Source organism: Lissotriton vulgaris, unplaced genomic scaffold, assembly GCF_964263255.1.
Source record: "Lissotriton vulgaris unplaced genomic scaffold, aLisVul1.2 SCAFFOLD_1858, whole genome shotgun sequence".
NCBI classification, from domain to species: Eukaryota; Metazoa; Chordata; class Amphibia; order Caudata; family Salamandridae; genus Lissotriton; species Lissotriton vulgaris.
The window spans coordinates 77712-366069 of NW_028255686.1; the positions used below are offsets into that span (position 1 = coordinate 77712).

General features: G+C 47.6%; 1 protein-coding gene across 1 annotated transcript; it reads right to left on the reverse strand.

The window, feature by feature from the left end:
* Positions 1 to 25519: 25519 nt before the first annotated feature.
* Positions 25520 to 142541, reverse strand: LOC147659036 (uncharacterized). Its single transcript, XM_086952024.1, has 2 exons — positions 142372 to 142541; positions 25520 to 29492 (listed from the first exon to the last, which is right to left on the reverse strand). Exon 2 carries the CDS (start codon positions 29472 to 29474, stop codon positions 28800 to 28802), a length of 675 nt encoding a protein of 224 aa, XP_086808150.1. The 5' UTR covers positions 29475 to 29492; positions 142372 to 142541; the 3' UTR covers positions 25520 to 28799.
* Between the last annotated feature and the right edge of the window lie 145817 nt (positions 142542 to 288358).

Sequence of the window (288358 nt, forward strand, 5' to 3'; positions counted from 1 at the left end):
ATTAACTACCTTTGGTGAAATATCAGGCCTCAGGGTGAACTGGTCCAAAACATGCCTATTCCCAGTCCGTAAGGGGGAACCCCAACCCACCACACCCAGGGCAATTAGATGGGAACCCAATTGTTTGAAGTATTGGGGGGTCCACATTTATCACAACCCGGATGATGTACTGGAAGGGAATATTTCCCGTAGTATCAGAGCACTGAAGGGCAGCATGTCTTTTTGGGCCACCCTCCCACTGTCGGTGGCGGGACGAATTGCGCTACTTAAGATGGTGGCGCTCCCCAGGCTCCTGTACTATTTTAGGACGCTTCCGATCTGGATCCTTCCCGCTGTATTCCGGTACTTGAAGTCACTGTTTGTGTCCTTTCTCTGGGGATCGGGCCGTCGCAGAGTGGCGCTTACGACTTTGATGAGACCTAAGGCGGAGGGGGGGTTGGCTGTACCTGATTTCGAAGTGTACTACCTAGCTGCCCAATTACAGGTCTATACTCAAGAAATAGCACGGGAATTCTGAGGACCTGAGGAAGAGCGGGACTGGGTATACCTAGACACGTACTCTCCTATATCGCAATGCAGCAGAGACTAACCCTGCGCGACCTCACACAAGAAGAACGAACAACTAGGTTGTGTTGGAACCGCACACAGCGTAGAGCAGGAGTGAACCACCCCTATGCTCCTGAAATACCGCTGGGAATGCTCACAGCATTACCGCATGGTGGGGATTGGTCACAATTGCAAAATTGGGAGGATGCAGGGATTCAAGTAATAGGCGATCTATACGAGGACGGGGCGTTACTGCCCTTCCAGGCAATTTCGGACCGGTTCGACGTACCCAGAGGCAATTTTTTACTACATGCGGCGATCACGAGGGCAATACAGGCGCACTGGAAGGGGGGACTTGAGGAACCGCAGACGACAATGGCATGTCAATATGTCATGATGGCAGCGGGAACGGTCAAAGCAGTGACATGTCTATATTCTAGGATGATTAACGAGAGACTACCTCCACTGGAGGCGCTCAGGGCCAAAATGGAAGCGGACATAGAGAGGGAAATCCCGGAGACCACATGGGCTCAGCTGATGCGCCGAGCTTGGAAGAGCACACGCAACACGCGGTTCCAATTGGTCCACTTTTACATCCTACACCGGGCGTATCTGACCCCAGGAAAGATACAAAAATATTTAGCTTTGGATACTGCGGCCTGCCCTAGATGTCAGGCAAGTGGTGCGGAACTGGGTCATATGCTATGGACCTGCCCTGGCCGACCTCTTACTGCAAAATAGTAGGAGATACACTTAATGAGGTGACAGAACGAACACTGCAGTACGACATGGTGGTGGGAATCCTTCATTGGTTTCCGCATACCCCGAAACGGGAAATTACGCGACACTGGGTGGCACGAATGGGTCCAACGGGTGCTAGATGGCGCAGTGAGTTCCTTGAATGGGCTGAGGGAGAGAGTACCTTGAGATACCAGCTAGCGCGGCGACAGTAGAATGAAAGGGCGCTGGAATCTGCACACGCATGGGAGGCTCTGGTGCAGGCTTTTCGTGACCACGACACGCAAAGTGATATAGACGTCGAAGGCAATGATCTGACTATATCCCCGTAACACGACAGGTACACTGTATGATTCCCCAACTGCTGACTGCTAGACTCCTGCTTCATAGTGTCTGTCCTACTACAATGCACCGATGGCGGGGGGGGTGGAGAGGGAGGGGGGAGAGGAGGGCTTTCAAGCTTCATAAAAACTCTTTTAAGTCCAGAGATTGATGGCTTGCTGATAGACCTCAGGGACAGTTTAATTGAGTTGGTTGGGGTACAGGTTGTAAAAGAAAAGCAGATACAAGCTGTTTTAATAGCCGGTCATGACTAGTAATACACAATGCGCATGTATAATATGGGAATGATACTTGCCGCCCGACCTCCGGGTTGTGGGCTAAATGGCTGTGTAACTAGAATAACATAGACTCGTCGTTACCAACGATGATCATACAGTTGTTGACCGATGTAACTGTAAATGAATATCTGCAATAAAAATATATAAAAAAAATTTAAAAAAAGAGTGGGGTACCCATTTTTAAAACTAAAATGCCACTAAAATGACATGGCAGTGATGGTGGTTTTGATGATCACGCCCCTTGCTGACCTCTTAATATTGCCTTTGACCTTTCAGAAGTTACGGCAGCCATTTTACTGATCCCCAGTAATAAGGCGCCGGATGGAGTTCCCCTATAGTTTTGTTTAAAGGTAATATTGAGGTGAGGGCACCTCTTTCAACCAACGTTATTAATGCTGTTTGTGCCTCAGGGATTCCCTGGTCTTGGAGGTCTGCATCCATCAGGCTGATTTTTAAAAGCGGCATTCGTAGCGATGCGAGCTGCTATCGTACAATTTCTCTTTAAACAACAGTCAAAATCATGGGCAGAACAGTCCTGGAGAGGTTACAATGTTTGGTCTCCCAACCACAATTTTATCTTTGAGGCACAATATGGTTTTAGGGAAGGTCTGGGAACTATCAAAAAGTGTTTGAATCTTTATCTATTGATTTCCAAATATACTGTGGCCAAGCGCAGCATCTTTCTATGGCGTTTATGGACCTTTTCTGCACCTCTGATACTGTAGTATGGTTCAAACTGTGGGGGATTTTGGATAACATGGGTATAGATCCTGAACTGGTGAACTTCCTGTGTGCCCTTCATTGTGATTTGACAGCCTCTCTCCATTACGACCAAAACGTACAAAGTTCTGACTCCTTTATCTTGGCCCGGGTGGTCTGGCAGGGTTGGGTTTTAGCCCCCATTTTATTTTTGTTATACATCAATGGGTTGGTGGGGTCACTGGTGGCAGAAGGGCAGGATATGCCAGTGATGAACTGAAGGCCGATGCCTTTGCTCTTATGAGCGGACGGCACAGTTATCATGGCGTTTTGAGACAATGGGTCTCAAAACGCTATTGATGTCATTTGTGAGATTCATGGAGGACCTTAAGTGGGAGGGTAACTTTTGCGATGGCCTGCAGTCCAAAACATTTGATGTATTTTGCGAATTCGCGATCCGCGAATTTGCGGATTTGCGAATTCGCGATCCGCAAAATTCGCGAATTTGTGCGAATTTGCGGATTTTTGGTTTTTTGCGTGTTCGCGGGGTTTTTTGCGTGTTCGCGGGGATTTTTGCGTCTTCGCGAGCCGCTTGCATAGCGAAATTACCCATGCAGTCGTTTATGGGAGAGGGAGAGAGAGATAGATAGATAGATAGATAGATAGATAGATAGATAGATAGATAGATAGAGAGAGAAAGAGAGGGAGAGAGACAACGAGAGAAAGAAAGAGAGGCCGGATCTATGAAGGGCCAGATTCCTGAGTTGCCCCTACAGAACATACAGCTTTTTATTTTTAGCAAAATGCATATGAAAATTGTGCTGTAAAGGTCTCTTTTAGTTTAACCCCTCCTGACAACTCAAAATGGGTGTATTTGCCATCCTCTCCCTTCTTCCTGTTTTTTTATATCTGTAAGTGCTTCCTGATGAGGTTTAATTCCTTGGACAGGTGCCTCCTTGCCTACTTGTAACTATTCTCTGACCCTGCTTCAAGGGTCAGAGCAGGGTCAGAGAATAGTTGCAAGTAGGCAACGAGGCGCCAGGAAGCAATTAGCAGCAGGTGTCCAAGTTGAAGTTAATTTGTTTGTAACCCTTTTGTAAAAGGTTACAAAGAAATTAGGTTAAACTTTTGCACCTGCTGCTGTAACCCTTGCTTGGCTGAAAGTTCGTCCCCTCTGATTCGCGGATTTTACCGCGATTTCGCGAGATTCGCGGATCGCGAAATTGCGGAAAATCCGCAAATTCGCCCGCGAAACGGATTTTACGCCCACCCTTAGTCCTCATCCTATTATATTGATGGGAAAAAAATTGTCGAGGTCTCCAGTTTTTCCTATTTGACTCCAAATCTACATGGGGTCCCTGCCTCCATGCCTGGAAACATCTTTTTGCAGGTTCTATGGGCTCATTTTTTCTCTGGCATCCAATCTTTGGGGGGGACCCAATTGTGCACTTTTTAGAAGTTTACAAGCGCAAGTGTCTTTCAATCATCACTTTTGGCGCCAGGATTTGAGGTTATTGCGAGCTCAGCTCCTTACAGATAGACGAGAATAGCGCCTTGCCGTACCCTGGGTCTTCCTCAGAGCTGCTCCAGTGTTGTGCTTCATGGGGAACTGGGCCTAGGTTGGAGGATTCAACCAAACATGCCCCATTATGGCTTTCTGTATGACAGAGCGAGTTTACTAGACTAAATAAGGGTATCATTATGGGCTGTCCTTCATGTGATCATGGCCATCTAATCCCTCGGATTCAGTATGTGAAGTCCCCCTTCATTAGTCGTGGCAGCCCCGCCCCTTTTTTTTAACCCTGAGATTCAAACAGCTAACGATAAGATCTGGGTTGTCTCAAACATTTTAACATCTAGGCGAGTTGTTCGGGAGGAGGTTGAACTGACTAAACTTCACTGAATGATTATTTGTTAATACAGATCACCTCAGGTTGCGAGCCATAGCTGGAATATGTTATCCATCTCTGGGGGCGTTCCTTCTTTTTTTTTTTGTTTGAATATCTTTATTTGGATTTTTCCAACTCTCACCATACTTTGCAAATTTTACAAACAAAGAAATGTGTTATATCATCTCATCTACAAGGCACAATCTGCAGAGGATGTCATGGATTTCCACATTATAATAAGCATACAACATCATGCCCCCCTCGCATTTATGTACCAGCATTTTGAAATTAGTAGCAGGTGATTCACACACACACATAATGCAGTAATAAACACAGCATAAGGAAATGTTGATCCATGTCTAATAACTATTTCAATGCTCAATGACGTAACTAAGCAGAGGAAAATTAAAGGAAAATTCAAATGGGAAATAAAGAAAACGGGTACAAAATTAAAAGGGAAGGATAGTACCATACGATGTCTTGCGTGAGTGTCTTCAGTGTTAGGGAAGTTGTATCGTGGGGAAGAGGCGCGGTGGGTCAATGGTCACCGCCGAGAGGAGCTCCCCAGTGGGGGGGCACATCCCACCCCATAGGACATGCGGAGAGCAAGTCTTCCGCTCAGGTGAGGTCATGTCACCACCGCCCGGCTGTGTGTCAGTAGTGTGTGAAATGCATGCAACTCATCGCCTGCGCACGCCCGGCGAGGTGGCAATCGTATGGACGCGCAGTGCCGTGCCTCCACTCCTTCTCAGGTGCGACTTCGGGTGGGAGATGGCTAAGTAACGCCCCGAGCAAGGCACCTGTTGTGGAAAGTCTTTAAATTGTCATCCCAGAGTTGTGCAATAGGGAATTTTCTCAGCCCTGCCGTCTCTTCTCTATGTAAAGTAATACTCTATGCCTGGCCCAATTGTCTAATGATGTACGCCAGTGTCGCACGATCGGGGGTTCACTACCCTTCCACCATTTAGTGAGCAGTCTCTTGGCTGTTATGAGTCCCAGATCCCAGAATCTGGAAGGAACCTTGTTATGTTTTGTACGCTTGTAAAGACCCAGTAGGCACACCTCCCATGTGTTCTAATGGCTCTCACAGGTGCTTTATGCCAGTAGAGCAGTCACTGCGCTCCAATACGATCGTATATTGGGGCAGGACCACACCATGTGGAGTAGGTCTGCATCAAGCAGCGAACATCTCAGGCACGCAGTGGTTGTAAGCGCAAAGTATTTGTTAATTTTACCAGGTGTCAAGTACGCTCGGTGCAATATGTAAAATTGAATAAGCTTAAAGCGTGAATTGCGTGGTACCTTGCGGGGGCTGGCCAGTGCCATCGCCCATTCTTTGTCCGTCCATGCCCTGCCTCTGTCTGCCTCCCATTTATCCCTGAGTGGCTGCAAGGAGCATTGTGTGTGTTCCAATAGCGCCTGCGCCAGCCAGTGAACCACATGCGAGCCATTCGCCATGACATTGGATTAAAAGGTGTGTGGGCAGCTCCTCGGAAATATCGTTCCAGGCCCTTGTGAATGTGTGTGTGATGGCTGCGTGTAGTAGGAACTGCCCAGCTGGGTGTCCCGTGTCTGCGGGTAGTGTTGCAAAGGGGACAAGGGCTCTGTCCGCATACAAATCACCCAGTGTGTCCACCCCAGCCCGAGTCCAGGGCGTTAGTGCAGCCTCCGTTACCGCGCCGCCATCTCTAGGTGTTCCCAGCAGCGGAAGTGCCGGGGCGTAGGGCGTCACCGCCCTGGTAAGTTTCAAGCCGCGAACATAACATCTGTGGGCCACTGCTAGGTGTAACTGTGTGGGGCGTGTGGGTTTGGTTAGGGGGTTGAACAGTGCATGGATCTGTGCGTTTGTCCAGACGGTAGTGTCCGTATCGTTTAGGTGTCGGCCACCCAACCATCCCGCCACCCACTGCAGCAGTGCCACCAGATAGTAGAGCTCCTGATTGGGCACTGCTAGTCCTCCCGCCGCCACCAGCGAGTATAATTTCGACAAGGCAACTCGGCGTCTCCCTGTGTTCCATACCAGGCGGGGGGCGTTCCTTCTTACCAAGGTTTAGACTTGGGGTCATCAGATCTCAACTGGGGTTTCCTTTGGGTCAATTTGATCAGTCATCAATTTGTCTGTGCTAGTGATGAAAATTCACTGCAGACCTTACTTCATTTTACGTTTTTTTTGTAAATTTTACAATTGCTTTTCCAGTGAATGATTATTTGTTGATACAGACCACCCCAGGTTTCGAGTCACTTTCCTCCCTGTGCAAATACATGCATTACTTTTTTGTGTACTTCCTCAGATCCTGTGTCAGGGGAGACGTGGGGAGGCTGTAAAAAATGGAATGAGAGGGAACCCTGTCAGCAGTCAGGACAGGAGGCACACATTGCAAAACAAGAAGCAGTCTGTGCTGCTCTTCCCTTATCAATCCAGGCACAAACGCGTGGGAAGGAAGTGGAGACATTGGAAGAGTGAGTAATGGAGGCTGGGAGGGGATAGACTAGACTGCTAACCAGCTTGGAGATACTCCCTTCCGCTTTAAGCTTTCACTTCAAGGTAAACATAGGCAGCTCAGGTATTTTAAACCCCTCAGCTCTGTAGGAAGGTGTATGCAGCAAGGAGATTATTAAGAACCAGAGTGATAAGGCGCACAACCTGTGTGTCCGCAGAGTGCAAAGTACTGTAAAGTAGTTGGTACAGGCAATAGGGCGAGCGGTAATCCCACAAACCCGCTCAAGGTTGGACCAAATGATCCACACAAGTAACAATCAAACAACAATGCCCCTGCACTATACAAAATTAGAACATTTTTGGTAATGTTAGTGTTCAAAGAGATAATTGGTTTGTATACATCCACACTTTCGGAGTGACTTTAAGAGAATCAATCATCCAAATCGAGGTTTAAAAGTTCAAAAAGAGACGTTCTGTTCTTGGTGTAAAGTGTCTGTTTATTGTTCCTTTGGTTATGCCAACACGTGTTTCATCGCAGGGAACACACTGCGAATCTTCAGGGCTGAATAGAAACATAAAAACTGCATTTGCAAAGAGTTTCTTGTCTTATAAACAGTATTCTAGTGACTTGTTGTGTATGCCAAAGTGAAAAAGTGGGCATGCCTTAGGTGACTCTGTGTCATTGTGACTCATGTTCAATGGCTGAGTGACTTAGTGAACTATAAAGTGTACATGTGGTTGGGTGAATCTATTGTGACATGTATTAATATTCGTTATTTCTCTTAGTGCACTTGTCCTTCTAGACAAGGAATTATGTCAAAACATAATAAGTCTATCCACTGGCCGCAAAGAAAGTAGTGTGATAATGTGAAAAGAGTGTATCTGTGTCTGAAAGGGCGGTATCCCCATGTGACTTGAGTGATAGCACGAGATAGCCAGATAGCATAATGGTAGTTGATATTTGTTCATATATATAAAAACATAGCTAGTATCTAGAATACTTGTTTCCACTGTTAATCATCCTTTTAGTCACATTATTACAATTATTTCACTACGCAATACATCAAGGTTTTAAAATTAATGGTAGTTTTCCAGAATACTGGGGTGTGTAGTGCTTAATTATGACTGCATTGGGTCTATAAAGAGACAGTCAGTGGCTAGACTTAATGGGGTAATTACAGAAAGAACGACAGGGTGGGTATTCTTGAAAAGACAAAAGAGGGAATGGTTGGTTGGTAAAGCTAAACGGTTATGCCGGGCTATATTATATATGTCATTAGTAATAATACTGAATTTGGAAAGTAGTGAGTGTGTGGCTCACTATGGATGGCTCCAAGAGTTAGATCCACTCGAAAAACATCCCTCAAAAACTATCAGAGCACTCACCCTCATGAAAAAACATGTGAAATTCGTGCTGGATAAACCCGTTTTAGGGCGGTGCTTCGGTTAGTTAGTTTCTGGGTAATCAGAGAATCCGTGAGAACGCTGTCTGCGTAATTGATGGATCTAGATAGGAACAGGTATTGTTAGTTCCTGTTTATCATATAGTAGTATCGGCAAGGGGATAAAAATCTGATCGCAACCTCCTACCTTGCTCAGTAGTAGTATGTGCTGTAACCGGGAGGAGTCGAGAATATTCTGAAAAAGTAAACTCTGCTTTATCAAAGGCGGGTACACCTAAGTGAAAGGAAGACATGGGGAAAGTGTTCGAAAATCGTACTGGCTTTTGCGTTAAGACAGTCAAGTCTAAGATCCTATTTTTAGGCGGGAGAGAGCTCGCTTACCTTGTTCGTGCTAAACTCCCTCTTGAGGTTCCCGGTGCCGTTTGCCAATAACGGTCATGTGACGGGAAGTCTCTCAAACTAAATACTGGTGTTCCGTTTTGCAACTCCCTAAAGAAACTAGAACGTACGTTGCTTTATTGTGGAAACAAGTATCAGCAAAATAAAGAAGAGTTACTTAAATTCTTCATTATTTCAGGTGATTTGTTAGTTAATCGGTCTCGTTAATTTAAAAGAAACCTCATGATTTTCAATATCCGAGCACATTATAATATATTAGTATGTAGTAGCGTAGTCTTCTACGTGGGCGAAATTGTTGCAAAACTATGAGAGTTTAGTGAGGAGGTCACGGAGTACCTCCACACAGAGATGGAATTAGCGATCAGTTAAGCCAAAGGTGCGTGTCTATCACCCATGTCTGGCAGAGATAGTGACAGTATATGAGAAATATATAGGGGGCGCGGTCATTTTGGGGATGATGCCATTCCCCCAAATATATTGTAATACCTCATGTCTGATGGTGGCAGTGTGTATACACTTTGATGGTCTTAATCAATCATTGTGGAGCCATATGCTTAAGATCATACATGATATTCATGTGTATTGATGTTATTCTATGGTTATGAACAAGGTGAAAACGTGATAATTTACACAAAACAACAATCTATCAATACAATCTAGAAACATAGGCTGTTGTCGTGTTTAGCCAATCTAGAATTTAGAGACATAGTGTTATAATAGTGTGTATTTGTGGATCGTTACAGCTAGATGAGATTGGTTATTCATGCATCTAGAACAGGTAGAGAGTATATAGACCAAGAATTTTCCAAAAGTTTGTTATCCTAAGAAAAATTGTAGCTCGGGATCGTAGTTGAGCCCGAATTCGATGCTGCGGAGACGCATAATCCAGGTGGCTTCTTTTCGTCTCAAAGTTAATTCCCGGTTGCCGCCTCTTACATGGGCGGGCACTGTTTCAATTCCGTAGAACGAAACACAGAAATCCTCTGTGTTGGGCTGACATTTGGCTACATGAAGGGCTACCGGATACCTTGGATCCTGTTTCTGGATGGCCCTCATGTGTTCAGATATTCTGTCCTTTAGCATCCTGATGGTGCTTCCGACGTATTTTTTACCACATTGGCATTCTATTATGTAAATCACGTACTTCGTAGTACAGTTAATATTGACTCTGATTTCATAGTTCTCTTGTTTGGGTCTGTGAAAATGCTTGGTTTTGTGTTTAGCCCATTTACACATGGTGCAGAAGCCACATTTGAAAAACCCATTGCTGCGTTGTGTCAGCCAGTTGGGGGTCATATCTATATGCGGAACAGTAGGGCTTAGTCTATTCCTCAATGTTCTCCCTTTGCGAAAAGTGATTTGAGGAGTTATTGGAATCAATTCTCTAAGTATTACGTCTTCTTTTAGCAGATCCCAATGTTTAGTAATGCTGTTTCTGATTAAATGGTGTAGACCATTGAACTCAGTGATCATTCTTACTGAAGAGTCTTTCGCCTTTTTGGAGTTGGTCATTTTCAAAATATCAGGTCTTTTGATTTTATCCAGTCTCTTTTTAGCTATAGATATGGTGGCCTTCGGGTAACCCCGTTTTACAAATCTTGTTTCCATATCTCTAACAGTGTTCTCAAGATCCGTGTCATCACTGCAATTACGTCTGGCTCGGAGAAATTCTCCGAACGGTATTGCCCTGATCTGGTGAGAGGGATGAAAGCTGTCAGCACGAAGTATGGCATTGCAGGATGTGGGTTTTCTATAGAGTCTGCTTTCTAGTTTGTTGTTTTTCACATAGAGTTCTAAGTCTAAAAATTCTATGTTGGTTTTACTGGATTTCATGGTGAAGCTTAATTCCCAGTTGTTGTGGTTAAGGTGGTTAGCAAATTGTTGTAGTGATTCGTCCGTCCCTGTCCATAGTAAGATACAGTCATCTATATATCGACCCCAAAATAAAATAGAGTCGGTATATGTGCTTCCTTGGGTGCCCCAAATGTGATCTGCTTCAAATGCACCCATGAAGAGGTTGTCGAAAGAAGGAGAGAATTTTGACCCCATGGCTACTCCACGTTTCTGCTGGTACCATTGCTTATGAAAAATGAAAAAGTTATTATTGAGGATCACGTTCATCATAGAAATTAGCATTTGGGTATGTGCCCAAAGGGATGCTGGTCTATTGGAAAGAACACGGGTGATTTCTTTTAAACCTAGTGTTGGATTGATACTAGTGTAGAGTGCTACAACATCCATAGTTACCAGGGTGGTGTTTGGTTGCCATTCTAGGTCACTCAACAGGCTCAGTATGTGCTTGGAGTCTTGTATGTAGGATGGGAGGTTTTTGACTAGTGGACCTAGAAACACGTCCACGTATTCAGCCAGTCTTTCGGTAGGGCCCCCTATTCCAGAGACAATAGGTCTGTCTGGTGGAAATGGGAGATCCTTATGGATTTTTGGGAGAGTGTATAGCCATGGGTATGTAGGTTTATTTACTTTGAGGTATAGAAATTCGTCATCATTCAGGAGACCATCCTCTTTCCATTTGCGTAAGTGGTCGTTGATGGTCAAGGTCAGTGGACCCATAGGGTTGTACGCAAGTGGTTCGTAACAAGTTAGATCTGCTAATTGGTTTGATATTTCGTTATTGTAATCGTCAATGTTCATAACCACGATATTGCCTCCTTTGTCTGCTTCTCGAATAATAATGGTGGGAATTTGTGTAAGTATTTTTAGTGCGTGACGCTCTCCTTTGGTTAAATTATCTTTGAATGTAAATGTCTCGTTTAATTTTTTAGTATTGATTTTCTTCAGGTCTTCCAGAACCCGTTTATGAAAATTGTCAATATTGTTACCACCAGGTAATGTAGGTGTCCAGGTGGATTTGCCTTTGAGACCACTAACAATCAAGAATACCTACCCTGTCGTTCTTTCTGTAATTACCCCATTAAGTCTAGCCACTGACTGTCTCTTTATAGACCCAATGCAGTCATAATTAAGCACTACACACCCCAGTATTCTGGAAAACTACCATCATTTTAAAACCTTGATGTATTGCGTAGTGAAATAATTGTAATAATGTGACTAAAAGGATGATTAACAGTGGAAACAAGTATTCTAGATACTAGCTATGTTTTTATATATATGAACAAATATCAACTACCATAATGCTATCTGGCTATCTCGTGCTATCACTCAAGTCACATGGGGATACCGCCCTTTCAGACACAGATACACTCTTTTCACATTATCACACTACTTTCTTTGCGGCCAGTGTCTAGAAGGACAAGTGCACTAAGAGAAATAAAGAATATTAATACATGTCACAATAGATTCACCCAACCACACGTACACTTTATAGTTCACTAAGTCACTCAGCCATTGAACATGAGTCACAATGACACAGAGTCACCTAAGGCATGCCCACTTTTTCACTTTGGCATACACAACAAGTCACTAGAATACTGTTTATAAGACAAGAAACTCTTTGCAAATGCAGTTTTTATGTTTCTATTCAGCCCTGAAGATTCGCAGTGTGTTCCCTGCGATGAAACACGTGTTGGCATAACCAAAGGAACAATAAACAGACACTTTACACCAAGAACAGAACGTCTCTTTTTGAACTTTTACACCTCGATTTGGATGATTGATTCTCTTAAAGTCACTCCGAAAGTGTGGATGTATACAAACCAATTATCTCTTTGAACACTAACATTACCAAAAATGTTCTAATTTTGTATAGTGCAGGGGCATTGTTGTTTGATCTGTAGGAAGGTGCTTTCCAAAAAGTCGGGGGCATATTAGCAAGGACATGCGGTATTTTCCGCAAAACGCGATTTGCGCGGTTTTTTTAATCACCGCCTATCGCCGGATATTATCGCAGAGATAACACGCTATTAGCAATGTTTATCTCGAACGCGATAAAATATCCACGATATCGGCTAAATGCGTGAATATCGCTAGAAATCTAGCGATATTCATGCATAAGCGCCAATGGGGACCTAACATGACAATCCACCCCCCATTGATAACACAGGTAAGTAATGTCTTGAGCAGGCGTTAGAATCAATAATCTCGCTTAGCGTGACTTTTTTTTATCGCACAGCCTGCGTTGTTAATAGGCGATAGCTGTGTTAGCGACTGCTTTCAGTCGCTTACAGTTTGGGTACGCCCACTTTGCATTTCATTAGCGATAAATATCGCTGACATGCAAAGTGGGCCCCAAACCGGTCGATATCGCCTGAAATCTGTCGCTAACTGCTGTTAGCGATAGCTTGCTAATAGGGCGATAAAAAAATCGCTGCTTTAGCGGCAAAAAGTACCACTAAAGCGGCGATGAAGCCCTTGCTAATATGCCCACAGGTGTGGAGAAGTGTGGCTCAGGGGTTAGAGGCGGCAGACCTGGAGCTTGAGTTTCGGCCCTGGACCAGGGTTCAATTCCCCGCCTCGGCGGGTCTTGGGCTCTGTAATCCCATGGACTCGATAATTCTCGCTCCGGTGCCTTCTCGACTCACGGGTTCACACTCTGGGACTCTGGGCAATAGCTTGCTTAATCTCCACATTGGCCCTTCGCGGCGGGATGCCTGGCTTTCACCTTGTGGATACCCTTCCAGGGTTATCTCACAGGGGAATACCAGGACGGGTTCCCTAAGCAAGCGCGGAGATGCCCCAGGGTAAGTCCTGCGCTATATAAGTTTCATACATTTACCTTTACACATTTACCTGTGTGAGATCTCTGATTGCCGGTTAGTTCATCTCTCGGCTCCCCATCCCTTCACAATATTGTTTACTTCTCTTTTAGATCCTCAGTCCATGAGTAGAGTTTCTGAGGTCTTTATCTAATTGTGTGTTAGTGATTCCAGCTGTTTGCACCTTGCTTCTATCTTCCCGCTCCTCTGCATTCTCCACCAGTTCCAGGTGGTGTAGGTGTTCCTCAAAGCTACATCCACCTTGCAGGTAAGTAAGTCATGAAATCCTTTGTGTGTGACCCCAGACTCCGAAGAGCAAGTGACTGAACCGGCAAATGCTGTCGACCGGCTCCTGTTTATCTTTCACCCTTTCTATTTGTGTCTCTGTAAGAAGTGTTAATTAATTGTAACCTCGTTTCTGAGCATTAGTGGAAGGGCTGAGACTCACATTGAATCCATCTCCTTCGACCAAGCTTGACAAACATTCTGGGGCATATGTACAAGGAATTAACGCCGCCTCAGCATCAATTTTTTGACGTTACGGCAGCTTTTTTTTATTGCCGAATCGTAGTTAGCTGCAGTTTTTCAGCGTTAATGTGAGTTTTTAGGATCACCACTTCTGTTAGCGGGACTTAACGAAAAAGAGATGCAAGGTAGGAGTTACAGCGCAAAAACTGCTGCTAACCCCACTTTCCGATATTTACAAGGAATTCCTTGTATGGTGCAAAACCAAAAAAACTGCCTCCAACTCCAGTTAGAGGCAGTTTTTTAAAACCAGAAAATAACTGGTCTTAAAATGGTGCAAACACTTGGGGCCTCATTTCAGAAGGTTTTGATGCTGGACAGCTCTGCAAGGAATGTTGCTGCGCTGCCCTGCGACGAAACTACAGGGCAGGAGTGCGCACCATCAATAGGATAGGGCGCATTCCTGGGCCTCACTCATGAAAAGTATTGCATCGCTGTGACAAAACAGCGCTGCAACACTTTTTACTACGCCCTTCTTGCGACACCATGGATGCTCTGTCTTCAGCGTACGGCGCTCCATGTAGCAATTAATTTCAGATACGTCTGGAATACTGATGTATCTGTCAGGGCTAAAGTCACACATTGCTGCAGTTGTGTCACAAGCATGACACAACTCCAGCAATGCATGGGGCCAGTCTATCCCTGTGGCACTGCGTCACCGTTACGCCTGCCTTGAGGCAGGCGCAAGGTACTGACGCAGTGGCGTCCTACAATTGTTGCAGTGAAATCTGATGGATTTCACTGCGCCACTCCTGTGAGGCTTTGTTGTATGGGAACGCCCACCTTGCATACATCATACCTGTTGCAGGTATAACGTGGCACAGGGCTTCACAAAGTCATGCATATGCCTAGATGTGTCATTTTGCAAATACGGCGCAACATGGTGCAAGAATCACGCTGCAAGTATGTCAAGAAAATGACGCACCGGCAGGGTGAAACTGACAGAAGGGGCTCATGAAAAGCTCCCCTGTCTTTTTCCCCTATGTTGGTGCACAATAGCTGCAATGCACCAACACAGGCACCCTTGCGATATGGTGCAAGGGGGACTGTGTTGTGGAGTTGATTGATGTTGTGGCTCCATCTCTTCTCGAGATGTCTGCAGGTGGGGCAGGACCAGTGGAGGGCGGGAGTTAACCAACTGGCCTTCTTGGAGTGTGTTTGCCTGGTCTTTTCTTGAGGGGTGCCAGGGTGTCGGCACAGTTTGAGATACATCAGTAGAGGTTGCTTACTGTGGTATTGGAGTCTGTAAGCGTTCGCGGGGTGGTGGTGCTGAGGGAGTTGATTGTAAGTTCTTTTGTGGCCTTGATCCAGCTGTGACACGGAGGGGCAATGTTGGAGATGGTGTACGGTGGGTCTGGTGAAGGCGTGATGTAAACAATGACGGTCGGTACAGGAAAGTCCTGTGGTGTGGCTGTAGTTGAAGTTACCCGCTGGTGGTGAAGACTGGCTTGAGCGTGTGTCCGGCTATGTGGGTTGGTACCATGACGAGCTGCTTGAGTCCGATGTTGGCGAGGATCCCCAAGAGGGGGGGTGGTGACCTGGTCCCTGGGGTTGTCCAGGTTGAACTTGAGGTCTCCGAGTAGGATGTAGTCGTGGATGGGAGAGCCTGGGGTGCGATGAGGTCTACAATTGCATCGGTAAATGGGGGTTCATGGCACAGGAGGTCTGTAGATGAGGGTGCCGCAGAGGGTGGTGTTGGGGTTGGTCCGGATCTGGAAGTGGAGGTGTTCCATGGTCGTCGTCGGGTCAATAGAGTGCGTGGTCAGTTGGAGTGTGCATTTTGAGACAATGGCAATGCCTCCTCCTGGCTGCTCAGGGTGGTCCCTGCCATTTGTAGCCGTCGTGGATGGTGATGGCGATGTCCGTTCCTGAGCAGAGGTTGGTCCAGATTTCAGGTCAAAGAATGCAATGTCTGAAGAGATGGCGTTGAGGAGGTCCCAGATTTCTGTTGCATATTTTTGGAGGTACCGCACGTTGAGAAGGATGCAGTTGAGCTGGTCGTCTGCACTGTTGTTTGGCTGGGTGGCAGGAGGCACTGGTGTGCTGATGTGGCAGAAGGTGCTTTTTGACCCCTGGGCCTCCTCCGCTATGTGTACTTCCTTCTCCTCACCTGGAAATTGACTCTGTGGTGCAATCCGTGGCACTCTCTCCAAATTTGTAACTCAGCCAGCAGGAGCCTCTGCCAGGTGGGATTTCACAAGCATTGGTACAGCAGTCGCTGCCAAGTCTGCTGCAAAAGAAGTTGCAGCGCTCTCGCCGCACAAGTTCGGCGCAGGTCAGGGGACTCACCCTCCACAGCGTCCAGCCAGCGCAACATCCTCCGTCCTGTGATGCAGAGAGATGCGGCCCACCATTAGAAATCTCCTCTGTGCACCACAGTGTAGTGGTGCCGCTTGGCATTCGATGCAGACCTCCCTACGTTGGTGCGCAGGAGCGCCTCTACCATTCACAGCTCCAAGGGGCACCAGGCGGTCTTCTCACACAGGTCAGCAAGTTGTCTCCATTCGATCTGGCAGACTTTACCACCATGTAAGGGCGATCGCCGATGCCTCAATGTCTACCGCCAGCAACTCCGCAGCACCAATCCATCCCACTCTGGGTCCCAGACGTAGGCCCAGTGATGACTTCAGGCCCCTGGGAGTGTCCATGCTTATAAGGTTTTGGATGCCATGGTGTTGCAAGGAGTGCACAATGTTAAGTGATGCATCACTGGTTTTGCCTAGCGATGCGCCTCTTTTCATGATTGCAGCCCTGAATTTCCTCTTTCTCTGGGACTCTGGCTGGTCATCCTGGCTGTTGGGAGGCTTGGGGGTGAGGTTGTTGATCTGTGCTGCACTTGGCCCTGGCTGCTCCATTTTGCATTCCATTGGTCAGGGGCGGCCTTAGGCATGTGCAAGCTGTGCACCTGCACAGGGCCGCCAAACCCCAGGGGCCACCACGCCAATATATATCCTTAATATAATAATCCTCTGAGGATGGATACATATTTGCGTGGCGGCCCCTGGCAGGGATTTGGCGGCCTCCGGCTCTGTTCCACTTCCAAACACCCTGACCCCCCCCCCCTCTTCACTGGCCTCCTCGCCTGCGTTCCTCCTGGGCCCCCTCTTCCGGGGCCCCCTACCTACGCTCCCTGCCCAGACCCGCCATGAGCCTAGAGCCGCCCCTGCATTGGTTTGGTTTCTTAGTTTTCATTGGAGGTGGACGAACAGGCTATGTTTGCCTCTCAAGGTGAAAAGGGTCACATTGGGCTGAATAACATGAGTTTTTTTGCCGCTAATGGGCCCTTCGTCAGTTTTTGCCCGCTACCGTCAGAATTTGTATTTCCTTCACGCTAGTGTTAGCGGCGGTTTTCACCACGGCTACCTGAAACTATCGCCATGTAGCAACGTATTGCAAATACATCGCTAATTGATAGTTTTTGGGGATAGGCCGTGTTAAGAAAACTGCTGCTAACTAGCGTTAGCATTAGTTAGCAGTAGTTCTTGTACATATACCCCTCTGTGTCTACTTGGATGAAGGGACAGGATATCTTTTACTGAAGGACAACATTTCTCCCTTTGAAGAGAGGTGTTAAAGCACATTTTATCTCATTTAAACATGAAGAATGTTCCACCATGTAGAAATTCTGCATGGGTAACTATTAAGTACTGGTGTACTCTTGGAAATGTGTAGATTTTCAAATGACATCATACTTTAGTACTCATTGGATCCTCTTTAAACTAAAGGTTTAATCCTACTGTAGAACCTGACTGTTCAAATTTCGCGCTTTTACCTCTGGTGTTTGTGATTCAGTTCTTAAGAGTTTGTCTCTCTCTAGCAGCTACTAATCTCTGGCTAGTTAGCTTTAAAGAGACAGGGGGTATATCTAGTGATATGCCAACCCAGGACATATCGCACCGCTTTCATCTACTCACATCAATGTCGACCAAGGTACTGCAGTCCCTTTTGAGGACATCTTGGGGGTTTCTCCCTTGGAGTTTTCTTGGGAGAAATGGGTTCTGATTTCAATGTGTTGAAGGTGAATATGAGTACTTTTTGGGTGCAGCACCGGTTAAAGCTTTTTTGGGATCTGAGATGACGAAGATCACACTTTTTGTCACACAGAGCTCACTTCAGAACTTGAGTACCTTCATTTAAAGAGTGCAGTTACTGTTTTTAGCAAATAGTTCAGTTGGGACAAAAAGGCAAAGCCATTATGCCTTACCATTGAGAAGTATTGGCTTTGCCAATGCCTTTCGGTGATGCTTTACACAATCGTCGATGGTGGCGTGGAAGCAGAATGGCTTTGTGCGAGGCTGTGCAGCGACAGCAAAACAATAAAGAAAAAAGGTGCAGTGGCACGGCCACAGCTGACGGTCACTTTATTCTGCTGTCACGTATGTGCGTGACAACACATGTGCGCGATTGGAATGGCGTTGATGCCGTTTGATTCGGTTTTATTTTCTTATCCAAGATGGCAGATGCGACTTGTATCAGTAGCTAATAAAAAAATAAAATTTTGGGGGGAGAAAAGTGCATTTTAAAGGATTGCATGGGTGGAACTGGAAAAGACTGAATAAAAAGCAAGCAAATGAGTGTGGCACAAAAGCCAACCAATGATAAGCAGCTTGAAACAGTCTTTTGGATTGCTTTAAGTGAGACCACAAAAGGACAAAGTGTTTCCCTATCATGTGCAGCTTTTCCAATCTTCTTTTTTTCTGATGTTGTCATGCCTCCCTGATGTTAGCTGCATAGCATCATGTCTCTCTGACTGCTGGAGGTATCAATTCTGCACTCTAAGATGGCTGGTGCTTGTCTTTGGCAGTGGTGGCCTCTCTCTCTCGTTTTCTCTCTCCCCCTCTAGTCTTTGGCGGTGGAGGCTTTTGGGCACTGAGTCTGGCTGCTCTCTCTCCGACTGCTGAATGTGTCAGCTCTGCAGTCCAACCTGGCATGTGCTTGTCTTTAGAAGTGGTGGCCTCCGGCCACTTTCCCGCATTTCTCTGCATGAAAGGGGTGTTCTATGGATGATGCTGTGGGTGTTCCCACGCAACATCCATGGAACCGGACGCGTGCCTAGATTTCTAAAGTGTCGTAAACCTGGCCATTCTGCAGCACACATAGAAGGAGCAAAACGCCATTAATGATCGTTTATGTGCACGAAGGTGCACCTTCCTGCACAACAACAATCATCCCTGCAACGCATGCACCCTTGCACCTTGGCACAAGGGTGCCTGCATTTGCGCACTGCTGATGTGAGTGCGCTGGGAGAAGAACAGGAATACACCGTATCTTGTGGATACGCCACATTTCTGCCCATTTATTTTAACGCACAGCAGGAAGGCTTCCCACGCTGAGGTGCATTAAACTAGAGTAAACGAGGTCAGTAGAGTCAAGCAAGGTTTTTAAGCAAGTCTCAGCATTGGCTATGTATTTAGTAAAGCGCCTTGTGTAGCCAGTGGGATGTTTCAAAGAGATTGACATGGTTATGCATGTGCTGAGTAAGATCGGCTCTAGGCAGTGATGTAGTTAGACCTTTTGACACCCTTGGCGCTCAATGGGTTTGCTACCCGCGGCGGCTGCAGGTGAGAGCGTGGGGGTGCTGAAGGTCCTTGCGTTTGCCATCTGCGATGGCGGCAGATAAGAGCGGGGGGGTCTGCCGCCCCCAAAACTCATGCTGCCTGGTGCGGACTGGCCTTACTGCCCCCACTTGCTACACCACTGGCCCAAGGCAGTCTGATTGGATGGGCTTCACCAGCATCCAACGCTCGTCCTTCACAGCCCCTGAGTGAGATTAGTACTAGCTTGCGGCAAGTTTAAATAGTCCAGTTTTCAAAAGTTTACATGTGGATTTGAATAACTTTGAGTCTTAGAGAGGAGGTGCAGGAACAGCACTGTGCATATTCTCTTCTGAAAATAATTTACAGCTTTTATATTCTATCAGGGGTCTTCTCATAATCTGGGGATGCCTCAGTCATCCCGTCACATCCATCTAAAACAGCTTGTGGCAGCCTTGCAGAGATGTTTGTATTCTGTTTGACATGTTTCATTCTGTGCAAGCTTCCTTTGCTGTGCCTGCTGCCAGCCACCACTTAATTTGTATAAAATAATAATAATAAGTGTAGGGGCTGGCTTGCTCTGGCGCATACATGCGGATACTCACTTACATAAACATTTATATGCAAAGCCAGCTTCCCACACTAAGGTATTATCTACTTAAGCCTCTGTAAGGCCTCTGGGGACTCCCTGGACTCTGTGCACACTATACCTTACTGTGGCATAGTATATACACAGCCAGCTTCCTACAGTGAGGTATTATCTACTTAAGCCTCTGTAAGGCCTCTGGGGACTCCCTGGACTCTGTGCACACTATACCTTACTGTGGTATAGTATATACACAGCCAGCTTCCTACAGTGAGGTATTATCTACTTAAGCCTCTGTAAGGCCTCTGGGGACTCCCTGGATTCTGTATTCCCTATACCTTACTGTGGCATAGTGATTTGCACACTGGTGCACACAACAGACAGACCCAGAAACATGCTAAGCACTCATACATACAGAGGAGGTGCAAGATGCTGAGGATGTCCTCAACACACACCCTGCCCTGCAGCTCAAGGACCTACATTGCCCAGCATGCATCTGCAGCAAACAGCGTGACCGCGCCAAGTTCACGTGTTTTATCCAATCAGAAGCTAGGATAGCGCTCAAGGCTGTCCCTTTTCCTTTATCCTTCCTTGTGACTGGCCCTAGGGGCGCATGACTGACAAGCCAACCCTACATTTCATCAGCTGACATGCTGCATTGCAGAGGCTAGTGCATAAAGTTGCCTCATGTATTGCGAAAGTGTGAGTCAGGGGGCACGGTGGAGCCCTCTTCTGCTGCCAACTTGATATTGCAGCTTTTCATGTAAGCAAATCATTGTTTAGATGGCTTTCGTGTAAAACCCGTAACTCCTTACAGGATTAGTGGCGGAGTGAGTCTATATAATTTGGTGAGTCGGAGCCATAGCGCCCCATAGATATGCCGCCACTGCCTCTCTTGCCTAAGCTATTGATCTTTTTTGTTACTCAGACATCCTACATATTCTCTTAACACCTTCGATGTTGATGACGGAACCGCTCCGTCATCAGCCGCAGTAGCGCTGTGCTGATTTCGGAGCGGTTCCGTCATGGCCCGCTCGCCGCGCCTGCGCGGCGCGGATTCCGCGCCTGCGCTGGGCGTTCCATTGAGCGGGCGGGGCCATGACGGAACCGCTCCGTCATGAGCACAGCTCAACCGAGGCTGGTGACGGAGCGGTTCCGTCACCAGCATGGGCGCGCCGCGCGGCCCCCCGCCCCCTTAGCGCTGCGGTGGAATAGCCGCCGCAGCGAAGGTGTTAATCTATTTTTAATTCATGTATTCGGATCCTTTTCCTCCTGCCTCCTACTGCTTATGCCTCATTCTCCCTGGCATATCTCCACTGCCCCCCTTCCATCTGTGTGCACTGTTTCACTGCCTTTCCACTCTGTTGTAATGCATCCATCCCTCTACTTACCTCTTGTTTTGCTGTGTGTCGCTGGTCACACTCCTTCTGTCTCTCTGCTTGTCTGTTGCTTGTCTCTCTGTGACTGACACATCTCACTCACAACACTTCTTTCTTCTGGCCCCCAATCATTGGAAGTCTCAGCCTCTGTCCACTCTTTCTGCTGCTAATCTGCCCTCCTTTCATCTGCTTCTGAAAGTCCTCTTCTCCCATCTTCCTGTTGTGCTTAGTATTGACCCCTCTTTGTTTTACATTATAATGTTTATATTGTGTTTGTATTTTGGTCAGCGCTTTGGAGAAGGCCTTATAAAAATGTAATGAAATGAAATTACATTTTCAAGTGAATGAAAAACTGGGTTTGTCCTACCCCTGGAGCTTATTTATTATCCTTTTGATTGGATGACTTGCATCCTTCCAACGCTCACTTTCAGGGAAATGCGTTTTTCTTTTAGCTCTCTATGAGAATCCATGAGCTTTCTTGGGGGCATATCATCAACGAGGCGATATAAAATCATCGCCACTTTTGCGTCAGTTTTCGGATGTAAAGCGGCGATAATTTTATCGCCTAATCAGCAAGGTCACGCTGTCGCGTGAAACCTTGCATCAGCGCCTGTTTACTGAACGCCCAGCTTTGCATCTCTAATGAGATGCAAAGTGGGCGTTCCTGCCCTGACATAACTGGAGAAATTTCGCTAAGCGACATTTCTCCAATTAACAAGGGGCTGGCTAACCTGCAGAGCGACAAGCAAAGTAACGATAACCTCTGCTATCACTACTTTCCTTACGCCTGTTTCGAGACTGACTTACCCATGATATCCTATGGAAGGTGGATATCATGGCTAAGTATGCCTTGCCCTATCATCAAGCTATTGCCAAACTTTGTGAGATTATCGCTGGATTTCCAGCGATAATCTCACACTTGGCAGTTAGCGCTTGAAATGTTATCGCTTTTGAGATAAACGTTGCTAATAGCACGCTATCTCAGCGATAACATTCCACGTTACCCGGCGATAATTATCCTAGCGCTAAGTGCGCTTATCGATAATTATCGCCGGTCCTTGATGATATGCCCCATGATCTTTACTCTGTTTGCGACTTCCTTCCTCGAATGAGTTTGGTCTTGCTCCCTCCTTCCCCAAACCCCATCAATGGACAACATTGATCCCCTACTCTGTTTATTTGCTTTTTTAATGATTATTTTTTAATACAAACTCCTCCATTGCTCCCACCCTTCCTGTCATGGTCCTTAAAACACTTTTTCAATTTTCATTTTTTTGAGGGGAGGGGGCATAGCATCTGTTTTTTTCTGCCCAGACCACTCATTTCTTGCAAGCTTAAATAAAAAATGTTTTATTTATTGCTCCCAGTGGCATCCAATATCTTGGAACGGTAAATAAAAATGAAGAAAATACTTGCTGTGTAATGCTGTATGTGTGCATGGGTGGTGATGGATGCACATGCGTACGTCTCACGCTTGACTGTCATTGCCTCATGATACATATGCATGCCCCAGCATCTACACATCATTGCGTTTTATTTTCTTTGTATTTTTTTTTATTTTTGAGAAAACCAATAGGTCAAAACGACTGTTTTGTCCTGTTGGCTCTGCAATGCTTGTTTATTATTTTAATTAATTTGTAACAGGAGTGCAAGACCCCAAAAGCTGCAGAGACTGGGGCACCGACCCCAGTTTCTCTCCCCTTGTGATGGTCCCATTCAAGGCATATTAACAAGGGGCTTGCACCACCGGAGCATCACTTATTGCGATGCTCTTGTGGCGCAATGCCCTTCTTCATATTTACGAGCACATATAGAATGAGCAAATCACCATTAAAGATTGTTTATGTGCAGGACGGTGCCCCTTCCAGCACATTAGAAATCATCCCTGCAACGCAGACAGCCTTGCACCATGGTGAAAGGGTGCCTGCGATGGAGCATTGCAGCTGATTTGCTTGCAGTGCTGCACTCTGTCATTTCTTTGTACATATGCCCCAGAGTCCCTTCAGATCTTCGCATTTGTAGAAATCCCACAAAATAAATGGCACACCTACAAGTTTGTTGAAAACAGCACAAACAAGGACAGAAATTCAAAAATGAAAATCAGTTTAATAACATACAAACAATATTTAAAGTAAAAGGAACATTTTTGTTCTTTTAGCCCGTCTTATCATTACGGAATTAAAGCAGAAATAGATTCAAATAATGTCAGGATCAAAAACATTATTCCAGAGAAGCTTTTGAAAATATTTTTAAAAAACATAAATGACTCAAGTTTGCACTGTGTTTCACAAACACCGTTAACTTATGACGTTTAGGGAGTGCAATCAGTATATCCTGAAACAGCTCATGAGCCTGGGCATCTGTTAATCCTGTGTGCCAATGCTACACACACTGGAAACTGAGAAAAAACTGGGTAACAAAAAGTGTCAGTCTGTTTTCTATGTCTTTTAGTAGACATAGTGTCCTTCTTACAACAATTCAAACCCAAAGGACATATATCTAAAAACATTGCACTATGCAGGGTTGCAGAGACAGAACTTTTTAAAGAAACAGTAAAACTTAAAAAGATCTTTGGTCGAAATAACATGAAGATTTCATTTAAAAACAAGTACCTAATATATACAACAAAACTGCTACGCATCTGGGCAAAGAACTGCGCGATCCGCAAAATGGAATCTGGACTTACAATTCGAAACCTATCAATACAAGTGAACTGAAAATTGTACTGGTTATACTTTAGGGGCCACTGTGCTTAGGTGGTAAAGAAGAACCAGTTTATGTGGCAAGTTAGACTAAATTGTGTGGAAAAGGAAAAATTATGCAGCACATTCGGTAGAATGGGCCCGATTCACAGAATTAACTTAAAACTCAATCCTAAACTTACCACTTGGCATTCACAGAAGTTAGGATTTTGTCTTAAGTCTGTCTTAAGTATGTCTTAAGTCTGTCTTAAGTTTGTCTTAAGACAAACTTAAGACAAAATCCTAACTTCTGTGAATACCAAAAGTAGTAAGTTTAGGATTGAGTCTTAAATTAATTCTGTGAATCGGGCCCAAGAATTTTATCGCTATTGTGTCACTTTAACACCCATTGATACAAAAGGGTCACAGCCTGCCTGCACATGGTAAGAGTCAGCTGTTTTCATACTGTTCTCAGTAAATATGAAATGCCTCCTGGCAGCTACGAGTTCTATAGACATTAAGCCATTGGGGGGAATATTTATCACTATGTGACGCAGTGCAGCGAGACACCTTGCTACGCTGCACTGCATGACATGGAAAGGGCAGGAATGTGCTATATTTAACATACCACCGTGCATCCCTGCCTTTTCCCAGCGCTGTCGCGCAATGTGCTGCGTAACATCAACGCAGGCACTCCGGCACCATGGTGCAAGGGCGCCTGCGTTGTTAGCAAGATTGTTTTTGTGGCAAAAGGGGCTCATTCCTGCATAAAAACAATCCAGTGAGGCATTCTCCTCTTCAGCACACATGAAAAGGAAAAAACGAGGAGAAATAAATATATTTCTCTTTGCTATGCCTCACCAGGGGGGGGGGCGTAGCAGTTCGGGCGCATTTCCAGATCTACCACATCTGGTAAAGCTGGGAATGCGTCAACATCCATGGCTTTTTCATGGGAACACCCACGCACCTCCCATGGAACGCCTCCCTGGGGCGGAGTAACGCAATCTGCGCTGCGTCACTCTGGATTTATCAAGCCTCTCAGGGTCTTGTGTGGCTTTACAAATCGTATCCTAAAGGTTGTGTCTCTTTTACACCGTTGCATGGTGCAAAAGCGATGCAACCCTATGATAAATACGGCCTGGCTGTTTTGCTCACTGTCAGCTCCTACAGCACAAAATTCCATACGTAAGGGTTTAAACTGAAAGGGCCCGATTCACAGAATGAACTTAAGACTCAATTCTAAACTTACTACTATTTTGGTATTCACAGAATGCACTTACTACTTTTGGCATTCACAGAAGTTAGTATTTTGTCTTAAGTTTGTCTTAAGACAAACTTAAGACAGACTTAAGACAGACTTAAGACAAAATCCTAACTTCTGTGAATACCAAAAGTAGTAAGTTCATTCTATGAATGCCAAAAGTAGTAAGTGCATTCTGTGAATACCAAAATAGTAGTAAGTTTAGGATTGAGTCTTAAATTCATTCTGTAAATCGGGCCCCCAGATCCTAACCCATAAGCAATGCTTGGATCTGTAATCAAATATAAAGAAATCTGATGCTGTGGGCTTCAATCACAAAGATGCAATTTTGCACCCTCAGATCTGTAGATTTATGACTTTCTGAAGAGCTAAAACCTTTCTAGAAGTAAGCCTGGAAAGCTGCACTAATCGCAGGTTTTCAGGCATATTTCTAGAAACCTTTTGTGAATACCTTTTTTTTGCTATGCAGAGACTTTGCCACATGTGTAATCATATGTGCTGTTCTTTGAGGCCAGAGGGATCTCTGTATTTAAGAAATAAATCTGCCAATTATCTTTGTAAAAGTTTTAATTCAAAATGACCCATGCGTTTTCAAGGTTGGAATTGCTCCCAGATTTGGAGAAGATTGTCATTGAACTCCATAATACATTTTGCCGCCATCATTCCTTTCAATAAGGATGCACCTTGCTTTTGCGGTCCTGTTATTAGTATTTAGAAAATAAAAGTAAATATAATCTGACCCTCCTTTCAGTAAGTCACAGTCGTGCCTAACTCTTCTAACATGGCCGTTGCGAGGACTAGACTCTTTTAGTTGCCTGACTCTAACATGGCCGTTGTGAGGACTAGACTCTTTTAATTGCCCGACTCTCAAATGGCCGTTGGGAGGACTACACTATTTTAATATAATTCCCCAGTGACATGACAAAATACAATATGCTAATAGTTCCATAATTACACTCGGCTCCTCGCCAAGCACTAAAGTGATGAAAGAGAAAATGACATTCCTTTGGAATTCCTTACAGCCCGTCTACTTTTATGTACCAATATATTAAGCATCAATAGCAATGAAAGCTACGCTTAAAGAAAACAAATGTCAATGAAACAGAAACTAATTACAATAAGGTCAGCCATTTTCTGCTTCCTAAAAGGAAGTAATAACGAAAATGGCAAAATCTAAACAAATCAAATATTCTCTTTTTCTTTTTATGTCACAAGCAAATGGGAGCTAACATTGGTAACACACCGGTTGAACACCAGAAGCTACGATGGAAGCCTACACATACCCGGTGGAAAGGAAGCGATGACCTATCACCTCTGCACAGGAGGTCATCGTGGCATAATAGCACCGAAGGCCCCAGAATCCATTGCTTCTCTGTGATGGCCCTCACACGAGTCAGCTATCTTCAAAAACTATTCTCACATGGTGAGCAGCATGCTGTCGTCCAGTTCCTAGTGTCCATCTCACCCCTCTGCCCTCACCCCACCTGAGCTGGCGTCTTGTTTGACGTCCCTACAAATTTCCAGTGCTCGGTACAAAGCGGCTTTTACCACCCTGTTTTCTAGTGAGTCACGTAACTGGTTGTCTGCTCAGGGTGGACCGGCTTGCATCTTGCATACTATGGGCCCGATTCACAGAACTAACTTAAGACAAAATCCTAAACTTACTACTTTTGGTATTCACAGAAGTTAGAATTTTGTCTTAAGTTTGTCTTAAGACAGACTTAAGTTAGGATTTTGTCTTAAGTCTGTCTTAAGTCTGTCTTAAGACAAACTTAAGACACAATCCTAACTTCTGTGAATACCAAAAGTAGTAAGTTTAGGATTTTGTCTTAAGTTAGTTATGCGAATCGGGCCCTATAGACCTAACCTTGCTGACAAAGCCCAAGTTGCTGCTATCACCACTTTTTACCTGGACTTTGGGGGGAGGTGGAAGAGGATGGGGTCTTTGTACAACTCACACTGTGGACCTTGCTGCTGCCAGGCTCTGACCACATAAGAACCGGATGTAGAGAGGCAAATGATACGTCAGCAGCTCTAGACTTCTTTATCAAGATCCAACAGTAAACAACTCCTAAAATTGGTGAGTGTAAACCTGGTACGGTGAATAGTGCCACACCGTGGTCAGCATCTTAATAAACATCCAGGTGTGTGCAAACAGTGGACATTCAATGGAAGGAAAAAGAGATCAAAGTAACCTTCAGTATTATGGTGTCTTTAACTGTCTCTCTTGCTTTAGAAACTTTGGGATGATTGGTACATCCCACAGGCTCAATGGTATGTCCACAGGCTCAATGGTATGTCTCACAAGACCATCTGAATGACCCACAGGATCATCTGTACGTCCCGCAGGATCATCTATATGTCCCACAAGACCATTGGTATGTCCTACAAGACATACTGTGTGTGCCACAGGATCATCTGTATATCCCACAGGATCATCTGTATGTCCCACAGGATCATCTGTATGTCCCACAGAGTCATCAGTTTGTCCCTCAGGATCATCGGAATGTCCCACAGGATCATTGATATGCCCCACAGGATCATCGTATGTCCCACAGGACCATTGGTATCTCCCGCAGTATGATTGCCATGTCCCATCGGATCATCGGTTTGTCCCACAGGATTATCAGTATGTACTACAGGACCATTGGCATGTCCTACAGGATTGTTGGTATGTCTCACTGGATCATCTACATGTCTGACACTATCATTGGTATGTTGTACAGGACCATTGTAATGTCCTACATGATCATCGGTACGTCTCACAGGATCAACGGTTTTGTGCTTAAGGGTCATCGGTATGTCCCACAGGATCATTGATATGTCCCATCGGATCAACAGTGTGTCCCACAGGATCATTGATATGTCCCATCGGATCAACAGTGTGTCCCACAGGATCATTGATCTGTCTCACTGGATCATCAGTATCACTAACTACAGGACCATCTGTATGTCCTACAGCATCATTGGTATGTCTCACAGCATCATTGGTATGTCTCACTGGATTATCGGTCCCTCCCACAGGATCATTATTATGTCCTGTAGGATCAACAGTATGTCCCTCAGGATCATTGGTCTGTCTCAGAGGATCCTAGGTTTGTGCTATAGGATCATCTGTATGCCTCACAGGATCATTGATATGTCCCATTGGATCAACAGTGTGTCTGACAGGGTCATTCATATGGCCTTTAATATCAACAGTATGTCCCACAGGATTATCGGTATGTCCCACCTTTAGTTCCCATAGTTCTGTGGTTCGAGATGTGTGGAGTTTTACACCTTGTGCAATGTTAGAGAGGATGAAAAGAGGTTGTGTTCAAGCGTTGGTCTTGAAGTATCAATGTTTTATCTATTCGCAGCAATTCAAGATGGCAGGAAGTTCATGTTGGGATTGGTTTCTCTGTTTATTTTGTGATCCAGTGCCTGTTACAGTGCGGTGACATGTACACTGACGCTGCCCTCTGGGCCTTCGTCCTGCCAGACGGCAGAGCCGGACAAGTTGGGCAACAGGGTCTCTAGGGTGTCCACTGCTTGGCTGTTGGTTGATCTTCTCTCAGAAGGCAGGTCAGAAGCATCCATCTCTTTCTTCGTCGTTGGCTGAGGTGCTCCCATGCTTGAGTAATCATCATCATCATCATCATCATCATCATCGTTGCCATCCGTCTCATCATCTAACTCGCTGGTGCGATCCTGATGGTAATCGTTCTCCTCGTTGCTTTCCATGTCTCCATCCTCTGGGGGTCCTGTCGGCTCCTGCTCCATGCCATCCTCAGGCTGGCTGAGCTGGACAGATGAGCCCCCCATCACTCGGTTACGAATGACCCGCCACCTGTCAGCTGCAGCTCCGGCAAGTGATGCCATGGGTCCTCTGTCATCTTCTTCATCGCTGCCTCCATGGCACAGTCGACGAGGGTGATACTTGTTGTCAGTGTCAAGGTTCAGCCTGTGCCAACTGAAGACAAGGACAATAAGCAGCAACAGCAAGACGAATAGCAGGATCAGTACAGTGGTCAGTTCAGATGCGGTCTCGGCATTTGACCCAGAGACGGAAGGAGCGATGAAGAGAGGCCACCAGAGCTGCCAGAGGTTGGTGCGCGCCATGGAGAGGCTTTAGCGTCTCTGTGAGAAAGAGAAGAGAGATATCAGTCAGACACAGCTGGCATTGTGAGTTACATATCTCACTGCTGTCGTACTCACTCAGTACGGCACTCATGATCTAGGTATTCACAGGATAACCAATAAGGTAAATCTTTGTTACATTATGTTAATATTTTGAGCACAGCTTACATCACTAGAGCAATGGCATATTCTTCAATGACCCTAGCAGACAAAGGGATCCAGTAGAGTGCTCTTCTTGGGCCCGATTCACAGAACTAACTTAAGACAAAATCGTAAACTTACTACTTTTGGTATTCACAGAAGTTAGGATTTTGTCTTAAGTTTCTCTTAAGACAGACTTAAGACAGACTTAAGACAGACTTAAGTTAGGATTTTGTCTTAAGTCTGTCTTAAGACAAAATCCTAACTTCTGTGAATACCAAAAGTAGTAAGTTTAGGATTTTGTCTTAAGTTAGTTCTGTGAATCGGGCCCCTTGTATTTGACGCAAGATCAAATTTTCAAATCCCATTCATTACACTGTCAACTGAATTTAGTGTGCACGGGATCCGGAGGCTCAAAGAGGGCATGATACTGATACCAAGGTGCAGCCAATTTGTAAGTTGGCAAGGGCAATCTCACAGTGGTCCTTTCACCAAGTGGATTTAAATTGATCATTCACTCCGGGCAGTGGGGGTTGGATAACTGTCCTGATGCCAGCTTCATCCCCATCTTATATGTAGCGGGAGGAATCCGGAATCCGGGACAGCTCCTAAGTTATTGTACTGGATCCTAAGACAGATGTGGTATTGCTATGGAAGGTCCTCATCAGGGCCAAGATTGGCAGTGGGAATTCTTTTTTGGAGTCTACCTCTTGTTAGTTGAGTGTCAGATAAGTCTTCCATTTTTTCCTGCCTCCTTCACAATAAATACCCTGTTCATGCTACTCTGGCATGAAAATCCTCCATACCACGATGTTGGTGACAGTGGGCCCAATTCACAGAACTAACTTAAGACAAACTCCTAAACTTACTACCATTTTGATATTCACAGAAGGCACTTACTCATTTTGGTATTCACAGAAGGCATTACTCATTTAGGTATTCACAGAAGTTAGGAGTCCTAACTTTACTACTCCTAAACTGAGAAAAATCCTAACTTTAAGACTGTCGGTATTCACAGAAGGCATTTAGGAGTCCTAAAGTTAGGACTCCTAACTTCTGTGAATACCGAAATGTGTAAGTGCTTTCTGTGAATACCAAAACGAGTAAGTGCCTTCTGTGAATACCAAAATGAGTAAGTGCCTTCTGTGAATACCAAAATGAGTAAGTGCCTTCTGTGAATACAAAAATGAGTAAGTGCCCTCTGTGAATACCAAAATGGTAGTAAGTTTAGGATTTTGTCTTAAGTTAGTTCTATGAATCGGGCCCAGTGATTTCCAAATTGACCGATTTTGTTAACTTTCAATACTCCTGCCCCACGGCAGGACATATTTTTGCACTAGACACATGAGGTGATCCATGCGTGCAGCACACACGTCTTCTAAATTGTTTATTAGGTGATGTGGTTTTACCTCACTGTAATCTGGTGTTTTGATGCTGTTGTGTTTGGGAATCTGGTGCACTGGCCACAGTCATGATAGACAAGAGAGCTTCCATTTGGTTAGCATTGTCTTATGATTTCTCTATGCTTCTGGCAATATCTTCTGCTTAGTCTAAAGCGGAGATTTTACAGGTAAGCACATTTTCTTGAACCTCTTTGGAGTTGCATGTGGCTAACAGTTGATCATGTATAAATTATGATGTAAGATCTTTGAATTCAAAATAGGATGCTGTGAGAAACTAGGGGGGATATGTACAAGAACTAACGCTAACACTAGTTATCAGCAGTTTTCTTAACATGGCCTATCACCAAAAACTATCGCTCTGTTAGCGATGTATTTACAAAATGTTGCTACATAGCGATAGTTTCAGGAAGCCGCTGTGAAAACTGCCTTTAACAATAGCGCGAAGGCAATACAAAATCTGGTGTTAGCGGGCAAAAACTGACGAAAGGCCAATTTGGGGGCAAAAAAACTCTTGTTAGTCAGCCCAACGTGACTTTTTTTTGCCTCTAGAGGCAAAAATAGCCTATAAGTCCACCACCAATGAAAAATAGGAAACAAAACCAATGGAGTGCAGATTGGAGCAGCCAGGGCCAAGTACAGAACAAATCAACAACCACCTCATGCCCTCCAACAGCCAGGATGACCAGCCAGAGTCCCTGGGGAAGAGGAAATCCCGGACCACAGTCATGAAAAGATGTGCATCGCTGGGTAAAACCAGTGATGCATCACTTAACATTGCGCACTCCTTCCAACACCATGGCATCCAAAACTTTGACAGTGCGGACAGTCCCCGGGGCCCGGAGGCCTCTGTGGGCCTGCGTCTGGGCCCTGGAGTGAGATGCAGAGGTGCTGTGAAGTTGCTGGGCCGTAGTGATAGACATTGAGGCATCGGCGATCGGCCTTACCTGGTTGTTAAGTCTGCCAGGTCGCATGGAGGCACGTTGCTGACCTGTGTGAGAAGACTGCCTGATGCCCCTTGGAGCTGTGAACGGTAGAGGCGCTCCTGCGCACCAATGTAGGGATGTCTACATCACATACCACGCACCACCACTACACTGAGGTGCACAGAGGAGATTACCAATAGCGGGCTGCTCCTCTCTGCATCACAGGCCAGAGGATGTTGTGCTATCCGGACACTGTGAAGGGTGAGGCCAATGAGCTGTGCCGACTTTCTGTGGCGGGAGCACTGCAACTTCACGTCTAAGGGGGCCCTGTTGCATCACCTGCATCGGGAGGTTCCCCAGCGGACTTGGCGGTGACTGCTGTACCCTGGCTTGTGAACTGTCGCCTGGCTGAGGCTTCTGCTGGCTGAGTCACAGATTTGGAGAGAGTGCAGCAGATAGCGCCACCGTGTCAATGTCCAGGTGAGGAGAAGGTGGAATGTATAGCAGAGGATGTAAAGCTTCACGAGCTCCATTGACGTTTGAACTTCCGGAGGAGGAGGATTGAGCCGACAAGCGAGCGAGCGAGCGAGCGGCTGTGTTAGCGGCTGTGTTACCTGTGTTGCCGTCGCTGTGCTGCTGCTGCCTCTGCTCTGCTGCTCTGTCGTGTCGGCGTGTTGTTCTGCGAGCTCTGCAAGCCCTGCAGGTTCCCCGTTGCCGCCGTGGACATCGACATCGACCACACCGTCACTGACATCGCGGCAACAAGGGGCGGCTCCGCTCAGCTCTGCTTTGGTCACGAGATTAAGAGCGTGAGTGCGCGAGCATGAAACCTGTTTGCTTTCCCCGCGAGGACGCGGGAGGATCTGCATTTGTCTTCCTGCACCCTGCGGTCCCGCATAACCCGGTGGCCAGCAGGGGGGGCAGGGCAGGCTGCGCCCGAGCAGTTTCTTTCATCTGCCGAGAGGTTTCCTAGAGGCTCTTGGGAGCCACGCCAGAGGACCCAGTGCTCCCAGCCAAGACACAAAAACGAGGTGAGACCTAGTCCGGGTACGCACGAGCGCAGCTGCCTTTAGGGGCAGCTGCAAATGAAGAGCCCGGGGGCGGTGGGCCGGGCAGGCCTGACTAGGTCCGACTCTGCCAGCGGCCCGCTCCTGTGTGCTCCGCTCGCCTCTGCTCTGCTTTTTACCACGCTTAGCGACCCCTCTGCGGCCCACTCGCCAGAAGGACCCAGGCTCCCTACAAGGCACCCCACAAAGCACCTGAAATCCCCAAAACTGTGGGCAATTTCACCTCAACTACACCTCAACTACATCTGTACCTATCCTAAAAAACCTCCCAAAAATAGAGGAAACACCGGCTCCCTCCACGCCCTACTGCAATGCGCACTAGGAGCAGCCTTCAATTGCAAAACAATCATCGCCCCCATAAGTCTGCCAAACGCCAGAAATCGAAGTTGTTATACCCCCAAGAAGCAGGGTGGGGCTCCCAATCTCCCCCCCGCCCTTTGCACCTTGAGCGAACGGAAGAGGCCGACGAGAGACCTCCAAAGCCCCCACTGGAACTCTTAATGAGCGCCAAAACGCTAATTAACTGCACGCAACCCATTCGTCTTTTATACTCATCAAAACTTAAAAACAACAGCACCAGCGACATCAGAGATCATTTTTTCCGGATCAGCAAACTAAACCAATCCGCCCCTCACCCCTCACAAGACGTGAATGCAAAGTCTCCTCAACAATCAATAACTTCACCAGCTTCCCCTAACCCTTCCACGCTTTGTCCTGAAATAACCATTCAACGCAAGACCATAACTGTCGACACTGGCACTGAGCTAAAAAAGCCACCATTAAGACACCCCTCCCCTCACTTAATAACACCCGAGTTCCCTACAGAGAATCAACCACCACAGCTAAGCACAAGCAAATCACTTGTAATCCTACGCTCTTCAGCAACGTTAGCTCTTCCCGCTCTGTCGCACGCCAAGAGTCCAGCCGCCGTCTCCGACCCTGAGAAAGAACCTCTTACCCCCAAGCCGGAGAACAAAAAATGTAAACATAAAATTAAAACCACGGCATGTAGTCCCGATGATTCTATAATCTGGATCTCATCGACCTGCCCTGTGACTCAAGTAATAAAGCTTTCGCCACTGAAAAACGTACTAGCGTGCGAAGACGTGAGGAACTTACTGAAGGGCCGACTGAACGACTCCCCTCAAGCACACAGTCATGATCTCCCGTCGCAAACATCTACTCCGATCCCTAACGGGGCACAAGACTCCATTTTCTCCAGGAATAATGACCCATTTGAGGCGCTGACTAAAGCAAGCCCACGAAAAGCGTCATTAGTAATCAGAAGCAGCTATAATCCCGGTATTAAGGACTACAGTTTTACTCCAAGCCCTAACAAATATCTTCAAAATGAACAAAATTATATATCATTCAACTCATCATCGACTCACAACCATTCCACCGGAATAAATCTACCCACAATGGACCCTAGGCAAGCGGCCTCTCAAACTAACCCAGGAATGCTCAAAGTCGCAGCACTTCTTGCAGACACCAACAGAGCCTTGAGCTCTATGGCCAATGCTGCTCACATGCATGCTGATAAACTTGACATTCAGATATCCATCTTACAATTAGTAGCAGACTCCATAATAGGAATAGATTCAAAATTAGACCAACTCAACTCGTTGATACGAAGAGCCCAAAGCCCAAAAAAACGTAGCCCAAAATCACATCTCCGTAGTGAATCCAAGCTTGGAATCAACTGTAAAGGCTGACTCACATCCAAACCACGGCCAAACCAGCTGCAACTGTAAGCCTCTGTTAAAAAAACTTGAAACTTGAATCCCTACCCAAAATAATGTCTACACTAATAGAAGACCTGAGGCTAAAGATACAACCTAGACTGCAGAGACCAAGCACCCTCCCCGTTCATCTCCGAACTCCTGAAACCTCCAGATCACCAAAACCTAGTTCTAATAACTCAAATTGTTACAAAAATAACAACAACAACTCAAAACTGGCCCAGTCTCTGCCTAACGTCACACTAAAAAACCATCCTGAACAGCCTCTCCTTGCAGCTCAGGACTCTGACACCCACTCCCCTTCACAAATACAGAATGCTGAAGAAACAACTACGCAACCTAACATTGAAGAATTGTCACCTACTTCATCGCGCCACCATATGCCTGTAGCAAAGAACAATCAGGACCTAAAGGTAGGAACTTCTCTGTCCAGAAAGAACAAGAAAAAACTGAAGAAATTAAATAAAGCAAAAAAAAAGGGCAACGCACTAACACAATGGCTTGGAACAAACATTGGTGATCCGCCTTCTGATCCGACTAATCAGTCTGAAAAACCGGCAGATTCCCAAAAAGATAAAACCGAAAACTCGGAAACCCGATCAAATTACGTGCAGAAATCATCAGACCAAAAGGAAAACTCCACAAATAAAAATAGCGGTAACCACAATAATCCTCTCAGTAAATACTTGAAGCAAAATGATAATTCTACAAAATCTTTCAATAAAAGTATTCTCTCCTCCCTCGCTGGAATGAATAAACCCGCTATTCAGGAACTAGGACAAAAAACAAGAACTCTTACTGAAGAATTTCCACTACTGCGAATAGAAGAGGAACAGACTCATATTGAAGCCACTACAGAGGCGGTTAGCACTGACAATAAGATGTCTTCTCCTCAAGAATTACTGATTAGACCCACCTAGAAGGACCTGCTCACCAACTTTAAAATCACACCCTCAAGACTACTCGGAGTACATGGGCAATGGAAAGCATCTGACTGACCTCTTAACGTCTAGCTCCAACCAGGCACCACCGCATCAAGAGCCTCGCCCCGGGCAGCAACATCATAAAAAAATATTACTATATCCGGAGTATGAATCCCAGGGCCCATGGGACATTCTAAACAGAGGAAATATCCTAAAGCTATGCTTGCACCTGCCAGGCTTAGAAAGTGTTAACTCAACGGACATTGAGTCAGTGGCCTTCATAGACCCTACACTGGGACAAAAAAACGAGTCAACAGTGGTAACTTTCTTCAACCCAGAACGGGGGGTAACATTAATGAAGAACAAAAACAACTGAACGAATGGGGCATACAGGTTAGCCCTTATGCCATCACCAACTATCCGTCCTTCCTAAAAAATTCCCCTGAATCCCTAGTGTCCAACAAAAACAGACCAGACCTAAAACAAGACAAGCACAACCAGCAGCTATCCCAGATGCTGCGTGGCCTCCGACAGGAGCCAAAAACAGCTCCTTGGATTGAGAATCCGTTTCAAGTAATAGCCACAACAGCAGGCGGACCACGCAAATGCGTACTAAAACCGCCTAAATTCCAAGACTGGTCATGGCTCTCCCAGTCCTTAGGGTAGTGTGCTGACACCTTCGCATGTAAGCGGCCCCAATCATGGCACAGCCCATAATCTAAATATATGCTCTTGGAACATCCGGGGCCTAACAAAGGAGAAAATCGAACGTTTAACCACAGGCCTGCAGAAGACCCACGACATCTTTGCTATTCAAGAGACTTGGGCCCTGGAGAACACTATCTGGGAAGACTTCACTGTAATTGAATCTATCGCTACTCCATCTATAGCAGGCGGTCATGCATCCGGGGGGGTGCTGATCGCCGTGAAGAATACACTGGTCTCAAAGTTAGAAACTCTCCACAACGGTGATGGTGATTATCTCATCATCAGCATCGAGATTGAGTGTCATGAAAAGGGGAAAACAATGAAAAAAATCATCTTTGGCTGTGTCTATTTGCACCCCATAAAAACAAGACGAGAGACTACTCTGAGCAACATACTACCCATTATGAATAATCTCGAAGTCCAATTCCCAAATGACCTATGGCTGATAATGGGCGATTTTAACGCCAACTTAATAGATATTGACCCCACCCAATCCTCCCAAGTAACATCACTTAATGTAATGTGGGCAATACCGGAGATAAAATCCCAGTATCAACGGAAGGATCTGAACGGAATAAAACTAGCCACAAAACTAAATCACCTTGGACTGCGCATCCTTAATGGAAGGATTGCCTCGGACCAACCGGCCGCATACTCTCATGTATCCTCCTCCCGAATGGCCACCCTAGACTACATCTGGATATCATTCACTGTCTTCCATCAGGTACGCCATTTCTTAGTAACACCGTCTACAGACAGCGATCATTCCATTTTAACATGCAGTATTGCTCTCCGGCCACTACATCGCTCGACTACCAGCCCGATTACGATGGTCAGAAGGAAATCAGGAAGTAATTGAAATGGAGGTGGACAATCTTATGACCAGATGGGCCTCTGCCGGCAGTTGCCACGTGACAGCCCCCATGTGGGAAACTATATTGACCAATTTCAGAGATCACTTCGACTCAAAACCAACAAACAGCTTTCCGAAAGACACACTGGCTACAACAATCTTGTCAGAGCAAAAACTATACACAACCACTGCAAAAAGTAAACTAAACAAATTGCAACAAACAAACACGAACAACGAAAGTGAATACATATCTCTGAAGGAGGACATCCTGGCCGCGAGAAAAGACTATAGGAAGGCTCGGTTTACCCTAAGGAAACTGGAAGAAGAGCACCACTGGGCAACAGCTTTCGAGATTATAAAATCTAAAGACCAAAGGAAATTTTGGAACTGGGTAAACAAGGCCACTAAAGCCATTAAACCCCCTACCGCAACTAACATCTCTCCGGCAGATTGGGAGATCTATGTTAAAACGCTCTACACAGCATCGCATGGCGCGAACATCAGTAGTGTGCCCACCCATGACCCGTTAATAAACCAGGACGGAGCAACCCTTCCTCTCAACATAGCAACAGATGAAATAACAGGAATAATAAAGAAAATGCGTTCAGGTGGTGCCCCTGTACCTAACGGAATTCCCACTCAAGTATTTAAAGGCTCTGCCGGAAAATGGGCCCAGATACTGACACCCGTCTTTGAGGCTGCAATACTGGGAGGCCCCATCCTGGCATCTTGGCAAAGATCACTCCTTGTCCCCTTCCACAAAAAGGGTTCGCGATCCAACCCAGATAACTATCGGATGATAGCCCTCCTTGACGTGGATGGTAAGGCATACAATAGCGTCCTTTTAACTGCACTTTCCAAGTGGGCGGAAAATAACAACATAATCCCTTTTACCCAAACCGGCTTTCAAAGAGGGTGCCACATCGAAGACAATTTGATCTGTATAGCCCACCTTAGCCGCAAAAGGTAAATCGTTACACCTGGGATTTATTGACTTTCTTAAGAGCCTCTACTGAATGCATTAATAGCTTTACACACCGATACCTGGGTCAAGGTAAGAGTTACATCGAGATGGTCTACCTCTAGCAAATTTTATACTACTAGAGGTCTAAAACAAGGGTGCACTCTTGCACCACTACTCTTTAATTTATACCTCGCGGACCTCCCCGAATGGCTATCTCGCACCCGCGCCTTCCCTCCGGGAATCGAACTAAGAAAAATTCAAACCCTGAAATACGCTGACGATACCATTCTGTTAGATCAAACCCAGGTGGGTCTCCAAAGACTGTTTGACTCCCTCGCTCAGTACTGCAACATCAATATGCTTGAAATAAAGGTCACCAAAACTAAAGCAATAGTAATATCTTCCGCAAAAACCAAAAAGATCTCGTGGTTTATTGAAGGGAAGCCATTGGAAACTGTCACTGCCTATAAGTAGCTGAGCGTGTGGATTGACCATAAAGGTAGACTGTCTGTGCACATAACCGAAATGCAGGCTGTTGCTCGTAGCCTGGAAGGGGCCTTTATAAAAACTAAAAGTGCTCTGCGCTCTCAGGACCTAGTACCGTTAATAAAACTGATCACTGCAAAATTACTCCCCACAATTTCTTTCGGTGCAATAATCTTCAAAGATAAAATGAACAATTGGGTGGACAGAGCGCAATCGTCTTATTACCGTAGGGTCTTCCGATTGCCAAATTCGACCGCCCACGCTCAAATTCGGAAAGAATTTTCTCGATCCTCCCAGCAATGGATTATGAGTGCAAGATACATCAGCTACTGCTTAAAAACCAAACAAGCTAGCCCTCACACCTTAAAAAGCTGCATATGGCTAGTCTTCCGTAACCCAAAAACATTGTGGAATAAATATTTGACATCTTGCCTCGAATCCCTTAAAGCAAAGGATATATGGTCAACCCCGCTACCCATCGAGGCGAAAACAAAACTCTTTACCAAGCAAGCAAAAATCTTATCAAATGACCTCGATGAGCAACGGGTACTCCAGCTCTCTCACGGCTCTTGGGCCTCCAAACTATATGCCCCGAAAACCTTACCATCCTCCTGGCATCCTCTATGAAAGTCCACACAAAACTTCAATTAATGAGGCTCCGCTTCAGCCTAATTCCGCTGAAGGAATACAAATTTGGCCAAGGATACAAGAAAGAAGCATCCACCCAATGCCGCTTCTGTAATCTGGACGAGGAAAATCTTATCCATATTCTGTGCATCTGCCAAAATCTTCGAGCTCAAAGAAATTTCTGGCTGCGACCAATTTGGCTCCTTCTTAACATCAGGACATGCCAGGAAGCACTAGATGCATGTATGAGGGGAGACTCACCTCAGCTGGCGACACGTTTTGTAAAGTTCATTACGGAAATTAACTCCCTGAACCTACCATTGGACCAAGTCTGAGTTTCATCCCCTCCTAGTGACTTTTCCTCGCCCTTTTTTCAAATCCATAAACTCTTCGTTTTTAATAGACTTAAACGTCACCTCTTCTACAACGGTCATTCTTGAGTGTATATATTGCAATGATTTTAATTAATTGTGCAAATAAAATTTTACTTACTTACTATAGCAGAGGAGGCCCGGGGGTCTAGTAGGGCCCTGGCCTAGCATCTGTGGGTGACGCACCCCCAGTGGCGGCTCAGCCGCTATGGCGGAAGAGCGTGGCCTCACTGCTTTCAAGCAGTACAAGAAGAGGAAACAAAACATGATGATAACTTTCTGTTGTACTCCTGCTATGTTTCCTTTTATGGGCGGTAGGGTGAGGGATGCTGCTCTACCCATGGAACAGGTCAGGGCCGGAGTGGTATGCCCACTCAAGTGTGAACGTCTGTTTGGTCGGCCCTCTCAGGCTGCTCAAAGCGGACATGCGCACATCTCTGTTTGCAATGAAGGCTGCATTACAGCTTGCATGGAAAACATGCCCACCCCTCCTTCCCCTGGCTGAATGCCTTGGCACGGCGCTCAAGAACAATCACAACGCTGCATTGCAGCATTTTGATTGGCTTGGGGGAGCGAGCCTGGCTGCCTGCTTTCTGCTCCTGGAAGCAGACTCAGGAGGGCAGGAGCAAAGAAGACGCAGGACCCGGCCTCAAGGTAAGGGTCCAGCCCACTCCAGTGTCCTCTCTCGCCTTTCGCACCTCCCAGCTGTTCAGTCCCCCCGCAGCACTACATAATGTCAGCCTCCTTGCGGCCATGCGCAGCGGGCGTACCACTGGTGTGCCAAAGTCAAGCCCATCTGCGTCCGTCTGCCCCTGGACCGCACCCAGCACCAAGGACCTTTCTTCTCAGACACTCCACCACTATGACGCCAGCACCCTCCTCGCCATCAACCCTGGATGCCACACCGCCTGCCATCTAGCAACACTCTAGAATTCTCTTGCACCCTGCTCCTGTCGAAACTGCAAATGCACCTTCTGCCACATCAGCACACCAGCACCTTCTGCCGCCCAGTCGACTGGCTCAACTGCATCCTCCTCAAAGTGCGGTCCCTCCACAAACACGCAAGAGGTATCTGGGACCTCCTCGATGTCACCTCTTCAGACATCGCCTTCTTCACAGAAACGTGGACCAACCCCTGCTCCGGACCTGACTTCGCCATCACCATTCACGACGGCTACAAATTCACCCGCACTTACCACCCCAAGCGGTCAGGAGGAAGCATTGCCATTGTCTATAAAAGGCACACTCTCACTGACTATGCACTCTAAAGAATCGACGGTGACCATGGAATCCCTCCCCTCCAGATCCGGACCAACACCACCCTCCGCAGCTCCCTCATGTACAGGCCCCCGGGCCTTGAACCCCCATTTACTGATGCAATTGTAGACCTCATGTCACCCCAGGCTCTCCCATCCACCAACTACATCCTACTCGGCGACCTCAAGTTCCACCTAGACAAACCCTGTGACCAGCACACCACACCCCTCCTGGGGAACATCGCCAACATCAGACTCAAACGGCTAGTCACCGCACCAACCAACATAGCCAGACACACGTCTGAGTCCGTCTTTTCCACTAGAGGGACTTCAACTACAGCCACACCACAGGACTCTCCTGTACCGACCATTATTGTTTCCATCATGGCTTCAGCACGCCCACCGTACACCATCGCCATCATTGCCTCCCCATCGCAGCCGGATCAAGGCCACCAAAGGACTTCCAGTCAACTCCCTCAGCACCACCACTCTACCAATGCTTACAGACACCAACACCGCAGTGCACAACCTCCACCGATCGATCTCCAACTGCTCCAACACCCTGGCACCCCTCAAGAAAAGACCATGCAAACAACACTCCAAGAAGGACAACTGGTTCACTCCCGCCCTCCACTAGTCCAGCCCCACCTGCAGACGTCTCGAGAAGAGATGGAGCCACTACATCGATCAACTCCGCAACACTGTCAGCGGTGCACCATGGCGCAAGGGTGACAGCGTTGGCGCATGGCAGCCATTGTGCGCTAACTTAGGGGAAAAAGACAAGGGGTCATATGCGTGACCTTGGGAAGCCCTGTGCCACATTATACCTGCATCAGGTATGATGCATGCAGGGTGGGCGTTCCTACGCTACAAAGCCTCTTAGGAGTAGCGCAGTGAAATCCATCAGATTTCACTGCAACAATTGTAGGACGTTACTGCACCTTATGCCTGCATCATGGCAAGCATAAGGGTGAAGCAGTGCAACAGGGATAGGCTGGCCCCATGCATTTCTGGAGTTGCGTCATGATTGTGCCACAACTGCAGCAATGCGTGACTTTTGCTCTTACAAATAACATCAGGAATCCAAACGTATCTGTCATTAATTGTGACACGGAGCGCTGTACAGTAAATACAGCGCATCCATTGTGTTGCAAGAAGGGTGTAGTGAAAAGTGTTGCAACCCTGTTTTGTTGCAGCGATGCAACACTTTTCATGAATGAGGCCCAGGAATGAGCCCTATCTTACTCATGGTGCGCATTCCTGCCCTGTAGTTTTGTCGCAGGGCAGCGCAGCAACATTCCTTGCAGAGCTGTCCAGCACCAAAACCTTCTGAAATGAGGCCCCAAGTGTTGCCTCATTTGTAAGACCAGCTATTTTCTGGTCTTAAAAAACTGCCTCTAACTGAAGTTAAAGGCATTTTTTTGGTTTTGCAACATACAAGCAATTCCTTGTAAATGTCGCAAAGTGAGGTTAGCATCTGTTTTTACACAGAACACCTACCTTGCATCTCATTTTCATTAAGTCTCGCTAACAGAACTAGCGATCCGGAAATTGCACGTTTACCCCGGAAAACTGCTGCTAACTGCGGTTCGCGGCAACTTGTAAATACAGCGATTAATCAAAGGCTGCATAATGACAAAGTTGACGCTACGGCGGCGTTAACTCCTTGTACATATGCCCCAAGGTTTTTGGTTTAGGGGTGAATACGCTTCTCAAGCAACAACCACAATCCCTGTCAGGATGAGCCACAAAAAGACACTAAATTAACCTGTGCATAACCCTCTGGTAGCTTGGCACAAAATTAGTTGATGCGTATAGTATGCAGCACACAAGCACCAATAACAAGAATACATAACACTAGAAAAATCCAACACCAATTTAGAAAAATAGAGTAAAATGTGCTAAATTATTTGACACCAAAACAACAAAGATCCAATCAGTAGAACAGAAGAAATGCATTGTCAAAGATTTAGGTAACTTTAGCACCTAAAAGAGCTAGTCTGAGTCATCTAGTCGTGCTACACCAGGTGGAAGTCACAAGTTCAGGCTGATTGCGATGGAGCACTGGCTGGATACAAGGACCAGGTTAGTCCGGCTGAAAGACTTACCTTCTCAAAGTCCGACACAAACTGTACAGTTCACGACAGAGGAGAACGTGAAGAACAGAGAAATTGCTGTAGACGGTAGTTGCTGGAGCACAAAGAGCAGGCTAGACATCATGGACGCTCATCACTGCATCGTGAAGATCCTGTCGGGAGACACGGACAGTCGTTGATGCAGCTTTGTGTTGGCTGTCGCCACAGGCTGTCGATGCTGTTGTGCAAAGTGCAGAACTTATGTTGCTGGTCGTTGCTGGTGCTTACTGTAGCACAAAGAGTTAGGTCCACCGGAGGAACTTTACATTGCTGGTTGGCGCATGCGGTGAGATCTTGGCATGAGCGTGCTCATTCGTGGTCGTAAAAGGCCCCAAAAATTCAGGATTACTCCTTCTATTGAGTACTGCACTCTGATGCCAACCAAGATCCCATGACCTGCAGAAACACCTCTTGGGGATCAGAGACTCACTTTAGCAGAGGCCAGCAGGCCCAGGCAGGTCCAGTTGCAGTAGGTCAGCTGGGTAGTTGAAGGGAGGCTTCTAGAGCTTGTGTCCCTGTAGTTCAGAACAGAAGGTCAGCCACCTGATGCTTGCAGTCACTCTGGGGAGAAGGGAGAAGGTCCATTCTTCCTTCTCAAAGAGCAGGCCAGTCCTCTGGGTGCAGGGCAGTCCTCAGGGTGCAATGCAGTCCTTCTTCTATAGTATCCACAGGTGTAGGAGTGAACTGAAGAGTGGATGTGAAGGTCCTATTTTTATACATTGTGCCAACTTTGAGTTGAAAGGAACCTCTAGAGTTTTCCACCCACGGTGGTCCTAGAATTTCCTGCCTCCCTGCCTAGGCTCTACTTGGCCTGTGGTTATAAAAGGCTAGTGTGAAGTTCTTTGTGTGTGTACTGAGGCAGCACCTTTGAAATGCAAGTGGGTCTGTGCACAGCTCTTCTCCTCCCATTCTGTCAGGATGGCCCATCCCACCAACACTAAGTCCACCTCTGTGTTACTGTCTGAGAGGAATACGTAAATGCCAACTACATATAGTCATGTGACCCTGGATACATGCTGCAGGCACCAACTGGTTTAGGACAATAAAATGCCAACTTTCCAAAGGTGCCATTTTAAGAATTGTGACTTAAAATCTGACTTTACCATTAAAGATGATTTTAAATTACAATTCTTTAGATACCAAACATTTGTTTTTTTACCTGTTCCCAGGCAAACTTTATCACTTATTAAATGTAATAAGGTAACCCAGTGTTATCTTATGGGACAGGTAGGCCTCATAGCAGTTAAAAATGAATTGTTTTTCAGTGCCAGGAAATGTAAAACAAAAAAATTAATTTCCAACATTTTAAATACAATAGAGGGTCTGGGTGTTAACTTGCAGGATTGGAGGCGGAGTTGCCACCTACAACACATGCACATCAAATGCACTGGCTCAGCTCATACACAAAGGACTTGACACTAGCCCAATTGCGGAAAGAGAGGACCAGGGCAGGGAGGCAGGAAATTCCAGGCACCTCTATAGGCGGGAACTCCAGAAGCTTCTACTACTTCAAAGAGGGCACCAGGTATAAAAAGGGGACCCTTTTGACCCACTCTTCAATACACTCCTGGACCTGTGGTTACTACATAAGAAGGACCGCTGCTTGAGGCGGGCCCTCCTTGCTGAGAAGGAAGACTTGACCTGCACCCTTCATCCCAGGCTGAAGTGAATACAGGGGTCAGCATACTGGCCTCCTGTTCTGAGCTACTGGGACATTACAAGCTCCAGCGCCCTAACTGCAACTGCCCATCTGACCTACTGCCTGGACCTGCTACAGGAACTGCCTGATCCCTGCTTGCCTCTGCTGGAGTGAGATCCTGGTTCCCCAAGAGGTGCCCTCAGGGCATGATGCCTTGGTGTAGCATCAGTTGAGCCCCTTCTTGAAGAAAGGAGGAAATTCTAAAGTTCTGAGTTCTTAGCAACTGCAAACGAACCAGTTCACTTCAAGATCTTGCCACCTGTGCTGACCGCCAACATGAAGCTCCGGTGAACCCTGATTCTTCACGTTACTACAACCATCAGGGATGACTGGCAACGTGAGATCTGGGGCCCAATTCACAAAAGTAATCTCAGACAAAATCCTAACTTTACAACTTTCGGTATTCACAAAGAGAATTTAGGAGGAGTGAAGTTAGGATTTTGTCTCATCAAACTGAAGTTTTGGTCTTAAGTTTAACTTAAGACCAAAACTTAGGTTTAACTGAGACAAAGTTTTAGTCTTAAGTTTAAGTTTTGGTCTTAAGTTTAACTTAAGACCAAAACTTAAGTTTGACTGAGACAAAATCTTAGGATTTTGTCTCAGATTACATTTGAGAATTGGGCCCCTGCACTTCATGCTACAGCATTGACAGCCCACGATGACTGCCAATAGGAATCTCCAGCAAAGACCGTCCGCAATGCCCGACAGGATCTTCAGCCTAGAGCAATGGCTGTCTATGATGCCCGGCCTGCTCTTCGTTCTAGAGTGACCACCACATGTAAAGCTCTCCATACTGCTCATGGCTTCATGGTTCTACTGATTGGAGTGTTGTTCTTTTCGTGTCAAATAATGTACTACATTTTACTCTATTTTTTCTAATTTTGTGTGGGATTTTTCTTGCTTTTGTGTTTTCACTTTATTACTGTTTGAGTGCTGCATAAATACTTTACACATTGCCTCTAAGTTATACATTTTGTGCCAAGCTACCAGAGTGTTAAGTACAGGTTAATTTAGTGACTGTTTGTTGTTCACCCTGACAAGGAGTATGGCTGTTGCTTCAGTAGGGTCCCCGCCGCCCCGGCCCCCAACCAACAACCCAATTTCCCACAAGCACTGAAGGATTTCACCGGATAATGGCACCTCATTGGTGCCTCCTCAGAATCTTGTAAGCACGGTGAGGAAGGAGAGACAGATTTTAAGATGGCAAAAGACTGAATTGCCCTAGACAAATAATAAATTAATAACAGTTTGGACAGACGACATGAAGGGTGCGGATGGAGAGTATCCATCATCCTGTAACACCCACTGATGATGTATTTTCCGCCCGCTGATCCAGTTTCACAGATTTGGAGTCCATCCATGCGCTACCTTGAAGGGCCTGGGAGTGTCTCTTTCCAGTCTGTCTGCAGGGCCTGTGGTGAGATTCGGGAAGAAGGTTGTTTCAACCCCTTATAGGAGGAGGAGAAGAGATCATGGCTCATCCCATAATACTCCAAGATAGGAGGGCCCCCCTGGAGGCAGACCTTTGGAGAGCTGCATCCATTTTGTTTCTGAGCCCTCTTTAGGAATCCTGAAATGGATGCTCGACAGTAAACACTAACATTTGCACACGTTTTTAATTAGAATCATATGCTTAGATAGGCAGTCAACCCTGCCCGAGCCAGGCTCTGATGATTGGTGTGGCTCCAGTGGGGTAACAAGTGTCATCAGTCCTTGTGCAAGAAAGAAAATGGCCCATCTGGCTGCTGTTTGAACTATGAAATACAACAATAATCAGTATTCAGTGAGCCACTCCAGTCTCTGGGACCCGGTGCCACTGCACCTGCTGCACAAATGAAAGCTACAACTCTGGCTCAAGGCTTTGCGCCATTGGACAGCTGGCTATTTCACAGCTGAAGTGGAGCATTCTGGGTACTGCCCTCTTAATGCAGCTTCGAGTTTTCTAAATAAAAATAAATGTTCTGCTAAATAAAGGGCAGTTGGTAAGGGTGCCATACATGGGCATGAGTTTAATCCAAAGGAGGCATTTTACATGACCATCTTTCACTGAAATTGTGGGTGTCATGCTTAACCCACAAGTGATGATTCATCTATAGAAATGCGGCGCACCTTGTAGATGTGACCCTTTGACAGCTTCTAACTATCGTGTATATGTCACATATTACATCATTCATGACATGGTCAGTGACATCACTGATGACATCTCAAATGATATCTAACTATATAGGAGCAATTTCAATGGTTTTTTAAATGCTAATTCCTAACTATATAAGGCCTGAAACCTATGGTTTTTTCAGTGAATTTCAAAGGTTTTTAAATGCTAATTCCTAACTATATAAGGCCTGAAACCTATGTTTTTTTCAGTGAATTTGCAAGGTTTTTTAAATGCTAATTCCTAACTATATAAGGCCTGAAACCTATGGTTTTTTCAGTGAATTTGCAAGGTTTTTTAAATGCTAATTCCTAACTATATAAGGCCTGAAACCTATGGTTTTTTCAGTGAATTTGCAAGGTTTTTTAAATGCTAATTCCTAACTATATCAGGCGTGAAAACTATGGGTTTTTTCAATGAATTTCAAAGGTTTTCTAAATGCTAATTCTATTAGCGGATAACGTTTAAATATGTTAATATCCTTGTGGGACCACCTGAGCAGCCCTAGGGGGTCAGGGTGTTTCTACCCTGCCCCCTTTTTGCATTCTACAGGTTTGTTTTTCTGCTTCTTTTGTGCCTCGGTCTACTGAGCACAAGATGGCTGCCCAAACTTCCTGGTTTGGAGTGTTCACAGCCAATCAATGCAGCCCATGCTCGGAAAGGTCTGCGCACGCTCCTGATTGGCTGGCAGTCGTCTGAAGTATTGAGACCACGCCCCTTTTTACACCATGCTTGTTTCTCAGGGGAACTGAGGCACAAGAGAGCCCAAAACAAGAGTGGAAAATGCAAAAAGGGGGCAGGGTAGAGACCCCCTGACCCCCTAGCCCTTCTCAGGGGGTCCCAGAAGCACCCCAGGGCAAAAAAAAAACCTGGGGCAGCGCGAATTTTTTTCTCCTCTTTCCATGTGTCCTGCATTCTACAGCACACATAGAAAGAGGTAAACGACTCTCTGGATTGTTTTTGTGAAGGAAGATGCCCCTTACTGCACAAAACACTCTTGCCTGCAACGGAGGTGCCCTTGCACCATGGTGCAAGGGTGCCTACATTGGCAAAAGGAGAGAAATGCACAGTATTTCATAAATATGGTGCATTCCTGCCCTTTCACATTGGTGTAGGTCAATGCAGCAAGAAGACTTGTGCCGCTGCCCCATGCTAATTCCTCAGAAATGAGGCCCATAGTCTGGTGCGTCTCACTTCCTCTGCACTTGCACATAAACAGGATGCCTACCACCACACACACCTTTGCACCAGGGTGTAGAGGCGTGTCCGCAAAGGTGTGCACGTGGCTCAGCATGGGTGCATAGCATTTATACCTTGATTATACTCTTCCAGTACAAAATCCCTGTGCCTAAACATTTGTAAAACATTTCACACGCTGAGTGTGTGCAGTACAGTGCTGCACACAGGCAATGGGTCAACTCTAGAGAAATGTAAACATTTCTCCAACTGTGCGCCTGCCTGAAGGCTACGTTATTGTTTGACTCAAAGCCGATCTGACAATGTTAGTAGATAGGACTCTGTATCAAAAACGTGGGTGCTTGCTCTGGAATGTCCAAGTACCACTCATGTAGAGCCCCTGGACGCAAAGAGCTACTTGGGCACAATCTGCCCTGGAAAGCCCTTTCAAGAGTTTGCACAGCATTATGCCACTTTGTGTGACTCTGCAGCCGCACAAAGGCTTGACTTTGCCGCAGTACAAAGTCTTGATAAATCTCACTCAATGTTCTGCTTTAGGTCTAGAAAGCCAGTTAGGCACAAGGGGGTGTATTTATGACCTTTGTGGTGCAGGGCAGCACTGCAAGTCCCCTTGTTGCACAGCCTTGCGTCACAGGGAAAGGGCAGCACTGATCCGCATTTATTCATTACGGCACATTCCTGTCTTTTCCCTTTTGCTGTCGCCATTTTGGCAGGCTATCGCCAATGCAGGCATCCTTGTACCATGGTGCAAGGGTGCCAGTGTTGTAGGCAGGATTGTTTTTGTGCAGGAAGGAGAACCTTCCTGCACAAAAACAATCCAAGAAGGCTTTTTCCTCTTTCTATGTGTGCTGCAGAATAAAAAAGGAGTAGAAATAAAGAGGTTTCTCCTCATTATGCCTCTCCATGGAAGCAGGGCAGGACTGGCTATAGAAGGCATTGGGCATTTGTCCAGGAGGCTGGAAGGGTGGGGGCCAGTTTTGTTACTGGGGGGCGGTTTTGCAGCAGGCCTGCAATATCGGCCCCCAGTAACAAAAGCAGTAAGCCAGTGTTTCCAGCCTCCCGGGGCCTGGCCGTGCTTCCCCAGAGGCCGGTCTGAGAAATTTGCCTGGGCTGCTTCGGGTTCCCAGTCCGGCCCTGCTTGATGCTGGTGCATTCCCATGTTTACATTCCCTGTAAATCTGGGAATGTCTGGAAATCCATGGGGGTTACTTGGGAACACCCACCTCAGCGCCCATGGAATGCCTATCCAGGGCAGAGTAGCGCCCCCAGATGTATGAGGCCAATCATAGCCACGCAAAGTGGCTGTATGTTGCTTCATAGATCTGACTTAGAGGTTTGCGTCGCGCATGTACCACATTCCGTGGTGCAAATGCGATGCAAGCCTCCCATAAATATGCCCCAAAGTTCTGTTCTTCTGTATAAAACTGTAGAAAGGAGGAGACAAAGCTTGTTGATGGAACAGAAGACCATGTGATCAGAGAATGCCCCCCCCCCCCTGCTCCCCCCCAGCTCAAATCCGGAGTTCTCCACTTGAATACATTCTGTGATCCTGGGCAAATCACGTTGCTTCACTTCATTTCCATTGTGTGCCAAATTTCAGCTATAATTTCAACCACAAAATAAAATTCCCACTGGGCTGCGGCTCGAAAGAGCACAATGTTGCCCCGGTATAACAATAAATATTGTTCATTTACATAGTGCACATCACAATCTGAAGGTATGAACGGGCCATCTCATTTTGCAGGAGAATTTTTTTAAAGTTATTCATTTCAATAAAATTCATTCCATGCAGTAGAACAATCTAATTCCCTAAACGGAACCATTTACACATCCGAAATCAGTAGACATGTATGACCTGTACAAAGAAATTCTGGTTGGTATGTTGGCTTGCCTCGCTCTCTCTGTATATTTACTCGGTTTCCCAAAACTCTTGTTACAGGTTTTTTATTGCCCAGTACGGGACAGTGATTTTTTTCTTCCCTCTAAAAACGAGAAAATTGAGAGAGACTTTACTTTTTTTCATGTAGTCCCCAGACCCAAAGGTTGTAAAAAAACTTGTGAACATTACAAGTGAGGAGCCGAGGAAAGGTTAAGGGATCGCAATTATTGGGGCCTCGGAAAAATCATTTAAATCGCAGTGTGCCCTGAAATATTACAAAGTGGTCAATATCTAACACTTTGTCCCAAGATTTGCCATGAAATCTGCCCCCTCTGTGCCTGCTCCTGTCAGGCTCGGTAATTTATATCTTCCACAGCCATTTCCAGTTCACAAAAGGATCATTTTTACTGTATTTTACTCCCGTCTTGTTCTCCATCTTTTAACTGCTCTGAATGTGGCTGCTTTCCGCTCCCTTCGTCTGGTGAAAGGCTCAGTTCCCTCAGCAGCTGCCAGCCTCTGAGGAGCTCTGCGGCTGGCACTGCCCTCCTCAGCTAAGACCAGTCCACGCTTGGCTTGGGATCAGACCGCAGGAGGCTCTAGAGTCCCTCAAAGAGCCTGTAGAGCCTCCTGCGGTTTGATCTCAAGACTGGCAGCCTGGCTCCTCTACTGCAGTCTCACTGATTGGCACGGCCTGGTGCAGACTGGCAGCCTGGCACCTCTATTGTCTTGTTAACCCTAAGTTGGCAAGGTATGCCCAGACCAGGGGCGGCTGGTGACATTTGAAAGTGGTGTGGCGTAAACTAAGTTGCATATTGCACCGCAGCGAGCCCGAACCACCTTGCATCCATCCATACATCATTCATGCATCCACCCATCCATCCACCCACCCATCCTGCATCCATACATCATTCATTCATGCATCCACCCATCCATCCACCCATCCATCCTGCATCCATCCTGTATCCATCATTTATTCATGCATCCACCCACCCATCCATCCTGCATCCATCCTGCATCCATCATTCTTTCATGCATCCACCCATCCATCCATCCACCCATCCATCCACCAATTCTGCATCCATTCTGCATCCATCATTCATTCATGCTTCCACCCATCCATCCTGCATTCATCATTCATTCATGCGCCCACCCATCTATCCATCCACCCATCCATCCTGCATCCATCATTCATTCATGCATCCACCCATCCATCCACCCATCCATCCACCCATCCATCCATCCACCCATCCATCCTGCATCCATCATTCATTCATGCACCCATCCATCCATCCATCCACCCATCCATCCTGCATCCATCCTGCACCCATCATGCATTCATGCATCCATCCATCCATCCACCCACCCATCCACCAATCCATCATCCATCCTGCATCCATTCATCCATCCATCCATCCTGCATCCATCATTCATTCATGCATCCACCCATCCATCCACCCACCCATCCATCCTGCATCCATCATTCATTCATGCACCCACCCATCCATTCAGCCATCCATCCTGCATCCATCCTGCATCCATCATTCATTCATGCATCCACCCATCCACCCATCATTCATCCTGCATCCATTCATGTATCCACCCATCATCCATCATTCATGTATTTTTATGACCATATAACTTGCACACAGCTTGTCAGTGTTCAATACCAGTCTCGAACCTTGTACTCCAGCACCAATGATACATGATTAATATTAATTGTTTTTAAGACATGTATTTATTCGACACCAATTTCACACCTTAGTCGGAACATCATTTTTAATTGTTTTTTAAAATATTTATTTATTTAACACAAAAGTAAGTCATGTATACATTTTTATGGCTCGATAAGAGGCTCGAACCTGGCTTCCCAGCACCAAAGTCGGCCGCGCTAACCATCAGACCACATCCTCTCCCCTTTGGTGTGGCCCTGCAGTTTTGATGGTACATATTCACACCAAAGTCATGTATACATTTTTACAACTTTACACCAAAATCGGAACATACATATTGAGCCCAAAGTCATGAATACATTTCTACAACTGAACTACACACCAAAATGGGAATCCCCGCTTTCTCCCATGCGAGCTCTTTTTGTAATGCGTTGATATTTTGATATTTGATATTTATGTGTATTTGTAAAGCGCAGACGTTCGCTCCCAAGGGAGCATCATGGCGCTGAGCAAGCTGCGGAGGATAACTGAAAAAGTGGAGTGTGATGAAAGAATGAAACTAAATTGCAGCCAAAACAGAGGAGTCTGATTGTTGGTAGACCCATGTCTTGAGAAGTCCTCTGAAACTGTTCTCGTTTTCTATAAGTCTAAGGTTGGCAGGCAGGTTGTTCCAAGCCCTGGCTGCCAGAACAGTGAAAGATTTCCCACCTTTAGTCTTGTATTTGTATCTGGGGATTGTGACAAGATTTGTCCCGGAGGATCTCAAGCAACGCGGGGGATTATAGCGCGTGAAGCGATTTGCAAAGTAGTGGGGCCCTGTATTTTGAATGGTTTTGAAAACTGTGAGGAGCAGTTTAAAGAGGATTCTTTTATGCAACGGCAGCCAGTGCAGCGAATTTAGTGCTGCAGACGCAGATGACCTTCTAGGGAGTTGTAAAACCAGCCTGGCTGCTGCATGTTGTATGCTCTCTGAGGGTAGATTTTTTCACTCCGGCCATAAGACCATTGCAGTAGTCAAGTCGGGAAAGAATGAGGGCTACCGCAACTGACTTTCTAGCTGCAATTGGAAGGAAATCGAAGAATTTCTTCAGAGATTTTATTTGTCCAAAACAGCGACCGGCAGTAATCCTAACGTGGTCATCGAAGGAGAGGGATGAATCGAATTGCACGCCTAGGTTCCGGGCTGATGGTACTGCGCTGGGAGGGGCTTCCGATCCTAAGGGCCACCAGTCTTTCGGACAAAAAGACAGATTTTTACCCAGTGGGATGATTTCTGTCTTGGCGCTGTTGCATCTTAGGTGGTTGGTATTTAGCCATTTGAAAACATCAGAGAGACAGTTTTTGAACCGAAGGTCTGCGTCAGTCCACTGTTTGTCAATGGTGACGACCAATTGAGTGTTGTCAGCATAAGACGTGACAAGAATCCCATGTGATTCTATCACAGCTAGGAGGGGTGCCATATAGATGTTAAAAAATAGAGGACTTAATATAGACCCCTGGGGGACTCCAGATGTAATGGGTTTTTCGCAGGATAGATAGGGACCGAGGGACACAGTCTGGGACCTATTAGATAGAAAAGATGAAATCCAGGCCAAGGCTGTGTCTGTCACGCCAATCTCTTGCATTCTATTTATTAAGATGGCATGCGAGATAGTGTCGATAGTGTCGAACGCTGCTGTGAGGTCGAGCAGGATGAGGACAGCTTGCTTACCCTCATCCTGCAGGAATTTGATGGAGTCAGCAAGTTCGATCAGAGCTGTTTCGGTGGAGTGACCGGAGCGAAAACCCGATTGTTGAGGGTGCAAGATGTTATGGGCCTCTGCAAATGTTTTAAGCTCCTCATGTACTAAATGCTCCGTGATTTTGCCAAGGACAGGAAGTAGGGAGATGGGGCGCATGTTGGTCAGGTCCGTTGGCGATTTGTTCTGCTTTTTCAACAAGGGTTTTACGGTGGCCTTCTTCCAGTCATCAGGAACAAGTCCGGAATCGAGGGATTCATTAATAATGGCATTAATGTATGGGTTAACTGCCTCAATCAGGTGATGTAGAATGATAGGGGGACAGGAGTCAGTGGGCGCTCCTGATTTACAGGCCCGATAGTCACTAAAGAGGGCAACGTCTGATGCTGCTTGGGAGGCAGAAGCAAACCCCCCCACTCCTCACCCCCCACCCCCCCCCCACACACACACACACACACACTCAATACATCCTGCTATGCACATGTTTCCCCATAAGCAGATGTGGTACCCAGGCACACGCGAAGCAACCAAGTACCTCGTTGTCAAAGACTTAACAGACACAGGCATGAACCACTTGCCCCCAACCAGTAGCAGAAAAAAGGCTTGCCCTCCAGCTTACAATTCAGCACTGCAGCAATTGTTAACTTATGGACATCCAGTGAGCAGTCAGCAGACAGTAGTCACGCTTGAAATGGAAAGTGCACATGGAATAGGCCCACACAAGAGGCAGGAGCACCATAGTGCACATTCATTATTTATGTGGCAGTGATGGGGTTCAGCGGGGCCGTATCCTAGCACTCTGAATTCTGATCATACCTGAGTTGAGTGTGAACGCCGGGTCTCCCTGGCCGAGCGGTTCCTTCGGGACTTGTCGTATTCCTGGGTCCGGTCAGGTCAGAGGTCAAGTCTTCAATCAAACGCCATACAAACAGAGGCCACAGTACGAGGGAGGGAGAGAGAGATCTGCCCCGCCCTCCCCACCCCCCAGACAGGGGGTTATGTACCCGGGCTATGTATTGACCAGCCAATCCTTGCGCTGTATGCAGCGCCAGGATTGGCTGGGTGGGGGGCACCATGACTCCTCGCCCAGTCTGAGGTTCCGTGACAATTGTAAGTGGTGCTTTCGACTCGCACGAATATAGTCGAGTCTGGTATCTATGAACCGCAAATGACGAGTTTAGTGGGTGTACGCAGTTTCGTTGTGCTAACCTAAACCGTTCGTCTGTTACGTGGGTATTTCTATCTGTACCCACGGGTTCCATCTTAGATACGGCATCCATTTTGTCTCTTGCCCTCAAGTAGCCAGCGAACGGACGTTGTCCGCTTCGCGACCCTGGGACTCCCGAGATATTTGCGGAAGACACATGTCCTTTGTAAGTGTCTTTATGATGAGGGGGATGCTACTGTAAAGCAGATGGCGCCGCTCGAGGCTCATCTTGCCGCACGGACTTATTGTCTCAGCCGTGCATCTCATTAGGCACGTCCCTTTGATGCCTGTATCTCGTGTTTCTCGATGCCTCCCTTTTTACACCCTTTCCGATTTCCCCACTGTCTCCGTCTTCCTCTACACCTGTTCTTGTTCCTACTTCGATCTGTTTATTACCGATTGGAATGCACTAATGTTGGGAAGATGGGTTTTTACAGTAGGGAACCGCCAAATGTTTCCGCACTTATGTTCCGGGCCTTGTGTGTTTCAAAGTGACCAAAGCGACCCCTCTGGGGGATGATTGTGGGAACCGGGTCATAAACTTTTGTGTTCAATGGGGAAATTGTGTATAAAAGGAGCGACTCACAGAACCAATTTGAAGCAGTCTCCCCAAGTCGCACGTGTGTTACTTGTCGTGACTTCTGTGTTCCCTGCAGTAAATAAACCTTGAATCTTTGACGCCGAAGGAAGTGTCCCGTGTCTCTGTGATTCGTACGCCGGAGCAGGTTACCCACGAAGGTTTCAGGTGTTGTGCCCTGGCACCGCTGGGTTCTAAATAACCCAGTCCTTCAGTTGGCGCCCAACGTTGGGCTGCATCAGTGGTACCGGTCCAAGCCCGACGATCGTGAGGAACTTCGTGTGAAATCTCCGAGGGAAGGTGCACCCCGCTTCATCGATCCTGTTGTCGAAATAAGTGGCCCGAAGACTTTTCCCGCGAAGATTCCCGCCTCCTGACGGCTGCGACGGACTGCTGCCCTGACTGTAGACCTGTTTTGGCGCCTGGCGTAGACCTTGGTATAGCGAGACGATTGACGGGCCTTCCTGGTGACGCCATCGATCTTTGAGTTAAGTATTTGTGGGTCGCTCCCAGAGTCGTTGGTTGTTGACACTTTAGCGAGTGTTTTTGTTGTTGACGCTGTGAGAGTGTTTTTGTCGATGACACTTTGCTAGCGTATTTTGTCGTGTTGTTTGACGACTGCAGCCGCCAAAAACCGAGGGTTTTGTTTTTTTGCTGGGACTTGGTAAATCCCGTAACCCTTGAAGTTTGTGAAACTCGGCTAGTGTGCAAGATGCCTAGTCGCAGTACTTTGTTTAGTTGTTTCAGACCTTGTGGTGTGGATTCCCGATTGGAGGACTCGTGTCCGATACCTCCGGTTGGAACTCCCACTTATGAACTGTACAGTAAACATGGGCTAGGCCCAATTACTTTTAATGAATACTGGATTAAATATACGAAGAAGGACGGTGACCTTCGTTGGCCACCTCATGGTAGTTTCGAGGCCCCGATTTTAGATAATCTAGAGATTAAATTGTTCGAAAGGAAGTCAAGGCCGGCCATGTTTGATGCCTTTCGGTTGTGGCGTAAAGAAGCCCGACAGAAAGAAATCAGACAGACTAAACGTAATCAGCGAGATAATGTTGCTACTATAGTGAAGAAAGCAGAGCAATTTCAGCGCGACAAGGAGGTTAAGGATAAGGAAGTGTTTGATAGACTACAGCGTATGACCGTGGATAAATGTTATCCCGCTTTGCCTACGGAGTCGGAAAAGAAGGAAGAGTCAGTTGAGGATCCTTTAATGTCTTATCTTATGAAGTCGCCACCTCCGTACGTACAGGGTACCGCAGCTCCTGTGGTTCCTGCCGTACCTATTCCTCCGCCTATTCTTCCTGTGCCTGTTCCTCAACCTGTACCCGCTCTTCCGACTATTCCTGCTCCTTTGCCTACTGCTATCCCTACTGCTCCTCCGCTTCCACATACTCCTGCTCCCGCTACTGCTCCTGTTTTGTTAACTCCTGCTGTTGCTACTGTTTCTACTCCTTCGCTTGTTAGCCCTGTGTCTTATACTTCTCCCTCTACTCGTTCTCGTAATTCTCCTCTTGCGGCTAGTTTCTTTCATTCGCTCGGACCTGTTCTTGGGTCCGCTGGTTCCGATGGTCCACAGAGACGTAGTCAGCTTCCTGGTAATAGAGAACGCGCTTCGCTATATAATATGGCGATGGGTTGGATGATGCATCCTCTTCGAAATCCGCCACGTGTTGTACTTGACACATTTTGTCAATTCAATATACCAACCCAAAGGTTTGTGTTCGAGGAAATGTGTAAGGTCCTACGTGATCAGATATCGCCCGACGCACCTGACGAGGTGCTGACCGCTTTGTCTGATCTTCAGCTTCAGTTCTCGAACGGACTGATAGTGGATACCAACGTTCGACGTGCTGTTGAGCGGTTGCTGTCTTTCCGTCCCACTCCTATACCTCAAGCCTTGTTTGTTGAGGATATTGAAAGACTGCCAGACGAGTCTGGTCAGTTTCCTATGCGAGAGGTTCCACCAGTGTGGATGCCTGGTAATCCTGGGGCAAACCCCCCGATTCCGCCATTCTTTCAGAGAGTGTGGATACATCTCCCATGGAAACGCTCCCAAGTGTTGCAGGTGAAACAGTCTTTGCCCGACCCTCGCAAAAATCCTACAGGGTATTACAAAGAATTATCGCAGCTCGTAGATGCTACGGTAATGAATCTTGCTGATATCGATATGTTGTTCGGCAATGTCGTACCGCAACCGGTATGGGCTAAGATTCGGCACGAAGATCACGCAAACGAATTGGGTGGTGATTGGGCTGCTCTTACTGCGGCCGACACGCGACAAGTTGGCGGGGCTAAGCCTGAACAGCTCATTACTGCTCTTCCTCAAAGAATAATAACGTTAATGAAAACTCTTATGCCAGCTATGAGAGTGAATTGGGATAAATTGTCAGCTTGTAAACAGAAGAAGGATGAGAGTGTCTCCGACTTCTTTACGAGGTTCGAGGAGGCGTTCATCGACCATAGTGGTCAGGATATGAGCACTGAGGGTGGTCAAAGATTGTTCGTGGACAAATTTGTTTCGAACTTATTGCCCGATTTGAGCAATAAATTAAAGAATTCGGAAAGTGCATGGGCCGTTTCTACCTCAGCTCAGATATTGGCTACAGCGCAATATTATGAGAATAGAGAGAAAGAGGAGAACGACCGCGCTGATAAAAAGACGAAAGAGCTTAAAACTAAAGTGTTGCTTCAACAAGCGTATCCTCCGCGTTCAAACCAGAATGCATCCCAACAGAATAGATCGCAGTCGCAATCGAATCGATCGCAGCCGCGTAATGATTCCTCCTCCCAAAGATCATCGTTAGGGTACAATCAATGTGCTTATTGTAGACAGGAGGGACACATTAAATTCAATTGCCCTGTTTTGAATGATCGTAATAGTGGTAATTCGTCTAAAGGAGGTCGTGGTGGTTCGCATCAGGTATCACGCGGTAGGGGTCGTGGTGCTCAGAATGATCGTTCAGATAACTCCTCTAATTCTAATAATTGTTTCGATCAACGTGGATCATCGCAAGGACGATCTGCGCAATACAATGTAGACGATTATTACGTCGATCAGGGAACTGACGACAGTAATTACTAGGACAGCCAAAGACAAGGAGAGGGAGTGGTATCAGTTCCGGTTGATCAGAGAGGGCCTTACGTCGCAGTTGCTACATCGGGCGTCGTTGAGCCTTTTCTGTTGGACACTGGTGCAGCGAAAAGTTCCATTATGCATTCGAAACTCCCTGGCGCACCTTTGTCTGGCTTAACAAATGTTTCCGTTGGATTCTCTGGCGCCCCCGTTAGCAATCCAGTTTCGCGCCCTTTGCCCCTTACAATTGGGCCACGTGAGCTTCAAGCTCCGTTGATTTTGACTACTGGGTGTGGTGAAAATCTTTTGGGCCTGGATTTGCTTAAACGTTTGTATGCGACTTTGTATTGTTCTCCTGCGGGTGTAAAGCTTACGTTAGGAGAGAGGGTTGTCTCTCCTATGTACTTGTCTCTTGATAAGCTTCCACCGGAATTGAATTCTCTTCCTGCGTCTTTGTGGGCAACAGGTCCCAATGATGTGGGCCTGCTTGACATCTCCCCTTATGTTGTTCAGTTGAAATCTAATGTGCGATTGCCACGTATTCCCCAGTATCGTATTTCTCTTGATGGTGAACGAGCATTGTTAGCGATCATTTATGATTTGATCGAGAAAGACGTTATTGAAGAGACTCGGGGAAACGTGTGCAACAGCCCTGTACTGCCCATTCTTAAACGTACTGATCCTTCGAAGCCACCCGTTTATCGTTTTGTTATTGATTTACGGGAGGTGAATAAAATTGTGGTTCCTCAATTCCCTGTTGTGCCTGACATCACGGCGCTACTGACTCTGATTCCGGCTTCTGCATTGTGGTTTTCGGTGATTGACTTGAAAAATGCGTTTTTCAGCATCCCGATTGCCGAGGAGAGCAGAGACCTTTTCGGTTTCTCTCTCGGTGGACGCAGCTTCCGGTTTAAGCGCGCTCCTCAGGGCTACTGTGAAAGTCCGTCGATTTACAGTCAAGCCTTGAAGGGTCAACTGGATGCGTTTAGGTTGCCGGTCGGTGCGGCCTTAATCCAATACGTCGATGACTTATTGGTGGCTGCTGATACTCAGGACATTTGCAAAATTGCTACGGTGTCGTTGCTGCAACATCTCTGTGAGTTGAATCATAAGGTGTCCCCTTCTAAACTCCAATATTGTTGTCAAGAAGTAACCTATCTAGGTCACTTATTGTCAAAGGAGGGAAGGGGGTTGACCCCGGAGAGAATTGCAGCAATTGCGCGAATGGCTGTGCCAACAACACAAAGAGATGTGCGTGCCTTTCTAGGTATCACGTCGTACTGCAGGCAATGGATTCCTAATTTTTCATTGCTAGCGAAACCATTGGTGGCTCTTACGTGCAAGGATGTTTCAACTCCTTTACCATGGACGGATGAATGTCAGAAAAGTTTTTCTGAACTGCGTGATTCATTGTGTTCGGCTCCTGTGTTGGGTACTCCCGACTATAGCAAGCCGTTTACATTATATGTTCACGAGAGGGAAGGTTGTGCTTTGAGTGTCTTAACGCAACCTTTTGGTGGTAAACAGCGTCCATGTGCATATTTTTCCTCGACCTTGGACCCAGTAGCTAGAGCATTGCCGAGTTGTTTGAGAGCAACTGCGGCAGCTGCGGTCTCCATCCGACAATCAGCAGGACTGGTCATGGATAATATGCTTACGGTGATGGTTCCGCATGCAGTCGATACTCTTTTGAATCGTACGAAAACTCAGCACTTGACGAGTGCAGGTTGTCTGGGTACGAGCTGACGTTGCTGGCAAGTCATATTCAGATAAAACGTTGCAATGTTCTGAACCCGGCAACTTTGTTACCAATTAGCGCAGAGTCAGATGAAGTAGTAGAACATGATTGTTACTTGAGGACAGAAGAAGAAACAAAAGGTCGAGTGGACCTTAAAAACACCCCATTGAAAGACCCAGATGGTACACTGTATGTGGATGGGTCATGTTTTAAGTTGCCGAATGGCGATGTGACTACTGCTTATGCTGTTGTAACGTTGAATATTGTTGTTGAGACTGCAAGGTTGAATCAGAATTCTGCCCAGGCTGCAGAGTTGATCGCTCTCACTAGAGCGTGTGTGTTAGCAAAAGTGAAACGTGTGAATGTTTTTACCGACAGCCAATATGCGTTTGGCGTCGCTCATAGTTTTGGACGATTGTGGAGAGAGAGAGGTTTCTTGACGTCGCATGGTACGAAGATTCAGCATGGCCAGCTTGTGAATGATCTTTTGGATGCACTTACGTTGCCTAAACAAGTAGCGATTGTTAAGTGTAGTGCGCATCGTAAGGTGACGGATGATGTTGGTCGTGGTAATGCGTTCGCGGACGAGATTGCTAAGGAGACTGCCCGGAACCTTAGCACTCGAATGTATGTGACGAGTTCGGTTAGGTGGCCTACAGAATCGAGCATGTGTGAAGACACTATTGAAAGTGTGAAAGAAATTCAGAATGAGGCCACCGAGACTGAAAAGACGAAGTGGAAAGAAAGCACGGGAAAGTTGGAAGCGAATGGTTGTTGGATTGATTTGTCGGATCAGAAAAGATGGTTGTTGCCCGATGCGTATGTGCTGGCCGTTGTGACAATGGCGCATGGGTTAGCACATATTAGCGCGAAAGGTATTTGTAAGTTGCTGTCCCCTGTGTGGAAGAATGATGGTATCACGAAATGTGCTGAACGTCTGGTGAAGAATTGTATGGTGTGCATGATGTACAATCCTGGCAAAGGAACCCCAACTCCTCCTGGCAGTTTTGCTCCCCCTTCATGTCCCTTTGAGGTGATTCAATTGGACTTCATCCATATGGAGCGATGCAATAACCTGAAATACGTTTTATTAGTGGTTTGCGCATTCTCCCGATGGATTGAGGCCTATCCTCTCAAAGACAATACTGCTTTGTCTACTGCGAAAATCCTACTGAAGGAATATTTTCCTCGTTATGGAATGCCTAGAGTCGTGTGGTCAGATAACGGAAGTGAGTTTGTGGGAAGTGTGATGAAGAGTGTGTGTAAGGGCCTTGGAATTAATCAGAAATTCCACAGCGCCAATCATCCCCAGTCAGCTGGATTGGTTGAAGGGTATAACGGCACCCTTAAACTGAAACTAGCAAAGGTTCAGGCTACGACTGGTCTTTCGTGGCCTGACGCTTTACCTTTAGCATTACTGTCAACTAGGGCGACTGTACACTCCCGAGTAGGGCTTAGTCCCTATGAAATAGTGTTCGGCCGTCCTGCGAATGTCTGGGGGGTTCCTAGGCCAGGAATGTTCTGTGATCTTGAGTATCCAATGTTGATCGATTATCTTCATGACTTGACTGCTAAACTGAGGTTAATTCACCAACAGGTTCACGACGCATTGCCGACACAGACGGAGGGTCCAGGCCACCAGCTCCAGCCCGGAGATTGGGTGGTGACGCGGAATTTTTTGCGCAAAAATAACTTGGACCCGAGGTTTACCGGACCCTACCAGGTTCTCCTTGCCACGAGGACTGCTGTTCGTCTCGAGGGACGTAAGAATTGGGTGCATGCCACCCATACCAAGAAGGTCCCTATCCCTTTGCCGGCAGACCCGTGGGTGAGGAGAGGCATTGCATCAACTGAAACAGAAGGATTGCCGGCGTTTGTACCTTTCAGCGACGCACGGCTTGTTGGAGAATCCTCAGCGCAGCAGAAAGACTCTGTTGAACAATTGTCATCAAAAGACTCAGGACCAGAACACTCAACTGATCAGCAGGACGCTGTCTCTTCAACAGATCCTTTGTTTGACGAGCAGACACGTCCTGGGAAAACCCGATACTTTTTGCGATCTAGCACTAAAGACTAATAAAAGATCCTGCTTTGTTGTATTGACAACTGCATTACCCCGTTTTCCGTGATCAGTTTTGAACGTTCATATTATTGTAATTATTCCTGTGTATATACATTGAGCTTCGTTCCTTATACCTTTTTGCTTCCACAGTTGAGAAACATTGTTTTTTCATATATATATATTGTGCATTAAAGGCCGTAGGGCCGCGCGCGTACTTCCTTCTGGTTAGTAGGTCTTGACGCTAGGTTAAAGACCGTCGGTTCCTGGGAACTCCTAGGGATTGACTACTGCTACACAGAACGAAGTGCGTCAAGAAACGTTGCGGACGGTCGTAGGGAATGGCATTTTCGAAGCTGATGGACTTGGAAGAAGCTCAAGCTCAAAGATTCAAGCTGCAACAACTTAGTCGTACGAAATGTTTTATATTTCAAGTATTTATGTTATTCTTGATTGTTTCTGCATTTTTGGCGGGTGGGGTGTATTATATGACCTCTGATTTTCTGTCTCCTGTGTTACCTACTCCTACACCTGATCCTAAACTTACTACTGTTGCTTCTCCCCATTCCTTTCATGTCTTACCCGAACACGAGCAGGCTAGACGTGCAGAATTCCGCAATAATTCCTTTATTCAGCTCCTTCATCAGCATCAGTTAGTGGTTAACACTACTAATTGTTGGGTGTGTGGGTTGATGCCACATACTACGGATAAGGGAATTCCATATCTGGTGTTACCGTATAGCTCCCAAGGGTCTGCTCAAGCATTTCAAACAATGTTTCGAAGCGCACTGGGTTTCCACCCCATTCGAGAACCACGTTCCCCCTACTCTGGTCCTACCTCGTATCAAAAACCTTTGTCGATAGCAATAGAGGACTTAGACAGCGATATCTATGATCCCTCGCTTATTCCCGAAGAAGAGGTACAAGCTTATAGGGTCCTGAATAGAGGCGAGTATAGTGTGTTCACGAGTGAAAAGCAGCTTAAAAGCTCACCTCCGATATGGGTCGTACCCCACATTGGTAATTTTTGTTTGATGGGTCGTGGCCGAAGATCAAAAGCCCGACTTGGAGAGAGTGCTTGCACTGAAAATTACATTCTGCCGATGGTCTCGTCCCCTGTGTTTCTGGCTGCCAAGGGTACATACTTTATCTGCCATGATCGTGCGTACGCATGGTTGCCCGTTGACTTCATGGGCTCATGCTTCATCGCAAATTTGTTGCCTCCGACGTTTACTGTAGATGCAGGTTATCACAAGACTAGAGTTGTGCGAGGCGTAATTAGCAAAGAGGATACCGCCGGTCAAGAGGCAGGAGACTTTTTCAAGGGTTTCCTCCCGTTTTGGGGACCTATGGTTAATAGTAGGAACCTGAGACAGTTGACTCGAGTGGTAGAATCGACAGCTAACATTACTGCCAGTGCCCTTGGTAATATCACCACAGAACTCCAGGCGGATAGACTTATGACGTTACAAAACCGAATGGTTTTAGATGTCATCTTAGCAGACCGAGGTGGGGTATGTAAGGTGATCCATTCGAGCTGCTGCATTTTCATTCCAGATAATGCTCCAACCGTTTATCAAGCCATCTCGAGGTTGCATAAGATCTCCGAATCCATACACGTGGATGTAGGGGATTGGACGCTACTTGGGTGGTTTTGGGGCCTGATGTCGACTTGGGGTTGGAAGATTCTGATGATTATCGGAGTTGTCGTGGCGTTTCTGTTCACGTGTTGCCTTTGTGTGCAGTGCGGTCCTGCCTTATGTGGCCTTTGTGCTACAACGTGTATGAGACAGCCGCCTGTCACCAATGGGACTCGGTTGGACAGAGCTATGCTACAACAACATCTAGATGGTCTGATGAATATCGAGTATGATTCCGACTAGTGCTTGCCTACATGAGGGGAAAAGGAGCGTCTGAGGTTCCGTGACAATTGTAAGTGGTGCTTTCGACTCGCACGAATATAGTCGAGTCTGGTATCTATGAACCGCAAATGACGAGTTTAGTGGGTGTACGCAGTTTCGTTGTGCTAACCTAAACCGTTCGTCTGTTACGTGGGTATTTCTATCTGTACCCACGGGTTCCATCTTAGATACGGCATCCATTTTGTCTCTTGCCCTCAAGTAGCCAGCGAACGGACGTTGTCCGCTTCGCGACCCTGGGACTCCCGAGATATTTGCGGAAGACACATGTCCTTTGTAAGTGTCTTTATGATGAGGGGGATGCTACTGTAAAGCAGATGGCGCCGCTCGAGGCTCATCTTGCCGCACGGACTTATTGTCTCAGCCGTGCATCTCATTAGGCACGTCCCTTTGATGCCTGTATCTCGTGTTTCTCGATGCCTCCCTTTTTACACCCTTTCCGATTTCCCCACTGTCTCCGTCTTCCTCTACACCTGTTCTTGTTCCTACTTCGATCTGTTTATTACCGATTGGAATGCACTAATGTTGGGAAGATGGGTTTTTACAGTAGGGAACCGCCAAATGTTTCCGCACTTATGTTCCGGGCCTTGTGTGTTTCAAAGTGACCAAAGCGACCCCTCTGGGGGATGATTGTGGGAACCAGGTCATAAACTTTTGTGTTCAATGGGGAAATTGTGTATAAAAGGAGCGACTCACAGAACCAATTTGAAGCAGTCTCCCCAAGTCGCACGTGTGTTACTTGTCGTGACTTCTGTGTTCCCTGCAGTAAATAAACCTTGAATCTTTGACGCCGAAGGAAGTGTCCCGTGTCTCTGTGATTCGTACGCCGGAGCAGGTTACCCACGAAGGTTTCAGGTGTTGTGCCCTGGCACCGCTGGGTTCTAAATAACCCAGTCCTTCAAGTCGCCCTGTGTAACCCCGGGGGCTGCGGCCCACCCCCTGGTCCTCTCTCTAAGGGGGAATTCACAGGAAAACGATCTGCGCATGCGCGGGCATGCTTGTGCCCAAAAATACACTTGCGCAGCTGCAGCAGGCCCCTCCTCCCCCTCTCCCCCTGCCCCCTTGCGCACTCTGGGAAAGTCGGGTGTCTCCCGGTTTCCCGGCCGGCAGATAGCGCTATTTTTTTAAATATTTGTATTGGGCTTTTAGTGACGACGCGGTAGGTCCATGGGGCTTAGTGGGGCTACGCCCCTACGCCCCAAAAGACGCACCGCGCCTGGCCCAGATGTGGGTTCCTTGCTCGCTTTGCCACTGGATTCAGGCTAGCCTGGCTGATCAGGGGTGTTACCGCTAAACCGTGGCAGGATGCTTGTTTCTGGTCCAGGGAAGACCTGGCCTGGCGGTTCGGGTGGACTGTTCCAATAAGGCACAAGGTCCAGACTCATTTTCATATGGCTGGGTCTGAACTGGGATGGTAAAGTGAGCTAAAGAACGATGATGGATTCAACCCAGATCTGTGACTGGGGGTGAGTGTCTGAAAAGTTACAGAGCTCCGTCCATCATCTCGCTCTGTTTGCCTCTACTGCAGTCCAACTCACTGTCATGAGATACCACAGATTGGCAGCCATGCAACTCTGCCGCAGCCTCACTGGCATGACCTGGTGCGGACTGGCAGCCTGGCACCTCTACTGCAGTATCACTCACTGGCATGAGCAGTGCAGACTGGTAGCCTGCACCTCTACTGCCGTCTCACTCACTGGCATGAGATGGTACAGACTGGCAGCCTGGCACCTCTACTGCAGTATCACTCACTGGCATGAGCAGTGCAGACTGGTAGCCTGGCACCTCTACTGCAGTTTTACTCACTGGCATGAGATTGTGCAGACTGGCAGCCTGGCACCTCTACTGCAGTTTCACTCACTGGCATGGCCTGGTACAGGCTGGCAGCCTGGCACCTCTACTGCAGTCCTACCGGCATGACCTAGTGCAGACTGGCAGCCTGGCACCTCTACTGCAGTATCACACACTGGCATGAGCAGTGCAGACTGGCAGCTTGCACCTCTTCTGCAGTCTCACTCATTGACATGAGCTGGCACAGACTGGCACCTCTACTGCAGTCTCACTCATTGGCATGAGCTGGCACAGACTGGCAGCCTAGCACCTCTACTGGAGTCTCACTCACTGGCATGAGATGGTGCAGACTGGCAGCCTGCACCTCTACTGCAGTCTCACTCCTTGGCATGAGCTGTCACAGACTGGCAGCCTGGCACCTCTACTGCAGTCTCACTCATTGGCATGAGATGGTACCGACTGGCAGGCTGGCACCTCTACTGCAGTCTCACTCATTGGCACAAGCTGGCACAGACTGGCAGCCTGGCACCTCTACTGCAGTCTCACTCACTGGCATGAGATGGTGCAGACTGGCAGCCATGCGCCCCTATTACACACTCACTTACTGGCATGAGATGGTACAGACTGGCAGCCTGCCACCTCTACTACAATGTTTTGTTAAAATTATTTGTAGAGTGCAAGTACACCAATTGGTTTCATGGCGCTAACTATAGGACTGACCGAGGTCCTAGACGGATAGTCAAATATCTGAATGAGTAGCCATGTTTGAGGTTAATCATATGCCTGGGTAAAAAGCCATGTTTTGAGGAATTTCCTGATTTCAGGAGATCTGTGCAGGATCTGATGTCAGAGGGCAGGGTATTTCAAAAGCGGGGGGCCAGTGCAGCGAATCTGCTGCCCTAGCCGTTTTGATTTGTAATGCGGAACAACCAGCAAATCGTGTTGGCTGAACGCAGATTGCGGGTAGGTGTATATCTCTGAAAGATATTGGAAATGAATTCTGGGCATGTGCCACGTAATAATTTGTAGATTAGACAGCCGATTTTGGAGGTACATCGTTGGAGTAGCGGGAGCCAATGTAGGGGCATATTATCAAGGGCCTTATCTCTGTTTTTTTGGCTTTTAAAGCCAAAAAGCCTGAGATAATCTTTTCGCGCTATTTGCAAGCTGGTGCTAACATGCGCTAGCACATGTTATCAGCCGTTTTGCAGACGCCTCGCTTTGCATCTGTAATGAGATGCAAAGTGGACGTCACTGGGCGTACCACTGATGGACAACCTTGTAAATTATTGCTAAATGCACATTGCGATATTTACAAGGTGGCCCTCAAGATTTTAGCAGACGTTATATGTTGGTGGATTGATGTGTTACGACCACAGGATCGTATCATCAAGCATATCGCCGTTTTACAGGGAACATCGCTGGAAAAGCAGCGATGTTCCCAGCAAAACCGACGATTTACCCGCTATCGCTGGATTATATATCGCCTTTGAGTTATGCGTTGATGATAACGCGCTAACTCGTCGATTTAATTCAGGGATAGCCGGCGTTAGGAAAATCAGTTGTAGGCGCGCTGGGTGATAATTATCGCCCCTCGTTGTTGATATGCCCTGTGGTTTCTTCATGAGAAGGGAAGCATGATGCCATCTAGGCTGCCGATAGATGAATCTTGCGGCCTGGTTCTGCACAAGTTGCAGTCTCTTTATTAGGTATGGGTGAAGAAAATAGAAACTTTCTCAGGGGTCTCACTGATACCTGGTCCCTTTAAACCAACAAAGAGATTGGCACAGAAGCTGAAATATAAAAATAATTCATTTATTAACCTCAGTTGAGGGAGAGTACGTTACAGAAAACAGGGGCCTTATCAGCACAAGACCAAGGGGAGGTCCTGGAACATGTAAACATGCAAAATGACTAATATGGGTATTCAAGATCTGCTTTCTCAACAAAGTGGGAGGAGAGTTACTTCTCCATATATCAGCAAGAATAGCCTGTCAGTTCTAGACTAGGAGCAGGTGCATTCTACTAGCTAAGCCTCTCTGAGCTTGTGCAAGGCTATGAAGTGGAAAACAGCACATGGCGAGCACATGGCTACCTAAAATGGCTGCCAAATACAAAATGGCTTTCAGCTCATGCTAATAAATCCCTGCAATCTTTAACATGCGGGCAGGCCAAAGTATAGGGAATTAGCATAATCGATGTGCAACTACCTCCACCAGGGCTTACCTCATTATAAATCTGCTTATTTTTCGAAGCTGAATAAAACAGGTGGAGACTACAGTTCCAATCTGAGACTTCATAGATAAGTCGCAGTTGATTGTGACTCCGAGGCTTTTAGCAGAGGAGAATGGAGGGGGAGGGGAGCCCAGCCCAGCTGGCCAGAAATGCGGACTCCAGGGGTTGCAGATGCCACCAATCAATACCAGCTCAGGTTTGTACAGTCTCACTTATTGGTATGAGATAGGCAAGGCTCGGAGCCATGCCATTTTACTGCCATCTCACTCACTGTAGAGATGGCACAGACTGGCAGACTGGTACCTCTACTGCAGTCTCACTCACAGGCATGAGATGGTGCAGCCTGGTACCTCTACTGCAGTCTCACCCACTGGCTTGAGATGGTACAGCCTGGCACTTCTACTGCAGTCTCACTCACTGGCATGAGATGGTGCAGCCTGGCACCTCTACTGCAGTCTCACTCACTGGCATGAAATGGTACAGACTGGCAGCTGAGCACCTCTACTGGAGGAATTCTCACTCACTGGCATGAAATGCCACAGACTGGCAGCAATGCACCTCTTCTGCAGTCTCTCACTGGCATGAGATGGTACAGACTGGCAGCCTGGCACCTCTACTGCTGGAATTCTCACTCGCTGGCATGAGATGCTACAGACTGGCAGCCTGGCACCTCTACTGCAGTCTCACTCACTGGCATGACCTGGTGCAGACTGGCAGTCTGGCACCTCTACTGCAGTCTCACTCACTGGCTTGAGATGGTACAGACTGGCAGCCTGGCACCTCTACTGAAGGAATTCTCACTCACTGGCATGAAATGGCACAGCATGGCATTAATGCACATCTACTGCAGTCTCACTCACTGGCATGAGATGGAACAGTCTGGCAGCCTGGCACCTCTACTGCAGTCTCACTCACTGGCATGAGATGGAACAGACTGGCAGCCTGACACCTCTACTGCATTCTCGTTCACTGGCATGAGACGGTGCAGCCTGGCACTTCTACTGCAGTCTCACTCACTGGCATGAGATAGTACAGACTGGCAGCCTGGCACCTCCACTGCAGTCTCACTCACTGGCATGAGATGGTGGAGCTTGGCCCCTCTTTTGCAGTCTCTCTCACTGGCATGAGACGGTGCAACCTGGCTCCTCTATGCAGTCTCACTAGCATGAGATGGAACAGACTGGCAGCCTTTATTTATATTATTTTTATTTATTATTTTATTTTATTACCCTTTACACCTTAAAAACGAATTCCACCATGCTCCCATTAAATACCCCAACACCCTTAAAGACTAACCCATCTTAACCCTATAAATATACCCTCTACCCCAAAACCCAAACCTATCCCTAAACCCTAAAAACACCACTGTACCCCAAAACCCAAACCTACCACTGAACCCCAAAATATCCCTGTACCCCAAAACCCAAACCTATCCCTGAACCCTTACAATACCCCTGAACCCTAAAAATACCCCTGAACCCAAAACCCAAACCTAGCCCTGAACCCTAAAAATAACCCTGAACCCCAAAACCCAAACCTACCCCTCAGCCCTAAAATACCCCTGTACCCCAAAACCCAAACCTAGCCCTGAACCCTAAAAATACCCCTGTACCCCAAAACCCAAACCTAGCCCTGAACCCTAAAAAGACCCCTATACCCCAAAACCCAAACCGAGCCCTGAACTCTAAAAATACCCCTGTACCCCAAAACCCATACCTATCCCTAAACCCTAAAACTACCCCTGTACCCCATAACCCAAAACTATATCTGAACCCTTAAAATACCCAAACACCCCAAAACATATACCTCAGTACCCCAAAACATATACCCCTATACCCATACTTACCTTATCCAAACATTTAAAAAAAATATGCTTTTACCATTCATGCATTTACAACGAATTTCGTTGTAAATGTATGCGTGGTAAAAGCATATAAAATGTAATGCCATGCGTTACAATGGCATTGCGGAGTCATGGTACTTTCGTAATGAAAGTATGCGGAGTGATGGTATGCGGAAAGAAAGTTGTGGAATAATGGGTGTTTACCCTCCCCCGGTAAGTACATTGGTGGCACGGCGGCCCACATCTCCAGCAACATACTCATATTTTTCACCATTCATTTAAAAAATGCACACAGGTCTCTCTCATTGATGGCCAGCACCGACATACACTTTTAGACACACCTCCCGCCACAAGTTCTAGAATTGTGAACTTTAGAGCTGGGGAGCTACGTTCGAATCTCGGCATCAGCTCAACATCCTGTGATTCCAGGCAAATCGCTTTGTCTCTCCGTGCCTAGCACAAATGAATGTGTTCTTCTGTAATGTAAATTGTGCTCATGCCTTGTTGTCGAGTTCGCGCAATATAATATTGCAAGGGAAAAAAAAGTAGGGAAACTCGAGTTCACACACCACTGAACGCGCACTCTTAAGTGCATCAGCAGTGCACTGTGAATTGGAGCGTTTCACGAAATGCTATCAAAACGAAATCCTACAAAACAATATACTACTGGCCGGCAGCAATTCATACCCGGACAACGTCGGGACGGGCTGTTAGTATATATATAAATACACATATATACAAACATATATTTGATGTTTTAATAATGTACTTTTACAATGTATATGACTTTACCACACATGCATTTGCGTTAAAATGGCATGCGTGATAAAGTCATATGCGTTGTAAGCGTTTTAGAAATGATGTCTTTGCGGAGTAATAGTCCTGCGTTATAAAAATTGCGGAGCCATGGTATGCAGGATGTTGGTTTGCGGAATATCATCACATATTCCCAGGGGAGGGATAGTCCCTTTCTTGCTATTTCCGTGGAGGCGGGCCTTGTATCCCGATGTGCGTGGCGCGAGGCCTGTGCGCAACAGAAGTGGAAAATCTCCAGTGTGCGCTTCAGGCATCTCCGGAAGTTAAAGCGAGATTAGATTTCCTGCACAATGGCCCCTGTTTGCGCTCCTTCCGGCCTTTGGGAATAGCCCCAAGCCTGACCTCCATACAGTAAAGCAGGTGCACGTCACTGGGAGCGCGAGGCAAGCACACCCGGAGCTGGAATGTACAGAACCTGGGAGAAAAAAAACAATGAAATATTGGGCACAACGCTTGCTTTTTTTTCTGTAATCCCGTGCCTCGCACACGCCCACGCCCCCAGCGTTTGTCACGCCCACAGCACACGCCCACAGCACAACGCAGACACGCCCACAAAGGACTACTTTGCTGGCACGGTTCTTTTACCTTTTAAATGCATATGGTGAGCGTCTGCATAGCCTATGTCCTTCTGCTGCAACTGCCCTTTCCAACGCTGTATTGGGTGTTGTGATTGGTGCTGTGGTTCCTGAGATTACCCGCCTCAAAGGTTTGGGCTCTCTCTTTATTATATTAGTATAGATTTTCTTTGTCTCAGGCTGCAGGGTTAAGGAAAAACCAGATGAAACTCGTTTTGGAGCACTCTGTTGTGCTCAGCCCCTCTCCCCATTCACAGGACAGGCTAGGGACAGCAGACGCACCACAGGGGGCGGAGCCAGCATTGTGGAGGGAAGGCCTAGCCCTATTCAGGTCCCAGGTGCACTCCTCCCTGCCATCAACATGCAGATCTCTCCATTCACCACCTGGACAGACCCATCCTGACTCCTGGAGCCGGGCACACCAGCCAGCTCCAGCCAATCACAAGCCAGACAGTCAAATCACATTTATGACACAGACATGCCAACTTGTAGAAGTGGCACTTCCACACTAGACACAGTAAATCTGCACACATCATCGCGCAGCATTTACTCCAACGAGTTTGCACATACCAAACTCGACCCTGCACTCCCCACGAATCAGGAACTACCATGGACACACACATTCCCCATGCATTCCTATGGGAGGGCATGCCAATCTCACAACATGCACTCCGAGTGCGCACGCACTTTGCACTGGGACACAGTGTTAAAGTGCGCAGAAGCCAAAAATAACTAACACCAAGTCACATACCAAAGCAAAAAGTTTAGGGGTGAACCTGCCAGAAGGGCCAAGTCCAACACTCACTTTCACAAGCTCACTCACTGCCCAGAGATGGCACAGCCTGGTAGCCATTCACCTCACTTCCTCACTTTCTGCAGCCTCACTCGCGGATGTTTCCCTCGCTTGAGGTTTTGCAGTCTATCAGCTGTGCGCCTCACTTACTGCACTAACTGATGTTTAACTCACTTGAGGTTTTGAAATCTGCCAACCCTGCGCCTCGCTTAATACACTCACTGATGTTTAACTCACTTGAGGTTTTGAAGTCTGCCAGCCTTGCGCCTCACTTAATATACTCACTGATGTTTCACTCACTTGAGGCTTTGCAGTCTGCCAGCTGTGTGCCTCACTTACTGCACTCACTGATGTTTCACTCACTTGAGGCTTTGCAGTCTGCCAGCGCTGTACCTCACTTACTGCACTCACTGATGTTTAACTCACTTGAGGTTTTGCAGTCTGCCAGCAGAGCGCCTCACTTACTGCGCTCACTGATGTTTCACTCACTTTTTTACAGGCTGCCAGCCATGTGCGTCACTTATTGCACTCACTGATGTTTCACTCGCTGGATGTTTTGAAGTCTGCCAGCCTTGCTTCTCACTTACTGCACTCACTGATGTTTCACTCACTTTTTTACAGTCTGCCAGTCGTGTGCCTCACTTACTACACTCACTGATGTTTCACTCAATATTTTGCAGTCTGCCAGCCGTGGGCCTCACTTATTGCACTCACTGATGTTTCACTCGCTGGAGGTTTCGCAGTCTGTCAGCCCGGCGCCTCACTTACTGCACTCACTGAGGTTTCACTCACTTCTTTGAGGTCTGCCAGCCTTGCAGCTTACTTACTGCACCCACTGATGTTTCACTCAATTTTTTGCAGTCTGCCAGCTGTGGGCCTCACTTATTGCACTCATTGATGTTTCACTCTCTGAAGGTTTTGCAGTCTGCCAGCCCTGCGCATCACTTATTGCACTCACTGCTGTTTCACTCACTTTTGTGCAGTCTACCAGCCCTGCGTCTCACTTACTGCACTCACTGATGTTTCACTCACTGAAAGTTGTGCAGTCTGCCAGCCGTGCGCCTCACTTACTGCACTCACTGATGTTTAACTCACTTGAGGTTTTGAAGTCTGTCAACCCTGAACCTTGCTTAATACACTCACTGATGTTTAACTCACTTGAGGTTTTGAAGTCTGCCAGCCCTGTGCCTCACTTAATACACTCACTGATGTTTCACCCACTTCAGGTTTTGCAGTTTGCCAGCCATGTGCCTCACTTACTGCACTCACTGATGTTTCACTCACTTGAGGCTTTGCAGTCTGCCAGCCCTGCGCCTCGCTTAATACACTCACTGATGTTTAACTCACTTGAGGTTTTGAAGTCTGCCAGCCCTGCGCCTCACTTAATATACTCACTGATGTTTCACTCACTTGAGGCTTTGCAGTCTGCCAGCCCTGCGCCTCGCTTAATACACTCACTGATGTTTAACTCACTTGAGGTTTTGAAGTCTGCCAGCCCTGCGCCTCACTTAATACACTCACTGATGTTTCACCCACTTCTGGTTTTGCAGTCTGCCCACCGTGTGCCTCACTTACTGCACTCACTGATGTTTCACTCACTTGAGGCTTTGCAGTCTGCCAGCTGTGCGCCTCACTTACTGCACTCACTGATGTTTCACTCTGCCAGCCCTGCACCTGACTTATTGCATTCACTAATCTTTCACTCATTTTCTGCAGTCTGCCAGCCCTGCACCTGACTTATTGCATTCACTAATCTTTCACTCATTTTTTGCAGTCTGCCAGCCCTGCACCTCCCTTACTGCACTCACTGATGTTTCACTCACTTCAGGTTTTACAGTATGTCATACGAAGGCCTCACTAACTGCACTCATTGTTGCCCACTCATTTAGAGGGCACAGACTGCAGTTGTGGCTCGTGATTCTCCCTTCTTGCACTCTCTTCACTCGATAAGGCACAATCTGACAGCCCTGGCCTGGGCCTCACTTATTCACTCACTCACTCACTCACTCACTCACTCACTCACTCACACGTTTGTCGTCCTGCCGTTCTTTTTGGGGTTTCTCGCTTCCGCTTTTGCAGTGCCTCACCCGAAAGACCTGCTTGTATAGCTAGTGTTTTGAATAGTTTCCATCTGGTGTATTTTGAGGTTCCTGTGCACCCTGAAGCCTGCGCGCGTGGGTGGGTGGAGGCGCGTGCCCCGGCAGGAAGGAAGGAAGTGCTTCGAGCTTTGTGAGCCCCGAGCATACTTTGGGGAGGAGGTGGGGGCTAGTGTGTGCGTGGAGAGGGGGGGGGGGGTCTGGTCTCCCCTCTTCTTTTAGCAAAGAATTGATATGGAATGTGAAAGTGTGGTTGTTCACATGCACGCTCGCACTCTCAGATGTCTGAGAGAGAGACGGGCACCTGTCACACACACAGGGCTGAGAGAGAGTCAGGCACCTCTAAGGCACACAGGGCTGCAAGTTAGGCACCTGTCAGGCACGCAGAGTTGAGAGAGATTCAGGCACCTGTAAGGCACACAGGGCTGAGAGAGAGTCAGGCACCTGTCAGGCACAAAGGGCTGAGAGAGAGTCAGGCACACAGGGCTGAGAGAGAGTCAGGAACCTGTCAGGCACAAAGGGCTGAGAGAGAGTCAGGCTCCTGTCAGGCACACAGGGCTGCAAGAGAGTCAGGCACCTGTCAAGCACACAGGGCAGAGAGAGAGTCAGGCTCCTGTCAGGCACACAGGGCTGCGAGAGAGTCAGGCACCTGTGCACACAGGGCTGAGAAAGAGTCAGGCACATGTCAGGCACACAGGGCTGAGAGAGAGTCAGGCTCCTGTCAGGCACACAGGGCTGCGAGAGAGTCAGGCACCTGTCAAGCACACAGGGCAGAGAGAGAGTCAGGCTCCTGTCAGGCACACAGGGCTGCGAGAGAGTCAGGCACCTGTCACGCACACAGGGCTGAGAAAGAGTCAGGCACATGTGGCCACAGGGCTGAGAGAGAGTCAGGCATCTTTCAGGCACACAGGGCTGAGAGAGAGTCAGGCACACAGGGATAAGAGAGAGTCAGGCACATGTCAAGCGCACAGGGCTGAGAGAGAGGCAGGCACCTGAGCAAACAGGGCTGAGAGAGAGTCAGGCACCTGTCAGGCACACAGGGCTGATAGGCAGGCACCTTTCAGGCACACAGGGCTGCGAGAGAGTCAGGCACCTGTGCACACAGGGCTGAGGAAGAGTCAGGCACCTGTGCACACAGGGCTGAGAGAGAGTCAGGCTCCTGTCAGGCACACAGGGTTGCAAGTTAGGCCCCTATCAGGCACGCAGAGTTGAGAGAGAGTCAGGCACCTGTAAGGCAGACAGGGCTGAGAGAGAGGCAGGCACATGTCAGGCACACAGGGCTGCGAGAGAGTCAGGCACCTGTCACGCACACAGGGCTGAGAGAGAGTTAGGCACATGTCAGAAACATAGGCCTAAGAAAGAGTCAGGCACCTGTGCACACAGGGCTGAGAGAGAGTCAGGCACCTGTCAGGCACACAGGGCCGAGAGTCAGGCTCTTGTCAGGCACACAGGGCTGAGATAGAGTCGACAGGGCTGCCAGAGAGTCAGGCACCTGTCAAGCATGCAGGGATGAGAGAGAGTCAGGCAACTGTCAGGCACACAGGGCTGCGAGAGAGTTAGGCACATATCAGTCACACAGGGCTGAGAGAGAGTCGGGCACCCGTCAGGCACACAGGGATGTGGGAGAGTTAGGCACATGTCAGGCACACAGGGCTGAGAGGGAGTCGGGCACCTGTGCACACAGGACTGAGAGAGAGTCAGGCACCTGTCAGGCACACAGGGCTGCGAGAGAGTCACGCACCTGTCAAGCACGCAGGGCTGAGAGAGAGTCAGGCTCCTGTCAGGCACACAGGGCTGTGAGAGAGTCAGGCACCTGTGCACACAGGGCTAAGAGAGAGTCAGGCACCTGTCAGGCACACAGGGCTGCGAGAGATTTAGGCACATGTCAGGCACACAGGGCTGAGAGAGAGTCGGGCACCTGTGCACACAGGGCTAAGAGAGAGTCAGGCACCTGTCAGGCACACAGGGCTGCGAGAGATTTAGGCACATGTCAGGCACACAGGGCTGAGAGAGAGTCGGGCACCTGTGCACACAGGACTGAGAGAGAGTCAGGCACCTGTCAGGCACACAGGGCCGAGAGAGAGTCAGGCACCTGTCCACACAGGGCTGAGAGAGAGTCAGGCACCTGTCAGACACACAGTGCGGAGAGAGAGTCAGGCACCTGTCAGACACACAGGGCGGAGAGAGAGCCAGGCACCTGTCAGGCATACAGTGCTGAGAGAGAATCAGGCAATTGTCAGGCACACAGGGCTGAGAGAGAGTCAGGCACCTGTCAGGCACACAGGGCAGCGAGAGAGTCAGGCACCTCTCAGACACACAGGGCTGCAACAGAGTTGGGCGCATAGGGCTGAGCGAGAGTCAGGTACTTGGCCACAGAGCTGAGCGAGAGTCAGGCACCTGTAAGGCACAAAGGGTTGAGAGAGAGTCAGACTCCTGTCAGGCACACAGGGCTGAGAGAGAGTCAGGCTCATGTCAGGCACACAGGGCTGCAAGTCAGGCACCTGTCAGGCACGCAGAGTTGAGAGAGAGTCAGGCACATGTCAGGCACAAAGGGCAGAGAGAGAGTCCGGCACCTCTCAGACACACAGGGCTGCAACTGAGTCGGGCGTACAGGGCTGAGCGAGAGTCAGGCACCTGTAAGGCACAAAGGGCTGAGAGAGAGTCAGGTACCTGTCCGGCACACAGGGCAGCAAGAGAGCCAGCACTTGTCAGGCACACAGGGCTGCGAAAGACTCAGGCACCTGTGCACACAGGGCTGAGAGAGAGTCAGGCACCTGTCAGGCACACAGGGCTGCGAGAGAGTTAAGCACATGTCAGGCACACAGGGCTGGGTGAGAGTCAGGCACCTGTCAGGCACACAGGGATGAGAGAGAGCCAGGCACCTGTCAGGCACACAGGGCAGAGAGCGAGTCAGGCACCTGTCAGGCACACAGGGATGAGAGAGAGTCAGGCACCTGTGCACACACGGATGAGAGAGAGTCAGGTACCTGTCAGTCACACAGGGCTGAGAGAGAGTCAGCCTTCTGTCAAGCACACAGGGATGAGAGAGAGTCAGGCACAAGTAAGGCACACAGGGTTGCAAGAGAGTCAGACACACAGGGATGAGAGAGAGTCAGGCACGGGTAAGGCACACAGGGCTGCAAAAGAGTCAGGCACACAGGGATGAGAGAGAGTCAGGCACAAGTAAGGCACACAGGGCTGCTGAGAGAGTCAGGAACCTGTCAAGAACACAGGGCTGAGAGCGAGTCAGGCACACATGGCTGAGAGAGAGTTCGGCACATGTCAGACTCGTGGGCTGAGGAAGAGTCAGTCACCTGTCAGGCACGCAGAGCTGATAGAGAGTCAGGCACATGTCAGACTTGTGGGGCTGAGCAAGAGTCAGGCACATGTGGCCACAGGGCTGAGAGAGAGTCAGGCATCTTTCAGGCACACAGGGCTGAGAGAGAGTCAGGCACACAGGGATAAGAGAGAGTCAGGCACATGTCAAGCGCACAGGGCTGAGAGAGAGGCAGGCACCTGTAAGGCACACAGGGCTGAGAGAGAGTCAGGCACATGAGCAAACAGGGCTGAGAGAGAGTCAGGCACCTGTCAGGCACACAGGGCTGATAGGCAGGCACCTGTCAGGCACACAGGGCTGATAGAGAGTCAGGCACCTGTGAACACAGGGCTGAGAGAGAGTCGGGCACATGAAGAAAGTGGCCTACTAAAAAACTGGTCAACAGAGGTTATCCAGACATAATGTTAGAATTTCAATTACAACGCTCTAGTTTTACCCGTGTGAGATATTAATACATGCCTGTGAATCCGCAGTATGAATCATTGTGTCAATGCATTCATACCTGTCAGTAACAGGTTGCAGAAAATAATATGACAAAACGAACATATTTTTAACGCAATGTTCCCAGACCCCCTTTGCTTTGATTTTAGACGTAATAGAGATGTCAAGGATTTTGTTCTGAGAATGAAAAATGTCCTATCTAACGAGAAGGAACTTTTTAATTCTATTAAGGGCAAGGTTGTGAGGATTATGCATTTCTTTCTTCACTTTATTAAACCAGCAGCCTTCAAAGAACATACGTAAGAAAATAACAGTAAAGACTACGGGGCAGATTTACAAGCCTCTTGCGCCACTTTTGCATCACTTTTTCCATGTTAAAAGTGATGCAAAAGTGGTGCAAGGGGCTTGTAAATCTGCCCCTAAATATCCCATGAACCACTGGGGAATGAGTCTCTATATAAACCATAGTCCAATCATAACACCGTCGGATGTGTATAAATGTGTTCCTCTTCTTCACTGGAGGAAGTTAACCTTTAACGCCTGTCCCAATCGAATTTCTGATCATTACCTACACATCAGAGAGGTAACCCACGTTATCCAATTCTTTACAACCATTTACATACATTCTTTGTCTTGCTGCAACTCCATTGCATTTATTCTCTCACAGCATGATTGAGAAAACATCAAACCAAGCTTAACAGATATCAACTTCCATAATTTAAATCAATTATTAACCTTACTTGCTGGTAACAAAGTGTCCTAGGGAGTGCCAGGAGATCACTCCATGATGTCTCTAGGTGGGGTAATCCTCGACTCCTTGCCATTAATAGAATTAAAACATTCCTTCTAGTTAGCTAGGACATTTTTCATTCTACGTCAGGACCGGAGGCGAGGATTATGCATGTTCACAACTTACTTTGCACCAAAGTGGCCTCTGAAATAGGTTTGAAATAAAACTTCTTAAAGTTCGACTCTGATGACCAGTCAGCAGCCTTCATTACAACCTCAAGTCTACCAGCTACCTGTATGGCCTTAGACGCCATGGCTCCCCATGTGGAATGAGCCCCAATCTTTTGTATATCAACACCGGTTTCCACCATGATCCATCGTACGTACCTGGCAATGGAAGGTGCAGATGCTACCTTAAACCGTTTATTCAGGGCAATCAGAAGTCGTCTCTCACCTACCGGTCTGATGTCAGCTGACATCTCTTCGTATGCCTTAAAGCACCTTACCATGCATAGCTTAGGGTTCTCAGTAAATGCAGGATAAGATACTGACCTGGTATTAGTCTTAGTTCTTCTAGAGAAGGGAAATGTGACCCCTTCTAGTGTGAAGACTGGAGCTGAAATAGCCAACGTCCTCACATCCAACTCTCACTTGCATCAGATTAGACATAATAAAGATGACCATTTTTGCCATCCCTCTTTTTGTAACAAATACTGATTATCATGCCAACTCATGATGAGTCTTAATACCACATTAACACCCCACAGGCCAAAATGCCTGGGTCTTGATTGGCTAGAGAGTCGAATGCTCTCCATTAGCTTACGAACCCATGTATGTTACCCCAACCGGCTTATTGTCAATGGTATCGTGTCCAGCTATGGTATGCCAGCCCGGACTGTGCTAATTCTGGCAAAAAGTTTAATATCTGAGTAACTTTTGCCCCCAAGGGTTCCAAATGTCTCTCCAAACACACTATGCCATATTCTCCAATCTGAGTGATATCTCTTGATGGTGCCTGTAGCCTACGCCTGTTGGATAAATTTTGCAGCGTCTGCTGAAAGATGGTTGTCTTTCCAGTGTCTCTTGAAATCCTCACTGCCATAAGGGAGATATGTCCCTGAGGAACGATGGGCTGCAGACACCCCTGATAGTCTTGGAGGATCAAATGGAATTAGGTCAGTTCTATCAGGAGATCCCATGACAATTCCATGAACGTCAGGAACCAGTCTGCTAACGTATTCTGGATCCCTGGAAGGTATTCTGCCATCACCAAGATTTGCTTCTGCAGGCAATACAGCCAGAAGTCCTTCGCCATATCCGACAAAGTTTTTCGAGTGAATACTTTTCAACCTGTTGATGTATTGGACTGCCGAGACGTTGTTCATTGCGACAGAATACAACAGAATACTCATGTCCCTAGTGAGGGATTTGACCACAAACGATCGGGCTAGGAGTTCGAGGCAATTGATGAAATAATAATAATAATAATCCACATTTGTAAAGCGCACAATCACCCGTAAGGGTCTCTAGGCGCCGGGGGCCGTTGGGAAGATTAAGCAAGCTATTGCCCAGAGTCACATGGTGTTGGGCTAATCTGCCGCCGGTGCCGAGGATCGAAACCCTAATCCCCAGATTCCGGAGTCAGTTGCCATAGCAGCTCCTTCTCACACCATCTGCCTCCCATAGACACATCGCTGCCTCTGGTCTCCCAGCCCTGACGGCTAGCATCCGATTCTATGACGATGTCCGGCGTTGTTCCGAAGATCGCTCTCCCGTTCTTGTTCACTGAAGTTCCATCCTGGCTTTGATGATAAGGAGAATAGTTCTGAGTAAGTTAGCCCCCTCCGTAGGGGTGACACATTCAGTCTATGTAAAACACAGTAGTTCAATGGCCTCGGGAAGATGGATTGTATAGATGATGAGAGGAATCCCACTGTCCTGGCCAACTGCGGAAGAGAGATTCTGCCCCACATCAGTACACTTCGGAGTTCCTTCCATATTTTGGAGACCTTCGAAGTTGGGAGGCTCAGGGGTGCTGCAAATGAATCGATGGGAAATCCCAGGAAGGTCATCTGTTGGGCTAGTATCAGTTCAGATTTTCGCTTGTTGATGACAAAACCCAGCTCCTGGAGGAGAACAATAGTCATGTTCAGGTTGTGTCTGAGTTGCGCTTGAGACTGGTCCATGAAAAAGATGTTGCCCAGATAGATGATCTTCCATACCCCCCTCATGTGGAGCAGGTACTTGGTAAAGCACCATGGGACCAATGAGAGGCCAAAGGGGAGTGCCCGAAATTCGTAAACCCGTCCCCTCCAAGTGAATTGGAGAGATCTCTGATGAGGTGGGTAATTGGGAACCAAGAGATATGTGTCCTTGAGATCCAGCCTGACCATGCAGTCCCATGCTAGGAGTATGTCTCTTAGAAGATGGATACATGAATACCCTCCATCTTGAAGTGGTAGTACACCAGCCACTTGTTGAATTCCTTCAAGTTTATGACCGACCTGAAGACCTTGTCCTTCTTCTCTATGAGGAATAGGTTGCTCAAAAACCCATTTGGATGAAGTTCTGACCTGTAAATGGTGCCTTTTTCCAGGAGCTCTGTCACTTTTGAATCTATGGGATTCATCTATTTGGATGAGTAGACCAGAGGCCTCAGGCATGCCCCCTGAACCGGAGATCTGCAGAACTCTATGTGGTAGCCTGAACAATTTGAAGGTCCCACGGGTCTGCTGTAATCTCCCCCCAATTGTGAGCATACTTTGGAAGTCTACCCCAAAGCTTTTGAGGCGAAGGAAGGATACTGCTTCCTGGAATTTCCTCCTGGCACAATTGTGCCACCTCCGCCGGCTTGGTTGCCCTTTCCTCTGCTTGTCCCCCTATTGGGGTAGAAGAGTTCCTGTTGACCGTTCCAGCCATTGTTCCTCTTGAACTTGCCTCTAGAGCTGCCTTGTTGGTATGACTGCCGGAGAAGCAGTCCCTGCCTCTTCTGGTCCTTTCACAAAGCTTCCCGGAAAAGACCTTCTTAATGGAGGATTGCACCTTGTCGAGGGCAAAGAAGGTTGATACAAATTTACCTACCTCCTTGACAAGAGGTTCCCCAAAAAGATTACCCTGAGCTATGGCCCAGGCTTCTGAGATTGCGAGCTCCCCAAGCTTGGAAGGAGGAATCTCCCTGTTTCGCATGCTAACGCACAATTTGCCTTGCCTAGAGAGCAGACAGCCCTCTGCATCTTACCAGCTACAATTTCTGTGGATATGAGAACACCGGATGTTTGGATTGCTCCGCCATCGGATTGATTTGTGTGAGGGGACCGTCTATATCTAGAGGTTTATCCTGGCATGCCCTCCAGTATCGATCTATGCTCTTCTTAGAGTCCCTCATGCATTTGCCACAGAAGGTGCACATTTTAACGTCTATGTCCGGTGTGGCCGGCAGCTTTCCCTTCAAGGAGGGTCTGGGAGACTCTGCCCTAAGTCTCAACCTGACTTCCTTATCCAGAGGCTGGTGGATCTTACTGGCCACGTAGTCCACTACTGTTTGGTCTGGGGTCCACTCGGAGGACCGGGGATGATACATACAGGTTGGATCAAACACATCTGAGTGTCTGGCGGTCTCACCTAGGGAATCAGAGGAATTGATCCCTGGCGCCATGGTCTGCCTGAGTTGCAAATCGTCGGAGAAGATGTACTCTTCCGACACAACCTGCCCTCTATAGGGAACCCGATTATTAAGGTCAGAATTTGGAGCGACCATGTCGCTATTTTCTCAATGTTGGTCTTCCTTCAGTAGGGTGAATGCTTTAGCGTGTGCGCACTCTTATGGAAGTTCCCACTCAGTCTATTGAAACCTTCCAGGTGCCCTGCATCATGCTTAGAAGCCTTTGTCCCCCTGCCGTACTTCCACTAGGGCCTGATTTTAACAATGAAGGGGCGCTGAAAACCCCCTGAATGCTCTTGCCCAGATGATCCCTCAGGGGTGCCGGAGCTCTAGAAATCGCCTGATTAAGGGCTTGGTCCATGCCTGCAGGGAGGCGCTGAGGAGGTAACTCCAGGGGCAGCTGCCACGGGTTGTGGGTGGGGGCTGAGAGCGGGGGGCGCAGGATGCTTTTAAAAAAACAACAACAAAAAACGTACCTTGCCGCTGCTACCTCTGTGTCCCGAGTCTTCTCCCCTGCTGTTCTCCTGTGTCTGATACCAGGTGGTAACAGGAAGCAGGCAGCAAGGCTCCCACCCGTAAGCTAATCACAATGCTACAATGCAGCGTTGTGATTGTTCTGAGCGCCATGACATAGCGCTCAGCCAGGGGCTGGGGGTGGGCATGTTCTCCATGCAGGCTGCAATGCAACCTGCATGGAGAACTGCATGCATAACTGTTACCAGACAGCTATTGAGCACAGGAGTGTCCTACCACTCGTCCCCTCACCCTCATGCACTGCTGCAGCAGGAGGAAAAAATAATATGATAAAAACAACCCGTTATTCTCATTTTATTTTTTCCTTTCCTTGCTGCTCCTAGCAGTGGGGTGGCGCTCCTCCGCCTTAGCGGAGGAGCTGCCACTGGCCAACTCCTCTTCTGCCTTTTGAAAAGAAGAATATTCGTGGTCTCTAAAACAATACATACTACGTGAGGGTGATAAAACAATAGAATACCACATCCAAACAGAGTACTGGGCAGCCCCCTCGCAAGTGCCCAGTCACCATACAAAACGGGTGCAGTAAGGGTTACTCGCCACCAGCTGGCATTGCAGCCATTTGGCTACACAAACATGGGGACAGGGCTTTAAGTGGGACGAAAATACTGTGGGGTCTTTCAAAGAGGCGTGGCCAGAGTAATTAGGGGTGTGGCTTTAAAACACGCAAAAAATCTGTGTTTAGCATAGTGTGCAGCTCGACTTGTGTTTTGCCGTTTCTGTCATTGCATCCAGATATGTGATACAACAAGTAACATCATACCTACAACAAGTAAGGACTATTGGCTTTGTCAATGGTTATTAGTTGCATAAGATAAATAAGTTGCAACTATGGCTTGCTACATATAATATTGAAAAAGCTTCCACTTAAAGCCCTGGTGACCCTCCCACAATGTTGCTGCTCTTGCGTTTCAGAAAGAGAAGAGAAACCCAGAAAGAAAATGACTCTTTAAAGGATTTCCCTTCCCCCACAACGCTCACCTGGCATGACGTCATGCCGTAACTTCTCCACTAGTGAGAAGTGAGCAGTGTGAGCAGTGCTCATCGATGTGCCTGCAGACTCGAAATGGGCCTCTATCTGGCTGTATTGCGCCCTGGCACTTTTTTCCTGCTGTTACTGCAACCCGGAGAAAAAAACGGACCGCCTGTGTCCGGGCTCAAAACAGAGCCCGATAGAGACCCGTTTCGAGGCCCCCTTTAAAAAACTGCCGGTGCTCAGACCCCTTGAGACCCGGCCCACTTAAAGCCCTGCATGGGGGGAAACCAGTGGTCGAAGTGGGGGAAAAAAAAGTAGGGGAACTGTGGGTGGAGAATCAGGGGGCGGGAATAACCGAAGATTGAATCAGTGGGCGGAGTCAGGGGTGTGGCTAGAAATAGCAAAACATACCAATTTTTAGTGCATTTAGCATTCCACTGACCAGTTACAGCTTATAACGGTATTTAATTAAAACAATGGATAAACATGTTTATTTGAGGTTTAATTCAGGAAAAAGCAAACACTCAGAGGGAATACAGGTTTATGTAAAGCGTGTGAAATATAAGCAGGAATAACATGTTACCTTAATGCGTTGTTCATAAATCCATGATTATTTTTTGTCTCAAACATTGAGGTCATGAATACAGGGCTCCTCCTGTACACATGTGTTAAGCAGGGCTCAGAAGAGAAAGGGACTCTTCAGGAGAATCTAGACTCACGGAAACCCACAAAGGCTCCTTCATGTCAGCCAGCTAGCTGCTCAATCATAATATAGCAAAAAGAACAACTGGTGGACAGAATGCAGAACAATATCATACATTCACCCCAGTACAGAGATCTGGGCCTAAATCCATTGTTTCTTTGCTCACCATGCCATTCTAGTTTGGACCCAGCCATATGCAAATCAGTCTTGACCCTGAGCCTCATGGGAACAGCCCAGCCTGAACTACCAAGCCAGGGCCTCCCTGGACTGGAAACAAGCATCCTAGGACCGGTTTCGGGCTTTCAGCCCTCATCAGCCAGGATAGCTTGATTCCAATGGCATGGAGAGCACAGGACTCACATCTGAGCATACCCGTCCCACTCGGGGTGACAAATGCAAAAAGAACAATTGTTGGACAGAATGCAGAACAATGTCATACATTCACCCCAGTTCAGAAATCTGGGCTTAAAAATCCATTGTTTTTTGCTCACCACCACTCCTGCCCCATCACCTCTCCTGCCCGTCACCTCTCCTGCCCCGTCACCTCTCCTGCCCCGTCACTTCTCCGGCCCGGTCACTTCTCCGGCCCGGTCACTTCTCCGGCCCGGTCACTACTCCTCTCCTGCCCTGTCACGTCACCTGCCCGTCATGTCACCTGCCCATCACTTCTTCTGCCCAGTCACTTCTCCTGCCCATTACTTCTCCTTCCCGGTCACTTCTCCTGCCCTGTTGTCTCTCCTTCCCCATCACTTCTCCTGTCCCGTCACTTCTCCTGTCCCGTCACGTCTCCAGTCCTGTCACTTCTCCAGTCCCGCCACTTCTCCAGTCCTGTCACTTCTCCAGTCCCGTCACTACTCCTGTCCCGTCACTTCTCCTGTCCCGTCACTTCTCCTGTCCTGTCACTTTTCCTGCACCGTCACTTCTGCCCCGTTCATTGCTCCTGCCCAATTCACTACTCCTGCCCCATTCACTGCTCCTGCCTCATTCACTGCTCCTGCCCCGTTCACTGCTTCTGCCCCGTTCACTGCTCCTGCCCCGTTCACTGCTCCTGCCCCGTTCACTGCTCCTGCCCCGTTCACTGCTCCTGCTCATGCCTAATCACCGCTCCTGCCCCATTACTTCTACTGCTTCATCACTTCTCCTGCCCCGTAACCTCTCCTGCCCAGTCACCTCTCCTGCCCAGTCACCTCTCCTGCCCCGTCACTTCTCCCGCCCATCACCTCTCCTGCCCATCACATCACCTGCCTGTCATGTCACCTGCCGGTCACTTCTTGTGCCTGGCCACCTCTCCTGCCCTGTTGGCTCTCCTTCCACGTCACCTCTCCTGCCCTGTCACCTCTCCTGCCCCATCACTTCTCCTGCCCCGTTCACTGCTCCTGACCAGTTCACTGCTCCTGCCCCGTTCACTGCTCCTTCCCCGTTCACTGCTCCTGCCCCGTTCACTGCTCCTGCCCGGTTCACTGCTCCTGCCCAGTTCACTGCTCCTGCCCCTGTTCACTGCTCCTGCCCCGTTTACCGCTCCTGTCCTTTCACCGCTCCTGTCCTATTACCGCTCCCGCCCGGTTACTGCTCTAGCTCATGCCCCGTCACCTCTCCTGCCCCGTCACCTCTCCTGCCCGTCACCTTCCCTGCCCCATCACCTCTCCTGCCCCGTCATCTCTCCTGCTCCGTCATCTCTCCTGCCCCGTCACCTCTCCTGCCCCGTCACTTCTCCTGCCCCGTCACTTCTCCTGCCCAGTTACCTCTCCCGCCCAGTCACCTGTTGCCTCTCCTGCCCCGTCACTGCTCCTGGCCTTTCACTTTTCCTGCCTCATCACATTTCCCACCCCGTCACTTTTCCTGCCCCATCACGGCTCCTGCCCGTTCACTGCTCCTGCCCGATCACCGCTCCAGCCCCATAACTTCTTCTGTCCCATCACTTCTCCTGTCCCATCACTTCTGCTGCCCCGTTCACAGCTCTTATCCGTTCACAGCTCTTTCCCGTTCACTGCCCCTATCCGCTCCTGCCCATGCCTAATCCCGCTCCTGCCCCTTCACTTCTCCTGCACAGTCACTTCTCCTGCACAGTCACTTCTCCTGCCCCGTCACTTCTTCTGCCCCGTCACTTCTCCTGCCCCAACACTTCTCGTGCCCGTCACTTCTCCTACCCCGACACCTCTCCTTTCCTGTCACCTCTCCTGTCCCGCTACTACTCCTGACACGTCAACTCTCCTGCCCTGTCGCTTCTCCTATCCGTAACTTCTCCTGCCCGTCACTCCTCCTGCCCGACACTCCTCCTACCCGGTCACCTCTCCTGCCCTAGCACCTCTCCTTTCCTGTCACCTCTTCTGTCCGGTCACTGCTCCCACTGCTCCTGCCCAGTTCAATCTATGTACAACATTGACAAATTACACAAGGTGTCAAGTTCCCCACAGTACTCTGTCTGGGGAAAGCTCCTCTGTAATCACCAGGCCTGGAATGGCCATAGCGGGCACCAGGCGTTTCCTCGGAAGGCTGCTAGGGTGGGGGCCGGTATTGGGCCCCTGGAGACTGATTTTGTTACTGGGGGTCGACAATATCGGCCCCCTGTAACAAAATCGACCAGAACTGAAGTGGAACTGGAAATATTATCTGTGACCTAATACTGGTACTTAGTGAATTTCGCCGAAAAGAAATGAAAAATGTATGTATGAAACTGTTTTAATGTAAAGTGCTCTTATACCTATTATATTAGGTTTGCACTATATAAAACTATAAAAATAAATGCATAGTAAATAAATAAACAAATATAACACAGGGATAGGGTTGACGGTGATAAGGACTAATATCAAAAGAGAGGTAATCCTATTGATTTGCAAATGACTGATGATGAGAAGATCAAGAAATGTCTCTAAACTCCCGACAATAAGGACCGCTGAACACAAGTGGCAATGGTTGGTAGCAAGAAGTCTGTAGTAAAGTACAGGAAGGTACAAAGCATTACGACATTAGTGCAATTAAGCTTTTTGTTATAGGTCTGGGTGAAACTGGAAATACGACCACTAATTCTTATTTGTGAGTTCACTTGGTAAAAGGCAGATTTATTGCCCAAAACAGAAAGCACATATGCTCAAGCTGCTGGGCTGCACCCCCCCTCACCCCAGGGGAGGCCCGCTGAGCAGTTTGCCAGGGCCAGTTTCTGTACCCAGTCAGGCATTGGTAATCACCAACTCCGATCTCTCTCACTTGATGTGCTAGCAGAGGGCTGGCGCATTGTCATTCCAAAGGGCATAATTATCCTCAATCGGAATGACAATGGGCCTGCCCTCGGTCTGTGAGAGCTCAGGGAGGGGCTGCTGCAGCCTCTGGAGTTCACAGAGAAGTGCGAGCAGCCCCTGGAAGATGAATGAAAAAAAGTTATCGTTTGTTTAGTAGGACTATTCTTGCCGTCCGAGGATGCTTTTTATGAAAGTAAGAAGTAGGGGAACGGACTGAAATATTTTTTAGAAGTAGGGGCGCGCCGTACCCTTCCGTTCCCGCCCACTTCTACCACTGGGGGAAACAACTGCTGGAGTGGTGTCAAAATGTGAGGGTTGGTGGGAAAGCCCTGAGGGAATCCCAAAGAGAAATCCTCAACAGGGCTTCCCCAAATGTAAGTGCGTGCGAGCCGGGGTGAGCGCTCACAGGCCGCTCCAACAGGCCACAACGCACCTTACATCATTGTAGTTGGTGCGCAACAGCGCCCCTAGGGGAACTGCGTGGAATCATGGTGGCGGGTCGGGCTAAAAGCCTACGGCGCGTCAAGGATATTAAGAGAATAGTGAAACGCCACAACAAGCCCATACTCAATTACACTAAGCAATCCCTAAGCGATAATCAATTACGTGAGAAATAGTTAAGAAGGCAATGACAACTGACGAGCAGTGAAGAAAGAAGAACAGGAAGGGACATCACTCATTTATATGCATCCGACTGTGATAATTGCACTATGGTTGTTATGGAGACTCATTCCCCAGTGGTTCATGGGATATGTAGTCTTTACTGTTTTTTCTTACTTATGTTCTTTGAAAGCTGCTGATGTAATAAAGTGAAGAAAGAAAAGCATAATTCTCGCCTTCGGTCTTGACATAATATTAACAGACAAATGACCAAACAACACTCAGACATCCCTGTGAACACTGCCACCCAATGTGGCAAGATACATGCGGTACATGTCAATCAGGCAAATTCACAATATGTTCAAAGTCTTTTAAATTTGGTTCACATCAACCCACACTAACATATTCCAACTGCAATTCAAACAATGTGACTTAAGCCATAAAATGCCCGGGCCCATGTTTGCACACAGGGCAAACCACACACATGGTGACATCTGTCAACATAGGAGACACATCAGATGCAGTGTTAGCACAGCTCCAATGGAGGAACACCGCAGAGCCTACGCCCACTCCGAGAAGGACCTGCGATGGCAAGTGACTGAAGTAATAAAATGGATACACGAGGAAGGAACTCACGCCAGCCACTATCTACTCTGGAATGAGGGTGGATAAACTTACTACACACCACACCGCAAGGTCTAAATGAAACATCTTAATTCAGAAAAGTAGCACTATATTTATTTATGAAGGACGAATAGGTGAATTCACAGTTTGATATTGGGGGTTGGTGCCACTTTGTATTGAGTAAATCTTGTAATTGTTTTAGGACATTTCAGCATCCTCTTAAAACGTTTGTGTCTGTGTTTTTTAATATTTTGATAAGACATTTTTTTCTTTTTTGCATACGTTCATCCCAAGTTGCTATTGTGACACTACTTATTGCCGTTAGGTGTGGTTTTCTGTGACACCTATTTAGACCCAATTGATTTATCTACCCATTCCTGGCTGTTAAGTCTATCAAGTGCAGTCTGGCACTTTCATTTCATTTTTAACATTGTAAGCAGGCCTGAACAACTCCAGCATGAAAGTGCTTTTGGTTAGAAATGTCAGGAGGACTGGTTGAAGGTGTCACATGTGGAAAGTTACTGCAAACACCACACACATACAGTAAATGAATGCACACGTATATACTACACACATAAAGGTCTCATACACACGTTGTCATTTGGGGTTTACAAATAGGGAAAAGTGAAAGAATAACATAGTCCCCAATTAACTGGCATTTGAGTCTAGGAGATTCGTAAGGGAGAAAGCTAACGTACTGGCAGGGCTCGAGTCGGGGTACCACGCGGGTGGATTGCGTCCCCCCACTTATTTTAGGGGTCTTACCGGGTGGACGCCGTCCCCCCTGCGCAAAAGCTGGTATGCTGTAGGAGAGCATTACGGCCTCGATCACGCTCGCAGCTTCCGTTCTGCCCATTTTCATTTGGAATCCTTGACTGCATATGAAGGCAACATCCCCAGAAGAATCATAGCCGGCGTGCGCTACTTCTTGGAAAACAAGGTGCTGGCTTTTCTCGCTACTGCACAGAATAATTACTGCACCTCTTTTTTCCATCCAGTATGTAGCATCCTGCTACAATAACCACAGACACCATGGATCGCTATCACTGGAGCTTTATTACTGCACATCCATCCTCGTCCCTACTCTAACTGTCCCCTGGTTCCTATCCCCGGCTCCTCCTGTTCCTGCTCCTCCCTCTGACTCCACCCCGCAACCACTAGACTGCATCCCACAATACTACATCTCCCCCTTTCTTAACAAAATGAACTTAATGTCCTTAGTGTTCGCAGCTCTTCAATCCGCCACACAGGTTGGCGGACAGCCTGCTCTTCGAGCCTCAGTAGTGTCGAATCCGCGGTGGGCTTGACTTTGGTCGATCTTTCTGTTTTCTTGATCAGGGCATTCTTGATCACGTTGCGTGTGAACTGTCGGCTCTCACATTCCGCAGTCAGCATGTCTCTTTCCCGTGGTGTAACTACTGTTGGTTTAAGTGCTCAATCTCTTTCATGGGTGGATAGTGTTCTGGTCCTCTTCCGAGCACCCTCATCCACTTTTGCTTCCATTTGTCTTGTCCGGTTGAAGGCAACACTGTCCTCCAGTTCGGGGTCATGTATGCCAGGCGGTATGGTGCTGTCTGATGAGACTGTCTTGGCTTGGTTCAGTAATTCATTCACCGCCTTAATCTTTACTGCCTTTTGCTTCGTCAGGTCAAGAACAACACTGTCTTCCTGTTTCGAGCCTGGGATGCCGGCCGGTGAGGTATGAGCGGTGGAGGTCGGCTTGGTATGATTTGATTGATTTGCTGTCTCGGGTTGTTTTCCCCACACCTGCTCGCGCCTGGAACAGGCAGAGGTATGAGCGGTGGAGGTCAGCTGAATGTTAGTGTGTCTTGTTCTCCTCCGATGATGACTTAGTTCTCCTGACATGTCTGGCTTCCTTTGCGGATTGACTGGTTGGTCCGTTTTTATTTGGGTGCTGTTGGCCACGATGCCGGATTCCGTTTTATAGGACCAGGACCAGGGCCTTCGAGTCAACCTTGCTGCCCCTACCCGGGGTGACGGTGTGGTATTAGTGTCGCGATGCACCTGTGCTCGATGCGACAGGTTGTCTGGTGGAGTGATCGAGTGTGCATCGACATTGGCATGGGACACGTCGCTCTCGACGTGAAGAGTGTCCCTTGGTTCGCTGATGGGTTCAGGTGCTTGGCGCCATGGCCGGTGTCGGGACCACGACTCTGTCGACTCAAAGGATCGGACCGAAATGCTGTCTGAATCAGAGGAGTTCTCCCTCACTTCCCTCTGAGAATGTTTCTTTAAGAATGTTGCACGTGGTCGTTGTCGGGACCATGACTCTGTTGAATCAAAAGATCGAACCGACGTGTTGTCTGAATCAGAGGAGTTCTCCGTCAGTTCCCTCTGTGAGTGTTCATTTGGGAATGTCCTACTAGGTGGTCTTCGGAGCCGGGTAGTCCGTGACGAGCTGCTTTCCCCCTCGGAGTTGTTTTTGAAAAGCTTCTCCATGTGTCTTTGTTGGAATATCTTCAACGCTGTCTCATTTGGGAGATTGTTTGAAGATTCCGTGCTTGTTCCTTGTGCTTGATCCCAAGCTTTTGCCTCTTCGTCCTTCTCGTCTGATGTTACCCATCTACACTCTGTTTCTTTGTTGTCGCGGGGCCCATGGATGCTTTGGGGCCCATGAAGGCATGGATCATGGCATGGACCAGTCCGTCTTGTGTGATCTGGTTCTCCTTCCCAATTGCTTGATGTTCCAACACCTCTGACTTGGGGTTTATGTGTTCTCCGGCCAGATGTTTCCTTGGACTCGTCTTCACTGCTTGTCGACTGGTGTCCCTGCGCCGACTTCCGGTGTTGACCAGTGCGACCCCTTCTTCTATGGTTAGTCTTTCTCTCCCACTTGCTGTGTGGGATGCCTTCTTGTCCAGGAGTGCGATCTGTCCCACTTGATGCTCTTTCTTCCTCCTTTGAATGACTCTTTGAGGAACTCCTGGGGGGTGAATAACTTTTTGAAATTGTCATTTGGATGGTTGACTCTGGGTCATCTGACTCCGAGCAGTCCTTGGTTGACCTTGAGTAGTCGGATGCTGAGAAATCTGACTCTGAGTAATCCGTGTTATTTTCTTTGTCACTGTGTCTTTCCCGTTGTCTTTTTGCTGGTCTGTCTTACCTCTCTCTCCTTTCAGTTCTGTTTGTGTTCTGAGGGTTATCTGTCCGGGCGTCTTGATAATTTGCTTTCAGATTCGGGGCCTTTGATTTGTCTCTTGCCTTGACGTGCAGTCCAATTTCAGCCTTCCTGATGATTTCTTCCAGTGACCACTTTCCTCGCAAGATCTTGAGTTTTGTGTCGGGGTTTGCGCAGCCTTCAATTATCCGGAGTCGGACTGCGTCCTCATTCGTAAAGGTGTTGAAGTGGCAGCCTTGTACCAGGTTTTTTAACCGAGTGATGAAGGTTGGCAGTGGTTCACCGGGTTCCTGCCGAGCTGTGTTGAAAGCGATGCGCTCTCGATCCACTTCCGTTTGTGCGGAGAGACGGGCACATAGCTTCTCTTGGAGTCTTTTATAGATGTCTGTGTCTTCGTCGGAAAATGTTTCGATTGGGCATCGGCCCTCTGGACCCACCAAATGGAGGAGCAGCATTAGGCATTTTCTCTCTCTTTGTTCTCCATTGGCATCCAGGAAATCACTCAATGTGGCCAGCCATTGGTTCCGTTTGAGACACAGACTCCAGGTGTCCGTCTGCATCCCTGGGGGTGGTGCTTCAAAGCAGGGATTGAACTGTTGTGCGATTTCTTCCCCCGCCATAAGAGGAGGATTTTGATGGATCATGTTCGCAGAGCACGGGCGGTTCCTTTGTCTTCTCGTCTTCGTAGTTGATCTGTATTCGGTCGAAACCTGCGGTCTGGTCATGTGCTGGGACGTTAGCAATGCTTGTTTGGCCTTCACCAGTGCTCGCTTGGTCTTTGCTAATGCTTGACTCTGTTATGTTCGCCAGTGCTTGTTTGGTTTTCGGCAATACATGTTTTCTTTTCTTTGCTGCGATTTATCCAATGCTTGTTGATCTGCGTGTATCAATGCTTGTGTCTCTTTGCATGGATCAGTGCTTGTTCCTTTGCGCGTACCAGTGCTTGTTGATTTGCACGTATCGATGTTTGTCTAGTTGCATGTGTCACTGTTTGTTTATTTGCATGTACCAGTGCTTGTTTACTCTTGGCCAATACTTGTCCTTGCATGTACCAATGCTTGTTGATTCACTTCCGCCAATGTTTGTTTGTGTGCAATTGCCAATGCTTGTTTGTTTGTTTATTTGCATGTACAAATGCTTGTTGATTCACTTTCGCCAATGTTTGTTTGTATGCAATTGCCAATGCTTGTTTGTACATCTCTTGCCCTTGCCAATGATTGTTTGGTCTTTGCCAATGTTTGTTTTTTCTTTTGTCTTTACCAATGTTTGTTTTGCACTTACCAGTGCTTGTTTTCGGGCCCTGTGGCACTCGCCAATGTTTTTTTGCAATTTCAGGTCTTCTGCCTGACCTCAAAATGGCCGCCGATGATCCCTCGCAGGGGATTGGACACTGCTGCCTGACTCCAAAATGGCCGCGCGGGAATCTCGTTTTCGGCGGGATTTCGGCCGTTTTTCTTCGTTTTTCACCGGAATCATAGTATTTTCTTAGCGCTTCCACTCACCACTTGCCGGTTGCAGCCAGGATCCACCGCTGGAGTCAATGCTTCAGGTAGGGTCACTTGTCTTGACTTCTACCGCCGGGGTGGGCTCCCGGTGGGCACTTCTGGGCACTTTAGGCGGGACGCTCCCACCTCTGCACACGGGGCTCCCGATGCTAGCGCTCGACCGCGCTTTTCACAGGTGCATTTGTTTAGCGCTCAGCAGCGCTCGTTTCCAGGCGATGTCCACGCCTTACTCAGCAGGGCTCCACACTCTCGGGCAGCACGGCAAGGTCGGGGTTGGGCTCCCGATCCCTCGCTTGGCCCGTTTCAGCCCTCACCTCATTCGGGCACTTGCAATTTCTTTTGGCGCGAATAGCGCTCTTACTTTGAGGCACATTCACGGGGCTTCCACAATGCCCCAGGCGCCCTCTTGGATCCCTCTCAACTGCTGGGGAACAGGGTCACCTGCTGCTGGCTTCTCGTCTCGGGCAGCAACTTCGTTTCCCTTGGGCAGCGTTTTCTTCTCCTCGAGGCTGCCAGGGACAGGGCTCTCTTGTGGGGTTCTGTGGGCTGGGTTCAGGCCCATCCCACCCTCGTCGCCAGTTGTAGCATCCTGCTACAATAACCACAGACACCATGGATCGCTATTACTGGAGCTTAATTACTGCACATCCATCCTCGTCCCTGTCCCTACTCTAACTGTCCCCTGGTTCCTATCCCCGGCTCCTCCTGTTCCTGCTCCTCCCTCTGACTCCACCCCGCAACCACTAGACTGCATCCCACAATACTACACAGTATCTTTGAAGTTCTTACTAAAGTGTTAAAAAAGTGTCTCTAATGGCTCTGTTTTAAATCCCCGCAGCACGCTGAAATGTCACGTGCTATTCTTACATACATACATGATCTGCTGTAAGAGGTTTATAGTGGTTCTTTCTCTGTGTGTAAAAGATACGCAAACATGCCTTTGCTTGGCGCTTATTCAAAGAGACGTTTTTTGTTAATTTAAAAGAAGGATCTGAGCGTCCCCCCACCTCTAGGTTTTTCCCTTTTGTGACGTCACTTCCTGTCTGAGAGCGTCCCCCCACTTCTTTATTTAGGACTTGTGCCCTGCGTACTGGCATTTTTAGCTTCATGAATGTTGAGTCTCTCGCCCACATACTAGGAGACTTAGTAAACTGAGCACCAAAGAAGTAAGAGGTGCCCCTGTGACGTGTTAAACTGCGCACACAAATATCTAAGTTCGAATACACAGCTAATGTATACATGCACCCCCTCTGATCACACAGAAATAGTCCTCTGCTACAACAGAAACTAACATAAAACCAAACAAACGTAGGGAGTTGTGTGCATGATGGAAAATCTCAAACATGCCCCAGAGGGGTCGCTATTCAGCTTCGGGGAGCATGGCTGCCGCTCAGTACGGGGGTGTAAAGTGAAACTGAAAGGGCGTGGGCGTACAGAGGTACATATTAGCAAGATTTGGTCTTTTAAGATACACCACCTGTAAGCACAAGCCCAGGCCTGTGAAAGGGAAGTTCACTTGCCAACCCTATCTAGTTAGGAGGTAGGCTACACTTTTCTGGCAGCCTAGCTGCATACTGATTTGAGTGAAATCCTCCAGTTTTCATTGATGAGAAGTGAGTTCTGCATCTCTGGCCCTGCAGACAGGCATGTCCATGAGCTGAACCTGGTGCATACATCTCTAAGATGCAAACATGTTGCAAAAACATAGGGCCAGAGGTGCTTATGTTTCACGCAACGCAGTACAGCAAGGCGACCTGCTGCGTTGCATGAAGGGGAGACAGAAGAAATGCGCCCTATCAGTTAAGATGAGGTGCATGCCTGCTGCCTCCGCGCGCTGGCGCACTGTGTGCCGCCGTGCACCAACACATCCACCCCTGCACCACTGTGACACCTTCCTGCCCAAAAACAATCCTTAATGGCGTATTCCTCTTTCTATGTTGGCTGCAGCATGCAGCGCATGTGGAAAGAGGAGATGATGAGGAGCAATAAAGATATTTCTCCTCGTTACGCCTCTCTGGGGAAGGTGTAGAATTCTGATGAATTCCCACTTTGCGAGTCTTTGCAAATATGGGAATGCGCCAAAATCCATGGGTGAATGCGTGAGAACGCCCCAGTTCCACCCATGCAATGCCTTCCCAACGCGAACTAAAGCAGGGCAACACTAGGCGCAGTCTTGCGTTCCTTTGGGGCAGATTTACAAGGAGTTAGCGCCACCAGAAAGTCACTTTTTCCGTTGTTAAGTCCTTCGCCTTATTTACAAGACAGCGTTAATCCACTTAACGCTGTTTAGCGCTGCCTTGTACATAATGCGCCTATTCATGCACCACTTAGCATGAAAGGGGAGTGCAATGGGGAGTGCAGTGGGCGTTCCGCCACAACACCCATTGCTTTTTGACTCTGTGTCAGATTTGCAAGGTATGGGGCAATGCACAAAATACCGCCAGGTAATACGTGGCCTTAAGCAGCTGATACAAGGAGAATTGCGTCATTTCTCCACGTACTTTGCTCTTTCCATGTGGCCTGCATTCTGCAGCACACATGCAAACAGCAAATTGCCTGTAAAGATTGTTTATGTGCAGGAAGATGTCCCTTCCTGCACATAAACAATCACCCCTGCAGCGCAGGCACCTTTGCAACATGGTGCAGGGGTGTCTACGCTGGCGCTTAGCACCAGCGCTAGGGGAAACGCAGGAGTGCGCCTCATTCTTGTAAATATGGCGCATCCCTGCATTTCAAAACTGACAGAGTGCGGCGGTACCAATTTTGGCATAGCACAGCGCTCCGCCAGTTTCTAGTAAATGTGCCTCTTAGTCTTCACGAAACCACGCGAAGTCCTGCAAAGTGGCTTCTTCGTCTGGCTTATTAGTAGATTACATCAATGATTTTGTGTTGCGGCTACTGCACAAAAGTGACGCAACGCCAACAGAAGATCTTAGTAAATGTGCGCTCTGGTTTTTAATACCACAAAATTCAGCCAACAGGTAGCCAAGATATGGAAGCGCGGTGGATGGTTTATTCATTTACAATATGCAAGGCACCTCCTGAGGCATCGGGGAGAGGAGTTACCTAGTGGGAAAGGGGGAGCTGCAGAGATAAGTCCTGTCTGGGGCACACTCCAAGCATCAGTCTTGGCTCTAAATGATCACAAGTCAAAGTTCACTTGTGCCAAGGGCCTGAATGTGAAAAGAAAGGTGTGCCCGCGCCACCACCTTTACAGGCCCAGACATGGCCTCCCTGCTTCCTGCTCAGATGGGGCTTCACTTGAAGCAAGGCTCTGATGCACAAAATACATGTGACAAGGGCTGTGTCGTGGCGAAGAAATTATCACACTACGGGGCATATTTACAAGCCTGTATCATCACTTTTAGTGGCTTTCCTGTGGCAATATGTGCTTCACCTTATTTACAAGGCAGCGTTAAGTCAGTCAGCGTGGCTTAACGCTGCCTTGTAAATAAGGCACTCTTTCACGCTACACTGAGCGTGAAAGGGGTGGGCAGTATGTGTTATGGTGGGCGTTCCACCACCACACCCAATGATTTCGACGCTGCCCCATATTTATAAGGGCAGCGTAAATATGGGGCAGCACCAAAATTAAAACCAGGGGAAGCCTGGTCTTAAACAGACGCAACAAAGAGAAATGTTTAATTTCCCCTCGTTTTTGCTGTTTTCATGTGTGTTGCTTTGTGCAGCACACATAGAAACTGCAAAAGGTTTTTGATTGTTTATGCGCAGGAAGGTGTCCCTTCTTGCACATAAAAAATAAATTATAAAAATGACGTTTTGCAACTTCTATATCTGCTGCATTAAGCAGCCCATATAAAAGTTTCAAAATGCCATTTAAAGATTGTTTATGTGCAGGAAGAGACACCTTCAATACATTAAAAAAAATCTTACTTCAGCCGGCCGCGTCGTGCTCTTGGGCTCCTCTTCTCACAGGTGCAGGTTCCCAGACGCCACTGCGGCCAATCCTGACACTGCTCTCATGTCATGAGAGCGATGTCAGGATTGGCCTGAGCGCCGAGGATTTGCGCTCCCAGGGAGACTGTGAGCCTGTGCCTGCTGTCCCCGGTTGGAGAGAGCCTCAGTGAGCATGACGGTTTGGCCGGCCTGAGACGGTCGGCCAAACAGTCATGTGCACTGATCCCCGTGTACTACCACTCCTCCTGCACCTGTCATCCCCCTTGCCTCACCCCCAAAGACTGGACAGGAAAGAAAAAATAAAACAATGATAAAACATGTTTATTATTGTTTTCTTTTTACATTCCTGCTGTTTTGAAGCCGCTGGCGGGGTGGGGAGGGGGTGGGGGAGGAGTCACGGCTGCTGCTCTGGCGTTCCCAGAAGGCATATGTGGATCTCACAGACATCCCCAGAGAGACCCTTTGTCTTCAGACATGAGCAATACCATTGGAATTTAAACCACTCAGGTGTGCTCTAAGAGACTGGCTGATGAGGGATGACACCCCAAAACCGGTCCCAAGATTTCCAGTCCAGGGTGGACCTGGCCTGGCAGTTCGGAACAGGGTCAAGACAGATTTGCATAAGGATGGGTCCAAACTGGGGAGGTATGGCAAATAAAAAACACTATGGATTTAACCCAGATCTGTGACTGGAGGTGAATGTTTGATTTGTTCATCATTCTGTCTATTATCTGTTCTTTTTTCATTTGTCCCCCTAATTGGTTAGGGTATGCCTACACGTGGGCCCCATCCTTGCTATGTCACCAGATTCAGGCTAGCCTAACTGATGAGGGGTAATACCCAAAAAATGGTCCCAGGGTGCTTGTTTTTCAGTACAGGGAGGACCTGGCCTGGCTGTTCGGGATGGACTGTTCCCATGAGGAGCAGGGTCAAGACTGCTTTGCATATAGCTGGGCCCAAACTGGGGTGGTGTGGTGAGCAAAAGAATGATGGATTAAACCCAGATCTGCGACCGAGGGTGAATGTTTGACAATGTCCAGCACTCCGTCCATCATCTTTTTGTGTTGCTATAAGTGCTCTCAGAGACCCCTGCTGTGACCTCAGACGTCTCCAGCATGTCCTAAGAATCCATGGGCATGCTCTCACAGGTCCTCAGACCGCCCCTTCCTCCAGCTGCTCCTTGAGCGGTCCCAACAGGCCCTCGGGGTCTGTTGAAGTGCCCTCAAATCACATCTCCAGGAGACCTAGAGGCTGTCTTCAGTCACTCCCTGGTTGGTCCTCAGACCCCACCTGCAGGTCCTCAGAAGATCCTTGTTTCACCCTCAGAGACCCTCAGCCAGACATAGGACCTCATCTGTAGACACAATCAGCTGCCTTCCTCCTGCACCCTCATATGAAGACACAAACAGCTGCCCTCCTCCTGCACCCTCATCTGTAGACACAATCAGCTGCCCTCCTCCTGCACCCTCATCTGTAGACACAATCAGCTGCCCTCATCCTGCACCCTCATCTGTAGACACAATCAGCTGCCTTCATCCTGCACCCTCATCCGTAGACACAATCAGCTGCCCTCCTCCTGCACCCTCATCCGTAGACACAATCAGCTGCCCTCATCCTGCACCCTCATCTGTAGACACAATCAGCTGCCCTCATCCTGCACCCTCATCTGTAGACACAATCAGCTGCCTTCATCCTGCACCCTCATCCGTAGACACAATCAGCTGCCCTCCTCCTGCACCCTCATCCGTAGACACAATCAGCTGCCCTCCTCCTGCACCCTCATATGAAGACACAAACAGCTGCCCTCCTCCTGCACCCTCATCTGTAGACACAATCAGCTGCCCTCCTCCTGCACCCTCATCTGTAGACACAATCAGCTGCCCTCATCCTGCACCCTCATCTGTAGACACAATCAGCTGCCTTCATCCTGCACCCTCATCCGTAGACACAATCAGCTGCCCTCCTCCTGCACCCTCATCCGTAGACACAATCAGCTGCCCTCATCCTGCACCCTCATCTGTAGACACAATCAGCTGCCCTCATCCTGCACCCTCATCTGTAGACACAATCAGCTGCCTTCATCCTGCACCCTCATCCGTAGACACAATCAGCTGCCCTCCTCCTGCACCCTCATCCGTAGACACAATCAGCTGCCCTCCTCCTGCACCCTCATATGAAGACACAAACAGCTGCCCTCATCTGTAGACACAATCAGCTGCCCTCCTCCTGCACCCTCATCTGTAGACACAATCAGCTGCCCTCATCCTGCACCCTCATCTGTAGACACAATCAGCTGCCTTCATCCTGCACCCTCATCCGTAGACACAATCAGCTGCCCTCCTCCTGCACCCTCATCCGTAGACACAATCAGCTGCCCTCATCCTGCACCCTCATCTGTAGACACAATCAGCTGCCCTCCTCCTGCACCCTCATCTGTAGACACAATCAGCTGCCCTCCTCCTGCACCCTCATCCGTAGACACAATCAGCTGCCCTCATCCTGCACCCTCATATGAAGACACAATCAGCTGCCTTCCTCCTGCACCCTCATCTGTGGACACAATCAGCTGCCCTCCTCCTGCACCCTCATCTGTAGACACAATCAGCTGCCCTCATCCTGCACCCTCATCTGTAGACACAATCAGCTGCCCTCCCCCTAAACCCTCATCTGTAGACACAATCAGCTGCCCTCATCCTGCACCCTCATATGAAGACACAATCAGCTGCCCTCCTCCTGCACCCTCATCTGTAGACACAATAAGCTGCCCTCCTCCTGCACCCTCATCTGTAGACACAATCAGCTACCCTCCTCCTGCACCCTCATCTGTAGACACAATCAGCTGCCCTCATCCTGCACCCTCATCTGTAGACACAATCAGCTGCCCTCCTCCTGCACCCTCATCTGTAGACACAATAAGCTGCCCTCCTCCTGCACCCTCATCTGTAGACACAATCAGCTACCCTCCTCCTGCACCCTCATCTGTAGACACAATCAACTGCCCTCATCCTGCACCCTCATCTGTAGACACAATCAGCTGCCCTCATCCTGCACCCTCATATGAAGACACAATCAGCTGCCCTCCTCCTGCACCCTCATCTGTAGACACAATAAGCTGCCCTCCTCCTGCACCCTCATCTGTAGACACAATCAGCTACCCTCCTCCTGCACCCTCATCTGTAGACACAATCAGCTGCCCTCATCCTGCACCCTCATCCGTAGACACAATCAGCTGCCCTCCTCCTGCACCCTCATCTGTAGACACAATCAGCTGCCCTCATCCTGCACCCTCATCCGTAGACACAATCAGCTGCCCTCATCCTGCACCCTCATATGAAGACACAAACAGCTGCCCTCCTCCTGCACCCTCATCTGTAGACACAGTCAGCTGCCCTCCTCCTGCACCCTCATCTGTAGACACAATCAGCTGCCCTCCTCCTGCACCCTCATCTGTAGACACAATCAGCTGCCCTCCTCCTGCACCCTCATCTGTAGACACAATCAGCTGCCCTCCTCCTGCACCCTCATCTGTAGACACAATCAGCTGCCCTCATCCTGCACCCTCATCTGTAGACACAATCAGCTGCCCTCCTCCTGCACCCTCATCCGTAGACACAATCAGCTGCCCTCATCCTGCACCCTCATATGAAGACACAAACAGCTGCCCTCCTCCTGCACCCTCATCTGTAGACACAAACAGCTGCCCTCCTCCTGCACCCTCATCCGTAGACACAGTCAGCTGCCCTCCTCCTGCACCCTCATCCGTAGACACAATCAGCTGCCCTCCTCCTGCACCCTCATCCGTAGACACAATCAGCTGCCCTCATCCTGCACCCTCATATGAAGACACAAACAGCTGCCCTCCTCCTGCACCCTCATCTGTAGACACAATCAGCTGCCCTCCTCCTGCACCCTCATCTGTAGACACAATCAGCTGCCCTCATCCTGCACCCTCATCTGTAGACACAAACAGCTGCCCTCCTCCTGCACCTCATCTGTAGACACAATCAGCTGCCCTCCTCCTGCACCCTCATCTGTAGACACAATCAGCTACCCTCCTCCTGCACCCTCATCTGTAGACACAATCAGCTGCCCTCATCCTGCACCCTCATCTGTAGACACAATCAGCTGCCTTCCTCCTGCACCCTCATCTGTAGACACAATCAGCTGCCCTCCTCCTGCACCCTCATCTGTAGACACAATCAGCTGCCCTCCTCCTGCACCCTCATCTGTAGACACAATCAGCTGCCCTCATCCTGCACCCTCATCCGTAGACACAATCAGCTGCCCTCATCCTGCACCCTCATCCGTAGACACAATCAGCTGCCCTCCTCCTGCACCCTCATCCGTAGACACAATCAGCTGCCCTCATCCTGCACCCTCATCTGTAGACACAATCAGCTGCCTTCCTCCTGCACCCTCATCTGTAGACACAATCAGCTGCCCTCCTCCTGCACCCTCATCTGTAGACACAATCAGCTGCCCTCCCCCTAAACCCTCATCTGTAGACACAATCAGCTGCCCTCATCCTGCACCCTCATATGAAGACACAATCAGCTGCCCTCCTCCTGCACCCTCATCTGTAGACACAATAAGCTGCCCTCCTCCTGCACCCTCATCTGTAGACACAATCAGCTACCCTCCTCCTGCACCCTCATCTGTAGACACAATCAACTGCCCTCCTCCTGCACCCTCATCTGTAGACACAGTCAGCTGCCCTCCTCCTGCACCCTCATCTGTAGACACAATCAGCTGCCCTCCTCCTGCACCCTCATCTGTAGACACAATAAGCTGCCCTCCTCCTGCACCCTCATCTGTAGACACAATCAGCTACCCTCCTCCTGCACCCTCATCTGTAGACACAATCAGCTGCCCTCCTCCTGCACCCTCATCTGTAGACACAGTCAGCTGCCCTCCTCCTGCACCCTCATCTGTAGACACAATCAGCTGCCCTCCTCCTGCACCCTCATCTGTAGACACAATCAGCTGCCCTCCTCCTGCACCCTCATCTGTAGACACAATCAGCTGCCCTCCTCCTGCACCCTCATCTGTAGACACAATCAGCTGCCCTCCTCCTGCACCCTCATCTGTAGACACAATCAGCTGCCCTCCTCCTGCACCCTCATCTGTAGACACAATCAGCTACCCTCCTCCTGCACCCTCATCTGTAGACACAAACAGCTGCCTTCCTCCTGCACCCTCATCTGTAGACACAAACAGCTGCCCTCCTCCTGCACCCTCATCCGTAGACACAGTCAGCTGCCCTCCTCCTGCACCCTCATCCGTAGACACAATCAGCTGCCCTCATCCTGCACCCTCATCTGTAAACACAATCAGCTGCCTTCCTCCTGCACCCTCATCTGTAGACACAAACAGCTGCCCTCATCCTGCACCCTCATATGAAGACACAAACAGCTGCCCTCCTCCTGCACCCTCATCCGTAGACACAGTCAGCTGCCCTCCTCCTGCACCCTCATCCGTAGACACAATCAGCTGCCCTCATCCTGCACCCTCATCTGTAGACACAATCAGCTGCCTTCCTCCTGCACCCTCATCTGTAGACACAAACAGCTGCCCTCATCCTGCACCCTCATATGAAGACACAAACAGCTGCCCTCCTCCTGCACCCTCATCTGTAGACACAAACAGCTGCCCTCCTCCTGCACCCTCATCCGTAGACACAGTCAGCTGCCCTCCTCCTGCACCCTCATCCGTAGACACAATCAGCTGCCCTCATCCTGCACCCTCATCTGTAGACACAATCAGCTGCCTTCCTCCTGCACCCTCATCTGTAGACACAAACAGCTGCCCTCATCCTGCACCCTCATATGAAGACACAAACAGCTGCCCTCCTCCTGCACCCTCATCTGTAGACACAATCAGCTGCCCTCCTCCTGCACCCTCATCTGTAGACACAATCAGCTGCCTTCCTCCTGCACCCTCATCTGTAGACACAAACAGCTGCCCTCATCCTGCACCCTCATATGAAGACACAAACAGCTGCCCTCATCCTGCACCCTCATATGAAGACACAAACAGCTGCCCTCCTCCTGCACCCTCATCCGTAGACACAGTCAGCTGCCCTCCTCCTGCACCCTCATCCGTAGACACAATCAGCTGCCCTCATCCTGCACCCTCATATGAAGACACAAACAGCTGCCCTCCTCCTGCACCCTCATCTGTAGACACAAACAGCTGCCCTCCTCCTGCACCCTCATCCGTAGACACAGTCAGCTGCCCTCCTCCTGCACCCTCATCCGTAGACACACTCAGCTGCCCTCCTCCTGCACCCTCATCCGTAGACACAATCAGCTGCCCTCATCCTGCACCCTCATATGAAGACACAAACAGCTGCCCTCCTCCTGCACCCTCATCTGTAGACACAATCAGCTGCCCTCCTCCTGCACCCTCATCTGTAGACACAATCAGCTGCCCTCCTCCTGCACCCTCATCTGTAGACACAATCAGCTGCCCTCCTCCTGCACCCTCATCTGTAGACACAATCAGCTGCCCTCCTCCTGCACCCTCATCCGTAGACACAGTCAGCTGCCCTCCTCCTGCACCCTCATCCGTAGACACAATCAGCTGCCCTCCTCCTGCACCCTCATCTGTAGACACAATCAGCTGCCCTCATCCTGCACCCTCATATGAAGACACAAACAGCTGCCCTCCTCCTGCACCCTCATCTGTAGACACAATCAGCTGCCCTCCTCCTGCACCCTCATCTGTAGACACAATCAGCTGCCCTCATCCTGCACCCTCATCCGTAGACACAATCAGCTGCCCTCCTCCTGCACCCTCATCTGTAGACACAATCAGCTGCCTTCCTCCTGCACCCTCATCTGTAGACACAATCAGCTGCCCTCCTCCTGCACCCTCATCCGTAGACACAATCAGCTGCCCTCCTCCTGCACCCTCATCTGTAGACACAATCAGCTGCCCTCCTCCTGCACCCTCATCTGTAGACACAATCAGCTGCCCTCCTCCTGCACCCTCATCTGTAGACACAATCAGCTGCCCTCCTCCTGCACCCTCATCCGTAGACACAATCAGCTGCCCTCCTCCTGCACCCTCATCTGTAGACACAATCAGCTACCCTCCTCCTAAACCCTCATCTGTAGACACAATCAGCTGCCCTCATCCTGCACCCTCATATGAAGACACAATCAGCTGCCCTCCTCCTGCACCCTCATCTGTAGACACAATAAGCTGCCCTCCTCCTGCACCCTCATCTGTAGACACAATCAGCTACCCTCCTCCTGCACCCTCATCTGTAGACACAATCAGCTGCCCTCCTCCTGCACCCTCATCTGTAGACACAATCAGCTGCCTTCCTCCTGCACCCTCATATGAAGACACAAACAGCTGCCCTCCTCCTGCACCCTCATCCGTAGACACAGTCAGCTGCCCTCCTCCTGCACCCTCATCCGTAGACACAATCAGCTGCCCTCATCCTGCACCCTCATCTGTAGACACAATCAGCTGCCTTCCTCCTGCACCCTCATCTGTAGACACAAACAGCTGCCCTCATCCTGCACCCTCATCCGTAGACACAATCAGCTGCCCTCATCCTGCACCCTCATCTGTAGACACAATCAGCTGCCCTCATCCTGCACCCTCATCCGTAGACACAATCAGCTGCCCTCATCCTGCACCCTCATCTGTAGACACAAACAGCTGCCTTCCTCCTGCACCCTCATCTGTAGACACAAACAGCTGCCCTCCTCCTGCACCCTCATCCGTAGACACAGTCAGCTGCCCTCCTCCTGCACCCTCATCTGTAGACACAAACAGCTGCCCTCCTCCTGCACCCTCATCCGTAGACACAGTCAGCTGCCCTCCTCCTGCACCCTCATCCGTAGACACAATCAGCTGCCCTCATCCTGCACCCTCATCCGTAGACACAATCAGCTGCCCTCATCCTGCACCCTCATCCGTAGACACAATCAGCTGCCCTCATCCTGCACCCTCATATGAAGACACAAACAGCTACCCTCCTCCTGCACCCTCATCTGTAGACACAATCAGCGCCCTCATCCTGCACCCTCATATGAAGACACAAACAGCTACCCTCCTCCTGCACCCTCATCTGTAGACACAATCAGCTGCCCTCATCCTGCACCCTCATCCGTAGACACAATCAGCTGCCCTCATCCTGCACCCTCATCCGTTGACACACTCAGCTGCCCTCATCCTGCACCCTCATCCGTAGACACAATCAGCTGCCCTCATCCTGCACCCTCATATGAAGACACAAACAGCTACCCTCCTCCTGCACCCTCATCTGTAGACACAGTCAGCTGCCCTCCTCCTGCACCCTCATCTGTAGACACAATCAGCTGCCCTCCTCCTGCACCCTCATCTGTAGACACAATCAGCTGCCCTCCTCCTGCACCCTCATCTGTAGACACAATCAGCTGCCCTCCTCCTGCACCCTCATCTGTAGACACAATCAGCTGCCCTCATCCTGCACCCTCATCTGTAGACACAATCAGCTGCCCTCCTCCTGCACCCTCATCTGTAGACACAATCAGCTGCCCTCCTCCTGCACCCTCATCCGTAGACACAATCAGCTGCCCTCCTCCTGCACCCTCATCTGTAGACACAATCAGCTGCCCTCCTCCTGCACCCTCATCCGTAGACACAATCAGCTGCCCTCCTCCTGCACCCTCATGTGTAGACACAATCAGCTGCCCTCCTCCTGCACCCTCATCTGTAGACACAATCAGCTGCCCTCCTCCTGCACCCTCATCTGTAGACACAATCAGCTGCCTTCCTCCTGCACCCTCATATGAAGACACAAACAGCTGCCCTCCTCCTGCACCCTCATCCGTAGACACAGTCAGCTGCCCTCCTCCTGCACCCTCATCCGTAGACACAATAAGCTGCCCTCATCCTGCACCCTCATCTGTAGACACAATCAGCTGCCTTCCTCCTGCACCCTCATCCGTAGACACAATCAGCTGCCCTCATCCTGCACCCTCATCCGTAGACACAATCAGCTGCCCTCATCCTGCACCCTCATCTGTAGACACAAACAGCTGCCCTCATCCTGCACCCTCATCTGTAGACACAATCAGCTGCCTTCCTCCTGCACCCTCATCTGTAGACACAAACAGCTGCCCTCATCCTGCACCCTCATATGAAGACACAAACAGCTGCCCTCCTCCTGCACCCTCATCCGTAGACACAGTCAGCTGCCCTCCTCCTGCACCCTCATCCGTAGACACAATCAGCTGCCCTCATCCTGCACCCTCATCTGTAGACACAATCAGCTGCCTTCCTCCTGCACCCTCATCTGTAGACACAAACAGCTGCCCTCATCCTGCACCCTCATATGAAGACACAAACAGCTGCCCTCCTCCTGCACCCTCATCTGTAGACACAAACAGCTGCCCTCCTCCTGCACCCTCATCCGTAGACACAGTCAGCTGCCCTCCTCCTGCACCCTCATCCGTAGACACACTCAGCTGCCCTCCTCCTGCACCCTCATATGAAGACACAAACAGCTGCCCTCCTCCTGCACCCTCATCTGTAGACACAATCAGCTGCCCTCCTCCTGCACCCTCATCTGTAGACACAATCAGCTGCCCTCCTCCTGCACCCTCATCTGTAGACACAATCAGCTGCCCTCCTCCTGCACCCTCATCTGTAGACACAATCAGCTGCCCTCCTCCTGCACCCTCATCTGTAGACACAATCAGCTGCCCTCCTCCTGCACCCTCATCCGTAGACACAGTCAGCTGCCCTCCTCCTGCACCCTCATCCGTAGACACAATCAGCTGCCCTCCTCCTGCACCCTCATCTGTAGACACAATCAGCTGCCCTCATCCTGCACCCTCATATGAAGACACAAACAGCTGCCCTCCTCCTGCACCCTCATCTGTAGACACAATCAGCTGCCCTCCTCCTGCACCCTCATCTGTAGACACAATCAGCTGCCCTCATCCTGCACCCTCATCCGTAGACACAATCAGCTGCCCTCCTCCTGCACCCTCATCTGTAGACACAATCAGCTGCCTTCCTCCTGCACCCTCATCTGTAGACACAATCAGCTGCCCTCCTCCTGCACCCTCATCCGTAGACACAATCAGCTGCCCTCCTCCTGCACCCTCATCTGTAGACACAATCAGCTGCCCTCCTCCTGCACCCTCATCTGTAGACACAATCAGCTGCCCTCCTCCTGCACCCTCATCTGTAGACACAATCAGCTGCCCTCCTCCTGCACCCTCATCCGTAGACACAATCAGCTGCCCTCCTCCTGCACCCTCATCTGTAGACACAATCAGCTACCCTCCTCCTAAACCCTCATCTGTAGACACAATCAGCTGCCCTCATCCTGCACCCTCATATGAAGACACAATCAGCTGCCCTCCTCCTGCACCCTCATCTGTAGACACAATAAGCTGCCCTCCTCCTGCACCCTCATCTGTAGACACAATCAGCTACCCTCCTCCTGCACCCTCATCTGTAGACACAATCAGCTGCCCTCCTCCTGCACCCTCATCCGTAGACACAGTCAGCTGCCCTCCTCCTGCACCCTCATCCGTAGACACAATCAGCTGCCCTCATCCTGCACCCTCATATGAAGACACAAACAGCTGCCCTCCTTCTGCACCCTCATCTGTAGACACAAACAGCTGCCCTCCTCCTGCACCCTCATCCGTAGACACAGTCAGCTGCCCTCCTCCTGCACCCTCATCCGTAGACACACTCAGCTGCCCTCCTCCTGCACCCTCATCCGTAGACACAATCAGCTGCCCTCATCCTGCACCCTCATATGAAGACACAAACAGCTGCCCTCCTCCTGCACCCTCATCTGTAGACACAATCAGCTGCCCTCCTCCTGCACCCTCATCTGTAGACACAATCAGCTGCCCTCCTCCTGCACCCTCATCTGTAGACACAATCAGCTGCCCTCCTCCTGCACCCTCATCTGTAGACACAATCAGCTGCCCTCCTCCTGCACCCTCATCTGTAGACACAATCAGCTGCCCTCCTCCTGCACCCTCATCCGTAGACACAGTCAGCTGCCCTCCTCCTGCACCCTCATCCGTAGACACAATCAGCTGCCCTCCTCCTGCACCCTCATCTGTAGACACAATCAGCTGCCCTCATCCTGCACCCTCATATGAAGACACAAACAGCTGCCCTCCTCCTGCACCCTCATCTGTAGACACAATCAGCTGCCCTCCTCCTGCACCCTCATCTGTAGACACAATCAGCTGCCCTCATCCTGCACCCTCATCCGTAGACACAATCAGCTGCCCTCCTCCTGCACCCTCATCTGTAGACACAATCAGCTGCCTTCCTCCTGCACCCTCATCTGTAGACACAATCAGCTGCCCTCCTCCTGCACCCTCATCCGTAGACACAATCAGCTGCCCTCCTCCTGCACCCTCATCTGTAGACACAATAAGCTGCCCTCCTCCTGCACCCTCATCTGTAGGCACAATCAGCTACCCTCCTCCTGCACCCTCATCTGTAGACACAATCAGCTGCCCTCCTCCTGCACCCTCATCTGTAGACACAATCAGCTGCCTTCCTCCTGCACCCTCATATGAAGACACAAACAGCTGCCCTCCTCCTGCACCCTCATCCGTAGACACAGTCAGCTGCCCTCCTCCTGCACCCTCATCCGTAGACACAATCAGCTGCCCTCATCCTGCACCCTCATCTGTAGACACAATCAGCTGCCTTCCTCCTGCACCCTCATCTGTAGACACAAACAGCTGCCCTCATCCTGCACCCTCATCCGTAGACACAATCAGCTGCCCTCATCCTGCACCCTCATCTGTAGACACAATCAGCTGCCTTCCTCCTGCACCCTCATCTGTAGACACAAACAGCTGCCCTCCTCCTGCACCCTCATCCGTAGACAGTCAGCTGCCCTCCTCCTGCACCCTCATCTGTAGACACAAACAGCTGCCCTCCTCCTGCACCCTCATCCGTAGACACAGTCAGCTGCCCTCCTCCTGCACCCTCATCCGTAGACACAATCAGCTGCCCTCATCCTGCACCCTCATCCGTAGACACAATCAGCTGCCCTCATCCTGCACCCTCATCCGTAGACACAATCAGCTGCCCTCATCCTGCACCCTCATATGAAGACACAAACAGCTACCCTCCTCCTGCACCCTCATCTGTAGACACAATCAGCGCCCTCATCCTGCACCCTCATATGAAGACACAAACAGCTACCCTCCTCCTGCACCCTCATCTGTAGACACAATCAGCTGCCCTCATCCTGCACCCTCATCCGTAGACACAATCAGCTGCCCTCATCCTGCACCCTCATCCGTAGACACACTCAGCTGCCCTCATCCTGCACCCTCATCCGTAGACACAATCAGCTGCCCTCATCCTGCACCCTCATATGAAGACACAAACAGCTACCCTCCTCCTGCACCCTCATCTGTAGACACAGTCAGCTGCCCTCCTCCTGCACCCTCATCTGTAGACACAATCAGCTGCCCTCCTCCTGCACCCTCATCTGTAGACACAATCAGCTGCCCTCCTCCTGCACCCTCATCTGTAGACACAATCAGCTGCCCTCCTCCTGCACCCTCATCTGTAGACACAATCAGCTGCCCTCATCCTGCACCCTCATCTGTAGACACAATCAGCTGCCCTCCTCCTGCACCCTCATCTGTAGACACAATCAGCTGCCCTCCTCCTGCACCCTCATCCGTAGACACAATCAGCTGCCCTCCTCCTGCACCCTCATCCGTAGACACAATCAGCTGCCCTCCTCCTGCACCCTCATGTGTAGACACAATCAGCTGCCCTCCTCCTGCACCCTCATCTGTAGACACAATCAGCTGCCCTCCTCCTGCACCCTCATCTGTAGACACAATCAGCTGCCTTCCTCCTGCACCCTCATATGAAGACACAAACAGCTGCCCTCCTCCTGCACCCTCATCCGTAGACACAGTCAGCTGCCCTCCTCCTGCACCCTCATCCGTAGACACAATCAGCTGCCCTCATCCTGCACCCTCATCTGTAGACACAATCAGCTGCCTTCCTCCTGCACCCTCATCCGTAGACACAATCAGCTGCCCTCATCCTGCACCCTCATCCGTAGACACAATCAGCTGCCCTCATCCTGCACCCTCATCTGTAGACACAAACAGCTGCCCTCATCCTGCACCCTCATCTGTAGACACAATCAGCTGCCTTCCTCCTGCACCCTCATCTGTAGACACAAACAGCTGCCCTCATCCTGCACCCTCATATGAAGACACAAACAGCTGCCCTCCTCCTGCACCCTCATCCGTAGACACAGTCAGCTGCCCTCCTCCTGCACCCTCATCCGTAGACACAATCAGCTGCCCTCATCCTGCACCCTCATCTGTAGACACAATCAGCTGCCTTCCTCCTGCACCCTCATCTGTAGACACAAACAGCTGCCCTCATCCTGCACCCTCATATGAAGACACAAACAGCTGCCCTCCTCCTGCACCCTCATCTGTAGACACAAACAGCTGCCCTCCTCCTGCACCCTCATCCGTAGACACAGTCAGCTGCCCTCCTCCTGCACCCTCATCCGTAGACACACTCAGCTGCCCTCCTCCTGCACCCTCATCCGTAGACACAATCAGCTGCCCTCATCCTGCACCCTCATATGAAGACACAAACAGCTGCCCTCCTCCTGCACCCTCATCTGTAGACACAATCAGCTGCCCTCCTCCTGCACCCTCATCTGTAGACACAATCAGCTGCCCTCCTCCTGCACCCTCATCTGTAGACACAATCAGCTGCCCTCCTCCTGCACCCTCATCTGTAGACACAATCAGCTGCCCTCCTCCTGCACCCTCATCTGTAGACACAATCAGCTGCCCTCCTCCTGCACCCTCATCCGTAGACACAGTCAGCTGCCCTCCTCCTGCACCCTCATCCGTAGACACAATCAGCTGCCCTCCTCCTGCACCCTCATCTGTAGACACAATCAGCTGCCCTCATCCTGCACCCTCATATGAAGACACAAACAGCTGCCCTCATCTGTAGACACAATCAGCTGCCCTCCTCCTGCACCCTCATCTGTAGACACAATCAGCTGCCCTCATCCTGCACCCTCATCCGTAGACACAATCAGCTGCCCTCCTCCTGCACCCTCATCTGTAGACACAATCAGCTGCCTTCCTCCTGCACCCTCATCTGTAGACACAATCAGCTGCCCTCCTCCTGCACCCTCATCCGTAGACACAATCAGCTGCCCTCCTCCTGCACCCTCATCTGTAGACACAATCAGCTGCCCTCCTCCTGCACCCTCATCTGTAGACACAATCAGCTGCCCTCCTCCTGCACCCTCATCTGTAGACACAATCAGCTGCCCTCCTCCTGCACCCTCATCCGTAGACACAATCAGCTGCCCTCCTCCTGCACCCTCATCTGTAGACACAATCAGCTACCCTCCTCCTAAACCCTCATCTGTAGACACAATCAGCTGCCCTCATCCTGCACCCTCATATGAAGACACAATCAGCTGCCCTCCTCCTGCACCCTCATCTGTAGACACAATAAGCTGCCCTCCTCCTGCACCCTCATCTGTAGATACAATCAGCTACCCTCCTCCTGCACCCTCATCTGTAGACACAATCAGCTGCCCTCCTCCTGCACCCTCATCTGTAGACACAATCAGCTGCCTTCCTCCTGCACCCTCATATGAAGACACAAACAGCTGCCCTCCTCCTGCACCCTCATCCGTAGACACAGTCAGCTGCCCTCCTCCTGCACCCTCATCCGTAGACACAATCAGCTGCCCTCATCCTGCACCCTCATCTGTAGACACAATCAGCTGCCTTCCTCCTGCACCCTCATCTGTAGACACAAACAGCTGCCCTCATCCTGCACCCTCATCTGTAGACACAAACAGCTGCCCTCCTCCTGCACCCTCATCCGTAGACACAGTCAGCTGCCCTCCTCCTGCACCCTCATCTGTAGACACAAACAGCTGCCCTCCTCCTGCACCCTCATCCGTAGACACAGTCAGCTGCCCTCCTCCTGCACCCTCATCCGTAGACACAATCAGCTGCCCTCATCCTGCACCCTCATCCGTAGACACAATCAGCTGCCCTCATCCTGCACCCTCATCCGTAGACACAATCAGCTGCCCTCATCCTGCACCCTCATATGAAGACACAAACAGCTACCCTCCTCCTGCACCCTCATCTGTAGACACAATCAGCTGCCCTCATCCTGCACCCTCATATGAAGACACAAACAGCTACCCTCCTCCTGCACCCTCATCTGTAGACACAATCAGCTGCCCTCATCCTGCACCCTCATCCGTAGACACAATCAGCTGCCCTCATCCTGCACCCTCATCCGTAGACACACTCAGCTGCCCTCATCCTGCACCCTCATCCGTAGACACAATCAGCTGCCCTCATCCTGCACCCTCATATGAAGACACAAACAGCTACCCTCCTCCTGCACCCTCATCTGTAGACACAGTCAGCTGCCCTCCTCCTGCACCCTCATCTGTAGACACAATCAGCTGCCCTCCTCCTGCACCCTCATCTGTAGACACAATCAGCTGCCCTCCTCCTGCACCCTCATCTGTAGACACAATCAGCTGCCCTCCTCCTGCACCCTCATCTGTAGACACAATCAGCTGCCCTCATCCTGCACCCTCATCTGTAGACACAATCAGCTGCCCTCCTCCTGCACCCTCATCTGTAGACACAATCAGCTGCCCTCCTCCTGCACCCTCATCCGTAGACACAATCAGCTGCCCTCCTCCTGCACCCTCATCTGTAGACACAATCAGCTGCCCTCCTCCTGCACCCTCATCTGTAGACACAATCAGCTGCCCTCCTCCTGCACCCTCATCTGTAGACACAATCAGCTGCCTTCCTCCTGCACCCTCATATGAAGACACAAACAGCTGCCCTCCTCCTGCACCCTCATCCGTAGACACAGTCAGCTGCCCTCCTCCTGCACCCTCATCCGTAGACACAATCAGCTGCCCTCATCCTGCACCCTCATCTGTAGACACAATCAGCTGCCTTCCTCCTGCACCCTCATCCGTAGACACAATCAGCTGCCCTCATCCTTAGACACAATCAGCTGCCCTCATCCTGCACCCTCATCTGTAGACACAATCAGCTGCCTTCCTCCTGCACCCTCATATGAAGACACAAACAGCTGCCCTCCTCCTGCACCCTCATCCGTAGACACCGTCAGCTGCCCTCCTCCTGCACCCTCATCCGTAGACACAATCAGCTGCCCTCATCCTGCACCCTCATCTGTAGACACAATCAGCTGCCTTCCTCCTGCACCCTCATCCGTAGACACAATCAGCTGCCCTCATCCTGCACCCTCATCCGTAGACACAATCAGCTGCCCTCATCCTGCACCCTCATCCGTAGACACAATCAGCTGCCCTCATCCTGCACCCTCATCTGTAGACACAAACAGCTGCCCTCATCCTGCACCCTCATATGAAGACACAAACAGCTGCCCTCCTCCTGCACCCTCATCTGTAGACACAATCAGCTGCCCTCCTCCTGCACCCTCATCTGTAGACACAATCAGCTGCCTTCCTCCTGCACCCTCATCTGTAGACACAATCAGCTGCCCTCCTCCTGCACCCTCATCCGTAGACACAATCAGCTGCCCTCATCCTGCACCCTCATCTGTAGACACAATCAGCTGCCCTCATCCTGCACCCTCATCTGTAGACACAAACAGCTGCCCTCCTCCTGCACCCTCATCCGTAGACACAGTCAGCTGCCCTCCTCCTGCACCCTCATCTGTAGACACAAACAGCTGCCCTCCTCCTGCACCCTCATCCGTAGACACAGTCAGCTGCCCTCCTCCTGCACCCTCATCCGTAGACACAATCAGCTGCCCTCATCCTGCACCCTCATCCGTAGACACAATCAGCTGCCCTCATCCTGCACCCTCATCCGTAGACACAATCAGCTGCCCTCATCCTGCACCCTCATATGAAGACACAAACAGCTACCCTCCTCCTGCACCCTCATCTGTAGACACAATCAGCTGCCCTCATCCTGCACCCTCATATGAAGACACAAACAGCTACCCTCCTCCTGCACCCTCATCTGTAGACACAATCAGCTGCCCTCATCCTGCACCCTCATCCGTAGACACAATCAGCTGCCCTCATCCTGCACCCTCATCCGTAGACACACTCAGCTGCCCTCATCCTGCACCCTCATCCGTAGACACAATCAGCTGCCCTCATCCTGCACCCTCATATGAAGACACAAACAGCTACCCTCCTCCTGCACCCTCATCTGTAGACACAGTCAGCTGCCCTCCTCCTGCACCCTCATCTGTAGACACAATCAGCTGCCCTCCTCCTGCACCCTCATCTGTAGACACAATCAGCTGCCCTCCTCCTGCACCCTCATCTGTAGACACAATCAGCTGCCCTCCTCCTGCACCCTCATCTGTAGACACAATCAGCTGCCCTCATCCTGCACCCTCATCTGTAGACACAATCAGCTGCCCTCCTCCTGCACCCTCATCCGTAGACACAATCAGCTGCCCTCATCCTGCACCCTCATCTGTAGACACAATCAGCTGCCCTCCTCCTGCACCCTCATCCATAGACACAAACAGCTGCCCTCCTCCTGCACCCTCATCCGTAGACACAGTCAGCTGCCCTCCTCCTGCACCCTCATCCGTAGACACAATCAGCTGCCCTCATCCTGCACCCTCATCCGTAGACACAATCAGCTGCCCTCATCCTGCACCCTCATCCGTAGACACAATCAGCTGCCCTCATCCTGCACCCTCATATGAAGACACAAACAGCTACCCTCCTCCTGCACCCTCATCTGTAGACACAATCAGCTGCCCTCATCCTGCACCCTCATATGAAGACACAAACAGCTACCCTCCTCCTGCACCCTCATCTGTAGACACAATCAGCTGCCCTCATCCTGCACCCTCATCCGTAGACACAATCAGCTGCCCTTATCCTGCACCCTCATCCGTAGACACACTCAGCTGCCCTCATCCTGCACCCTCATCCGTAGACACAATCAGCTGCCCTCATCCTGCACCCTCATATGAAGACACAAACAGCTACCCTCCTCCTGCACCCTCATCTGTAGACACAGTCAGCTGCCCTCCTCCTGCACCCTCATCTGTAGACACAATCAGCTGCCCTCCTCCTGCACCCTCATCTGTAGACACAATCAGCTGCCCTCCTCCTGCACCCTCATCTGTAGACACACTCAGCTGCCCTCATCCTGCACCCTCATCCGTAGACACAATCAGCTGCCCTCATCCTGCACCCTCATATGAAGACACAAACAGCTACCCTCCTCCTGCACCCTCATCTGTAGACACAGTCAGCTGCCCTCCTCCTGCACCCTCATCTGTAGACACAATCAGCTGCCCTCCTCCTGCACCCTCATCTGTAGACACAATCAGCTGCCCTCCTCCTGCACCCTCATCTGTAGACACAATCAGCTGCCCTCCTCCTGCACCCTCATCTGTAGACACAATCAGCTGCCCTCATCCTGCACCCTCATCTGTAGACACAATCAGCTGCCCTCCTCCTGCACCCTCATCCGTAGACACAATCAGCTGCCCTCCTCCTGCACCCTCATCTGTAGACACAATCAGCTGCCCTCCTCCTGCACCCTCATCTGTAGACACAGTCAGCTGCCCTCCTCCTGCACCCTCATCTGTAGACACAATCAGCTGCCCTCCTCCTGCACCCTCATCTGTAGACACAATCAGCTGCCCTCCTCCTGCACCCTCATCTGTAGACACAATCAGCTGCCCTCCTCCTGCACCCTCATCTGTAGACACAATCAGCTGCCCTCATCCTGCACCCTCATCTGTAGACACAATCAGCTGCCCTCCTCCTGCACCCTCATCCGTAGACACAATCAGCTGCCCTCCTCCTGCACCCTCATCTGTAGACACAATCAGCTGCCCTCCTCCTGCACCCTCATCCGTAGACACAATCAGCTGCCCTCCTCCTGCACCCTCATCTGTAGACACAATCAGCTGCCCTCCTCCTGCACCCTCATCTGTAGACACAATCAGCTGCCCTCCTCCTGCACCCTCATCTGTAGACACAATCAGCTGCCTTCCTCCTGCACCCTCATATGAAGACACAAACAGCTGCCCTCCTCCTGCACCCTCATCCGTAGACACAGTCAGCTGCCCTCCTCCTGCACCCTCATCCGTAGACACAATCAGCTGCCCTCATCCTGCACCCTCATCTGTAGACACAATCAGCTGCCTTCCTCCTGCACCCTCATCTGTAGACACAAACAGCTGCCCTCATCCTGCACCCTCATATGAAGACACAAACAGCTGCCCTCCTCCTGCACCCTCATCTGTAGACACAATCAGCTGCCCTCCTCCTGCACCCTCATCTGTAGACACAATCAGCTGCCTTCCTCCTGCACCCTCATCTGTAGACACAATCAGCTGCCCTCCTCCTGCACCCTCATCCGTAGACACAATCAGCTGCCCTCATCCTGCACCCTCATCTGTAGACACAATCAGCTGCCCTCATCCTGCACCCTCATCCGTAGACACAATCAGCTGCCCTCCTCCTGCACCCTCATCTGTAGACACAAACAGCTGCCCTCCTCCTGCACCCTCATCTGTAGACACAATCAGCTGCCCTCCTCCTGCACCCTCATCCGTAGACACACTCAGCTGCCCTCATCCTGCACCCTCATCTGTAGACACAATCAGCTGCCCTCCTCCTGCACCCTCATCTGTAGACACAATCAGCTGCCCTCCTCCTGCACCCTCATCTGTAGACACAATCAGCTGCCCTCCTGCTTTAAGACACCCTGTTGCACCCTAAGGCCCTCCTACTCTCTGAGGGATCCGGTCCTCAACTGGCCAGAAATGTCCTGGGCTTCAATGACTGGGGAAGGGGCTGGTTGCCACCTCAGCTTTGTACTACTGCCCTGTCAGCTGGAGTATGTTCACACTTTAACTCTGCTACTCACTGGTGCCTTATAATTACACCTGAAGGTATCTGAGTTTCAGACCCCCCCCCCCCCCGCCCCCCCCAGGGTTACAGAGAGTGCTAAAAGTAGCTTTCACAGCAGAGTCGGTGGGGGTGGTGGCACTTCCGGAGCCGTGCAAGCACCTTCCGCTGATGCGCCAAGCGTCATGTGTTGTGTGTGACAGATAACAATAACCACATCCCGGGGAGAGTGGGGCCCACCACAGAGCGACTGGAACCACTACATGAGCATGCACTGCTATGCTGGTACTCACTCGTGGCTATTCATGGCAACGCACACAGGGCCCGATTCACAGAACTAACTTAAGACAAAATCCTAAACTTACTACTTTTGGTATTCACAGAAGTTAGGATTTTGTCTTAAGTTTGTCTTAAGACAGACTTAAGACAGACTTAAGTTAGGATTTTGTCTTAAATCTGTCTTAAGACAAACGCAAGACAAAATCCTAACTTCTGTGAATACCAAAAGTAGTACGTTTAGGATTTTGTCTTAAGTTAGTTCTGTGAATCGGGTCCACAGTCACAATCACTCAGTCGCGAACACACTCAAAGTCTGGCACACACTTGCAGCTACTCACAGCAACTCGCACAGTAGCAGTCACTAACACAGTCAGTCACATGCATAGTCAATCACTCAAGGTTACTCACAGCAACTCACATAGCAGTTACTCAGTCACTAACACATTGATAGTGTGGCACACACTTACAGCCACGCATTCATTGTTACAGCAACTCACACATTAGCAATCACTAACACACTCAGTCTATCACAGGCACTCAGTCATAGTTACTCACAGTACCTTACACAGTTATCAGCAATCACTCACTCACTAACACACTCAGGGCCTCATTTATGAGGTTTTGCCGTAGGGCAGCACTGAAGACCTTCCTGCTGTGCTGCTATGGCATAAGAAAAGGGCAGGAATGTGCCACAGCTATCAGATACAGTGCATTCCTGTCCTTTTCCCCTGCGCCGGGGCTCAATGGGCTGCTGTGCGCCCAAAAAGGCACCTTTGCACCGTGGTGCAATGTTACCTGCGTTTCAGGGATGATTATTTTTGTACAGAAAGGGAAACCTTCCTGCACAGACACAATCACAAGAGGCGTTTTCCTCTTCCTATGTGTACTTCAGAATGCAGCTCACATGGAAAAAGGAGAAACAAGGAGAAATAAAGATATTTCTCCTCGTAGTGCATCCCTTACGCCTCCCCTGGGGAGGTGTAAGTTTTTGTCGCTGCCTCAGATTTACAATTTCTCGTAAATCTAGGGCAGGGTCAAAAACACATAGATGTTGCTGGGAACGCCCCCAGCAACACACATTGCACGCCCCTTCAATGTAGAAAACTGTGTTAAAGGGCCCAATATTTATCAGGCATCAATAACCCAAAAAAAGTGCTGCCTCGTAAATATGGAGCAGGCTCCTGCGCCACAAAACGTCACAGAAAGTGACATTCCAGCGGCGCAAGGGGCCTCATTAATGAGGCCCTCAGTCTGTCACACATGCACAGCCACATACACGTGGGTACTCACAATAACTCACATAGTAGCAATCACTAACACACTTGCAGTCTGTCACCCACCCACAGTAACTCATTGTTACTGCAGCTCACACCGTAGCAATCACTCAGCCACAAACTTACAGTCTTTCACACATGCACAGCCACATACACGTGGGTACTCAAAATAACTCACATAGTAGCAATCACTACAATACTCGGTGGAGAGAGGCACGAGGCAGGGTTGTTCACTGTCTCCGCTTCTCTTCGCGCTAGCGGTGGAACCTCTGGCGCTGCTGCTCCGATCCGGGGCCCACTTTCGCGGTTTATGGACACCATCGAGCCCGCATTATGTCTCGCTATACGCTGATGACCTGTTGCTCTTCCTTGAGGACCCGATTGATGCCTTGAATGGGGCTGCATCGGCGCTCACGGCGTTTGGAGAGATCTCGGGCCTTCGGGTGAATTGGGCCAAGACCTGCCTGTTCCCGGTTCGCAGGGGCACGCCCAGCCCCGATATCAGTAGGGAGATTAGGTGGGAACCTGACTGCTTTAAATACCTGGGGGTGTACGTCTACCACGACCCGACTGACCTCCTGGATGGGAACATAGCTCGCAGCACTCGCGCACTCCGGAGTCGCATGGATTTCTGGGCTACCCTGCCGCTGTCGGTGGCGGGGCGCATCGCTCTGCTAAAAATGGTGGCGCTCCCTCGGCTGCTGTACTATTTCTGTGCGCTGCCGGTTTGGATCCCGCCGGTCACCTTTCGCCTGCTACGATCAATGGTGGTGGGATTCCTCTGGGGCTCAGGCCGCGCCCTTAAGACCCTGACAAGGCCGAAAGCTGAGGGTGGTCTTGCGGTGCCAGACTTTGAGAAATACTACTTGGCAGCCCAGCTACAGACCTTCACTCAGGAAGTCGCCAGGGAATTCCGTGGCCCAGAGTCCGGGAGGGGCACTGGGATGGCCAGGCATGTTATTTCCTTCATTGTGTTGCGTCAGCGTTTGGCCTTGCAGGACCTGACGCTCGAGGAAAAGACCATTCGACTATGCTGGAACCGCGCCCACGCCCGGGGACGGTTGAGGCTGCCGTACGCACCTGAAATAACTTTGGGTATGTTGACGGCCCTGCCTCACGGCGGTGATTGGTCACGGCTGGCGGATTGGGAGGACGCGGGCCTACAGCTGGTGGGGGACCTTTACGAGGATGGGGCACTACTGCCCTTTCAGGAGCTCATTGACCGCTTTGATGTTCCTCGTGGCGACTTTCTTTTGCACACAGCCCTGGTCCGAGCGATTCAAGCGCACTGGAAGAACGGAATGGAGGAACCTCCTACATCCCCGGTATGCCAGTATGTCATGATGTCTGCGGGTACGGTCAAGGCGGTCACATGCCTGTATAACAGACTGGTCAACGAGGGGTTAACCCCCCTCACCACCTTAAGGAACCGCTGGGAGGTGGACGTAGGAAAGGAGATACCGGAGGCGACCTGGTCACAACTCATGAGGCGGGCCTGGAAGGGCACGCGCCACGCCCGCTTTCAACTGGTCCACTTTTATGTGCTCCATAGAGCATATTTGACCCCGGCGAAGATCCAACAATACTTCGCCACGGATTCTGCGGACTGCCCCAGATGCCGCGCGCCTGGGGCAGACCTCCTTCACATGCTGTGGTCCTACCCAGGATTGTCCTCCTATTGGCTTGAGGTGGGAGACACCCTGAAGGGGGTGACGGGGAGGTCCTTGGCGGTTGACGCGGCGGTGGGACTCTTACACTGGTTTCCACATACCCCCAAAAATAAAATTTCCAGTAAATTCATTGACCTAGGGCTTCTCCTTGCTAAGCGGGAGGTCACTAGGAACTGGAAGGCGAGGGTTGGCCCCACATGGACCCGATGGCACGGCGAACTTTTGAAGTGGGCGGCAGGGGAAAGCACGCTGCGATACCAGCTAGCTAGAAGACAGCACAATGAGAAGGCGCAGGAGGCGGCGCTAGAATGGGAGACATTAGTGCAGGCCCTCAGGGATTATTGCGCTTCCAGCGACTCAGAAAGTGAGGATGCGGCTCGTCCCGAGTCCCGATAGACAGTTGTCCTTCACATATCTGTAGAGTTCCCAGGAGGCTCACCCATGTTTCCTTTTACATCTCTTTCCATACACTGATGGCGGGGTTGGGGAGGGTTCTGTTTAGTTCATAGTGTTTTGGGGGGTTTTACTTTTTCTTTCCCTTTTGTAGGATGGTTTAGAAAAGCAGATGATGGACTGTGGATCATCCGGACCGGCCTTGCCCTCCTATCGGGCCCCTACTGATACTCGCCGCCCGACCCTCGGGTTGTGGGCTGAATGGCTGTGTGTTGGGATGTTTTATTGAATGGGGGTGGGACGTGTTCTACTATTTTCAATTGACCTTATAATGCTGGTCCAATTTGTAACTTTTTACTGATTCCTGCAATAAAAATATATTTAAAAAAATAAAATAAAATAGTAGCAATCACTAACACACATGCAGTCTGTCACCCACCCACAGTAACTCATTGTTATTGCAGCTCACACAGTCGCAATCACTCAGCCACAAACTTACAGTCTTTCACACATGCACAGCCACATTCACGTGGGTACTCACAATAACTCACATAGTAGCAATCACTAACACACTTGAAGTCTGTCACCTACCCTCAGTAACTCATTGTTACTGCAGCTCACACCGTAGCAATCACTCAGCCACAAACTTACAGTCTTTCACACATGCACAGCCACATACACGTGGGTACTCACTGTAACTCACATAGTAGCATTCACTAACACACTTGCAGTCTGTCACCCACCCACAGTAACTCGTTGTTACTGCAGCTCACACCGTAGCAATCACTCAGCCACAAACTTACAGTCTTTCACACATGCACAGCCACATACACGTGGGTACTCACAATAACTCACATAGTAGCAATCACTAACACACATGCAGTCTGTCACCCACCCACAGTAACTCATTGTTATTGCAGCTCACACAGTCGCAATCACTCAGCCACAAACTTACAGTCTTTCACACATGCACAGCCACATTCACATGGGTACTCACAATAACTCACATAGTAGCAATCACTAACACACTTGAAGTCTGTCACCCACCCTCAGTAACTCATTGTTACTGCAGCTCACACCATAGCAATCACTCAGCCACAAACTTAGTCTTTCACACATGCACAGCCACATACACGTGGGTACTCACTGTAACTCACATAGTAGCATTCACTAACACACTTGCAGTCTGTCACCCACCCACAGTAACTCGTTGTTACTGCAGCTCACACCGTAGCAATCACTCAGCCACAAACTTACAGTCTTTCACACATGCACAGCCACAAACACGTGGGTACTCACAATAACTCACATAATAGCAATCACTAACACACTTGCAGTCTGTCACCCACCCACAGTAACTCATTGTTATTGCAGCTCACACAGTCGCAATCACTCAGCCACAAACTTAAAGTCTTTCACACATGCACAGCCACATACACGTGGGTACTCACAATAACTCACATAGTAGCAATCACTAACACACTTGCAGTCTGTCACCCACCCACAGTAACTCATTGTTACTGCAGCTCACACCGTAGCAATCACTCAGCCACAAACTTACAGTCTTTCACACATGCACAGCCACATACACGTGGGTACTCACAATAACTCACATAGTAGCAATCACTAACACACATGCAGTCTGTCACCCACCCACAGTAACTCATTGTTACTGCAGCTCACACCGTCGCAATCACTCAGCCACAAACTTACAGTCTTTCACACATGCACAGCCACATACACGTGGGTACTCACAATAACTCACATAGTAGCAATCACTAACACACTTGCAGTCTGTCACCCACCCACAGTAACTCATTGTTACTGCTGCTCACACCGTAGCAATCACTCAGCCACAAACTTACAGTCTTTCACACATGCACAGCCACATACACGTGGGTACTCACAATAACTCACATAGTAGCAATCACTAACACACTTGCAGTCTGTCACCCACCCACAGTAACTCATTGTTACTGCAGCTCACACCGTAGCAATCACTCAGCCACAAACTTAAAGTCTTTTACACATGCACAGCCACATACATGTGGGTACTCACAATAACTCACATAGTAGCAATCACTAACACACTTGCAGTCTGTCACCCACCCACAGTAACTCATTGTTACTGCAGCTCACACAGTAGCAATCACTCAGCCACAAACTTACAGTCTTTTACACATGCACAGCCACATACATGTGGGTACTCACAATAACTCACATAGTAGCAATCACTAACACACTTGCAGTCTGTCACCCACCCACAGTAACTCATTGTTACTGCAGCTCACACCGTAGCAATCACTCAGCCACAAACTTACAGTCTTTCACACATGCACAGCCACATACACGTGGGTACTCACAATAACTCACATAGTAGCAATCACTAACACACTTGAAGTCTCTCACCCACCCTCAGTAACTCATTGTTACTGCAGCTCACACAGTAGCAATCACTCAGCCACAAACTTACAGTCTTTCACACATGCACAGCCACATACACGTGGGTACTCACAATAACTCACATAGTAGCAATCACTAACACACTTGCAGTCTGTCACCCACCCACAGTAACTCGTTGTTACTGCAGCTCACACCGTAGCAATCACTCAGCCACAAACCTACAGTCTTTCACACATGCACAGCCACATACACGTGGGTACTCACAATAACTCACATAGTAGCAATCACTAACACACTTGCAGTCTGTCACCCACCCACAGTAACTCATTGTTACTGCAGCTCACACCGAAGCAATCACTCAGCCACAAACTTACAGTCTTTCACACATGCACAGCCACATACACTTGGGTACTCACAATAACTCACATAGTAGCAATCACTAACACACTTGCAGTCTGTCACCCACCCACAGTAACTCATTGTTACTGCAGCTCACACCGTAGCAATCACTCAGCCACAAACTTACAGTCTTTCACACATGCACAGCCACATACACGTGGGTACTCACAATAACTCACATAGTAGCAATCACTAACACACTTGAAGTCTCTCACCCACCCTCAGTAACTCATTGTTACTGCAGCTCACACAGTAGCAATCACTCAGCCACAAACTTACAGTCTTTCACACATGCACAGCCACATACACGTGGGTACTCACAATAACTCACATAGTAGCAATCACTAACACACTTGCAGTCTGTCACCCACCCACAGTAACTCATTGTTACTGCAGCTCACACAGTCGCAATCACTCAGCCACAAACTTACAGTCTTTCACACATGCACAGCCACATACACGTGGGTACTCACAATAACTTACATAGTAGCAATCACTAACACACTTGCAGTCTGTCACCCACCCACAGTAACTCATTGTTACTGCAGCTCACACCGTAGCAATCACTCAGCCACAAACTTACAGTCTTTCACACATGCACAGCCACATACACGTGGGTACTCACAATAACTCACATAGTAGCAATCACTAACACACTTGCAGTCTGTCACCCACCCACAGTAACTCATTGTTACTGCAGCTCACACAGTAGCAATCACTCAGCCACAAACTTACAGTCGTTCACACATGCACAGCCACATACACGTGGGTACTCACAATAACTCACATAGTAGCAATCACTAACACACTTGCAGTCTGTCACCCACCCACAGTAACTCATTGTTCCTGCAGCTCACACCGTAGCAATCATTCAGCCACAAACTTACAGTCTTTCACACATGCACAGCCACATACACGTGGGTACTCACAATAACTCACATAGTAGCAATCACTAACACACTTGCAGTCTGTCACCCACCTACAGTAACTCATTGTTACTGCAGCTCACACAGTCGCAATCACTCAGCCACAAACTTAAAGTCTTTCACACATGCACAGCCACATACACGTGAGTACTAACAATAACTCACATAGTAGCAATCACTAACACACTTGCAGTCTGTCACCCACCCACAGTAACTCATTGTTACTGCAGCTCACACAGTCGCAATCACTCAGCCACAAACACTCTCACAGTCATTCACGTGCATAGTCTGCAGCACACATAGAAGGAGAAAAATGCCTCGGAGGATTCCTTTTGTGGAGGATGGTGCCCCTTCTTGCACAAACGCAGTCCAGCTTACAACGCAGGCATCCTTGCATCTTGGTGCAAGAGTGCCTACGTTGGTGCTAGGCAGTGCATTGTGCGCCAGCGCTGTGAAAAGGCAGGAATACGCTATATTGTTTTAAATACGACACATTTCTGCTCTTTCCCTAATACGCAGTGCAGAGCAGAAAGGTGACCTGCTGCGCTGAGTGACATCTTGATAAACATGTCCCTGTGAATTTTACAAACATGCTGATGTGTTTTACCAGAATTATCAAAACAATTTAGGCCATATTTATCAAGGGCTGTGTCGCTTTAGTGTCGTGTTGCGTGGTGTAAAAGCATCACAACCCTTGAAATGCGATTTATAAAGCCATGCAAGGCCATCTTGCATGGCCCTGAGGGACTTGATAAATCCAGAGTAAAGAACTCAGTGCAAATCGCTGCGTTGCGTTACTCCGCCCCAGGGAGGCGTTCCATGGGAGGTGCGTGGGTATTCCCATGAAAAACCCATGGATTTTAACAAATACCCAGATTTACCATTACTGGCAGACTTGGGAATGCACCACAATGCTACGCCTCCCCAGGGTGAGGCATAACGGGGAGAAATATCTTTATTTCTCCTCGTTTTCTCCTCTTTCTATGTGTGCTGTATTCTGCTGTACACATAGAAAGAAGAACATGGCTCAGGAGATTGTTTTTGCAAACAGTCCTCTTTACAGGGCAGGCCCCCCTTGCACTACGGTGCATGAGTGCCTCCGTTGGCGCTACGCAGCACATTGTGCAACAGCGCTGGGAAAAGGCAGGGAGGGCCGTACTGCGACAAATACAGCAAACTCCTGCCCTTTCCATGTAATGGAGCACAGCTCAGCGCAGCAATGTGACTTGCTGCATTACCTTTGGTAAATATGGGCCTTGGAATAAATTACATCCATGAACAGTGATAAAGGGGCTTTTTGAAACAAAGGTTGCTTTCAGGGTAATTTAAGCACTTATAGTGGTATATTTACTAACATTTAGCTCTGGTTTTGTGTCACAAAAATACCGCAAACCAGCTCAAAATGTTTTTGTGCAGTTTACTTTCAAGTGGAAAACTTTGTTTGCGCTGGAATGTTGCCTAAGAGTAATCGTTCCAGGTCTACCACTAAACATGGACAGTTTCTGATGACATATAAACGTGAATACTTCTAAGTTTGCTCTTTAAAGATAAACAGTTCCTGATGCCCTCCGAAGGTGAATCCTCCTAGATCTGCTCTTTAAAGCCTTCCATGCTGATGACGGAACCGCTCCGTCATCAGCTACAGTTGAGCTGTGCTGATGACGGAGCGGTTCCGTCATGGCCCGGCCGCCGCGCCTGCGCGGCGCTGATTTCGCGCCTGCGCGGGCGTTCTAATGAGCGGGGCGGGTCATGACGGAACCGCTCCGTCACCAGCACAGCTCAACTGTAGCTGGTGACGGAGCGGTTCTGTCACCAGCATGCGGCGGCCGCGCGGCCGCCCCGCCCCTTTAGCGCTGCGGCGGAATAGCCGCCGCAGCGAAGGGGTTAAACTTGAGCAGCTCCAGATCTGCCATCTGAAAGTCAATAGTCCCAGATCTTCCTTCTAATAACGGAATGTCTCTTGATCTGATCTTTAATCACTGCCAGAGCTTGATTTGCCTTCTGAAAAGAACCGCTCTGGAGAAGCCCCAACAATGGAATGCACCGTTGCCTCAGTGCCCGTTGCGTAGTAGGTGTAATTTCACACGCTGTACTTGTGTCACATGTGGAATCCTATTGTTATGATTGTACCGGATTTAATTCAGTTCTCGGATTCTTGTTGTTTGTGACTTTAGTTGATCTGGCTTTTCATGGAATCTTACCTAGTCATGCGCAGTTCTGGTACATCAGTAGGGGACGCAAACACTGAACCACTTTAGCACTTTGGTGCAAAAGCTGGTGATTGATGATGCAGTTTGGGCGTCTTTGCATCACATAGCGCCTCTCCTTTTCTCTCATCTGATAAAGTGCTGAGAGACATTTACTTTGCACCTCAGAAATACTTCTCTTGTTACGCAGAATTTAGTGGCTTTGCAAACAGTAGAGCTATCCCTCAATATATCCATTGTTTGAATGACGGGTGTACTTAACCACTTCCATGCTTGTGACAAGGTCAACTCGTCATGGGTTTTACCTGCCCTGTGCTTATGACGAGTTGACCTTGTCACAAACAATGGGATTTTGAGAAATGTAACTAGCAATGATGTGGTTAAGTAACCTGCACATATTCTTGGATTTCAGCTACATTCATTTAATTAAATATTACAGTGATTCTTAACATGTATACTTCTGGGGGCCCCCACTTATTCGTTACTGCAACACAAGGACCCCCACTGACTCATTATTGAAGGCCAGCGACCTCCGCTCTGCATTTTCAATGATTTGAACCGCAGAACATTACTCAAAATACAGACAGAATCATTCGTCAAACAAATCCGAAAACGATGAAATATTTTATTTAAATCACAAACAAATACAAAAAAATCAATAAGTTAATTAATTTAATGGGTAGGTTAGTGCTTTTTTAAATGCAATGGAGACCGTTCATAGTCCACACTATATTTCATTTAATGCATTTGAACTGTTAGCAAAAAACAATCTGAGGATACAAACTTAATTTTCAGCCTACAATTTCAAATTCCTTCACATTTACAGAATGTTTGAAATTTTTAATTTTACGTTTTGCTTCTTCATTTACCTACACTGGATTAAGCTGCTAATATTAGTTCTTTTTCTAAGAAGTTGAGGACACCCCGAGAAGGATTCACCGAGCCCCTAGTCGCCTCGTGCCACAGGTTAAGAGCCAATGATATAGTGCTTTGATTTGCGGCATTTATTCTTTAGATGTCATTTATATTATAATCACTAAATTCCTATTCAATTTCCGTGTCTTTGCGAACCTTGGAGGGCGAGCTCGCCAGTAAGCTACTCGCCCTGTGGCGCGGTCTCAGCCAAGAAAAGGGTGTGGACTTCCTTTTTGGTATGGATTGGCTGCCCATGGAAAGGGCAAGCATTCATTGAGGGGCTCTGGGCTGGCGAGAGCGGGGACTGACCTGCTGGTGGTCCTGGCTTTTCCTGCCCTACCCCAAGAGGCCGGTTGTGTAGATTTATAAACATTGGAGGGGGTATACCCCGGTATGGTTGTCACAAGTGGTGGCAGATTGATTTACCTGCGGCTCTGTTGACCGGAGAGCAGTCAACTTAAGGAGAGCAGGCTATCTTGGTTGTGGCCTGCTGGCACAGCCCGAAGGTCAAGAAAAAGGCCCCGTGGACAGCGGGTTGCAAATATAATGACAATTTATAACTTTGAGATTTATATTGAATCCTGTGGTGTTGATAAGCGAAGTATTTAAAGATCTACCTTAATCAAGATGAATGAAGCATTAAAGACATGACACTGCTTTAAGATTTAATAAAAAGACTACGCGGTGAATGACAACAACCTGCTTCATGTCTTTTATGTGGTGGGGGGCGACTTGCACCCGGTAGGCACACTATGGGATGCACCGTTGCCTAAGTGCCCGTTGCGTAGTAGGTGTAATTTCACACACTGTACTTGTGTCACATGTGGGATCCTATTGTTATATTTGCACCGGATTTAATTCAGTTCTAGGATTCTTGTTGTTGTTTGTGACTTTAGTTGATCTGGCTTTGCATGGAATCTTACCTAGTCATGCGCAGTTCTGGTACATCAGTAGGGGACGCAAACACTGAACCACTTAAGCACTTTGGTGCAAAAGCTGGTGATTGATGATGCAGTTTGGGCGTCTTTGCATCACATAGCGCCTCTCCTTTTCTCTCATCTGATAAAGTGCTGAGAGACATTTACTTTGCACCTCAGAAATACTTCTCTTGTTACGCAGAATTTAGTGGCTTTGCAAACAGTAGAGCTATCCCTCAATATATCCATTGTTTGAATGACGGGTGTACTTAACCACTTCCATGCTTGTGACAAGGTCAACTCGTCATGGGTTTTACCTGCCCTGTGCTTATGACGAGTTGACCTTGTCACAAACAATGGGATTTTGAGAAATGTCACTAGCAATGATGTGGTTAAGTAACCTGCACATATTCTTGGATTTCAGCTACATTCATTTAATTAAATATTACAGTGATTCTTAACATGTATACTTCTGGGGGCCCCCACTTATTCGTTACTGCAACACAAGGACCCCCACTGACTCATTATTGAAGGCCAGCGAACTCCGCTCTGCATTTTCAATGATTTGAACCGCAGAACATTACACAAAATACAGACAGAATCATTCGTCAAACAAATCCGAAAACGATGAAATATTTTATTTAATTCACAAACAAATACAAAAAAATCAATAAATTAATTAATTTAATGGGTAGGTTAGTGCTTTTTTAAATGCAATTGATGCCGTTCATCGTCCACACTATATTTCATTTAATGGATTTGAACTGTTCGCAAAAAACAATCTGAGGATACAAACTTAATTTTCAGCCTACAATTTCAAATTCCTTCACATTTACAGAATGTTTGACATTTTTAATTTTACGTTTTGCTTCTTCATTTACCTACACTGGATTAAGTTGCTAATATTAGTTATTTTTCTAAGAAGTTGAGGATACCCTGAGAAGGTTTCACCGAACCCCTAGTCCCCTCGTGCCACAGGTTAAGAGCCACTGATATATAGTGCATTGATTTGCGACATTTTTTCTTTAGATGTCATTTATATTATAATCACTTAATTCCTAGTCAATTTCCATGTCTTTGCGAACCTTTCAGAATATGTTAGTTCATGCATCCTCCAGCCTAAGATACAAAGACAGGTCCAGAAAAGGTCCACATCTAAAACACTCAACCATAACATGCCCATTCCTCAATCTCATTCAAACCATTGTTCAAAGCATCAAGTTTATGAATGAATAGAGAAATATTTCTATATTTGACACTCTTTGCTGTATATTCAATACATATCCGCACTACCTTATTCATGGAAAGACACATATTGCTTCGGTGAGGGATAGTTTTGTCTTTGCTTGTTTTTGGTGTTTTGTTTATTTTATTATAACAATTTCTATAACATACATATATATATATATATATATATATGTATGTTATACATATATTACCTACTGGCGGTCGCCAGTAGGTAGTTATAGTTAGGATTTTTTTCAATGTTAAATCTCAAAATTCTATTTGGAATAACTTTGGCGCCGGTTGACGAATCTGCCTGAAAATTTCCTCAAAATGGCCTCGCGGAGCTCCGGTCCTTCCCTGAAAGTTTGGGGGGGATGCGTCAAGCGGGGGCCGAGATAAAAGGGGGGTCCCAAAACGCGTTTTCCCCATGTTAATTTCCATAGGGCGGTCGATTACACTTTTAGCCCGAACGGCTGAATGGATTTCCACCTAATTTGGCAAAATTGTGGGGACTGGTAGCCCGATGTGCCTTTGCTATGTCTCAGGATATGTGCTCCAGTGGATTTTGAGTAATTTAGGTTTAAAAAAATATATATATCTAGACCCGCGCCCCGGTACTCGCACCGGGGAGCGCTCAAAGCGCGCCACGCGACTTGCGTACAGAAAGCTGATTGGCTCTCGGGTGTCTGTAAACATTCGAAACAGTCCGCAGCGGCCGCCATCTTGTACCTCGGTAGGATTGAGGTGGTAAAAATCAAAGGGGGAAATGAGCAAAAGGGGGCAGGGTACACCCCCCCTGACCCCCTAGGTTTGATGTGGGGGTCATAAAAGGGCCGTACGGGGCAAAAAAAAAATTTTTTTTTGATTTGCGCCGGGGGAGCACCCGGTCCGCGCACCGGGGAGCGTACGATTGAGAAAAAGAATGACACTTTTTTTTAAAAAAAAATAGCTTTTTTTTATAAATTGGAGGTAGTTCTGAAAATAACTTTTTTTTGTTTTTGTTGTTTTATATTTTTTTATACTTTTTGAAACGATTTTATATTTTTTTGGGATTTTTTACAGGGGAAAAACAAAAACAGGGATTCAAAAAATGCTCAACAGGAGCAAAAAAATGAGAAAATTTAGGGACGGGGAGAGCATCGGTGTTCCTGTTTCTTTATTGCAATGAGTTCAACGCTCTGCTCCCCATAACAGAGTAGTTCGTCACAGTCCTTGCATAAAAATGTTATGCCTGCAAAAACCGGCTGGATGTTAGGGACCATTCTTGCACGTGTTGAACCTGAAGGTGTTGCTCCACCAGTGGAGGTGCTGCTGCCATCTCTTCGTGCCTTCTCTGCCAGCTCCCTGACACTCTCCCTGGAATAATTTTTTGGGTGTCTTCTTTTGACATGCCGAATTAAATTGGCATTTCCAAAGCTGTATTTTTTTTAGAGGATTGCCTCTGGATAAAATACTTCCACATATTTTACAAGTTACTTTACTTGCATTAACTTTTTTTTGTCCTTCAGGGATGTCATAAAATTTCCAGATGAAGTGGTTCTTTGTTTTCTGGTGAGGAGGGTCCTCTTGCACAAATCCACCTGAATCACTGCTGGATGACTCCCTTGCAGCCATTGCTGTAGATCAGGAAAGTAATGAGTTAAAAAATCACAAAACACCTCTTGCTCTCTCCAAGTGCAAATCAATAGTGAGAGAAATGGGTGGGTTTCTCTAAATTTAGAAAAAAATAATTATTGAACCAATGAAAAGTGTTATTTACAGGTCACATGACCATGGGCTTCATCATTATGAAACCAAAACTGTTATGAACCAATGAAAAGTGTTATTTTCTGGTCACATGACCCGACGCGCTTACGCGACGTGCCGCGGGGCGCGGCCAGGGGCGCGCCGCGTAAGCGTGTCAGACGCCTTCGTTGCACGATCGTATTCGCTCAAGTGCTTCCGGGTGCGCTTACGCCGTGCGTATCACGCGGACGCGGCTACGCGATACGTCATGATCATGTTTTCGTTCGCGATATTGGCGCTCTCGGGACGCTCCCCTGAGCGCGCCTCGGGACGCTTTATAGAAGTACGCTTTTCGGGGCGCTCCCCGGGGCGCGCATCGGGAGCGCTCCAAAAAAAAAATGGGAAAATTGTAGGGACAGGTAGCCCTATTCTGAAGTGCTTTTTACGAAAATTAACTTTGGAAAAATATGTATTGTGCTACATTGGGCTTTATATATGTTAGAGCAAAAATGTAGCCCAAATGTAGCCAAATGTAGCCCAATGTAGCCCAAAGAAGGCCACCAGAGACAAAAAAAAATATAGCTCAAATATAGCCCAACTGTAGCCCAATGACAGAATGTATCAGAGTGTTCTAAACAACTAGAGCGCTAACAGTCTTACTTATAAAGTGAGACTTATAGTTAGGAATTAGCATTAAAAAAACCTGTGAAATTCACTGAAAAAACCATAGGTTTCAGACCAGTTATAGTTAGGAATTAGCATTTAAAAAACCAATGAAATTCACTGAAAAATCCATAGGTTTCACACCAGTTATAGTCAGGAATTAGCATTTAAAAAACCTATTAAATTCACTAAAAAAAGCATAGGTTTCACATCAGTTATAGTTAGCTGGAAATTTTACTGACATAAAACCATTGAAATTCAACGTTATAGTTAGTTGGACTCACTATAACTTGCGCGTGTAATGCACTGCTGATGACGTCACATATTACATCACTCATGACATGGTCAGTGACATCACTCATGACATCACTGATGACACCATCCTTGTGAAAGAGTGACAGACCTCCTTTCACTGTAACCCTTGAAACACATATTCAAAAATAGAAACTAAAAATTTTCAAAAAAACCCATACCAGTTACAACAACCAATTCAGAAATTCCACCATTTATATACACATCTACTAATTCAGCAACAGTTCTATGTAGTCACTCATACATATACTCACTCATAATATGTAGTGATACACCTATACATCCTGTAACACATCGACAGTCATCCAAAAGTTACTCACACACATACTCACACATGCAAATAAACTATTGAACATCCATTTATTTGCATATACAACTATACACACACTACCACCTTACTTCTAAGGAAACTTACACATACTTACTCTCTTAAACAAACACTTATAGAAACACATACTTATTTAAACAAGAACTCTTACAATCTCTCATTCTCACATATACTCACTTATAAACATCAATACTCACATATACTAGATTAAAACATATGTTGTTACTGATAAAGACACTAGTGAGATAGCCCATTCACACACTAACACACACATATAGGCACTCATCCAACCTTACAGTCCTGCACATATGCTGTCTTCAAAACACATACAAACAGTGAATCAGTCATTGATGCATCTATGTGCTAAGTAATACCCCCACCAAATCATACAGACATTCATACTGATACTAAAATAAACATCTAATAACCCATATACACACACATGTAGGTACTCACCAACCCATGCAGCCACTTATACACAAAGTGAAACACTGATACATATATTTAAATATTTAAACATTACTCGCTAATATATATATTCACTAAGATACACTTAATAAGCCAGTTAACCAATCCATTTTTTTTTAAAAAACATCCATTTAGATACTTATTTAAACATTTATTCATCCATCGACCGTTTTCATATACATATAGAAAACATATTTATTTTTCAGAAAGACACACATTCACTGGATGGTGTCATCAGTGGACTTAAAGGACATAACATATGCTTGAAACAACAAACTCAACACTGAACCTACTTAAGGACATAACAAAATTACTCACCTCCATGAACTCGATCTCCCAGAATGCCGTTTCATGAGTGAAGTGAACGCCCATTGGGGAGCGAGTAATAAAATGAACCATGAAAGCAAGGTGAGCCCTCAGTGTGATTTTGTCATAGCCCAGGAAGAAGAGGCGGAGAGCCTCGAAAAGCGTTGGCTTGCTGCAAACATGATGGCATTGAAAAGGCAAGCAGCTTGAGGTAAAGAAACTGGATGGTAGAAAGCTCCGAGTGTGCACTCCTGCTGCTTCAGGGCATTTGCGAGGAAAAAAAAAAAAATATATATATATATACAGAGAGAGAGAGAGCCCCACAGGAATATAACCCACTTGCCTCATGCTGTTGTCAAAGTTATCATTCCAGCTCCTGTGAAGTGCTTGCATTGCAATTTAGGAGGGTCTATTATACCGCTACTGTACTGAGTCACAATCACAGACAAGTTAGGAATCAAAATGCAAACCGGATTTGTTGACTTTGCCAATGTTTGTTCCTAACAAGAATTCTCTTAGTGTTTGTAAATATTTTTCTTACAATTGAGCTGCCTTCTGCTGCTGTCAACACTAGTTGGGCCACATAATTACTCTTATGCATTTAGTGCGTGGTGTGCGGGGCGGACAGGGACTGCCTTCGTCTATGGTTCCCCGTCTCCTTTTCTTTGGCCGAGTCTTGAATGACTTCATTTATAATACTGATGTAATCTTGTTTGAATTAAATAAATCCTTCTTGCTCCCACTCAGACATCTTGTTGTCCTGCTCCCTTTCAGAAAACGTTTTGAACTCTAAGGGCCAGATGTAGGAGCCCTAATTCCGGTCGGAAACGGTCGATTTCAGCCGTTTCCGACCGGTATTAGGCTTTTCAGATGTAGGGGGCCTACCGAATCGGTAATTTTACCGATTCGGTAAATATACCGATTCGGTAAAATACCGAATCGGTATATTTACTGAATCGGTAAATCCATATGTAGCTGACACTCCTAAGAGTGCCACAGGCCCTTAAGAGTCGGTATTTTACAACACAATCCTAATGTGTGGTTAAATACCGAATTCAGGTGTGCATGCACATCTGTGCATGCACACCTGTGCCATGTGACACATAGACATGCCCTTAGGGCATGTATGTGTGCCACATGTCACACAAGCCTGTACTTGGGGTGCTAGAGGGTGTCAAAGTGACACCCACTGCACCCTTGCAGGATTCGGTATTTACCGATTCAGTAAATACCGAATCGGTATTTCCCATTAATTCCTATGGGCTTCAAGGCCCATAGGAATCAATGGGCAATACCGATTCGGTATTTACCGAATCGGTAAATACCGAATCTTACAGATTCGGTATTCCTACATTCGGAATTACCTAAATTTGCCCCCTTCCCATTTACAGACTCTTAAATACCGATTCGGTATAATTCGGTATTTAAGAGTCTGTAAATGGGAATTACCTACATCTAGCCCTAAATCTTTTGAACCAAAGTAAGCATCACCATGTTTCTCAGCTTGCCTTTTTAGCTGCACTGGTCTAGATATTTCTTCTGGTGGTTTCCATTTATTATATTTACTATTTTACGGTGCTGGTACAATTGTCTTCAGCCACACCGTGTACTGATGAAGATCCTCCTGTTAAATACATAAGGGGTCGAAACATTGGTCTAGCCAGCAATTTGGTTGCCATCCCATGATATAGGACCAGATTGATTACCTCTGTCCTTTTGTCTACAAAATAAACTTCAGTTAGATTATGTCTACACATATATGTTTTTTTTATTTTTTACTGTGTATCCTTTTCTGTTTACATTCTTTCCTGGGTTCTGCACTGTCAGCTCACCTGAGCACTTTAGGACCACACAACTGTTACAAGGATTGTTAACTTTGCCGACCAGTATGTATCTGATCGATGATAAGACACCGGGTCCATTCCTCTTTTCTTTATTAGAAACTGTGTTGACATTTTCATTCAGTACTCTTAAGAAGTCTTGCATTTATTGAGGTTTCTTTTGGGCTTGTTCAAAGAAATCTTGGTTTTCAAAGAGCTGCTGACTCCACAATTACAGGACATCTTAAGCGCGATAATCCCTAAACAAGAGATACCAAACGAATCTGTTAGAACCATTGTTTCTCCTCCAGTACAGTGTAAATCCCTCTTTATAATGCTAAATATAGAAATACCGATAACACAACATAACATTTGGTGCCGGACTCAGTGGATCTTATGCAGCCAGACACCTTGTGGACAGACTTCTCGGCGGCCCTACACACAGGTAGTTTATAAGATTGTGAATGCTGCCACCCCGGGCTCCAGGCATCCCCTTTAACCAAGCAACCAAAATCAACAAAAAATCTCCAAACTTTTCCTACACCAAATTGCTCGAGCTGCATAACCATTAATGGTCCCGTCCACGTGAACTCGTTCAGACTCTGCACCAATCAAGCTAGTATCAATAACCATGGACTGCACCATCCATCCAAATATGTGGGGGGATGTGGCTGCCTTCTGTCCACTGACTTCATCTTCTGGGAAAACCAGTGTGAATGTTCATGGAACCAGGAAGACCCAGACCAGGTGCGAGTGCACCAAGGAGAGAATAACTTCTTGGTGGCCTCTCGAGCAGGCCGGTGCCCGTTATGAGTAACTGATTGTCACAGTGATGGTCACAGTACTGACTCAACCATGCCTTTCTCATGCAAACTGTACTTCACAAAAGCAGGGGTCCTTCAAGGCTCTATCATCTCACCCATGTTTTTCAACATCTACATGAAGTCATCACTGGCAATGATCAATCAATTTCAGTTCACGTGCTATAACTATGCAGATGACACGCAAATACTACTAAAACTGGAAAACCCCAAAGACATTGGAAACTTAAAAATCTTCAGTTGCCCGAGGGCACTTGATCAGAGGGTGACATGGAGTCATCTCAAAGTGAATGATTTCAAAGGTAAAATACTCACATGTGACAACTGGAAAAATTATGACCCACTCTGCGCCTGGCCTGACGATCTGAGAACACCTCCTAATGTGTATAAGGAAGTAAGAAACCTTGGAATGACCATGGACTCCAACTTATCAATAAATGCCCAAGTGGACAAGTAGCAAGATCAAGCTTCTTTACCATGATAACTGCGCAACGCATGTTCCCCCACCTGGGATTTCCACACAAGGTCCAGGCTACTATCTCACTTGTACTGTCTAAAACTGATTACGCCATTGACCTCTACCACGGTTCATTTTTATCAACTATGAAAAGACTGCGATGGGTTCAGAACTCTCCTGCCAGATTACTCCTACATGTAAAGCCCCAAGCCCACATCTCTCCTGCCTTAAGGGCCCTGTCTTGGTTACCGGTTGCCTGAAGATCCACATTCAAGCTGCTTTGTATCACCCAGAAAGCAATACATGCAACAGGGCCGGTTTTCATCAGGAATAAAATCACCAAATGCATTCAACAAAAGAAGGAACCGCCACTCAAGATTAGCACCTTGCCTCAAAACCCCACCATACAAGTCAAAAACCATAGGTGGCACATCCTTCTCTGCTCAAGCAGCTAAACTATCGAATCCATTAACCCCGAACATAAGATCCATGTATAACTATCTTATCTTCAGAAGAGTTGTCTCTTTCCTACTGATTATTTTACTTTTCAGAGTCCTTTTCTAATGTCATTCCCTAGAGCATATACTCTTGATAAGCCACGGGGTGGGCAGGAAGTGTGATAAAAGAACTATGTTTTTTTATGTTTGTTTTGTCCTTAAGAAGGCCCATCTCAATTCATTTATCTGGACCGAAACAATTGCGAAAATCAACATATTTTACTCAATTGCGTATGAGAAATAAAAAATATATAAATATCAAACATTACAGACAAGTTATTATTACATTTTAAAACTTACTTTTTGTTATCTGATGTTATTTCCCTGCTTTGACCAAAAATATTTACATCTTCCACTATTTAAATTTTTTTCTTTGTTTTATCATGAAATGCATTGATTTTTGTAACCATTTTCTTTTTTGCCATCCGTGCTTATGAATATAAAAGTAAATAAATCCTCTTTTTAAAATCTTTTTTTTTAACACACATGCCTGGTCTAAACGGACTCCTCTAAAATGATTGAAGGGGGTTCAGGCTGTTGTAGGTTGAGTCAGATGCTAAGCACACTACCTGCTAAAGTAGTAATAATAAAAGTGCGGCCGTCCTGACCTTCCATCCGGCCCCTGGTCCCCTGCAGCCCTGTGCTGCTGTCTACTCTACTCAGCACTAACCCTTGATTTTTTTAAAAATAAACTTACAAGTATTTATTTAAAGGTTAATTGATGTTAAAGAAACAAGTAATTAGGGAGTCCTGCACCTCTAAACCTTAGCAACATTGCCAAGACTTCTTGCAGCAAAAGGGTTAAAATATGACGTCTCTTTAAAATTGTATTTCATTAACATACAGAACCGTGTTACTTTAGTACATCAGATTTTATCAGTGCATTGAGAATTAAGTGATAATTTTCAAACATGAATTTAGAAACATTAATTTGCCATCCTGACAGAAAAGCCAATAGTGAAATAAGCGGTAAATCAGTTGTTATGTGCACTTGTTGGCCGGCCTAGTTTATTACTATACAAGAACAACATAACACTTTATTAAATCAAACACAGGAAAAGGTTTTGTACAGTACACAGCCTTAAACCGTGTATTTGGAGGTGCTCTTACATATAATAACAAAGAAAAAGGCGGGAATGTGAAATAATACAACTACCCAGGATCACACAATTTGGTACAGTGGGGAAGCCAGGATTCATCACAGGTCTCCTGGTTTCTCATTGTGAAATTCAGCCACTAGATACATATGCTTCGCTTCACCTCCACCCCCTCACCCGGGACCTCCACTGCTGGCATCAGAGCGACCCTCCCTCACTTCACAGACTAAAGTTTTTGGCCCTGAGAAAACTGTTGGTGGTACCCACGCGCTCAGGGGAGCTCAGCTCTTCCACCCTCGCATCAGCATCAAACAGACTGATCGCTTTCAGCTTCTCTGATGGAGTTCCTTCTTCTGCCATTGGGCCATCACCCACCCCCAGGCACGGTAACCATGTAGGGTGACCAACCGTCCGTAAATTTCACGGACAGTCCGTAATTTCGGCCGTCTGTCCGTTGTCCGTGAAGGAATCTCTAACGGACGCCATTTGTCCGTCATTTTAACGGGGCACCGGTTGCTCCACCCTAAAGCCGGCACAGCTTGCACCCACCTCCCTTCTTCACTCCGATGCTGCACCAAAGCGCCTCAGATGCCCCGCAGCATTGGAGAGGCACAGCGGGATGGCAACCCTCACACCTCCAGCCCTTGATGACCCGTTAAGAGGTGCTTCGAAGGTGACTGAGAGGGAGGGGCTGCAGCTTCAGGAGCAGCAACAACGACATCTATTCACATGCAAACAGCCCTGAATGTGTCGTGTCTCTGCTATTTAGAGGGGGGCTCACACATTCCATTTCTACCCAGGGCCCCAAACATCACTCTGCCAGATTACGCCCCTGATTACACCGAGGCAGCACGTGGTTCTCTTCGCAGAGCGTAATTGCTGTCACTAAATTGTAAGCAAACCTCGGTTCTTCAACATGCAGTCTATAATGTAAGAAAATAAAGTAATGGCACAATCGCACCCACACTGATTGACAAAGTATGGAGGACAATCAATTCAATCAGTTCTCTTTGAGTATCTCCTGTAAGTGCTGTACATCACAGTGGGGGATGGCATTTTGGACGGAGAGCCTGTCTTCTCATTGTCTTGTGCAGGAGAGGAGCCCAAGATGATACTAGAATACTGCATGCCCACCCCTGTGTTCCCTCTCCTGTGATGGCTCCTGCCCTCCCCTCAGTGATGGCACCTGTCCCCCCATGTGGTGGCTCCAGTCCACCCCACGCCTGGGATGGCTCCTGTCCCCCCAGGTTGTGGCTCCAGTCCACCCCCACCCGTGGTGGCTCTTGTCCCCCCCTGTGGTGGATCCTGTCTCCTCCCTGGGTGGCTTCCGTCCCAGTCCTGGAACGGCCCCTGCAGCGAGGGTGAAGTTCTTGATGGGCCTCTTCTCAAAAGGGCTCAGCTCAAAATTAATATGGAAAGGTCGGCGAGTAAGTAAGTGAAGGGATGGGTGAATGGCTGGATGAATTAGTGAAAGGGTGAATGGATGAATGAAAGATTGAATAAATGGCTAATGAGAGAGGATGGATGGATTGATGAGTGAGGGGAAGGATGGAGAGAAAATGTAAATAGCTGGATGTACGGGTGGAAGGGTAGCTGGATGATGGATGAGGGGAAAGATGGATGAGGGGAAGGATGATGGATGAGGAGAAGGATGGATGGATGGATGGACGGGAAGGATGGATTGATGGAGGGGAAGGATGGATGGATGAGGGGAAGGATGGATGGATGGATGGATGGAGTGGATGGATGGAGGGGAAGGATGGATGGATCAGGAGATGGATGGATGGACGGATGGATGAGGGGAAGGATACATGGATGGGTGAGGGGAAGGATGGATGATGGATGAAAAGAAGGATGGATGAGGGGAAGGATGGATGGATGAGGGGAAGGATGGATGGATGAGGGGAAGGATGGATGGATGAGGGGATGGATGGATGAGGGGATGGATGGATGAGGGGAAGGGTGGATGGGTGAGGGGATGGATGGATGGATGAGGGATGGGTGAGGGGATGGATGGATGGATGAGGGGATGGATGGATGGATGAGGGGATGGATGGATGGATAAGGGGATGGATAGAGGGGAAGGATGGATGGATGGGTGGGTGAAAGGATGGATGGATGGATGATGAGGGGAAGGATGGATGATGAGGGGAAGGATGGATGGATGCATGATGAGGGGATGGATGGATGGATGATGAGGGGAAGGGTGGATGGATGGATGATGAGGGGGTGCGTGAAGGTATGGATGGATGGATGATTAGGGAATGGATGGATGAAGAGGGGGTGGGTAAAAGGATGGATGGATGATGAGGGGAAGGATGGATGGATGATGAGGGGAAGGATGGATGGATGATGAGTGGGTGGGTAGAAGGATGGATGGATGGATGATAAGGGGAAAGGATGGATGGATGATGAGGGAAAAGGATTGATGGATTATGAGGGGAAGGATGGATGATGAGGGGAAGAACGGATGGATGGATGGATGGATGGATGAGGGGTGGGTGAAAGGATGGATGGAGAGTCAGTGGGTGAAAGGATGGATGGATGATGAGTGGGTGGGTGAAAGGATGGATGGATGATGAGTGGGTGGGTGAAAGGATGAATGGATGGATGAGTGGGTGGGTGAAAGGATGGATGGATGGATGAGTGGGTGGGTGGATAGTGGGTGGGTGAAAGGATGGATCAGTGGTTTGGATGGTGGGTGGGTGAAAGGATGGATGAGTGGGTGGGTGGATAGTGGGTGGGTGGATGGTTGGGTGGATGATAGGTGGGTAGGTGGATGAGTGAAATGATGGATGGATTGATGGATTGATAAGTGCAAGGGTGAATGAATGGACGTATGAGTGAAAGGGTGGATGTAAGGATGGATGAGTGAGTGAAAGGGAGGGTAGATGGACAAAAGGATGAATAGATGTGTGAAGGAGTGAAATGATAGATGGATGAGTGATAGGATCAATGGATGGATTCATGAGTGGATGAGTAGATGGATGGATGGATGGGTGGGTGGATGGATGGATGGAAGGAAGGATGGCTAAGTGAAAGGGTCGATGAAGAGAGAAAGGGAGGATGGATGGATGACTAAAATAGTGGATGGGTGGAAGGATTAGTAAGTGAAAGGATGGCTGGATTGGTGAAAGGGTAAATGGCTGAATGGATGAGTGAATGCATGGATGGGATAAAGAGTGGATGGATAAGTGTACAGATGGATAGGGTGAAATGGTGGATGGATGGATGGATGGATAATGGATATGAGTGAAAGGATGGATGAGAGGATGGATGAAGGGATGGATGAGTGAAATGATAGATGGAAGGATACATGATGGATAGGTTTGCAAACGGTTGAATATGTTTGGAAATGGCTGGGCTTACTTATATACTATTGCGCGACCTCTGATGTGTCTGTAAAACATACCTATTGTCCTGAAGTTTTGTCCTGAATTTTGACCTCCTGTCCTGAATTTGTGTCCTGAATTTTGACCCTTTGTCCTGAATTTTTACACTCACCGTCCTGAATTTGCACCAATGCCAGTTGGTCACCCTACACCACCCTCTACACCCCCCCTCCCATCCAGGAACACTACATAGGCGCCCCCTCTCTTCTGTGGAGCAGGGGTGCAGAGCCCCCTAATGTGAGCAGGGAAAGGGGATAACGTGTCTGCCCCAGGAAGTAGCAATGCGGCGTCATAGTGGTGCAGTGGGGGCCCTCACACCCCCTGGGTCCCGGTGTCACTGCACCTGCTGCACGGATGATAGCTAGCGCCTTCTCTCACCTCTCTCAGGGTGGGCGCTGGTGCTTGTCGCTCTCTCGGAGTGAGGTGCTGGTCTTGCGGGGTCTGCAGGGCGAAGAGATGAGTAGTGAAGAGTGAGGCGGGCGAGGGGGCCGCCAAAGTGCCACAAACCACAGGCAAGAGGGCTTCCTGTCACTGAGCGCAGCGCCTAACCAGCACCGGAGGGCGGAGAGGAAAGAGGAACAGAGAGAGCAGCAGAGCGTGATATGAGAGAGAGAGAGAGAGGGGGGGTGGGATGGAGAGAGAGAGAGACAGAGAGAGAGTCAGAGAGAGAGAGAGAGACTGAGAGAGAGAACGACGGAGACAGAGAAAGAAGGAGAGAGAGAGAGAGAGAGAGAGAGAGCGCGAGAGAGAGAGAGACAGAGAGAGAAAGAAAGAGAGAGAGAGAGACAGAGAGAGAGAAAGACAGACAGAGAGAGAACGAGGGAGAGAGAGAAAGAAAGAGAGCGAGAGAAACAGAGAGAGAGAGAGAGTCAGAGAGAGAGACAGAGACAGAGACAGAGAGAGAGTCAGAGAGAGAGAGAGAGAGAGAAAGACTAAGAGAGAGAACGACGGAGAGAGAGAAAGAAAGAGAGAGAGAGAGCGCGCGCGCGAGAGAGAGAGAGCGAGAGAGAGACAGAGAGAAAGAAAGAGAGAGAGAGAGACAGAGAAAGAGAAGGACAGAGAGAGACGAGGGAGAGAGAAAGAAAGAGCGAGAGAGTGAGAGAGAGAGCGAGAGAGAGAGACAGAGAGAGAGAGCGCGCGCGAGAGAGAGAGAGCGAGAGAGAGACAGAGAGAGAAAGAAAGAGAGAGAGACAGAGAGAGAGAAAGACAGAGAGAGAGCGAGGGAGAGAGAAAGAAAGAGAGAGAGAGAGCGAGAGAGAGAAAGAAAGAGAGAGAGAGAGAAAGAGAGAGACAAAGAGAGAGACAGAGACACAGAGAGAAACAGAGAGAGAGAAAGACAGAGAACGAGGGAGAGAGAGAAAGAAAGAAAGAAAGAGAGAGAAAGAGCGCGAGAGAGAGAGAGAGCGAGAGAAAGACAAACAGAGAGAGAAAGAAAGAAAGAGAGAGAAAACGAGGGAGAGAGAAAGAAAGAAAGAGAGAGAGAGCGAGAGAGAGATAGAGCGAGAGAGAGAAAGAGAGAGAAGAGAGAGAGAAAGAGAGAGAGAGAGAGAAGAGAGAGAAAGAGAGAGAGAGACACAGACAGAAAAAGAGAGAGACAAAGACAGAGAAAGAACGAGGGAGAAAGAGAAAGAAAGAAAGACAGAGAGAGAGAGAAAGGAAGAAAAAGAGAGAGAGAGAGAGACTGAGAGAGAGAGAGAGAGAGAGAGAGGAAAGAAGGGAGACAGACAAGGGAAGCTGGAGAGAGATAGAGGGGAGGAAGAGGAGGAAGGAAGGGAGACAGACTGAGGGAGCTGGAGAGAGAGAGGAGGAAAGAAGGGATGCAGACAAGGGGAGCTGGAGAGAGAGAGGGGAGGAAGAGAGTGAGAGAGAGGAAGAGGAGGAAGGAAGAGAGACAGGCAGAGAGAGCTGGAGAGAGAATGAGAGAAAGAGGGGGGTGGAGGGGGAGCTGGAGAGAAAGAAAGAAAAATAGACCGAGAAGGAATGCAGAAAACACAGCCTGGAGAGACAGACAGAGAGAGCTATAGTGGGGGAAAGAGGGGAGAGCAGAGAGAGAGCATGGCAAGAGAGACAGGGAGGCAAAGAGAGAGAAAACTAAGAGAGAGGAGAGAGAATTATATCGAGGTGGCGTGAGAGAGTGTGCAAGAGGAGAGGTGAGAAACAGCAAGAGTGTGCACAGAGGGGGAAGAGAGAGGGCGAAGCATGATAGACGGAAGGAGAAGAACAGAGAGAGACAAAGAGCAGAGAAGAGATGTGTGCATGTGTTACAATGGACCACGTGACACACACCACAGGCCTCGACATGTGTTAACGTGCTCATGGCTGATGCATGAATGAATTGTGGCGGGGAATGACATTAGGGACTATGGGTTTGGGTTCTTCTAATGTCAGCTTCTTAGCTCTCTTTCTTCCAGCTGACACACATTAGATGTGCTCACTTGTCACGTGTTTCCAAAGCCAGAGACAGATTGTTCAGCTCTTTGCAGTGTCTTTCACAGTAGCACAGAGATCTGCAGACATCACAGGGTGCACAAGACCTAGACAGACATAGGAGCAATGAAGAGTGGTGGGCAGAGTGTATAGTAAGATAACCACCTCACCCCCCCCCCCACCCCCCCCCCCCGCGGGAACTGAGTCTATTATAAGGTCATCAACCACCCCCCCCCCTCTCTGATCTAGAGAAAGTACCCAGGGCCAAGCCACTGGAGCCAGCACCCCAGGACAAGGTAGGAAGACGCAGGCCAGACTCAATCACAGGGTCAGTGGTCTTCTTGTGATGACCCAGGATGCCTGCCCACTTACTGCCATCCACCTGGTATCAGATTTACCAAGTCACCACCCAGGCTCAGTCCACTTAATCAATTGTACTTGTGTATCCCCATCAGTGGCTCAGGAGACACTAGGGCTCATGGACCCCCGTGTGTACACTCTCAGGCCAGACGGCTTGGTAGACTATATCTCATCGCGTTGTGCCCCCTACCACCCTGCCTCCATGGTCTGCGGCCACTCTGTCCTGGTAGCTTTCCTGCCCACTGGACTCACATCCCACCCAAAGTGTTCCATCACCCACAGTGGAAGACGGCAACGACCCATCACCAGGCTGTGGGGAAACTGCTAGTAAGAGCTTTTAATGGACTGGGTAGAGGCCTTCTTCCTGCACACCAGGGGGTGGAGCTATGGACCCCATGTGCTCGAATCCTATCAAGGACCCTCAACTCTGTGCCACACCGCCTGCTTTTCCACTCTTACCTTCTGTTTTCTGGGCTTGATGGAGAGAAATTGTGTTGTATGCACTTGGTGTTTACCTCGTTTCCTTTCTGTCTGTAAAAATGGGGTCCCCAAACCGGTCCTGGAGGGCTGGATCCATGCCAGATTTTTCAAAAAACTATATGTATCTCAATGGGGATATCCCAAAAATCTGGCATGGATCCGGCCCTCCAGGACCGGTTTGGGGACCCGTGTAAAGAGTTAAAGCACAACCTAAAGCAAGATATATATGGCAAAAACATGGGCAAATTATGAAAGAATGCGTATAATCGTATTAGATTGTTGTACAGATAAGCAATGCTGGTAACAAAAAAATAATGACACGTTTTGTTAGAGGAATGTGGGAGCATTTTCATTTCGGAGTAGGGGGTTGTTTCGAATCAGGATGAGGGGTTCCTGGGGAACCAGACATACGTAAACATTTAAGCGTTACTAAGCGTTACTAAGTAACATTTATTGAACAAGCTCTACAATGATTGCAACACCATACCTACTGCTTATTTCTGGTGGCTGTCACCAATTGTGGCCATGAAAGCAAACTGCAGGACTGAGATTAGGTGTTGATTTGGAACATATTAATACTTCTAGCTGGATTGTCACTTGTCACACTATGATGTTTTAAAGTATTTTTAAGTTTCAATAAAATTATGAAAATTGGTGGAAACGGAAACTCTCAGCCTTAATGTTCTTCAACTACCACCCCAATTATATATAATGGAGCATTTCTTAGATGGCAACTACCTCTGAGTAAAGCAATGAAGATATGGTGACTTGGGGGCCAGGCTTTATGAAGCATTTAAAGCACTCAACTTCTACCAAAATGATCATTAATTTTTGGACTGAGTATCCACTAAGGTACAAACCGATTTGTCTCTGAGACCGTTCTTAAACTGGAAAACCAAACTGAGCTGGCAGAGTCCGCAGATAAAAATGGGTATGCACCAAAAACCAACTGATGTGTGATACCTGTAAACACAAGGAGATGATGGACGAAGCACTGAAACTTTTCAGATGCTCACCCCCAGTCACAGATCTGGGTTGAATCCATCATCGTTCTTTAGCTCACTTCCCCACCTCAGTTCAGACCTAGCTATATGCAAATCAGTCTTGACCCTGTGCCTTAAGGGAACAGCCAAGCCCGAACTGCCAAGCCAGGTCTTCCCTGAACCGGAAACAAAGATCCTGGGACCGGTTTCGGGGTAACACCCTTCATCAGCTAGGCTAACTTGAATCCAGTGGCAAAGTGAGCAAGAGACCCACGTCTGGGCATACCCTGCCAACTTAAGGCATACAAAGCAAACACAAGGAGATGATGGAAGAAGCGCTGAAACTTTTCAGACATTCAACCCCAGTCACAGATCTGGGTTGAATCCATCATCATTCTTTAGCTCACTTTGCCACCTCAGTTCAGACCCAGCTATATGCTAGATACTCCTCTATGCACAAAAAATATACACCCAATCAGTCAGGGGCACTACCCCTACCAGGCAAATCTTTAGCAGTTCAAGTGTGGAGATACAGAGTGTTATGGGAAATGTAGTTTTTGTGTATGTATACTGTTCATTGGTTTCTGTTAATTTTGCAGTAAGAGAAGCAAAATCTGAGCTCCCGAGTCCTGGCATAGAATTAACGGACAGACCGCTGCTGGGGTTGAAAGTACACGCTTCAGTCTGAACGTCAGAATGTTTTACAAACATGCATGGTAAAGATATTTAGGTACTCGTGCAAATGTGTCCCCATTTTGGCTTTCTAGAGCATTCACCACATTTTCTATGACAAAACAAACCTGTCATTTTGTTTACTTCTAAAGGAAATGCTTCAAATTTACATCTTGAATTGCATCAAGATGGCTTCAGGTATGCCACTACTTTGTCAAACATTGGAATCTCAGTGCTCTAGTGGTTCATTAGAACAGCGTGGGAAAAGGAGGTAGATCATGGAATTAATAAAAAAAAACAGGGGATTTAAGCTGAAGCACAGGCAACTTTAGACAGGAGACTATAAAGCAATTTTAGGCTTAAAAAATCAGAAGTCTCTTGCCAGAATCAGTTCTGTTGGCTTGAATGGGAAAGGTTTGGTTAATCATTAAAACAATTTCTAGCTATTGAGTCTGGAATTTTCAGTTCTATTAGGGAGGTGAGGATTATGCTTCTCTTTTTTCATTTGCTTATTTTTCACAACAGCCAATCAAATTGAACATACCAAACAAACACCTAAACTACATTTCCCGCGTCCTATAAATAAGTCCTTGTTCGGACATCAATCACCACAATTCTTTTACCATTAAACAGTCCAGGCACCATTTTACTGCTTCTTTCTGTGCCAGTTAGGACTATAAAAAACATGTGAACACCTTGTGTCTGTGAGCATCCACCTGTAACCGAGTCCACCACAGAAGAAGAGCTAAAAACTTGATCAGAGCAACATCTCTGTAAACGCCGACATCGCCAATGAAGTCTATGTCCGAACCCCAATAGCCGCAATGACAGAGCGATCCGTGTGGACTCTCGTCATTAAGGAGGTTTTATTCCTTCTTGGCTTTGAACCTAGAAAAAAGGAGAAGGAACACCACTGTAATCTTAATCACTGTTATTGAATGCAGAAATACACATAAAAAATAAGTCTTTAAGGGATTATTTGGGGGGAATAATTGAGGTAAATGAGAAAAACATAATCAACATTACATGACCTCAGGGTGGGATAATCTTCGCCTCCAAGTCCTTAATCGAACTGAAAATTCTAGATGAGATTAATAAAAAAAAGTTATTTTATGCTATGACCTGAAGCATTGGGTTAGACTTGTTTAAAGCTTCTCAGTCACTACTAAAACAACACATTATTAGTTTACCATGGAAAGACTTAAAGGTGGAATCTGAAGACCAGTCTGTGGCTTTCATTTTGTCTTCTAATCTGGTGCCTAATAGAAAGGTTTTGGAAGCCACTGAACCTCTGACCAAATAGGCCCTGAATCTGCTGCCATCTGATTAATGTATCAGATGAAACAGGTTTAACAACTCTTCTGAAAGGCAGTAAACAACTGACCCCATTATCTTATCTGAGTTCCAATGTGCATGCCTTGGATGACAACTCTGCTCTGGTTTCTGGTGTTATTTGGACTTGTTCTGAATATGAAACTGCCTTCTGTAGGTGGTGGATTTTGAGTGTGCGGAGGGCTCTGTAGTGTGGAGGGCACATGAATGCGGCTTTGATGGATGGTGCCAATAATCCCATAATCCTGGCCAAAACTTCCACAGACACCCTGTCCCTGGTCAGTGTCGCTTTCAACTCTTTTTCAACTGTTTTCACTTTCTGAGGTGATGGTGACAATTGAGGCATCACCAAGTTGATCTGAAACCCCAGAAACTCTATGCATGTGACTTGGTCAAAAGTGACTTCTTCGAGTTAACCCACTAGTGGATGGCTCTAGCGCCGAGTAGTCGCGATCGAGAATGAGATTCTCGGATAGTTTGTCCAAGGCGGCCATGTGTGGCCAATTGGTTAGACTTCGCTGTGGCTTTATACTTCTTAGAAATCGCTGAAATGCATGCTGGATTCGAGCTGTAGCTGAATCGTACTTGCCCTGGTTTTGGAAAAGGGTGTCAGGGAAGCGTTTTGAAGTCTCTGCTGCGAAGGGGAGTAATCCTCTCCTATGTAGAGTTGGTAGTTCTGAGCGTGAAGCGGCTCTAATCACTTGCCAAGAGCATGCAGTGTGGTCTCTTTACCTGATACAAGTTGGGATTCGTGCTGGGTGCAAGAGAAACGAGCATTGGCAAAGCCGAAAGATCTCATATTTGGGATCTATGGCTTTCCCAATTTCTTTTGGCACTGCTGTACAGAATCAGGACACTGTGCAGCGTCACCAAAATAAAAAAAAGATGGGATGGTATTGTCACTCTACTGGCACGCGCATGCTTCAGAATGCATGGGCAAGCCAGCAGAATGACGCGGATGTAATTTCCTTACTTTTTTATTTGCTGATCCTAGATGTATGTTACATGTGTGTCTAAGTTTCTGCAGGGTATTAACTAGGTTTTTAAAATAAACTAATACCAAATAATGGCATCACTATTCTAAGGGAGGAACCAAGCGGAATCCTACAACACTATGCAATCACTATTTGCATTACAGACACAATGGGGTCAGTTAAGTAAGTGCACAAACTTCATGTTAAGTAAAAAGCAAACCTGTTCCACGTGCACTCACTTGAATTTGACCTAGCCTGTCACGGCCTGCTCCCATAATCACTTGTTATGTTATGTTATGTTATGTTATGTATTGTTTTGTATAGCGCACGGCTACTCAAAAAGAGTGTCCCGGCGCTTTTATTGAGCCCTATAGCAGAATAACACAACACAGTGATGTAAACACAGATTAGAAGAAAACAAAACAGAGGGAAAAGAGGCCTAAAGGGTAAAAAGCCAAGTTTTAAGGCCCTTCCTGAAGGCAAGCAAATTAGTAGCACCGCGTAATGTCAGCGGCAAAGTGTTCCACAACTGTGGTGCCACTCGCGGGACCACCGCAAGAAACAAAGATTCAGATCTTAAAGATCGAGCCGGGTGGTATTTCCATATTTCCTGTATTGAAACTATGATATCGATGACATTTACCTGTCACGTGAAAACGTGTTAAAGGGCCAGGTGGTCAATCAATCATTCAATCAGGTTTCTTGTAAAGCCTGACTTCTCACCCGTATGGGTTGGTGTGAGGATGAATCTGTGGTTTAAAGAGCCAGGTCTTGAGGTTCTTCCTGAATTGCGGCAGTGATGTTGATTGCCTGAGGTGCAGCAGCAGGGAGATCCAGGCCTTTGTAGCGAGGTAGGACAAGGATCTTCCTCCAGCCATGGTCCTGCAGATATGTGGGATGGTGGCCAGGGCCAGTTGGGCAGAGATGTCTGGTGGGTGTGTAGAAGGAGAGGCAGTGGTTGAGTTATGCATGTCCGACGTTGTGGAGGGCTTTGTAGGCGTGCTTAAGAAGCTTGAAGATGATTCTTTTGTTGATCCGGTGCCAGTCGAGGTCTCTTAGATGGCCGGTGATGTGGCTGCGGCGGGGGATGTTCAGGATAAGTCTGGCGGAGGCGTTGTGGATGTTCTGCAGTTTCTTTAGGAGTTTTTGGGTGGTGCCAATGGTGCAGTTAACAAGCCACTGTACAAATCTATCAAGAATGTGTTCCTTTTGCCAACATGAACCCTGAGACAGGTTCTTGCAGAAAAGGGATCTTTTTCTGGAGTTAGTTGGCAGCAGTGTGGCATTTTCCAGTAAACTGCAAAAAGGTGGTGCTGCATGGGAGCGAGTGGTGGTAAGAGTGGTTGTACACAGGTACAACAGAGGCATGCCACAGATATGGTGGAGTACATTTGTTAAGAGGTGTACCTTTCTGTAAAGTACGGTGACTTCTCCTAAATACCTCACTCTCTTGTTCATAGTTAAAAGCCAATCCTCTCTTCAAAGTCACCCTAAAAAAGAACATGCTAATATCTTTATAGAGTACTATTTGCGTTTTTGTGGAAAGTGCACACCCTACATTAACACAAAAAGCAAGTCTAAAGAACTCACAGACAAGTTTCGAGTAAATCATGAACACAATGAAAAAAGAGCTGCATTTCACTGTAAGAATCTGTCTCAAAGTCTGCGAGGAACAGACAAGACGCTGCTGGTAAAATCAAACACAAAACCTCTTCCTGTCTCTCTCGTGCAAGTTCACAACAAGCATTGGAAATGCAATAGGTCTCGCAGCATTAGAGTTAGTGCTTTTAGAATTGTTTATGGGTTTTTTTGTAAATCTTTAGCATTTTTGTTTCCTGTAGCCAATGCTAAAGAATTAAAAAAAAAGCCATAAACATTTCTAAAAGCTCTAACTCAAATGCTCCGAGACCTATTGCACTGTGTGAGGGTGAGGGGTTGAGGGTGAGTGAGGGTGAGGGTGGGTGAGGGTGGGTGAGGGTGAGTGAGGGTGAGTGAGGGGTTGAGGGTGAGTGAGGGTGAGGGGTTGAGGGTGAGTGAGGGTGAGGGGTTGAGGGTGAGTGAGGGTGAGGGGTTGAGGGTGAGTGAGGGTGAGTGAGGGTGAGGGGTTGAGGGTGAGTGAGGGTGGGTGAGGGGTTGAGGGTGAGTGAGGGTGAGGGGTTGAGGGTGAGTGAGAGTGAGGGTGAGTGAGGGTGAGTGAGGGTGAGGGTGAGGGGTTGAGGGTGAGTGAGGGTGGGTGAGGGTGAGTGAGGGTGAGGGTGGGTGAGGGTGAGTGAGGGGTTGAGGGTGAGTGAGGGTGAGTGAGGGTGAGGGATTGAGGGTGAGTGAGGGTGAGGGGTTGAGGGTGAGTGAGGGTGAGGGATTGAGGGTGAGTGAGGGTGAGGGGTTGAGGGTGAGTGAGGGTGAGGGGTTGAGGGTGAGTGAGTGAGGGTGAGTGAGGGTGAGGGGTTGAGGGTGAGTGAGTGAGGGTGAGTGAGGGTGAGGGGTTGAGGGTGAGTGAGTGAGGGTGAGTGAGGGTGAGTGAGGGTGAGTGAGGGTGAGTGAGGGTGAGGGGTTGAGGGTGAGTGAGGGTGAGTGAGGGTGAGGGTGAGTGAGGGTGAGGGTGAGTGAGGGTGAGGGTGAGTGAGGGTGAGTGAGGGTGAGGGTGAGTGAGGGTGAGGGTGAGGGTGAGGGTGGGTGAGTGAGGGTGAGTGAGGGTGAGGGTGAGGGAGGGTGAGGGTGAGTGAGGGTGAGGGTGAGGGAGGGTGAGGGTGAGTGAGGGTGAGGGGTTGAGGGTGAGTGAGGATGAGTGAGAGTGAGGGGTTGAGGGTCAGGGGTTGAGGGTGAGGGGTTGAGGGTGAGTGAGGGTGAGTGAGGGTGAGGGTAAGTGAGGGTGGCTACGGTATGGGATGTCTCATATTAAAATTACGTGTGACCTGTGAAAACGTGAGTGAGATACCGGCATGCCATGTTCTCTTGTACAAGCGCAATCGGGTGTTCAACAATGCCATAGTGGGCCAGTTCATGGCTACGTGTTCTATCATAAAAATAGTGCAAATGCTCATGTTTAAAAACGTCAAAGCCAAAGGAAAGTGCGATTTAATTTTAAAATCAAATAACTGATTACGGCGTGGTGACAGCGTGGCAGGAAAGTGAAAGTCCGATTGAAGTGGATATTTTTTTAAAACCAAACAACTGTCTAACTAAAGGCAGCGGGTCAAGCGTGTCAGTCCCTGGAGCTTACCTCCTCTCAATGTCCGTGCGGCTCTGAAAGTGAACGAGGTAATTGCCATTGTGGTGCTCCGTTGGGGGTCACAGCATTCCTTTTGGTGGTGCGTGCTGGGGGGCGGGTGTTTGCTCTGCCATTTCGAGTGAAGTGATGCATTGATTGTCAGCATTGGGGCGCTTGAGCTCGGCGAGGCTCACGTGTACTGTGCCGCAATTGTATATTAGCGTTATTTTCTCCTCAAGCGAAAGGATCGGAGACACGGCGACACGGCGGGTAAAATAAACAAAAAAGAAGCCGGAGGGAAGAGAGGGGAGGGGGGAGGAGAGCGAAAGGATCGGAGACACGGCGACACGGCGGGTAAAATAAACAAAAAAGAAGCCGGAGGGAAGAGAGGGGAGGGGGGAGGAGAAATGCGACACGGCGGGAAGGGGAGGGGGCGGAGCGGGTCAAATAAACAAAAAACAAGCCGGAGGGAAGAGAGGGGAGGGGGGAGGAGAAATGCGACACGGCGGGAAGGGGAGGGGGCGGAGCGGGTAAACAAAGACGGACGTGCACGCGCTTTTAAGCTCAATGCGCATGCGCATTGAGCTTAAAAGTCACGGGCACTGCAAGGAATCGCCACGATTCCTTGCAGTGTGGATAAAGAGCGGATAAGTCCCAATACTCTCGCCTTGCTCGATGCGCATGCGCATCGACAGGCGAGACCTAAACACCCACCTCACATGCAAAAATGTGAGCCCTGCCCAGAGATTTACCAACAAAAAGAAAAAAAAGAAGTACTGATGTGGGGCAATGATACACCCAACATCCCCACTACAAGATTCAAAACTTAATGCCACAGGTTTAGAAATATCCCAGCAACTAAATTGATTGCCATTTCAAAGAGGTGGTGAAATAAAAACCCTGCAGAACGTGGTAGGCACATTAAATTAGAAACAACAAACAGCATCCAAAGACCTCACAAAAGCATATTGTAGTTTGCTGGGAAACACAGACAGATGAAGCTGGCACATTTTAATATGAACATAACCAGGTTGTCGTTTAGAAAAGAAAACTACAAATCAGGAAAATTAGCCCAATAGTTCCAATTAGTGCTGAGAGCGCTGCTGCTTCGTTGCTTTTCAGGTGCATCCGTGCCTTCTACAATAGGTTGCAGGGTGTGTGGTGCGTTTGTGCTGCCCAAGTCGTGGCCTTGCAGCAGGAGAGCCTTTGTTCGCTGCATCTGATGCCTGTGTATTACTTACTTACTCACACACCCACACACACACCCACAACCCCTTTGTTCACAGCTATCCATTAACACAAAGAACAAAAGCACCTCGCAGAGGACACCCTCGCTAAGTGATGGCAAGAGCCCAGGGGATCCGGGCAGGGCCCTAGGACCTCGGGCAACCCTCGTTTGCCGGTCATAGCGTACACTTTTAGTCACCAATGACTCTATTCATACTGTGGCCCTCCAGAATATTCCCCCTTTAGCATGACAATGGAAAGTTCAGGTTGGAGCACCTAAATGCAACTTTTTTAGCTCCTGTAAGCCCGTCTTCTGTTGTTCCCCCTGGGACCTGGCCGACCCAGGGGTGGGGAGGGATTGAATTAAAAAACAAGCGCAGGAAACCCCTCTTGTTTTTTTATTTTATTTTTTTATTTGCTATAGATCTGCAGCAAAATAGTTGTAAATTTGAAAAAATGCAATTTGTTTTGCCCCCGGCAGTGTCCTTGTCGGACCCCACCACCAAGCCCATGGGTTCAGAGCATTTATATCCTGTCCATTCCTTTTTTTGTGCCTTTCTCTTGGGACTTGGACGAGTCTGAGTCCCAAGATGGCTGCCAACACTTCCTGGTTGAAATGCTGGCAGCCAATAAGATCTCAGCATGAGATGTCAGTTCTGCTGAGGATTCAGGTCCCTAGATATGCAAATTTACTATTTCTTTAATACCTCCGAAACTACTGAATGGATTTACACAAAATCTCAAAAATGGGCTCTTTTTGAACCAAGAGCTACCTTTCTGTCAAATTTGGTGTAATTCCGTTCAACTGTTTGGGCTGTATACATGTCTAAAACCACTATGGGAAACACACATTTTTTAATACCCCCCACCCTTTTTCTTTGCCCCCACTTGACGGATCACACTAAATTTATCCTTGGCTCTTAAGCTATAGAATTTCTTGGCAAAAATATCATTGCGGCCATATTGATATTCCATTCTGTCCCTTGTAAATTTGCCAGCTTTACGTTCCATTTTTTCTGACTGTGTGTATATCTATATATATATATTTATATATATATATATATATATATATATATATATATATATATATATATATATATATATATATATATATATATATAGATATACACACGCTTCTACATATATATATATGTATTACCTACAACCACAAGGCTGCTGAGAATTCATCCAGGACCCTATTTAACATCATTAAAGAATTCTCCAATCCTCCTGCCTTGGTTTGCCAGATTGTTCCTAGTCAGTCCCTTAGTGATGGTCTCTCGGATTTTTTTCATGAGAAAAACATCAAGATCACGGACACATTTCATCAGAATAGGGTTTCTCTACCACCTGTTTCCAAAATCATCTACAAGGACACTTTTGTTTCATTTAAACCCCTAACAGCGGAATATGCGCAGACTTTGTTACACCGATGCAAATCAGGGTCTCCCCTGCACAAGTACTGAGCAATCTGGCTCCCCTGCTGATTAATCCACTTCTTGAGATTTGGAATCTCTCTTTATCTTCTGGCCTATTCCCCTCTCTATGGAAACAGGCCATGTTGATTCCAATTCTGAAAAAGGCTGATGCTGACCCAACACTCTTCAGTAATTATCGGCCTATCTCACTCCTCCCTAAGCCTGCGAAAATCTTGGAGAAAGTGGTGCAGGAGCAACTTGTGGAACATCTGGAATCTAAACAACTTCTTCATGATTCCCAGTCGGGCTTTAGGCCTGGCTTCAGCACCGAGTCTGCACTTTTGGAGGTGTCGTAGGCTATGCGTGGATGTGGGCGAGGAGGCCATTCTAGTCCTCCTCGACCTATCCGCGACCTTCGACACCGTCTCACACGACATCTTGTTGGAGGGCCTTCACGATATTGGCATTGGGGGGATGCCTTTGGCGTGGGTGAGATCCTTCCTAAGAGACAGATCCCAACAGGTTTTCCTTCGGCCCTATGTTTCTGCTGAGAAACCTTTGCTATGTGGCGTTCCACAGGGCTCTGCACTTAGCCCCTGGTTTTTCAACGTTTACATTGCTCCCTTGGCGGAAGTGGTGGAATCCTGGAGGGTCAGAGTGATCTCTTACGCTGACGACACTCAGCTTGTGTTTTGATTTAGAGACCACTCTGACTGCAATTTGTCCAACTTTCGACAATCTAAAACTTAATGCGGATAAGACTGAGGTCTTGTTTTTTAATCAAAAATCTACCCCCCGGGTTAAATTATGGTGACCTGTTGAATTAGATCCTGCCCCAGTTCCAGTCTCATCCGCACTGAATTTGGGTTTTCAATTTGATAATGCCTTGTCCTGTAAGACCCAAATTAATAAAGATTCAGCAGCATGTTTTGGTAAACTACGCATGATCAAAAAAATCTTTCCTTTTCTTCCGCTTGACTCACAGAGGACTGTGGTTCATGCATCAATCAATCAATCAATCATAGCATTTGTATAGCGCACTACTCACCCGGAGGGTCTCAAGGCGCTTGGGGGAAGGGGTCTGCTATTGCTCGAATAGCCAGGTCTTGAGTTGTCTCCTGAAGGCGAGATGGTCCTGGGTCAGCCAAAGGTGGGTGGGGAGGGAGTTCCATGTCTTGGCCGCCAGGTAGGAGAAGGATCTTCCTCCGGCGGTGGCTCTTCGGATGCGTGGTACGGCGCAGAGGGCGAGGCTTGTCGAACGTAGCTGGCGGGTGGGCGTGTAGAAGGTCAGCCGGTCGTTGAGGTACTTGGGGCCCAGGTCGTGGAGGGACTTGTGTGCGTGGGTGAGGAGTCTGAACGTGATTCTCTTGCTGACGGGGAGCCAGTGCAGGTCCCTCAGGTGGCCGGAGATGTGGCTGCGTCGGGGGATGTCCAGGATGAGTCGGGCGGAGGCGTTCTGGATGCGTTGGAGTCTTTTCTGTAGCTTGGCCGTGGTTCCGGCGTAGAGGGTGTTTCCGTAGTCCAGTCGGCTGGTGACGAGTGCCTGGGTGACCGTCTTCCTGGTTTCGGTCGGGATCCATCGGAAGATCTTGCGGAGCATGCATAGGGTGTTGAAGCATGATGAGGAGACGGCGCTGACTTGTCTGGTCATCGAGAGGGAGGAGTCCAGGATGAAGCCCATGTTGCGTGCGTGGTCTGTTGGCTTGGGAGTGATGCCCAGGCCGGGGGGCCACCAGGAGTCGTCCCAGGCGGAGGGCGATGGTCCCAGGATGAGGACTTCCGTCTTATCCGAGTTCAGTTTCAGGCGGCTGTTCTTCATCCACTCGGCGACGTCTTTCATCCCTTCGTGTAGGCTGGTTCTGACGGTGGCGGGGTCTCTGGTGAGGGAGAGGATCAGTTGGGTGTCGGCGTAGGAGATGATGTTGAGGTTGTGTTGGCGTGCGATGGCTGCAAGGGGTCTCATCTAGATGTTGAAGAGGGTGGGGCTGAGTGATGATCCTTGCGGTACGCCGCACATGACTTCGGTGGCCTCGGATCGAAACAGGGGGAGGCGGACTCTCTGTGTTCGTCCGGCGAGGAACGAGATGCTCCATTCCAGTGCCTTCTCTTGGACACCTGTTTTGCTGAGGCGTTGGACTAGGATGCGGTGGCAGACAGTGTCGACCGCTGCGGAGAGGTCCAGGAGGATGAGGGCCGCTGTTTCCCCGTTGTCGAGCAGGGTTCTGATGTCGTCGGTGGCTGCGATGAGGGCGGTGAACCAGGTGGCTTTCTTGCTTCTGGGTCTGCTGGGAGGGTTCCTCAGTGGCACGAGGTCGTCTGCGCAGGGCGGCGGTGTTGCGGTCCTTGTTGTTCTCCAGGTGAAAGTTGAGGTCTCCTAGGAGGATGTAGTCCGCGGAGGGGAGGGCGTGCGGGCTGATGAAGTCCGTGATGTCTTCGCTGAATTGTGTGCGTGGTCCCGGGGTCTGGAGACGAGGGTGCCTCTGAGGGTTGTCTATGGGTCGGTGTGTATCTGGAAGTGAAGGTGCTCGGCGGCGGAGAAAGTGTCGTTGGAGTGGGTCGTGATGCGGATGGTGTTCTTGTGTACGATGGCGATGCCTCCTCCAGTCTGGTTGACGCGGTCCCTCCGGGTGATCTTGTATCCGTCCGGGATGGCGATGGTGATGTCGGGCGCTGAGGAGGCGTTCATCCAGGTTTCCGTGAGGAAGGCGATGTCTGATGATGTGGCGTCGAACGCTGCGGAGAGGTCCAGGAGGATGAGGGCCGTTGTTTCCCCGTTGTCGAGCAGGGTTCTGATGTCGTCGGTGGCTGCGATGAGGGCGGTCTCGGTGCTGTGGTTGGCTCGGAAACCGGACTGCGAGGGGTCAAGGTATCCATTCGTCTCGAGGAAGGCGGTAAGCTGTCTGTTGACGGTCTTCTCGATGACTTTGGCAGGAAAAGGGAGGAGCGAGATGGGGCGAAAGTTCTTGAGGTCGGTGGGGTCCGCTGTTGGTTTCTTCAGTAGGGCGCTGAGTTCGGCATGCTTCCAGCTCTCTGGGAAGGTGGCGGTGTTGAAGGAGAGGTTGATGATGTCCCGGAGTTGGGGTGTGATGATGGAGTCGGCCTTGTTGAAGACGTAATGGGGGCAGGGGTCGGTTGGAGATCCGGAGTGGATGGTGTTCATCGTGCGGGCTGTGTCTTCGGTGGTCACCGTGGTCCATGTGCGGAGGGTGGCGGTGGGGGCGCTGATTCGATGGTAGGGTGCGTGGATGGTGCGCCGAAGCTGTTGTAGATGTCGGCGATCTTGCGGTGGAAGAACGAGGCGAGAGAGTCGCGGAGGTCTTGTGAAGGAGTGATGTCGTTGTTGCCGGTGCTGGGGTTGGAGAACTACTTGACGATGCTGAAGAGTTCCTTGCTGTCGTGGGCGTTGTTGTCCAGTCGTTCCTTCAGTGATTTCTTCTTGGTGGTGCGGATGAGCTAGTGGTGCTTGCGGGTGGCTTGTTTGAGGGTGGTCATGTTGTCTGTGGTCTGGTCGAGGAGCCAAGCTTTCTCAAGGGTGCGGCAGTTCTTCTTGGAGTCCTTGAGTTCGTCGGTGAACCAGGTGGCTTTCTTGCTTCTGGGTCTGCTGGGAGGGTTCCTCAGTGGCGCGAGGTCGTCTGCGCAGGGCGGCGGTGTTGCGGTCCTTGTTGTTCTCCAGGTGAAAGTTGAGGTCTCCTAGGAGGATGTAGTCCGCGGAGGGGACGGCGTGCGGGCTGATGAAGTCCGTGATGTCTTCGCTGAATTGTGTGCGTGGTCCCGGGGTCTGGAGACGAGGGTGCCTCTGAGGGTTGTCTATGGGTCGGTGTGTATCTGGAAGTGAAGGTGCTCGGCGGCGGAGAAAGTGTCGTTGGAGTGGGTCGTGATGCGGATGGTGTTCTTGTGTACGATGGCGATGCCTCCTCCAGTCTGGTTGACGCGGTCCCTCCGGGTGATCTTGTATCCGTCCGGGATGGCGATGGTGATGTCGGGCGCTGAGGAGGCGTTCATCCAGGTTTCCGTGAGGAAGGCGATGTCTGGTGATGTGGTGTCGAGCAGGTTACAGAGTTTGACGGCGTGTCTGTGGACGGAGCGGGTGTTGAGCAGGATGCACTTCAGGTGGTTGCTGCGGGTTCTCGGCTTGGCGGGTGCGGTGCAGGACCGGAGGCAGGTGAATTTGCAGGCTTGGCAGGTGAAGGGTCCTTGGGTGCGTTTTTGGGTGGCTTGGTAGCAGGCGGGGGTTCGGCCGGCGTTGAGTGCGTTGAGGGTGGCGACGTCGTAGGTCCGTCGTGTGGGCAGGCATCTTCGGGGGCCTTTATCACGTCGCATTAATCACGTCCCATGTGGATTATGCGAACAGTCTGTATGTAGGAGCCCCAGCCTACCTGATTAAACGGCTGCAGATTGTACCGAATGCCGTGGCCAGGCTGATCTGTAACATCCCATATCGCTATTCCATTACACCGTATCTGGCTAAACTGCACTGGCTGCCGGTGTCCTATCACATACAATTCAAAGCTCTGGTCATTGCGTTTAGGGCCCTTAATGGTGTAGGCCCTGCCTATTTGAGACACAGGCTGAAACCTGTCCAGTCGGTTTGTGTCCTCAGATCAAATCATCTCCGCCTCCTACACGCCCCCTGTTTCCGTCATTCTAGAACGAGAGGTCGTGCTTTTGCTGTCGTCACTGCAAAGCTCTGGAATCATCTTCCTCTGGACCTTAGGTTCATTACATCAGAATCACTATTTCGGAACAGACTTAAAACCTGGTTATTCTCTAATATCTAGACCCCGCTGTACCCCTTTTGGTTGATTGTTGTCCGCAGCGCCGGGACACCCCCGTCGGGGGTAGCCGTGCGCTTTATAAACTCCAAAAAATAAAAAAAATAAAAAATATTACCTACTGGCAGTTGGCAATAGGTAGTTACAGTTAGGACCTAGTTTTCATTGGAAGAGTGTTTTTCGTTTAACTAATAACTTTAATGCCGTCTGTCAAATCTTCATAAAATTTTCAAAACTCGTTTGAAGTCACTTCAGTTGCTGTCTGGAAAGTTTCAGGGTGATTCTTCATATGGGGGCCGAGAAAAAGAGGAGGTCCAAAACGCATTTTCCCCAGGAAATTTCACATAGGGATTTTAGACACTACTACAGCTTGAATTGCTGAACGGAATTACACCAAATTTGGCAGAAAGCTAGATCTTGGTCCAGAAAGAGGGCTTTTTGTAATTTGATGCAAATCTGCTCAATAGTTTTTGAGTTAATAAAGTAAAAATATTTATGTATATCTAGAGACACGATTCCACCGCTCCACAGTGGCTGATCCACAAAGCCATGTGCCAATAGAAATGCCAAGATTGGCAGGCTGCAACCTGAAAGGAAAGTTTCAGCTGCCATTTTGTGCATCAGGACTCTGTTCCCAGGAGGGAAATTACTGCTCACCCACTCACACACCTACTCACACAACCCATACAGCCTCTCACACAACCACTCACAGACCCACAAAATAACTCACACACTGTAGGAAAGTAGGATCTACTTTCATGGTTACCCCCTACTTTTTGTCTGGTGTCAGTGTGTTTTGACTGTAGTCTGCTGGGATTCTGCTAACCAGGACCTCAGTATTTGTGCTCTCTCTCTCTCTCCTAACATGACTTTGATACGTACTTTACTTTTTGGCTACTGGTGTACCCTTACAAGTCCCTAGTATATGGTACTAAGGTAATCACAGTATAGTTACACCACATGTCTCCCATGGGCTGCAACATGTATTGTGCTACCCATGAAAGTCCACATAAACTCAGACTACAGGCCTGCTATTTCAGTCTGTGTGAGGTGGTGCTTCCACTTCTTATGACAGATATAGGTGTCCTTATATCTGAGGTCACTACACTTAAAACCTATAAGTCACTCCTATGGAAGGCCCTTCAGTCCTGAGGGCAGGTTGCTTGGTTGTATGTATGAGGGTGTCCCTGCATGAGCAGGGCACTCCTACAGACCTGAGTCGATTCTCCAGGCTTTGTAAGTGTGGTCAGCCATTTTAAGATATAGAGGGGGCATCAGTCATTACTAGATGTCTAATTATATAATGGCTGCACCAAATCTGTTCATGTTTGGTATCAAACATGTTGGAACCATGCCCAAACACCGATTCTGGTGTTGGAAGATTGATCCCATGTACTGGCGGGACCCCTAGATGAGCCCCCTGTACTCCCGGTTACAGCCTTTCAGGGTCTGCCAGCAAGCTAGTGCTGCTACCAACCACAGACACTATTCTGCCCTCCTGCTGCTAAGCTGAGCAATTGCAGGGGAAGGTAGAACAATAGGTTTCCTATCACAGGGAGGAGTGATCACCACCCAGAAAGGACTTAGTGTATTGATCTGGGGTGGGGGCGCTTTCCAGCACCACCACATTGCGTTGAAGGGCACATTTGGTGCCCTCCTTGCATACTCCGGTTTGAGCCAGTCCTGGAACCCTTGTTGTTTTTTTTTTTTGTAGTTTTATATAGTGCAAACTAGACCTGAAGGTATTAGAGCGCTTTACATGAGCACCATTTGCATTACATATGGTCACAATAATTTTTTCTAGGCACCGTGACATTAAGTGATTTGCCCAGAATCACAGGATGTTGAACGCCCCTGCCGAGAAGTGAACCTGGTTCCCCAGCTTCGAGGTCTACCACCCTAGCCATTAGACCATGATCTGGCACGAAAGTGGACAAAGGACAGGGGAGTATCCTCACTTCTGTCCAGCCCCTCCTATGGGAGGGATCACGGAGTCGTTCCAACCCTTTCCTTTGGTATTTAAGGACTCCCCCATGGGTGGGTCCTCATAGAACAAGTCTCACCTCTGAAACCAAGACACTTTTAGACCGTCTGGACACTTAGACTTCAGTGGACTTCGCCTGGAACCGAGATTGCATCAAGGGAGACGCCTGCTGCTCTATGGTCTCACTGTTCTGCAAGTCTTCTGCCTCGTCTGTGTCTGTGCTTCACTCAGGTTCTCCAGAAGACCTGTGGGCATCAAGGACATCCAAAGAAATCTCTATTGGATAGAAGGAGTCACTCCTCTGCCTCTGCAGGCCCCGCAACGAAGCTGACCGGTCTGCTGTCCCTGTCGTCCTATGGACTTCCCGAGGCTCAGTAACACAGGTGGTGGTTCTGTGGCTCTCCACGTGCCTGACTTGTCTTTCCTGAAATTTGGAAGACAGTATCCCTTGTCGGAGCTGCAGGGACCAAAAGCCTGTGCACCGAATCGGCTGTTGCAAGGCTTGTTGGCTATGCACTCTGGAGATCTTCAGGCTACATGAAGCTCTATCCTCTACCACCTCATCCATTTAAAATCACCATCCTCACTGCACCCCTTGCATCTTTGATGTGCTGCCTGAGGGCCTTTTGCGACTCCTGTACCTTTGGTTTGAGGGTCCTCTTGAGTGTCTCCTCCTGCTTTGATCGGCTCCCTTGCTTGCTCTGAGCTTGCTCTGACTCTCCTGCACTTTGTGGGTCCCTTGGACCTTGCTAGTCCCAACTATTTTATCTTGCCGTCCTCCACACCAGTTGTGATTACCAAGACTTGTTGGTGCTCCCGCCAGACACCAACCATCTAGACACTGACACCCGACATGGGAAAGCTCATGTATGGCCCCTGGTTTACCTCTGCATGGCCTGGTCCCTACAACTGCAGCAACAAGGTCCTTGTCAACTCTCTTGAGCTCCCTACTAAGAGTGGGCATTGTGCTACTGAGCCTCCTGGTCAACTCCGAGTGGCATAGACTCTGTCCCCTCTGCTTGCGGGTTACCCTCTTCAAGCATACACTCTTGGATTCCACAGGACATCCTCAGGGACTTCTCCAGAGGCCTATCTTCCCGATTCTTCTATTTTAGTCTAATGGAGGTTCAGATATCACTTAGCCCCTATGCACCTGGCTTACCTGGTGAAAGTAACCGGAGTCCTGAAGCATCCATGGGTGAAGGTGCTCTCCAACCTTATGTCCTCCAAAGGGTTTCTTCATGGTCCTCTGAGAAGGGTTCGTCTTCTTTAAAACTGCAACCGTGACTTTTCCACAGACTTCCATTAGGCACAAGGTTTCCATTCTGCACACAGCCTCCATGGGGTTACTGGGTATAGGTGGTACAGGTTCTTCCAGCTTCTCTGAGTCTTCTGGTCCAAGTCCTATTCTTCTTTGTAGTTCGCTTTCCACTTCTTCAGTATATGGGTTAGTCTACCCCTGGAGACAGTGTATATTTACTTACCTGATTTCTTTTGAGTATTTTCATGTGTATTGTTGATATACCAATGTGATGTGTGTAGTGTAATAAATCGACTTATTTTCATTAACACTGTGGGGCATATTATCAACAACTAGCGATATTTATCGCTAAATAGAGTTAGCAACAATTTTTCTATTGCTGTGCATAGCCGGATTTTATAGCAGAGATAACGCACTATTAGCAACGTTTTTCTCCAATGCGATAAAATATCCGGCCATAGCGGCTTAATGCGTGAATATCTCTGGAAATCCAGCGGTATTCAGGCATTAACGCCAATAGGGTCTTAACCTGAATATCCAACTCCCATTGGATATACAGGTTAAGAAGTGGTCTGAGCAGGCGTTCGTTTTCAGCGATATTCGCGCATAGCTGTGTTAGCGACTGCTTTCAGTTGCTAACAGGTGGGGTACGCCCACTTTGCATGTCATTAGTGATAAATATCGCTGACATGCAAAGCGGGCCCCAAACAGCTCGCTATCGCCTAAAAGCTGTCGCTAACTGATGTTAGCGACAGCTTGCTAATAGGGCGATGAGATTATCGCAAAAGCGGCGATAATTTCATATCGCCTGCCTTGGTAATATGCCCCTGTGTGCTTTCCTCTACTTCAAGATAACCCTGAAGCCTGCTGTCCACAGCTACCACTTTCAGAGCCTAAGGCTACTAAAGACCACCAAAATCACTATAAGGGTTGTCTGGATTAGTGCAAGGTGCATCACTCCTTTAAGTGTCCACCATATACTAAGCAAACAAAAGGAGATGATGGACGGAGCACTGAAACTTTTCAGACCTCACCCCCAGTCACAGATCTGGGTTGCACCCTTCATCTATATTTAGCTCACTTTACCACCCCAGTTCAGACCCAGCCATATGCTCATATGTGGGTCCCTTGCTCACTTTGCCACTGGATTCAAGCTAGCCTGGCTGAGGGGTGTTACCACGAAACCTGTCCCAGAATGCTTGTTTCAGTCCAGAGAAGACCTGGCTTGGCAGTTTGGGCTGGACTGTTCCCATGAGGCACAGGGTCAAGACTGATTTGCATATGGCTGGGTCTGAACTGGGGTGGTGAAGTGAGCTAAAGAATGATGATGGATTCAACCCAGATCTGTGGCTGGGGGTGAGTGTCCATCATCTCTTTGTGTTATATACTGAGCCAGACTCCCACACACACACACGCTCACACTACCACTTTTACACACATACCTACTCACACACCCATATAGTTACTCAACACCCCACTCACAGACCCACAAAACTGCTCATAATACCCCCTCCGAGACCCACACAGCCACTCACACCCACACTGTAGTGTAGTTCCTATTTTCCCTATAGGCCCTGCGCATTGGAATAACATAAACAGCAGTGTAGACGTACATGTGCAGTCTTCCAGGTCTCTACTGACTATGTTAGACTTAATTGGGTTTGTACCAACTAGCTCAGAGGTCACTGGAAACTTTCTTGACTGAATAGGAAGTGATCAGCTTCCCTGGCACAGACAAGAAGGGATTCAGTTTTCCAACAACCGCATAAACATGACAACTTTGCTCCTTAGAATACGAGTCAATCTCTAGAGTCGTGTGACACAATAGACAGCTATTTCACTCAGTCAGTTGTGCAAGAATTACTTTCACCAGGATGCAGACAATAGAGAGACGGGCATTTTCAATAAAAGGTATGTGGGCTTTCGGTGGGGCTGTCAAATAAATTCACTGACAAGGGGATGCTAGGCAATGAGGGTTTTATTGTTTTATATTGCCTCCTCTTTTGTACGGGTACTCGGTAGAAAGGTAAGGGGTTGTCAACGTACTCCTTTGTTTGTTTAGCTGTTCCCAATCTCCAACTCTCCCGGTGCCTTCTGGGCGTTGTAGGTCTTGCTTCCGCCGTTTTGTCTCTCGTTCGAGATGTCACCCAAAATAGAAAGAAACCACTATTAGAACTAGGTTTCGGATATTTTATCGGGGTAGGGAAGTGAGGGACCACACGTGCTCGTTGCTCTCAAGGTGCCGGTGAAGTGAAGGAAAGGTACTGGTGCAGAGAGGGTCGGTTGCTCGTGTTACGGTGGTTTACCCCACTTACGTCCCGCCCACCCCGTGAACCTTGACCGTACCTGCTCGAGCCACACTTCGTGTGAAGTGTGGCTGGGCGATGCGCCTCCCCGTTGGCTTCCCGGCTTGTCGTGGTCGTCTCGGGTCCGTCTTCCCTCGGGTTCCCAGGTCCGTGGTCCGCTGTCTCCGTTGCCGCCTGCCTCCGTCCTCCGCTGCTCGTCTACCGCCTCCTCTCTCCGCTGGTCCGCTCTCCACTCTTCTCCCGATCTCCTCCTCTGCTCACCCGCCTCCTCCTGCCGCTGTTCCTCGCTTGACTCGTCTCCCGTCCTCCTCCACTGCTCACACGCCTCCTCCAGCCGATGTTTCTTGCTTGCTTCGTCTCCCGTCCTCCTCCACTGCTCACACGCCTCCTCCTCGATCGCAATCTTCGGTTCTTCGTCTTCCGTTCTCCTCCACTCCGCTCCTCTCTCACGCCACCACTCTCCACTCCCTCCGGGTGTAATACACACCTGTGTCCTGTTCGGGCGTGCCTTTACCTCCAGCTGGTGGGCGGGTTCCGGGTCCAACTCCGCCCAGTTAAAGAAACACGGCTCCTCCGGTTCTTGGGATGGATGCAGCCAGTCTGTCGTAGGTTTCCAGGTGTCTGTATGCTGTGCGAAAAGAGGGGACACAGATAAAGGTAAGCCAGGAGGGCCCGGGTCCGGGTCCTCCTCGTCACATCCCTCCCCCCTACGATTCTCCCGATCGGGGAGAGGATAACGGGATAAGTAGTCCGCGTTGGCGTTGTCCTTCCCTTTACGGTGACGGACCTGGAACCGGAATGGTTGCAGGGCCAGGAACCACCGCAGGACTCGCGGGTTGTTCGAGATGTTCCGGCTCATCCACGTTAGCGGGGCGTGATCAGTATAGAGGATGAATGAATGCCCCTCCAGGTAATATCTCAACTTATCTATTGCCCACCTGATCGCTAAACATTCTTTCTCTATGGTTGGATATTTCACCTCCCTTGGGAATAGTTTGCGGCTGATGTACAGTATGGGGCGCTCAATGCCGGTTTCCGTTTCCTGTGACAACACCGCCCCGATACCGAAATCAGATGCGTCAGTGTGTAGGAGAAAAGGCTTGCTGAAATCCGGGGAGGTAAGGACGGGGCTAGTTGTGATGGCACGCTTCAGAGTTTGAAAGGCGTTCCACATAGCGGCGGTTGGATTGTGTAGAACCTGGCTTTTGGTGTGATTCTTCAAAGTGTCTGTTAAGGGGGCAGCTATATCCGAGAAGGAAGGGATAAACCTCCTACAGTAGCCTACGAGACCAAAGAAGGCCCTCATCTCCTTCTGACTGGAGGGAAAAGGGGTGTCTGCGATTGCCCTGACCTTCTCTATTTGTGGCTCGATGACCCCATGCCCCAGGACATACCCTAGATACTCGACCTTTCGAAAGCCTACTCTGGATTTTTTTGAATTGATGTGAAGCCCTGCTTCCATCAGTTGCTGCAGTACGTTATGTAGATGCCTCAGGTGTTCCTCCCAAGAAGGACTGAATATAATGATGTCGTCCAGGTAGGCCGAGCTATAATCTTGATGCTTTCTTAGGACCTCGTTCATAAGTCTCTGGAAGGTGGCCGGAGCACCGTGGAGGCCAAATGGAAGGACGTTGAACTCATAGAGTCCGTCCGGGGTGGCGAAGGCCGTCTTCTTCCGATCTTCCTCTCTCAGAGGGACCTGCCAGTACCCTTTTGTTAGATCAAGGGTACTGATGTATTTTGCATTTCCCAGTTTCTCGATCAGCTCATCGATGCGGGGTATTGGGTAGGCGTTAAACGATGACACCGCATTCAAGGCCCTAAAGTCCATGCAGAACCTGCTGCTACCATCTGGTTTGGGCACCATTACGATGGGTGATGACCATTCACTGCGCGAGGGGCGGATGACCCCCAACTTCAACATCTCCTTTACTTCGTTGCTTATTGCGTTCCTCTTAGCTGCTGGTATTCTATATGGTCTTTGTTTTACTGTAACGCCCTCGGGGGTTTCTATCCGGTGTTCTGTTAGTGTAGTCGCCCCTGGGAGGTTAGAGAAGATCGGCTTGAAGGGTCGCAGGGTTTTCTGAAGGCCGTCTTGTTCTGTCTCATATAATTCATCGCTTATCACTAGTTCATCCAGTGTGGTACCTTGATTGTTGTCTTCCGTGATGGTTGCCATTGATACCAGAGGGGTTTGTCCCAACCACTTTTTAAGTAGATTGATATGGAAAACCTGGGTTTTCTTCCTACTCATTTGCAGCCGATAAGTGGTTTTCCCAATAGTCTCAATGACCCGAAAGGGGCCTTGCCATTCATTTTGGAATCTTTTTGACATAGAAGGTAACAACACCAAAGCCCAGTCATCGACCACTAGGTGTCGCCACTTCTTTCCTTTGTTGTAATGGGCCTGTTGTCTCTGTTGACTGGTTTCTAGCTGTGAAAAGGCCAGCTCTCGTATTTTCCCAAGTTTATTTTTCAAATTCTGACTGTATTCCAGCAAGGATCTCGTGTCACCGTCACTCTCATTCTCCCATACTTCTTTGGTCATCTCCAGAAGGCTGCGGGGTTGGCGCCCGTATAACATCTCAAAAGAAGAACAGCCTAAACTACTCTGAGTTTGGCCTCGGATGACGTATAACGCCAATGGCAGCAAGAGGTCCCATTCACTCCCGTTAACAGTGAGCATTTTCTTCAACAGGGTTTTCAGGGTCCCATTGTACCTCTCCACCAGTCCGTCTGTCTGGGGGTGATACACAGACGTTCGGATCTGGTGGAGGTTCAGAAGTTGACAGACTTCCTTCATGACTCGGGACATGAATGGGGTGCCCTGGTCCGTTAGGACTTCTTTAGGAAACCCCACCCTGGAGAACAATTCTAGAAACTTCTCAGCGATGTTTTTCGAGGTGGGGGCTTTCAGGGGAAATGCTTCTGGAAATCGCGTGGCATAGTCCACTATCACCAGAGCGTATTGATGTCCTTTCCGGGTCTTGGGTAGTGGTCCGATAAGGTCCATCCCGACCCTCTCAAAAGGGGTTCCAATGATGGGGAGGGGTTGTAGGGGTACTGCGGCTGGTCTGTGGGTGTTTTTCCGCTGACATATGTCACAAGTCTGGCAGTGGGTCTTTATGTCTTGATATACACCCGGCCAGTAGAAGTTACGGAGCACATTTTGGGTTGTTTTCTCACTGCCGGTGTGTCCTGCCAGTAAGTGAGTATGAGCATAGAACATGATCTGCTCGCGAAAACAAGTTGGTACCAGAAGCTGTATCGGGTCTTCTGCTTTAGCCTGCCGATACAAGAGGTCGTCTTTTATAAGAAATCTGGGGTATCTCACAGGGAGGCTATCTTGTTCCGCATGGGCCTTTTCCCACGCATTGAACAGATTGGAATCGTTCGCTTGGGCGAACTTGAAGCTCCTGTCACTTTCCCATGGATCAGGGGACAGCAAGGCCGGGACAGGGGATTTACTCGAGGATTTGTTCTTCAGTAGTTGGCCTTCGAACAGTTCTAGGAAATGGGGATTATCGGTACCCAGTATGAGCGGTTCAGGCAGGGAACCCATCACCCCCACTTTCACTACTAATGAACCCCTGTCCTCTAGGTCTATGGGGACATATGCCACCGGATACCCCTTCACATCCCCATGGACACATTTTATAAACACTTGGTCGTTGGGCATTACCTGGGGAGGCATGACATACACATCCCGCATTACCGACTGTTTACACCCTGAATCCAACAGGGCCTGGATTACAGTCCCATTGACGGTCACACTCACGTGATAGGCGCCTCCCAGTTCGGCGGAGTACAGGACAGCTTTCGGCATGTATCCTACTTCCATCGGTTCTTCCTGATTGCGTTTCTGTGGGCAGAAGCGAGCGATGTGGCCCCAGGTCCCGCAATCAAAACATTGAGGTCCCCGGAACGGGGGAGCATCAGGATTCATGAAACGGGGATTTGGCAATCCGGGAGGGGCTCTTGGTCTGCGTTCCGGTCTAGGGGGAGCCTTGTGGGTATTTTCGGGTTCACTGGGGTGTAGGCGGGGCTGGGCCCGAACGAATGTGGTGGCCATCTCCATGGCTTGCTGGGTTGTCAAGTTGGAGTGCTGTCGCAACCAGCGCTGTGTCCCGTATGGCAGTGCCTCTAGGAACTGCTCTAGATATATTTTGTCCATAATGTCCTCTTTAGAGCTGGTTGTGGGGGTCAACCATTTATCAGCTGCTGCTTTCAAGCGGAAGAATAAGGTTTTAGGGTTGTCCCCCGCCTGCCCCCTTTCCTTACGAAACCGAACTCGATATGCTTCCGCATCTAAACCAAGGTGGTCCAATATTATAGCTTTGATTTGTCTATATGGTGTCTGTCCACTGCTATTGGCCACCTGATAGGCGGCCTGGGCTTCTCCTGTCAATAGGGGTGCCAAAAAGAAAGGCCACTTCTCTAACGGCCATCCACATGCCAGCGCCACCCTTTCAAAATTCAATAGAAAGGCGTCCGGATCCTCTCCAGTGATGTATTTTTGTAGGGAGATGCCGGCCGGTGTAGGAGGTGGTCTGGCTTCACGCACCGGGTTACTAGCGGGGTCAGTGGTTTGCTGCAACCCCTCTAGTTGTGTCACTACCGTGGTACGGAACGTATCCCGGTCCAGTTGGGCAGAGGCGAGCTGTTGCTCCACAGCCCACCCCAGCTGTTCCTGTCCCTTTACCAATGCTTGGAGTATGGCTTCCATCTTTGTGTCCTGGATGGTTTCTTCTATGCCCGCATTCTCCACCACTTGTGGGCTTTCGGTGGGACTGTCAAATAAATTCACTGACAAGGGGATGCTAGGCAATGAGGGTTTTATTGTTTTATATTGCCTCCTCTTTTGTACGGGTACTCGGTAGAAAGGTAAGGGGTTGTCAACGTCCTCCTTTGTTTGTTTAGCTGTTCCCAATCTCCAACTCTCCCGGTGCCTTCTGGGCGTTGTAGGTCTTGCTTCCGCCGTTTTGTCTCTCGTTCGAGATGTCACCCAAAATAGAAAGAAACCACTATTAGAACTAGGTTTCGGATATTTTATCGGGGTAGGGAAGTGAGGGACCACACGTGCTCGTTGCTCTCAAGGTGCCGGTGAAGTGAAGGAAAGGTACTGGTGCAGAGAGGGTCGGTTGCTCGTGTTACGGTGGTTTACCCCACTTACGTCCCGCCCACCCCGTGAACCTTGACCGTACCTGCTCGAGCCACACTTCGTGTGAAGTGTGGCTGCGCGATGCGCCTCCCCATTGGCCTCCCGGCTTGTCGTGGTCGTCTCGGGTCCGTCTTCCCTCGGGTTCCCAGGTCCGTGGTCTGCTGTCTCCGTTGCCGCCTGCCTCCGTCCTCCGCTGCTCGTCTACCGCCTCCTCTCTCCGCTGGTCAGCTCTCCACTCTTCTCCCGATCTCCTCCTCTGCTCACCCGCCTCCTCCTGCCGCTGTTCCTCGCTTGACTCGTCTCCCGTCCTCCTCCACTGCTCACACGCCTCCTCCAGCCGATGTTCCTTGCTTGCTTCGTCTCCCGTCCTCCTCCACTGCTCACACGCCTCCTCCTCGATCGCAATCTTCGGTTCTTGGTCTTCCGTTCTCCTCCACTCCGCTCCTCTCTCACGCCACCACTCTCCACTCCCTCCGGGTGTAATACACACCTTTGTCCTGTTCGGGCGTGCCTTTACCTCCAGCTAGTGGGCGGGTTCCGGGTCCAACTCCGCCCAGTTAAAGAAACACGGCTCCTCTCGTTCTTGGGATGGATGCAGCCAGTCTGTCGTAGGTTTCCAGGTGTCTGTATGCTGTGCGAAAAGAGGGGACACAGATAAAGGTAAGCCAGGAGGGCCCGGGTCCGGGTCCTCCTCGTCACAAGGTATTATTTATTGAACAGTCTTTCTTCTCATGCAAGAGAAATGAATTGCCACAATTGCAAGACTTGTTATTATAAAAAGTGTGTACAGTAAAAGGAGTATAGCGAAATAATACTGTAAAAGCATTGATATGGTTTCTATGCCATACAATAGTTAAAATGAGTAAAATATATACATTCATATATACATTTAGCTAACGTCCTCAACTGGTGCTTCTAACTACGCCTACCCCAGTGTACCTGACCTAAGCCTAATACTTGGGAGGGAGTAAGTAAGTAGCAGTTTAAGTTAAGTTGGCTTTGCCAAGGGTTTCCTTCAAGAATTCTCTCTAAGGGTTTAGTCAACACTGTACCTCTGGAATAGAATGTTGGAGGTCTGGTATCTCCCCTCAGGACTCAATATCCCAGTCACCCGCAAGGGTAGGCTGGAAACGCCGGAGCTGGATTTTCTCGGCAGGAGAAAAGGCAGCGTCTCTCTAAGCGCGTCAAGGAGAAGGAGGGGCAGCGTCCGTGGGCTTCTCGCATCTGCTTGGCTCTGCAAGGGACAGCTGTTCTGCTCCTATATTCACCACCACCACCACTGTGTTTGCTTAAGGCAACGTTGGTATTAATTATACTTGGAAGGTGGCTTGTTTGACGTAACTTTTTGGACATAAGACGTCAATAAAGATGTCACTAAGAACCGGTCGTTCTTACAGTGCTCATTAGAGTTCTATTACTAATCAAAACAAAGCAAGCGGGGCTTTCCCAGGTTGCTGGTGGTTTTATCTGTTGAAAGAACTCGGTGTGTTATCTAGGAATCTTTATGAACTGGCTTCTGCTGTGTCATGTACTGTATTGAGCTGCAGAGACGAGTTACTGAAAATATGCCTCTGATCGTTTATGCCATTATAGCGATATCTAGTGATGCCTATTGATACCTATTGATTATAGCCGTATAGGGGCATGAGGTCACAATATTGATCGGGGTCCTAGATAGAACACAACACCCACTCCACGATTTTATGTCCATCAAATTACTAAAAACTAAAGCAATAGGATGCGCGTGTATTCCTACCCACCCCAAAATACATTTTGCATTTGAAATGGCGTATTTGAAATACATGAAAACATAGGTACTGTATGTTTTTTTAAGCATAGTAATCATTCAAAAAATATCGCATATGTAATCAGTTGAACGATTTTGCGAAAAAATTACACATGAAATATCTCTTTATACAGAAAAGAAGGGCGAGATAATTTCATCACATATAAATGCATTTGCTGTAAAATGTGCTAGAGGCTGAGGTAAAGTTATTTTGTCTCTAGATTTACTACAAATAGAAGTTCTGTTCCTTATGAATAGTTCTACTTTAAGCAAAGGTATTCGTGCCAGGAAAAAAGGTAAATATTTTGAAAAAGTGTTCAATTAAAAAAAAACATTTTCATGGTGAACGGGGGAATAGAGTTCCAACGCTTTTTAGTAGTTTTTGTTGATCAAAACTGAAGGCCGAATTCAGAGTTCATGGGAACGCTGTGCGCCGGAATGCTTTTTCCAAAAAATCATTGTTGTTGTTCAGGAGAGAACATCATATCAGACAGGCTCTTAAAGAACAGGTCTACATATTCAGGTGACAGTTCGACCAAGTTCGATAATGCTGTAACTTGGCAGGTGTGAGAATGATTGCTATCATCGATGTTTGGATCAGCAATGCTCACAGAAGGCCGTACCTGGGTGATGTTGCTTTCATGTATCGCTTCACTGCCGCCACCTAGTCGTAGCACAGGAGTCTCAACGAATGCCGTCATCAGGATTGGTAGCCGCTGGGGACAACACGATGCGTGAGCCGTTTCAGGACTTAGCAAAGTATCGATATCCATTGGTACTGCTGATGGTAGTGCAAGACAGGTGTCTAACACGCATTCTTCTCCGCATAGCATACATCGAAGCACAGGTAAGATGCAGGTCTGCCATATAGGTCTGAATGAAAGAAACCAGGTCATGTTCAGATCTCTCAGCCTGGCCAATCCAAGGACTCTAGTTATGCGGTCCCGGTAGCGTACTGCTAGGATCGTTTCTTCCATCCTTGCCGGAGCCATGTCTGTGTTTTGGCTTGCCATATCGGAGCAGGAGGGTCAAAAATAAAATGCCTGCTACAAGTCCCAAAATCAGGGGTATGCCGCCAAAGACTGAATGGACAAAATTGGGAATAATGCCCAGAATTGCTTTGAATGGTGTTAACAGTCCCGAAAAAATCATCTTAAATACGTTTGTGATACCTACGGCATCCGACATATTTAGAATTTGGCTAAGCATTTCTGTGAAATGCACGGGGCAATTTGTTGATAAAAGGTCATGTATCTCTGATGTTGTCCTTGCAACTTGGAGATCATACGTCTCTTTTGATGACGTTATGGGCACTGTTGTCTGTAAAAGCACAGACTTCATTCTGCTTAAAGTATCAATTCGTATAGAAGAGATATTCAAAGGAGGCCAAATCGGCGTCTCGGAATCTTCAGGGCTGTTTGGAAACAATGCTTGCATACAGCAAGTGACCATGGAAGTTACGCTTACGAGATATCCTTTCCCTGGCATCAAGCCACAACAGCTGTGATCCGTTATTAGAATGTAACTCCCGTTAGAAAGCTGCCTAAAGAATGGCTCTATCTGCGATGCAGGTGTGACATGTTGGTGGCATGAAAGGTTGTTTGAAGTTCCTTCACAGGCCCGTGTAAATTAATACCCTGGCACAAAAGTATACCGCTTAGTGAATGTTTGCAGTTTTCACCACTAAGAAATACATTTTTGTTGCTGTCACTATAGCATGTGTGTGTATATGGTAATTTCCTTGCTGACAATGTACCCTTTACCCAAACATTCATACTGGCCAGTCGGTATATATTCAAGGCAATTTTTAAATTGGAAAGTTGTTATCGGAATTGTGATAATCCTGTGTATTATCCATTCAATGACAGGTCTTTCTGACATTGTCAATGGTAATCTCTCAAGTTTTTCGATGCTCAGGATTGTATAGTCTGCTCCTTTCTGTGCCAAGCTGATTTTTTTATCAGTAAGGTTAAAGGTGGAAAACAATGATGTTGTGTTGATTAAACGCCATGGCACATAGCCTGAACGAAGATTTTGCAGCGTCCAGCCTAACTGTACACTAGAACGCAATTGCGACAGGCCATGCTGTAACATTAGCAAGTCTTTATCTATTATATTGATGGCATATGATACAACACTGTCCAGAGAATATATTCTGGAGGACAGAGTCATTAACCCATTGTCCACAACAGAAAAGTGATTTTTCCAAATTAATACGATCAATTTCTCGTATTTTTTCAGCTGTTTCAATTTGTGTTACTTTCCAAGCCTCGTTGTATGCCGCATATATACTTGCCGCTATGAAACGCTTTTCATGCTGTTTGCGTGGTCCCATAATAAAATCGCGCAAATCAGCAGCATCTTTAAGTAAAGATAAGTGTTGCTTAATTTCTGCCAGTGTAGATGATTCTAGCCAGTCAAGGCACAGCTTCCCTACACTGTATGTTGTTACTATCCCTGGATGTTGTCTCTGGGAGTATCTAGGGTCTGGTCGGGTCATTGTTAACCCCTGTGTTTTATTCAGGAATCTATCTTGACAGTTATTTGTGTCAGTATGCCAGATTTACCACTTTTTCCAATCAGGATGTGTTCTGTTTAGATACGTCTATTTCAATATCTGTTGTTGCATTATCAGGTATTGGCTTTGGAATAGACGGTTTGTTAAGGTCTTTAATCTTAGCTAGGCCAAGACAGTTTGTTTGGTGAATTGTGTCATTTAAGAACATTATTTGTTCTAGGATCATGCAGGCTCGAAATAATGCTTCTAGGCCTCGTACCTGCCAGTCTTTTGTACCCCAGATGGTTTTTGTTTCAATGTTATTTTTCCAAAAATCAAAACCAAATGTCATCATTTTTTCATAAAATGCTTCTGAATATATCAATTTAGTATTTGTCAGCATGGTTTTCGTCCCTGTTTTATCCAACAGTTTATAATAAAACGTTTCTGCATCACTTGTGTTAAACCCTGAGAAGTACTGGAATTTCTCATAGAATGTTTTTGAACTACTTTTAGGTGGAGTAGCACAATGTTCCCATTGGTTATATTTAAAAACATTTCTAGGTTGTGCAGATTTATGTAAGTAATGGTCAGCGTAATGTGAGAAGCAGTACATCTGTTCATAATTAGATGAACCTTGTAAATAATCATGTTCTGTAAATCTTGCTGACAACACTAAATCAGACATCATATTATTTATACTTTCAAAATCCCAATCATCAGAGAATGTACTCGGTTTTACAAAGTCACTTAGTGAAACCTTGAACTGGTGAGGATATTTCAAGATCTCAACTGGGCCATATACTTCATAGTCAGTCTTGTCCCATACTACCCCGCCGGGTATTGGAATGGCTGTGACATTTACTGATGATAGTCCTCTTTTCTTTACGTGGGATGATTTGTGTGGTTTCAGGACTAAGTTGATGTTCTGACTTGCTGTGTCCATTGAACTGTATTTCCCTTCAATGAATTTTCCCAAACAAAGTATCATGATGAGCCAAAGCAGGAGGAAAAATATACCTAGCCCAAACCAAAACTCTAACCATGGAGAAATAAGGTAAATTTCCTTGAGTTGATGAAAGAGGTCTTTTGTCTTTTCTTTAAGAGTCTTTGTTTCTGGCATCACTTCAGGGTCGTTTTGATCTTCAGAAAAGGTATCAAAGTTGATGAAGTAGCCAGAAGCAGTTCTGTCAATTGTTGGAATTGTTTTCTCAATTTGTCTTTCGTTAGCGCATTCTGATGCCAGATCATTGTAGACTGGTGTTTCATGATGAACTGTTTCAATCTGTGTTTCAAGAGGCACAAGTTCCATGGCATTATTGCATAGTCCCTCTCTATGCACTGCAGGTTTATCAAATGTGATTAGTCTTTCAGTTTGAACCTCTTGGATTGTTGCAAATTTGGGTATTCTGTTGTTTCTTGGGAGTCTACTTGGCCTACTGTTGATTATAGGCCACACAATAGTGGTATTACCAGGTCGATTGATACAACTCGGTTCTCCTTTTTACCAGCAAGGGGCGGTAGTACTACTGATCTTGTTCCGTTGATACTTAAGACAGGTACTGCTTTTCTGTAAGAAGGCCCAAATTCCTTCTTCACCGCTATTTTCTCTCTGACTAGATCCCCAATCTTTGGAATCCAGACAGGTCTTGCTGGGACAGGTGGTGTGTCTTCAGTGGTAGTTGGCTGTTGCTTTAACTTTATGTTGCTTAAGGATTTTCTTGTTTCATTCAAGTCCTGTAAAACAGCCAAACGATCTTTGATGTCAAAGTCTTTATTCTTATCTTTTACCACTGAAGCCTGACTATCGAGGTCCTGAACATGCATTCTAGTTCCGAACAATAGTTCGTACGGGCTGAAACTATTTAGAGAATTTCTTGGCAAATTATTTAGACTAAGTTGGACACTTATTAAATGTTTGACCCACCCATCACCCGAACCTAATACCTTCGCTGTTATAGATTGCTTTATGTCTCGGTTTTTTCTTTCCACTACACTGTTCCCCTCAGGGTGTGATAGACAAGAGTATCGCAACCCAACGCCCATACTGGCCATGGCCTCCTTATAGGCTCGAGAGCTGAAAGCAGGACCCTGGTCAGAATGGAACATGGCAATTGCGTATGTGCCGATAAAGACTCGCAGATCTTTTATAACAGTTTTGGCGTCAGCCGAGCGCTTGGGCCACATTTTTTAAGTGAATCTAGTCTTAAACAATTAATATGACGCTGGTTTGCATATAGACAGCATTACCCTGTCTATAAACGGTAACTGGGTAACAGCCTGGACCGGTTCATTACTACGATCCCTGTCACAGTCAGGACAGTTCTTTACATATTTATAGTGGTGCAGGCTCATCTCCGGCCACCAGTATACCGATTGTAATTCGGTCAGAGATTCTTTGATCTTTTTGTGCCTCGGACCCAATCCCATGTGTGCGTCTGCTATTAAAAAGATTCTCCGGTTCGTGTTTGGAATTACCCTATCCCCCACTCCAGGGATTCGAGCAAAAGGAACGGAGTTTGCATCAATTACGTATGCATAATTGAGTGGATAGTTCACGGGTAGTGCTGCACAGTCGCTTTTTAAGGACGTTTTTACTGCCAGCATGGTTTCCCCGTCTATGTATTTTTCTGAACGCTTTTTTGTGGCTACGGAAGCCGGTTTAGTTGCTTCCGCTGTGGCTGTAATAGCCAATGAATTCCCTGCAACGTGAATGCCATCACGTTGATGACTCAGAGTGTGTATCACGTGAGTCATTTCTAGTTCTTTCTGTAAAAGACCTACCTGTTTCCAAAGCATTTTATGCTTGATTGTGGCACCTGTGTCATCTTTGTAATCATTTTGAACCCAGCTCTGCAAATCATTATTGTAGGAGTTGACGCAAAAATGCGAATCGCACACGATTAGTGTAGGGAATTCGCGTTCTGCGTTTTCAAGCACCATCTTTAAAGATCTGATTTCAGCTCGATGAGCCGAACATTTCCTCAGTGATTCAGTTTTTGTTATTTTCGGTCTGAATTTACCGCACAGCCAGCGACCTTTAACAATCGCGCAGGCTGCATCGTAGGATTTATTTTCTACATTGTAATGCTGTACAAATCTGTCTGTATAGAGTATACATGAGTACTGTTGGAGAGGCAGAATTTCGATTGGCAGAGGATATTCTTTTTCATAAGTTAAATCATTCAGTTTTTTCATGTGCGGGGCGAAATAGAATTTTTACGTCATCCGCAGCAAGAGAATTTTCCCACTGTATCAATTTCGGATCCAGTGACACTGTAGGCAGGTTTACTGGGCTGAATAGTGCCTCGAAGGCGGATTCTGCTGTGAGAACAGTGATCCTTTTGCCTTGTGCAAGTTCTCGTTCTTTAGCTATAGCAGTTTGCACTGCTTTCACAGTATTTTCTGTGAGACTGAATGTTTTTTCTGCTTGTGTGTACAAGTGAGATTTGTAAGCTATTGGTAACGTTTTCTCCCTCGTTAGAGGTCAGGTACGTGAATCCGCATCTTCCTGGGATGACTCGGATTACAAGGTCGATTGTATTGTCACGTGTATCTAATTTTGTTTTTGCTAACATGTCTGTTTGCAGTGATCTCAAAATTTCTGTGTGTTTTTGAGTCCAGTTGATTGATTTGAAATCAGGTTTAATTAATTCGTAGAGAGGTTTAACTCTCTCCGCATAATTTAGAATGTAAGTTCTTCCGGAATTCAGGAAGCCTAGAATCAATTGTAAGTTCTTCAGCGTTTTTGGTGCTTGGAGTACAGCGCACTTCTCTAAGAAGTTGTCCGCTAGGCTTTTTCCTTCACTTGATAATTTGTATCCAAAAATAAGACTGTCAGATGGGCAATTCGAGACTTTTTAAAGTTGAATTTGTAACCCTCTACTGCGAACCCAAGTATTATGGTGTTCACCCTTTTCAAGTGAGTATCCAAGTCGTCGTCTGTGAGATAGATGTCATCGACATAAGATAATGCCTCATCATCATATATTTGTAGTAACTCTGTTACTCTGTCTGAGAATAGTCTTGGGCTGTTCTTGAATCCCTGTGGGAGCCTACAGAAATTTTTCTGTGACCCCATTATTGAGAAAGCGGTCAAGTACCTACTTTCCGGTGCAATATTTTGACAAAAGAAACCATTAGATATGTCTAATGTTGTTTTGTATTTTTTGCGAACTATGTTATTCATTAGTGCAGCACTATGTGAATATTGTACTGCAAATGTTTTGCAACATGAGTTAAGGTGTCTGTAGTCCAAGACTAGACGATATGAATAGTCCGGTTTGGAGACAGGAAACAAAGGATTGTTCATTTGAGAGGTGCATGTTTCAATCACCCCCTGGTATTCAAGTTGATCTAAAATCTCCCTGACTTGTTTTTTAGCTTCTTGCTTAATTGGATACTGCCTTTGTGCAGTCGGTTGACTTTTCAACTGGATTTTGTGAGGAGGAGGGTCCTCATCCCATCCTACATGATTTTTATATAATGCTGGTGCCTGGGCTACTGTCCATTTCCTTGCATTTATATATTTAGTATGAATCGAAGTGTGATTCAAGAAGGCAGGCATAATCATTTCTTCGCCACGAGGGCACTCCCTGACAAACTCCGGGGGCCAGTCTTTTTCAGCTAACAGGATGTCATAGCCTTATGAGAGTTTCTCCCAGAATAGACCCCTTATTTTCCTAGTCTTATCTCCCTCTATACGCAGTGTTATTTTGTATATCTTATGAGGTTCGCTAACTCTGGTGTCGGCAGTTTCTACTTGAATGTATTCATTCGTGTCCACTGTCTCCAGATGACTCATCAGGATCTTGCGAGCTATGGTGATTTCTGCTGCACTGTCTAGCATTGTCTGTGCCCACTCCCCGTTTTTCAGCTGTGTCCTCAGTATTCTCGGCATGTTCGATTACTCTAATACTGGCTACCTTCTTTCTTGGAAATTGTAATTTTTTACTTTGAGCAGGTTCCTTGTCTTTGGACTTGGTGTGCTCTCCTGGGTCTGACCGTCCTCTTCTTTCTGATTTCTGCGAAAAAGATTGAGAGGGACGTGTATCAATACTTTGATATCTATCAGGCTTTTTCAAGTTATCCCTATTTCTAAGGTTATATCTTTTCTCAGAGGGCTCCCTCTGGGGAGACTGGTGTTCTCGAGTCGGAGTTCTCTCCCTCCGTCGAGGAGACATTCCTCTGGACTGGAAAACTTTTTCCTTGGGAGTGGATTGTTTATTTCCATCCCAGTTCTTTTTAGGAGTGTTTGAATTATTTTTAATAAATAATTTTTCAGGATTTTCGAGTAGTTGGGGTTTTACTGGTTTCCCACCCAAGCTGTCTGTACCTAATTCTTCATAGCATTTTTCTATAATTCTGGCAAGCTCAATTGGTTGATCTGCTATATCTGTTTCCTTCAACTTCTGGTGGATCGCCACAGATGCTGCTTCTCCTTTTATATTGGCTGGTAATATAGCCGAGACCTGCTTGAAGTCTTTCAGTAATTTCATACCAAGAGTTAAAGCAGGTTCTGGACCGTATTCATTCTGAATCTGTTTTAGTACATCTGGTATTACCGCCATCGACGGAACACCATGTGTTTTTGTGTAAATGGAAGCAAAGACTGTCCCCAAGTGTCACAGTCCTCCACGTGTGGTGCGACCCCCATTGGAAGGCAGATGGTCAGAATTCTGTGTTTCTCAATAGGGGTAGTATTCGGAAATACTGCCTCTATTTGAGTAATTTTCTGCGCTAACCAGAAAGGAATTTGTTCCCGTTTTATGGGTGTTTTACCAAGACATGATTGTATGTTCTGTGGTGTAATTTTATTTGTGTTCCCCTGATGAGGGGTCAGCTGTGGGACATTAACAGCTGTTTGGACTGTTGCAGTCCTCATTACATATTGGACTAATTGTCTATGTATTTTAATTAATGTTTTTAGCTGTGCTAAAAGTTCTTCTTTCGACATTTTTGCAATGTCCGGATGTGGTGTGTAGCTGGCTAGAACCGGCCACGTTGCTCCTGGTCTACCTAGTGGACCGAGCCTGGTAATATGATCATTATGTTTTAGGGTGCCTTTAAACCAGAGCAGGTGCTCTTGGTATTTTAATGGGATTTCAATCTCCTCGAAAGGAGCGTACTCTTCCGGAGGTTCCTCTATTTTGTAATAGTGGAATTCGTGTGTTGCAGCATTTGCCGCTGGAAATTTTAACCAAGAATAGAATAACTCTGTCTGCCGATATTCGTGTGCCTCTATCACGAAGACGACTGTGCCACCTTGTGTGGTCAGTCCGTTTTCTATAAGTTTTAACGTTATAGTTTTTCTTATGTTGACCGGGATGATTATTACACCCGGTTCATTAATTTCATCGGGACCCTGCTGAGTCGCATTTACTGCGGCATCAGTGGTTCCGTTGTTCCCGCCTTCTCCTGGCATTTTACTGTCAGGAAGGTCTTTTGTTGCAGATCAGGTTTCAAGGAAACAAAGATTAGGTGCACAATATTTTGGAACACTGTATCCTTCAACGTGGAATAAACCAGAGCTATACATAGGAATCTCTTCCTACTAAGTTCGGGCGGATTTTAACCTTTCACCCACTCCAGACGTCTATTGGAGTATTTACGGTAGAAAGGGTCTCTGTGAAAAAGCACGACTGAGTTACTCTAACGTCTTGCGTTAGTTTTATCGCTTTGTCCCACGTTGGGCGCCATGTAGTGTAGTTCCTATTTTCTCTATAGGCCCTGCGCATTGGAATAACATAAACAGCAGTGTAGACGTAGAAGTGCGGTCTTCCAGGTCTCTACTGACTATGTTAGACTTAATTGGGTTTGTACCAACTAGCTCGGAGGTCACTGGAAACTTTCTTGACTAAATAGGAAGTGATCAGCTTCCCAGGCACAGACAAGAAGGGATTCAGTTTTCCAACAACCGCATAAACATGACAACTTTGCTCCTTAGAATAAGAGTCAATCTCTAGAGTCGTGTGAAACAATAGACAGCTATTTCACTCAGTCAGTTGTGCAGATTACTTTCACCATTATGCAGAGAATAGAGAGACGGGCGTTTTCAATAAAAGGTATTATTTATTGAACAGTCTTTCTTCTCATGCAAGAGAAATGAATTGCCACAATTGCAAGACTTGTTATTATAAAAAGTGCGCACAGTAAAAGGAGTATTGCGAAATAATACTGTAAAAGCATTGATATGGTTTCTTAGCCATACAATAGTTAAAATGAGTAAAATATATACATTCATATATACATTTAGCTAACGTCCTCAAGTGGTGCTTCTAACTACGCCTACCCCAGTGTACCTGACCTAAGCCTAATACTTGGGAGGGAGTAAGTAAGTAGCAGTTTAAGTTAAGTTGGTTTTGCCAAGGGTTTGCTTCAAGAATTCTCTCTAAGGGTTTAGTCAACACTGTACCTCTGGAATAGAATGTTGGAGGTCTGGTATCTCCCCTCAGGACTCGATATCCCAGTCACCCGCAAGGGTAGGCTGGAAACGCCGGAGCTGGATTTTCTCGGCAGGAGAAAAGACAGCGTCTCTCTCAGCGCGTCAAGGAGGAGGGGCAGCGTCCGTGGGCTTCTCGCATCTGCTGGGCTCTGCAAGGGACAGCTGTTCTGCTCCTATATTCACCACCACCACCGCTGTGTTTGCTTAAGGCAAAGTTGGTATTATTTATACCTGGAAGGTGCCTTGTTTGACGTACGTTTTTGGGCATAAGACGTCAATAAAGATGTCACTAAGAACCGGTCGTTCTTACAGTGCTCATTAGAGTTCTATTACTAATCAAAACAAAGCAAGCAGGGCTTTCCCAGGTTGCTGGTGGTTTTATCTGTTGAAAGAACTCGGTGTGTTATCTAGGAATCTTTATGAAGTGGCTTCCGCTGTGTCATGTACTGTAATGAGCTGCAGAGACGAGTTACTGAAAATATGGCTCTGATCGTTTATGCCATTATAGGGATATCTAGTGATACCTATTGATTATAGCCGTATAGGGGCATGAGGTCACAATATTGATCAGGGTCCTAGATAGAACACAACAGCACAACCACTCATAGACCCACAAAACCACTCAGACACACACACAGTCACTCACACAACCACTCATCCACCCATACAGCCACTCACATACCCACTCACAGACCCATAACACCAATCACACAGCCACACACAGACTCAAACAGCCACTCTCACACCCACTTACACACCCAGAAAACACTTGCATACCCACACAGCCACTAACACACCTACTCACAGACCTACTCCCGTACAGCCACTCACACATCTACTCCCACACCTCCATTCACATTGCCACACTGTCACTCATATACCCACACACAGGCAGATACACTTACAGAAATTGCAATACAACGTTTCTATTAAATGTGTTGCAGTTTTACTATTGAATGTGTGGTTTTGGTTGGGAAAGGTTCTGTGGTTCCATAAAATGAATAAACAAGCATTGGCATAGCCGATAGGTCTCGCCTTTGGGACCTTATAAGTGTTTAGCCATGCAACAGTTGATGTTGTTGCACCAAGGATATTGTGCTTCATAACTAAATATTTATAAGGTCCCAAAAGCGAGACCTATTGGCTATGCCAATGCTTGTTTCTTAAATTGTTGGAGGGATGGTAGGTCGAGAGTCATCTGGGAGAGTGGGTGTGCAACATGAACTTTGTCATTCTACATAGTTCAACCTAAGCAATGACAGTGGGATGAAAACTCCTCACCAAGAGTAGCTTGTTTTTTCCTCACATTATACTGGGTGCCACTTTCCACTTTCCACTTTTATTAATTACAATATGATTATATTGAAATAATATTGTAGTAATGTGGTTGCAAATGTGGGGGGTTAGGTAAAGTGCTACAATAACTCCGAGATTAATTTGCACTATATATTTAACAAACACCCAACATAAAAAAAAACACGACCCCAAAACGCAAGAGAGGCCCGGGGAAGCTGGGAGCAGCAACAACAGATGGGGGGGGGAGAGAAAGGAGGGGGGACCACTAGGGATACGCGGGTAGGAAGGAGGGAGAGAGGGGCATGAACACAAAAACATATTGAAAATTCAGATGTAAACCGTCTACCTGCCTTAACGGTACAACAAACAGAGAACATCTCGATATAGTTTAAGTGAACTAAGTGACAATGGACTAAAGAAAATCAAGCTGCTTGTGTTTTCAGTGTGGTGAGATAAAAACAAGCTGAGGAAGTTTCTTCCCCTTACTTGGAGTCGGGCTCTATTGTGATTAAAAAAAGATGTTATCAAAGTGCTCCGGCAAAGACAGTCAATACGTCAGCTGAGCTGACGGGCTCTTTAGTAAAGGGCAGCACTTCCCTTAACCCCCTCCCCATCCCTAGCACCAGATCGCGCCCGTCCTTAACCCCCTCCCCATCCCTAGCACCAGATCGCGCCTGCTGTAGTAGCAATGCTGCAAATGGAGCTGCTTAGCTAAAGCGCTTCTATACCTCTGAGTCGAATTGGCACTATATCAATTAACTAGTTTTCCCCCCTCCCAAAATAAAAACAAAAAAAGCCAAAACACAAGAGAGGCCGAAAGAGGCTGAGAGCTGCAATAATAGACGGATCACACCTGTGTAGTAACAAGGCTGCAAAGGAAGCTGCTTAGGTAAAGCGCTCCAATCTCTCTGAGTCGAAATGGCGCTATATAAATAAACAAACCCCACCAAAATTAAAAAAATAAAGCCAAAACACAAGAGCAGCCCGAGGAGGCTGGAAGCTGCAACAAGACAGGGGACAACATGAAGGAGAGAGAAAAGTAAAATGTACTAATGTCATAATGACAATAAGGACCACTACTGGGCAGAGTGACCACGGCCACGGTTTAGTGACAGAACTTCATGACACTCAAGAATTCAACTTCATAATCTTCTAACCACTGGTGCATTAATTTAATTAGATATACTATGTCTCTTTACATCATGGTAAATGGACGCTATGTGGGCCTATTTGCTTCTTGCACGTGCGCCTCGCGCTGAAAGGAGGCAGCGGGGGGAGAGGAGGGTGCCTGCGTTTCCCTTACTGAGCAAGCCAGGGGCACCATGTGTTTATAAGTTAATTACAAACATATGGTGTCAAGCTCGTTCCCGCAAGGGAATTGCTAAACATGCACTTGTTGCCATTGAAAGCAATGGAACGCGTGCACCTTTTTGGCTCAAAAGTCGACGCAATTGCTAAAGGTCTTTTGCCTACGCAGTGCATGCATGCTGCATAGGCGAGACCTAAAAAAGAAAGACTTGGTGCATTGCATTTATAGAAAGACTACATAAGTTATCTTACCATATTTATTTAATTTTAACTTTCAAAATATATAATAAGAATGAATGTGTGAATATAATATATTCATAAACTTGAGAACATGTATGTCAGTAGTACAATTTATATATTAAAAACAGCAAAATTCACAAAAAAAACAAAAGCTATAGGGGCGCTATAGTTAGGAAATAGCATTAAAAAAGCTACAATTCACTGATAAAACAAAGCTTAAGGGGACAATACAGTTAGGTTCAGATTTTACTTGCATAAAACCATAGAGATTCAGCAGTTATAGTTACCTGAGCTACCTATAACGTACACCCCCCCCGAAATGCAATTGTAAGTACCCTCACATATTACATCATTCATGATATGGTCAGTGACATAACTAATGACATCTCAAATGACATCACTAATGTCATCTCTATTGACATCATCCAGGAAATTAAACTTCAATATACTTCATAAAATGCCATTTAAATATTTTAAAATAATAAAAGAAGACAAGTGAGAGATGTACAGCAGAGAGCTCACTGTAACCTTATCAACACTCACTTATCAGCCAAGAGAGAGTTCTCAGCGGACAGTCCTGTCTCTTCTAAACCCCTACTCTAAACACTAATGACCAACGTAAGACGTCTAACAGGATAGACTAGTCTATTCCAAACCACAGCAAAACCATTCGTCAACCTGGAAAACGGTTTTAGTGCAGACGTTAGTTTTACACAAACCACTACAACACACACCCAGTTGAGCGGTCTTAGTTCACAGGACACTGTGACACAAACCACTTGTAAAATTATTGTTCATCTTTGAGAAAAGTGTCAGCAGAGAGGTCAGTCTGTTGCAAACCACTACTTCACCGAACCATCACCCTAGAAAGAGGTCTTACTGAGAAGATTAATTTATTGCAAACTACTACTACACTGAGACATTAGCCTAAAAAGAGGTCTTAGTGAACAGATTAATTTATTTCAAACTAATACTACACTCATTTATCACACGAGAGAGAGGTCTAATCAAAGTGATCAGTATGTCGTGAAAGACAACTATGCTCAGCCGTCATTATGAGTGAAGTCTACTTGAACAACTTAGACTGTCGCACAGCATTACCATAAACATACATCAGCAGAGGACATGTGTTAGCATAGAGGCTAGTTCACTCATAAAGAGTACACCCGCTTTAAAAATGGAATGATATATGTTAGAAATACTAACACTCATTAGTAGTACAGAAGAAATTGTAATTTCATTTATGCAGTAGCTCTGTAAATATATTTTAGTGTCAGAAACTTTTACGAAACACTCCCACTCACTGGATGATGTCATCACTGATGTCATGAGTAATGTAATATGTGAGATCATAATCAGTTCATTGAGATTGTGGAGGCGTATCTTATAGCTAGCTCAGGTTAACTATAACTGCTGAAAGAAACATATATATATATATATATATATATGTAGATAGAAGGATTCACTGAAAAAACTAAGGTTAAAATAACATGATAGTTAGGTCTGATAAATAAATCTGTTTTCGTTTTTTTTTTTAAACTTAGAAATTCACTGAAAAAAGAAAAGTTAAAGTAACGTTCTAGTTAGGTGGCTATGTCAGTGATAACATTAATGTTTTAACCCCTTCGATGCTGATGACGAGCTCAGCTCGTCATCAGCCACGGTGGTCGTGTGCGGATGACGAGCTGAGCTCGTCATCTAACGCGGCTTTTAGAAAAAAGCAGCGTAGCGGAAAAATAACCGCCGCAGCGATGCGGTTAACTAAACAAAACACAGAAATTCGTCAGTTATAGTTAGCAGAGCTAACTAGACCTTGCATCCCTTGCATGCCCTCACATATCACATCACATCATCTATGACATCTCTATTTCTATTTAAAATTATTTATACAGCGCACGTACACCAACGGTTTCATGGCGCTAAGCTGATCGAGAACTGGGCAGAAAAACAGGAGCTAAAATTGGAAAAGGGGATGAACAACTAGTGTATTAATTAAAGAAAGTAGCAAAAAGATGAGCTTTAAGCTGTTTACGGAACAGCAGGTAGGAAGTTGAAGCTCTGAGCTCCAGGGGCAAAGAGTTCCAGAAAATGGGGGCGAAGGTCGCAAACTTCGAGCCTCCCCATTTCTTTCTCTGGAATCGAGGAACTGTAAGGAGAGATTGGGTAGGCGAACGTAGTTCCCTGGAGGGAACATAGGGGATAATCTCAGAGGAGATGAAGGCCGGTGCCGTGCCCAGTCGTGCCTGAAAGGTGATCGTGGCAAGCTTAAACTGGACACGAGCACAGACGGGAAGCCAATGGAGGGATTTTAGAAGGGGAGTGGTATGATGGGACTTTGGGAGTTTGAACACCAGTCGCGCCGCCTGGTTTTGTATCTGCTGCAAACGCCGAAGACTATAAGCAGGTATGTCTGCATATAGGGCGTTCCCATAGTCCAGGCGGGATACGACCATGGCAAGGGTAATCAATTTTAGGGCATCAAATGAGAAGAAACGGGACACCTTGCGAATGGTTCGCAGTGCCAGAAAGGAAGAAGAAACAACGGAGCTGACCTGGGAGTGAAGGGTGAGTTGGGAATTGAGCTTAATGCCAAGAGTTTTAACTGAGGTAGAGGGAGCAGGTGGGGGACCAAGGGAAGGGGGCCAAAAGATGGGGGACCAGGGGCTGGATGAACCACCCGTCTACACCAGCTCAGTCTTGTCTGGGTTGAGTTTAAGATGGTTGTGGTTCATCCAGTCTCGGATGTGGATCATGATGGTTTGAAAATTAAGAGCAGAGTCGGGGGAAGAGGAAAGATTGAAAATAAGTTGGAGGTCGTCCGCATAATTGAATACGGCGACCTCCATTTGTTGCAGTGAAAAGATAAGAGGGGAGATATAAAGGTTGAATAAGAGGGGGGAAAGGGAGGAACCTTGGGGGACTCCGCACCGAACATCGCGGAAGTCCGCAGTAAAATCGCCCAGGCGAACTGCCTGGGTGCGGCCCCTCAGGAAGGAGGACAACCAGACCAACGCAGTGCCCCCGATCCCCGCCGCCCCGACACGGGAAAGTAAGATGGAATGGTCCACCGTGTCAAAGGCGGCTGAGAGATCGAGGAGGACCAAGGCCTGAGGTTGGTTGGTGTCCATTCCCTCCCTGAGGTTATCAAGGACCGAAAGCACTACGGACTCCGTGGAGTGCCCGGGGCGGAAACCGGTCTGGCGGGGGGCGAGAACCCCGTTCCTCTCCACGAAAGAGCTCAAGGCACAGGTGACGTGGCGCTCGAGTACTTTCGCCAGGAACGGTAGAAGGGAGATAGGGCGAAAATTAGCAGGGACTGAGGGGTCGGCGCCTGGTTTTTTCAAGATGGGGACGATGACAGCAGATTTAAGAGAGTTAGATACCACGCCCTGAGAGAGAGAGCAGTTTAGAAGGTGAAGGGGGGGGTCTAGACAGCTGGAGAAGATGTGGCGGAGAATATGAGCCGGGCAGGGGTCTAGCGGGGAACCAGATTTGACGAGTGGAATTATGGCAGTCAGAGCTTCCTTAGTTAGAGGTGGGAGGGCAGTAAGGTGTTCCTTGGGGGGAGGACATTGAGGGTCCACAAAGGTAGGGGAAGGAGGGGGGATGTTAGCTTTAATAGTGACAATTTTTTGAATAAAGAAGTTATTGAGGGAGTGACAGAGTTCCTGGGAAGGAGTGGGTTTAAGGGAGGTTCTGTCCGAAAACACCAGATTGTGTACGATTGAGAATATTTCCTTGGATTTGTTTTCGGCTGCGAGGATTTTGGAGGAGAAATAGATGGTTTTAGCCTCCAGGCATCTCAAATGGCATCATTGATGACATCATCCAAGCTTCTTTTGCACACTATGCTCTATAATCTAGTCTAGCATCAAATGCCTAAAAGTAAGTAGGAAATAGCTCAGAATGATAGGAAGCATCATTATTGTCATCACAGATACACCTCCCTAGGGCTTAACAGGCATGGGATATGTGCCACATCAACCCTATCCCAAACACTTCACGGGTAGCCTAGTTCACATTAACAACCACAGATATATAGAAAACCCTTATTGCACACAGTGTTCAATCGTATACAAGTGTTCAGAGAAAGTCAAGTCCCTCAAGGTTCTTAAGCCTACTTCCATAATTAATAACCTACTATGGACAGCCTTGGACAGCCTTTATCTGAATCAAATGGCTCACAGTGCAGAACCTACATTGAGAAATGAAGTTAATATAAGCACTCTTCCTCTTTTTCTCTATCTCCTTTTTCTTTTTCTTTTTCTTCTTTCTTCCTTTCCTCTTCGACTCCCTCTTCTCTTTCTTTCTTTCCTCTCTCCACAACATTTTTCTAAAAATGCATTTTTCACTTAGTAGAGCTATATTTCATAAGAATATTTTATAACATGGTTTTTCTTTTGTCCATTATCCAAATTGTTATTAAGCTTCTTGTTTTTTTCGACTTTGTAATGATGTTTTACATTGTTTTACACTCTCAATAAAGCATCTTAAACTAAAAAAAAGTTAATATAAGTTTAAGTTTAAGTTTAAGTTTAAAATATTTATTAAGCGCAACATACACCTGAGCGGTTTCTTGGCGCTGAAATATAAGTAGAACAGTGGGTACTGTAAACTGTGTTTATGGAGAGAGTTAACTCTGTACCACACTGTTTGTAGACACTGACACTCTCATGAGAAATAAACCACAGAATATTAAAATTACTAAGATCAGTTTATGTACTCTATATGCAACAATTGTCAAAAAAGACACTATTCGCTTACAATAATCATGGTCTGAAGATGCTAAAGTTTATACTACCTGCAGCCTTCATGCTGCGGTGAAAGCTGTACAGATAAACCATCTTCTGAAGCAAAAGAAGCACATGTACATAGGTTAGTACCTGGCACACACAGTCTTCTATGTTATGTAGAAATTGTCATGCTGAGACAAACCTGTCTAATAATTCAACAGTCAAAACAACTAAAGAACAGCCATAAAAAGTTACAAACAAAGCCATAAGACAGGCCAGGATTGCTCACTTTGAGGAAAAAATAGAGAATGCCCCTAATTCCTCCAACGAACTGTTTAGGCGGAAAACAGTCTCAAGAATTTACCCTCCTGCTCCATAAGTCCCCCACCTTCAGAAGAACGTTGCCACAGGCCTGCCATTTTTTCCTTAATGAAGTTTATAAAACTTTGAGCCTCCTGCCTATATCTATCTCTTCTAATGTTAATTCTCTGGCAAGGCAGTGGTCAGGACCCACCCTGTTAGCGTTCCCTGCACTGAGCCAGGAAACCATGGAATCTACCCTAAAATCAATCAAATCGGGGCGTGGCCAAGATAGCGGCAGAGTAGGACGTGGATCCGAGTCCCTCCGGCGCCACGAGCCCTAAAGCTTTGCCTAGCACCCTCTTGGGACCCGTTTCCAGGGGGGGATAGTTGCCTCACGGCCGCCCTATTGCATCGGCGGTCCGGCTATGAGTTGTGTTTGGCCTGCCAGCATCATACCTGAGTCGAGCCGGAGGTGAGGCCTGCGGCGCGCCAGACTCGGGAGCCGGATTGGGCGGCGGAGGCACGAGTGAGTGGTGCATAGGAGACGGGGCAAGGGTGCAGCTACCGCTGAGGAGGGGTCGGAGGCGGAGCCCTCGCTGTGCCTCGCTTGACTGAAGAGGACGCGGGGAGACGGGCCATCGGCGACGCCAACAGTCCGCCGCGGAGCGGCACGGAGAGTGGTTGCCCAGACGGGGCTCTGGGGCCCGGCAGAGCTACCTACGAGAGGCCGGGGCTTCGGGGCCTGTGCTGACCCAACGCCGAGGGAGTTGCTGAGGCGCCTGCTGCCCGAGTCCCACTGTCGGGTTGGCGTACTCCCTGGAAAGCAACTTTGGTGCAGGTGGTGCTGGCCCCGGAGACGGGAGAGTGAAGGAGCCCCGACGCAACAGATGGGGGTGCCTGGAGATCGCGGCGAGGGAGCACCAGATGGCCTGCGGCCCGCTGGAGTGGCCCCGGAGGTGAGACTGAACAGCTGCACGACGCTTGCGAGGGCCCCCTGAGACACTTTTCGCGGCCCACTGGAACTCTGTCTTGGCGCCGGCCCACCCCGCATGGCGTTTTGCCCTAGGCGAGTAGGGCCCTGACCCAGAACTGCCTTGTCCTGTGCCCCGGCCCAACCCGCTACCGGGCTAGGCGGTGATCTGAGCTGCGGACTGTTCCCCTCTTGTGCAGGACTATCTGGTTTCCCCCTGGGCCTGCGAGACTCCTGGGTCTGAGATCGGAGTATAACCCGGGTGACCGGAGGTGGTCCTAGCTGAGCACATCGATGCCGGGCCTGGTCGTTGAGCCACGTGGCGGCCCTGCCAGCCTTGTGGTGTACACAGGTGAAGGAAGACATCCGGAGATCGACCATGGCCAAAGCCAGGACAAAGAAAGACAAATTGGGCAAGGACGGAGTACTGAAGAGCTCCGGGCCAGCTGTGTCCCCAGTAGCTGACAAGTCCCCGGGCCGGAGCCAGGCTGAGGAACCCGCGACTAAGGCCTTCATGTTGGAGCTTTTCGCGGCTATCAAAGAGGACATCACGGGGCTGCGCAACCAGCCTGCAGCGGATTTGAGAGAGGTCCGGAGGGATGTGGACGAAGTGGGGGAACGAGTGGCCACTTTGGAAGAGCACGACCTGGAGACAGGGGGCGACATTCAATGACTTCAGCAAGACGTTATCAGGCTCACCGAGCAGAACCTCGACCTCCAGGCACATGCGGACGATTTGGAGAACCGCTCCCGCCGCAACAATATCCGGATCAGAGCGGTGCCATGGAAGGGCGAGGGATCGGATCTTCGTGAGTATGTCGAGGCCCTCTTTCAGCAGATCCTACAGGACGACGAACCCAAGGACATTCGAATGGACAGAGTACGACGTGTGGGCCTACCCAAGGGATCGAAAGCGCCACCCCCGGACATCCTTGTATGCGTGCATGATTTTCAATTGAAAGAACGCATTCTCAAGCTGGCGCGCGATGCCGGGCCCCTGCAGTTCCGAGGGCATGCTCCGGTACTCCACCAAGATCTGGCGGCCTCCACGCTGCAGAAGCGCAGGGACTTCCGTCCGGTCACTTCGTTCCTACGAGACCGCAATGTTGCCTACATGTGGGGCCACCCTTTTTGGCTCATTTTCCGCTGGCAAAATAAACTGGTTCAGGTGCGGTCGCTTTAGGTGGCCATGGACCACTAGGGTATTGAACGCACGGATGCGGAGTCGTCAAGTGGTGGTGACACTCACAGGCGAAGAAGAGGCTCGGCGGAGTGGCAGAAGGTGGGCCGCTCTGCTCCCAAGAAGGGCCCCGATTCCTCGACACGTCTTCAAGAGAGGGGCGCTGCTGTAGCCTCTGTGGCCCAGGTTACGGAGGCCACTCAGGAGGATGTCGCGGAGGCGCCGTGAGTCCCGAGAGGGTACACAGATGGCGTCGGAGGGGAGGTGTCTCCTACAGGTACTCTGATATGTTTTGTGGGCTGGGCGAGTCCCGTATCGGGAAAAGGAAGACTGTGGATTGGTGCCTATTCCCCTTGCCTATGTGGCCTGGACTACGGACTTGCGTACTCAAACTTGTCCTTTGTTATTTCAATTTGGTTTTGTTGGGAGGGGGTTCGGTATGTGTGCAGGGATGGGGGGGAGTGAATGATGGGGGGGGACCCCGCGTCAGACCTTTGCCATTTGTCTCTAGAGGTGTGTTCCTGCTCATTCCTCTTGCACAGGTGGGTGTGTGCTCTGGAGCTCGGCGGGAGTCGGGCATGGCCCTGAATCTGAACTGGAGCGCTTGTGATGCTGATCTAGCGCGAATGCGATGGCTAGGGAATTGAAGGTGGTGAGCCTTAATGTCCGAGGCCTAAACAACCCAGTGAAGCGCTCTGCTGTCCTATCCCTACTTGAACAGTCTGGGGTAGATGTCTGCCTCCTACAGGAGACGCACCTCCTACTTAAAGATGTGTGCCAGATGCGAGACAAGAGATTCCCCCTTCAACTGTGGTCGCCTGGTCCGGCCAAGAAAAATGGAGTGGCCCTCCTCTTTAGCTCCCGGCTGCGCTGTAAGGTTCTGGCACACTTGGTGGACATTCGGTGGAGGTTCCTGGCGGTGCGGGTGCAGTGGGGGGACACGATTTTTAGTGTTGGGTCCATGTACGATCCAAATGCGCAGCAGGAGTCCTTTCTGCGCACTGCGTTAGCCCAGGTCCTGGCCTCCCCCGATGCCTTCCTCTTGGTGGGGGGTAATTTCAATCTAGTAATGGAGGATTCTATGGATAGGTCGGCGAATAGATCGCTCAGCTCAGGGTCATGGTCAACAGAAGGGAAGCAGTGGTTGGCGGATGGAGGACTGCATGATGTGTGGCGAATGCATCACCCCCAAGAGCGCGAATACACATACTATTCTGCGGCACACCAGACATACGCGCATCTTGACCACTTTTTAGCTTTCTCTGCCCTGCTGCCCCACCTTCATGATGCTGATATTGCTCCCTGATCCCTCTCAGACCACGCGCCCCTGTCGGTCATTTTCACTCTTGGCGGTGCGCGCACTCCGTCTGCTGGCTGGCGGTTACGAGACTCCATGCTCCGCGCTGAGTCTGTCGTCAATAAGGTCAGGGACACTATCACAAATTACTTCGCCGAGAACACCGTCGGAGACATGGCCATAGCTTCTGTTTGGGAAGCGTTGAAGCTGGTGGTCAGGGGCGACTTTATTGCTTTGGCGGCTACTTACTCCAAGCTCAGGAGGGATAAGAGGGAGGAATTGGAGAAGGAGGTTCGGGGTTTGGAGACTGTACATAAACACACAGGGGCCCGCAGGGTTTGGAGAGAACTTGAGACTAAGAGGCGCATGTTGAAACACCTGGATCTCGACAGGGCAGAATATGCGTTGCTGCGCTTGCTTCATAAGTTCTATATAAGCGGAGATAAAGGGGGTAAAATGCTTGCGCACCGCTTGCGGGCCCAGGCCCAGTCGCGGGCCATTGCCGCCATCCGAGATTGCCATTCGGTGTCATGCGTCATGGACACTGAGATCGCGGCTGCCTTCCGCCACTTTTACCAATCCCTGTACACTGGGGAGGGTTCATCACCCGATGAGTGTGATCGGTACATCAAGGAGGCTGGTATCACCCCTCTGTTGGAGAGCGCGGTCGAAGAGCTGGTCTTGGAGATACGTGTGGAGGAGGTCATTTCCGCTATTTCCCGACTAAAATTAGCTAAATCCCCTGGGCCTGCTGGCTTCTCGGCGCTATTCTATAAAACTTTTTGCCGGGAATTGGCCCCGTTTCTAGCCCGCTTGTTCAACTCATTCCTTGAGACGGGGTCGGTCACACCCTCGATGTTGGACGCTGCCATAACGGTCATACTTAAGCCTGACAAAGACCCTGAGGATTGTAGTTCCTACCGGCCAATCTCCCTCCTGAACATTGACGCCAAGCTCTTTGCGGGCATCCTTGCGTCGAGACTCAGCCCCCTTATGGAAAGAGTGGTGGAACCGGACCAGTCAGGCTTCGTTCCCATCCGTCAGGGCAGCGACAACTCCAAGAGGCTGTTGCACTTGTTGGATGGAATCCGCTGCGCTAAGACCCAGGCCCTCTTCCTATCCATCGACGCGGAGAAGGCCTTTGATAGGGTTGAGTGGGGATTCCTCTTTCGAATACTGCAGGCTTACGGTCTCAAAGGCAATTTCTTGCGCTGGATCCAGGCCCTATATGCCTCTCCAAAAGCGGTCGTTAGGGTCAATGGCTGTAGATCGGCGCCATTTTCCATCACCAGAGGAACGCGGCAGGGGTGTCCCCTCTCGCCGCTCCTGTTCGCATTTTACACGGAGCCCTTTGCTCAGCGTGTTAGATTCCATCCAGACATCACGGGCCTTCAATTCGGCGCTGACGGACATAAAATAAGCCTATACGCTGATGACGTTATCCTTGCGTTGCGGAACCCTGCTACTTCCCTGCGCTGCCTCACGACGGAGATCCGAGCTTTTTAGGCCGCGGCCGGTTTTAAGGTCAACTTCACAAAATCAGAAATTCTTAATATTTCAATCCCACCGGAGTAGGTCACTGACCTGCAGCGGGATTTTGAGTTCCGCTGGGCGACTTCAGACATCACGAACCTGGGCATCCGCCTTGCACCGACCTCGGGCGCTTTCACTGAACTATACAAACCTTGTGGAACAGACTACCAAATCTATTGCTGCGTGGTCGCGCCTTAATCTGTCGTGGTTCGGCAGGCTAGCAGCCATTAAAATGACTCTTTTGCCCAGGATATTGTACGTGTTCCAAATGCTGCCTCTTACTCCGCCGAGGGGGGTACTAAAAAAACTCCAGGGCTTGTTGAACAGATTCTTCTGGAACAATAAGCGGCCGCGTGCGCCCTTCGTGATGACCACACTCCCCAAATCTGCGGGCGGTTTGGGTTTCCCTCATCTTGTGGCCTACTTCCAGGCTGCTTGTCTTCGCTTTGTGGTCGAATGGAATAGACTGGAATCGAGTAAGCACTGGCTATTCATGGATCAGACAGTGGAGCGTTGCAACATCTGGCGGGAGCTTTGGCTGCCTCGCAAAGATAGAGCGTGGGGACTATATTCCTCACCAGTGACGTCACCAACACTTATGGCCTGGGATCGCCTGGCAACTCGTAAAGGGTGGACTACCTTTCCCTCACCCATGACACCGATAGTGGACAATCCCGCCTTCCCCCCTGTCCTTGCTTCTCCGGTTTTTCATCGCTGGCGAGAGAAAGACTGTAAGAGGGTGGGCATGCTTTTTGATTTAGAGGGACTTGTCCCCTTCGCGGAGCTTCGTGCTGAGCATTCCCTAACAGATGTTTCAGATGGCTTCGCATATGCGCAAGTAACTCATTGAGTGTCCAGTCTGGCTAACCTGGCTCTGATGTTGCGCCCCCTCACGGCATTCGAACAATGGCTCATTCGTAAAAAGAACGATCGGAGTCTCATCTCTGAAATCTATGCCATGATCTTGCGCGAAGTGCAGAGGCCCCGCACAAAGGCGCAGGTACGTTGGGAGGTGGAATTGGAACGACCGCTTTCGCAGAAGGAGAGGGAACAGGTATTTTACCGCGGCACACCACACGACAGTTAACACAGCGGGTTCGGAGTCGGCATACAAGCTCGCGACTTACTGGTACTTCACGCCGTCGCACGTTGCGTCTTGGGACAAAGCGAAGTCTGGTCTTTGCTGGAGGGGATGCGGCATGCCGGGCACCCTTCTGCACTTGCTATGGCACTGCCCTAAATTGGAACGGTATTAGAAAACGGTTCTCGATGAACTGGATGTGGCATTCCGGATCACACTACCCAGACTGCCTGAGTACACATTATTAGGCCTCCCGCACCCGGCTTGCTACCCTCTTCGCAATCCACTAGGACGACAAATAGCGCTGGCTTTGCTGACTGCGCGACAGGTCCTGCTAGCGCGCTGGGGCTCCCCAGATGTCCCAGATAGTCGTGATTGGTTGATGCGTCTGTGGCATGTCTTGGCAATGGAACGGCTTACCTTGAATGTAGATGGTAGAGGATATGAGTATGCCACCCTGTGGGGTCCGTTCTTGAGTCTTCTATCTAAGGAATTCAGAGAAATTACGTGCCCAAAGTACTTGCAGGTCCTACAGCTTATTCCTTTGGGTCCAAGAGGAGCCGTCCCGGGTTCTTGAATTCCTGGATTCTGGTCTGGGTCTGGATGAGTTGGAACGTTGTGAGTGAGATATGGGCGTGAGCTGATGGTAGACGCGGAGTAGGGAGGGGGGACGGGGGTCGTGGGGAGGTTTTCTAGGGGAAGAGGGTTGGAGGGGGGTTTGTTTGTGGTTTTTCTTTATTGGTTTTGGCCGATGTTTTTACTCTTGGAAACTGCGGACTTGGCTATGCCAGTGGGGACTGTTCATGGACTTTACTGCGCAGGACCGCCCTCCGGGTTGTAGGTCCGAATGCTGTGTTAACCTATTGCCTGTTTACGCCCTGCCGGCGACTCGATGTAGGCAGCTGGGCTGTGTATGGAACTTGCCGCACAATAAAACGTTTGATTCTAAAATCAATCAAATCAGGATCAGGGAGGCAACGTCCTCTTGCCCATTCTTATGAACATTCTTAACCGCTACCTGGCAAGTGGCAATATACCCCCTGCATGGAAACATGCCATAGTACATCCGCTACTAAAATAACCCACAGCTAATCCTCTTCTGGCAGTAAGCTATAGACCCATCTCCCTGCTTCCGGTAGTAAGCAAATTATTGGAAAGACATACCACAAACATCTTTCCAGTTTACTGGAAACTCATGCCATTCTCCACCCCACCCAGAGAGGCCTTAGATTGGGCTGTAACACAAAAACCGCAATGCTTGTAGCCACTGACAAACTCCTTTCAAATCTGGACCAAGGTGGCTCAGCAGCTATGATAATGTTAGATCTAAGCGGTGCCTACGACACGTGTGGCATCCTACCCTTATCCAGAGGATGAAGGAAGTCAGAATCACTGGGGATACCATTGATTGGCTGAAAGCCCTCCTAAGGAAATAGGACGTTCCAGGTGTGTGAAGATGCGCTTACTCAGCCATCCATATTCTATAGTGTGGAGATCCACAAGGCTCCTCACGGAGCCTCACATTTTTCAATTTTTGCATACTCCCCCTAGCAGAGATCATATGGGCACACATATTAGCCTTAGTGCTGTATGCAGATGATACAAAGATCATCATGGCTCTTACACCCGATGTCAGTCGAACTTACACCCAATTTAACTCGTGCCTCGAGGAGGTCACAGGCCGGATACCTGCCAGGAGCCTGGAACTTAATGGCGACAATACGGAAGTACTTGTGGTCGGTAACAAGTCAAGATGGTTGGAATTGTCATGGCCAGAACAATTAGGAGGAATACCTGAGCTAGCCCAGGCAGTAAAAAGCCTGGGTTTCTGGATAAATGAAAAACTCACTATGAAAACACAAGCTGGAAACTGGCTGGTTCATGTTTTAGCATTCAGAGATCCCTCAGAAAAATACTTACTTATGTTACCACTATCCACTAGGAGGATGGTAGTGCAGAGTTTAATCAATTCATGTCTATTCTATAGAAACTCCCGCTATTTAGGGAGTCCAAAATATGTGATAAAAAGACTTCAAGTGGTCCAGAATGCTGAGGCTAGAATCCTTTAGAAAATACCCAAGCATCAATCAGCCAGTCCAGCCCTGCACTGCTCTGGCTACCGGTTCAAAAAAGAATTTAGTTCAAAGCCCTCTGCATCGCTCATAGGGTCATCCATGGGAAAGGACCTCTCATCATCTAGAAATTACTCACCCCCTCTGTTCCATGTAGGCCTAATCGTTTCAGTCGGCAAGGACTTCTGAGAGTACCTAAGGCTAGTAGAGTGAGAAGCAGCAGCCGCTCCTTTGCGTATCTTGTTCCCAAACTTTGGAACACTCTTCCCGCTGCCATCAGATTACAACAGTCATAAGTCTGCTTCTAAAACCTTGTCAAAACCCATCTCTCTGGAAGTCCGGCGTTAGTCAAAAGTTCATGCAGGTATTCCCGATGATGATGTTGCTATCAGAACTGGGAGACCAGGTCGGGTAGCTCTGTGCTATACCAAAACATCTGAATTGAACTCAAGACTTCTCACAATACTTAGTATCTACTATGTGGAATCTTTGCCCTGTAGGAAACAGTTTCTGCAGAACCAAAATACTTGCGTGGAATATACTGGACACAAGTTACTCTTCGATACAAAGATTTATAATGCGTTCAATACCTCTACAAACCTAGGATACATTAGAAGAAAATGCGCTTTGTAAACACTTACACCCATTAGCTGGGCGCAGGTTGTGCAGAATCAGGTACAAATGTAATATTGTTAGTACCCACTACTATGTAAACTATAAAATAAACTAGCACACTCATAGGTTTATGTCATCAAAGATGTCATTTGAGATGTCACCAGTGATGTAAAATGATGTCAAAGAACACGTCATGAGTGATGTAATATATGAGGTCATAAGGAGTGCATGGCAGGGATGAAAGTTATAGTTAGCTCTGCTAACTATAACTGGTGAATTTTTTTGTTTTTTTAAGTTCAAAAGTTTTATGTTATCACTGACATATTCACCTAACTATAATGTTAGTTTTACCTTTTTCGTTTTTTCAATGAATTTCTAAGGTTTGCTTTAAACAAAAAAAAAATATTTATTCATCAGACCTAACTATAAGATTAGTTTGACCTTTAGTTTTTCAGTGAATTTCTAGTTTCTTTTTTAACATAAATTAATATTTTATTACCATTAGTAAAGCTGGCCTTGTGCAGCGGGGGTTACCCACAGGTTAGGCGGGGGTTACTCCACACAGGCAGGCAACGCCACGCTGTGCACAGGCATTGGCCGTGCACAGCAGGGGGTTGGCTGCAGGGCCTGGCTTGTGGCCAGGCCCTGTGGCCAACCCACCTGTAGGCAGCCTACTCTACGCTGAGCCCTGCCTTTCATCGCGTGGGGTTGCATCCAACTCCCACAGGTAGCCAACTCCAGGGCTTAGCCTGCCGCCAGGCCCTCTGGCCAAATTCCCGCAGACTGCTAGCCCCACATCGCGTACTACCTTTTTTGAGCGCAACGTGAGGCTTATCTTCGGGTCCTGATGACTGCGTACCTTGGGCAAAACATATATAGTATGGGGAAGGGGATGTGCAGTCCCCTCTGCGACCCCAATTTGGCCCTGTGGAACCCATCCTAGGGGCCACTTCAAATAAAAGGTGGAGCGGGCTTCCCTTCCCAGGCCTTAAACTACTTATTACATCATATTTCCTATTTGCATACGCTCATAGTAAAATTGGAACATTTCAATCTATGTTATAAATATTCCTTCAAAGTGAACTAAATCATAAATTCTTGATCATAAAAAGAAAACCAATAAAAAGGTCAAAGTGAAAAAGAAAGAGAAGAATGAAAGCAAAAAGGGTGAAACAAAAATGTACGTACTTTCAAAATCGACCAGAGTGTAACCCTGATTAACTAGCGATAAATATCAATTCTTCAGGCTACTTCTGTAAAGACTCACAAGTAAATCCCTGTGGTTTAAAAATGCAGCTTAGTATATCCACTATACGTACACAACTATCCTACCCACAGGCTAATAATAGACAAAAAGCATTGGTGACACGCTGCTCGGCCTACAAAAATGTTGCCAACTACTTTGATATTCTTACAACCTACAACTTACCCCATTAAACATCCAGGAAAATCGATTTCTGCCAATTAGAAAATTCATTTTGCCAATCATCAATCTGAAAACATATATTTAAAAATCTCATCACTACTTGGTATTCCAATATATATATAAACTCTGTCAGTGGCCCCACCAGTTTTATCTGTGACCCAATGCCCCCCCCCCCCCCCGCCCTCCTTAAATTAACTTCTAGAGACATCGCTGGGCAGATCTCCAGTGCAAAATACCATAGAGAAGACCCCATACTGCGGCATCATTGAAGACAGCAGGTTCAAAACACTCACTGTGTTGTGCACGTTCCACTTTCCAGGAGGGACTGTGCGTTTGTTGGGCAACATAAACTTTGGGATGGTGCCAGACTGGTTCCGAACAACCCCTCAGGATATGTTGTCCTAAAGGCCAGCTAGCTCACAGCGCCACCATAAGTACTCCTAAACCTAGACAGGCAGCAAATGGTTTTGGCAACCACAGGACATGACAACCCGATCCCTCGCAGGAATCATGGCTACAGACCTAGAACCCTTTCTCTCAGAGAAAAATACTAAGGATGGGCGGAACTTGCGGGGTTGCAAAATAACTCAGTGGAATTCCGCGGAGTTCCGCTCCGCCCTAGCTGGAAGGAATGTGCATCAAACAAACCCCCGCACGGCAATGCATGAAGGCCTCCCTGTTCCCTTCCTTGGGTCTTTCACTGACTTCCGGTGTTACTTTCCAGAGGAGAAGCACCTTGCGTTTTAACAATCCGGAGACGTCCTCTCTGGGTTTGAGGTTTCTCGACCAACATGTGCCCTAGAAATAAATAAAAAAACAGGTGCTTTAGAAGAGTCTGCAGCGCGGGTCAGTGAAGCCACTGCTGGGTTATCACGATCTGTTAGCTAGGGGTTGCTAAGGAACTCCACATGGGGTCGAGGAGCCAGGAAATGATGCCACCAGAGCCTTCACTGCACTTCCGACAGTAATGTACAATCATACATTTGGTAATGCAATTAAATATACTCAGATATATCTGTGGCATACAGGGGGTGACCACAGTGCGATTGAAATACAGGCAGTAGTAATACGTATGTTTTAATTAAAAAATACAAAGTGAATGTTTTGAAATTCCTTGCGCACCTCTCTGTGAGGCTTTCAGTCTCTCAAACGCATGCACTCTCTGCTCCCCAGAGTCTCACCCCACACTTGCAGGCTATGCTCCAATCCCCAATCTCTTCTGCCCCTTTTACCTCCAATCTATCAGCTGGGTGCCTGTCTCTGCTGCTCCTGGTGTCTCCACCACCTTGTCATGCTGTCTCTGCTGAATGCTGTCTCGGGCCTCGTCTCCCTTCCTCTCTCGAATGCAGGGGTCTTCAACCTTTTCTGTAGTGAGAGCTAATTCTGCTCAAGGAAAGTCCTGCTGAGCTACTACCACATTTTATCACTATCAAATGCTGAGGATATGTATTAACATTACACTTTGACCACCCTAAGCACAGCAGGGGAGGACAATCTGGGGGAATCCTAGTTTTAGGTAACAGTAGGGAGTGGAGCTCTCCTCGTCCAAGTCTCTCAGGCGTAAAACCAATCTCGTATAGGTTCCGGCCCGCAGTCCAGTAGGAAAGCCACTGGAGCTGGCTCGCATAATAGTATCCCCGAAAATCCGGAGCCCCCAAACCGCCTGCTCTCGTACCCAATTGAAGTTTCCAGAGACTCAGACGTTTCTGGCCTGTCCCCCATATAAGATGGATCAGTAGAGTATCTAGTGCAGGGGTCTCCCACCTTTTCGGTAGTGAGAGCTAAATCTGCTCAAGGAAAGTCCTGCTGAGCTACTACCACATTTTATCACTATCAAATGCTGATGATATGTATTAACATTACACTTTGACCACCCTAAGCACAATTATCATTAGTAACCACCCAAAAATTCCAGATTAAGTTATCAGCAGAATGCTAGGAAAACGTTTATCAATATTTAATGCTTGTAATCAAGTAAAATTCTAATTGTCACACGCAGTGCCACAAACGGTATTACCATAGTAGTAAGTCTCCCTAACTCAGATTTAAAGTGGATAAACATGTTTCATGTGGCAGACCCATAGGCCAAAGCTGCAGCTTCCACATGCCTCAACATCCTCCACATACTCAGCAAGACCTTCAAATGGACCTACCCCCCGAATCAAGGAAGACCGTCACCCATGCACTCATCACCAGCAGGCTGCGCTACGGGAATGCCCTTCATGCCGCAATCAACAAATCTATTCTCTACAAACTTCAGACTGTCCAGAACGCCGCAGCCAGACTCATCCTCAGCATCCCTCGACAAGACCACATTACCCAGCATAAACGAGTACTCCACTTGCTCCCTGTCGAAAAAAGAGTGACCTTCAAGCTGCTCACACACACCTACAAAGCCATCCACAACACCAGACCCGAATACCTTAATCTCCTTCTACACCCCGAAAAGAAACCGCCACTCAGCTGACCAGGCCTTGGCCGAAATCCTCTACATCCTCAGAACCAGACAGGAGGCACACCCTTCTCCTACATCATGGCCAAGACCTGGAATTAACTCCCCCTCAGCATCAGATGAAAGCATTCAGGAAGAGCCATAAGTCATGGCTATTCAAATGACCAAAGCTGCACAAATCCCCCCACTCACTCTCAATCAATCAATCAATCAATCATCGCATTTATATAGCGCACTACTCACCCAGAGGGTCTCAAGGCGCTAGGGGAGGGGGGGTCCGCTACTGCTCGAACAGCCAGGTCTTGAGTTGCTTCCTGAAGGCGAGGTGGTCCTGGGTCAGGCGAAGGTGAGTCGGGAGGGAGTTCCATGTCTTGGCGGCGAGGTAGGAGAAGGACCGTCCCCCTGTGGTGTCTCTTCGGATGCGGGGGACGGCGGCGAGGGCGTGGCCGGTCGATCGAAGCTGGCGTTTGGGAGCATAGAAGTTGAGGTGGCTGTTGAGGTATCCTGGGCCTTGGTTGTGTAGGGCTTTGTGTGCGTGGGTGAGGAGACGGAAGGTGATTCTCTTGTTGACCGGGAGCCAGTGCAGAGTCGTGCTGAGGCGTTCTGGATCTGCTAGAGTCTCTTCTGGAGTTTGGCGGTGGTTCCGGCGTAGAGGGAGTTGCCGTAGTCCAGACGGCTGGTGACGAGGGCCTGGGTGACCGTCTTCCTGGTCTCGGTGGGGATCCACCGGAAGATCTTACGTAGCATGCGCAGGATGTTGAAGCACGATGAGGAGACGGCGTTGACTTGTCTGGTCATGGAGAGGGAGGAGTCCAGGATGAAGCCCAGGTTGCGTGCGCGGTCTGTTGGTTTGGGTGCGCTGCCTAGGGCGGGGGGCCACCAGGAGTCGTCCCAAGCGGAGGGTGAGGATCCCAGGATGAGGACTTCCGTCTTGTCCGAGTTCAGTTTCAGGCGGCTGTTCTTCATCCATTCGGCTACCTCTTTCATCCCTTCGTGAAGGTTGGCTCTGGCGGTGGCGGGGTCGTTGGTGAGGGAGAGGATCAGCTGGGTGTCGTCGGTGTAGGAGATGATGTTGAGGTTGTGTTGGTGTGCGAAGGCCGCGAGGGGGCTCATGTAGACGTTGACGAGGGTTGGACTGAGCTAAGCATGGGCGGAAAATCCGTTACGCTCGCGGATTTTGCGGATTTTCGGGAAATCCGCAATCCGCGAGATTTGCGAATTTCCCGCAAAATCCGCAAATCCGCGAGCAGCGGATTTTGCTCGCGCTGCTCGCACTGTTCGCGTGAGTTCGCGCCCCGCGAATAAGTGCAAAATTGCAGAAATACGATCTTAGCAAAACTGAAAGTAACTACTTACCAGGTTCAAAAGTTCAGGCACATCATTAGTAGCCATTTCCTGTAGTGCTTCCTGAGGGGCCCCTCCAGAGTTCAGTTGCCAGTTGAAACTATTATGTGACCCTGCTCTGAACCTCAGAATAGTTACACATATGCCACAAAGGTCCTGAATTACAGCTAAGGGAGACAAGCAGGAGCCAGGCTGGAAGTTAAAATCCATTAATCAGCCCCTAATTCATTATTGTCAGTTGGGGCAGGGCAGGTGTTGTAACTAATTTTGCAACAATGAAAGCACTTAGCAAGTGCAAAAGATCACTAATCAGGGCGCACTAAGGAAGCAGGTGCCAGCTAAAAAAATATTCTGTGACACATTAATCAGCCCCAAATTAATTCAGGTCACTTGAGGCAGGGAAGGTGTGCTTTGCTTTGCCGAAAATAATGTACACTGGACAACCAGAGGGTGTGGTGATGAAACAGAGGGTGGCATGGGTGGGCCAGAGGGTGGCATGAGTAGTCAGAGAGTGGCAGTGGTGACAGAGAGTGGCAGTGATGAAGAAGAGTGTCCCAAACAGGCTGGACACGTAGAAACAACAAGTTCGCAAAACTTGCGACCCGACAGGTAAGTTCGCAAATTGCGAAATTGTAAAAACCCTCGCGAACTGGCAGAAACACGGGCGAACACAAAAAAAAAAAATCCGCAAATTCGCGGGAATTCGCGGATTTTGCGGATTGCGAATCCGCAAATCCGCAAAATTCGCGGATTGCCAATCCGCAAAATCCGCTCATGCTTAGACTGAGCGAGGAGCCTTGAGGAACGCCGCAGATGACTTCGGTGGCTTCAGATCTGAACGGAGGGAGGCGGACTCTCTGTAACCAGTGAGCCACACCACTCCACTAACTAAGTATTCTCTGTTAGTACATTGTATGTAACTAGCTATTCATGTGCACACTCATAATGCCTTTTTTGAGCCCTCATTTTTTTTTTGAGACCAACGGTCCCAGATTTAATTTAATTTCACAAGTAACAAGCCAATAGATCATACAATGTCATATAAACGACAATCATTACCCAGTCAGTAACATTTTCGACATTTCGGTCGTATATAGGTGAAAATAAACAGTAGCCAGGGAAGATGCATTAGTCCGCAATTGTCTGTTCCAGGAGAAATCTTGGGTTGCAGTGCCTGCACCGTATGTCACTGCAGAAGGACCAAAGTGGTCATGATAGCTGCTTGAGTCCCAGGTTTGCGAGGTTGTCCAGCAGGGTGGTGGTGTTGCGGTCGTTGTTGTTCTCCAGGTGGAAGTTGAGGTCCCCGAGGAGGATGTAGTCAGCGGAGCAGAGGGCGTGCGGGCTGATGAAGTCGGCGATGTCTTCGCTGAATTGTGTGCGTGGTCACGGGGGTCTGTAGATGAGGGTGCCTCTGAGGGTGGTCGTGGGGTTGATGTGGACCTGGAAGTGCAGGTGCTCTGCGGGTGCGAGGGTGTCGTCGGTGTTGGTCGTGATGCGGATGGTGTTCCTGTGGACGATGGCGATGCCTCCTCCGGTGTGGTTGATGTGGTCCCTTCGGATGATCTTGTAGCCGTCTGGGATGGCGATGGCAATGTCGGGCGCTGAGAGACCGCCTGGAGACCCTCATAGGTGAGTAGTGCGCTCTATACATTCCTGATTGATTGATAGGCCACCATAGTGTGTGTTTGAGTGGTATCAACAGGCCCTGCTATTGGTTTGGCTGTTTGTAACTCTTAAGGGTAGTGAAATAAGCAGTGCTGCCTTCTTTAATATACACAGAATCTCTGAGATTGTCTTGGTTTGGCTTCACCTCTGAGAGCTACTTTGAAGGTGCTGGTGAGCTACCAGTAGCTCCTGAGCTACTGGTTGGAGACCCCTGCTCTAATGGCTGATGGTGACGTCAAAGTGTGTGGAGGAGGGTGAAGGGGCGGGAGTACAGGGAGGTGGGCAGATTAGCCCAGCACCATGTGACTCTGGCAATAGCTTGCTTAATCTTCCTGATGGCTTCCAGCGCCTAGAGACCCTTACGGGTGATAGTTCGCGCTTTACAAATGTGGATTATTATTATTATAATGAGCAAGTGACCCGAGGGAGCCTAGACTGGGCCTGAGAGCCTGTATGTGGGCCGGTAAACTCTACTACGCGGGAGGCAGAGTTTTTTTACTTTTTCCACAAACTCCGCATTCCAAGCGAAGCGCAGTCTAAAAAAACTTCGCAAGCTCCGCCAGCCGAGCAGAGTTCACCGCCCACACTTAAAATATACCAGGAATACACAGAGGGGCATTTTTCAATATTTATTGAACCATTTTGATTCTTGCATACGATAAATGTGCTGCAATAATCAATAGACAGAAACTGATAAGAGCAATTAGTAAAATAAGGACAGTGAACAGGATGAACAGTTCCACCATCTTGCTAAACAATGTATATATGGGAGCATATAAAACAAACTATATAGATAGCGTACTCCTACTATGCATTCCCCAACCTAAGTCTAGGGTGTTTATGCATTCTGCCAAGAATCCACGATTGGATGATCCACCTGCGTTATCTGAAGGGAAAGAATGTAGGTCCCAGTCTTGGTCACAAGTTGGACAAACTTCCTCGCAGAGGCATCCGAATGCAGCTGGGCTGAGGTCTCAGCGGGTAGTCACCTCATAATGTCAGCAAGTGCTCCAGGAAATGGTTGTTTATTTGTAACAAAATGAATCCTTGCTCTCCAGCTGAGGGCTTAGTCGGGCTGACATCATTATGAACTATTGATAGCTGTGTTGCCTTATGGCTGAAAACAAATAACGACATTTGCACAATGTGTGTCGAGGCCTTGTATGTGATGTTCAAGGTGTCATGATCATGTTCTTACTAAGTCAAATGTCTAAGCAATTTCAGTTCAGAGAAATGAATCCCGCATTGTTACGCATGCAAATGTATGTCAAAAGTCATCGTATGAAAAAGAAGGCAAGTTAGGAAACATGTACATGGTAAAAAGCCTGCGTTACTCCCCGGGCTTAACTAAAACACATTACAACTGGGCATGTTCCATGTGAAGAGCCCTGTTCCGTGAGCTCTGGCTAGCGAAACAAATGACTGTATCAAATTGACTCCGGGGCCATTATTCACTCATAATAAACAGAGTCTGCTGATTCGTCAACTAGGACTGGTGCATACAGGCGAGCAGGAAACCATTATCTGGACTTTTAAGCTGCAAATAGAGCTCCCGCCACTGTTAACACAGAGCTGTAGATGTGCCTCACGAATCCTAACTTTGTTCTTATCACAGAACACATCAAGATTAACAGGCTGGGGGCATGCTCAAGCTCCATGGTTTTCAGGGTTACACGCTTCTGCAGCACAATGAAGAAATTCCTAGCACTCATGAAGGAAAGTTTCAATTCTTTTATGGACACGGAGGCAAGGATTATACCTCACTTTATTTATTAACTTCCCACAGCACCCAACAAAAAAATGACATTTCCCATGAATGCATAAACATGCCATAACAGCATTAACTTCAATAACCAATTGCAGTATCAATAACAGTGTAATTTGTATGTCCCGTCATCGCGGAGAGGACAGCCTTGAAATCCTCTCATTCGCCTCCTATTAAACAGTAATGTTTTTCTTCTGCAGCAGAATGATTAAACAAATATGATATCTCCTTCCTGCACTTAGCAAGTCGTGTAAATACATTAGCATTTTTGTTACAAGTTTAGCCAAACGTAGTTTGTAGAGCAGTGTTTACAGGCACTTTGAAATGTATGTTTAGCTAATCCCCTCTAACTTGATTTGCTGAAAATAGGGAGAGGATGATAGAAAGAAGCAGGAGAGAAAGGGGTGAAAGAAGGATACAAGAAAGGTTCTGAAGTAATGAGAATAATGGGACTTATAGCCACGTGACAAAGCTGTCACCCCGCTGGCTTGTTTGTGCCAAGATTGGTAGCCATTGTTAATGTTTCAAACATACTTAAACCCAACTTCTCTTCCTGCACTCAGAATGATTTGTGCAGCCTTCCTTACAAGATGTTGAGTGGGATAATTCTCACCTCCGTTTCCTGAATAAAATGTAAACTTACCTTCACAGTAGCTAGGAATTCTTTCATTGTATGTCAGGAGCAGAGGCTCATAATATGCTCTTTTAAAGCTAACTTACCACCAGCGAATGAAACTGTCTCACTTCTTCAGGGGCATAAATCATTCCCCTGCGATGCAGGGGGACCCTCAGCCCTTTAGTGGGCCACCATTGAGGCCTACAGCAACAAGTATTTGGGAATTCAGGTGTTAAAGGTTTTTATTTCTTCAAATGGTGCCCAAACGTGAACCTCATCGGAGAAGCGGCTTTCCAAGGGAGTGGTCTTGATGGGAGACAGGAATCTACTGAGGAGGAAAGGACAGGAATCTACCCTGCGCACAGACATTCTCTGTCTCTGCAGCCCAGTATATTTCTGGTCTTCCTGATTTTCATCATCCAAATTTTTGCCGCTCCCGACTGAGAACCTTTTGGCCGTGAGTATTCTAAAGACGACCGTTAGGTCATTCAGAACTTGGCAGTGAGAGGTTGGAGATTTGTGCTTAAAAAGGTCATCGGCATGTGTTTTACTTGTATTTGACAATAATGTGATTATAGTGATTTGTGGAAATATGTAAAATGCAATTTATGTAGGCAGGTAATGAGAAGACTTTCCCCTAACTTTTGAATAATTTGTAACGGCACATATTGTGTTAAGTGCCACTGCTGTATAATATTGTATATGCTGTAACATTTTTGGCATGTTTCAAGCGCACATCGAAGAATGTGTTTCATTCTTGGAGGTACCCTAATGGAATTAGAATGAAATCAGCTGGCTCCCCTAGAGGGGATACCTAAATTGGTTTAGGTATAAAAGACATATTTCTTCCTTGGTGACTAAGTACCCCATGGAATTAATTATGTACATTAAAAGGATCCTGATCTGTGCACTTCTACTAGTGGTGATTTGAAGAGAGTTTATTTTTTTAGTGTTCTGCCAGCCCAAACTGGCAAATTTGCTGTATTTTGGCTCCTTGAAAATGGAACAGTCTTTGGGCTGTTTTGGTGCAGTTTTTTTGGCTAATTTTGAGGAAGCTCTTCTTGTAAATATGACTTTCAATTAGTATTTACAGATGGTTTAGTTTAAGTACTATCTGTGGGCTGTCTCTTGTTTCTGTCCTAAGTGTTGATTTGTGGGTTAATTGTGTGTTTAAATGTCTATGTGGTTTGTAATTTGACATCGGTGGTACTTGTGCGAGTAAGTAGCGATTGCGGTCTTTGTGCAAGAATGGCTAGCCTTAAGCGCGCGGTATTGTGTGTTCTGAGTGTATGACTCGCTTCTGAAAATGTCTGGAATGAGCTCAATGTGTTTGTTTTTATGTCATCATTTTGTTATGCAAAATGTCCTTAAATTAATTACATAGTAAATAAAAAATCCAGAAATTAATTATATAGCATATGCTAAATAGCTGCAGGCTACTATTAAATTGACAAAGTAAGAAACTATACATGTGTGCAAATTGCCACAATGCTAAAGGTAAAATTAGAATTCACATTCAATAGGAATAAAACAGGCCTATTTAAAAGGAAGGGGAAAAACGAAATTGTGTGCTTTGCAATAATTAGGACTAAAATGCAAAATGTTACAGAATTTTCCTTAGATACATTGTATTAGATATTAAATGGCATTCACATCATCTGAGTAAATTGGTTGTTGCTGAACTAAACACTACATAATAGAACAATAGATTTTGACTGCCTTGAAATGGCTCAGTTTTTAAAGACTGTGACGTGCTTACTTTCAGCACCAGAGAAAAAAAAGCTTCCCAACAGCTGTGTTTAAACTGTCTCACTGAGAAGAAGCTGTCCGACACAACCAACAGAGATTACACTTTGTCAGGGCATTACAAATACAGAAAAAGGTTTTTTTCTCCTGAGAAAGGTGCAGAATTGGACGCCTGCTGGTCAGAGCAACAGCTGGATTAACACATGGCTATTTCTGGGCCCAAGCCACACAGAAAAACTGCTGAGTTAACTAGATTTTACTGCATTGCAGACTGCTGATTTTAAAAGTTACAAAAGACAGTTTCATTATTTTGGATAACTGAGAAAAGATTGAAAGTAGGGATTTCCTTTCTTAATGCTTTTTTACATAAGCACATATGTGGTTCCGATGTTAAATAATAACTGTCCTTTAAAAAGTGGCGCAGACTTTTCATGTTTCAAGTAAGGCTTTTGTGCTTAGTGTTATAAATGAATACATTTTAAGGCAAAAAGGAATGAGGCTTGCTTTTAATATGTGAAACCATCAAAAGGGTTGGTGTTATTTAAAAAAAGGGGGGGTTCGATTATATGAAAAAAAAGGTTTATTAAAAATAAGTGCACTAAATTTGTTTTTTAATCTCTATACTGCCTAATAATCATACTGTGAACTCCTAGCATCAAAGTTGAATTTAAGCAGTGCTGTACCGCAATGAGGGGGAACTAAAATGTGAAATGTCACTTTACCCAGGCGTACATAACTCATTTTTGTAAGGGTGTACCTTATACATTTCTGATCCCTCATTCCTGGGATATCTAGGGAACACTCTGGGGATGACTAATATACCAAAACAATGTAGGTTATTCATTTTTAAGTGCTCCTAACACCAAAGTCGAAATTGGGCAAAATGTACTGTTTAAAAGCAGTTCTGACACTCAGAGCAGTTTTCAAACTGATCTACCGCTTCAGTAAATACACACATTTAAGTATAACAAATAGCTTACCTCTATACTGCTAGAAAAGCACACTGCACACTGCTTACAAATAAATAAGTATACAAAAACCAGCAGAAGCTATTAAGCATACCTCTAAATTACTGGAAAACAGGAATGGAACAGGACTGCCTTTCAGCTGTGATTCTTCATAGTTGCTTTGAATTGAAAAGTTTGCATGGCGTAGCCCTTCTCAGACAGTTGACAACAGGCTTAAGGGTCAAAGGCCAAAGTCTGTTTTTAAGAACTGGACAACCCTAGCCACTGTGACAGTATGTGATTCCTTTGTATTACTTAAATATCCTGATCCTCACACTGTAGGGTAAAGCACTATAAGTAATGTTTTAGCTAAAGGAAATATTCCATATTTTGTTAGAAGCACATGGGGATATTACTGTTTCTTGAGATACAATACAAGTGTAGGAAATGTGCAGGTGGGGTTATCCTATTGAATAACATTATCAAGGGTTAGCAGCATTTGTAAAGTTATATGCAGAGATAGCTCTGCCATGTATGTAGCACTAATGGTTTTAGCTTAAAGATTACTGTGCAAGGGTTGAGATAAGGAGGCAATGGGATTATGTTTGTGTTCATTCGCCCTCATGTTACAACTAGTACAATTGCTAAAGGAATTGGTGGTTAGTTAGTAATGTTTTCTAGCTAGCTAAATGTGCTATTTACCTCCTACAAGTGTGTTGTGCCCAGTTGCCACAAATAGAGGTTAATAGTGTTGACAGAAGAGAAACCTGTATCAGGGTCCCTACTGTCGAAATGGGGGAAAGAGGTTAGCTCGTCTACAAATTAAGGGTAGGCAAATTTATATTTTCTCTCTCTTTTTCTCACTTCTTTTTTAGCCTGTCTAAGCTGTCTGGGAAATAGCCATGAGACATTTAATTTGCTATTCACTAATTCTGTTTTAAACGTGTTAGCATTTAATAAAATGAGAAAAAATGCATATGTTATGTTACTGCCCATCCTGTCTGATGAAATTATGAAAGAATGAGTAGTCTAGATTGCTGTTCCCTCATTTGACCTTTAAGGGGAACTAGATGTGGGTAGTTTTTATTCTAAAATGTTCAGGTGATAACACCATTATTATTAGCTAGTCTGTGTAAATAAGCGAACAGCCCTTATTAGAGCTGATGTTACATAGTTTTTATCGTGAAAAGTAGAATGTAGGAAAAAAGTCCATGTGATCCTCAGCAAACATTTTTGAAGAAAATATTGTTTTATAGGAGTTTGTTTGTGACAACATTTTCTGCTGGAGAAATCTATGTACCCACTATGTTGAAGTTTTTTTTAGTTCTTTATGTAATAAGAATCCCTGTTATATTAGCAGTTTTAGATTTTCCTGCTGTACCTATAACATGAGAGCATGGTCCTAAGCATAAAATGTAGGTGCTTTTATTAAGAGAAATCATTTTAGTAGAGTCTGCAGTCCTGTACAAGTAATGCAAAGTCTATGGGTAAAAGCGTAGAAGATTTCTCTCTCTTGAGGGTCTTCAGATGAATAATATAGGAATACACAAATGTAAGGATTTGGAGTATGTCTGTATTTTTCTCTTTTCCTCAGAATTTAGTAAATGAACACAGACTTCCTTAGCTGCTTCAAATAGTGTAATAGGTGCAGGTTTTTTTAACTCTCAGATAGATGAAGTGATTCATGGGTGCCTTGCTAATATATGGGGTGCCCCAAGACTAGGAAGTATTCTGAGACTATCCTCTCTGTTGATAGATCATCTAACCAGTGAAGTAGTGTGGCTCACTGGTTAGAGGCGACAGACCCGAGAGCAGAGGACGGCCCGGGACCAGGGTTCGATTCCCGGCGCGGCAGGTTTCTGGACCAGGGTCAGTGGACTCGATAATTCTCTCGCCTCGGTGCCCACTCTGATCAGCGATCACACTCGGCAACTCTGGGCATTAGCTTGCCTCATCTTCACTAACGGCCCCACCAGACCGCCGGGGATGCCTGGTCTCACCCTGGAAAAACCCATTAAGGGACCATCTCTCAGGGAAGCCAGGAAGGGTTTCGCAGCGGTTGAAGCGCCTTGGGACCCGCCGGGTAAGTAGTGCGCTATATAAATGCCTATACATTTATATTTACATCATTTGTATGCCTTGTCCAAAGACCTTTTGTTCTGTCCACCAATAGATGTTTGCTGCCTTACAACCATTGCCAGAGGGGCCCGGACATCAGATCCAGCCTGGGGAGTCATCAACAGTCCAGCTTGAAGCCAAGGTGAAGGTAACCAGCACAGGATTTGCCGGCAACTAGGACCTCAGTGAAAGTGGGAGCACTGGGATGTGAAGTGTGTACCCCTGCCACTGTATTGGGTGAAAGACGGGGCCACAAATCAGAAGGGAGAAATCGTGGATCAAGTTTGTAATGCCCAGCTGAGAGTCACAGACTGACCAGAACGGCAAGGAGGCTTTTGCTTGAGGTGACCCCTTTTGAAATAAGTGTTGCTTCAGAGATCCTAGCATCAGGACCCTGAATCCTGGCCCCAAAGTGAATGAAAGTTTGCACCTTTGTTTGTTGATCAAAAGATACCTGGGCATAATGGATAGAATTTGTGGCCCCAACAATAGAGCAGTGCGCCAGCAGAGCAATACAGGAGTTAGGGAAGGACTTGAGTTTAAGGTACAGGTGCTGTGTCTCTGGTGCCTGTTAGATTGAAGTGAACAAAACTGGTGCACTACCTGAGACACTGGACAGGATCGTTGAAAGACTTTTTCTTCTCAAACTGGGCCGTGATTCCTGATTTGCGAGTTGTGCAGCTCCACCGTGGGAACAAGAGACTGCCTGTGAGGCTCAAATGGACACAGGGAGAAGACTCCCCTCTGGCTGGTTGTACAGTGGTTTCAATTTCCCAAGGACCTCTTTTTTTTGTTAGTAATGTACCCTTTCGGACGTCCCATTTTTGAGGAGGAGCAGCCCTTTATGGCTCCTCTTCCTAATTACTATGGCCATGTGCAGTCCTCCTGGTCCCTTAGAGCCAGCATTATTTTTGTAATAATTTTGTTCATTGCTTTAATATTTGCATTAGAAATAATGTTGTTTTTGTGAGAGAGACATTCTTCTGAGCAAGTAACAAATGTTACTTTGCCCTTTCCTTGACTATATTAATTGATACTCTAGCCCTCATAAAAGGAAAACTGGAAAAGTCTATTGAAAATGTTTATTTACATAGAATTGGACTAGATGGTTCTAGGATTTGCTTTTTGCTTAGGGTTGAAAAATATTGATGGTTCGGTTTGTGATAATAGTCATTTCTCAATCCTGCTATCTGTATGTTAATTATGACCCAATGCTCTTTTCCCTTTGTACTCCTGCTTATACTTTATATATACCCGCTTAATGAAATGTTTAGAATGAAAAATGCCCACCTAGCAATGGATTAGGATATTGATGAATTTATGAGAATAAATGTGCAAATTATTTTCTATGTTCCTACTAGATCATAGGAATGTCTTTAGCTCATGCTAAAAGGACTATCTGTTAAAGACTGCAAGAATCGATGTTAGCATGCGCTGAAAGCCATTTTGTGCTTGGCAGCCATTTTAGTTAGCCATGTGCTTGCTATGTGCTTGCTATGTGCTTTCTCCCTCTTCACTGGTGACTGCCCTTGTATTCTGCTTGTGTCATCTATTTTAGCTAACTCCTTCAGCACTGAGCCAGAGCTTTGCACATGCTCAGAAAGGCCTAGCTTCTAGAATACACCTGCTCTTTGTGAATAAATGTCAAGCTATTTTAACTGATGTCAGTAACTCTGTTACTCCTCCTACTTTGTTGACTAAGTATTCTCTGTTAGTACCTTTTATGTAACTAGCTATTCATGTGCACACTGGTACTGCCTCTTTTGAGCCCTCATGCTCACTCAGCAATAAACTGGGCATAAAAGGCCCTTGTTCTCTGGACTCCTTGGAATGCCTCCTACAGTGGCCTGAGGGTACCGTATGATACAGTCTCCTCCACGTTGTCGCAGGGTTTCCGTTCTCTCACAGAACTGTGCACAGAGACCTAGAACCTGGGTGAGTCAGGGTGACCCACAACTCACCTATGTTTCAGAAATCCCCTTACCAGGCTAGCTACAGTATCTCATCGGAAGTGAATACTCCCCGATGTCTTAGACAATCCAGAACATGAACTTAGAATACCTCAGGTATCGTGGAAAACATGAACACTCTTTCGTTATATTATCATTCCAAACCGAAACTGGGAGGCAATGAGAACACGTGCAAGTTTGAAATGTTTATTTTTTCAATGCAACATTCTCAAACGCAGTATCTTGTATAATATCAACATGCATATTATAAAAATCAGAGTCAGCAGCATAGTCACTAATCCATAGTAAGCAAATTGTGATAACATATTATGATGCAAAAATCTATAGAATTCTGTATCACCTATATTTCGCGCACCCTAATTAGCATATTATATTATATCTAAGAAGGTCTCATCTGGGCTTTAGCTGGGCGAACCCATACCTCAAATTCTCAGTAGGAGGAGATCACATCAACAGCTACCAGCTCTCAGCATGTCCAGTATCAAGTGTGTTTTCTCATTCCCTGTAACTGTATCTTGAACTCACGTAAAGCCCAGAGTTGGCACAAACATTATTTGTGTTATGACTAACTGTTGTAACCTAGCCATGCCTTACCCTTCTCCTGTTCCGTGTTTTTTCCCCCCCCTCCTCAGAGTTCCATGTTGGTACATTCCTTATGTCAGCCGGGCGCTCACTGTGGAATGTTGACACAGTGACCCAGGCTTCGAGGTTGGCAAGTTGACGGCAGTCTTATGTTATCTACATGACAATAAACAACCATTGAAGTAGAACTCAGCGTCACTCCTTACTACATTTACTGGCGACGAGGAGGAGGAAACTGGGCCAGGGACAGTGACTGCCGTTTCCCTGGTATTTATCCATGCTTGTCAACGAGGAAAATATACACGGAGCCTGAGAGGAAAGTTCGAACAGGAACTTCACAACTAAGCTGGCGGACATGAAAGCAGTGAAGGTTAACAAGTAAGGTGTCACTGTGATGTCATTGCTAATTTAAAAATAACAGCGCGTGATGTTCACTTTCTGCTCGGGTGCCTGGTCGGGCATCACATTGAGTGCATTGACTGTGTCATAAGGCAGGAGCGACGCGAAGCTTGAGGGGTCAGAGGGCCAATTAGCACACTCGGGTGCCGAGTCGGGCATCGTGCCTGCTGCTTAGACTGTCAGATTCATATTTAAGGGGAGGAAAGGAGCGTAGCTGCCAGGTCGGACATCCAACGACCCCAGGGAGGAAAGGCGCAGCGATACATTCAGTGTCAGCCAGCGCATGAAATTGCTCCGTTTCCAGCTGAAGGACGCTTCTAGCTAATCAGCATTCCTGTCTCTTCATAAAGCCCCTGCACGCTCTGTCATCCGCGCTCTGACACACGCCGAGGCTGTAACCGACCCCAAGCTGCCTGCGCGCTCTACAGACGGCGCTCTGACTGAAATTAAACATGAATGCAGCGCGCTCACCGTCAGTCGCCCTGAAGTGATTTTGATAACTCCGTGTTCAGGGTCCGTTTCTTTCCTCTGTGGGAGCCCCCAGTGAGCAGTGCAGAAGCGTTTGATTCTTCGAAGGAACGTTAGTGTGGCATTTAGCTCAGCCTGCAGCCCACGCTCTTCTGACAGGAACTGGTCTGAGAGGAAGCCTCACCACAGGAAGTTCCCGCCAGTCGGTGGAAATTAGCAGTTCCATTGGACCCAGCATATTTAACCAGTCGAAGTAGAAAGGGGACTGCGGGGACACTGGGTTAATGTGATTCCCCTGCATTTTCATGGTTTATGTGACACAACAGGGAAAGTGACATTATTGATGCATTTAAATGTGTTATCCCTCAGCTGAGAGCCACTGCAGTTAGGGGAAGAGAGTAGTTTGCTCCTGGAGACATAGTGATCTTCTATTAAGTTTTAATATACCCATAGAATTTGTGAAGTTTTATGGCAATGGCAGGAGCAGGAATGAGCCAACCACCACCTTTCCTCAATGAGTTAGGAGAACCAGTTATTCCCTGGAGAAGGTGGGAAGGAATCTTCAAATCTTACCTAATAGCGATAGGGGGTAGTAACTACACTAACATACGCAAACAACATATATTGCTACACAATTTAGGCACACATGGGAGGAAAATATACGAAGATATTACAGGGAGATTGATTGAGGATGAGGAGGAGGTGGTTGAGGAAGGAGTTAATGTTTATGAAAGCACACTGAGGGAATTAGCGGCTCATTTTAAGGAGAAAATAAACGTGGTGATGGAAAGGCATAAGTTCTTCAAGAGAGTGCAGAAGAGGGAGGAGAAAGTGAGCAATTATATAGCAGTGTTAAGAGGGTTGTCAGCCACATGCGAGTTTGGTCAGCTCACAGACTCTTTAATAAGAGACCAACTAGTGAGGTGCACCAATGACACAAAGATACAAGAGGAATTACTCACTAAGAACCCAAATCTGGAGGAGGCAATAAACATTGCTAAGGGACTAGAACACACTGCACGTTGCATGAGGGAAATGAAAGCACCAGAGGGGACTAACAGAGAGAGGGCTGAAGGTAAACTCAGTACAGAGAGTGAAACAGTGTGCAAAGTAGGTGACAAGAGTAAAGAAGTCAATCGCAGCAAGCCCAGTTCCTCAGTGTGTTATAAATGTGGTAGCCCCAATCACCTAGCAAATAATTGGAAATGTCCGGCAAGGAATGTACAGTGCAGAAAGTGCAACCGGTGGGGGCATTATTCTAAGGTGTGTAAGGCCCCGGGAAAGGCAGTACATGTCATTGAGGAGACACACCAGGAAGAGGAAAGGGAAAAGTCTTACGTTTTTCAAGTGGGGGATGAGGAAGACAACAATGATGATATTTACCCTAAATGTGATGTTTTACTTGATGGGGTTAAGTTCAGTATGTTCGCAGATTCGTGCTCCCCATATACGTTAGTAGACAAGAAAGTGTTTGATGACAAATTTGCCAACCATCCTGTAAAGTTGTTGCCGCCAGACATCAGTCCAAAGGGTTACAATGAAGGGAGGATTCCCCTGGAGGGCATGGTGACCATGAGAATCTCATTTAAGGATAGGCACACAGTAGGGAAGGTGTATGTGTCCACGAGAGGATCGACTCTATTGAGCTGGAAGCATCAGAAGCAGCTGGGGATCACTCTGGATCCAAACAATAGAGAGCAGGTGTTGTTAATTGAACCTGAAGGAATATCAGAGGATCTCACCAAAGAGTTTAGAGAAGTGTTCAGTGATAGATTGGGTGTATTCAAGAATTAGATGCACAAGATAGTGTTAAAGGAGGGAGCTGTGCCAGTAGTGCACAAGACTAGGTCCATACCATTGCGCATGAGGGAGCCTCTCCAGCTGGAACTCCAGAGACTAGTCAGTGAGGGTGTCATTACAGAAATTGAGAGTTCAGCATGGCTTGCCCCGATTGTCATCATGGCCAAAGATAAAGGGAACAGCATAAGACTCTGTGTGGACCTGAGGGACCTGAATGCGAACATCCTTGTGGACAGGTTTCCCCTTCCCAGGATAGGGGAGATGTTAAGCACCATAAGGGGGGCTAAGTATTTCAGTGTGCTGGACCTATCATCGGCATACTATCAAATCAAACTCCACCCAGATTCACAACTACTGACAGCATTTACGACCCCATTTGGAAATTTCAAGTTTCAGAGAATGCCGTTTGGTTTGGCGTCAGCCGCAGCTGCTTTCCAAAGAGTCATGCAACATGCGTTAAAAGACTGTAGGAACACCATCTGTTTCCAAGATGATATACTTATCTATGGAAGTTGCGAAGAAGAACACAATGAAATGGCTAGAAGGGTCCTGATGAAGTTGAAAGAGGTAGGCTTCACCACGAAACCCTCCAAATGCAAACTGGGAGTAAGCTCGGTGGACTACTTGGGACACACCCTATCCGAAGACGGCATCAAGCCAAAACTAGACTTGGTAAAGGCAGTGGAGAATGCTCCCGCTCCCGAGAGTAAAGAGGACATACTGTCTTTCCTAGGTCTGGCAGAATATATGGCCAAATTTATTAAGGATTTTGCGATGGTGTCACAGCCGCTAAGAGACATGATAAAGAAGGACAGTGTGTTTGAGTGGGGAAAAGAACAAGAAACGTCCATGAAGTGCATAAAGAAAGCAATCATCGAAGCTCCGTATATAGGGAAGTTTGATCCTAACGGTGTAACCATCATCTCCACGGATGCAAGCAACAGAGGAATCGGGGCAACCCTGGCGCAGAGAGAAGGCAGCAGGATAAACGTGATAGCTTTTGCATCAAGAACCCTCACAGTATCTGAAAAAAATTACTCGACCATAGAAACGGAAGCCCTAGCTGTGTATTGGGCCGTGTGTCACTACAAATTTTTCATTTGGGGAATTCCGTTTGAAATACAGACTGATCACAAACCGTTGGTTTCACTATTTACAAAAAAAAACATGGAAAGCATGACGCCAAGGATAGCAAAATGGGCAGTGGGCCTACAAGCCTATAACTTCACAGTGTCCTACATACCTGGGCAACAAAACAGAGTTGCAGACTTCTTGTCGAGAGCACCCACAGAAGGAGAAGAGGAAGAAGAGGAGGAGGGTAGCTCAATCCTGGAGGTGCGTTTAGCAGCGGTGGAGAAGGTGTCATGGGAAACACAGATGGAACAAGACGAAGTACTGAAGAAGGTGAGAAGATATATTGTGTCCGGATGGCCCAAGAAATGCAAGGACACGGAGTCAGAGATCCAGCCATATTGGAACGTGAGAGAGGAGCTATCGGTGGAAGGGGATCTCATACTGAAGTCAGGAAAATTAGTCCCTCCAGATGCAATAAGAAACCAAGTAGTGGAACTGGCCCACGAAGGACATCTAGGAAGAAGCCTGTGCAAGGCCAGACTTCGGGCAGACTACTGGTTTCCTACAATGGACAGAGAAATGGAGGACAAGGTACGTGATTGTTACGCGTGTGCCTTGAGTGATAAAACTAAGATCACGAGCAAAGCACCGCTATCACCAGTTGAAGTTCCGGATATCCCGTGGAGCAAGTTAGGATTTGATATTGCAGGCCCCATCCGGGGTGGAGGACCCCAAGACTGTTACTTATTGGTCTTAGTAGACTACTTCTCAAGCTGGATAACCTGCAAGACCGTCCACAGTGTTAGCACTAAGGTGATAGTAGATTTCCTGAAAGGGGTGTTCACCCTAGAAGGCATACCCTCCACACTGGTGACCGACAATGGCGTGCAACTTGTATCGGAAGAGATGAAGGATTTCCTCAAAGACTGTTCAGTGACCCATATTCGCACACCACTGTATTGTCCTAAAGCAAATGGAAAGGTGGAGAGAGTCAACCGAATGCTGAAGGAGTGCATACAGTTGGCCAACCGGGCAGGGGAGAACATGGAGGAAGCCATAAGGGACATGTTGTGGGCATACCACACCACGCCTAAGTCTACCACTGGATGCACGCCCTTTGAGTTACTGAGAGGAAGAAAAGCAGGCACCAAACTCACACCAGGTTGGATGGAGAGAAAACAGACAACGGCGATCGAACACGAAGAGGTCAAGAGGAGGATTGAAGACAGTCAACAGAAATACAAGGAATGGTATGACAAGAAGTGGGGAGTGAAGGAAAGAGAATTTCAGGAAGGACAAGGGGTGTATGTAAAGAAACCTGAGAGACTATGGAGAGGTGGCAACAAGTTCTATGCCTCCAAGACCATCCGGCGGCCAAATAGAAACTCTGTAGTCATGGAAGATGGGAGACTATGGAGCCATGATCGTTTGGTTCCAGCTGAAGGGAGAGCACATAGGACAGTAGAGAGAAGAGCAGAAGGAAATGACGTCAGAGAAACCAACAGACAAGACAGAAGGAGTGACCGATTTAGAACCTCTCCTCAGTGGCACAAACAGTACATAATGAGATAGACACACACACTGCACAGTCATAGTATTTATTTCACCTTGAACACATTCCCAGATTCTCCCTGGTTCCTTTCCCTAAGGGGGATGATGTGTTGTAACCTAGCCATGCCTTACCCTTCTCCTGTTCCGTGTTTTTTCCCCCCCTCCTCAGAGTTCCATGTTGGTACATTCCTTATGTCAGCCGGGCGCTCACTGTGGAATGTTGACACAGTGACCCAGGCTTCGAGGTTGGCAAGTTGACGGCAGTCTTATGTTATCTACATGACAATAAACAACCATTGAAGTAGAACTCAGCGTCACTCCTTACTACACTAACGTAGTGCGAGGATCAGGCCTACAGTAACCTTGTGTTAGAGTGTGCAGTTCTCAGTGTGCAGACAGTTGTACCAAGTGTTCCAGGCACGACTGATACCAGTACAATAATATATTATTCTGAAATAAATCACATCTTTCGTCTAGGTTAAAAGCTGAAATAACAATTAGGTGTCGTGTGCAAACCGAAGCAGAAAGAAAATATGGCGTTTAAACATTTAATAAGCACATGCTAACTTAACACAATCTATGGAAACGTAATAACCATATGACACCCCCCCAATGATCCGAGGACGGTCAAAAGACAAATATATAAGCCAATACTCTATGAGAGGCAAGACTTGAAAGCAGAGTTCAATGATATTGAGCCAAGCTAAATGTATGTAATGTATGTAAAATTTAAAAAATACAAAAAAATGTATGAATGCCTATAGTGGCCACACAAAATATAAAAAGTCGAACTTGAGGCCTAACTATAATTAATAGGCCTAGAACATATGAAAAAATCGAATGTTCGTATTGAAACTGGCACCATTCAGAATTACTAAAAAGTCACGTGCCATAATGATGGAAGTATTCAGAGTCATTCCTCGTTGAATGAATATGCAAAATATGTAGCAACAGCTTCCAACATGAAATCACTGTCATCATCCGAAAACAGTTCAGCCATCCAATTAAGCAATGGGAAAGAACATACGTGCTCTTCCAGCACCGAATCCTTTAGCAACATCAGAGGACAACTCAGTGGGTTCTCGAGAACGTTCTGTGCCAGAAAGTCATGCGCCGCTGCGAATATGTCCCACTGACCCATTAGTCCATGCATCGCTGCCACAGCCATAACCCTTTCGCCAGAACAGACCAACTCATGAGCCACTACGGGGGACATCAGCTGATCAAAGTCGACGTCAGGAGAAGTCGGTAAACAGAGACACAAATCAATGGCCCAGTCGAAATCACAGCTCAGGCAATGAAACACAGGCTGGACACAGGTGAAATAGGAAAATCTGAAAGATAATCCAAAAGCCGTGCTTAAAGTCGCAAGCGGCAGGGATCCATAATAATCAAGCATCCGGTTGCGAAACTGCATCAGTAGGTGCTGTGCGTTTCCTTGCGCAGGATGGGCATCCATGTTTTATGAAATAAAATATCACCAGAACGCCTGCAGCCAAAGCCAGCAAAACAGGAAATCCGCCAAACAGACTAGCGAATATAGAATGAAAGAACGCAGGGATAATACCAAATACATTTTCAAATGTAGTCACGAGACCACTGCTAACCATTTTAAAAAAATGAGCGAGGCTGGATGTGGAGGAGGCATTAAAGATTTGATGAACCAGCTCGCAAAAATGAAACGGCAAATCAGTACTTAAAAGCGCTTGTACTTCTGTGCGTGTGTTTGCTATGTGAAGGACATAAGTTTCGCGGGCAGAGCTCAGGGCCACCTGTTTTTGAGACAAAAGGGCTCTTATATGGCCTAAACCATTGAATTCAGCTCTCAAGGTTGGTATTCTTGGCCAAATTAAAACTTCTGAATTCCCATGCGTGGGTGGATACAACACATTCTTGCAGCAAACGACCCTTTCAGACACGGTAACCACATATGCGATACCAGGCTCTAACCCACAACAAAACTCGTTATTTAAAAGTAAATAACTACCGTTGGACAACAACGTGAACGTGGGAACTATTGCAGGAACTGGTGTCCCTTTCAAAACACAGGCCAAATTAGGTTTGTCCTGATTACAAGAACCATGCAACTGGATGTGTCTGCAAATAAGTGAGCGGTCAGGCGACTGTGTACATTCTTCACCATTCAGATTCACTTCATTCCCCTCCTTAAGGCATCTGTAAGTGTATGGTAAAGACCATGTTTCATGGAGGAAAGCGCTGCCTAATGGTTCATATCGTCCAATGGCTATATATTTCATACAATTTGTAAATTTATACAACGCAAAAGGTAATGTTATAACACCGTGAATAAGCCATGTTGCTGCAGTCACTTCAGCCACCGAAAATGGCAGGGATTCTAATTTTTCAATATGTAACATAGAAAATGTAGCATCTCTCATTGACAACATGCGCTGTTTTTCAGTCAAATTAAACGGGGCAAATAATGATGATACGTTCAAAAAAGTCCATGGCACTCGACCAGTCTGTAGTGTCCACGCAAACTGCATCACAGAACGCAATTGATTTTGACCATGATATAACACGGACACTTCATCATGTACAATGTCGACAACAGAAGACACAATATTATTTAAAGTGTAAATTCGGGAAGAAAGCGTGTTAATGCTGTTATCAACCACTGCAAGCACTTTTTCCAAATTAGCTTGATCAATAGCCCTTAGGCGTTTAGCAGCCTCAACCTGGTTAACTTTCCAAATTTCATTGTAAATTGCATACAGGAATCGTTTAGATCTACCTTTAGCAGGGCCTTTTATAAAATCGTTTAAATCCACATTATCATGTAATTGAGACAAATGTAGTTTAACTGCAGCTAAAGTAGAATGCTGTAACCAATTTTGACACAGCTTCCCCACAGAATAAGTCGTGACAGAATAGTCTCCTTCAAAACGTGGATCGGGCCTGAGTTTTGTGAATCCCTCAACCAAACCCATAAAACGGCGCTGGCAAGAATCAGCACTCTTTTGCCATACCAGCCAACCCTTGGAATCCAAACTGGAAATGTTAAAGGACGAATTGTGTAAAAGAGTTTGCAACCCTTGAATGGAGGAATCAGTGAAATTACCCCAACCTGTATATTCATTTAAATCTGGGATGGATGGTGTATTTAATTTTTTAGAAGTAGCCAATCCAAAGCATGTTGTCTGGAAAATGGTAGAATTTAAAAACAACATGTGATTTGGGATGAGACATGCACGGTGCAAAGCCTCAGTGCCTTGTACCTGCCAATCTTTGGTACCCCAAACCGATTTAAGGTCAATTGTTCCTTTCCAGAACTCGTAGCCATCTACAGCCAACCTGTCTAAAAAGGACTTCGAATACAGTAATTTTGTATCGGTAAGTCTAACTTTGGAAATGGGCTTTTGTGTCATTTTAAAATAAAATGACTCGGGATTAGACTGATCAAAGTCTGTAAAATAGGTATATTTTTTCAGAAATGTATTGGAACTGCCACTGAATGGAGCAGGGCAATGTTCCCATTGTGTATAATTTACAGCAACCCTCCTGGAATTTGTCTTATGTAAAAAATGATTACCATAGTGTTGAAAACAAAACAAATCACCATAATTAACAGAATCTGTATACAGATCCTCAGTATCGAAGGCAGCATAATACTTCAAATCCGAGAATAATGCTTCTACGGCCTGAATATCCCAATCATCAGAACGTATATTTTGTTTAATCCCATCTCCCATGTTTACTCTAAGCACATTTGGAACATTAATCACTTCAGCAGGCCCGTGTATCTGAAACCTAACCGCATCCCACACAATCCCATCAAGGACAGGCCAAGCAGTAATGTTAACTGTATGTAAGTTTCGTTTCAGTCTGTGCGCAGAATGTGAAGAAGAAACAGGGGCCAATGTTCCATTAAGGTACCGAATTCCTGTTCTTTCTTCAACGTAGTGACCATCAATCAGGCGGAAAAAATAAAACACAAAACCAATTGACATAAAAAGATAAAATGAAAATAGGATCAACCAAATGTATGTCCAAGGCGGAATTAAAAAATGTTCTTTAAACAACGTGGCATATCTTGCAATGTTTGTGGGTTTCTTTGATGTTTCCGAAACAGAGTCAAAAGAGAATCTGGACTGGCCTGCCAAACGGGTCTGTAAATCAGGCATCGATAAATCAGCAGGATAAGTGTAGTTTAGCTCATCAATGTTAGTATCAGGAATAGTATTTAACAAAGGACTGGATATGGCAGGCATCTCGAGGGACACCTCCTGTTCTGCACCAGATGTAATAGCCAGCACAGAGTGCCTCACCATGGAAGGACAGGATACAGCCGGTGTCATGCTATGAAGAATCGGCCACCCTGTGTGTCTTGACATTGTCAATAGAAATAAATCTGTTTTCCTTACGACCTGGAAGTGGTGGTAAAATGACTGTTCTTGTGCCCTTCACTCCAAGGACTCGAACTGGTGCTCGATATGAGGGACCAAACTCTTTCTTGTTATCGATCTTCTCTCGAACCAGTTCTCCAACTTGGGGTAGCCAGCCAACTACCGGGATCTGCAACGCATCATCCGATGTGGAGGGCAAATGTTCCTTTGCAAGACTGTCTCTGGTCTTTTGTAGATTCTGTAAAACATTGCAATGTTCATCTACGTCAAAGGCCCCGGCCTGGGCCTTGTAGTCCGGCCCATCAAGGTCAGGTACATACATCTTGATACCAAAGAGCATTTCGTATGGGGTCCGCCCACCCAGAGACCTTCTAGGGAGATTATTAAGCGCACGCTGCACGCCTATGAGATGGGCTAGCCAGTTTCTACCAGTACCTATAACTCGGGCTGTCAAAGATTGCTTTAAGTCGCGGTTCATTCGTTCTACTACACTATTGCCCTCAGGCCTGTAGGGACTTGAAAACTTGACTTGGACTCCCAACGAAACCATAGCAGCCTTGTATGCCTTAGAGGCGAAAGCCGGACCCTGGTCCGAATGGAAAGTACCACAGGCAAAAATTCCCACAAAGACACGCAAATCCTTAATGACAGTCCGCGAATCAGCGCTTCGATGCGGCCATACCCATACAAAGCGTGTGCATGAATCAACTGCTACTAAGATGTATTTAAACGCAGTATCAGAAGAAAAAGGACCGCAGTGATCCAAATAAACGCAACCAAGCGGTTTATTAGAGATGTACAACTGTGTCTGAGGCGGACGCGCAGCAGTAGAAGGCTTAATCTGCTGGCAAATGTTACATTGAAGAACATATTCACGCGTCTGTTTGTACAGACCCCGCCACCAGAATCTCTGTTGTAGCTGAGTTACAGTGGCCGAGACGCCCGCATGCGCAGACGCCACACCTTCATGTGCCGCTGTAATCAAAGCAGCTCTGCGATCCGAGTTGGGAACTAAACGCTCGCCAACTTTAGGGATTTTCACATAAGGAACCTTATCGGGACTTAAGTGGTATGTGTATTTAGAAGGGAATCCCGCAGGATATTTACCTCCCTTCTCCGTTGCAGCTACAGCTGCCAAGATGTCATCATCGATTTTGCTTTTGGACCTCGTGACTGCTGCAACTAAGTATTTTGATACCGCTGACTTCGCTGCTTCATCAGCAAGCGAGTTGCCAACAGCGTGGACCCCCACGCGCTGATGACCGAGAGTATGAATCACAAACACGAGTGGCAGCTTCTCTTTAAGTTCCGCCACTCGGACCCAGATAGTTTTATGTTTTATTGTGCTACCTTTGGAGTCAAGAAAATCATTCTGAATCCAAAAGAACAAGTTTTCATTGTAAGACTGGACACAGTAGTAAGAATCACTTACGATTAAAGTCGTCACACTAGGATCTGCGTACTCCAATGCAAGCATCAGAGCACGAAGCTCTGCCAATTGTGCGGTGCAGTCTCCAAGCGTCTGCGGGTGCACGACACTGGACTTGAACTCATCGTTCACCATGGCACCGACCACAATGGCGCAAGCGGAAACGTAGGCATGTTTAGAGCCATGCGCAACCTGCGCCGAACCATCAGTGTAAATGATGCAATGGAAATCCTCCAACGGCCGCATTGCTAATGGAGCAGGATGAACAAACTCATACTGTAAATACTCCTGGGACCGTAAGGTGGCGTCAAAAATAAACGTGACATCCTGGGACGTCAAGGACGCAGCCCATTGAATCCACCGAGGGTGCAAAGCTTTGGAATTAGGTACACTGGCTTTCGTAACCGCCTCTAAGGCAGGGCACGGGGTAACAACCAACATGCGCTTTCCTTGTGACAGGGCACGTTCCTTAAGAATTGCCATCTGCACAGCCGTTAAAACTTTCTCCACAGTGGAAAAACGCAATTCAGCCGAAGTGTACAAGTGTGACTTGTAAGCAATAGGTACTGTATCTCCTTCATTAAAAGTCAGGTACGTGAAACCCACCGCCCCAGGGATAATTCTTATCACCAGGTTGGTCTGGTTATCACGAGTCTGTAAGTATTCAGAAGCGAGCAAATCAGCCTGCAAAGACTGCAGAATGGCCGAATGCTCAGGCAGCCAGTATGATTTGGAAAAAGATGGTTGTATCAAAGCATACAACGGCTTGATACGCTGGGCATATTCCGGAATGTAAGTCCTCCCAAAATTCAGAAAACCCAGAAGAGATTGTAATTTTTTCAGTGTTGTCGGAGAGCACAACTGTGCGCATTTCTCCAGGAAATGGGGTGCTAAACCCTTCCCTTCATGGTTAAGCTCGTAACCTAGAAACAACACTGTGTACTCTGCAATGTGCGACTTTGCAACGTTAAACTTGTAACCCATGTCAGCAAAGTTACAAATTATGCTATTTACTCGACACAGATGCTCCCAAAGATCGTCGTCTGTGAGATAAATGTCATCCACATACGAACAAGCAACTGGGTCGAAGCTCTCCAAAAGAGAGACTATGCGCGCGGAAAAAACTCCCGGACTGTTCTTGTAGCCCATTGGGAGTCGTTCAAACATTTTTTTGCACTCCGGCGCATGTAAAACTGGTCCATTGGGAACTTAGACCATCTAATCTATGTGCATAAAAACCATTGGAAATGTCCAGCGTGGTTTTGAACCGTTTACGCTCAAGACTATTCACTAATGCAGAGCCGTGCGTATTCTGTACTGCACAGTTACGGCAATGCGAGTTCAAATGCCTATAATCCAAAACCAAACGATATGAGCCGTCCGGCTTGTTCACAGTAAAAAGGGGGTTATTCATCGGTGACACACACGTTTCAATTACACCTTGATATTCCAATTGTTCAAGGATAGCTGCGACTGAAGCTTTCGCTTCACGCCGAATGGGATATTGTGGTTGAGGCTGTGGCTGTGACCGTAAAGGAATCTCATGGCTTGGTGACAATTTATCCCAGCCACATTGATTGCGGTACACAGCCGGCGCAAGCGCCAGAGCCCACTCTTCTGCAAAATGCAGCGCCTCTACCCTCGGCACTGTGTGCGCGAAGCTGGGTAGGATTACCTCCTCCCCTCGCGGAGCTGCGAGAACAAAAGGTGGGGGCCAGTCAGCCTCCGAAAGCAAAATGTCATACGTAGACAAGAGATTTTCCCAAAATACCCCTTTTACAGTTCGCTGCATGTCACCTTCAATTAACAGGACAATTTCAAAAAGTCGTTCAGGGGGAGCAACATGCGTATCTGCTGTTTCAATCACAACATATATGTCAGTCACTGTCACCTTCAACAGTGGACGGAGGGCCTCTCTCACTATGGTAATCTCTGCTGCGCTGTCTAGCAATGTCAGAGCCCACGTCAGATTCCGAAGCCGCGTTCTCACTATCTTCGGCATAACGATGCGCGGTCAAGGCAGCGACTTTCTTCGTGGCAAACTGAGGTCTCTTGGGCGTAGAGCCTTCCTGCTGATCTCCACTGGAACGCGGGCGGGGCTGACCACGTCCTTGCTGGCCACCCCGGCCCTTGCCGCCCCCTCCACCACCGGTTGACGGAGCGATGAGTCCTGAAAGGAACGAGGAGAGCGTTGTTCAGAAGCCTGAAACCTCTCAGGCGATTTAATCATCGCGCGGTCGCGCAAATCATAAACACGATCCGACTGCGCAGGCAATGGAGACGCAGGAGCAGAAACCTGTATTTGTTGTTGTTGTTGCTTACCCTGATTCTGCTTTTTAGGCCAATTTTGTTTCTTGGTCTTTTGTTGTCCACTAGTTTCCGATGTCTGACCCTGGGGCTGTTTCTTCTCCTTATCAGGAAAAGTTTTAACCCCCTTTGCATTGCGGCCCACCATTTTGTAAGCATTCACAATAATCTTTGCTAACTGTTGGGGTCGGTCGGGCTCGGGAACCAACGCTAACGCGTTAGCAACTTGAAAGTTCACTGCATCCCCCTTGACATTGGCAAGGATCACACCGCAAACCACTTCAAAGGAGCCGCAGAGGCGCATGCCTAATTCAACAGCCGCCCCCGGTCCGTGTTCGTCCTGAACACGTTTAAGGACCCCACCTAGATTGGTCACAGACGGGGAGCCATAGCACCTCGAATAGACCGCTGCAAACGTTTTTCCCCAGGTCTCACAGTCAGCAAGGTCAGGAGCAAGATCTTTCGGTAAACTCAGTGTAAGAATCCGGTGCTTATCACCCGGACTCGTATTAGGAAACACAGCCTCCAGCTGGCCGAATTTCTCAGCAAGCCAGAACGGAAAATCGTCCTTTTCTAAGGGCTTTTTACCCATCACGGAATTAACCATGACCGGGTTGATTTTCAGACCAGCATGTTCTGCTCGAAGCTGTGCGCCTCTAGGGGCCGCGTCCTGAACATTACGGCCAATGTAATGAACAAGCGCTCTAATCACTCCCACCGCGACTTCATGAAGTTGCCGCAGTTCAGCTACGTTACAAGCGTTACGTCGAGGGTGAGGAGTAAATCCACCCAAAGCAGGCCAATTAGTGCCCGGAATGGACAAAGGACCTAACCTCGGAGCGGTCAAAGCGTGCGGTAGGGCGCCACCAAACCAAACTCCATGCTGCCAAGCGTCTATAGGTACCTCCAGTGCTCTGTACGGAGCGTATGCCGCCGGTACAACCGTAGCAGTGTATGTGTGGAACACACCAGTATTTGCGTCCACCTCTGGAAATGTCACCCACGAATAAAACAGTTCGTACGGGTAAGCATGTTCCGCGCTCACCACCAGAACCACAGCCAAGCCTTCCATAGGAACATCATACATCCGCAAATGGTCACGCACCGCAATGCGACTATGCTGCGGGATGTCCACGGCTTGAGCCATGTTAGCACAGGAATTAGAAAAAACAAATTATACTTTGTAGCACAACTGGGTAGTAATTCAAGGAAACCGTTTTAGATAGATTCAAGCTTGAAAATTACCTATTTCAAAAATAGGTAGGTTTCTCCGACACTGCCGTTTTCCGGAAACGGGAATGTAGGCGTTAAGGTTTGAATGATATACTACTCGAGTGTCATGTTATAAGGCCAACCAACGTATGGGCGCCATGTCGCAGGGTTTCCGTTCTCTCACAGAACTGTGCACAGAGACCTAGAACCTGGGTGAGTCAGGGTGACCCACAACTCACCTATGTTTCAGAAATCCCCTTACCAGGCTAGCTACAGTATCTCATCGGAAGTGAATACTCCCCGATGTCTTAGACAATCCAGAACATGAACTTAGAATACCTCAGGTATCGTGGAACACATGAACACTCTTTCGTTATATTATCATTCCAAACCGAAACTGGGAGGCAATGAGAACACGTGCAAGTTTGAAATGTTTATTTTTTCAATGCAACATTCTCAAACGCAGTATCTTGTATAATATCAACATACATATTATAAAAATCAGAGTCAGCAGCATAGTCACTAATCCATAGTAAGCAAATTGTGATAACATATTATGATGCAAAAATCTATAGAATTCTGTAACACCTATATTTCGCGCACCCTAATTAGCATATTATATTATATCTAAGAAGGTCTCATCTGGGCTTTAGCTGGGCGAACCCATACCTCAAATTCTCAGTAGGAGGAGATCACATCAACAGCTACCAGCTCTCAGCATGTCCAGTATCAAGTGTGTTTTCTCATTCCCTGTAACTGTATCTTGAACTCACGTAAAGCCCAGAGTTGGCACAAACATTATTTGTGTTATGACTAACGTAGTGCGAGGATCAGGCCTACAGTAACCTTGTGTTAGAGTGTGCAGTTCTCAGTGTGCAGACAGTTGTACCAAGTGTTCCAGGCACGACTGATACCAGTACAATAATATATTATTCTGAAATAAATCACATCTTTCGTCTAGGTTAAAAGCTGAAATAACAATTAGGTGTCGTGTGCAAACCGAAGCAGAAAGAAAATATGGCGTTAAAACATTTAATAAGCACATGCTAACTTAACACAAACTATGGAAACGTAATAACCATATGACAACGTGAGGTTAATGAATGCATTGTGCCAATCTCTTCTTGGTTGGTTTAAGGACCAGGTGTATCAGTGAAACCCTGAGAAGGTTTTGATTTCCTCACAGGGACCCCCATCATTTTGCGTTATGCCACTGAACTGGTTTAAAATAGAACTTCTTTAAAGTGCAAAATGATGACCAGTCTGCTGTTTTTAAGATATCTTCCAAACTGGTTCCCAAAAGGAAGGTCTTAGATGACATGGCACTCCTGGGTGACTGAGTGCCAAATACAAAAATATGAATGACCGCCTCTTACATCAACCATCTAACTCATCTCGCAATAGGTGGCAGGTGCATTTTTCAAACCCAAGGGCATCACTCGAAACTGAAAATGGCCTTTAGCGAATGAGAATGCAGACCTCTCTTTTGGCCCTTCAGTCAGAGAAATCTGCCAGTACACTGATTATAAATCCAAACTACAGAGGAAATGGACAGTGCCTTGCCTGTCTGTGAGCTCATCAGGTCAGTGGATGGGGTGTGCGTCAGTTTTCATGATGGAGTTGAGACCCCAGTAGTCCACACAGAACCCAAGTTTGGGAGTGGCACCTGGTGGGGCAGCATTGGGTACCAGCACAACAGGACTAGACCAACGACTGTTGAAGAGCTCAATCGCCCTTAGCACCAGCATCTTAGAGACCTCCTCCTTGATACTGGACCGCACCTTATCCGACAACCTGTACATTTTGTTTTTAACAGGTGAACTGTCTTCAGCATAGGTGTCATGAATGCACAAGAGTGTGAACCCAGGAGTGAGGGCGAACAGAGAAGCAATTTGTCCCAGTAACTCGTGACAGTCACTCTTCTACTCTGGAGTGAGTGTACGGGAGAGGTTGAAACTCTCCATGGTCCCATCATGTTCCTGAGCATGATAAGTTCATGGAGAGGCTCGCTCTCTTCTTCCACTCCCTCATCTATCACCAGGAGCATGCTCATTTCTGACCTCTCAAGGTTGAGTCAAAGTTGAGGCAGTTCACCTGGAGCACACTTAAGGGGCTTTGAGGGGTTTTGAGATCCACCAAGTAGGTGGACTCCCCCTTCCGGTCCTTCACCTCATATGGGCCTGTCCACTGCTACTGGAGAGCTCTGTGTTCCACGGGGTCGATAGATCACACACTTTCTGGCGAGACTCAAACTCTACCAGAGTGGCCTTCAGGTCATACCAGAGTCACATAACCTCTTGACTGGCCTCAAGATTGCTTTTCAACTTTTTTCTGAAGCCGTGCATTTGGTTGCGGAGGGCCAGCATGTAGCTGACCACATCCTGAGGGTGTTTCCTGGGAGCTTGCTTCCACCCCTCTTTTACAAGGCTAAGAGGTCCCCTGAAAGGATGGCCATAGAGGAGTTCAAAGGGCTCAACCCTACTCTCTTCTGTGACACCTTGCTGTAGGCAAAGACAAAGCATGGAAGAAGAACCTTCCACTTACGCATCAGGGGCTTAGGTAGGCCCATAATCATGCCCTTCAAGGTCTTGTTGAATCACTCCAGAATACCATTGGTTTGGGGGTGATTAACTTGTAGGCTAACCCTCACTCATCCCACATGGACTTCATGTACACTGACATGATGTTCGTGCCTTTGTCCGACAATTCCCATCAGGGCCCTGACCACTGCAGGTGCAGTCACCAACCTCAGAGGGATGGTCTCTGGGTAGTGAGTGGCAGGGTCCACCAAGACGAGGATGTCTCATAATTAGAGTGTACAGCCCATTGGAATCATTAACTTTGCTACCCCACACCCAACCATTCAATACCTTGCTGCAGTTATCCACAAAATCTACCCAGGGCTTGTTGGGAAGCTTTTGACTGTCCCTGAACCTTTGGTGGTACTTTTCAGTGGCCAGTCCAAACTTAGCAATCAAAATGACTTTCATGGGAGTGTACCTTGCTTTTCCCCCAACCTCTAAAGTATGTAGGGTGTCCCATCCCATGGTAGACATGTGTTTCCACAACCCCCTCCCCCAAATTGCTCTTCTGACATCTTGTGCACTCTCAGGGCTATATCCTAGGCAGAAACATTTTTTATCAATGTGATCTCCCGCCACATAACTGGGCAAAAAAAAATCCTTGGAGATGCGAATATTTCTGTCTCCTTCAGTTACTGTAGAATTGATGCCGTCTTTGCTGGAATCTGCATGTTTTTCCCTCAATACCAGCTTTTTCAGGCTCCTTCCATGAGCCAGCCGCTCCAAAGCAAGTTTCTCTTCCATTTTTAACTTGCCCATTTGCAGCTGAAACTCCCTCTCTTCCTTCTTGTCCGCCAGCTCCTCTGGGGACAGGCCATGAGAAAATGCTGCTTCCTGCTCCAGCAGGGGGATCCATTTCAGGACATGAGTCCTCCCCCTCCTCTGAAGATGGCATTTCAGGGCTGTTGTCCTGCTCTTAACCCTCCATATCATCTTCATCCTCTTGCTCCTCTGTGGCTGCCATCACCAGGTGGACCTCTGTCCAGGCCCACAGAGCTCTCTGAAGCTCTGCATTTGAGTACTCTTCGTCATTTTTAGTCCCTTCTCCTGGCAGAATTGTTTAAGCTCAACCACTGTGTAGCTTTCCAGGTTGGCCAGCTCAAACTCCCTTGCTGCAGGTATGGCCTCAGACAGTCCAGTAGTAGAAATAACAGTAGATTTGAAAAAACCAAAATAAGCCAATAAAGGAGAGTTGAAAAAACAAAATTGATCTCCAATTCTTTATGAGGGGTGGTTGTTTAACACATATTTACTATATGGCACTGCACAAACACGAGTCCAATCCTCACACCTGAAAACCAGTGTAGGAAATTGAGTTGTTGGTTGACTGGGATGTAAGTCCTGGTAAACAGCAACTGCAATCCTCATCGGGGAACGGTAAAAGCAAACCCCAATATTAACCTGTGGTCATCCCATTGGTAGCTTGGCACAGAGCAGTCAGGCTTAACTTAGAGGCAATGTGTAAAATATTTGTGCAACACTTCAAACAGTAAAACAGAGAAAACACACCACAAAAGAACCCACAACGGATTTAGAAATATACAGCAGAAGTTAAGAAAGCAAACAACACTACTGGAGGTCGATCAAAAGTAGGTAAGCCTCTTTTGTAACTTTTGCAGTCGGGAAAAGTAGGGGACCTCTTCACAGCAAGCACGCTAAATGAACATAGGGTTTGGCAACAAAATTGCAGATGCTATACCAGAGGCAATTCCAGTGCGATATATGGATAATAATGAAGCCTACAGTGGCAGCCCATGTGATCCTGGGCTGGAGAAAACGTAGTCCCTGGACCAGCTGGAGAATACTTAAAGCCTCGAAAATGCTACAACATATCTACCGGAAGTATTCTCGTCGCCATTAGAATCACTAGAAATAGGGCCCAATGTAATAGGAGGTGTGGAGGTAAGTAGAAAACAAGAGAGAACCTCCGCAGAATCTGGGAAGGAGTGTTCAGAATCTAAGGAGTCGGCTGGTCTTATGCAGAGCAATGCAGATATAGCAATAATTCCTTCTAGAGTGAGCCCCAATATGGATAGAGATATGCAAGTGGTGGCTCAGGCACAGCTTGAGGATAGTGATGGAGAGTCACAAGTGGTTCGGCAAGAAACTGATAACTCCAAGATACTAGCAAGAAGGCAAGACTCGCCAGTAGCCCCTTTGAGCGCAGTGAAGAGCATGCAGGCTGCAAATAGGTCACCTAACACATCTTTTGGCAAAAAGAAAAGGCCAAAGTAATAAAAGTTGGGAAGAAAACACTTAATGTACATGATAACCACCGACACTACATTGCACCCTCACATGGCAAAGATACTTCAGGTAGTAGCCTTCTCCGTAGATGGGTTCAGGTGAAGGAAGAGGTCAAGGCAATATTAACACGGTTATCAGGCACAAGCATAACAGACAGTGGTGGCAGCATGTAGGGCAGGGAAACGGCATGCGTCAACTCAGAGTTAGTAACACTTGTCGGGCTGTCACTTAGCCCGTGTTCTCAAAGCTTGCCATCAACATCGTCCCTCCTAATTGGGGCGGACAGATAATGGGGAAACATCAGCCTGAGAATGTTCAGGACCATGACGAGCCATCACTCTCCCTGTTCCTCTAGGCTTTAAATCAGGGGTCTCCAAACCGGTCCTGGAGGACTGGATCCATGCCAGATTTTTTAAATTACTACATGTATCTCAATGGGGATATCCCAAAAATATGGCATGGATCCGGCCCTCCAGGATCGGTTTGGAGACCCCTGCTTTAAATGATCAAAGACTCAAATCGCAGGAACACTATGAGGAGGCTAGAGCGGACAATCATATTATTCAGCAGTCATTTAAGGAGGAGACACAAAGTAAGGACACTCACAAAAGATATTTTGTATTTGCAGTATAGGGTTGCGGACACCAAGGAGTCCACTACTCTAACAGCCAGTTTGTTGCAGATGCATGACGCTCAGATTATAGCTATGCTGGCTAAAATAGAGGATTTAGAGTATCGGCAATTACGGAACAATTTAAGGCTGTTTGGGATCCCAGAGGGGAAAAAGGAGGGGTCAGACCCTAGAGCAGGGTTCTCCAAACCGGTTCTAGAGGGCCTGATCCATGCCAGATTTTTAAAATAACTACATTTATCTAAATAGGGATATGCAAAAAATCTAGCATGGATCCGGCCCTTCAGGACTGATTTGGAGAACCCTGCCCTAGAGCATATGTGGTTCAGCTTTTTCACAAGGTTTTTCACGACTTGGCAGAATGGGACTGGGATTGTCAGCCACAAAGAGTTCACAGACTTCCTCCTATGCAACATAAACAGTTATCTCGATATCCACGGCCATTCCTGATCTTCTTCGATAATTTTTTACTTAGACAAGCTGTATCTTTGAAGCCCCGTCTTAGCTCCCCTGTTACGGTCGACTCTCTCACTATCTTTGTGCGTTCTGATCTCTGTAAGGCGACAATGGCTATACGCTGGAAATTACACCAAGTATTAAACCTGCGCCCCAGGAAATGGACTAGGGTGAGGGGAAAGTGGAACAAATACAGAGGTCAACTGTGTGACCCACCACAGGACTTATCTGATCTTGAAAGTACTCCATGAAGGGGAGGCATGGAACTATTATTGTACATTGTCATGGAGATTCAGTCGCTGGAGGGAGTGATAGAGACCTTATATACCCCTAGACGGGCGTGGTGCGAGGATAGCAATAGAAGGTGTTTGATAGATGGCGCTCCTCTATGAAGATTTAGGTTCAGAAATACCTACGCCCGATAAGATATAGAGCCTCTCATCCTAGCTAGAAAATAGCGAGGCTTAATTGATATATGAAACGGGAAGTTTGTTGCAACGGAGTTATGCATGTAACCTATAGCTAACAGAAATGCAAAGTGTTAAGCATATTAGGTAAGGCGAATTTTACACACATGGTTGCTTATGTCATTTATTCTGTCTGATGCAATTTCAACAAGTTTGTTTAAAAAAGAGAATAACCAAAGACCTATCCAGATTTCTACTCATGCTGTAATTTGTGTACCCACATGGCTACTGAACGCCGCCGTACCCCTGGGTTATCGGCACAAAGGCTGTGTTATCCTAATATTACAGAAGGTTAATGATTACATCACAGCCGGCCCAGACGGTTGTAGGCTGAAAACTGTATACTGTATTAGAGGTACAATAAAGGTCTTAAAAAAAAATAAAAAAAACTTGCTAAAAGCCGCAGGAGCACAAGTATTTCTACAGGAGCCTGCATGGCTAAAAGTTATGAAGGGAGGACATTAGTTGTTTTTCCCACTCAGCAAGAGACTAAAGTAGCTATCTGCAAGACTTAAGCAAGTTATATTATGGACCTTTTAGGTGCATAAAATTAAAAAGGGAAGGTGAAGTTTGACTTTTTTTTCACAAAGGTTTGATTGTGATGCCTATTGCTTATCTCTATCTTTTCTTTTTTTCTGGCTTTTCTTTAATGATAAATTGATAAACAGATTATATTTGTAGGGTTCTTGCGGGGGCTACCTTGGTAGCACTGTCTCCGAGTAGTTGCCTAGTCAGCGGCAGCTGGTAAAGGGGAGGATTCCTCCTTTACGATGCAGGGAGACGGGGGTGCAGATAAGGGTGAGGGGAGAATGGGGTGGGAAGCTAGAGGGAAGGTGGGGAGCAGAAAAATTTCAACATAGGGGTTTAGGAAGCAAGACTGTAATTAGAATGCATAAACACACTATACGCAGGAGATTAAAGAGGGATACTAGGAGGATAGCAATATGATTGAAGTGAACAATCTTCTTTATGGAGAGGGTTAAATGTGTGGCTTGGAATGTGTATGGCGTTAATAGTGGCACTAAGAGGCAACTTGTCCGTGAGGAGTTAAAAATGTACAGCCCTCAGATAGTCTTATTGACAGAGACGCATCTTTCGTACAAAGATAGTGGCCTCCTCAAGCATCTGGGGCATGAAACAATAGTGTGTACAACACAAAGCACTTCGATTCGGGATTCTGATATATTACAGGATAAAAGGTTTGCCCCACAGTACACGAGACATTGGCTGATTAGAGGTGGAGATGGGCACTTGCTGTTAGAAATTAGGTGCAAGAATCATGTTTCCTGCTCAGTATATTGCCCTAATATAGACAACCCTACTGTCTTTGACGTATTGAACATGGAGAAGGTAAATTGGGAGGGTAAGCGGTTGATTAAGGGAGATTTTAACTGAGTTATGGACTATAATATAGATTCAACAAGGCAGGGAGATACTCCTAGAATGCGGAGGACGCGTGCAGCTATACTAGAAATGGGGCGGCTGAAGGCTACAAGAGAGGCATGGGGATTGTTATATCTAACCATCCGAGGCTATATATATTACTCTGCCCCACACAGGCTCTACTCCAGAACAGATATGGCATGGGTGTCGGATAACATAATATTTTCATTAGATTTGGAAGATTGGCCTCGGGTTACTTCCGATCATAATCCCATTTTATTATCTTTTCGATCCACAGCTGTATGCAAGACATTCAGATCCTTTTCTTCCCAGGATATTTGGCTATTATCAGCAAACAGCTAGAGTTTTTTTAAAAGAGAACATGGGGTCAGCCTCCCACTTACTTACTGGGACACAATGAAGGCATTTGTAAGAAGGATAACCCAACAGTATTTATGGCAACAGAATAAAGAGCGGAAAGGTGCAGGCAAGGCTGTCATCCAAGCATTACGTGATACTGAAGTACAACAGGCCGAGGCAGTTCTGCAGGGTACTAGTGATCAGGATCAGCTGCTTTTCTCTCTGGTAGATGCAATAGCCATGAACAAGACATTAAGGGAGAGAATTGCTGTTAGATACAACAAGCATCGGCTTTCGCAAAAAGAATATGGAAAACAATTAGGAAGGGTCTTGGCTTATAAAGTGGCAGATGAAAGGGCTAAAACTCAGATAAAAGGGACAAATGGGACTCTGCATACCCATCCACAAATAATCTTAGAACAGTTCTCCATGTATTATCAAAATCTGTATGCACAAACTATAACATCAGGAGAAGGAGCTTCACAGCAGTATCTCCAGGGAGGCAGTCTCCCGGCGAAGAAAAACTGGTTTTACCAGAGAGTGACATCTCGCATGATGAAATAATCACGGCAATATCTACTCTGCCCTCCGGGAAGGCGGCTGGGGAAGACTCCATTAACCAAGACTCCATACCTGTTGAATTCTAAAAGGTTTCAAAAAATATTCTGACTCTACCGTTCAGTATGGTTATACAATATATTGGCTCAAGTGGGAAGATACCAGAATCTTGGAATATGAGACAGATAGTCTTTTAAAAAATTTTTTTTAACAAGGACAAACCCCTTGAGGAGTTTGGCTCTTATCGGCCGATTTTGATTATAAATGCTGATGCCAAGATTTTCGCAAACATTTTGGCCAATCGTTTGGCTCCAATAATGCCCAGATTAGTATCTGACCGGTTTCATTCAGAGCAGGAATGCCACAGCTCATGTTAATACAGCAGTTGGGGCCTTAAATATGCCTGGGAAGTGGTCAATAAATCTTGCCATGAGTCTTTTAGATGCCGAAAAGGCTGTCGACAGGGTGGGGTGGGATTTTCTAAGGGCTTCACTAGCAACATTTGGATTCAGAGGGCAATTTAGGCAATGGGTACAAGCTCTGTATAATACACCTCAAGCTAAATTCATATATTTAGGTCTACATTCACCAACATTCACAATTCTATGTGATACTAGGCAGGGATGCCCTCTTCTCCTTTGCTGTTCGCTCTCTACATCGATCCATTTATCTGTGTACTGCAATCTAATTTACAAATTACTCCACTAGTGTTAGGTGCAACTCAGCTTACGGTCACCACTTACGTAGACGATATTGAATTTTTTACAACTGACCCAGCTAGGGCAATAAATCTTATCGAGGACGAAGCAATTAAGTTTCGCTCTTTGTCCGGATATAAATTATTGAACCCGACACTCGAAAGTACGAGGAGATTCTGCTACACACAAGCAAACATCTATATGACAAAGATAATTAAATGCAAGCCAGGCAACAGAGCGGTATCAACATTCGAAGCCCCCAAATGAAACACGTGGGGAACGATTTTAAAGAGTGACTCGCAGGACAAGACAAATCATTCATCATAGCAATCAAGCGATACGGACAGCCAGACCCCTAATTTCATATATGTGGTATACAAGTGCACAGGATAAAAAGACTTGTGCAGAGTAATAAATTACAAAGGAATAGAAGCAGCTTTCCAGCACTGGCCGATAGGAGCGCAGGTTAAATTAAACAATTAGAGTTAATGAGACGCCCTGAAATCTGTATGAAAACGAGGGGCGAAAGAAATTTAACTGACATAACCACAGAGACAGAAATATTGTGTCTTGATAAAGATGGTGTGAAATTATTGGAGCCATCGAAACGCATCAACGCTGTTGAAAAGCACAATTTAAGGACTGACACAAACAGGCATAATATTGATTGGATCAATTTATTAACTGTGTGTCTTTGAGTCTAATTGAATGTGCAACTGTAATTGACAAGGGTTGGGTCTTACATTTGTCTGTCTTCATTATGCTGGTCATAATTGCAAATTGTCCATTAACTTTTTTGTGAACTATATGTAAAGCATGTTTTTTAATATTCAGAAAGGACTGATTTTATTGTGTCTCACTTGTATGTTTTCATGTGATTTCATATTTTGTATAATGGAATGTGAACAAAAAATCTTTTTTTAATAAAATATTATGGCAAAGTATTGGATATAACATTCAATATTTTACATTGGTAATTAGAGTATCTAGAACAATTGGGTCATGGGAATCTTTTCTGTTCCGGATATATATTAAACATGAAAAAAACACAAGTACTTGTCAACTTTAAGCCCGAAAGACCAGTAGCGGGCGTTTGCTCCGTAGTTACGTACTTAACAGTCAGGGTCTTGGCGCAGATTGATCGTAAACTCGCTTTGAACTACGAATCATTACTAAGAGACACAGTTAAGCAGTTAAAGAACTGGCACAAACTCCCAATAGGAATTATAGGGAGATGCAACTTAGTTAAAATGAAAGTATTATCTAAATTTTTATATTTATTCCGATCCATTCCTCTGCAGATTCCAAATTCTTTTTTTAAGAAACTTGAGGGCGTGCTAAGTAGCTTCATCTGGGGGTACAAAAAAGCCTGACGGGCGATAGATCAGTTAAAGCTCCCATGTAAACAAGGAGGACTCGATTTCCCAGACTTTAAAATGTACTTCTGGCCAGCTTTCGTAGGACGCTTTCGCAGCCTCCTAATCACCGATCACAACATTTTTTGTCATTGCTTGATTTTGGGAGATGACAGCTGTATGATCTTATATAGAACTAATGATCCAAACTATTTTAAAAGAGTTAGGTTTAAGACCATTAGAGATAGCATAATAAATGGTGTGCAATGGCTGCTAGATGTACTCTATCATTTTACTATGATAAGCTTCCTTTATCAGTCAAACCTATGTTCCCAGATTTGTTTCATGATGGTGCCAGCAAGCGCTGGGCTAGATATGGGATTCTATGCCTTGAGGATCTGTACGATAATAATGGTTTAGCGGCTTTCAAGAGCTTGCAGCTTCACTACAAGCTACCTGGTCATATGTTTTCAAGTATCTTCAGATCAGGGACTACTTCGTGAAACACCTAGCCCTGACAACAATATCTAACTCAGAGATATGGGATTGCTTATACAGGGAAAAGACAAAGTCCTTGATTAGTGTAATGTATAAATGTCTTAATAGCTATAGACAGAGTGGTTGTGAAAAGCTTGCTGTGCGCTGGAGTAATGCTTTGGAAACTGTGGTCACCCCTAATGCTAGCAAACAAGTACTTAGAACTATAGAGGATTCAGTTCATTCTGTTAGCCTGAGACTACAGCAATTTCACACTAAATGTATGCTGTACTATATGCCAGAAAAACTTGCAAGTGGGGCTTGGTAGGGGATCGGTCGAAATGTCCTAAATGTGGTATGTATGTGGCTAACTTGTTCGGAATTGGGAATTGTCTGGAAGAAGATCAGTCAAGTATTTTGTCAGAAATTGGGGATAGACTCATTTCCTACAGCTACGGATATTATGATGGGTTATAAGAAGGTGAGCCAGCGACTCACGTGACTTTCTTCAATTTTACTAGTTACGGCCCGGTTTACAATTGCTCGGGTATGGGTCTCTCCGAAACCTCCCTCTATAAGCGATTGGTGGGTTTTGGTCAGGGAAACTTACGAAATGGAAAAAGCTCTGGCTAAGGAAGGGGAATTCGTTCCTTGTTGAAACTAAAGGCAATATGGGGGCATTTGGCATTAGATACGTCAGACTGAAGACTAGTATGGGGGCTTTTAATAGCAAGCATGATTGGGCAACCCGTTCTCTCAACAGCGTATGCTTGTTAGCTTTAAGTTTAAAGCAATGCTTTTTCTTTTCTCCTTGTCAAATGTGCAATACTGTGTTAAGAATGTTGTTTTGTTGTTTTTTCCTTTATCTTTAAAATACCATTTGTAATCAATGCTCGCTTGTTGACAATAAAATTGTTTAAAAAATATAAAAATAAAATAAGAAAGCAAACAAGACCAAAATGATAAAAATCCAATTATTAGAACTGTAGATATTGAATTTTAGAGTTTTTAGTTAAATTCGTGCCACAAAGCGCCAATTGGGGATATTCTAGTCGTGCCAGATCAGGACAAAGTCGAAAGTTCAGGCTGACCGCGATGGAGTGTGGGCTGGCTACAGGGACCTAGTGAATCCCACTAAACGGAGAACCTTAAATCCTGGTTGCAGTGTGCTGCATGGATCTGTGTTGAAGGTGCAGTGCACAGTCGAAGCGATCCGAGATGCAGCAAGGTTGCTGTGGGAGGTCCTGGGCGTGGATGAGCCACGCCACCCAATGACATTCATGATTTCAAAAAAGAGAGGAATGTTTTACTTAAAGTTTTCAAAGATTCAAGAAAGAGAGAGGTTTTTTAATTCACAATGCAAAAATTACCTTGAGAACAAATGTCTGGTAATTCAGTTAATGGAGCGGAGCAAGTGAAAATTGATTTACAGTGACATAGTGAATAAAGTGACTGAGTGACGAGATCAGTGTATTATACATAAGGGACAGCATAAACCATGAACATATATTCAGAAGTGGACATTTATGGAAAACAGGTCTAATGTCATAATACAAGTGTCACCAGCTCAGGAATTAATCCACATTAATTTATGAGCTAGGAGACCTATTGGAGTATGGACAGATAAAACCATCAATGTTTCGACCCTGACAGAAGCCTTATTGAGGAAGTGTCATAACGGGTCTTCTTCAGGACAAGGAGTTAAACGAACAGACGTTTCTTCAAATTAATCAAAGGACACGTGTTGAGTTTAGCGGTGGGCATGGGAATCCTAATGCCTGAATTAAGCTGGGTCTAACTTGGCGTGTGGGGCAAAGTAATGCAACTTCTGGCAGAGGGATAGAAACCAGGAAATCCTGCGCTCATAGTGGTGGAGCAGGGCCGGTGTTGCTTTCTGTTTAGCTGGCAAACATCGAAATCACACAAGAGTCGTGAAATTTAATTACTTTATTGGTTGAAAAACGCAGATCCTAAGAAGTACTGAAGTCTGCCTCTGGTCTGCAGTCAATAAGTAATTGAATCACCACGATTTATTCTTATGACACTTTCTCAATAACGCTTCTGCCAGGGTCGAAACGGTGACGGTTTTGTCTGTCCATACTCCAAAAGGTCTTCTCCCTACCATCCTGCCAGTGACACCCACTCAGTCACAACTAAGCTCTCATTTTGTGTGGCTGTCTATGAAGAATACACAAGCCAAACTGTCAACTACTTCCAGTAATGTGACCAGAGCCAAGCTGCAGGCACAAAATGTCTAAGGTAAGAAAATGGTAACTTTCTAAAAGTGGCACTTTCAGAAATGTAAACTATAATCAGACTTCACCATAAGTAAAGATTTTGAATGAAGATTCCAGAGACACCAAACTTGAACCAGTTACGTCTTTCCATTTGGAAATTACACTTATAAAATGTAATAAGGTAATCCCAATATTATCTCACACAAGATATATTTTTTATTTTATTTTATGGAATTTTTATAGCGCGCAAATACCCGGAGGTGTCTTGGTGCTGAAAGATAAAAGAACATAAGGTTGATAGGAGTGCTTACTGGTTGAACAGCCACGTTTTTACCGACTTCCTGAATATCAGGAGGGATGGGCTGACCTTGATGTGTAACGGGAGGGTATCCCAAAGTTTAGCGGTAGCAACTATAAATGATCTGTCTCCCCATGATGATGTCTTTGTGCGTGGGGCGGTTATACAGCGAGCTGGCGAAGAGCGAAGGGTTCTGGTGGGAATATATAGGCAAATTGCTTTTTTCAGGTACTCTGGTCCAAAGTTATTGATTGCTTTATATGTTATGTATAATGCCTTGAATTTGGTTCGGCTTCTGATTGGCAGCCAATGTAATTGACGAATAACTGGGGAGATTGAATTAAATTTAGGAGTGCCGGAAAACATTCTTGCTGCTGCATTCTGAACTAATTGCAGTTTATTAAAAACTCTCCTGAGCATTCAGAAAGAGGCCGTTGCAATAGTCTATCTTCAACATTACAAGCGTACACATGAGAGTTTTTCCTGCACTAGAGGGAAGGAAGGGAAGAAGCTTCCTTATCACTCTGAGAATATGGAAGGATGAGGACACAACCGAATTTGCGTGGTGAATGAACGAGAGCTTGTCATCTAACATAACACCAAGATTCCTAACCTTAGTGACTGGTTGAGGTGGAGGTCCCAAGTCAGTTGGCCAATAAACTGAGGACCAACCAGGGGTTAAGCTGCCAAAGGTCATTACCTCCATTTTATCGGAGTGTAACTTTAGGCAGTTACGTGCCATCCAGAAGCTGATAGCTAACATTCCCTTCTGAAAGCTGGCCGCCACTTGCAAACCATCATTATGTACCGCCAATACCAATTGGGTGTCATGGGTGTATGAGGTTATTCTCATCCCAAGATCTTTAATGACCCTGGCAAGGTCAGACACGTAGATATTAAATAAGGTCGGACTAATGGAGGATACTTGTGGCACCCCCCAGGGGAGAGAGAACACTGGAGAGTAGGATTCGCCAAGCTTAACTGATTAAGTACGATTGGTGAGAAAGGAGGTTAATAGCATTTTGGCCTTATGTCCAATGTCTATGGCCGAGACACGGTCAATTGGAATGGAATGATCAACCGTGTCAAATGCCGCGGACAAATCTAGTAAAATAAGGACCGCTGCACCGCCCTGATCTAATATCATCCTAATCTCATCGGAGGCCTTGATGAGGGCTGTCTCCATCCCATGATCCTTTTTGAATCCAAATTGAGTGGCATCCAATAGATTATTGTGATCAATGAATTGGGATAATTGGATGTTCATTATTTTTTCAACAATCGTTGATGGGAAAGGAAGACATGCTATAGGCCTATGGTTTTTAGGATCTGTGGATTCCAAGTTGGCTTTTTTTAATAGGGGTTTAATGATGGTCTTCTTCCAAATCTGAGGATATAAATCGGTGTGAAACATTGAATTAATAATGTTGGTAAGAATAGGGACGATGTGCTCCGGAATAAGTTTTAACATTGAAGGAGGACAAGGATCAAGAGGGGATCCTGATTTAATGGAGAAGATGAGCTCTCTTACTTGTTCAGATGAGTCCTGACTAAATTCTGCCAACCCCGTAGCGGGGTATTGGCCAAACTATTTATGATAGGGAGATCTGACTTCACTTGCATGGAAAAGTTTGAAGAAATCTGAAGAACTTTTTCTTCAAAAAAATTAGCAAGAGAGTTGCAAAGAGCAGGTAACACATCTGTAACTGTACTTGTAGGTGTATTAGAAAGTTTGGTTACTACCTGAAATAACTGTTTGGTGGAATTTTTTGGCCATCTCTATTTGTGTTCGATAGTATTTACTTTTTTCTACCAAAATGAGAAGTTTACATTTGGTCAATGAGTCCTTGTCGCTCCCTGCTCCCAGCCCAGTGCAGCGTCCACAGCTCACAGCTGAATCTGGTTTTGCCTGTGACTCGCCTGCAGAGTCTGGTATCGTTGTTCTAACCTGCTCAATTCGCTCTGTGCATTATCTAGTGGCAGCGCTTAGTAACTTATTTGTGCATTTAGTTTTGGCAGCGCTTTTAACCTGTAGTGCATTCATTTTAGACAGCTTGTCTTAAAATTGTCAGCGCGCTTACCGGGACTCTCTGTGTGAGCACGCTGGTACTTATTTGCATTTGAAATTACCTGCCTTTGCATTGTGCCCTCCCGGTTTCACTTTCCAGCCCCCCCACCATCTTGTTGTTGTGCTTTTCCCCTGGCCCGCCTCCACGTCCACGCCTACCAGCGGACCCTCCCACGCTCCGCCCCCTCCACCACCTATGTTAGTCAGATGTCCCAACGCGCAGCATCCATGCGCTTCGGCCACGCCGAAGGTGCGCCAAAGGTAAGCCCGTCTACGCCCGTCTGCGCCTGGACCGCGCCCAGCGCCAGACCCCCTGCCCCTCGCGCTGCCCTGCCCTCCCGCATTACCTACGATGCCGCCACCCTCCTAGCCCTCAACCCCGGTCGCGCCCCCAACTGCGTCCAAGCCGCTCCCGGACACACCCATGGACCTTTCTCCTGCTACTCCTGCAAATTCAGCGGCACCGTCAGCATCTCCGCTACGACCACACCACAGATTCCCGACCCCAACCACCTACAATGTATCCTTCTCAACACCCGCTCGGTCCACAGGCACGCCATTGACCTATGGAACCTACTAGACACCATCTCTCCAGACGTCGCCTTCCTAACGGAAACATGGATGAACGCTTCCTCCGCCCCAGACATCACCATTGCCATCCCTGAAGAATATAAGATCACACGCAAGGACCGTACCAGCCACACAGGAGGAGGCATCGCTATCGTCCATAAGAAATCTATCCGCATCTCAACCAGCTCTGACGCCAACCTCGCCAACTCCGAACACCTTCACTTCCAGATCCACATCGACCCCAAGACCACACTCAGAGGCACCCTCCTCTACAGACCACCAGGACCCCACGCAAAATTCAGTGAGGACATCACGGACTTCATCACTCCACACGCGCTCCCCTCCAAAGACTACATCCTTCTGGGAGACCTCAACTTTCACCTTGAAAAGACCAACGACTGCAACAACACCACCACCCTGCTGGACAACCTCGCCAACCTCGGACTTAAACAACTAGTCACTTCCCCCACCCACATCGCAGGTCACACACTCAACCCCATCTTCACCTCCAGCAACCATGTCTCCTTCAGCCACACTACGGACCTCCTCTGGACTGACCACAGCTGCGTTCACTTCACCTACAACAAGCCAAAACCCACCAACCACCTCCAACCAACTCTGCAAAGAAATTGGAACAAGATCACCACCGACCAGATCTCCGCATCGCTCCTTCTAAACACACCAGCCCACTCTTCCAACCCAAACCAAGCCGCCGCCAACCTCACCCTATGGCTATCCAACACCGCCGACACCCTAGCACCACTGAAAAAACGTCAAAGCAAACCTGGCAGCAAGAAGGCCTCAGGGTTCAACGATGATCTTAAGAAGTCCAAGAAACTCTGCCGCTCCCTTGAAAAGGCCTGGAAAAAAGACCCATCCACTAGCACCAAGGACGCCTTCAAAAACGCCACCCGCACTCACCACCAACTAATCCGAAAGGCCAAGAAAACAGCATTCAAGGATCGACTCGACAACAACGCCCACAACAGCAAGGAACTTTTCAACATCGTCAAAGAATTTTCCAACCCCTCGGCCAACTCCAACGACATCACCCCCTCTCAAGCCCTCTGCGACTCCCTAGCCTCATTCTTCCACAACAAGATTGCAGACATCCACAACAGCTTCGACAACGAACCCGGAAACCAACCAACCCAACCATTTGCTGAACATTCTCCCCCCGTGAACACCCTCAACGACTGGAACCCAATCTCCACTGAGGACACCATCCGCCTGATGAATTCCATCCACTCAGGTTCCCCCACAGACCCTTGTCCTCATCACATCTTCAACAAAGCAGACTCTGTCATAGCACCGCACCTCCGAGACGTCATCAACTGCTCCTTCAACTCCGCCACCTTCCCGGAAAATTGGAAACACGCTGAACTCACCGCCCTTCTGAAAAAACCCACAGCGGACCCCACTGAACTCAAAAATTACCGCCCCATTTCGCTCCTCCCATTCCTGGCCAAAGTCATCGAGAAAGCCGTCAACAACCAGCTCGCCGCTTTCCTCGAAGCCAACAAATCCCTCGACTCCTCACAATCTGGCTTCCGAGCAAAACACAGCACTGAGACCGCCCTCATCGCAGCAACAGACGACATTCGAACTCTATTGGACAATGGAGACACAGTCGCCCTCATCCTCCTCGACCTCTCAGCAGCATTCGACACAGTCTGCCACAGCACCCTGTTACAACGCCTCAATAACATCGGAATTCAAGGAAAAGCACTTGAATGGATCACCTCATTCCTCTCCGGAAGAACCCAGAGAGTCCGCCTCCCACCATTCAAGTCCGAGGCCACTGAAGTCATCTGTGGCGTACCTCAAGGATCCTCACTCAGCCCCACCCTCTTCAACGTTTACATGAGCCCCCTCGCGACCATCGCCCGCCAACACAACCTCAACATCATCTCTTACGCGGATGACACTCAACTTATCCTGTCTCTCACCAATGACCCCAGTACCGCCAAAACTAACCTACACGAAGGAATGAAAGAAGTTGCCGAATGGATGAAACAAAGCCGTCTGAAACTGCACTCAGACAAAACAGAAGTCCTCATCTTAGGTACATCCCCCTCTGCATGGAACGACTCCTGGTGGCCGGAAGCCCTTGGAAAAGCACCCATCCCGACAGACCACGCACGGAACCTTGGCGTCATCCTGGATTCTTCACTCTCAATGAACAGACAAGTCAGCGCCGTATCCTCATCCTGCTTCAACATTCTTCGCATGCTCAGAAAAACATTTCGCTGGATCCCCACCGAAACAAGGAAAACAGTCACCCATGCTCTAGTCACGAGCCGACTGGACTACGGAAACACCCTCTATGCAGGTACTACCGCTAAACTCCAGAAGAAACTCCAACGAATCCAAAACGCCTCAGCCAGGATCATATTAGACATCCCGCGCAACGAACACATCTCCGGTCACCTGAAAGACCTCCACTGGCTACCCGTCAATAAGAGAATCACTTTCCGACTGCTAACTCACGCACACAAATCACTCTACGACATCGGACCAGAATGCCTCAACTCACGACTGTCCTTCTACACCCCCTCCCGCCAACTACGTTCTTCCAACCAAGCCCTCGCCACTGTACCTCGCATCAACAGGACCACCATGGGAGGCAGATCCTTCTCATACCTGGCTGCTAAAACATGGAACTCACTCCCCGCCTACCTTCGCCTCACCCAGAACCACCTAGCATTCAGAAAACAACTTAAAACGTGGATATTTGACAAATAATCCTCCTCCCCTTTCTAAGCGCCTTGAGACCCTATGGGTAGGTAGTGCGCTATATAAATTCTCTGACTTGACTTGACTATTATCATAGTGTTTATGCCATTTTCTCTCTAGATTTCTGCATCGTTGTTTCTCGAGTCTTAAAGCCTCTGAGAACCAGGGAACTGACGGGATATTTCGATTAGTGGAAACATTCTTAACTGGTACTTTTGTGCTGAAGGCATTATGCAGCCAGGAGGAATAGTTATTGGCCGCTATATTGGGGTCTCCTATAACTTCGTGTTGGGTGGAGTAAAGCGTTTTTTGCAAGAGTTGAATGTCAGTATTCTTTCATGCTCGAATCTGTTTAAGGATACGAGAAATAGTGTACTTTGACTTAGCGGAGTGGTCAGTCCAGGTAATGGGTAAAACAGAGGATATAGAGATGTTAGTATTACTAGTAAATAGTCCATCCAAGGTATGACCTGCTATGTGAGTAGGTGTTGTCACTAGCTAATGTAGACCTGCTGACAGTAGGTCTGTTATGAGGGAGGAGGATTCCATATCCTGTAAGGATTCTAAATGAAAATTAAAATCTCCCAAGATGGTATAATCGGGAGTTCCTGCCATTGGTTCCATAAGGTTGTGAAAATTATTAAGCAAAAACACTCGAGCGCCTGGTGGACGATAGATCAGGATTCCTCTGAATGATTGAGTGTTAGAAAGAGCAATAGAGAAGGTCAGTGCTTCACAGACCGATGAGTTAATTGTTTCTGGTTTTATTGTAAAAATATCAAAATAAATGATCGCCAACCCACCACCCTTTTTAAAGAATCTATCCTGTCTAAAAACACAATATCCTTCTGTGGTAGCAGAGCAGAAGTCAGACCTGCGGAAGGGTCACCCCACGTTTCAGTTACGAAAGCAAGATCTAGATTATGATTGGTTAATAGTTCCTGAATTTCGATTTTTTGCTTAGGAACGGAACAAGCATTTATGAGCACAAAATGAATAGGATTAGAATTAACATGAGACGCATGTTCTCTGGGGGATAGGAACAGAGTGGTTGGGGTCAATTTGAGAGAACAGTTGGGACAACTGGCAGATGTTTTGTTAGTAAAAACCTCCAGGCTAAACTGTGTACAGTGATGACTTAATTGAGTTATTTAGATCCTTGAGTTGCGTAGTTGTGTAGGTTATTACCTTTTTAATTGATGTTATTTTTTGGGGGCCAGATGGTCCAGGGGGTTCCAGCAGTAAGTGTTTTAAAATAGAGTAAATGAGTAATTTGTTGTCATTAAAAATATTACATTTTGCCGCAAAATAAACTATATAGTAATGGTGAATGTTACCGCTAAGTCTGCGCTAGGTCTCGAAGGTTAACAAAAATGTTCAACCTGCACTCTAGTCCTTATCTTGATCAATTGCGCTCTCGCACCATTTGCTGCTGTTATAGTGCCTGGGCCTGGTTGGGAGCGGAGATGCTAGACCGCTAACCCAACCAAGATGGCAGTTATCGATGGCCCTACCCGGAAGTGAGTCACTTTGAATATAGGCCTTGCTAGTAGTAAAAAACGAATGTAAGAGTTTTTCAATAGGACAGGCAAGATTTATTCCTGCTTTTTAAATACATTGCACACTGCCCTCTGAGCTGTCCAGGGTTTACCGCAGGGGTGGCGTTCATGTATTAAAAAGGAAGGTTTGGGCCTGGCAACAGGTTTCTTTTGACAGGTCGAAATGGCAGTTTAAACTGTACACACAGACTCTGCAATGGCATGCCTAAGGCATGTGTAAATGTTTACTCTAGTGGGTTGCACAAGAAGTGCTGCAGGCCCATTATTTACATTTAAATTTCAGCACTGGGCACCTGTAGTGCACTATTGTAGGGACTTACAAGTACATTAAATATGCCAATTGGGGATGAGCCAATATTGTTATGTTTAGAGGAAAGCGCTCATGCACTTTAACACTGGAAAGCAGTGGTAATGTGCTCAGAGTACTAAGGCCAGTAGCAAAGAGGTTAGAACATTTATGAAGGAAGGAAAAAGGTTGGGGGGGGGGGGTGGGGGTTGGGGGAACCACACTAAATTTGACAGCTCTAACATACTCCATGACCATGCAGCATCCATCCTCCAGGGCATGAGTTCACCGGATCCAGTCTCCAAGTGCACACTTTGTGATTCCATTCCTTAGTGCACAGTTGGAAATATCATTTTTTGTGTCTTATTCATACTTTAGTCTGTGTGCAGAAGTAAAAGTAACTGACCCCTGAGTGCAGGGTTCAAGTATTAACTTAGGAGCACAGCACACACCTCAGACCCAGAGCAGCAGGTTTTCTTCTGTTACTTACTTTCTGTGTCATCTTAATAAAGCCCTCTGCTTTCAGTGTTTTCTCATTTGACTTAAAGCTATGACGTCCGGTTACAGATAGCACTTTCACACCCACCACATCCTGGTGTAGAGGTTTATACATTTCTCACAGAAACAATGAGTTAGGAAACTGTGACAAGAATGTGCAGATATGGAGATTGCAACGGAGAATGAGTGAGACTGAAGGGAGATCAATGGCTAGCAGCGAGTGAGACTAAAAGGAGATGCATTACTACCAGCCCGTGCCTACTTCAGTGAGTGAGACTGAAGGCAGATGCATGGCTACCAGTCCTAGTCAGTGAGTGAGACTAAAAGGAGATGCATAGTTACCAGTCCTAGTCAGTGAGTGAGACTATAAGGAGATGCCTGGCTACCAGTCCTAGTCAGTGAATGAGACTGTAAGGAGATGCCTGGCTACCAGTCCTAGTCAGTGAGCAAGACTAAAAGGAGATGCATGGCTACCAGTCCTAGTCAGTGAGTGAGACTAAAAGGAGATGCATGGCTACCAGTCCTAGTCAGTGAGTGAGACTAAAAGGAGATGCCTGGCTACCAGTCCATGCCCACGTCAGTGAGTGAGACTGAAGGCAGATGCATGGCTACCAGCCCTAGTCAGTGAGTGAGACTATAAGGAGATGCCTGGCTACCAGTCCTAGTCAGTGAGTGAGACTAAAAGAAGATGCATGGCTACCAGTCCTAGTCAGTGAGTGAGACTAAAAGGAGATGCATGGCTACCAGTCCTAGTCAGTGAGTGAGACTATAAGGAGATGCATGGCTACCAGTCCTAGTCAGTGAGTGAGACTATAAGGAGATGCATGGCTACCAGTCCTAGTCAGGGAGTGAGACTAAAAGGAGATGCCTGGCTACCAGTCCGTGCCCACGTCAGTGAGTGAGACTGAAGGCCGATGCATGGCTACCAGTCCTAGTCAGTGAGTGAGACTATAAGGAGATGCATGGCTACCAGTCCTAGGCAGTGAGTGAGACTAAAAGGAGAGGCATGGCTACCAGTCCTAGTCAGGGAGTGAGACTAAAAGGAGATGCAGTGCTCCCAGTCCGTGCCCTCGTCAGCGAGTGAGACTAAAAGGAGATGCATAGCTACCACTCCTAGTCAATGAGAGAGACTAAAAGGAGATGCATGGCTACCAGTCCTAGTCAGTGAGTGAGACTGAAGGCAGATGCATGGCTACCAGTCCTAGTCAGGGAGTGAGACTGAAGGCAGATGCATGGCTACCAGTCCTAGTCAGTGAGTGAGACTAAAAGGAGATGCATGGCTACCAGTCCTAGTCAGTGAGTGAGACTAAAAGGGGATGCCTGGCTACCAGTCCTAGTCAGTGAGTGAGACTAAAAGGAGATGCATGGCTACCAGTCCTAGTCAGTGAGTGAGACTAAAAGGAGATGCCTGGCTACCAGTCCTAGTCAGTGAGTGAGACTAAAAGGAGATGCCTGGCTACCAGTCCTAGTCAGTGAGTGAGACTAAAAGGAGATGCCTGGCTACCAGCCTGTGCCCACGTTATTGAGTGAGACTGAAGGCAGATGCATGGCTACCAGCCCTAGTCAGGGAGTGAGACTGAAGGCAGATGCATGGCTACCAGTCCTAGTCAGTAAGTGAGACTAAAAGGAGATGCCTGGATACCAGTCCTAGTCAGTGAGTGAGACTAAAAGGAGATGCATGGCTACCAGTCCTAGTCAGTGAGTGAGACTGAAGGCAGATGCCTGGCTACCAGTCCTAGTCAGTGAGTGAGACTAAAAGGAGATGCATGGCTACCAGTCCTAGTCAGTGAGTGAGACTAAAAGGAGATGCATGGCTACCAGTCCTAGTCAGTGAGTGAGACTAAAAGGAGATGCATGGCTACCAGTCCTAGTCAGTGAGTGAGATTAAAAGGAGATGCATGGCTACCAGTCCTAGGCAGTGAGTGAGACTAAAAGGAGATGCATGGCTACCAGTCCTAGTCAGTGAGTGAGACTAAAGGGAGATGCATGGCTACCAGTCCTGGTCAGTGAGTGAGACTAAAGGGAGATGCATGGCTACCAGTCCTAGTCAGTGAGTGAGACTAAAAGGAGATGCATAGCTACCAGTCCTAATCAGTGAGTGAGACTAAAAGGAGATGCCTGGCTACCAGTCTGTGCCCTACGTCAGCGAGTGAGACTGAAGGCAGATGCATGGCTACCAGCCCTAGTCAGGGAGTGAGACTGAAGGCAGATGCATGGCTACCAGTCCTAGTCAGGGAGTGAGACTGAAGGCAGATGCATGGCTACCAGTCCTAGTCAGTGAGTGAGACTAAAAGGAGATGCATGGCTACCAGTCCTAGTCAGTGAGTGAGACTAAAAGGAGATGCATGGCTACCAGTCCTAGGCAGTGAGTGAGACTAAAAGGAGATGCATGGCTACCAGTCCTAGTCAGTGAGTGAGACTAAAGGGAGATGCATGGCTACCAGTCCTGGTCAGTGAGTGAGACTAAAGGGAGATGCATGGCTACCAGTCCTAGTCAGTGAGTGAGACTAAAAGGAGATGCATGGCTACCAGTCCTAGTCAGTGAGTGAGACTAAAAGGAGATGCCTGGCTACCAGTCTGTGCCCTACGTCAGCGAGTGAGACTGAAGGCAGATGCATGGCTACCAGCCCTAGTCAGGGAGTGAGACTGAAGGCAGATGCATGGCTACCAGTCCTAGTCAGGGAGTGAGACTGAAGGCAGAAGCATGGCTACCAGTCCTAGTCAGTGAGTGAGACTAAAAGGAGATGCATGGCTACCAGTCCTAGTCAGTGAGTGAGACTAAAAGGAGATGCATGGCTACCAGTCCTAGTCAGTGAGTGAGACTAAAAGGAGATGCATGGCTACCAGTCCTAGGCAGTGAGTGAGACTAAAAGGAGATGCATGGCTACCAGTCCTAGTCAGTGAGTGAGACTAAAAGGAGATGCCTGGCTACCAGTCTGTGCCCTACGTCAGCGAGTGAGACTGAAGGCAGATGCATGGCTACCAGCCCTAGTCAGGGAGTGAGACTGAAGGCAGATGCATGGCTACCAGTCCTAGTCAGGGAGTGAGACTGAAGGCAGATGCATGGCTACCAGTCCTAGTCAGTGAGTGAGACTAAAAGGAGATGCATGGCTACCAGTCCTAGGCAGTGAGGGAGACTAAAAGGAGATGCATGGCTACCAGTCCTAGGCAGTGAGGGAGACTAAAAGGAAATGCATGGCTACCAGTCCTAGTCAGTGAGTGAGACTAAAAGGAGATGCATAGCTACCAGTCCTAGTCAGTGAGTGAGACTAAAAGGAGATGCATGGCTACCACTCCTAGTCAGAGAGTGAGACTATAAGGAGATGCCTGGCTACCAGTCCTAGTTAGTGAGTGAGACTAAAAGGAGATGCCTGGCTACCAGACTGTGCCCATGGTAGTGAGTGAGACTGAAGGCAGATGCCTGGCTACCAGCCCTAGTCAGGGAGTGAGACTGAAGGCAGATGCATGGCTACCAGTCCTAGTCAGTGAGTGAGACTAAAAGGAGATGCATGGCTACCAGTCCTAGTCAGGGAGTGAGACTATAAGGAGATGCATGGCTACCAGTCCTAGTCAGTGAGTGAGACTAAAAGGAGATGCATGGCTACCAGTCCTAGTCAGTGAGTGAGACTAAAAGGAGATGCCTGGCTACCAGTCCTTGCCCACGTCAGTGAGTGAGACTGAAGGCAGATGCATGGCTACCGGTCCTAGGCAGTGAGTGAGACTATAAGGAGATGCATGGCTACCAGTCCTAGTCAGGGAGTGAGACTGAAGGCAGATGCACGGCTACCAGTCCTAGGCAGTGAGTGAGACTAAAAGGAGATGCATGGCTACCAGTCCTAGTCAGGGAGTGAGACTATAAGGAGATGCATAGCTACCAGTCCTAGTCAGGGAGTGAGACTGAAGGCAGATGCATGGCTACCAGTCCTAGTCAGTGAGTGAGACTAAAAGGAGATGCATGGCTACCAGTCCTAGTCAGTGAGTGAGACTATAAGGAGATGCCTGGCTACCAGTCCGTGCCCACGTCAGTGAGTGAGACTGAAGGCAGATGCCTGGCTACCAGTCCTAGTCAGTGAGTGAGACTAAAAGGAGATGCATGGCTACCAGTCCTAGTCAGTGAGTGAGACTAAAAGGAGATGCATGGCTACCAGTCCTAGTCAGTGAGTGAGACTATAAGGAGATGCCTGGCTACCAGTCCGTGCCCACGTCAGTGAGTGAGACTGAAGGCAGATGCCTGGCTACCAGTCCTAGTCAGTAAGTGAGACTAAAAGGAGATGCCTGGATACCAGTCCTAGTCAGTGAGTGAGACTAAAAGGAGATGCATGGCTACCAGTCCTAGTCAGTGAGTGAGACTGAAGGCAGATGCCTGGCTACCAGTCCTAGTCAGTGAGTGAGACTAAAAGGAGATGCATGGCTACCAGTCCTAGTCAGTGAGTGAGACTAAAAGGAGATGCATGGCTACCAGTCCTAGTCAGTGAGTGAGACTAAAAGGAGATGCATGGCTACCAGTCCTAGTCAGTGAGTGAGATTAAAAGGAGATGCATGGCTACCAGTCCTAGGCAGTGAGTGAGACTAAAAGGAGATGCATGGCTACCAGTCCTAGTCAGTGAGTGAGACTAAAGGGAGATGCATGGCTACCAGTCCTGGTCAGTGAGTGAGACTAAAGGGAGATGCATGGCTACCAGTCCTAGTCAGTGAGTGAGACTAAAAGGAGATGCATAGCTACCAGTCCTAATCAGTGAGTGAGACTAAAAGGAGATGCCTGGCTACCAGTCTGTGCCCTACGTCAGCGAGTGAGACTGAAGGCAGATGCATGGCTACCAGCCCTAGTCAGGGAGTGAGACTGAAGGCAGATGCATGGCTACCAGTCCTAGTCAGGGAGTGAGACTGAAGGCAGATGCATGGCTACCAGTCCTAGTCAGTGAGTGAGACTAAAAGGAGATGCATGGCTACCAGTCCTAGTCAGTGAGTGAGACTAAAAGGAGATGCATGGCTACCAGTCCTAGGCAGTGAGTGAGACTAAAAGGAGATGCATGGCTACCAGTCCTAGTCAGTGAGTGAGACTAAAGGGAGATGCATGGCTACCAGTCCTGGTCAGTGAGTGAGACTAAAGGGAGATGCATGGCTACCAGTCCTAGTCAGTGAGTGAGACTAAAAGGAGATGCATGGCTACCAGTCCTAGTCAGTGAGTGAGACTAAAAGGAGATGCCTGGCTACCAGTCTGTGCCCTACGTCAGCGAGTGAGACTGAAGGCAGATGCATGGCTACCAGCCCTAGTCAGGGAGTGAGACTGAAGGCAGATGCATGGCTACCAGTCCTAGTCAGGGAGTGAGACTGAAGGCAGAAGCATGGCTACCAGTCCTAGTAAGTGAGTGAGACTAAAAGGAGATGCATGGCTACCAGTCCTAGTCAGTGAGTGAGACTAAAAGGAGATGCATGGCTACCAGTCCTAGTCAGTGAGTGAGACTAGAAGGAGATGCATGGCTACCAGTCCTAGGCAGTGAGTGAGACTAAAAGGAGATGCATGGCTACCAGTCCTAGTCAGTGAGTGAGACTAAAAGGAGATGCCTGGCTACCAGTCTGTGCCCTACGTCAGCGAGTGAGACTGAAGGCAGATGCATGGCTACCAGCCCTAGTCAGGGAGTGAGACTGAAGGCAGATGCATGGCTACCAGTCCTAGTCAGGGAGTGAGACTGAAGGCAGATGCATGGCTACCAGTCCTAGTCAGTGAGTGAGACTAAAAGGAGATGCATGGCTACCAGTCCTAGGCAGTGAGGGAGACTAAAAGGAGATGCATGGCTACCAGTCCTAGGCAGTGAGGGAGACTAAAAGGAGATGCATGGCTACCAGTCCTAGTCAGTGAGTGAGACTAAAAGGAGATGCATAGCTACCAGTCCTAGTCAGTGAGTGAGACTAAAAGGAGATGCATGGCTACCACTCCTAGTCAGAGAGTGAGACTATAAGGAGATGCCTGGCTACCAGTCCTAGTTAGTGAGTGAGACTAAAAGGAGATGCCTGGCTACCAGACTGTGCCCATGGTAGTGAGTGAGACTGAAGGCAGATGCCTGGCTACCAGCCCTAGTCAGGGAGTGAGACTGAAGGCAGATGCATGGCTACCAGTCCTAGTCAGTGAGTGAGACTAAAAGGAGATGCATGGCTACCAGTCCTAGTCAGGGAGTGAGACTATAAGGAGATGCATGGCTACCAGTCCTAGTCAGTGAGTGAGACTAAAAGGAGATGCATGGCTACCAGTCCTAGTCAGTGAGTGAGACTAAAAGGAGATGCCTGGCTACCAGTCCTTGCCCACGTCAGTGAGTGAGACTGAAGGCAGATGCATGGCTACCGGTCCTAGGCAGTGAGTGAGACTATAAGGAGATGCATGGCTACCAGTCCTAGTCAGGGAGTGAGACTGAAGGCAGATGCACGGCTACCAGTCCTAGGCAGTGAGTGAGACTAAAAGGAGATGCATGGCTACCAGTCCTAGTCAGGGAGTGAGACTATAAGGAGATGCATAGCTACCAGTCCTAGTCAGGGAGTGAGACTGAAGGCAGATGCATGGCTACCAGTCCTAGTCAGTGAGTGAGACTAAAAGGAGATGCATGGCTACCAGTCCTAGTCAGTGAGTGAGACTATAAGGAGATGCCTGGCTACCAGTCCGTGCCCACGTCAGTGAGTGAGACTGAAGGCAGATGCCTGGCTACCAGTCCTAGTCAGTGAGTGAGACTAAAAGGAGATGCATGGCTACCAGTCCTAGTCAGTGAGTGAGACTAAAAGGAGATGCATGGCTAGCAGTCCTAGGCAGTGAGGGAGACTAAAAGGAGATGCATGGCTACCAGTCCTAGGCAGTGAGGGAGACTAAAAGGAGATGCATGGCTACCAGTCCTAGTCAGTGAGTGAGACTAAAAGGAGATGCATAGCTACCAGTCCTAGTCAGTGAGTGAGACTAAAAGGAGATGCATGGCTACCACTCCTAGTCAGAGAGTGAGACTATAAGGAGATGCCTGGCTACCAGTCCTAGTTAGTGAGTGAGACTAAAAGGAGATGCCTAGCTACCAGACTGTGCCCACGTCAGTGAGTGAGACTGAAGGCAGATGCATGGCTACCAGCCCTAGTCAGGGAGTGAGACTGAAGGCAGATGCATGGCTACCAATCCTAGTCAGGGAGTGAGACTGAAGGCAGATGCATGGCTACCAGTCCTAGTCAGTGAGTGAGACTAAAAGGAGATGCATGGCTACCAGTCCTAGGCAGTGAGTGAGACTAAAAGGAGATGCATGGCTACCAGTCCTAGTCAGGGAGTGAGACTATAAGGAGATGCATGGCTACCAGTCCTAGTCAGTGAATGAGACTAAAAGGAGATGCATGGCTACCAGTCCTAGTCAGTGAGTGAGACTAAAAGGAGATGCCTGGCTACCAGTCCGTGCCCACGTCAGTGAGTGAGACTGAAGGCAGATGCATGGCTACCGGTCCTAGGCAGTGAGTGAGACTATAAGGAGATGCATGGCTACCAGTCCTAGTCAGGGAGTGAGACTGAAGGCAGATGCACGGCTACCAGTCCTAGGCAGTGAGTGAGACTAAAAGGAGATGCATGGCTACCAGTCCTAGTCAGGGAGTGAGACTATAAGGAGATGCATGGCTACCAGTCCTAGTCAGGGAGTGAGACTGAAGGCAGATGCATGGCTACCAGTCCTAGTCAGTGAGTGAGTGAGACTAAAAGGAGATGCATGGCTACCAGTCCTAGTCAGTGAGTGAGACTATAAGGAGATGCCTGGCTACCAGTCCGTGCCCACGTCAGTGAGTGAGACTGAAGGCAGATGCCTGGCTACCAGTCCAAGTCAGTGAGTGAGACTATAAGGAGATGCCTGGCTACCAGTCCTAGTCAGTGAGTGAGACTAAAAGGAGATGCATAGCTACCAGTCCTAATCAGTGAGTGAGACTAAAAGGAGATGCATGGCTACCAGACCTAGTCAGTGAGTGAGACTATAAGGAGATGCCTGGCTGCCAGTCCTAATCAGTGAGTGAGACTAAAAGGAGATGCATGGCTACCAGTCCTCGTCAGTGAGTGAGACTAAAAGGAGATGCATGGCTACCAGTCCTAGTCAGTGAGTGAGACTATAAGGAGATGCCTGGCTACCAGTCCGTGCCCACGTCAGTGAGTGAGACTGAAGGCAGATGCCTGGCTACCAGTCCAAGTCAGTGAGTGAGACTATAAGGAGATGCCTGGCTACCAGTCCTAGTCAGTGAGTGAGACTAAAAGGAGATGCATGGCCACCAGCCTGTGACCTCTTCAGAGAGTGAGACAGACCAGAGGTTCAGGACAATCCGATTGTGCCTTCGTCAGTGAACTGAAGGGAAATGCATCACTGCCAGCCTGTAGGCTCATTGCTGAGTGAGTCTGCTGTTAGGGATGTGACGTCCAGAGAGCTTGAAACCTCACTGTGGATGGGGGTCTTACCACAGAGACAGCAGTAGGTGGGCTGCGACCTTTCTGCTGAGTGAGAGTGGCTCTCTACTAAGAATGCAGGAAGTGTTCAGGGCTACCATGCCGTGGCTTCTCCGTTGATAGTGCAGTAAGTGGGGTGCAGACCGTGACCTTTTTACTGAGTGAGGCTAAATTAAGTGGGGTGCACAGTTGCAAACATGTGGCCTTTCCACTAAGGGAAACTGAAATCCTGACCTTTCCGCTGAGACTTTAAGTGGGGTGCAGGCCTGCCAGCTGTTGCATCTCCACTGAGAAAGCAGCCAGTAGGTGGGGTGCATGCCAGTCAGCCAGTGACCCTTCCACTGAATGAGACTGCAGTAAGTGGGGTGCAGCCTCATGAGCCCAGGGCCTCTCCACTGAGACTGCAGTGTAGAGGCTGTAGGGCTGTCATCATGTGGTCTCTCTGCTCAGTATCCAGTATTTCCAAAGCGTATGGATCATCTGTTCGGCAATCTCAGGGGGGTGCAGACATATTAGGACGATGTCCTGATCTTTGCAGACACCTTGGATGGACACAATCACATTTTGAAACCGGTGCGAACCATTCTGTCTCAAAGTTGCATGACGATCAGAGAAGATAAATGGAAGTTTGCCACAAGTGAGTTAGACTATCTAGACTACTCTCTAGGCAAGAGGAACCAGGAGCTTTTTAAACAGCACACATACTCCCAAACCCAAACAAGTATAACTGGCTGGCGTGCAGTTCCTAAGTGTGGGTGGGAGTGTTCAGGTCTGTGAAGAAGTGCCCTCACTACACCACATTGTACCACAGGGGTGTCTATTTTCTTTGCTCAGGGGCAGAAGTGCACATACAACTCTTTCCCATTTGGATGGAAAAACAAGTTGAGAATGTTGAAGCTAATTGTGGGGCAAGTAAGGGGGAGGTTGTTTCAAAGGTTATTTCCAACCAAATCAAAATGAAGCAGAATGTTGACAGAAGGCACAATGTTTCCAGTCATGGTATACATAAGGGTGACCAGGTGCTCATCAAAAGTCCAGTCCAAGTAGGGACGGGTGAATCCATTTACTCGGCTCCTGTCATAGGGCCCGATTCACAGAATGAATTTAAGACTCAATCCTAAACTTACTACTATTTTGGTATTCACAGAATGCACTTACTACTTTTGGTATTCACAGAAGTTAGGATTTTGTCTTAAGTCTGTCTTAAGTTTATCTTAAGTCTGTCTTAAGTCTGTCTTAAGACAAACTTAAGACAAAATCCTAACGTCTGTGAATGCCAAAAGTAGTAAGTTCATTCTGTGAATACCAAAAGTAGTAAGTGCATTCTGTGAATGCCAAAATAGTAGTAAGTTTAGGATTGAGTCTTAAGTTCATTCTGTGAATCGGGCCCATAGTATATATGGGTGCTGCACTACTTAAATGTAAGGGATAGAGGAACAAACACCAACTTGTGAAACTTTCTGACCAACAGGCCAAGACTATACTACGAAAGAGTAGGCCTGTTTTGGAATCTGATTGGACAGCATTGGGCGCAGCCCACATCTGTTACCTTGGATCAGGGTGGACATGATCAGCCTGCTAAGGAAGGACCTTGTTTTCCATCAAGTTCAGCTGTGGTGGCTGAACAGGTACACAGGAGACTGGGTGGCAACGTGATGTTAATGACCCTGCTAGATTTAAGGATTTTGTAGTGTTTTGATTCTTTGCTTTGTTATTGTGCGGTTCCAGGTGTTTTTTGTTTGTTTAGAGGGGTAGGGTGATGTAGTAAGTATGTGACGTGCCTGTCACGCAGTTATTCTTCGCATGCGTTCATGTGTATTTGCTATTACTTACAGCTGCGCTCTTGGCTGATGATGGTAGAAAGTAATAGATCTCTGGCAAAGAGCCCCCCTGTGGGGCTCGTTGGTCATTGCAGCGCCAGCCCAACGAGGAGCTGCCCAATGATGAAGTATGATTCAGAAAAGGGGGTGGTGATGAACAGAGTCTCTGAATTAAGCAGACCACTCTTACCCAGTCCAAAGATCAGGGCTTGATCCATCACCGTTTTTTAGCTCACTGCACCATCCCAGCTCAGAACCTGGCTATATGCAAATTAGTCTGACCCTGGCCCAGTGCATCATGGGAACAGGGCAGACCAAACTACCAAGCCAATTCTTATACTGGGAAGGAAACAAGCTTCCGGGGACCGGTTTCTGGCATTTCAGCTGTCTTCGGCCCGGCTTGCTTGAATCCTGATGGTGCTCCCTATGTTAAATTACTGTATTGATTGAATTCCATGTTTGGCTTATTTGGTTTACTGTCAGTCCCTAGTCTAGTGCACCAGGAGTTCCAGGGCTTGTAAATACAAATGCCGCTTGTGGGCTTGCAGCACATGTTGTGCCACCCACAAGAGCGGCCTAGTAAAAGTATATCCGAGGGTCTGCCATTGCCAGACCCACGTGCAGTCTAGTACTGTCACGCTGATTGCGCAAGTACCCCTACTTGCCAGTCCCTAAACCTTCCCTTAACTTCATGTTAGTCACCCCTATGGTAGGCCCACGGGCAGGGTGCATTGTAAGTATAAGGTAGGACAGGCCTGACCAAGTTGGCATGTCCTAATAGTGAATTACAGCCATATTCGTTTTTCACTATTGCGAGGTAGCCTGCTCTCCATTAGTTAGAATGGGCTGCCAGGATTATTAATGCTATGATCCTAGCTGGCTCGGGGAGCATGGTGCAATGTCGAGTTTGGTATCCCTGAACTCAGGGTTTAATAACGCATCCGTGTGTGTGGATGGTTTTTGGACTCTGGGTTTGAAAATAGCACTTTTAGAAAGTGGCTATTTTCTTGTCTAACTATTTCTGGTTTCTGCTGGTTTGGTGTGTGTGTGACAGGAGCTGGGTGGCTCCAGAGGTCTGGATGAGTCAGTGTGGGATGAGTGGGACATTTGCGTTGAGAGTAGGGGGAGAGTAGTTGCTGATAGCCTGCCCTGCCTGATACAATGCTGGCTCCACCTCCTGCCAGGCGACTGATGGCTCTGTGCCTGCCATGGACGATCCTAGCCCCACCTCCTACCAGGAGGCCGATAGCTCTGCTCCTGCCAGTGACAATGCTGGCTCCACCTCCTGCTGGGCGTCTGAGGACCCAGCCCTGCTCAGTGAATAGGCCAGGTGCCTCTGCCCGGCTCCACCCACAACAGACCCAGGATGTTGGGAAATTCCCCTGCATGGACAAAGGGATCAAAGCCAGAAAGGGGTATAAGAGAAGGACCCCTGAACCAAGAATTTAGATCACTTCTGACAAGGAACCCTGAAACCAAGGACAAGAAGCCTGCTGATCCAAGGACTTGCCTACCCCTTCTGCCAGTGTGCTGTTTGCTGGGGGGAATCCTGCAGTTGCTTCTTTATTTTTGCCAAGGAACCAGGAGAGGAACTGTGTGTGTACTCTCAAGCTTTGCTAAGAAAATCTCCAAGGGCTGGAAGAGTGCCAGCCTCCTGTTGAAGTCACAGGGCTAAAGGACTTCATCTGCTAAAAAGTGCTTGTTGCTGGAACCTGAAAATCCAGCACCTCTGAAAGAAACCAGAAATCTCGACGCCGACGGACGTCGCCGAATCCAGCTCGACATCGTGAGTAACGGCTCCAGTGTCCTGCTTCCTCTACGCCAGCCGCCGGGCCTGATCGACGCCAGCAGCAACGCCAGTGAGTAGTGAGTTCGGCTCCAGCTCCAAGGGACCTCGTGTCTGCACCGCTGCTGATCGCATCGACTTTGTGCCCTTTCGACGCCGTGAGGCCGTGACGCCGGATTGCTCGACGCCGCTGATCATCGTGTGCTTCATTTTCCTAAGGTACTGTGTTTTTGGGGGTCCGTGTGACTCCGGGCTCGACATAGCGCTCCTCGCGGTCGACGCCGAACCCTTTGGATTAACTTTGCCTCGACGTCGTGTGACTCCCGTGACGCCGAGGAAACTGACCCAAGGACCCTCTAACCTGCGAGAGACCCGCGAGTAAGCCTACCTCGCCCACTGCAAAACCGCCGTGAATCCTGGTGCCTGCCTGTTCGCGTCCCCCTCCCGCCGCCGCAATTGAGATCGAGTAGCGGCTGCCGAGCGGAGGGGGGCTCAGAACTACAGCTCCCGCCAGGCTGTGCGGCGGGAGACGCCCAGCACATCGCGCCAGGCGGCGCATAAGACCAGCGTCACCCCGGTGGAGCGGGTGACGCCGAGGAAACTGACCCAAGGACCCTCTAACCTGCGAGAGACCCGCGAGTAAGCCTACCTCGCCCACTGCAAATCCGCCGTGAATCCTGGTGCCTGCCTGTTCGCGTCCCCCTCCCGCCGCCGCAATTGAGATCGAGTAGCGGCCGCCGAGCGGAGGGGGGCTCAGAACTACAGCTCCCGCCAGGCTGTGTGGCGGGAGACGCCCAGCACATCGCGCCAGGCGGCGCATAAGACCAGCGTCACCCCCGCGTCGCGGGAGCGCGCGGGAGTGCCCGGGGCTAAGCCCGGGCAAAGGGCGGGCCCTCTACGGCCCTCAGCGGCCAGAAGAGGCTGGGCTGGAGCACCCCCTGTGCTCATCATATCGCCAATAAAAGGTAACATTCTGCTCACCATACGGAAGGTCTATCTATTGGGTGGACAAGTAGTAGACATAAATGAGGAATATACAGCAAAACCCCAGGATGCCTACTCTAAGATCCAACACTAAACAGAAGGACGCCATGCAACAACCTCCCCCCACACTTACAGCCATCGACAAAATGCTGCAGCAGACGATAGGGGTTGTATCAAATGCCATAGCAAACACTGAGAGAAGGCTGTCACTAACCCCATTGCCAGCCAATCTCTTTTTGCAGGAGGCGGCTATGGACACTCCGGTGGTTATCTCCGACACCAATGAGGACCCCGACATTAGCCTCTCTGTGACATCTTCCTTTGTTGATCTCCCGTGTGCACAGCCCCCCAATAAAAATACGAAAGAGACAAATGAATTGCACACTAACTCAAGTCCCATAGGAAAAGTCAAAGGGGCAAAACCAAATAACGGGAGAGGAAAACAATTAAGAGATCGTGCAAAACAAGGGAGGAAAAGAAAAGCCAAAGGGAAAATGAAAAATCAATCTAGTGGCACCTGTAACTCCCTCTACACCGGGAATTCCTTGTTGGATCGCAAACATGGTGGCCGACTTAAAATCTGACCTAGAGGATACAATTACCGCATTGCTCAAACCACTCATGTCTAAAATTGATAGACTAACTTCATTAATAAACAATAAAGGATCTGGCCTGATACAGCAATTGGCACAGGATAAAACTATATCTAAGGTAGGAGACTCGGGGGCTACAATGAAAAAACCCAGCACAGACAAGGAAGTAGTAGCAAATGAAGCGGCACAAAATAAACTAACGTTAAGGCAAAAAGCCTCAAACCCTGACAATATCAATGAAGCAATGAACAAAGGGATTGGTCAATTGACAAAGAATAAAACAGATCAAACCCCAAAAGGCAACCTTATAAAAAACACCACTTCAACAAAAAATGTGCCTGAAGCCACCCCTGTACACAAAGTGGCAGCCACCCGATTCAGGTCAATTAACCTCCCACCAGAAGCTCTACCCTTCGTGGTTGTACTAACAGGAGTACCACCACTAAAAGAGGGTAGAAGAGAAACACAGGTTGAATTAAGGAACAAATGTGTTCAGTGGCTCCAGATTAATAGACCGTTACCCCCTAACATTTGTGGCAATATTTTAACTGTACGAAGAGGGGAATGGGTAGGGAATGGAGTAAAAACGATAGCAGGGGACATAATAATAGTTAACTTCAGAGATATGTCAGCAGTAAACTACATATGTAATTCACCTCACAATAGATTGCAGACACAAATACATCCCCTACATTTGTCTTACTTTTACCCACACATACCCCAAAGATTGCCCCAAGGAGAGAGGTTCCCTGTGAATAGAGCTCAGCAGTTGGAGCCCCTGTATAGACCACGCCAATGGCAGTTGCCATATCAAGTTAGCCCTGTTTATGATTCCCCTCTAACCCAACATATGCACTGGAACAGATTCAGTGCCCTTGAGGAGGTCGACTGACTGGGTGCAGAAAATGCATTCCCCAAGAAATCTGCTATACTAGTAGAGTGAAAAGAGGAGATCACAATAGGAACTAGAACCCCAAGTATAACAGGATATAGGGGAGCCCGGGGAGGTAAATAAGAGTAAGAAGAACCTGGAAACTAATACAGAGGGGACTAAAATACTAGAACAACAAGCCAGCAAAAAGATACCAGAGCGAATGAGACAGGATAGAGTCGCTGGGGTTGGATTAGTAACCAATCCAAGAACACTAGTATCAGCTCAAGAAGCACAGCCATCACCAGCTTTATCAAACCTAACCAGGGGAACCATCTGGGAAAACCCTCGAATCATTTCCTGGAACATAGCAGGCTTAGCAGCCAAATTTGAAATCCAGGAATGGCGGAATTACATTAACAATTTCCAAATTATATGTTTCCAAGAAACCTGGGCGGTGGAACCAGATCTGTATAGTTTAGAGGGGTACAAATGATTTTCTGTCCCAGCTAAAAAGCCTCTTTCGGGAAGAGCGATTGGGGGACTTATAATGTATGTAGACCTGAATTTACAGGGTACGTGGTCTAATTATAACTGGGACTCATGTAACATACAAGTTGTAGGACTCCGCACTAGAACGTTTAATTTCATTTTTATTAATTGGTATAATGCCATAAGTTTTAGAGAAAGGGGATCCGTTGTAAAGGAACCGGACTCCTGTTTAGAAAAGCTTGTTCACTTAAATAGGACACCAAACGCCCCCACTCTAATATTGATGGGGGATTTTAACTGTCATCTCTGTGACAATTTAAAGCCATTTAACAGAGACTGGTCTAGATGTACTGTAACCAAGGGCCCACATTTCTCTCATACAACAGACGGATGGGATCTAGAGAAATTAACAAAAAGGTATAATCTAGACCATACCATGGATCTGGTAGAGCTAGGTGAAAATGGAGACCTCACCCCAACGTTCAAAGGTAGAGGCTGTCAGTCATACATTGATTTCATTCTAGTCTCGCACACTATAAAAAGAAATGTCAGCAGTATGGCCATAGATACAAGTATCTTTAGCGATCATAATCCTCTGACACTCACACTAAAGGGGTTGGTTTTTAAAAATGTCGCAGTTAGAACTGACATTATAGAAAGGGCAACGGACCAGGGAAGGAGGATTAAGTGGGCCAAGATTGACGGAGATCAATTTTATAGAAAGTTAATAGCTGAGGGACTAAATGCCATCAACATCTGTCTGGACCCTAATGTAACTGGAGACTCAGTGGTAAGTGCATTTGAGGAAATTGCACGCCACGTGGACAATTTATTAAAATCTTCCAAGGCCAGTAAAACATGTAACATCCCGCGTTGGTTTGATCATGCTTGTTCGAGGGCGCACAAAAACCTCAAACTTTCCCTCCAATCGAAGCCAACGGACAAAGCTAAAATAGCACAGCTCAGGACTGAATACAAAAAGGCAGTGAAGTGTCGGAAAAAAACGCTACAAATCCAAGCCTGGGAAGATTTAAGGGAGGCAGCAGAAAGGCGAGACAGCTCGGGTTTCTGGAAGGTAATCAACACCCCATGCTTCCAGGACCCAGGAGCACCGAAAATATTAAATACCATCTTACCCCAACAATGGCAGACTCACTTTCAAAGCCTCTATAACTACACTGTGTAGGAAGGTACATCCTGACTATGGTTGCCCCCAACTTTTTGCCCTGTGTTTTAGCTGGTTTTTGACATAGTCAACCTGGGACCCTGCCAATCAGGACCCCAGGCCTACTGCTCTCTCTTTAAAATGGATTCCCTGTACCCTAGGTGCATTTCCAATTGGTACTGGGCCACCTTATCAGACCCTGTAACTCAGGGCATAGGTGTACCCAGGGCTGCCAGGGGCTGCAGCATGTATTATGCCACCCCTGGCTGGCCTCCTAAATTTGACACAACTGGCTGCATGACAGCTGGGGCAAAGCCGTGTAAACACCCTTTGCTGTAGGTGTAGTATACCTATACCTAACCCTAAAATGGACACACAGATTCCTATCAGTCACTCCTATGGCAGGCCTTGACAATCCTGAAGGCAGAGTGCTTGGAATCGTGTGAGATGGTGCTCTGGCATGAGCTGAGCCTGTCTGCAGCTTGCGGAACCAAGTCCTAATAGCTGTTCCATGATATCGCATACCATATACTCTTAAGTGCATTATAATCCTCGCGGTTAAATGCTATCTTTGGTATTGCTTTATCAAAACATGTCGAGTAAGGTGTCATACGAATTGGAATACTAACCCCTCGCCAATTCTGGCGACGGGGTTAGCATTCCACCCTTCTAGAGGGACACGACATGTATGTAACTGTGAACCCCGGTTAAAGTTAACTGAAGCCTCAGCTCCACAAAATGGATGCTGTCACCACAGACACGAGTCTGACCCCCTGCAGCTGGGAGTCCTTCCAGCGAGGGGAGCCTGGACAAAGGCTTTCCTGTCCGGGGCGGTGCTAGCACCATCCCAGACATGGTTTTGTGTATCCTGGGTAGGCAGGGCTTTTCAGGAAGGTGACTGCTGAGTGGCACCCCGGTGCTCACTACGCATAGGCCAGTCAGAACCAGTTCCAGGGGCACACCAGCCCCTGGCCTGGGGAAGTCCGGCAGGGGAGAGGGGTGTAACCACCCCCCTCCTGGTCCCACCCATAGGCAGGACCTAGTCACCGGGTCAGCCCCCTTTTTTAGTATAAAGATGGGAGCGGGCCCCCTGTTCAAATTAGATCATCTTTGGAATCAAGACACGACTTTCTTCGAAAGGACTTCAAGATTTCTTCTTCAAGATTCTCCCTTGTGGCTAAGGAGTAGTCACCCTGCATCAAGCGGGCACCATCATAAGAACATTGCGGTCTGCTGCAAGTCCTTCTTCACGAATCCGACGACCCAGCTCGACGAGACCCGGCTTCCCTGGCACCTCTGACCTCTACTCACCTCTACAGCAAAGCTGAGAACTGTGAGTGCGACGAGACCTCGAGGGACCGACGATCGCCAAGACTGCACGACTTTTTTGTAACAAGCCCACCGAGTCTTCCACTGGTGAGTGCTTTGGGGTCCGAGAAGCCCCAACCCTGCGCAGCTCCAGCATCCAAGATCAGCCTCCCTGCATCTCCACGATCTGCGTGGGGCCCTTCTTCTGTTTGCTCTGCACCGCGTTGTTTGGCTACTAGCCGGCTGGCTTGTGGCCTTCTGAACGACGCCCGACGACATCACTGCTGCTGGTCTGGTTGCTCCAGACTGGCCCTTGCTTCCTTCTTCAAGAGAGGCACCCCGGACCCTCCTGGTCCACTCCAGACGCCATTTTAGGTCCACCGCGTGGGCTTGAATTTGCCAAGGCTTTGTTGCCCAATCCTGGGTCCAGCGACGCCGACAGCTTCTATCTTCGTGGGACAGCTCGCTCCTCCATCCTGGTCGCCGACAACGCCTCCTGGTCCGTGAGATCTCCGAGCACAGCGTCACCCACTCACCTTGTCGAGGTGGCTACCATCCGGTGCCCTCCTGGTGCCCACTGACTACTGGCTAGTAGTCTCGAACTTGGTCCCCTCTGCTTTCAGGTGTCATCTTCCATCGATCCAGGCTTGGATCCACCGAACTTTCTTCACTGGTCGCCTGCCAGCAACTTCTTTCTTCCAGGCTCCTGGTCCGGCAACGAGGATTCCCGACGCCTTTTGAGTCCTATGCAGCTGCAGCCCCTGGGCTAGGTAACTTCGGCATTTCGGTGCCCCAGCATAGCCTCACTATTCAAGGGTCAGAATCCACTTTCGTTTTCCTCCTACCAGGTCGGGTTCGCCCGAGAACACTAACTTTGCAATTCCTAGCTACCATAGACTTTGTCCCGCATCACGCGTGAGAGTGCACACTCTGCACCCGAGTCCCCTAGGCCTCCTATAAGTAATCTGAAGGTTCTATAGTCAAGTCCTAGCGATTCCTAAGCCTATTAGTACTGTACTTACCTGCTAGTAATTTCGCATTCCACTTTTCAAGTATATGGTTTTCCGTGCCCCTCGGGCATTTGTATATACTGTGCTAACTTAAGTATTTTTGTAAGAGTTTTGGTTTGTGCTTAGTACCCTGTCCTCATAAAGAGTACAGGGCTGTTGTGATTCTTAATAAATAACTGTTTATTTTCATAACACTTGTGTGGTGTCCTTTCACTTGGTGTTCAAGGGGTATATGTGTGGTAAACAGCTGGCTTAACACGCCCTCTCGAGTCTTTAGCCTTAGACTGCTCGTATCCACGCTACTAGGATAGCTGGTCTATAAGGTTGACTTACAACCAATCATCAATAAGGGTTGCTGGACTGATACATAGTGTTCACTATAATAGTGAGCACTGCATATCAGGCCACCTTCTCACACACTGGACCACTTACCCAGTGCGAAGGATCAAGGCAAAGACCCAGCACAAAATTGGACTTTTGTCTGGAAGAGGTAAAATCGGCAATAATTGGTCTCAGCAAGAACAAAGCGCCAGGTCCCGATGGCATACCCCCTGATCTGTATCTGAGCAACATCGATCTCTGGGCCACACTGCTCACAAGGATACTGTACGAGGCCGTGGTGGCAGGGCTGCCGCGTTCCTGGTCAACAGCAACCATAGTCCCGATTTACAAGAAAGGGAATCGCGATGACCCACAGTGTTATCGCCCAATATCCCTCATAGATGTAACGGCAAAGGTTCTGGGCCGTGCCATCTTACATCGCTTGCAGGAATGGGCAGAGGAGCACCAGATTTTGACAGACATTCAATATGGTTTCAGGAGGGCAGATCCACCACAGACCAATGCTTGAACCTGTACCTCCTGACAGCAAAATATACCATCGCTAGCAGGGGGTCAATATATATGGGGTTCATGGACCTCTCTGCGGCCTTCGACCGGGTGAATAGAGAAAAACTTTGGGCCCTGTTAACAAATCTAGGAGTGGATCAATCCCTGGTAGATGTCCTTAAAAACTTACATTGGAATACATCTGCAAGTGTAAGATACAACCAAGAAGGAAGTAGGACTGATTCTTTTCCATGTACCAGTGGAGTCAGGCAGGGTTGTATTTTAGCACCCTTCCTATTTTCCATATACATTAACCTCCTGGACAAAGAACTCTTGAAACTACAAGTAGATTCACCCCAAATCGGCCATCGAGCGGTGCCGGTATTACTTTATGCAGACGACGCGGTACTGTTAGCCAGAACTCCATTGGGCCTACAAAAATTGATTGATGGCTTTGTCAACTTTATGGCAAACCTTGATCTGTAAACAAACCTGGAAAAATCTTATATCATGTCCACAGGAGTAAAGGGAAAAGGGACTTTTACTTATAAGATTGGTTCACATAAAATCGACCAGGTTAAGATCTTCTCATATCTTGGTGTATTATTTGACGATCAATGGACCTTTAACAATCTGGCACAGAAACATGCAAAAAAGCTGGCGTCATCGGCAGGGGCCATCATGGCCTACGGGATATGACTGGGCAGATGGTCACCAGAGCAAATCCTTAATTTGTACAGGTCAATATGTTGTGCTAAGGTCACCTATGGGGCAGAAGTATGGGGTTTCATGGACAAGAAATTGCTACAAATTCAGATAGAAGAAAATAAATTCTTTAGAAGAATCCCGAAACTGCCGCAAAGCACTCCGACATATATCATCCATAAGGAATTAAGAGAACCTTTTATTGAGGACCGGATAAAAATCAAACCCCTCCTGGCTTGGGTTAAAATTTGGGTCAACCCAGAAGCGGGTCTAACTAGATTGATTATAAAAGATTGTCTACAACGTGACAAAGGGGACCTGATACCATGACTAAAGTATATAAAAGACTCCATGGCGGCAATTGGATGCATAAACTTTTTTATTGATCCAGAATCCTTGACTGCAAAGGACAAGACAATTTTAAAGAAACTTTATTCAGAGTGGTCTCTCACCACTAGGGCTGAGAAGGAAAGTTGTAAGCCCACTATTGCAACTTATTGCCAATTGACTGAAAAGCAAGGAATGGAACCGTACTTGAGTCATGTATAATGCTCAGGATCGTTATTACATGACGCGTTTAAGATTGAACATGCTTCACCATTTACTAGCCGTCCCCTCTGGTTTCACTCTTACAGTTGTGGAGAAGGGTACCTGCGGCTGCGACACTAGGTCTCCGCAGGATACCCTTCACTTTGTTTTGTTATGCCCTTTTTATTCGGTCCCAAGACGTAAATTTTTAGTAAAGCTTTTAAAAGAAACTAAATTTAGACATGCAAAACTGGCCCTTAAATTCTTGCAGGAAGCCGCAGATGCCTATACATTATTGTGTACTGTAAGTTTTATTCGATTGGCATTGAGGCTAAGAAATACTAGAGAGATAATGGACTGCAATTCCACATAACCAAGCATTTTAACAACCACGCCTTATGAACTGTGTATTTTTTTTTCTTTTAACTAAATTTTTTAATCTATGTGTATTTAAATTGTATTTTTATGTACTTTTTAAAAATTTGTGCTTTATGGTGTCTTTTTAAGTACCGAATAAAGTTAATTGAATTGAAATTGACTCCCGTGTGGGTTACATTGTTGCCAAGAACTGTGTTTCCAAGAAGAAGAGTTGCTTTTGATACTAAAGACTTTGTGCTAAGAAGAAACTACACTTGAACTATTATTTTCCCTTCCAAGAGTATTTATTAAGATTGTGGTATATTTTTGTCGTTATTTGGTCTTGTGCTAAGCCTTATATAAAAATACTTATTTTTATAATACTACTGTGTCGTGTCCATTTGTAGTGTATTCACTTTATTACTGTATGTGGTCATAAATGCTTAACACACAGCCTCTGAGATAAGCCTGTCTGCTCTGCCAAGCTACCAAGGGGGTGAGCAGGGGTTATCAAAGGGTGTGATCCCCTTGCCCTGACTAGAAAAGGTGTGTCCCTATTTGTCAGAAGTGCATACCTCTGCCAACTAGAGACAGCCGGTTCTAACAGGCCCCTTCAGACCCCATGGGCCCAAAGGTGCTCTAGCAGGAGCCAGGCTTCAAATGCAGAAGCTCCCTAGTCTTCTCGGTAGACTTCAATTGATGAGGCGAAGTTGAAGAACCCTTCAACTTCCTTAACCAGTGGGTCTTACCCGAATGCCCAGACGACTTGGAGTGCGACGACGAGCACTTGGATTTGCTCCACGACCAAGCATGTCGAGATGCAAGGAGCTTGAGATACTCTTCTCTCAAGGCCTTGGGGAACATGGTGTGATCATTGAAACAGGTCTTGGCGTCATTGTCACGCTCACGGCACCAGAGGCAGGCAGAGTGTGAGTCAGTCACCCACATTTGCCAATGACAAACGCCACAGGGCTTAAAACCAGCCTTCCTCACAGATTTACCTTCCACACCAAGAGAAAATGTCTCGAAAATCTTCAACAAAAGATAAAAGAAAAAAATATATATATATTTTAAATGTCAGTCAAAAATTGACTGGGGTAACTTCTGCAATGACTGGCGCGGAAAGAAAATAACAGACTTCAGGGAGCTAGGGTGGCACCTATATAGACATGGACACAGACACCAGGCAGAGCTCAACAATGCCACCTACTGATATGGAGGGGTACTGCTCATAAAAAAAGTTATCAGCTCCAGTATGATGCCTGGGGATAATTTGAAGGCAGTGATAGTCCAAGTCCGGCCCGGGGCCGAATGCGGCCCTCCTGATTTTTACATATGCCCCCTCATCAACCGCAGTGCCAGGCTGCTATGTTCCTGACTCCGCACTATGATTAAAAAGATGTTAAATAAACAGTCAAGACTTTATTTGAAAGTTAATTGAAGTATTTTTATTTTTTATTTTATTGAGCGTTTTCAGTATAGCATATCATATACAGTCATTGCAAATACATTTCAATATCGCTCTGCAAAATTCAACAATAACAAAACCCTGTCTCAGTGTGCTACGCATTGACAAAAACATATACACACATGTTCATATAGTCATAGCCATGTCCACAAAACAAACCCACAGTAACGTATACCCGGAATGACTTGAGGGATTGATGACAGTAGACGATTCAGCACCCACATGAACTACCCTCCTCCTGTTCGCACTGTGCTATTAAATATTCACGTAGAGGGGCCCAAATATCCGTTGGTCGTGAGGATGTCGGTAGTTCCTCAGAGTACAATTCCAGCTGCTCCCAACAATACACCATATCTTTTACCCATAGATCAACTTTCGGTCTCAGTCGACTGTCCCAAGTGAACAACACTCGCCTCTTTGCCAACAAAAGAGCTACCTTCAGGAAGCGCCCCACTTTGTCTTTCACCCCAGGCAAATACCCCAATAGACATCCCAATGGTGTGCAGTCCACCACCTGGCCAGTCATAGTGCACAGAAGAGTAACCTCCTCCTCCCAGTACTGCCGGACCAACCTACAATGCCACACCAGGTGGAGGAAATCAGCCCCATGTAGCCAACATCTCTTACAACAGCCTGAATCACGTAGGCCCATCCTGTGCAGTTTTTTGGGAGTATGGTATACCTGATGTATGAACTTCAGATGTATAAATCTTAAATTGCTATTTGGCGTCCAGCACCCAGTTAACTTACATATATGTTCCCATATGTCTGCAGTCAGTGGTGAATCTAGCGTAGCACCCCAGCGTTCCATATTTTTGTCCACCCCAAGTACCGTCTCCTCCTGTACCATCTTATATAACTTAGTGAGCAGCTTTTTCCTTGACCGAGCTACTATAATCATCTGGAGCGCCTTAGTCATCGGTTTGTCTGGGAAGCTAGTGTAGTGGTCCATTACTGCCTGGCGGAGTCTGTAGCAAGTGAAAAGAAAAAGAGGTGTGGGGTTCTTTATTTATTCTAAGTCCGTCTCTGAGATATATTGCCCATCAACATACAAGTCGCTCAGATACGTAAGACCTGCTTCTCTAAGGGCTGTAATGGGGCCCCTCTCACCTGCCACCGACAGGGCAGCAAGACCTTCTATAGGTAACACAGGCGCATGTAGCGGAAGTTTATGGGCCCGCCTCCGATCTCTTGCCCAGCTGCTATAGTGCTGTCAATCGTGTTTATCTCCGCCCTGGGCGGCTGCCTATTGGTGTGGGTAATAATGTCTTTAAGCTGCACGGGGTGTGCATCCCCCTCTTCCACAGCCACATGCAAAATAAAGTCATGTGTTCTAAACCAAAAATACGCATACTGAGCCTGACCACATAGATAATACACAAACAAATCCGGAGAATTAAAACCCCCCTCTCAAATGGCAGTGTCAAGGTAGTCCAGTTTATCCTCGGTTGCTTTCCCCCATACCAGTCTCAATAATTGGGTCTGAACTGTCTTAAAATAATGCTTAGTCAATCTAATAGTGATATTACTGAACCAATCGAGAAGCTTTGGGAGGACAATCATTTTTATCACCGCAATACGGTCTGCCAAGGACAGCGGTAGACAAACCCAACGATCAATCAGCAGCACCAGCTCGGTATATGCGCAACCATAGTTTTCCCTAATGACGACCTTGGGATCCCTGTGCAACCATACCCCTAAATACTTCACAGTTCTTACTAGCACACTAAGGAATATTCCACCTGAGGTGCCACCGTTACAGACGACAATGGAATTATAACTGATTTCCACAAATTTATTTGCAGACCCGAAAAAATACCAAATTTGATATATTCAAGGATTATCGGGGAGAGGTATCACTGTGGGTCACGGACGTATAGGACCATATCATCCGCGTTGAGTGAAATGCCAACCGGCCGATTATTAAAATGTAAAGCCGCCGCCCTATGCGATTGCCTGATTTTACATGCCAACGGTTCCAGAACTATGGCGGAAGAGAAAGGGGGCAACCCTGTCTAGTACCGTACTGTATGCTAAACGGCTCTGACATAAGCCCACCCACTCTGACTCTCGCTGAAGCGTCCGTGTACAGGACCTGAATCCAGCGGACAAAAACTGGGGGGAATCCAATCATATTAAGAATGAAAAACATGTACCTCCACTCTATAGAATCAAACGCTTAGGCAGTGTCGAGAAGGACAGCCACAGCCTCCAGTTGTGGATTGAGCACATGGAACATGGCAAATATTGTTCATAAATTGAGGGAAGTTGAGCGCTCCAGGATAAACCCAGATTGATCTGGCAAGACTAAGAGCGGCATCAATGGCTGTAGTTTGGCGGCTAAGATCTTTGCCAGTATTTTCGCATCCAGATTTATCAAAGATGACGGGCGATAAGAATCGCAGAGCAAAGCGGGCTTATCTTTCTTCAGCAAAGTAATAATTAAGGCCTGTCTCAGGGATGGTGGGAGCACATCTGTCTCGTGAGCCTCAGCATACATTTCTAAGATATGAGGTATAAGTAGATCTGCGTGCGCCTTATAAAATTCCGCCGTCAGGCCATCCGGCCCTGGAGTTCCCATTGGGCAGTGAGAGTATTGCCACCTTTATATCCTCTTCTTCAATAGGGAGACTCAAGTATTTTCTGTGAATATCCAATAACCATGCACAGGTTGTCATTCAGATAATCATTCATAGCGGATTCAGACATACCCCCCTGGTCACATAGACTGATTCATAAAATGTACGGAATTGTTCTCGAATGCTATGTGAGTGTGGTGAGCATCACCAGCGTCATCTACAATGTGATCAAGCGGAGGCTAATTATTCCTATCTCGAAGTCAATTAGCCAAAACCCTGCCCGGTCTTCCACCCTCACCATACACCCTGGCCACATACCGTTTAGACCTATATTTCACTTCCATATAAGCTAATGAGTTGTACTCCTCAACGTGTTCGCAAATTTGGGCCAGAGTCTCAGTGGATGGTGCCTCATTGTATTGGTCCTCTAGTCCCTTCAACGTCTCTTCTAGCCTCTGCAGTTGTCCCCTGATGTCACGCAGAATTCCTGCCGAAGTGCTGATACAAACCCCCCTAATCGTCACCTTAAAGGCTTCCCACAGGGTCTCCTGACTGTCAATAGTGCCCACATTAAAGTCAAAATACTGTACAATAGCATTCCAAATGGTCTAGGCGTAAACAGGGTCTAACAGGGATTCAGCACGAAAGCGCCAAGTGAGTGGGCGGTGCGGATTAAGGGGTATTGACATATCCAGGACCACCGGATTGTGGTCAGATAAGGTTCTCGGGAGCATGTAGACTTTCTCAATCCACCCATTGGCACCCCCACTAAGAATCAAGTAGTCTAGCCGGGACCAACTACTGAATGCAGGAGAAATGTGTGTGCCTTCCAGAACACCAGCATTCCGCCGCCTCCAGGCGTCCACCAAACCCATCTCATGCATGCCCTCGCGAATGCACTGTGCCACCTTTAGCGTACGCGCACCAGCTGGATTAGATTTGTCTACCTGTGGGTCAAGGTGCGTGTTAAGATCCCCCACCCCCCCCCCCCCCCCCCACCCCTCCAACAAAACCTCAGACTCAGGCCATGTACGCAGCACATTAAACAATTGTAAATAGATTGCTGTGTCATCCACCACAGGGCCATAGACGTTCACTATGGTCACCAATACCCTTCCCACCTTCCCATGAACCACGGCCGTCTGTATCCACACAGGTCTGTACAGGTTTGAACGGGACCCCCTCTTTATAAGAATGAGGACCCCCTCGCATATGTGGAGAATGACAAAGCCAAAAGATAAGATGCCCACCTGCGTGCCACCGACCCCTCTGTGTGCTTGCTCAAATGAGTCTCTTGTAGAAGAGCAATGTGCACCTTGTGCCTGTCCATCTGTGCTAGGACCTGCCAAGTCTTTTAGGGCGTGTTTAACCCACGGACATTCCAGGTTATACAGTTGTAAACTTCACCCTTCATCCATAACTATATGCAGAGCATTGAGTGCAGTTGACAATTTCGTTGTTTGTAGACATGCACATGGACCAACCCTGTATGTCAGGCATTCAGCAAATACAGTTTCTCCGAGACAGGAAACCTAAACAGTCCCTCCCACCCCCCACCCACTTCAACATACCCAATCTGCTAAAGACAAACCCCATCTTAACCACTTGTCCCAATAACAACATTGAAAAACATCGCAACTGGTGGGGAATACCCATTGGGGAACGTAGCAGCCAAACACCACTCCCAGTTCGAAACAGGAATCGAATGGAATCAGATTTATAGAGCGCGGGGTTACCCGAGAGCGTCCCAGCGCTGAAGAACAGAGATTACTGTGGGAAGGATGCTAATTTAGGAATTGCGAGGGAAGAGGAACGTTTTGAGGAGGTTGCGAAACCTCAGATGACTAGGTTCAGTACGGATCTTGAGGGGGAAGAGCGTTCCACAGTGTTGCTGCATTAACGGAGAACCGGCGTCCTCCTGTACGAGCCCTCTTTACTCTGGGAACATTAGCAAGGTACTGGTGGTCCGAACGGAGTGCCCTATTGGCCTTGTAGGGGCACAATAGACTCCTCAGAGTAGGGGGGCCCTTGCCCTTTAGGGATTTGTGCATAATGCACAGGGATTTAAATGTAATCATCTCGCGTATTGGCAGCCAGTGGAGAGATCCAAGAGCCGGTCCGGCTGAGAACTTGGCGGATGACCCAGTAAGCAGCCTGGCTGCAGAGTTTTGAATCAGTTGGAGTTTAATGATGGTGGCTTCTGGGGCGCCCTAGTAGAGGGCGTTGCTGTAATCCAGCCTTGAGAGGATTAGACCTTGAATGAGTAGCTTTCTCAAGTGTAGGGGTAGGAGAGGGAGGACTTTTCGTGCAGAGCGGAATAGGCCAATGCCTGTCAGAAGTCCAAGAGTGAATTTACTCATCCACTCATGGACTTCTGACAGGCAAGATTGAAGGTTTCCAGAGCACTGGTCTGATTGAGTAAGCGATTGAAGGTTTCCAGAGCACTGGTCTGATTGAGTAAGCAAGACGACTAACTGTGTGTCGTCCGAATAGGTGACTTATTTGATCCCAAAAGGAGTGACCACGTGGAGGGGGCCACCGAAACCCATCATCTCCATCCCCTTCTGGAACCATCCCACAGGGACAACAGGACACCCCTATTTTGGAGACGTATGTACGCAGTTTATGCTCTCATTGTCCGAGCAATTAAGCAGAGGGCATATCTCTGTAATGTCATTCTACGCCACAGCCCACCGACACTGCCAACAGGACTGATTATATCCAGTTGGTTGTCCCCGGGAACAAAGCATCCCGAACACCCTGCGCCATTCCCCTGGCATTATAGAGCTACCCACCAGACAGCCTGCGCACCAGTGTCCCCAACCATTGTGAGCACATACCCCCTCACGGTTTATTCATCAATGTCAGATGTATGTTCTGATGTTTTCCGGCGCCGCCTCAGGGATCTGACATGTTCCATCGCCTGCTTGGGACTCATGAAGATTTTGCCGCTCTCTGCATCACCGATGCGCAACCTCGCCAGGTAGAGCATGGCATATGGAATCTGATCCTTTAGAAGCAACTTCTTGACACCTTGAAATTCCTTCCGTGCCGCCTGGAAGTTAGCAGTAAAATCCAGGAAGAAGGACAACACATTATTTTGGTACGTTATCATGCCCTTTTGTCAAGTCACCCTCGGGACTGTATCACGATCCCGGAAGTTAAGTAGTCTGGCAATTATGGAACACAGTGGAGCCCCCGGGGCGGACGAGCTGCCAGGGATCTGTGGGCTCGCTCTACAGCAAACAAAGAAGACAGACCGTCCGCCCCACAGATCTGCCGCAACATCTCCTCCACGTAATCCTCCAACCGTCCCAAGTTGGTCAATTCTGGTAGGCCTAGGATGCGTATGTTGTTGTGCCTAGACCGCGCTTCAATGTCTTAATTTTTTGCTTGAATAACCACCAGAAGTTTTGTAATGTCCGATGTCTTTGCCGCCACCTGTTGGAGCCCATCCTCTGTGTCTGTGATGCGTTGCTCCGCCTCTCCAATTCTGGCCGCTTGCTCGTCTAGCTTTGCAGAGAAGTGATCCATCCTGCCGTTGAGGGCCTCAATCTTACCATCAATGGCCTGGAGGCTGGCCTGAATGGCGGCAAAGGATTTCTCCAAGGCCGAGGAGCCCTGCGATGTCGACTAAAACCCAGAGGCCGCGTTTTGAGCTGTTGCCGCCCTTGCGTAATTCAAAATTAAGGCAAGGTTCAGACTTGTCCGGCTTCCCCATGCTTCCTTCACCCAATCCTGAGAGACAGCCCCTGTAGTTTTAGCAGTGACACGCCACAATTTAAGGAGAGCGCTCTTATCTCCTGCTCTGTAGAGTGAGGGGCACTGCAGCTGACACTCCAAGCGCAATTTCAACGACACCCAGGCCGTGGCAGTAACACCACAGCAAGCCTAAGTCTTGGAGCTCCAAGTAAAGGTATGCAGAAAAAAATCAGCCTTCTGAACCACCGCAGCACCGCACCACAGATACTCCCACCTTCAGCCTTGACTCTGCAGCCACATGTAACAGGAACCCAAGGAGGAAAATGGTAGCAATCTCTGTAAGCGCACTTCAGACAGAAGGAAGCCAGACAGCAATCATCCGTACGTGTGCACCGTCTCCCCAACAGGGTTTAATTAAGGCCAGTGGTGGTGGAAGATAAGGTCCGATGTGGCACCAGGCAGCAGCGCGGCCTATGAGCAGCCCAGATAGTAGTCTCACACCAGCCGCTCTCCTAGTCCAGCAGCCCGGTGCCTCACACAACTCCCAAGCGCCACATCTTGATGACCGGCGAGGTTCACTCCTCTCCTCCACAGTAGGGAACTCTAGTGCCGCCTATGTCCTCCGATGAAGGGGGCAGCCTCGGCGCTATGTAGCCGCCGGGTATTTTCGCGCCGTTGAGCTCCGCAGATATCCGGCACCCGGAGCGGCCCAGCCCACAGTCTCGCGCCAGCCGCTTGCATAGCACAGCGGCCCGGCTCTCCACACGGCCCGCTCGCACCTCTAGCACAGACGTCAGCGCCACTTCCCTGATCAGCCTCACCGGCTCTGCGTCCCTGCTCCAGTCCGTGTGCTCACGACCTACCTTCGGATCCGTCGCTCGCAGCACTGCAATCTCAGTTCAGGCAGCTGAAGGGCACAGAGAGAGGAGCGTCCTCGCACACTTCCCCGCTATTACCACGAGGGCCTGTGCTTCTGTCGATCTCACCACGTGGGGCACATCCAGCGCCCTGAAGCACAGCCAAGTGAGCAGCTCCCCTATACGAGTCCAATTACACTGGTTAGATCAGCGGATGGCTCGAGTGAGGCAGGACAGTTGAAGGATTCTAGTCGGCGGCCGGCAGAGCTACACTACAGTGCGGCCATCTTGCAGAGCACCAAGCCACTCCCGACATTAATTGAAGTTAAAGAAAGGAAGTAACTAGGTTGTTGTTAGACCTGCCAGCCCTAGGGTGGTCTTTCCCTATTTTTTTCGCCCTTGCCTCATTTTTCCCACCTTCTTTTTGTTGGCCCTTAGGTCTTCGGGCACCTTTTCATGGCTAATCCATGTTAGGGTGCAGGTGCTCTCTACTTAAAACATGGCTGCCACTGGCCCCGGCTACTGCAGCGTGGTCTTTTAGTGTAGCACCCTAGTTGCCAGGAGCTGGCTGGGACCCCATACATTGTTGCAATACCAGCCTGCCATCCCCTGTCCCTAGGTAGAGTGGGGAAGCTCCTGGAACCTTCCAGAAGAAAGGCGGAGCCTATTTTTGCCGCCTTAGAGAGTGGTCACCTGACCTGGGCATATATAAGTAAGGCAGGGAACTTTTTCTAGTCAGTTGGGGCATCACTGACATGGGGAACCCACGCAGGAGTTTTAGGCGGGAGGGCCTAGTTAGGAACTTATGCCACTGGGAGTGACAGGATTTAGGTGCTGCCTCTTAAGCTGAGTGAGGTGTCCTAGACTAGCCCCCTGATCTGGCCCAGCGGTAGGGAACCCCAGGGTCCATCTGCAGTGACTGAGGAAAACTCATCCAGCCTCCAACTAAACCCTCCCCACTTCAAGAAACCATCACCTAAGGGGGCAGAACCATCCAAGCGCCAAGAAGACTATTTGCTTTATCCAGAGACTGCTGGGGGATCGACCAGGTACTGGACTGTGCGGCCCTGCGCACCCCCTGCCTTCAACTGGGCCCAACTTGCCCTACCTGTCTCCCCCTGACTGAACTGCTCTGCTGTCCATTCTGCCTGCAGTCCCTGCTAAACTGTGTGGGAAGCGCTATATCCTGCCCTCCCTGGCCAGCGATGTATTCCAGACTGACTGTCCTGTCAGGATTATTAAAAGGGCCTTCCCTCCTGCCGGCATTAATTGCTGACTGACTTGCCCGGTGCTGTACGCGGTTCCTCTGCCCAGTGCTGTGTCCGAAACCACTGGAATTGCCTCCCTGGCCCCCGCTGCGACCAGCGCTGTAAAGCCCCTCCAAGCGCTCCCCTGCCTTGGCGCCAAGCGCTGTACCTTGCCGCTTGAGGAGGCCCCCTTGTCATCGCGGCGTCGGCACCGCCCACGCGAAGCCTCTGAGGCGCTCCCGGCCTGTCCCGTGGTTGCCTGCCTCCGCGCTGTGTTCAGCGCCGTCATTGACCCCCCTCAGCGGCACCCGGTGCCAGGAGAGGGCCGCCGCATCAAGTTTGTCAGGCCGCACTAGGCCCGAAGCCTGCCTGGACCCCTGTCAAGTGAGCGGGAGCGCCGCCGCGTCATCGGCCGCGCCCAAGCCGCGCAGCCATTGGCTGCGCAGAACCAGCCCCTGCTCCCAAGGCCCGGCACCCGGGGAAGCACCGTCTCACCGCGGAGGGCCTGAGGATCCCCCTCCGATTTGCCCCGCCAAACCATCTGCGGGCACCAGACCCCCGCAACTGCTCCTGTTACCGGCACTGGCCGAGCGAGGCCCACGGGAGGGTCGGGCCCCTCCCCTCAGCTCCCCGACTCACGCTAGGGCCCCGGAGGGCCAAAGCCAAGTGGTAACCCCAGGGAGGAGGGCGGAAGGCCGGTTGGGGCCCTGAGTTCGCCCCTCCCCCGGGAACACTGTGACTGGGCCCTGCTGGCCCCATGAGCTGTGAGTGACTGGGATGCCTGGTTTAGGCCTCGAGAATAGACGGGCCTATGCCCTGTGCCTACGTAGGGACAGACTCCTTCCAGGTTCCATGGCTAGGCCTAAATGCAGGTTTATACCGAGTTAAATGTTCAGGCCAAATTGGTAACAAGATTGTTCACCTCATTGACTGTTGGTGCCTGGTGACAGTCTTTTGCTGCAATTACTGCTCATGCCTGCTTACATGTTTACGAGCCTGCTGATGAAGTGGTGATATTTCCCTGTACTGAATTTCTTGCAGGGGCGGGCTTCTACGAATCCTGATGGGGGCGTGTTATGATACTGATTGATTTACTCCAGTACTATTTTGATAACCCGATGTCTGGTGTTGAACTGTTGATATTTACAAGGGGTAATGTTTATAACTGCTTCTTGAAATGTTAGGCCATGAGTTATAAAAGTACCCCCTTAGCCTGCTGAGAGTGTAATGCGACAGGCTGTGTTAATTGATGTTTTACTGCTTTAATGAAATGCTTTACCACTTTAAAGGAAATGCATAATGAAAGGCTCCATGAAAAGTTTTAATGAAATACCTATGCGATGCTAATGAAATAGTAATGCCTGAATTGCTTTGATCTAAAGCCTATATAAAAGATCTTGATTTTCAATCACAAATACTGGTGTGGTCTCAATTATTGCGCCCACTTCGTGTCTCAGTGGATGAGTGTGTTGAGTGGCTACTTTACACGTAAGCCCCTGGCTGCCTTCCCGCTCGAGCCAAGCTACCCCCCGGAGAACTGGCGGTCCCAGTTCTTACAGTTGTCCTGTACTACCTAACTTTAGGAACACCTTTTTTTAAAGACTTTTTGCAGAAAAAGTGTAAAAATATGATTAGGTCTCTTCAAAAATGTTATCGTTTTCAAACAAATCCAGAAACATTCATTCTTCTCCCACACGGAAAACAATGCCAATGGTGAACTGAGAGGCACTTCCGTTCTTATGTGCACTCTTTGGGTGCCCGTATTACTTGAACAACATTATAGTTTATTAACCCCTTCGATGCATGTGACGGAACCATTCCGTCATCAGTCGCAGTTGAGCTGTGCTGATGACGGAATGTTTCCGTCACAACCACACCCTGTTCTGGAATGTCCAGCAAAGGGGGGGAACTCATGCAGCAGCCAAGGTGTTAAATCAAACACAAAAGAAGGTTTTGTACAGTGCAGATCCTGAAGTCAGGCATTTTGAGGTTCTTTTATACGGGATAACGAAGAGAAAAAAAAGGAGGGAAAGTGAAATAAAACAATTATCTACGATCACGCAGTCTGGTAGAGTGGAAAGCAGGGATTAATCCCAGGTTTTCTGGTTTCACATTGTGAAATTCAGACACTAGATGTATATGCTTTGCTTGCCTTACACCCACCACACAGCCACAACCCAACCCCCTAAATGTCCCCTTAATGACTGCCACCATATAAGCATCAATGCGGCCCTCGGTTACATCAGAAACTAAACTTTGTGGGCCTTGGAAAAAGGTTTGTGAGTACCCATATTCTAAGGTAAGGAATCTGCAGCTAGAAGTCTATCAGATTACATAAACTCTACTTTCGTTGTCATAGGCAAAGAGTCTTCTATACCGGCTGGCATCTTTCAGAATAAATAAGCCTAAATTGCATTTCATTTGAGTCTCTTATCATAATTTGTTTGTTTTTCTAAACTTTATTTTGGAAGTTTTAAGCTACAATACATCATCAAAAAGGTGCATGTAAATGTACACATTTTAGTCCATATTTCACAATGCATGTATAGAACCAGGGACCCCGACCATATACTCTCTCGTTACAATAGTACTGTACCATAAACAGTTAGCCTTACATTGTACACAGCAGAAGTCCACATTGCATCTCAGGTGACTTGTTTCAACATCACATTTCCACAAAGGGAGATCTCTACAGTGTAACATATGAGAAAAAGCCGCACTAATTTCCCAAACCCAGGTTCCATATAACATTAGAACATTTTATTCAATGCCTGCCCGCCTATTAACACATCACTATCCTCAGAAGCGACAATTCATACACTACTCAGTCCAATATCCCGTCCACCCTCTCTGTGCCTCATGCTCGCTTGTGCGTCTAAGGTGTATCTTATAGAGGACCCTCAAGGGACCTCTTAGGAAGTAATCTCCTCCTCAGCATCGCCGTTCCCCTTCAACAGGTAACATTGTAATGGGGCCCATATATCCGTGGGTCGCGAGGTGATTGGTAATAATTCAGAATATGTACTTAACTGTTCTTGGCAGTAAATAAGGTCACACAACCAGTCCTTAAATTTTGGGGCCCTGCCCCTACCCCATCTACATGCTACTCTCCTTTTAGCCACTAATAGGTCTAGCGTAATAAATTTGCGATGTGCTGCCTGTATGGGCTCCACATATCCCAGTAGAGCCAGAATAGGAGAGGGGTCTATCTCTGTATTAATCATTTTGGACAGTGCTGCGAGTACCTGGCTCCAGTATAGCTGGGCTGCATCACAAGCCCACGCCAGATGCAAAAAATCGCCCCTGGGGCGCGGCATCTATCACAATTGTCAGTGGTGCGAAGTTGAAACCTACACATACGGGCTGGAGTGTAATACAGTCTGTGTATAAATTTGTAATGTATAATTCTGTATCTGCTGCTGGAAGAAATGCGCTCTGTTTGCTGGAAACGAAATTCCCATTGCTTGTCTGAGTGGCGTCTCCAGTTCATGATCCCATTTTATTCTAGCCGCTAATGGTGCGGTGTCCATGTCGGTGGAGGAGTGTGGCTCAATGGTTAGAGCGGCAGACCTTGATGCAGCGTTCTGGCCAAGGACCAGGGTTCGATTCCCGCCTCGGCGGGTCTCGGGCTCATAAATTCCTCTGACCGGATATTCTCGCCTCAGTGCCTATTCTAATCATGGGTCCCACGCCGCAACTCTGGGCAATAGCTTGCGTAATCTCCACAACCGCCCCAACAGCGCGAGGGATGCCTGGTTTCACCATGGAAGGTGCCCAGGAGTGGACACTTCACAAGGAAAGCCAGGAAGGGTTCCTGAGCGGTATGAGTACAAGCGCAGGGAGACCCCGGTCCGGGGTAGCTGTGCGCTATACAAGTACAACACATTTACATTTAGTGTGTGTACTGAACTGTATATTGTCGACACCAGTTTGTTAGGGGTGTCATTTTGTAGTATGCGCTGCAAAGGAACAAGGGTTTGAGGCTCTTGAGGGAAGTCAGGCATATGTGCTTTCAGTCCCTGTCGTAGCCTAATGTATAGAAAAACATCAAGTGGAGAAGGTTGTATGCCCTCATATAAATGTTCCATAGAACGGAATGTTCCATTGTGATATAGGTCGCCTCATGTCGTGACGTGAATACTGTGGAGCAGCCTGCGAAATCCCGCCTCTTGCAGTAGGGGCATATTTGGGTGATAAGCGAGCGGTAATAACGGCGCATAAAGCATTTCAGTCTCCAATCTAGCAGCAAGTCGGGTCCACGCGGTCACTGTGCTCATCACCGTCGTGGGTGTCTTATCTCTGCCTGGTACTAAGGCGTATAGCGTGCCTTCTATGAGTATTGGATGGGCCAGCCAGTGCGCCGCCGCCAGCTTGGGCATGTACCTAGGCTGACGCACCCAAAAGAAGGCATAGTGAGCCTGATCAGCTTGATAATACAATTCAGAGTCTGGAACTCCAAACCCGCCCTGATTGTAAGGCCTAGTAAGAGTGTCCCACTTTAGCCGAGGTGACTTACCACCCCACACCAATCTGATAAGTTCCGTTCGGAGTTGCTGAAAAAAATACCTGCCTGGGTAGAAAGGAACATTTAAAAACAGATATAGCAATTGGGGAAGGATCACCATCTTAATCAAAGACGCCCTACCCGCCATGGAAAGAGGCAGGGTAATCCATCTCGTAATGTTATCAACAATGCGAGTCATCGCCGTGCCATAGTTGGCTCGGAGTAATTCATCTCGGTCTTTTTCTATTTGGATACCCAAGTATCTGAAATCTCCCTCGCACCAAGCGATGGGGTAATCCAGCCCAAACTGTCTCATGGATGCCGTGAGTGGGAATATGCGCGACTTACCCCAATTGATTTGAACTCCAGAGAGTCTACCAAACCGTATAAACTCTCTGAGAATGGGGTTCAAGTTTTCGCTGGGATCACGTACATATAGAGTGATATCATCCGCATACATAGATATTAATATTTGTCTTTGAAAACATCGCAGCGCTCTTTCGTTGTGATGTTGCGGCAGCTTTGCCGCAAGGGGCTCTGTCGCTATAGCAAACAGGAGCGGCGATAATGGGCACCCCTGCCAAGTACCTCTGGTGACGGGGAATTCAGATGAAAGTCTACCATTAATAAGCACTCTGGCCACTGGATTCTCATATAGTAGCCTAATCCACGAAATAAATATTATCGGGAAGCCCATCCGCTCCAAAACTTGGAACACATAGTCCCATTCTAGAGTGTCAAAAGCTTTTGTGGCGTCAAGGAAAATGGCCACCATTGGTTGGTCTTCGTGTACAGAGTTTAGGACTGAAAAAAAGGTCAGTAAATTATGTGATGTCGCTCTGCCAGGCACAAAGCCCGATTGATCGGGTAATATTAGGGTAGGGAGCAGGAGGCTGATACGAGTAGCAATTAGTTTGGCAAGTATTTTCACGTCACAGTTTAATAATGAAAGGGGCCGGTACGAGTCACATTTATTCGCTGGTTTCCCCGGTTTCAAAATCAGTGCTGCACGCATAGAGGGGGGCAAGTGGCCTACCTCAAGGGCATCTTCGTACACCTACTGTAGTACCGGAGCCATAAAGTCAATATACATTTTGTAAAATTCTATTGGGATCCCGTCCAGTCCCTTAGCTTTACCTGACCGCATATGCATGATTGCATCGCGCACCTCATCTAACTCGAAAGGGGCACTCAGAAATGCCCTCTGTGCGTCACTCAGACACCCCAGGGAAACATCAGCAAGGTACTCTTGCAAGTGGAGGCCACCAGTCCTAGTGGACGTGTATAGTGTACTGTAATGCGCCACAAAAGTGTTTAGAATTTGTGCAGTGTCTATAAACACCTCTCCTTCTGGGTCTCCGAGCTCTAGTATGGTATTAGGCGTGCGTGCCAATTTTATCGTTGCGGCTAAGGCTTTCCCCGGCCTCTCGCCTTCGCCATATCAGCGAGCTATCCAATGCTTGCCCCTAAATTTCGATTCCCTAGCGGCTTAATCAGTGT

Coding starts and splice junctions, on each gene's coding strand:
- LOC147659036 (XM_086952024.1), bottom strand. CDS start 29,474: ATGGCGCGCACCAACCTCTGGCAGCTCTGGTGGCCTCTCTTCATCGCT.